Below are 288,358 nucleotides of genomic sequence, written 5' to 3'. Positions count from 1 at the left end.
ATTAGTTTCAGGTGTACTGCATAGTGGTTAGACATCCACACAACTCAATAAGTGATTCCCCCTTATAAGTCTAGTACCCTCCTGACACCATACTTAGTTATTACAATATTATTGACTATATTCCCTATGCTGTTGTCATGTGCGGTGGCCTGTGGGTCTCAGCTCCCACTCCCCACATAGGGAACTCAGCTCCCTACCCACATAGTGGGGAACTCCCACTCCCCACATAGGGAACTCAGCATAGGGGAGTGGGTCTCAGTTCCTACTACCCACATAGGAACGCAGGATATGGTGAGGCCAAAAAGGAACACCCACTGAGCCATAGGTAGGGGAGTCATACCATTATATTCTCGCTGGCAGCATCCGCTTCTCTGCAATCCGCTCTTGCTAGCTCAGCCACCATCTTCTTGCTAGCCCCTATTTCTTGCTAGCGTAGCCACAGCAGTTATATTAGTGGCCAATGGCTAACTGGTTACAGCTGACAGCCAACTAGCCACAGCTGATGGCCATGCAATCACAGTTAATGGCCATTTACTACCTGAGCCAGCACCTTTCCACGTGAGGCCAAGAGCCTGGAAACTGCACTCCTTGCTGTCCCCACAGCTGTACTTAACAGCCCCATGACTACTTTGTAACTGCCAATTTGTACTTCTTAATCCCTTCATCTTTTTCACCTAGCCCCTCCAAGCCTCCTCCAACCTGGCAACCATCAGTTTGTTCTCTGTATCTATAAGTTTGTTTCTGTTTTGTTTATTTATTTTGTTTTTTTAGATTCCACATAAAAATGAAATCATGAGATATTTGTCTTTCTCTGTCTGATTTATTTCACTTAGCATAATACCCTCACGGTCCATCCATATTGCCACAAATGGTAAGATTTCATTCTTTTATATGGTTATGTAATATTTCATTGTGTTATACACAATCCTTACGAAAATTTCTGAATGTGTATTGTTCTTTTTGTAATACCTTAAACTGAAAAGTAAACAAATGGGGGCAATTTCAAACATAAGAAAATTTCTTTCATGTAGAAGTAATATTTCAACAGTAGACAGTCTGCCAGCTGAAGACTGTAACTTTTCTAACCTCTCTTGGGGCTAACTGTACTGAATAGAGTTCAGTATTTTGAAGATTACTTTCACTTATGAATTCCTTGTATTCTACCTCATGCCAATGTTTTAAAATTGAAATGCATTTTAAGTGATGGCAGAAAGAATAAACCTATGATTTTTTAAAAGAAAAAAAATAGTATGGAAAGCATTTAACATAATTTTAAAAATTAAGGATTCTATAAATTGTATTATTAGAGTAAAAGTATACCATGGGATGGATTGGTGCTTTCTTTGAGGCAGAAAAACCTTTTTCCAGATATTAGCCACCAAATGGTACTCATGCCCATGTATAATCTCTTAGTGATTAAGAGAAAGGAAGAAAAAGACCCAAGTGGTTTGTTCTCTTTTTAGATAGCCGTAGGGACAAGCACCTGCTCTTCAGTGACAGCATCAGAGATTCACTCTGGTGACTGCCTTTTGAGTGGTGGGTGAAATGCAGCTTCACAATGACAACATTCACCCTTGATTCAGTACCTACTCCCAGCGTTAATTATTTCCTTGAGCATATACCTTTGTCCAACACTTTAGTAGGTTCTAAGGTCCTATCCACTAAGAAATTTTAACTTAATAGAGAAAATCAAATTGTTATCTGACAATTAGGGAACAATCTGACTTCATTGGCAGCTGGTCTTGACTTCTCAGTCATTGATCCAGAGACGTGGCTTTCTGGCAGAGAGGCTTATTGTACAATACCAGCAATATTCTACAACCTATAAATTCAATTCATTGGATTCTGTACAACACCTATCTCAGCCTAGACACTATAGTAACACTCTTTCAGATGCTTGAGAATGGGCAAGAATGGTAAGGAAATTGAATTGTTCCCTTTTCACCTCTGGAAAGTATGATGATGTATTGGAAAGGGAGGAACATTTAAAATCTCTTTTCTAATGGGGTAATATTTACGTAAAACCATGCTAACACTGCTTAGAAATTCAGGGATATTGGGTCTTCACCCTTATGAATTTGAGCTACTTACTTAATTGATGTAATTTGCTGTACATTAGTACTATATTCACAAGGATTTCATTCTATTAACCATTACAATTTCACAAACAACTCATTGCATTGTAAACAGATTATTATGTCTCTGTTATGCGGGGCGGCCTGCAGGGTCTCTGCTCCCGCTCCCCACATAAGAATGCAGGATATGGTGAAGCCAAAAAGGAACGCCACGGAGCCATGGATAAGGGAATCATACCACTATAGTCTTGCTGGCGGCTGGGTTGGAGACACAGGAAGCAGGAGCCGCATGATCTGCAACCTGCCATCTGCCTTTCTATCAGCCAACCAAATCCACTTGCTAACTGCAATCCACGCTTGCCAGCTCAGCCACCATCTTCTTGCTAGCCCCCATTTTCTGCTAACAAAGCCATGGCAGTTATATTAGTGGCCAATGGCTCACTGGTTACAGCTGACAGCCAACCAGCCACAGCTGATGGCCATCCAATCACAGTTGATGGCCATTTACTACCCGAGTGAGCACCTTTCCACATGAGGCTGAGAGCCTGGAAATTGCACTACTGGCTCTGTCCCCACAGTCTCTTTGTAAATCTGAGCGATTCTAGTGCTTCTGTGTATATAAGTGGTACTTTTTAATTCCAACACTAGTTTACGTATACAGCAAATAAATGCCATTGTATAATTTTAAATGACATCAATAGAAAGCATGTAAGACTATGAATTTTTTATCTCCTGATTTCCTTGAGTTCCATTCCTGTTAACTCTTCTAAGATGTAGTTGAATCTTGATGACATCAACATGATGGCAAGTAAAATTTTAAGTTTAATATGGGAGCAATTACTTCCTTAGAACTGTAGGCTCATGGACTGGAACTGCTAAGTTAGACATAATGATGAGTGTGGGGACAGAGTCAGGAGAGCAGTTTCCAGGCTGTCGGCCTCATGTGGAAAGGTGTTGGCTTGGGTAGTAGATGGCCGTCAGCTGTAACTAGTTGGCCATCAGCTGTTACCGGTTAGCCATTAGACACTAATATAACTGCCAGTGACTACGCTGGCAAGGTGGTTAGTTGGTTGATTGGCAGAGAAGCAGCTGGCAGATTGCAGATCGTGTGGCTCCTGCTTCCTGTATCTCCAACCCAGCCAACAGCGAGAATATAATGGTATGTCTCCCCTATCTATGGCTCTGTGGGTGTTCCTTTTTGGCCTCACTATATCCTGCATTCTTGTGCAGGGAGTGGGACTAGAGACCCCACATGACACCCTGCATGACAATGAGAAACCTAAACTGAAGAGTTAACAGAAAAGCCCGCTCAGCTGCTAGAGCCACCCCTGGCTTGAGTTGTCCTCGACAACAGCGTACCTTAGATTATCTGCTTGCAGCCCAAGGAGCAGTTTGTGTCATAGCTGTACCTGCTTAAGTACTTCTTTCCAGGTAGAATTAGGAACAACCAAGCTTCCAAAACTCACAAAATCTTTTTTTAATTAAAGTTTATTGGAGTGACAATTGTTAGTAAAGTTACTTAGATTTCAGGTATACACAAAATCTCGTTAGGGACATTCCATTTTTGCATTGAGTATCACAAGCTGGTTGGAGTTTAAATTTTCTGATATTTTTCAGCTGGCTCCAAACTGGGCTCAGGGTTATTTTGAGGTCTGGATTGTAAACTGTTCTACTCCTCTTTGTTCTAATTTGTTTAATGTACCTCATTGTCAAGCTGTTAATGTTCTGCATAACCAGGTGCCTAAAACCCCCTATAAAGACTCAAGTGATGGTTGCATGAAGAATAGGACTGATCCACCAAGTCACTACCTCCTTTTAATTTATAATGATTTAAACTCTTTTCCTGTTATATATAAATTGCTTGAATATCCATCTGGATCAAGAAGATATAGTCTAACTAGGCTCATCAGTCTGATTGTCTTTTGCCAATTGCTCTTGATTTACTCAATGTTTACAGAACAAATGCTTATACCTGTTTTTCAACTCCTTTTATATTGTTTATTCCAGCCATTTATGGGACATTGTTAAGAGGTCTTGCTACAGCCTCGTTAATTCAACATCTCATGGCAAAATCCGCTTCAGAAACCTTCCAGGTTTAATAGATACGGGAGAAAACCCTTAAAGAGAGATGGCTCTCATTGCTCAATTGACTATAGCCCACCAGCAGAAGTCCCACTGAGGGATAGCAAACCCCAGAGCAGGTAGCCAAACCATCAACATGGGATAAAATGCACCTAAAAAAAACCCAAAAAAACTCTGATCATCAGTGCCGTCTACTGACAGATTTCAATCAAAAGGGGGAAATGTGGACCCTGAGAAGAAAGATTCATTTGATGTGAACCCCAAGAAGGAATTTATCGGCTGAGATGGACTCCCGATGGTCAACCAAGGGCCTAAATTTTATAAATAATAAGAGCCTAATGACCATTTGCTACAGGTGCTTCTCATGTACTCTGTATACAAGGTATGACAGTTAAGTTCATGAACTTGCCACCATGCACTCACATTGGCAGCACAGTACAGGCAGCTCCGTAAGGTTCATCACCTTGGTATATCAGTGTCTCACAGCTGTGTTCGAGTTGACACGTGGCGGTGTCTTGCTGAGTGGCATTCATTATTGTTGTTGTATGTTTTTGTATGCCGTCGCCAGAATGTCAGAGCTTGAATTAGAGCAACGAACAGACATTAAATTTCTTATTAAACTTGGCAAGAGTGGAAATGAAATCAAGGACAGTTAGTCCAAGTTTATGGGGATAATGCCATGAAGAAAACGGCAGTATACAAATGGATTAAACGTTTTTCTAAGGGAATAGAACAAGTGAGTCACTGATGAAGAGAGGTCAGGGCAGCCAGTAACAAGCAAAACTGATGAAAACAATGCAAAAATTCATCGAATTGTGCATCAAAATTGTGGGCATACTGTGAGAAGCATAGCAGACAAAGTAAATATTGATAGAGAAAAGCTTCACTGAATATCTTGGCATGAGAAAGGTGTGTGCAAAAATGGTCCTGAAGGAGCTCACTGATGAACAAAAGCAAAGAAAAGTCAAAGTTTGCAAGACCTTTTGGAGAGACAAGACGATGTTTTGGGCCATGTTACCACTGGTGATGAATCATGGGTGCACCAACATGACCCTGAAACAAGTGTCAAAGTGCACAATGCAAGTCAGCCAATTCTCCACGACCAAAAAAATTCTCAGTCCAAATCAAGAGTCAAAATGATGTTGCTAAACTTTTTTGATATCAGAGGGATTATTCACTATGAATTTGTATGCACTGCACAGACAGTTAACCAAGTTTATTACTTAAAAGTACTGAAAAGACTGTGAAAAAGTTAGAGGAAAATGACCTGAACTTTTCGCCAACAATTCATGGCTCCTGCATCACAACAATTCACCAGCTCACACAGTGCTGTCTGTCAGGGAGTTTTTAGCCAGTAAACAAATAACTACATTGGAACACCCTCCCTACTCACCTGATCTGGCCCTAGTGACCTCTCTTTATCTGAAAATAAAGTGAATATTGAAAGGGAGACATTTTGATGACATTCAGGCCATCAAGTGTAATATGATGACAGCTCTGATGGCCATTCCAGAAAAAGAGTTCCAAAATTGCTTTGAAGAGTGTACACCACTGGCATCAGTGCATAGCTTCCCAAGGGGAGGACTTCAAAGGTGACTGTAGTGATATTCAGCAATGAGGTATGTAGCACTTTTTCTAGGATGAATTCATAAACTTAATTGTATGACTTCGTACTGGTAAGAACTTCAGACTGAATTCTCAGCCTCACACACTATGTCCTGCTCATTTATGCCATCTGAGTCAACTATTATAGGGGAGTTCCCAGCTTCCTCTTCTGATCAATGGGCTGAGACCTGCTCTGTTCAATCAGAACTGCCCCATAATGACCAGTCAGGACACATAATGCCAACCAATCAGGACTGTGTGATTCAGACCAATTACAACTGTACTAATTTGGATACCTTGTTTATATAAAACAGACCTAATTGGAAACCTGGGCAGGAACTTTCGCTATAAAAGGTGTCCTCCCCTTTGTCTTGGCAGAGCATAATTTAGATTACTAACTGAACATATGTCTTCTGGGGTGCAGCTCTTTTTGCTCAAATAAGTGCTTTTTTCGCCCTTTATTACAGTCTAAAAATATATATATTTTTTACAGTCTGTGAGCCATTCTAGCAAATTATCTAATCTGAGCAGGAGGTTGTGGAAACCCATGATCTATAGCCAGTCAATCAGAAGTACAGAAGACCCAGACTCGCAAGTGGTGTCTGAAATAGGGGGTCAGTCTTGTGTGACTGAGCCCCTAATCTGTGGAGTCTGTACTACTCCAGGGAGTTAGTATCAGAACAGGATTAAATTGTAGGACACTCAATTGGTGTCTGCAGAGAATTGGGGAATTGCTTGGTGTGGAAACCCCACACATGTGGTGTCAGAAGTGTGGTGAGTAGAGAAATAATTTTCCTTTAAATAGGGTAACACATAATATGTTCTCAACAAATGTTTCTTTAATAAATCCTTGATATTTTAGGCAATTACCCCTTCTGTCCTAAAACAGAACTAAAGCTGATGAATGAGTTTCCTTGCTCTGGCAGTGAACTGAAAGCTGATGTATGGCCAAATAGGTATTTCTTGAGTGAAAACTGTGTAGTTTTCTGCTAGCTTTTCTTTCTTTCTATCTTTAAAAAAATTACATCTTGAGTGAGTCAAAAGTGGATCATCTCATATGTACAGGCCAGTATACTCTTGGCTATTATTGGCCCTTTGCATTTTCATATAAATTTAGAATCAGCTTGTCAAGATCTATTAAGAAACATGTTGAGATTTTGATAAAGATTATGTATAATCTATAAATCAGTTTGGGGAGAAATAATCTTTACAATATTGAGTTTTCCAATCCGTAAACATTGTATTTCTCCAGATTCATAGATAGATTAATGAATGAAAAAAGAAGGAATTAGAATGGTGGATTGTTGGTTCAGTGCACAACCATGGGAATGACTGGCTGGCACAACTCACCTTCTAGTTGGTGCCTGTGTTCCTTGCTTCCTGCCTCCAAGCTGCCCAGTTATCATGTGACTTTGTCCCCTGCTCACAGCTGATTGGTTCAAAGGAAGACCCCAAGCTGATCCAATGCAATGACAGCCTTCTCATGGATTTTTGGACAGAGGCTGAAAGAAAGTTGAAACAGGCTTTTTTAATTTTTTTTTTGGTGGCTGAAGTTGTTAAAATATGAAACTTAGGAGCTCTCTGCAACCATGTTTCAGACTATATAGACTGGAGCATTAGAAGCAGATGCTCTTCTGGAAAAAAAGTGGGGGGTGAAACTCAGAGAGGCACAGAGACAAGACAGAAAGTCTGGTGGTATTTGAATCTCTGACTCCATATCCTTTGTGAGGCCGAACTGCGTTCTTGTTCATGGGACCCAAGAGATCCATGGGTTCCAAGAGTCCACTGTTCCTTATAATAAATACATCTTTAGGCTTAAACTAGTTTGAGTTGGTTTCTATCACTCGCAACCAAGAATCCTAACTAATGCAGTTGAGTACTTAAAACCAGTATTCTCAAATAGATTTTGCTTTATATCTTTAGGTGCTCCTACATTGGGTGTGTAAATATTCACAAGGGTTCTATCATATTGTGGGATTGATCCCTTTATCATTATGTAGTATCCTTCTTTGTCTCTTGTTATAGTCTTTTTATAAATCCATTTTGTCTGAAATAAGCATTGTTACCCCAGATCTTTTTTGTTTCCATTTGCATGAAATACCTATTTTCCATCTCTTCACTTTCCCAATGTATTTTTCAAAAGCCGAATTTAAACTTTTAACTCTCAGCCAATTGAGGATGATGATTTCAGGCTAACTCATGGGGTGCTGGGTAGCTGCCAACAATCTGACTTTGGTCATCATCAATTGTCATCATTATCAGTATAGCAATTAATGACACTATTTAAATATTTAATTGAATAGAGAGATATACAAATTAAAGCGCTGATCAGTGATAAGATACAAAATTTTCATAAACAACATAGTTGAGACAAAAGTGGGAATGATTAGCTGGGCTCAAATTGGTGAATCTTTAGCTTTAAGTTAGATGTTCTAAAATTAGTTAATTGTGTATTTCTTAGTAAAGTAAAAAAATCAAATTATGTATGACAATAGAGGATCCTGTAGGTGCTAGGAAAGTGCATTCCTTTGGACAGGGCCTCAAAAGTCATATAGCTGCTTCCATGGCCCCGAAAGCCTAATGAAGCCCAGCAAGTTTCCCGAGATTCTACAGGCAGCGTGTTCTTGGCCATTTCTGTGTTACCCTGGCAACTCCAAGAATGTCCTAGCCACTAAACTTTAACAGGTTTGTTAACACTTTTGTGTTCCAAACTTTCTAAATCAAAGTTATGTTACTTTGTAATATAAATATCTCTACAACTATCTATCTATGTCTAGATGATGTTGATAGATTCGGTGATAGATGACAGACAAATAGATAGACAGACAGACAGATATTCTATAGGACTTACAGAACCCTCTAGTCAGTGGTTTCTGGATCAGATTCTCTAGGGGACAAAGGATCCAAACCTCAATAACTGAGGGTAGGAACTCAAGAATTTCTGAACTGATGAGTTAGAATAACTTAGGAATGTGCTGTCTGTTGGACAATAGCCACATGAGGACACATTTTAATCATTAATGCTGATGCAGGCCAAATTGCTTTCCAAGAAACCCTGCCCCATCACTTTTTCCAGCCATTCTTGTTTGAGGACACAGAGGAAATTAAGCAAGCTTGAGTTTTCTTGAAAGGAAAGCTGTCTGGGCTTGGTGGCCAGTTTCAGCAGGGATGTGTGCAATGCAGGGCATGGTGACAGAAAGAGCAGCTCCAGGTAAAAGATGGGGATTCGACAACTGGTCACTTCCAGTAACCACACTCTTCCAGGTTTGGAGGCCACAAAATAGAAACGACCTCCAGAATCCAAATATGACCCCATTTCCCTGAGCTTCTGAAATATGGCCATGGCTCACTTCTTATCCAATTACGCTATCTCAAGAGATTCTGCAGTTCGAATAGTTGACCTGGTATGAGGCAGCTAAGTACCCAGTATATTAGATCAAGGGTTCTTAACTGGGAGCACATCACCTGGACAGACATTTCAAAATTCATAAACCCTGGACCCCCATTCGGAACCCACTGAATCAGAAAGTCTGGGCCTAGACCCATGTAGGTTGAGGAAGGTCATGGAGATTCTAATTCAAGTCCTGAGTTAAAGAGCCAGTGCAAAAGAACATGGTGCCACTAAGGCCAGGCTATGGCCTTGATATTTTTTCTTTTTATGTTAAAAATGTCAGTTTCGGGGGCCCGCCCGGTGGCTCAGGCGGTTAGAGCTCCATGCTCCTAACTCCGAAGGCTGCCGGTTCGATTCCCACATGGGTCAGTGGACTCTCAACCACAAGGTTGCCGGTACAACTCCTTGAGTCCCGCAAGGGATGGTGGGCAGCGCCCCCTGCAACTAAGATTGAACAGAGCACCTTGAGCTGAGCTGCCACTGAGCTCCTGGATGGCTCAGTTGGTTGGAGCGCATCCTCTCAACCACAAGGTTGCCGGTTCGACTCCCGCAAGGGATGGTGGGCTGTGCCCCCTGCAACTAGAAAAATGGCAACTGGACCTGGAGCTGAGCTGCGCCCTCCACAACTAAGACTGAAAGGACAACAACTTGACTTGGAAAAAAGGCCTGGAAGTACACACTGTTCCCCAATAAAGTCCTGTTCCCCTTCCCCAATTAAAAAAAAAAAATCTAAAAAATATACATAAAAAAAAATTTAGAAAAAGAAAATGTCAGTTTCAATGGCTTGAGCTTGGATGGTTCAATGGTTGTTAGAGCATGGTGCTCATAACACCAAGGTCACTGGTTCAATTCCCACATGGACCAGTGAGCTGTGTCCCCCACAACCAGATTGAAAACAACGACTTGACCTAGAGCTGAGCTGCGCCCCCCACAACTAGATTGAAAACAATCGCATGACATGGAGCTGATGGGTCTTGGAAAAACACCATTCCCCAATAAAAAATTGAAAAAAAAGAAAAAGTCAGTTTCACCTGGGTCATCAAAGCATATTAGAGGCTACCTTCTACAGGGTGTGCTAGACCAGGCCTCTCATTTGAATGAGGATACAAATCACATATTAATAAAATACAGATTCTGACTCAGCAGGTCTGGGGCGGGAGCTGACAATTTACAGTTCTAACAAGATCCCAGATGACACCTATGCTGCTGGTCCATGATCCATACTTTGAGTAGCAAGGGGGCTAGGTCAGTGGTTCTTAACCTGGGCAATTTTGTCACCACCACCACCACAAGGGAACATTTGGTGATGGGAAATGTCTAGAGACACAGTTGGTTGTCAACTGGAGAAGGGGAAGGTTTTCCCATGTAGCCAATAGAGGCCAGGGATGCTGCTAAACATCCTCCAATGCACAGGACGGCTCCCACAACAGAGAATTATCCAGCCCAAATGTCTGGCTCTGGAGACAGACATGTTGAGAGGCTCTGGACTAGACAAAATGCAGAGTTCATACGGTTTCTGCAAAGTAGTCACTTGAGTCTCAAGTCCTTGCCCCAACAATGGTATAAAAAGGTTGGCACTGGATTTAAGGAGATAAGTTTGGAAAGAGAATTTTATAGAAGTAGATGTGCATTTGCTGCATATCCAGTGACTGAGGACAGGATTTCCTCAGAGAACACTCCAAAGTACCCAAACAGCAAAGAGCTGGCTTTAATATCTAACAAATCTGAAACAAGCTCATAACAGTATCATTCAAACAAGAACTTGCTCATTCCCTCTTCCTCTCTTGCCTTACTCTATTCCAACCCCAAGCATTCAAACCATTCCCCAATTTCAGGCTTCCCAACCTTGTCCCAGCTCACAGTCTTCACCCTGTCTGAGAATCCTTCACCTCTTTTTCCTTCCCCTCAGCTTTTCAAGGCTTTATTGAAACACTCCCCCCATGACCATGGCCCATTTCTGGTTTTCCAGGCCCTTTTCTGATTTCCCTTGATTTGCTGGCACAACATGCTATGTATATATGCCCCTATTATCATAGCTATCTTTACATTGTATTTTTAACAGCTTTATTGAAATATATTTCACATATCATACAATTCAACCATTTCAAGTGTACAACTCAACGTTTTTTGGTATATTCATAGATATGTACATCTATCACCACTCAGTTTGAGAACATTTTCAGCACCTAAAACCCTGCACCCTTTAGTTATCATCATCCCCAATTTCCCCCTAGTCCTCTGCAACCACTAATCTACTTCTGTCTCTATAGATTTCCCAATTATAGACATTTTATATGAATGGAATAATATGATATGTGGTCTTTTTGCGACTGGCTTCTTTCACTTAGCATCACGTCTTCAAGGTTCATCTATGTTGTAGCATGTATCAGTACTTCATTCCTTTTATGGCCAAATCATATTTTGTTGTATGGATGTACCACATTTTGTTTATTCATCAGTTGACAGACATTTGGATTGGTTCCAGCTTTGGTTATTATGAAGAATGTTGCTATGAACATTTGTGTACAAGTTTTTTTGTGGATATATGTTTTCGTTTCTTTTGGGTATGTACCTAGGATTGCATATAGTGATTCTAAAACTCGACATTTAGTCATTTCAGGACCTGCCATACTATTTTCCAAGTGGCTGCACCATTTCACGTTGTCACCAGGAATATACGAGGGTTCTTATTTCTCCACATCCTCAACACTCATCTGACTTTCTGAATAGAACCATCTTAGTGGTACCTCATTGTGGTTTTGATTTGTATTTCCTTGATGACTAATGATATTGAGCCTCTTTTCATTGGTTTTTTCTTTTGTGTGTGTGCCATTTGCATATCTTCCTTGGAGAAATATCTATGCAGATCCTCTACCTTTTAAAAATTACATTCTTTGTCTTTTAGTTATTGAGTTGTAAGGGTTCTTCATATATTGTGCATAAAAGTCACTTATCAGACATAAGATTCACAAATATTTTCTCCCATTCTGTGGGTTGTCTTTTCACTTTCTTGATAACCAATAGAGGAAACTTATGTTTGGCAAAAATATCCAGGCCCTAGTATCCCTGTCATATGTAGTCACAGTCAAGGACTGCACAATAAGACCATGGTTCAGCTTGAAAGCTGAGGCAGATGGTGAGGTGCTAACAGCAGAATTTATCAGCTACCTGTATGCCTGGCAGACAAAGGAGTTCTTTCCGGAGGCAGATCCAAGTGTCACATGTCCATGGCTGCCACAGTGTCCTCTGTTTCTCATGAAATATATTTTCTTTCCTGATCTTTTTTTTGAACAGTTTTCTCCAAGTGAAAACAGAGTCCTCAGGCTGCGTCCTGTGAGCCGAGGATATCTGTAACGTTCCATGGTGTTGTTTCTGAGATGAGACAGTGCAACTAAGGATACCAAGAAGGCCAGATACTACACAGGCCGGGAGTCCCAAATGTACCAAAGACCCCTGAACATGGATGCCTCTGAAAGGCACGACTGAAAAAACTGCAGGCCTGGGACACTGTGCCTAGGACAGAACCAGTGCCAAGTTCTTTCTTAGGTGAGTGAGTCTGGTCTGGGCCTGTGCTGTTTGGGGGTAAAGGAGCTCACGTATGAACAAGACACCATGTCCTGCCTCCCTTCTCTACGGATTTTATAAGACCTGCTACCTCACTGCTTCCACTGTTTTCTCATCTTATTCTTACCAAGTATCATGTCAATACACTATCCTTTAAATTTGTGCTGGATTCTGTGATGTGCTTCCCAGATTCCCCTTCAGAAATGAAGTACTTAACTTATTACCCCAGAATTACCCCAATAGATAAGCCTCAGCTACCTTCAAGAATAACTTCAGCTGCTCTTGACTTCCAGAACAGCTGGGACTTCAGTCAAGATGGCAGAATACATAAATGCTATGCTTACCTCCTTCCATGACCACATCAAACTTACAAATAAATTATAGAACCATCACCCTGGAAAACCATCTGAAGTCTAGCTGAACAGAACTCTGGTAACTAAGGATACAAAGAAGAAGCCAGGTTTAGACTGTACAATCCATACCATGGATACTACTCAGAAATAAAAAAGAACAAACTATTGAGACATTCAAAATTAATTAATTAATTAAAATGAGAAAGGGAAAAAACAAAGAATAGCCTCAGCTGAAGACAGCCACCTCACCCAAAGTCATGCCCTCCTTCCGAGCAGCCCACACTAATGACGATTGACATAGGAGTACGTATGACAGCCAGGCTCTCTCGTGCCGTCTCTCATACCAAACCAGCTCTGAAGTTGTGTGCCCGCTTCATAATTTCCCATAGGGTCAACTGAAACTTCTGATTCATCATTGTTCCACGTCTCCCTCCGCCTAGTCCTGCTCCCTTTTCTTTCTGTCTTTTTCTTCCCACAGGTGTTGATCTCAGAAGCTCTCCTAAATAAACCTCTTGCACGCTAATCTCTAACACAAGTTCCACTTCCTAGGAAATTCAAACTATGGTAAAACAATTCTTGGGGCTATTTTCGAGAATGTCCCCAGGGTGAGCAAGGACATACACTTCTAATCCCCCAACCCCACCCAAGTTAACTTCTGACCATTAGGGACAGACAATCACAGACACACTATGCCATGGCCATGGTCAAGGCCAGTTTGCTGAGTTTCCAACTAGCATAGTAGCTTGGGTGCTCAGAATCTAAATTAAATTGATTTAAGCTCAATAAACAAATATAATCTTTCCTCTCAGACAGATGAGTGAGCTGAGATTCTTAGCCATTACACTAGGATGGTAAAGTTGGCCACTTGCTTACTTGAAAGGAAAAGAAATGGATGGGAGTGCTATACCTTGCTTTCCCTCCCAGTTTTGGTTAACAAAGAGGTAGGAATACCGCCTATCTCTGATGTAACAAAACTGTTCAGAGGTGGAACTCTCTTGCAGCGGAGATCTTTCCACAGAACTAGCTTAACCAACAGCACAATAGTCCATGGTGGAGATGAAGGTCTTCCAGCCTCCATCGTTAGAAGTTGGTCAGGAAGACAGAATGACTCTAGGTATTTAAAGGGAATATACAGGAAATGAAGTGCTCACAAAACCACTTGTCATGAGAACAAGGCTCAGGAGTGCCTTCTCCAGGTCTGAGGGGTGCTACTAACCTTCAGAGATTCAGGAATTGCTAGAACCACAGAAAACCATTACCAATGATCTCAAATGCTTGCAGCAGATGACTAACTCACAGGGAAACACACGGAGATCTCTGCAAAGCCTCACATCTGCTGAAGGCTCTACTACTGGGGAAGACATTACATAGCCTTTGTCTGTCTTGTGTCTACAGAGCACTGGAGTTGAAACTGGAACTGCTTTGGAGTTTCCAGTCTTCTGGACCCTGAGACACAGAGAAGAGCCATGGTGCTAAGTTGTCAACAGAAATTCTTCACAGTCTTTGGTCTTCTTTTACCCTGGCCCAGACGTTCTCTCTCACTGCTTTATCCTGCTTGATCCCCACTCCAACTCACTCGGATGAATCCCTGACCCTAACAGGGTTCAGACCAGGATTACTTTCCCATTTAAATTACTCCTTGCACCTCTCTTTATTCACATGGTTAGTTTCACTTCATGCCCCTTGGAGTTCTGCAAACGATAATAGAAACGGAGCCACTTTAAAATGGGGCCAGAGCTGCCAACCCGAGGAACTGCCTTGCGTATTTTATACCTCAAAACTTAGAATGTTAAAATGGGGCAAAAGAACCTTCGAACTGGGCCTAAGCAACATTGTGTCCAAAAAACAAACAAAAAACTGTGAAGATAATGAGAAAGCAATTATTAGGACTACTGGACTGTAAAACTAAGACATTGTTTAGAATTAGTGTCAGTATGTTATCTGCAGCAATAAAAATGCCTTTCTTCCACTGATGTCTACTTTCCCTTTCTCACAAATACCCCTTGCCTTTGTCTCCTAATCAAAACATTATTTGGGCTTCTGCTTGACTGGGTGTGTCCTGAATAGCTATTCTTATTGATCTCAAATCAATAAGAGGCTGTTTGCCTCTCACTTTGAAAGGCCTTTTATTCTTAGGTGATGGGTTCTAAGCATCCTTCCTTTACGGTCCACCACTCCCATCCCACTGTCCACAGAGTTGTTAACAGTCCAGGCTTCGGAGTCAGACCTGGATTCAAATTAGGTGTGTGCTGCCACCCGCCTGTGGATTTGTACTTGAGAAAATCACTTAAGCTGTCTAAGCTTCAGTTTCCTCATCCATAAAATAATACGATAATAGCAATACTTACCAGTAGGATTTAATAAATTATGCCTGTAAAGTGCTTAGCATAGTATCTGGCTCATGAAAAGCACTTCATACATGGTAATTATTCTTCATATGTAAATTCAACATGTTATTGTGCCAAGAACTGGGGAATCCAATGGTAAACAAGATTTCTGTCCTCATGGAGTTTACATTCTAGTGCAAGACACAGAAAAACACATATCTAATTATATAATTAGTTATTTAAATGCAATTCTCTTTAGTGTGACAAGGAGAAGGGCAGGGCGCTATAACAGCATCTAAAGGGCGGGACTGGTCTGGGGGACCAGCATCACAGCTGGTCAGAATTACCTAGCTTCATGTTGAAGTGTGGAAGGAGCTCAGGGCTCCAATATCAGGAGACCCTGCTCCTAACCTAGGCTTCTCCTATCAGCACAGTCCTCCAGCCTTGGAGCTTAGATCGGAATAGCCCATTCCAAGCTCTGGGGGAAGCCAAAGACTCAACACAGAAAGTCCGAGCAGAAGCCTCTTCAAGTGGACGCTGAGACAAGAGCTGAACTGGAGGCTATGTGTGGCCCTCTGCAGGTCCAGTAGCCCAGAGGGGTGAGGAGGAAGAGAGAAAGAGAGCACAGATTTTAGTGCACTTCCCAGCTTCTCTCTTCTGGAAAATTCAGCCCCTGGAAAGCAACCAGCCTTCCAGCTATAAATCAGTTTTAAGAGTTCTTTCCTCTTCCCCTCCCTTCCTCCTCCCTCCTCTCTCTTTCTCTCTCTTCCTTTTTTCTTTCCTTCTAACTTTATTTTTTCCAATGATAAAAAATAAATTCTTATCACAAACGATTTAGAATACACAGAAAAGTATTAAAATGAAAATACCTCAGAGACAATCTCTATTAACATTTTAATAGTTTCTTTTGGCCTTATTGATATAGTTTTTAAAAATCATAAATAAGAACACATTTGAGGCAGATGCTCGCAGTAAAGAGCTCTCTCTATCCCAGCTACTGTCTAATGCCTCTCACACTGACCCTGGGCCTGGTCACCTGACCTGCTTTGGCCAATGAGACATCAGCAAACGTGAGGCAAGCAGAGGCTTAAAAAGTACTTGTGCCTTGGTGCTTGTTTTTGCTGGTGTTTGGAAACTATTGTGAGAATAAGCCTGGACTAGCCTTTCCAGGCTGAGAGACCACACGGAACAGAAGTGAACTGTCTCAGATGAGGCCCCTTACACACCAACTAGCCCGGCAACCACCAGACATGTGAGTGAGGCCATCCAGAGTACCCTGGCCCAGCCACGAAACGTCCAGACACACAAAACAAGGAAAATAATAAGTGCTTATCGCTTGCCTGACTAAATTTGGAGCGCTGAGTTACACGGCAAAAGCTGACTTATATACTAATTATATAAACCTTGTGACCTACTTTTTTTTAACTTGATATTTTAACATAAGCACTTTGCATACAATTACAACTCCTAATGAACATCTGTTTTTAACAGCCACATGCTAACCTCATGAGGAATATATCCATTTTACAGAATTGTTCCCCTACTGTTTGACATTTAAGTTGTTTTTAATTTGGGCACTCATAATATTGGTGGGATGATATCTTTATGCTTAAAGATTTTCCCTATATTTTAGATTATATTCTAAGACTGCATCCTCTGGAGTAGAATTAGCATCAAAGTGAAAGGTCTTTTATTTTATTTAGCTTCTTACTATGTGTAAGGCTTGCAGCGAGATAATGAGTCTAGTCAGGCGTGTTGAGAAAAGTGAGTGCTTTATTCTGCGCTCCCGGCGAGGTTCACCGGTCCCCAGACGGGGGCCAGCGAAGTAGCGCCCAGGGTAGAGGGAGGGAGGCATATATGCGATTTGGGGGAGGGGGTTGGCTGAGTGAGGTGGCAGATGAGCAGGCCCTAGCAGCAGATCGGGCACAAGCCGCTGTGTCCAGAGTTGCTTATCGCACCAGCGGTCTGCTGCCTTTTCTGGGAAATGCCAGGGGCCCCAGTTTCTGTCAGGCGAGGAGGGGTCTAATTTGGCAGAGGGGTATGACTTGGCTCCCGGCAGCTTTGACCATGCCCGCAGGTGACCTAACATTATGAAAATTTAAACAAACAAAACATCAAAGAGAAGAGTAGAATGCATCCGATGTACCAGCACCCAGCTTGTATCATATTGTGCCATTTGATACATGGAACGAATTGAATGCCCAAATTGTGCCCTCTTTGCTCCCAGTAGGGTTATTTTATATAAGCAATGTGAGAAAATATCCATTTATTTATACGCTCATTAACACTGCATATTCTTGTTAAAATTTTGTATCAGTCCATCAATAGATTTTGTTTTGAATCTTTTTTAAAATTTATTTTTAATTACAGCTGGCATACAATATTATACGTATTAGTTTCAGGTGTACAACATAGTGATTCAACATTTATATACCTTAGAGAGTGATCACCCTGATAAGTCTAGTACCCATCTGACACCATACATAGTTATTATGTTATTGACAATATTCCGTATGCTGTACTTTACATCCCCATGACTTATTTTCTAACTGGAAATTTGCACTTCTTAATCCCCTTTGCCCTTGGCCCTTTACAACCACCCTTCACCACCCTCCCTCCTGGTAACCACTGGTTTGTTCTTGTGAGTCTGTTTGTTTCTATCAATATGTTTTTAAAACATGATGTCTGTGTGCTCATTTGCTTTTTCTCCCCATTCATTTCTGGTGAGATTGAAAGTTTCTATATTTCATTGGTGATTTGTATTTGCCTGTAGGAGAATTGTCTGGTTATATCCTTTACTCATTTACATACTGATTTTTAGCAGTTTTTCAAACCAACTTAGCTGAATTTTTTATATATTAATGTATTACCTCTGTACCTGTTGTATTTATTTATTTTTTTTCTTTTTAATTAGATTTATTGGGGTGACAATTGTTAGTAAAGTTACATAGATTTCAGGTGTACAATTCTGTATTACATCATCTATAAATCCCACTGTGTGTTCACCACCCAGGGTCAGTTCTCCTTCCATCACCATATATTTGACCCCTTTACCCTCATCACCCACCCCCCACCCCCTTGTTGTATTTATTGTACATTTCCCCCCGCTGATTGTTTGCCTTTGATTTTAAGTATGTAAGTTTTATCTTTTATAAAAGAAAGTTGGTTTTTATATTTGTGAGTTATTCCAATGTTATTAAATTTAAAACGTTCCTTTCCATTATAAAATTTGGTGTTTTTCTCTATTTTATTCTAGTATTTTAATGGGTTAAAAAATCAACTTAACTCTTTAATCTATCTATTATTAATTTGATGTAAACTGTGAGGACTGGATCCTTTTTGCCCAAAGTTATATGTATATTTTCAATATAAGAGGGAAAGTCTCTATTAATACTCCTATTCTTCATAGATTTCTCAGCAGTTATTATGTATTACATTTATTCTTGCAAAGAACTGTGTACTGGATATTTGTCGTGTTTTGGAGCTACCTTTTTTGGAGCTTTTTCTGTTTTATGAGTTCTGCCCCTTCCCCGTCCCCCAAGAAAGAAGCCAGAAAATGTGATTTCCCAGCCTCCCTTACAGCTAAGGAACAGGCACATGACTTAGGGTCCAGCAATCCAGCATACTTGTGTGAAATTTTAGTTTAGAAATAAACAATGAGAGAAAGTGTGCTCTGTGTGAAATCCATTTGCTGGTGAGGGTGACAACAGATATCCAGCTTCAGGGGCTGGCAATAGCTGTGAGGTTGAGTTCTAGGCACACATGTGGCATTGGGGCTGGTGACAGTTGGGCACAGTTGGTTTGGATCCCTGGCATCAGTGCAGATGGGCTCAGCGCCTAGAAGTAGGAAGACTGTTTTCCTCATCAGGTCAGCTCTGCAATGTGGTGTGGGCACTGTTCCTGGGCACTCACTGCAAGAGGTTCTGAGTGTCCCCCAGTGCCTCGTGATAAATGCCTGTCCTGTATAGACAAGCTACAGTGTGTTCTGATGTTTGTAACTGGGTCTTCTCCGATATAATAGGCAAAACTAAATTACGGAAGAACGGTATTGTATCTAGAATGAACTGTAGGTGTTGTCTGGAATCTGGACTGACACTTAATGCTTCATGAAGCGTGGCGCCTGCAAAGCAGCAGCACCAGCTGCACCTGGGAACCTGTTAGAAATGCTTGATCTCAGCCTCACCCCAGTCCTGCAGAATCCAAATCTGCATTTTAACAAGATCCCCAGGGAATTTGTAAACAGAGATTGAGAAGCACTGGTCTAGTGATTCCTAACCCTGGCTGTAGTTTAAAATCACTTGGGGACCATTTAAAAACTATTAATGTCCATTTACATCCTTCATAACAATTGATTCAGGAAAGAATCATCAATGGAGCCAAAACCTCACGGCAAAAGTTGCTGGGGAACAGGTTTTTCATACAGCTCAGAGAATTTCCCCACAGATCACTTATTAATTACGAAAGGGAAAAAATTACCTTTACAGCAGAGAAATTTGGCAGACACCACATAAACAAGTGACAAAACATCACAAATAATTGAGCAAAGTAATATCACACAACATCACTTATGTAGAATTTTTGCCAAAAATGATTAACCCGAATCTAATACTGAGGGGCGAAACAGACAAATCCAAATTGAGAGGAGGTCTGCCCAACAGCTGCTCTGGACTCTTCAAAAACGTCTGTTTTATGAGAGTCTAAAAAGACCAAGAACTGTTTTAGATTAAGGTAACTGAAGAGACATAATAACTAAATGCATTGTAGCATCTCTAGTTACATACTGAATGGAGATGGAAAAGGCTGTGATGGACATTTTCACGACAACTTGGGGAAATCTGATTATTGGTTAATAGAAGTGTATTAATGTGAAATGTTCTGGGTGTGACAATTATAGTGTGGTTTGTGGAGAAGTGTACACTTATTCTTAGGAGATACATGCTGAAATATATAGTGTCACGATATTTATATTTTATTTTAAATAGTTTAGAAAAATCCATATATAAAATGAAAGTGGAAAAATGCCAAATGTTAACATTTAGTAGACCTAGATCACGAGTCAGCAAACTTTTTTCTGTGAAACCCAGGAAGTAAATACATCATGCATTGCAGACTTCTGTCACAAAACTCAACTCTGCTGTGTTAGTGTGACAACAGCCATAAACAATATGTAAACAGCAGGCCTGGCTGTATTTCAATAATACTTTATTTATGGAAAATTATGTACTACTTTTATCACATTAAAATTAGAAAACAGAGATTTCAAAATTTTCCTTCCCTGAAAGGATATGCACCAAAATGCTATCCACGCTGACTCCTGAGGAGCAGGAGCTGGTAAAGAGGATTATTATGTTTTGCGGTATATACGTCTGTACTATTTAAATGTTTGGAAGAGTGCTTTGTTTGTTTGTTTATTTCCCACTAAGTTGCTTCTTAGTTAGCCTTCACTCCAGTAACAAACAACCCTAAATCTCAGTGGCTTTAATAACAAATACTTGTTTCTCATGTTATATGAGGGTTTAGGGTAGGCTGCCATTGGGCTCTGTGTATTTTCTCACTCTGTCATTTAGGCCAAAGGAGCAGACCTATCTGCACATAATGTTCCCATAGCAGAGGGCAGAATTATGAGAGAGCAAACCAAACCACGCAACTACATTTAAAGTTTCTGCTCAGAATGACGTGAGTCAGGCTTGCTCACATGCCGACAACCAAAGCAGTAACATGGCCAAGCTCACAGAAGGCTGAGCAGAGGTGGAATGCATTACAATAACCACCGCAGAGGAAAGGGAACCAGTACTTGTGAAAGGATATACTTCACTACACTTTTGTTGAATTAAGTAACTTTACTTTGAGGAAACATTTTCTTTTTTTGTACTTATATAATTTTTTTCTTATTGACTCATTTTTGTTTCTTTTCAGTTTTTGATTCCCTATTTAAATATATAGACACAAGTCTTCAGCAGTACTTTTCAAACTATGGGTGGTAACTCATTAGTGAGTCATGAAATTAATTTAGTGGAGACACAACCAGCATTTTTGTTTAAAAGAAATAGAATAGAACATAATAGAACAAAAAGAATAGAACATAATAGAAGAGAAAATTGTAAGAAAACATTGCACAGGGTAAAGATAACGATCGCTTCATGTAACTTTTGTTTCACTTACATATACATGGCCATATACTGATATAAGCTGTATTCTTTGCTGTGAGTTTTAGTAAAAAAGAAAAACGTTGAAGCCTTGCCCAAGAGGGCATGCTAGACCAAGGGACTGTTTCCAATTCATGTTTGGACTCAAGGATGCTGACGCCAAGGCCAAAGGGAGCTGGTTATAGAATCATGTCACTAAGACATGACAATGCTGAGAGCCGTGATGGACACAGAAGACGCCTCCCACCTTCCAGTGCCCCATCCTCCTTTTTGCTGCAGAAATCCTAGGACTACATTTTCCAGACGTCATTGCAGCAAGGTTCCAGGTGGGACTTAGCTTCCACTCATCAGATGCTGTGGTTTATTGAAGGTGGCACACATTCTTTGCTACTCCTCCCACTGAAAGGTGGAATCTAATTCCACTCGCCTAGAACCTGATCTGCCTTTGTAGACTTGTTTGTCCAAAAGAACACAGCAGAAAGGATGTTCTCGAACTTTGAGCATAGTTCAAAAGAGGCCTGGAAGCTTCCACTTAAGCCTCCTGGAAAGTTTGCTCTGGGGTAAGCCAATTGCCATGTGAGAAGTGTGACAACCATGCCGTGAGCAGCCCATGCATCCTGAAGGCCGTGGAGGATGAGACAACATGTGCTGCATCTGGGAGCGAAGACACTGTCTCAAAGGAGTTCTCACACGGGGTCCTGCAGCCCCAGCTGCCCCAGCATGGACTGGACATGGACAATCCCTCACCCTCACCCCATCACCCCAACCAAGCCCTCTCCTAACTCACAAAATCATGATCAAAATAAAATGGTTATTTTAAGTCACCAAGGTTTAAAGTCATTTGTTACATAAGAATAAATAAACAGAAGAGATGCCTTTTCTTGAGATTTGCATTTGGAACTGAGTTAAGCAGAAAGACAGTGTCATGCAAGGCTCCTGAGGGATGGAAGGTTGCTTCTCCCTTGGCTATCTTGAAGCAGATGTCTGATATGCAGAATATTTTCTCTTTAGGCTTCTACCCTTAGCAGGTGTGGGTGGGGCAAACTCCAGGACAGGACACTTGGGGACCAAGAGCCATTGTGCTGAAAGGATCCAATGACTAACACTAAGGACCATAGGAAAGCCAAGAAGACCTTCGGGTACAGAGCCAGAAATGAGCAAGACAGAGTGGTACACTGAGACAGCTAATATTTGTTGGGCACCTACTATGTGCCAGATATGCATTAGCACTCTGTGACCATGGTTTCATTTGATCCTCCCGGCTCTACCAGGAGGTAGCTACTACTACTATATATTCACATTTTGTAGATGAAGAAATACATAAAGGCACAAAGAAGTTAAGCAATTTCAAGGTCCCATAGCTACTAAAAGGCAGAGCCTGGATTCATCTGACCTCGAGTTTGTGCTCCTACCAGCCAGTCACTGGCATGGCTTCCAAAAACAAGGGCCAAGTCATTCAAAGGAGGTTGAAACCAAAGCAAACGTGACAAGGGCATGTGAGGTGGGCATATGTTCTTGCACACAAGTACAGACAGGATTTGGCTCCACAGAACAGTCCTACAGCAGTTGTCCTTTACTCAAGATAGCGCATGGTGTACCCCTGCCCCTACTTCTCTAAGACACTGTGTGTAGCCTCCATTTCTCTTCCCATACCGAGAGGCAAGCAAGGTCCTGCTGGGAGACTAAGGCTCTTCCCATTCATGGTAACCAGAGGCTGAGTTAGCCTTGGCAGTGCTCAGAGCCCCAAACAGCTCAGACCTCTTCTCCTGTGCTGGCCAGGACAATTGCTGGGAGGGCTGGGAATGTTAAAGTGGTCCCTATATTCTTAGCCTCCTGATGTTACTCGCATGATTACATCACATTACATGGCAAAAGGGACATTACTCAGGTGGGCCTAATCTAATTACATGAGCCTTTGAAAGCAGAGATTCTCTATCCAGGAGAAGGGGAAGTGACAGAGTCCCTCCTTGTCCAAGCTCTAGCCATGCTCCTCTGAGCCTCTTCTCAACTAGGCATTAACCTTGGCCTAGAAAAACTTCAACAAACACTAACATAGCTTCTAAAGCTCAAGACTACATCCCTAGGATGACCTTAGCCCTGCTTAAAGTACCTGCCTGAGAAAGCTCAAGGCTGCCAGAGGAATTTACTGTTTGTTCCAGCCAATCCCCGACAGTACCGTGTTTCCCCGAAAATAAGACCTAGCCAGACAATCAGCTGTAATGCGTCTTTTGGAGCAAAAATTAATATAAGCCCTGGTATTATATATATTATATTATATTATATTATATTATATTATATTATATTATATTATATTATATTATATTATATTATTATATTATATTGTATTCCCGGTCTTATAGTAAAATAAGACTGGGTCTTATATTAATTTTTGCTCCAAAAGACTCATTAGAGCTAACTGTCTGGCTAGGTTTTATTTCCGGGGAAACACGGTAGGGCCTCTGTCTCCCAGTGTCTCTGGGAGGGTAGAATCCTAACTTCAGCAGTTGCCAGCTAGCAGACACAGCTGTCCTAAGGGCCTTCACACTAACTGACCCTTTGCAATTTTTCACTTCTCTCACTACTTGAACCACGCTCAACCTCTCCCTTCCCATCACTCCACCTTACTCTCCCTATAAAATACCCAGTCATCTCTGTACAACTGAAGTTGAGTTCACTTCACTTTGGACTCTTTTCTCTATTGCAATAGTTATTACTGATTAAAATATGTCCTTTCCACTTCAACTAGTGTCCACCTTTGTTAATCTTTGACAGAAGTTGGAGAGATGCCGAGCAAGAATGATTCCACACACTGTGGCAGTATAGGGGTCATGTAGCAAGGAAGGGGGGCAGCCAGTAGAAACTGAGAGCCCACAACAAAATGGGGACCTCAGTACTAGGAACTGAATTCTGACATTGAATTTTCTTGGAAGGGGATTCTTTCTAGAGCTTCCACGTCAGAGGCCAGCCAACATCTTGACTTTGATCTTGTCATACTTTGAGCACAGAACCTAGTCAAGCCCACCCAGACTTCTGACCTATAAGACTGAGCTAGTAATTGGGTGGGTTTTTTTTGTTTATTTTTTATTAAATTTATTGAGGTGACAATTGTTAGTGAAATTACATAGATTTCAGGTGTACAATTCTGTATTACATCATCTATAAATCCCATTGTGTGTTCACCACCCAGAGTCAGTTCTCCTTCCATCACCATATATTTGATCCCCCTGACCCTCATCTCCCTCCCCCCATCACCCTTACCCTCTGTTAACCACTAAACTATTGTCTGTGTCTATGAGTTTTTGTTTCTCATTTGTTTGTCTTGTTCTTTTGTTGTTTTTGGTTTATATACCACATATCAGTGAAATCATAGGGTTCTCTGCTTTTTCTGTCTGACTTATTTCACTTAGCATTATACTCTCAAGATCCATCCATGTTGTCACAAATGCTCCTATATCATCTTTCCTTAATGCCGAATAGTATTCCATTGTGTATATATACCACAACTTCATTATCCATTCATCGATGGAAGGACATTTTGGTTGTTTCCATGTCTTGGCCACCGTAAACAAAGCTGCAATGAACATTGGAGTACACGTGTCTTTATAGAGAAATGTTTTCAGATTTTTTGGGTACGTACCCAGGAGAGCGATTGCTGGGTTGTAAGGTAATTCTATTCATAATTTCTTGAGGAACCTCCACACTGCCTTCCATAGCGGCTGCACCAGTCTGCATTCCCACCAACAGTGTATCAGGGTTCCTTTTTCTCCACAGCCTCTCAAATAGCTTGTTACTATTTGTCTTATTGATGAAAGCCATTCTGACTGGGGTGAGGTGACATCACATTGTGGTTTTCATTTGCATTTCTCTGATGATTAGCGATGTTGAGCATTTTTTCATGTCTATTTGCCATTTGTATGTCCTCTTTGGAGAAATGTCTCTTCAGGTCCTCTGTCCATTTTTCAATTGGGTTGTTTGTTTTTTTGTTGTTGAGTTTCATGAGTTCCTTGTATATTTTGGATATTAGCCCCTTATCAGAGGCACTGTTTGCGAAAATCTTCTCCCATTCAGTTGGTTGCCTCATTATTTTGTCAATAGTTTCTTTTGCAGTGCAGAAGCTTTTCAGTTTCATATAAACCCATTCGTTTATTTTAGTTTTTACTTCCATTGCCTTTGGAGTCAAATTCATAAAATGCTCTTTGAACCCAAGGTCCATAAGTTTAGTACCTATGTTTTCTTCAATGCAGTTTATTGTGTCAGGTCTTATGCTTAAGTCTTTGATCCATTTTCAATTAATTTTGGTACATGGTGACAGATAGCAGTCCAGTATCATTCTTTTGCATGTAGCTATCCAATTCTGCCAGCACCATTTATTGAAGAGGCTGTCTTTCCTCCATTTTATGCTTTTAGCTTCTTTGTCAAAAATTATCTGTCGATATTTATGTGGTTTTATTTCTGGGTTCTCAATTCTATTCCATTGGTCTATGTGTCTGTTTTTCCGCCAATACCAAGCTGTTTTGATTATTGTAGCCCTGTAGTACAAGCAAAAATCAGGGAGTGTGGTACCTCTAGTATTGTTCTTTTTTTAAAATATTACTTTGGCTATTCGGGGTCTTTTGTGGTTCCAAACAAATCTGATGATTTTTTGTTCTATTTCTTTAAAAAATGCCATTGGGATGTTGATGGGGATTGCATTAAATCTGTATATGGTTTTGGGTAATCTGGCCATTTTAACTATGTTGATTCTTCCAATCCATGAGCACGGAATGTCTTTCCATGTTTTGTGTCTTCTTCAATTTCTTTCAAAAATGTCTTATAGTTTTCAGCATATAAATCCTTCACATCCTTGGTTAAGTTTATTCCTAGGTATTTTATTTTTTTTGCTGCAATTGCAAAAGGAATTGTTTTTTCTATTTTTTTTCTCTGAGATTTCATTATGGTATATAGGAAAGCAATGAACTTTTGTACATTGATTTTGTAGCCAGCAAGTTTACTGTATTCATTGATTGATTCTAATAGCTTTTTGGTGGAGTCTTTAGGGTTTTCTATATATAGCATCATGTCATTTGCAAAGAGTGACAATTTAACTTCTTCATTCCCAATTTGGATGCCTTTTATTTCTTTCTCTTGCCTGATTGCTCTGGCAAGGACTTCCAATACTATGTTGAAAAGCAGAGATGATAGGGGACAACCTTGTCGTGTTCCTGAAGGTAGAGCAAAGGGCTTCAGCTTTTCACCATTAATTATGAGATTAGCTGAGGGCTTGTCGTATATGGTCTTTATTATGTTGAGGTATTTTCCTTCTATACCAGTTTTAGTAAGTGTTTTAATCATAAATGAATTATGATTATTGTGTATCATATCAAATGCTTTTTCTGCATCAATTGATAGAATCATATGATTTTTGTCCTTTATTTTGTTTATGTGATGTATCACATTGATGGATTTGCGAATGTTGAACCATCCTTGTGCCCCGGGGATGAACCCCACTTGGTCGTGATGAGTAATATTTTTCATGCATTGTTGTATTCGATTTGCTAGAATTTTGTTTAGGATTTTAGCATCTGTATTCATCAGAGATATTGGTCTGTAGTTTTCTTTTTTTGTGTTGTCCTTACCAGGTTTTGGTATCAGGGTAATGTTGGCCTCATAAAATGAGTTAGGGAGTACTGACTCTTCTTTAATTTTTTGGAAGAGTTTGAGCAGGATTGGTATTAGATCCTCTTTGAAGGTTTGGTAGAATTCACTAGTGAAGCCATCTGGTCCAGGACTTTTGATTTTGGGAAGGTTTTTGATGACTGATTCAATTTTGTTACTGGTGATCGGCCTGTTTAGATGTTCCAGTTCTTCATGATTCAGCCTTGGAAGGCTATATGTTTCTAAGAACATGTCCATTTCTTCTAAGTTATTGAATTTGGTGGCATATAGTCCTTAATAGTATTCTTGGATAATCCTTTGTATTTCTGTGGTGTCCGTCATAACTTCCCCTTTTTCATTTCTCATTTTGTTAATTAGTGTCTTCTCTCTTTTTATCTTAATGAGTCTAGCCAAGGGTTTGTCAATTTTGTTAATCTTTTCAAAGAACCAGCTCTTTGTCACATTAATTTTTTCTATTGTCTTTTTGTTCTCTATTTCATTTAGTTCTGCTCTGATTTTTGTTATTTCCTTTCTTCTTCTGACCTTGGGTTTCGCTTGTTCTTCTTTTTCTAGTTCTTTAAGTTGTAACATGAGGTAATTTATTTGGGATTTTTCTTGTTTGTTGAGATAGGCCTGTAATGATATAAATTTCCCTCTTAAAACTGCTTTCGCGGCATCCCAAAAATTTTGGTAGGATGTATTTTCATTGTCATTTGTTTCTATGTATCTTTTGATTTCTCCTCTAATTTCTTCTTTGACCCAGTCATTCTTTAAAAGTATGTTGTTTAATCTCCATGTATTTGTGTTTTTTCTTGCTTTCTTTTTGCTGTTGATATCCAATTTCAAAGTTTGTGATCAGAGAATATGCTTGGTATGATTTCAATCTTCTTAAATTTGCCGAGACTGATTTTATGTCCCAATATATGGTCTATCCTTGAGAATGTTCCATGTACACTAGAAAAGAATGTATAGTCTGATGTTTTAGGATGAAGTGCTCAGAATATGTCAATTATGTCCATTTCATCTAATGTGTCATTTAGGGCTGCTATTTCGTTATTTATCTTCTGTTTGGATGATTTATCCATAGCTGTCAATGATGTATTTAAGTCCCCTAGTATAATTGTGTTTTGGTCAATTTCTCCCTTGAGTTCTGTTAGTAGTTGCTTGGTATATTTCGGTGCTCCCTGATTGGGGGCATAAATATTGATGACTGTTATGTCTTCTTGTTGTATAGTCCCCTTTACCATTATGAAATGTACATCTTTGTCTTTGTTATCTTTTTCACCCTGAAGTCTGTTTCATCGGAAATCATTATGGCTATACCTGATTTTCTCTGGGTACCATTTGCTTGGAGTGTCAATTTCCACCCTTTCACTTTGAGTCTATGCTTGTCCTTGTAGCTGAGATGTGTCTCTTGTAGACAGCATATGGTTGGGTTCAGTTTTTTGATCCAATCTGCTATCTGTGTCTCTTTATTGGTGAGTTCAGTCCATTTACATTTAGTGTGATTATTGATATGTGAGGATTTCCTGTCATTCTATATTTAGTTTATGATAAGGCTGTGTCTCCATTGTTTCTTTGCCTTTTTGTTGTTGTCTATTATTTCTGTATGGTGGTATTCTATGATGTTTCTCTCTGTTTCTTCTTTTATTACAGTATATATTTCAGTTCTGGATGTTTTTTGAGTGGTTACCCTTAAGTTTATGTAAAAGAAAGTTTGATATTTAGAGTATTCCTTCAGCACGCTTACTTTCTCTATTCCCATATTCCAGTTCAGGCCTTTAGTCTCCCCCTTTTTATGTTTCGGTTGCCACAATTCCCTCAGTCTTTGCTGCCATGAGCATTGGGTTCAGCCGTGTTATATGCTGCCCCCTCAGCCCTGTGGGCCGTAAGCGGAGCCCTAGCAGTCCGAGTCCTTCCCTCTCCCGCTGCGGTAGTTCCGGGATGCAGTGAGCATAGAGCACTGAGCTAGGTCTTCGTCCTGCGCCCCCGGGGCTCTGTCTCCGCACTTCTCCCTTCTCTCCTCCCCCGCCAGCAAGATTCACCCACCTGGAGGTGAATTCAGTAGTGGGCCTCTTCGTCTTGCCTGTCTGCTGTGCAGGGAGTCCTTTGTGGGGTTATTGTTGTCCGATTTGTTGTAAATTCCAGGGGAGCGCTACAGAGGCTCACCTCACGCCGCCATTTTTTCCAAATTCAATGGGTATTGTTTTAAACTGCTAAGTTTGTGGTAACTTGTTACACAGCAATAGAAAAGGAATATACTCTTTGTTTGATCCAGCAGTTCCACTTCTAAGAAATTGTCTTGAAGATACCATCGATAATGCAAAAATACATATGTATAGTAAAAAAGCCAATTTGTATATTGGGGCCCACACATGGAGGCTACTCCAATGGCTGAATTTACATAAGAAATCTAAACCTAAGTCAGCGTGCACTTACAGGAAACACTTGTCAAGGAAACCTGACATACACCAATCACCATGCTCCAACTCAGCCTTAGTTAGTGTACCTTACCTAGAAAGCAGGCCCTGCAGGCTTCATAGGCAGATCCCCAACCTCCTAACCAATCAATCCTGCCCTGTTTCTGACGCTCTATACAACTCATTCTTGCCCCAAAGCCCTCGGGGAATGATGCTCCACTGCTGCTGAGTGTGGGGAGCCATAATTTCTTGTTTCTCTGGAAACTTGCGGCCTGGCTTAGTTCATGATTAACTTGTTTCAAGTCCTAAGGCATTGTTCTGCTTGTGCCTCCAGGGGGCTTGCAAGCTGCTGAGGAATGAAGTGGGAACGGCTGGTTTTCCCGGATACAGATAACTGATGGCTATCAGGATAATTGGTAGACTTTGTCTTGTTAATTACTTTGGGGAGTTTTGTAGTGATTTTGTAGTTTCTTTGTAGAAGCTGAAAATTTACTTTCTGTGAGGTAATACATACCTGTGATTGTTAAACTGCGCGTACCCAAAGGATATATATTGGTGAAGGTAAAATAAATCCGCGCTCCAGCATCACTGGAGACCTGCAGCATCTTAATTCCTGTGTGCCTCTTTTCTCATTCCCACTCCCCCTCCCGGGAACCGTTCGATTTGTGGTGGCTGGTCCGCCACAGCTGAGGCTCTGTGCTCCCCCAGTCCATGGATTGTTTTCCCTTGAATAAAGGACATCCAACTCGTTACTAAACTGTTTTAGTGTTGTCATTTGACAGCACGTTATTCATTGCAATCTTTTTTATTGCAATATTATCTTTAACTGACATACACTGGAAACAACCTAAACATCCAAGCAGAGGAGACTGGGTCAATAAACTATGGCATATACAATGGAGCTAACACAGTAAAAAAATGAGGACGATTTCTGTGCACTGATATGGAATGGTTTCCAAAAGGTAAGTGAAAAAGTTAAATTGCAGAAAAGCATTTTGTAAAGGAAAAACTCTATTGCTTTCCTTTACACTACCCATAATACTCCAAATACTTCTGTACTCCAAATACATGGTAATTTTTCTGACATTAAACAATTCTGTGACACCAGCTGGATGTCCTACAATTAAACTCAATTCTGACACTACCTGGAGAGAGCATCAGACGCCATAGGTTTTAAAGGCTTAGTCCACAGACTACCCCCACTTCAGATGCCAATCACAAATCCAGGTTGTTACCTGAGCTCCTGACCCACTGGCTATAGATTGAAAGTTCTCATGACCCCCTCCTCAGGTTTGGTTAATTTGCTAGAGTAGTTCGAAACATGTTTACCGGTTTATTATAAAGGATAATTGCTATAAAGGATACAGATGAAGAGCCAGATGAGAGGTATGTAGGTGAGATCCAGAAGGGTCCCAAGTACAGGAACTTCTGTCCCTTGGCATGGGATGCACCACCCTCCTGGCATGTGGATACATTCACCAACTGGCAAGCTCATCACATCTCATTGTTCAAGAGGTCCGTGGACAGAACTGAAAGTTCCAAACCTCTAATCACTTGCTTTATCTGCTGACTCATCCTGAGGCTGTCTGAGAGCCCACGCTAAGTCACCTCATTAGCATAAACTCAGGTGTGCTCAAAAAGAGGCTCCTTATTAGTAACTTAAGACATTCTCATCACTCAGGAAATTCCAAGTGTTTCAAGGGGCTTGGTGACAGGAATCGAGGATAAAGACCAAATATATTTCTTATTATACCATGCATAGTATGTTATCTTTTGCATGAGAAAGAATGAAAAGTAAGAAAATATACATATTATAATTGCTAAACATTACAAAATAAAACACAAGAAGGATAAGTCAGAAAATAAAGCAATTGGTTACGTAAAAGGGTTAGAGGAGAACAGGTAAAGGTGCTATTTCTCTGAGCACACCTTTTTTATAGTTTCGATTTTCGAAAGCATGTCAATATTCCACATATTCAAAAATAAAATTAAATCAGTAAGAATGGAAATTAAACTGAAGGCAAACTGAAACAATGAAACCAAGTGTATTTCAAATAAGTACCATAACCACACGAAAAAATATAAAAGAAAGAACTACTTCGAATAAATTTAACACAGTTTTTGACTACATATCCTCAGTTGGGGGCAGAGCTTGTGGTAAGGGACAGAATTAAAAATAAATCCTGAAATCTTTGTAGTAGGTCTGCTGTCTGTAATGGTGTGGGCAAAGCAATTCAGAAACCATTTTAGATATAATAAACTATTTTAAATGTAACATAGAATTGAGCAAATGTGTTGATATGGTTGGGAGCCAGGATTCTCAATGAGGAAGAAGGGGCATACAAATATGGAGTGGGGAAGGCAAGAAATAATGCTGTGAAGAGGTAAATTCATGATTTCTAAAATATGTATATGCCTATGTATATACATGTTTTGTCATACATATGTATTTATGAATATGTAAATATATGCACATATGTGTGTGTGTTCATGAATATTATGTATGTATATTCATGAATATACATTGGGACAGAGTCCCAGAGAGCAGTTTCCAGGCTCTGGGCCTCAAGTGGAAAGGTGCTGGCTCAGTTGTGTAGCCCGTGCATGCGCAGGACGCATCCCTATGTGAGCACTTACGTAACGAGTTGGCCATCAGCTGTAACCTGCTGGCTGTCAGCCACTATTGTTCTGTATGCTATATAACTGCCATGGCTCTGTTAGCAAGGGCGGATCTTGCAGATGTTGCAGATTCTACTTCTTGTGTCTCACCTGGTTGCCATCGAGACTGATGCAGGGACACCCCTTTTTGGGGTACTAGTGGATATTTGCTTCTTGTGTCTCGACCAGCCGCCATCAAGAATATAGTGGTATGAACCCCCATCCATGGCTCTCTTGTGGCTCCTTTTGGGCCTCACCATCTCCTGCGTTCACCTGCCAGGAGCTGAGCCCTTGAATTACAATATATTTCCTAGTTCTGTCCATTGAAAGAGCCAAGAACCAAAGACACTTCAGTAGCAATGAGAATACCCAATACTCCAAATCTGAGCTCTAATATCTTCACCACTAACAGGAATCAGGCTCCTTAGAGGAATGACTGAGTCCAGGACTGGTATAAGATATGCTTGGAGTCCCCTGTTGTATCAGAAAGTAAGGAATTGCTAAAAAAAAAAAAAAAAAAAAACATAAATGAAAAAAATGGAATATGTCACAAGGACATAGCAGACAAAGGAGTTCCCACTAGCAAATTTGGGATAATTTGAACACCAAAATAATTAAGTATTAAATTATAAACCATGGGAAAAAATAGGAATTCATGAGTCCACACCATGAGTCTATAAATACATAATGGGGAGAAGGAAGGTCTCTCGTTCCCAGGAGAATGCTGAGGTCAGAATAGAAAATATGGAAGAAGTATTAGAGTTAACAAATCACTGTTTTGCAACCATTATGGTAAAAATTGGCTTAAGCAATAATCATCAGTGGAGGCTAAATCTAAGAGGCAATTTTGATAAAGGACACAGTATTTGCATGATCTCCCCACATTGCTTATTTGTTGCAAGGAAGAAAAAAGCAGCAATAATTACACAGTGCAGTATTTAGGGGTAAAGGGCCATGATGTACTTAACTCACTTTAAGATGGTTCAGAGAAAAAAAAGTGTATTTTTATATAGTGCTGCTTTTATTTTTGCAACTTTTTGTAAGTTTGAAATTATTTCCAGATAGTTAAAAGGGGGGAAAAGCCACTATATGGTAAGTCTCTCAGAGTAAGTTCTTTAAAAATGCAGCTTTCATCCAAAGATAGGGTCAGGGCGCGACTGAGTAATTGCAATGGCTGAGGAGCTGGGCTAGGTGACCTCAGCTGTGAGAATGCTAAAGCTGAACCCCCCAGTTGCTGAGGTGGATATAGGCCTGAGAGGCCTGTTAGAGATGTCCAGTCATAGCTGAATGTCCACCAGGAAGCATGATCCAGAAGGGCACCCGCAAGTAATGCACACTGCCGGCCTTGTGCGTCCCAGCCTGGGCCAGTCCACCAGGCTTAGGCCACTTGTCAGCCCTAAAGAACAAGCCTCCAGCACTGCAGATCTCCAGACACAGGCTCGGGATTTCCTAGAGCAGCTCATGTGACCCTGACCCGCTGGAGCTTGTTCTTGGCTCCAGTCCTGACTACAATCCCCTCCCGTGACCTCGCCTGCATCTGGTGACTTCTCCCTCCTCCCAGCATCCAGACTGTGGCTTTCTTCCAGGTTTGCTGGCTCAGTGTGCCTCTCCTTGCCTGGGCTCTGGTCTTCCTATGACTCAGGGCCCTGGCTCACTGCCCCAGGACCCCACCCTGCCTGTGCTGTGGTCCCCTCAACGAAGACCTCACCAGAGGGAAGAACAGGATGTTTAAACCCAGAACTTGCCAGGTTACCAAGACATCTTCCCACCAGCCCTGTGAAAAGACAGTTTGGGGCTTCTGGCTGTGTGAACCCAGCTACTTGACCCAGCCATACCTGCAGGGCATGGCAGATACACAGTGATGCGTGAAGCTGCTAACGGGATCAGCCTGAGTAGCTGGTACTCTGTTTGGGGACTTGTCTCCTGACTGCAGAACTCACCTAGCATGTCATAGCCCACAGACCTGAAATATGCCTGCCCTACCCCCTCTCTAGGTCAGGGGGTGTTTGGGAAACACAAGGAAGGAACACGAAACAGACTTGCTCTATAGACCTGATACCTGGAGTCCCAAGTCTCCAGCTCACACTTGCTTCCCAAGCTCTGTCATGTGATCTTGGAGCAGATGGCGCTGGAGTCCACTCCCACTGCTTGCTAGATGTGTCTTCATGACATTGTTTCCCCTTTTCAGCTTCAGTTTCTTCACCTGTGACACAAGGATAAGACATGTTAAGCACCTAGTGCAGTAGCTGGAATTTGGTTGGTGCTCAAAACTAGTAGCCATTGATTTGAGAAAGAATCATCAATAAATGCTTAAACTAGTAAGTGAAACTTTAAGGAGGAAGAGGATGCTTATATAATCTTAAACCATCTCCCTCCAAATTACTAATTAATTGGAAAAGAAAAATAATCTAGGGTGGGTGATGAGGGTAAAGGGGATCAAATATATGGTGATGGAAGGAGAACTGACTCTGGGTGGTGAACACACAATGGGATTTATAGACGATGTAATACAGAATTGTACACCTGAAATCTATGTAAATTTACTAACAATTGTCACCCCAATAAAATTAATTTAAAAAAAAAAAAAAAAAAAAGAAAAATAATCTAAGGACATTCTCAAGAGAGTGAAAAGACAATGCATAAATGGGAGTAAACATCTTACAAATCACATATGTGATAAGAGATCAACATCTAGAATATAGAAAGAAATGAATTCCTACAACTCAACAACAAAAATGCAATTCAAAGGAATTGAATAGACATTTCTCAACATCGCTAATTATCAGAGAAATGCAAATAAAACCCACAATGAGATATCACCTCACCCCAGTCAGAATGGCTATCATCAACAAGACAAATAGTAACAAGCTATTTGAGAGGCTGTGGAGAAAAAGGAACCCTGATACACTGTTGGTGGGAATGCAGACTGGTGCAGCCGCTATGGAAGGCAGTGTGGAGGTTCCTCAAGAAATTATGAATAGAATTACCATATGACCCAGCAATCGCTCTCATGGGTATCTACCCAAAAAATCTGAAAACATTTCTTTATAAAGACACGTGTACTCCAATGTTCATTGCAACTTTGTTTACGGTGGCCAAGACATGGAAACAACCAAAATGTACTTTGATAGATGAATGGATAAAGAAGTTGTGGTATATATACACAATGAATACTATTCGGCATTAAGGAAAGATGATATAGGAGCATTTGTGACAACATGGATGGATCTTGAGAGTATAATGAATGCTAAGTGAAATAAGTCAGACAGAAAAAGCAGAGAACCCTATGATTTCACTGATATGTGGTATATAAACCAAAAACAACAAAAGAACAAGACAAACAAATGAGAAAGAAAAACTCATAGACACAGACAATAATTTAGTGGTTACCAGAGGGTAAGGGGGTGGGGGGTGGGTAATGAGGGTAAGGGGGATCAAATATATGGTGATGGAAGGAGAACTGACTCTGGGTGGTGAACACACAATGGAATTTATAGATGATGTAATACAGAATTGTACACCTGAAATCTATGTAAATTTACTAAAAATTGTCACCCCAATAAATTTAATAGGAAAAAAAAAATAGACATTTCTCCAAAGATATACAAATGCTCAATAAGCACATAAAAAGATGCTCATCATTAATGTTAGGGAAATGCAAATCAAAGTCACAACGAGGTAACACCTCACACCCCTTAGGATAGCTATTACTTAAACAAACAAACAAAAATGTTGGCAAAAATGTCTAGAAATTGTAACCCACCTGCATTGCTGGCGGGAATACCAAAGGTGTAGCCACTGTGGAAAAATGGAAAAGCCACTGTGGCGGTTCCTCAAAAAGTTAAAAAATAGAATTACCATATAATACAACAATTTAATTCTGAGATATATACTCAAAAGAACTGAAAGCAGGGACTCAAACAGATATTTATACACCAATGCTCATAGTGTTATTCACAGTAGCCAAAACATGGAAACAACACAAGTGTCCATTAAGAGATGAATGAATGAACAAAATGTGGTATGTACACACATCGGAATGTTATTCATCAATAAAAAAGGAATGAAATTCTGATAATGTTATAATACAGGTGATCTTGAAAACATTATATTTAGTGGAATAAGACAGACACTGAAGGACAAATACTGAATGATTCCACTTATAAGACGTACCTAGATAGACAAATTCATAGAAACAAAGGGTAGAGGTTACTGGGGGTTAGGGGGTGGGGGGAAATGAGGAGTAATTGTTTAATGGATAAGAGTTCCAGCTTGAGATAATAAAAACGTTCTAGAAATATATAGTGATGATGATTGTACAACATTGTGAATATACTTAATGCTACTAAATTGTTAAAATGATACATTTTATGAGATATATATATATATATATTTTTTCTTTTTACCACAATATTTAAAGTGTGAGCAAGGAATGCTAAGGTCTGAAACTGGATGGTTTCCTGTGAACTCTCCAAACTGACCATGGGGGCTTGCTTCTACAACAGTGCCCCACACTGAGAAGACACTGCTGGACGTAAAATGAAAATTGAGCAAGACAGAAACAAAGTAAAAAAAAAAAGTCTAAATCAGGGGTCTTAAAAGGCTAGGCAGTAAATGCTTTTGGCTTGTAGGCTATAGAGCACATGCTACAACTTCTCACTTCATTGATTTGGCCTCAGAGCAGCCATGAATAATGTGTAAGTGAACGAGCAATGCTGTGTCCCAATAAAACTTGATTTGCAAAACAGGCAGCCTTTGCCAATCCTTGGTCTAAATAAAAGAGTCAGTAAGCCACCATATTTTTGAACATTACATGAAAGCAAAAAAAAGGAGATTTGTGAAGTTAGAAAAACTATCCAGGACTACACAACTCCTAAAAGTTCCAGAAAACTGATTTCACATAAAAATAAACAGCAGAAAATTATTGACATCATATAAATCCCATATAAAGTTATTATTAGAAAAAGAGCAGAATAATAGTTCTATGAGATAATGATACCACACCAGAAATACATGCTCAAATTGCAACTACTGTTTTAAAATCAGCTAAAAATCATTCAAGACGTGGGAAAAAAAAAACACCAAACTGAAATTAGAAAAACAGAAATGAGTGAAGTAAAATGGAAAAAAGCAAAACAAAGACTAAGTTATAAGAAACACAAGAGCAAATAAATACAATAAAAATGTCTTAAGGGAGATTGTGGGTCAAGGTGGAGGAGTAGGTAAACGCTGTGCTCACCTCCTCTCAGAACCACATCAAAATTACATCTAAACTACAGAACAACCATCACTGAGAATCGCTTGGAATCTAGCTGAACCAAAGCATTATAACTAAGGACATACAGAAGAAGCCATCTCAAGACTTATAGGAGAGGCAGAGACACAGAATTGGCTGATCTCACACCTGTGTGTAACCATTAAGCATTGGAGAGATATCTTGGCTGCAAAGGTCACCCCGGGAGGAGCTAGAGGTCCCAACCCCACACCAGGTACCCCAGCCCAGGGTTTCAGTGCTGGGAAAAGAAATCCCATAACTTCTGACCAAGAAAACCAGCAGAGATTGTAGCTGAGTGACACAAGGGCAGCTGCAGTCCCAGGAGCTCCACTTAAAGGGCCCACCCATAGACCTACTCACTGATGGACTCACTCTCTCTGTGCTCTAGTACTGTGGCAGCACTTTGAAAGGTGTTGGGGACATATGGGGAGTAACTCAGTTGTCTGGCCTCAGGATAAGGATTAGAAGGGCAGCTTCTCCAAGACAGAGGAGATGGAGGAAGCCATTGTTTCTTTTTTGAGTTCTACCCCCTCCCAACATGTAGACGCAGGCAGCTGCCATATCTGAGTCTCCATCAACCTGATTAACATGGTTCATCCACACTGAACTGGTGATTCCCAGAGACCCTGCCCCACCAAATTTCTGGGCAGACCCAAGCCACTTCCAGTGTCTATTCTGTACAAATGGTCTGTCTTGGCTCATGCTGCAGACTTTTCTAAAATCTCTCAAAGTTTCACAAAAATCCAAACAAGCACCAACTGGCTTCAGCATGTCCTGTACCTCTTGCTGAGCAACCCTAAGCCCAGCACTAGCAACAGCCAACCTCAGTTTGTGGCTTGGCCTTTTGAGGCACCTCCAAGCCCAGTGCGGGTGGCAGCCATTTACAGATTGCTTTGTGGCTCATATCAGGTGGCTCCAGGCATAGCATAGGCTGTGGCTTCTGACCTTAGCCTGTGGCAGAGCCCTTGGCTGGCATGCCCGGTGGCCAGCTTTGGGCCAAGCTGGATCATTGCTTAGCACCTCCAACACACTGAAAGTACAGACTGGGCAGACACCAGAGCCCTGCTAAAGTGAATCTTGCTGCATAGGGTCAGCCCCTGCACCACAGCTCCTCCACTATAATCACAGCCAGTTCTTACAACCCATCAGCCTGAGGGTCAATCCCTCCCACTGACATGTAAACAGAAACCAATTGTCCAACAAAAACTGGCCACAGACTTTCCCCCTGGAGGAGCAAGGAACCCCAACCCCACACCAGGCTACCCAGCACGGAATACTGGTGCCAAGAAGAGCAGACCCCATAACACCTGGCTGTGAAAAACAGTGGGGGTTCCAACTGTCTGGGTGTGATGAAAAGCTGTGGGAAACCTAGATGTCCTCTTAAAGAGCCCACACAGACACACTTGCAGGCACTCACCCTCAATTCTGGTGGAAGAACAGTGATTTTGGTGTGAGGAGGGGGGTGTTAGAGACAAACAAGGAAAGACTGATTTGTGTTGCTTCAGGGAAAGGACAGGAGGGACATTTGCCATTTCCTCTGTGGGGAGTACTCCTCCCATGCAGCCAGCAGGGGGGTGCCACTCTCCTGTGTTGAGCCCTCCCCACATCCATGGCCAAATCTGAATCTGAATTGTTCTGGTGAATTCTGCCTGCTCCACTTTGGTGAATCACTGAGACCCCACCACACTCAGTTCTGTATGAAACAATGCTTTATCAGCAGCTGAATCTTATGGGAGCTGGCAGATGGCAGCCGGCCTTGGGGTGTCCCGGCTTTTTTTGCATGCTACCCTAGACAGGATACTGGTGGCAGCCATCTTTAGTTCACAGCATGGCCTCTCCCACACACCTCTAGGTCCAGCACAGGCAGCAATCAACCATGGATCACTTTGCAGTTCTTACCAGGTAGTCCTTATCCGGTCACAGGCAGTGACTGACATGGGCCTGTACCAGAGCCCCTTACAAGAGGTCCCAGAACCAATATACTTGGAGGTTGGCTTCAGAGCACAGCAGAGTACCCAATTAGCTCCACAAGCAACAGACCCAAATAGTGTTCTCAATAGGCACCAGAGCCTGCTGAGGTGAACCCTGTTTCATGTGCTATGCCCCTGCATATCAGCCCATAAGCTGTGGACATGGTCAAACCCCACAGCCAGTCAGCCTGAGGGTCAATACCACACACTGACATGTCCATAGCAATCAAGGCTCAAATATAACAGGAGGCCACATATAGCACACACAAGAGACACTCCTGGAACACCTGGCACAGTTGACCAGGGAGACTGTGCCACTGGCCCCCACAGGAAACCTACTACATAAAGCCACCCAGTCAAGACTGGGAGATGTAGCAGGTCTACCTAACACATAGAAACAAACACAGAGAGGCAGTCAAAATGAGGAAACAAAGAAATACATCCCAAATGAAAGAACAGGAAAAAACTTCAGAAAAAGAACTAAACAAAGCAACCTACCAGAGAAAGAGTTCAAAACACTGGTTATAAGGATGCTCAAGGAACTTAATGAGAAATTCAACAAAGAGATAGAAAGCATAAAAAAAGACACAGAAACCATTAAAAAAAAACCAAAGTGAAGAATAACTGAAATAAAGAATGCACTAGAAGGAATCTCCATCAGACTACATGAAGCAGAGGATTGAATCAGCGATGTGAAAGACAAGGTAGCTGAAAACATCCAATCAGAACAGCAAAATGAAAAAGGAAACTAAAAAGAAAAATTGATAGTGTAAGAGACTTCTGGGACAACATCAATCATACAACATCAACAACAATTCCATCATAAGGGTAACAGAAGGGGAAGAGAGAAAGCAAGGGATTGAGAATCTATTTGAAGAAATAACGACTGAAAACTTTCCTAAACTAGTGAAGGAAATAGACATACAAGCCCAGAAACACAGAGAGTCTCAAACAAGATGAACTCAAACAGGCCCACTCCAAGACATATTATAATTAAAATGGCAAAGGTTAGAGAAAAAGGGAGAATCTTAAAAGAAGTAAGAGAAAGGCAACTAATAACTGATAAAGGAGCTGCCATAGGACAGTAAGCTGATTTCTCAACAGAGAATTTTCAGGCCAGAAGGGATTGGCATTAAATATTCAAGTGATAAAAAGCAAGGACCTGCAACCAACGTCCAAGCAAAAGCTATCATTTAAAATTGAAGGACAGATAAAGAGCTTCCCAGACAAGAAAAAGCGAAAGGAGGGGTAACGTCATAGAAATGGCGGCAGTGAGATAGGCTTCTTGAGTACTCCTCTGGAAGTTACCACAAGTTGAACATCTATAAATCATCAAAGGTTCTCTGCTCACCACACAGAACAGCTAAGAGACATGCACAAGGATAACCTAAAGGTGGACAAATTGGGCAAGCATGGGAAGAGACAAGGGAGAAGTGCGGAGATGCGACCTGCAGCCACAGCCGCAGAGACACATTGTGGGGGCCCCACAATGCACACCAGACATCCCAACAGCGAGTCTATGGGCTCTCTCCATGTACCCCACAGTCCTGCCAAGAGATCAGCATATAGGATGACAGTGCCCAGCATTCCAGGCAGAGACCTCAGTTGAGCACTGCAGCTGGGCTCTCTTGGTCAGACAGAAAGCAAACAGCATACGTGGACCCCTTCCCCAACTCTCCCATAGCACTTCCACCCCCACACTTCCAGAATTTTAAGCTAGTCCCAGAATGGGAAGAAGTACAATCAGATTACAGAGGAACTGCAGCCTTCAATAACTGGAAAGAGCTGGTTTGCAGTTGTGACCTCGGGAAGAGGCTGAGACACTGTTGGGTTGGCCAGGGAGACAAAGGTACCTGCCTACCCAGCCCCCACCTTTTCTGGGTGACTCCTGGCAGGGCAATTAGAGCTACTGAGATACATGCAGGGGCCAGCAACGGGGGGCAGAGGCAGACCTGGGCTTTCAGAAGCTCAGAAATCTCACACCCTTCATACATCCTGACAGAAGAAGTGCCCTAAGACCCAGCAGACTTGTGCAGAGGGAAGAATCCCACCTCCAGTGTCTGGGTGTGGTGCTCTCAGCATACATTTGTGCAGGCAAGAGCAGAAACTGCACTGACTTTATAAAAATTACCAACCATACCCCATAGCTCCACCCATCTAGAACTGGAATGCCAGGGTTACTCTGGGTGCCAGGTGGCCAGATATGCATCCACAGACACAGAGAGTTTTTGTACATCAGAGGACAACCTGGAGACAGGTTGGTGGACTTAAGCCAAGACTGGCACTGTTTTTGTTTTGTTTTGTTTATTTTATTATTATCATCATATGCATATTTTCCTCCTTTATTTTTCTCTTCTTTTTTCTTTTCCTTGCTCTACTTTTCCTCCTTTTTCCCATTTTTCTGTATTGATTTTTTTTGTTGTTGGGTGTGTTGCTATTGTTTTGGTTTTTTTCTATTTCAGATATTTTTGTTTGTGTTGTGTTTGTTGTTTTGACATGTGAGTATATTTGTTTTGTTGTTGTTGTTGTGCTTGTTGGTTTGTTTTGTCCTGAAATTGCACTGCAAGAGAGCCAAACGCAAGTTGCACAAGAACCAATACACCCAGAGACCAACTCCAGACCAACCCAGAGCATTGCCATGTTTGATCTACAAGTGACCCACCGAAAGGGAATTCTCTACAGGCACAAGAATCCATGACCCCAAGCCTCATCTGAGGGGTCAACCCTTGCACAGCAGTTCATACACTGTGGGCATAACCACTTCTCACAGATAGTCAGTCAGGGAGTCAATCCCACCCATTGACAAGCCAAAAGTAATTAAACCTGAACTTCAACAGGAGAATACACAGAACACAAGGGACACCTCTGGAACACACACACAGGAAAACAGGAAGACTGCAATTCAAATATACAGGACACATACTATATAAATCCACCCAGCAAAGACTGAGAGACCTAGAGGCCCTACTTAATACATCAAAACAAGCACAGAGAGTCAGCCAGAATGAAGAAACAAAGAAACATGTCTCAAATCAAATAACAGGAGAAACCTCCAGAATTGGAACCAAATGAAATACAGGTAACCAACCCATCAGAGACAGAGTTTAGAAAACTGATAAGAAAGGAACTTAGAGACATCATCAAAATGGCACCGTGAGGAGAGCCTCTGTAAACCTCCCCATAAATTTAAAACAAATTGAACAACTATAACTCCACAAAGGACTCCCTGCACAGCAGACAGGCAAGATGAACAGACCCACTACTCAATTCATCTAAAGGTGGATGAATCACCCAAGCAGGAGAGTAGGGAAGGGAGAAGTGTGGAGATCGAGCCACGTGGGTGCAGGAAGCAGACCTAGCTCAGTGCTCCGAGCTCGCTACATCCCGGAACTACCGCAGCTGTGGGAGAGGGAAGGACTCGGACTGCTAGGGCTCCGCTTATGGCCCACAGGACTGAAGGGGCAGCATATAACATGGCGGAAACCAACGTTCACAACAGAGACCTGGGAGAACAGACTGAGGAAAGAAGGCTGAAAATGATGGTTTAACCCCTCACTGCCAAGTAGAGAACAAAAGCCTTAGGCACTGAGACTAGCCGCCCACTCCCTACCCTCCCAGAGCTCTCCCCACCTCCACTTACCCAATGTTAGAAGCGGAACAGTAATGGTATCAGATCAAAAGAACAGAATGTTCGCTGTTCTGACAACTGTGGTCCGCAGACACAGATTCGCAGCCCAACTAGTTCTGACAAAGGGGAGGAAACTGTGGAAGCAGGACCAGCTGTGGCGGTGGGCATCGCCATAGCTCTGGGCCACCTCTCACAACTCACCCCACCCCTGTCTCCACCTATCTGGGCAGATCCCTGCAAAAGTAAACAGAACTGCTGAAATACACCGGCTCTGAATATGCTGCAGGAAGAGCTTCAGAACTTCAGAAGCTCTCCGCATACCCACACGGACACTGCGCCTGTAACTAGGCGAAATGTTAACAGAGGAGAATCAGGTCTCCCAGGGAATCCCCTCATTGTGTGAGAAACTGGAATAATGCAGAGAAAAAATAGTACTACAGTGTGAGAGAGAGAAAAAAAAAGGCTGTAGTCAGAGAGAATATAAAACATTCTAACGACACGTACTGGAAAACAAAGGAAAAACCTCTTCCTATCAACCTGTTACAGAAGCCACTCCTGTAGATATCTAGGAAGAGAAATAATAAATCAGTAATTGCCATGAATAACCAAGGCAACAAGAAAGCTCAGATAGAAAGTGAGAAGTCTCCAGAAAAGGGACTTAAAGATACGGAAATATGTGACATAAATAACAGAGAATTCAAGATTGCAGTTCCTAAAAAACTCAACGAGATGCAAGAAAACACAAAAAGGCAGTTTAATGAACTCAGAAACACAATCAAAGAACAACATGAACATTTTACAAAAGAGATTGAAATTTTAAGAAAGAACCAAATAGAATTTCTGGAGATTAAGAACTCAATAGAAGAAATTAAGAATGAAATAGCCAGCTTAGGTAGGAGAGTTGACCACATGGAGGAAAGAATCAGTGACATCGAAAATAGAAACCTGGAAATGACACGGAAGGAAGAAGAAAGACACTTGAGACTTATAAAAAATGAAAGAACTCTACAAAAACTTTCTAACTCCATCAGAAAGAGCAATATAAGAATAATGACCATACTAGAAGGAGAAGAAAGAGAGAAGGGAACAGAGAGTATATTCAAAAAAATCATGGATGAGAACTTCCCAAACTTGTGGAAAGAACTGGATCCTCGAATCCAAGAAGCAAATAGAACACCTAATTACCTCAATCCCAACAGGCCTTCCCAAGGCACATTGTATTGAAGCTGTCTAAAATCAACGACAAAAAAAGAATACTCAAGCCAGACGGGGAAAAGAAGACAGTAACCTACAAAGGAAAGCCCATTAGATTATCATCAGATTTTTTCAGCAAAAACTCTACAAGCCAGGAGGGAGTGGAACCAAATACTCAAACTATTGAAAGAGAAAAATTATGAGCCAAGAATAATATATCCAGCAGACATCTTTTAGATATAAAAGAGGAATAAAGACCTTTCCAGACATAAAGAAGCTAAGGGAATTTTCTAATACACGACATACACTACAAAAAATACTAAAAGAGGCTTTTCGACCACCATCAACAGGGACAATTTGTGGAAAGCAAAACATAAAATGGGAGAGAGTAGAGGCCTGAACCGGAATATGGCAATGGAGAAAGTAAGTGTGCTGAAGAAACTGGAATGCTCTAAATATCAAACTTTCTTTTACATAAACTTAAGGGTAACCACTCAAAATAAATCCAGAACTGAAATATATACTGTAATAAAAGAAGAAACAGAGGGAAACATCATAGAATACCACCACACAGAAATAATAGACAACAACAAAAAGGCAAAGAAACAATGGAGATACAGCCTTACCAGAAAACTAAAGATAGAATGACAGGAAATTCTCACATATCAATAATCACCACATGTAAATGGACTGAACTCACCAATAAAGAGACACAGAGTAGCAGATTGGATCAAAAAACTAAACCCAACCATATGCTGTTTACAAGAGACACATCTCAGCTACAAGGACAAGCATACACTCAAAGTGAAAGGGTGGAAATTGACATTCCAAGCAAATGTTACCCAGAGAAAATCAGTTGTAGCTATACTGATATCAAATGAAACAAACTTCAGAGTGAAATAGGTAACAAGAGACAAAGATGGACGTTTCATAATGGTAAAGGGGACTATACAACAAGAAGACATAACAGTCATCAATATTTATGCCCCAAATCAGGGAGCACCAAAATATATCAAGCAACTACTAACAGCACTAAAGGGAGAAATTGACTAAAACACAATTATACTAGAGGACTTAAATATATCATTGACAGCTATGGATAGATCATTCAAACAGAAAATAAATAACGAAAATATATGGTGATGGAAGGACAATGGACTCTAGGTGGTGAACACACAATGGGATTTATAGATGATGTAATACAGAATTGTACACCTGAAATCTATGTAATTTCACTAACAATTGTCACCCCAATAAATTTTTAAAAAAAGAAAAGGAAAACTATAATATATTACTAAAAAAAAATAAAGATCTAAGTAAATGGAAAAAAAAGAAAATAAATAACAAAACAGCAGCCCTCAATGACACATTAGATGAAATGGACATAATTTACATATAGAGAGCACTTCATCCTAGGACATCAGAGTATACATTCTTTTCGAGTGTACATGGAACATTCTCAAGGATAGACTATATATTGGGACATAAAAGTAGACTCAGCACATTTAAGAAGATTGAAATCATACCACGCATATTCTCTGATCACAAAGCTTTGAAAATGGTTATCAACTGTAAAAAGAAAGAAGGAAAAAACACAAATACATGGAGATTAAACAACATACTTTTGAAAAACAACTGGGTCAAAGAAAAAAATCAGAGGAGAGATCAAACGATACATAGAAACAAATGACAATGAAAATACATCCTACCAAAATTTTGGGGATGCAGCAAAAGCAGTATTAAGAGGGAAATTTATATCATTACAGGCTTAATTCAAGAAACAAGAAAAATCCCCAATAAATAATCTCATGTTACACCTTAAAGAGCTAGAAAAAGAAGAACAAATGAAACCCAAGGTCAGCAGAAGAAAGGAAATAATAAAAATCAGATCAGAACTAAATGAAATACAGAACAGAGAGACAACAGAAAAAATTAATGTGACAAAAATCAGAAATCAAAAAAAAGGAAGTTATCACGGACACCACAGAAATACAAAGGATCATCAAAGAATACTATGAAGGACTTTATACCACCAAATTCAATAACCCAGAAGAAATGGACAAGTTCTTAGAAACATATAGCCTTCCAAGGCTGAACCATGAAGAACCGGAAAATCCAAACAGAGCAATAACAAAATTGAATCAGTCATCCAAAACTTTCCCGAAAACAAAAGTCCAGGACCACATGGCTCCACTAGTGAATACTACGAAACCTTCAAACAGGATCTAATACCAATCCTGCTCAAACTCTTCCAAAAAACTGAAGAAGAGTCAGTACTCCCTAACTCATTTTATGAGGCCAACATTTATTTATTTTATTCTTATTTTTGCCCTGATACCAAAACCTGGTAAGCACAACACAAAAAAACAAAACTACAGACCAATATCTCTGATGAATACAGATGCAAAAATCCTAAACAAAATTCTAGCAAATCGAATACAACAATGCATTAAAAAGATTATTTATCACGACCAAGTGGGGTTCATCCCTGGGGCACAAGAATGGTTTAACATACGCAAATCTATCAATGAGATACATTACATAAACAAAATAAAGAACAAAATCATGATTGTATCAACTGATGCAGAAAAAGTATTTGACAAGACACAATAGCCATTTATAATTAAACCACGTAATAAAATAGGCATAGAAGGAAAATACCTTAACATAATAAAAGACATATATGACAAGTCCTCAGCTAATCTCATAATTAAAGGTGAAAAACTGAAGTCCTTTGCTCTACATTCAGGAACACCACTGGGGGGTCCCCTGTCACCTCTGCTTTTCAACATAGTGTTGGAAGTCCTCGCCAGAGCAATCAGGATAGAGAAAGAAAAAAAGGCATACAAATTCGGAATGAAGAAGTTAAATTGTCACTCTTTGCAGATGACATGATGCTATATATAGAAAACCCTAAAACTCCACCAAAATACCATTAGAAACAATCAACAAATACACTAAAGTTGCTGGCTACAAAATCAACGTACAAAAGTCCATTGCATTCCTATATACTAACAGTGAAATCGCAGAAAAAGGAATACAAAAAACAATTCATTTTGCAAGTGCAGCAAAAAGAATAAAATACCTAGGAATAAACTTAACCAAGGATGTGAAAGACCTATCTGCTGAAAACTATAAGACATTTTTAAAAGAAATTGAAGAAGACACAAAGAAATGCAAACACATTCCGTGCTCATGGATTGGAAGAATCAACATATTTAAAATGACCATATTACCCAAAGCAATAAACAGATTAAATGCAATCCCATCAAAATCCCAGTGGCATTTTTTAAAGAAATAGAACAAAAAAATCATGAGATTTGTTTGGAACCACAAAAGACCCCGAATAGCCAAAACAATCTTAAGAAAAAAGAACAATACTCGAGGTATCACACTACCTGACTTTATCTTGTATTACAGGGCTACAATAATCAAAACAGGATGGTATTGGTAGAAAAGCAGACACATAGACCAATGGAATAGAATTGAGAATCAGAAATAAAACCACATAAATATGGACAGATAATTTTTGAGAAAGAAGCAAAAACCATACAATGGAGAAAAGATAGCCTCTTCAATAAATGGTGCTGGCAGAATTGGAAAGCCACGTGCAAAGAATGAAACTAGACTGCTGTCTGTTACCATGTACCAAAATTGATTCAAAATGGATCAAAGGCTTAAGCATAAGACCTGACACAATAAACTGCATAAAAGAAAACATAGGTACTAAACTTATGGACCTTGGGTTCAAAGAGCATTTTATGAATTTGACTCCAAAGGCAAGGGAAGTAAAAGCTCAAATAAATGAATGGAACTATGTCAAACTCAAAAGCTTCTGCACAGCAAAAGAAACCCTCGACAAAACAAAGAAGCAACTAATTGAATGGCAGTAAATTTTTGCAAACAATGCCTCTGATAAGGGGCTAACATATAAAATATACAAGGAACTCATGCAACTAACAACAAAGAAAAACAAAGAACCCAATTGAAAAATGGGCAGATGACCTGAACAGACATTTCTCCAAGGAGGACATACAAATGGCAAATAGACATATAAAAAAATGCTCAACATCACTAATCATCAGACAAATGCAAATAAAAACCACAATGAGATATCACCTCACTCCAGTCAATATGGCTATCATCAACAAGACAAATATTAACAAGTGTTGGAGAGGCTGTAGAGAAAAAAAAACCCTCATACACTGTTGGTGGGAATGAAGATTGGTGCAACCGCTATGAAAGGCAGTGTAGAGGTTCCTCAAAAAATTACGAATACAAGTACCATATGACCCAGAAATCCCTTTCCTGGGTATCTACGAAGAAAATCTGTAAACATTTATACATAAAGACACATGTGCTCCAATATTCATTGCAGCTTTGTTTACGGTGGCCAAGACATGGAAACAATCAAAATGTCTTCGATAGATAAATGCATAAAGAAGTTGTGGTATATATACACAATGGAATACTATTTGGTGGTAAGAAAAGATGTATAGGAACATTTGTGACAACATGGAAGGATCTTGAGAGTATAATGTTAAGAGAAATAAGTCAGACAGAAAAAGCAGAGAACCATGTGATTTCACTGATATGTGGTATATAAACCAAACACAACAAAAGAATAAGGCAAACAAATGAGAAACAAAAACTGGTAGACACAGACAATAGATTAGTGGTTACCAGAGGGTAAGGGGGTGGGGGGGTGGGAGATGAGAGTAAGGGGGATCAAATATATGGTGATGGAAGGAGAACTGACTCTGGGTGGTGAACACACAATGGGATTTATAGATGATGTAATATAGAATTGTACACCTGAAATCTATGTAATTTTACTAACAATTGTCATCCCAATAAACATTAAAAACCAAAAAGAAAGGAACTTAGTGAGAACATAAAGAAGGATAAGGAAATAATAAAAAAACAACCAGTTAGAAGAATACAATAAGTGAAATAAAGATCACATTCAAAGGAGTGACCTGCAGATTAGATGAAGCAGAGGATTGAATCAGCGATTTAGAAGACAAGATAGCAGAGATCTCCCAAGTGGAACAACAAGAACAAAAGAATAAAAAACATTAAAAATAATTTGAGACCTGTGGGATAACATCAAGTGCAACAATATGCACATCATAGGAATACCACAAGGAGAAGAGAGGGAGCAAGGATCGCGAACATATTTGAAAAAGTAATGACCGAAAAGTTCCCTAACCTGGTGAAGGAAATCGACAGACAAGCCCAGGAAATACAGAGTTCCAACCAAGATGAACCCAAAGAGGCCCACACCAAGAAACATTATAGTTAAAATGGCAAAGGTTGAAGACAAAGAGAGAATCCAAAAGCAAAGGTGCTCCCATAAGACTATCAGCTGACTTTTCTACAGAAACTTTGCTGGACAGAAGGGAGTGGTAGGAGGTATTCAAAGTGGTGAAAAACAAAGGCCTATAACCTAGATTGCTTTATCCAGCAAGGCTCTCATTTAAAATTGAAGGAGAGATAAAGAGCTTCCCATAAAAGAATAAGCTAAAGGAATTTATTATCACCAAGCCAGCATTGCAGGAAATGTTAAAAGAGCTTCTTTAAACAGAAGAAAGATGAAAACAATCTAACTAATGAAGACTAAAAATACCAATAACAAAATGGCAATAACTATGTACCTATCAATAATCACTCTGAATGTAAATGCATTAAATGCTCCTATCAAGAGCCATATGGTGTCTGAGTGGATAAGAAAGCAAGACCCTTGTATATGCTGTATACAAGAGACTCATCTTAGATCAAGACACACACAGGCTGAAAGTGAAGCGTGGGAGTAAGATATTTCATGTAAATGGAAATGAGAAAAAAGCTGGAGCTGCATTACTTATATCTGACAAAATAGCCTTTAAAATGAAGAACATATTAAACAACAAAGATGGGCACTATATAATAATAAAGGGATTTATCCGACAAGAAGACACAACCCTAGTGAACATCTATGCACCCAACATAGGAGCACCTAAATATATAAAACAGATATTGACTGACATAAAGACAGAAATCAACAGTAACACTATCATAGTAGGGGACTTCAACACACCTCTGACAACAAGGGACAGGTCTTCCAGACAGAAAATCAATATGGCAACAACAGCCTTAAATGACACATTGGACCACTTGGATTTAATTGATATTTTCAGAGCATTTTACCCCAAAGCTGCAGAATACACGTTCTTCTCAAGTGCACATGGAACAGTTTCCAAGTTGAACATATGTTAGGCCACAAAACAAGTCTTGATAAATTTAATAAAATTGAAATCATACCAATTGTCGTCTCTGACCACAGTGCTTTGAAATTAGAAATGAACTACAGGAAAAAAACTGGAAGACACACCAATTCATGGAGGCTGAATAACATGTTACTAAATAATGAATGGGTCAAGCTGGAGATCAAGGAAGTAATCAAAAGATATCTTGAGACAAACCAAAATGAAAACACGATGACCCAAAATCTATGGGATGCCGCAAAAGCAGTCCTAAGAGGGAAATTCATAGCATTGCAGCCTGCCGAAAGAAACAAGAAACATCACTAATCAACAGTTTATCTTCACACTTAAGGGATCTGGAAAAACAACAGCAAAATAAGCCCAAAGGTAGCACAAGGAAGGACATAATAAAGATCAGAGCAGAAATAAATGCAATAGAAACCAGAAAAACAATACAAATGATCAATGAATCCAAGAGTTGGTTCTCAGAGAAGATAAACAAAATTGACAAACCTTTAGCCAGATTCATTAAAAAAAAAGAGAGGACCCAAATGAATAAAATCAGAAAGCAAAGACAATAGGTGACGACAGACACCGCAGAAATACAAAAAATTTTAAGAAATTACTATGAGCAACAATATGCCGACAAATTTGACAATCTGCAAGAAATGGACAATTTTCTAGAGGCGTACAACCTTTCAAGGCTAACTCAAGAAGAAACAGAAAACCTGAATAGACTGATTACCACCAGGGAAATTGAATCAGTAATCAACAATCTCCCAACAAACAAAAGCCCTGGACCAGATGGCTTTACAGGTGAATTTTACAAAACGTTCAAAAAAGAATTATCACCTATTCTCCTCAAGCTCTTCCAAAAAATCCAGAAGGAGAGAAGACTCCCAAACACTTTTTACGAAGCCACTATCACCCTGATCCCAAAAGCAGACAAAGACACCACAAAAAAGGAAACTACAGGCCGATATCGCTAATGAACATAGATGCAGAAATCCTCAACAAAATATTAGTGACAGAATTCAGCAATACATTAAAAAGATCATACATCATGATCAAGTGGGATTCATCCCTGGTATGCAGGGGTGGTTCAACATCCGCAAATCAATTAATGTGATACACCACATTAACAAAATGAAAAATAAAAATCACATGATCATATCAATAGATTCAGAAAAAGCATTTGATAAAATTCAGCAGCCATTTATGATAAAAACCCTTAAGAAAGTGGGAATAGAGGGATCACATCTCAACATATATGAAGGCCATATATGATAAACCCATAGCTGACATCATACTGAATGGGGAAAAGCTAAAACTATTCCCCCTAAGGTGAGGAACGAGGCAAGTTTGCCCACTTTCTCCACTTCTATTCAACATAGTGCTGGAAGTTCTAGCCACAGCAATCAGACAAGAGAAAGAAATAAAAGGCATCCAAATTGGTAAGGAGGAAGTAAAATTGTCATTATATGCAGATGATATAATACTATACAGAGAGAACCCTAAAGACTCCACCAAGAAACTATTGGAGCTGATAGATGAATTTAGTAAAGTAGAAGGATACAAAATTAATATTCAAAAATCAGTTGCATTTGTATATACCAATAATGAAACATCAGAAGGAGAAATTAAAAAAAGCAATCCCATTTACAATTGTTCCAAAGATTATAAAACACCTGGGAATAAATTTAACCAAAGAAGTAAAAGATCCGTACTCAGAAAATTATAAGACACTGAAGAAAGAAATGAAAGAAGATGCAAATAGATGGAAACACATACCATGTTCATGGATAGAAAGAATTAATATAGTTAAAATGTCCATACTGCCTAAGGCAATATACATATTCAACGCAATTCCTATCAAACTACCAACAACGTTTTTCACAGAAACAGAACATATAATCCTAAAATTTATATGGGACCATAAAAGACCCCAGATAGCCTCAGCAATCTTGAGAAATACGAACAAAGTGGGAGGTATAACAATATCTGACATCAAATTATACTACAAGGCTACAGTAATCAAAACAGCATGGTACTGGCATAAAAACAGACACATGGATCAACGGAACAGAATAGAGAGTCCGGAAATAAATCCATGCCTATATGGCCATTTAATCTACGACAATGGAAGCAAGAATGTACGGTGGGATAAAGACAGTCTATTCAATAAATGGTGCTGGGAAACCTGGACAGACACATGCAAAAAAATGAAGCTGGACCTTACACCATATACAAAAATGAATTCAAAATGGCTTAAAGACTTAAATGTAAGATCTGAAACCATAACATATCTAGAAGAAAATATAGGAAGAAACTTCATGGACATTACCCAGAGTAAGATTTTCACTGATATATCCCCTCGCGCGAGGGAAGTAAGAGAAAAAATAAACATGTGGGATTACATCAAACTAAAAATTTTTTCACAGCAAAGGAAACCATCAATAAAACAAAAAGGGATCCTACTGAATGGGAAAAGATATTTGCCAATGATATATCTGATAAGGGATTAATATCACAAATCTATAAAAAACTTACTCAACTCAACTCCAAAAAAACAAACAACCCAATTAAAAAATGGGCAGAGGACTTGAGGAGACATTTTTCTAAAAAGGACATACAAAAGGCAAGAAGACATATGAAGAAATGCTCAACCTCACTAACGATCAGAGAAATACAAATAAAAACCACAATGAGATACCACCTCACTCCAGTCAAAATGGTTATCATCAATAAATCAACAAACAACAAATGCTGGCGCGGATGTGGAGAAAAGGGAACGCTAGTGCACTGTTGGTGGGATTGCAGATTAGTGCAGCCACTGTGGAAAACAGTATGGAGGTATCTCAGAAATCTGAAAATGGAACTACCCTACGATCCAGTAATTCCACTCCTAGGCATCTACCCGGAGAAATCCAAAACTCCAATTCAAAAATCTATATGCACTCCTATGTTTATTGCAGCACTTTACACAATAGCCAAGATATGGAAAGAACCGAAATGCCCATCGGTAGATGACTAGATTAAGAAGCTGTGGTACATTTATACAATGGAGTATTACGCAGCCATAAAGAAGAAAGAAATCTTATCATTTGCAACAACATGGATGGATCTAGAGAACATTATGTTAAGTAAAATAAGTCAGACAGAGAAAGACAAATACCATATAATCTCACTTATATGTGGAATATAAAGAAATGAATAAGTGAATGAACTAATCAGAAACAGTTTTGGAGACATAGAGTAAAAACTGAGGGTTGCTAGATGGGTGGGGGAGTGCTGGGGATAAGGGGGAAGGTGAGCGGATTAGAAAATAGTCGGTAACCACAAGATGGCCACGGGGTTTTGAAAATTAATTTGGGGAATGTAATCAATAATATTGTAAAGATTTTGTAGGGTATCCAATGGACATGTGTCCTATTTGGGAGACCACCTCAGGGATGATGTAGATGCCTGATCTGTGCACCTGAAGCTGAACAATAATGAATGCCAACTATAATTTTATATATATATGTGTGTGTACATATATATGTATATATATGTATGTATATACTTACAAGGAGCGGAGTACAGCATTAGGAAGAGAGACAGTGGAAATGTAATAGTTCTGTGCGATGTCAGAGGGATAGTGGATGGGGGACGGGGGTTCACACAGTGTGAGGGTATAAATGATAAACGTCTAAGTATTACTTTGTCTTGTGCACCTGAAACTAATAAAGAAAAAAGAAACTGTTTATAAAGAAAACTTGGAAATAAACTAAATGTCAAATAAAAATAAAAAAAGAAAAAGCTAAAGGAGTTCATCATCACTAAACCAGTATTACAAGGAATGTTAGAGGGACTTAAGAGAGAAAAAAAGAAATCAAAAATATAAATAATAAAATGGCAATAGCTACATTCCATCAACAATCATTTTGAATGTAAATGGATTAAATGCTCTGATCAAAAACATAGGGTGGCTGAAGGAATAAGAAAACAAGACCCTTACATATGCTGCCTACAAGAGAATCACTTCAGATTGAAGGACACACGTGTACTGAAAGTAAAGGCATGGAAAAATAAATTTCATGAAAATGGAAGCAACAACAATAAAAATCTGGGATAGCAATACTTATACCAGACAAAATGGACTTCAAAACAAGAGACAAAGGACCCAGTAATCCCACTTCTGGGGGACATGTACACCCATCTGTTCATTGTATCATTGGTTACAATGGCCAAGATGTGGAGGTAACCTGGGTGTCCATAGATGGAAGAATGGACAAAGAAGGTGGTACATCTATACAATGGAATATTGCTCCACCATGGAAGGAAATGGGTTCTTGCCATCTGGCGCAACATGGATGGACCTGAAGGGTATTGTGCTGAGTTAAGTATGTCACATAGACAAAAACGATTCAATGAGATTTTGCTTATATGTGCAATCTAAAGAATAAAATAAACAAACAAACAAAAACAAACTCATAGATACTGAGAACACATGATGGTTGCCAGATGGGAGAGAGGTTTGAGGTGTGAGTGAAAAAAAGGGGAAGGGATTAAGAAGCACAAATTGGTAGTTACAAAATAGTCGTGAAGATATAAATTATAGGGAATATAGTCAATAATATGGTAATAACTATGTATAGTGTCACGTGGGTACTAGACTAGTCAGGGGGATCATTTCTTAAATTATAATATATGAATGTCTCACCACTATGCTGTATACCTGAAATTAATACACAGTAATATTGAATGTCAACTGTATTTGAAAATTTTAAAAGCGGGAGAAGGTGAAGGGGAATAAGAGGTTCAAATCTCCAGGTATAAAATGAATAAGTCATGCGGATGTAATGTACAGCATAGGGAATATAGTCAATAATATTGTGATAGCGTGGTGTGGTGTCAGATGGTTGCTGAATTTATTATGTCGATCACTTCTTTAGGTATATAAATGTTGACTAACTATGGTGTACCCCTGAAACTAATATAATATTGCATGTTAGCTCTATTTTAATAAAAATCTTTTTAAAAATGTCTTAAGGGAAATAGGAGGAAGGAAAAAATATTTAATGATAAAGAAATCACAGAAGAGAACAAAATGATTCAAATGAAAATGACAAATATGGAAGATAGAGGCATTACAGAATTACAGAGGCAAAAAAGAGGCATTGCAGAATATAGAAATCTATGAAGTAGAGAACTGAAGCAAGTAAACAAAATATAAAAATTGAGAAAATGTATTCAAAAATCAAGATATATATCTTAAGGACATGTGTCCTGTTTGGGAGACCACCTCAGGGATGCTGTGGATGCCTGGTCATGGCATTGTACACCAGAGGCTGGACATTAATGAATGCCAACTATAATTTTATGTGTATAATGTGATGGCTCGGTGTGAGGTCGGGGTGGTGGTGGATGGGGGGAGGGGGGTTCACGGTGTGAGGGATGTAAAAATAAAATAAAATAAAATAAAACTATAAAAAAAAGATATATATCTTAATATAAAATATGTATCAAATCAAGAAAATATGTGAAATTTTAAAATCAAGAAAATGTTACGGAATTTAAGGGGGGAAAAATTGAAACTACATGCACACCATGTGCCTAAGAATACTTGACCCAAACAACCACCCACTACTAAGTCATTTACTAGACTATAAGGAGAAAAAAAAATCCTTTTGTTACCGGACAGTGAGTGTCCTCCTTGGTGCGGTATCCAGGTCCTTGGAGTCTGGAGCAAAGAATTGAACGAGACACAGAAGTAGAGTGGTGAAAGAGGACTTTATTAGAAGAAATAGTATACTTCAAAGAAATAGAAGTGGACCCGAGCGGTAGAGAATGGCTCAAGGGCCCAAGGAGGCATTATTAAGAGAAAAGTACGCTGCAAAGCATTTGGAGCGGGCTGCTGAGCAAAAGCAAGGCTCCAAAGACTCAAGGGGCCCAGACTGGAGAGGACTTGGAATTTTTATCCTTTTTTCTCTAGAATGGGCTGTTCCTTTCCACGTGTGGGACCCCTTGATTGACACCTATGATTGATAAGACTTCTTTTTAGATTGCGCAAGTGTGAGTGGCAGTTTGATCTAGTTGGGTATCTTGTACCCATTTGTTTACAATAAAAAGGGGAAGTTTTGAACAGAGCGGGGAGGTCTTTTGGGAGGTTGAATACTATGAGTTATGAAGGAATGCAGAGACGAGATGCCTGTCTCTATCTGCCTGCCTTGTTTTCCTCTTGAGAGACATGATCACCATAAAATCTCTATGGGAAGTTGAGGGACAGAAGGTCTATTTTTCTGTATCTGCTTCCTGCTAGGCAGGGGCTTAGAGCTGTCCCTATCTATTGGGGGTGTCATGCAGGGTGTCATGCGGGGTCTCTGGTCCCACTCCCCACGTAAGAATGCAGGATGTGGTGAGGCCAAAAAGGAACACCCACGGAGCCATAGATAGGGGAGTCATACCATTATGTTCTTGCTGGTAGCTGGGTTGGAGACACAGGAAGCAGGAACCACATGATGCGCAATCTGCCGGCTGCTTCTCTGTCAACCTACCTCACTTGCTAACTCCAATCCGCAATTCACATTCCGCGCTTGCTAGCTTAGCCACGGCAGTTATATTAGTGGCTAATGGCTAACCGGTAACAGCTGACGTGCATCTACTACCCGAGCCAGCACCTTCCCACATGAGGCCAGGAGCCTGGAAACTGCTCTCTGGGACTCTGTCCCCACAGGAGGATTCATGGATCGCTTGTCCTATCTGATCTTAGATGAGAAAAAAACGGTCCCGATAGACACCTGGAACACCGTGCTGGCTTCTTTGGTTGGGACTGGCAACCTTGCTGGGGTATCCTCTGTATCCCCAAGGCCCCTGAATGAGGAAAAATAGATTTTTAATTAATAAATCCATTAGCTCTATAGAGCCTGTGGCCATTCAACCAGTCATTCAGGTGTTAATTGTCCAGGAACTGGGCCCAGAATGGGTTTGAGAGAACATTAGGCTCCAATGATTACAATCAACAAGTATACTGGCCTGGGGGGTCCAGAATGGCTTGGGGGATGTTGGGAAGTCACAGGCTTTTAAGTAGTTATGATACAGGCCAAATGAAAGGATTTCTTGCTACAGAAACTCTAAGTTTTCATTCTTTAGTGTTTTAATTCCATTAGTTTTTTAATCATAAATAATAGATTGTTTTTAACCTAAATCACAGAAATCTCCTACCCCTGCTGTGGGGACAGAGTCCCAGAGAGCAGTTTCCAGGCTCTAGGCCTCACGTGGAAAGGTGTTGGCTCTGTTACTAGGTGGCCGTCAGCTGTAATCAGATGGCCATCCGCTGTGGCTAGGTGGCCATCAGCTGTTACCAGTTAGCAGTTAGCCACTAATATAACTGCCATGGCTACGCTAGGGGTTTGGTTGGTTGGCAGAGAAGCGGACGGCGGATTGTAGCTAGCAAGTGCAGATTGTTCCTAGCAAGCGCGGTTAGCAAGCGGATTGCATTGCAGATCGTGTTGATCCTACTTCCTGTGTCTCGCCAGGCCACCAGCGAGACAGTTGCAGGAAGACCCCCTGTTGGGGTACTGGCAGATGTTTGCCTCTGTGTCTCGACCAGCTGCCATTGAGAACATAGTGGTGTGACCCCCCTATCTATAGCTCCGTGGGTGTTCCTTCTTGCCTTCACCATATCCTGCGTTCTTGTGTGGGGAGCGGGAGCTGCGATTACACCTCCTGTATTACACCTCCTTTAGATAATTACCCAAAAACTTGTGATTCATACTTGTTGATTGTAAATATTGAAGTCTAATGTTCTCTCCTACCTGATCAGGGCCTACCTCCTGGACAATTAACACCTGAATGACTGGTTGAATGGCCACAGGCTCTATAGAGCTAATGGATTTATTAATTGAAATCTATTTTTCCTCATTCGGGGGACTTAGGGATGCAGAGGATATCCCAGCAAGGTTGCCAGTCGCAATCAAAGAAGCCAACGTGATCTTCCAGGCAGATGCTGAGACCCTCTTCCTCTCATCTGAGATCAGGTGGGGCGATACTTCCATGAATCCCCCAATAGGCAGGGACAGCTCTACACCCCTGTCCAGCAGGAAGCAGATACAGAAGAAAGACCTCCTATCCCTCAACTTCTCATAGAGATTTTATGGTGATCACGTCTCTCATGGGGAAATCAAGGCAGGCAGTTAGAGATAGGCATCGGGTCTCTGCATTCCTGCATAATCCACAGAATTAGACTGCCCAAAAGACGTCCCCTCTCCACCCAAAACTTCTCCTTTTCATTGTAATTATCTACCCTTATGAGGAACAAATGGGTACAAAATACCCAACTAGATTAAACCAGCCACTCACATCTGCGCAGTAAAAGCCACAGCGACCTTCATTTCACCTGGGCCTCATTATACCATCATTATAATATCATACATATGCCCGGAAGTTCATTAATAACATTATAACAGACTGAATTCTGGGAAGGAACATGTGCAGTCTAAAAAGATGAGATAATAGCCTCTTGTCAATCACAGGTGTCAATCAAGTAGTCCCACGCCGGGAAAAGAACAGCCCATTGTAGAGAAAAAAGATAAAAACTCGAAGTCCTCATCAGTCCAAGCCCTTTTCAGCCTCTTGAACCTTGCTTTTGCTGGGGGCCCGTTCCAATCCCTTTGGAGTGTACTTTCTCTTTTAATAATGGCTCTTGAGTCATTCTCTGTTGCTCTGCTCTGCTCCTATTTCTTTGGAGTGTACTATCTCTTCTAATAAACTATTCTTTCACTGTTTAATTTCTGTGTCTTGTTCAATTCTTTGCTCAAGACACCAAGAACCTGGACACCATGCCAAGAACAGCCCACTCTCCGATAACAGTTATCTGAGAGACATTCTGTGATTCAGGCTAGGAGCACTCTTTAGTCCAGGATTCAGAAACTAATTAGAAGAGTAATCAAGGCCAGGGTCTAAGGAGCTAAGACACTAAGGAAAAGGAGACAAAATTTCTATAGTGAGGGAGGCTTACAACTTTTGTAGTGAGGGAGCTCTCCCATATCATTTTCCTTCTATCAGTAATAGGGTCTCATATGTGTAAGACTGTTGTGGAATTACGGAATTGTCATCCCATTTGGTCTAGATGTGAGAGCTGGAGCTCTGAAGTAGTCTCACTGATGGAATTGGCCTAAAGCTCTGATGAAACATCCTGCGGAACTTGATGGCTTGTAAACAGGAAGAAATAAACTTTGTTAAAAGACTTAGGCTGCAGGGCCCTAAAACAAGGGTTAAAATGATCATTAGCAATGGCCCTGCAAAGAGAAGAAGCCTGGATGCCCAGCTCCAGATCTTGGACCAGGATCCCCAAGATTTACTTAATTGTTGGCAGATTCTGGAGGCTCTATCTTTGAATATTTGGGACTATGTCAGGCTGAAACAACAGTCTTTTTCTGAAACTAAGCATAGGCCCCTTTCCCCCCCTTTTTAGTGGTTTTTCAAAGGAATGGTTAGGAACGGATTATTGGGGGCTATTTTGATCTTTGGAGCTAAGTAGAGGAAGGTATAGGTTGCTATCCAGTTACCTGGAAGGCACAGATAAGACCTAGTCCTGCAGAAAAAAAATATGAAACAATAATGAGCAGCTCCAGTTCTGTTTGAAGAGGAGCTTAAGGTTTTCAGTTGGCTCATAGGAACAGGAGTGACACGCTTTCTTTTGGGGGAGTCCTGTGGGGACTTAAATGAAATGTTTAATTCGAGGGAAGTGGACTCAGTCACTGACTCTCTGAAGCCCAAGAACTGTTGGGGCATTTGGAAAAATTGCAAAGCATTCCTTAGGAGCTAACTGGTCTGTTGGAGAACTTTAGGAGTACTAGGTCTCCTATATTTCTTAAGTGACTGTTGAAACTTTCCCAAGCTAATACCATAGGAGATAACAGAATTGAGGTTAGAATCTAAAGTAATGGGCAGCAATTAGAGCCAAGATTCACAGGTCTTCTGACAAAACTTTTCTAGAGTCTTTTTTAAGCTTGATTTGTCTGTTTTACATTTCCTCTGAGGAATGATAAGGAACAGGCTGGGTAAAATAAGCCCAAATCTGGGGGCTGTCTTTATCTTTACAACCGAGAAGTTCTTAGATGAAAAGGGTCCAGAGTGAGCAGTTGAGACAGAATAAATGGCCTTTATATCAATTAGGACATTAACAGGCTTACCTGTCACATCATAGCAGTTTCACCCCTGTGATGCCTCTGGGAACTTCAGGTCCATTAGTCAATCACAGCCATTTGTGGGGAAGGATTTGGTCCCTGTTCTCTTCAGAATAGGGGGCAATCCTTCTTCCAGTGCCCTTTAGTTTGCACAGGGGGCATGGTTGCTTTGGAGGACTAGGATTTCAGTGCTCTGGGCTTCCACATCCAAAGCAAGATCACTGCATGTACACCTGAAGCTGAAGCTGAACAATAATGAATGTCAACTATAATTTTATATATATAGTCACAAGAAGTGGAGTACAGCATTAGGAATAGAGACAGTGGAAATGTAACGGCTCTGTGCAATGTCAGAGGGGTAGTAGATGGGGGGAGGTGGGTTATCACTTTGTGAGGGATATAAATGTCTAACTAGTACATTGTTTTGTACACCTGAAACTAATTTTTAAAAATTGAAAAAAAAATAATTTTTTAAAAAAGCAAGCTCCTTTATCTGGCGTTTCCTTCTTCTGGGGCTTTTGGGATGCCTTGAGGTGGCTTCAGAGCTAGGTTGTTCATGACTGTGGCTGAAAGTCTGACCTGTCTCTGGTCTCACTGTTCTTTTATTCCTCGTTTTCCTGTCTTGGTTGTTAAACAACCTCCTGGCCTTATTTAGGATCTGAGCCTCTTAATCAGAGATGTAACAGTGGGCCAGAACCATTAGAATTCCCTGCCAGGTAGGGGAAAACATCAGGCTAAGCTTCCTTATGTTGGCCTACAGCTGATACCCAGAAAGGCACATGGGCTCTGGCAGTTTTAAAATACAGAAGTTTACATAACTATTAGCAAAACTTAGTTCTTCAATTTAGTTTTTTTGGAATAACCAGGTCCTGATTGAGACAATATAAAACAGAAAATTATTTTGATGATATATATAATCTTTGATTTTCAGGCAGAAAATTTTTTAGTAGCAGATATTTAAATTAACCTTCAGAACCTTAATTTTTACTGACAACTAAAAGCAAGTATACAATGTTTCCATTAGCAAATCCACAATACACTTTGTAATCTTTAGAAATATAGGTTTTGTAATAAAATACAAGATATATTTATTAACAGATCTTTATCTTTTAGCTTTCCTGTGACAGTAAGCCAGAAATAGATGAACTTAGACCTATCTAATAATTAATATCTTAGTATTTCATTTGGAAATACCGAGATGTCCAATAGTTTTTATCATTTAACACAACTTAGTAAAACTGAAATCTTACTAACAAATGGTGAGAAACCACACTATATTATTACTGAAATTTTATCTAAAACCTTATTTAACATTTTATTAGCTCTTAACTCTGAAAGCAATTATTACCTAAGCTATTTTCTTGACACATTTTAACAAATTTTGTAACCCAGGTAAAACAAAAGATACCATGTTTAATGTTAATAACCTTAAAACACATGCCAATTTAACCAGAAGTTAAAACAGCTGTGGGGACAGTCCCAGAGAGCAGTTTCCAGGCTCTCAGCCTCACGTGTAAAGGTGCTGGCTCAGGTAGTAGATGGCCGTCAGCTGTAACCAGTTAGCCAATTAGCCACTGACATAACTGCCACGGCTGCATTGGTTAGTCAGTTGGTTGGCAGGCAGAGAAGAGGACAGCAGGTTGCAGGTCATGTGGATCCAGCCTCTAGTGAGACTATAGTGCCTCCAGTGAGACTATAGTGGTTTGACTCCCCTATCTATGGCTCCGTGGGTGTTCCTTTTTGGCCTCACGATATCCTGCCTTCTTATGTGGGAAGCGGGAGCTGAGGCTCCGAAGGCCACCCTGCATGACACCAGCCTTAGTATCAAATATTTCCTTGGATCACGTGATCCTGAGAAGTACTTGAGTTAGTTTTTATTATCTTAATATAAGTGTTTAATCTCTTATTTTTAAGTCACTAAAAACATTACAGGGCTGGCCCGGTGGCTCGGGCGGTTGGAGCTCCATACTCCTGACTCCGAAGGCTGCCGGTTCGATTCCCACGTGGGCCAGTGGGCTCTCGACCACAAGGTTGCCGGTTGGACTCCTCGGTCCCGCAAGGGATGGTGTGCTCGGCCCCCTGCAACTAGCATTGAACACGGCACCTTGAGCTGAGCTGCCTCCCGGATGGCTCGGTTGGTTGGAGCACGGGCTCTCAGCCACAAGGTTGCCAATTCCTCGAGACCCTCAGGGGTTGGTGGGCTGTGCCCCCTGCAATTTGAGAATGACAACTGGACCTGGAGCTGGGCTGCGCCCTCCGCAGCTGGGACTGGGGGGACAACAACTTAGGGTTGGATGGCACTCTCCGTGGCTGGTATTGGGGGGGCGGCAGCTTGACTTGGAAAGGGGGCCTGGAGGTGCACACTGTTCCCCAATAAAGTCCTGTTCCCCTTCCCCAATAAAATCTTTAAAAAAAAAAAAAAAACATTACAAACTGGTAATACCATCTAGAGGCAAAAACTTTATAACATATAAAAAACACATACAAGTACAGATAGATATTAGAAACAATGTATATATGTATATATATATATATATATATATATATATACACACACACACAGAATTATTAACAATTGCAAAGAGGTCCTAAAATTTTATAATTACCCCTACAACTTCAAAGAGGCTGTAACAAGTGGGGGGAGGGGGCTAGGAGTCTGGTTTTAAAAGTGCCTCTCTTTTTTGTTTTTTCTTCAGTTACCTTAGCCTCAAGGGCACTGCAGCAGCCCCTTTTGTTTACATTTCATGTTATCTGCAAAATCTTGAAAGTTACTGAGAGTAAAAACCTTTCAAGACTTACTTTTTACCAATTTTTTGAATATAGAGTTGGTGTACAAAACAATTTAAGTTGACCAGTTCATTAATACACAACCTAACCTACGGGCTCTCAGAAAATATAGATACAGAGCTCTCCATTAGCTTGGTGTTTAAAACACAAATAGAAAGTGGAAAGGACAGGCTAAAAGAGAACAAGACAAACAAGTTACATAAACCAGAGTACCCTCAGAACTAAATCCCCCTGAAATGAAAAGCTGGGGTTTGAATTGGCCAGTTTTCTTGGTCACCCAATTTGTACTGGGGTCAAGCTACATTGCAAAAGAAAAGGGTTTTTTCTTTCAGTTATCGGGATGAAATTTGTCCCAGTGGTTAAGGATGCAGCCTAGTGGTAGTCCGACGGGATTGAGGTTGATGGAAGAAAGAGTCTAAAGAGAGTCTAGGTAAGGACAAAACTTCCCCTACGATGCATCCCTCCGGGAGATAGTCTGGGTTTGATCCTCTGGAACATCCTTCTGAGAGGATCCTGACTTAGCTAGATTCCCAGACCAGGGGTCGAACCCGGGCATTCAAGCAGAACTGGGAATCTAGGATGTCAAATGTCTCTGGCCTTAGGTGGGTACCCGTACCACTTTGACTTAGACTTAGATGCGGCACTCTTCCAAAGACTGTGCCCTACAACAACCTTTGGTATCTCTGGGTGGAGTGCTCGGCTCTTTGCATCCCACCAGTTAAGGAAACATTCCCCAACTATGGCTCCATGAGTGGCCAAGGTCTGAGTAATAATGACTCTAGATCTTGGACACTTTTGAAAGAAGGGGAGGAAGAGGTTTGAGGAGATTCTCTGATTTGAGGAGACCACAGGCGTTAGGCAAAAGAAAAGATGTGTGGGCACCATTCGCAGAGGCCTAGTGGTGGTTACAGTGGCTGGGGGTGGGGTTCTTTCTCTCGGCTGTTGTGCCTAGCTGGGGGTAGGGGGAGCCAGGCAGCAGAAGAGTGACGGGCTAAGGTCCCCAGAGAAGTTCAATGATAGAACAGAAGAGATGAAAAATCAAGTCTCCAGAGAGACATTATGCTGTACAAACACAGACCTCACTTGGATTTGTCTTGAGTCCAACAGGTCTTAAATGACCTGTTTCAAGACCATGTTATCGTGTCACGGGAGCCTTCAAGCCTTCAAGCAGCAGACGCCCTAATGGCCATTTAACTGTCCAACCTGTGCCCGCAAAAGACAGCAAACAAAAGAGGTTACAGAAGAATGAACAAGAGGTGTTGGGGTTCCCTAGAAGGGGTTTGCCTCCTGGCTGGCTTGCCAAAATTTTTGGTATCTAGGTCAAAAAAAAGCAAGTGGCTTATAAGAGAAACAATATGAGGATATTGCTAGATTTTTTAAAACAACAATGCTTGACCAGAAAGAAAATAGGATAATATATTTAAGATATTCAAGGGGAAAAAAATGTGACCCAAGGACTACAAGATGTGATCAATCAATATAGTGAATGTTTAAATTTTAAAAAATTATTACAGTAAGACACATTGCCATTAATCTCCCTCAAAATACTCGCCGTCACTTCAAACACACTTATCCATCGTTCTTGCCACTTTCTGGAAGTCCTCTTTCATAAGTGTCTTTAGTTGTGCTATCATGGCTACCTCAATGTCCTAAATCATTTTGACTTTGGGGAAGAGCCAGAAGTCCCACGGTGCCAGATCTGGTGAATCAGGTGGATGAGGACATACCATAATGTTTTTATTTGACAGAAATTGCTGTACCAGAAACGATGTGTGACATGGAGCCTTTCTGTTGTTGTGAACAAAAAACATGGTGAATGCTGCTGCCGAGTGCCATCCAACGGAAAGGGATCTTCAATACAGGAAGCGGCACTTTGAACCTCAGTAACTGTGTGTGACAAGTTTCAACTTGTTGGGTGCAGTCAGTTGGGTGAGCTATGGTTGAGAGAAAATGTGTTTTCAACAGTGCAATAAATCATCTTCAATTGTGAGAACACTTTATGTCTAGGCCTTTTTCGACAACAGAGTACATACGTAACCTAGCTCTGTTGACAGCAAAGGGCTGGAAACAATGATCAATCAGTGGAAATGAAGATGTGGTCTTGAAAGCAGGGCTTTTTGAAGCAATGGATGATTTCAGTGTAGGAAAATTACAAGGCCTGGAGCTCTTCTCACACCAGATCGCATTGTAGCTCTCAGACTTCTAGTTATGTCACAAGGATGCAGGAGTCAACTTTGAAGAGGCTCACACTGGCCAGAGGACATTTGAACTGCACTAAGGGTGACTGTATTGAAAATCATCAATAGGGCCGGCCAAGTGGCTCAGGTGGTTAGAGTACCGTGTTCCTAACACCAAGATGACCTGTTCGATTCCCACATGGGCCAGTGAGCTGTGCCCTCTACAGCTAAAATTGTGAACAATGGCTCTCTCTGGAGCTGGGCTGCCGTGAGCAGCTAGAGGTTGGCATGAGCTTCCATGGGCTGCTGTGGGATGCTGTGTGATGCCATACATGGTCAGTGTGAGCAGCCATGGTAGCTCTGTGCTGCCATGGGCTGTGCTGTGTGCTGCCGTGGGCTACCGTATGCCGTCATGAGTGGCCGGCAGCCATTGTGAGAGGCCGACCGACAGACAGAGTACCTCGGCCAAGGGGAGCACAAGGCACCTAATACCAACATGGGCCAGGGAGCTGTGTCCTACACAACTAGACTGAGAAACAACGGCTTGAACCAGAGTGGGGGGGAGGCGGAAGAAGGGGGAGAAGTGTCTTTTTTAAGAAAAGGAAAGGCCATAAACAGAAATAAAAATATGAAAAAGGAAAAAGTAAATCTCACAGATAAAGCCAAATATTAAATAAGTACAGCAAATCAGAAATCAGACATTTAAAAAAGCTACCTATGAAGGTCAGAAGAGAAAAGTATCAAACTCAACACAAGTAGTTAGGAGATACACAACACAAGAAGATCTAAAACATGACATCAATAACATAAAGCATGGGAGGAGGTGGTAAAAATGCAGTCCTTATAGAATATATATGAACTTACATGCCTATCATCTTAAAATAGACTGGTATAGATAGATATAGAATGATATTCATAAACCTCATGGTAAGCACAAACCAAAAACCTGTGAAAGATACACAAAGAATAAAGAGAAAGGAACCCAAATAAAACACTAAAGGAAACCAGCAAAAAAGGGAAGAGATCAAGAGAAGAATGAAACAGAGAACTATAAAAACAACCCCAAAATAATTAATGAAATGACAATAAGTACATAGTTATTGATAGTTACTTTTAATGTAAATGGATTAAATGCTCCAATAAAAAAAACACAGGGTGGATAAACAGATTTAAAAACATGACCCATCTATATGCTGCTTACAAGAGACTCACTTCAAATTGAAAGACACATATATACTGAAAGTAAAGAGATAGAAAAAAATATTCCATACAAAAAGAAACAAAAAGGAAGATAGGATCGCCATATCCATATCAGACAAAAATAGACTAAAACAAAAAAATGTAAAAACAGACAAAGAAGGACTTTAACTAATTATAAAGGGGGATGTCAATGTAAGAACATCCAAACCTGTAGAGAACTTTTATAAAATTTTATTTGAGCCAGAGGATACACCTGTAAGCAGGATCTCAACAGAATGAGATAAATGCTTCAGAGAATAAATTTGTAGTTTCTTTTATGTATTTGAGACTAAAGAAGATACATGAGGATGGGAGAAAGCAAGGCGTAGAGCAGATTACAGGCTAGTTAAGCTCCTGAGGGTGGTCATGTGGGGTAGTTAGGTTATGTGCTTTCTTGAACATTTTAGAAGGAGGGGTCTGAAAGGGTGGTCAGGTATTAGAAGGCATGGTATGAAAGAGAGCATTTCAAATGAGTGTTAACCTAGATGCACAGAAACAACGGACAAGACTTGCTGAAGGGAAAGATAGGCTTTTACTAAAGAAGTTATAGGCCTGGGTCAGACTACCCACCATGAGCCACCCAGTTAGGAATTTATGATCAGATCACCCTGTGAGGTTACTTTCCACAGAACCCCTTTTTAGTCCACAAGGATATAACAATCATAAATATCTATGTACCCAACATAGGACACCTATACATAAAAAGCAATTATTAATGGACATAAAGGGAGAAATCCACAATAATACAGTAGTAGGGAATTTTAATACCCCACTTACATCAATGAATAGATCATCCAGACAGAAAATCAATAGGAAATAATGGCTTAAATGTCAGATTAGACCAGATGGATTAAAGACATTTATAGAACATTTCATCAAAAAATTGCAGAATACACATTTTTTTCAAGTGCTCGTGGAACATTCTCCAGGATTGATCACATATTAGGCCACAAAACAAGCCTCAATAAATTCAAGAAGTTTGAAACCCTATCAAGTATTTGTTCTGACCACAATGTCATGAAACTAGAAATCAACTTCAAGAAGAAAACTGGAAAAAACACAAATATGTCGAGACTACGCAACATGCTACTAAATAATCAACAGGTCAAATAGGAAATCAAGCAGAAATAAAAAACTATTATATTTTGAAACAAATGAAAATGAAAAAAACAACTTTTCAAAATTAATGGGATGCAGGAAAAGTAGTTCTAAGAAGGGGATTCAGAGTTATACAGGCCTACCTCACCAAACAAGAAAAACGCCGAATAAACAATCTAATACTATACCTAAAGAAACTAGAAAAAGAAGAACAAAGCCCCGAGTAAACAGAAGAAACAGTTAAGATCAGAGTGGAAATAAACAAAAAGGAAATTTTAAAAAGCAAGGGAAAAGATTAAAAAAAAAAAACTAAAAGGTGTTGCTTTGAAAAGAAAAAAACAAAATTGACAAACCATTAGCCAAATTCATCAAAAAAAACACAGAACCCAAATAAATAAAATTATAAATGAAAGAAGTTACAACCAACACCACAGAAATAGAATACCTAGGAATAAACTTAACCAAGGAGATGAAAGACCTGTACTCTGAAAATTGTAAGGCATTGAAGAAAAAAAATGAAGAAAACACAAATAAACGGAACAACATACATGCTCATTGCTTGGAAGGATTAATGTCACAAAATGACCATACTAAACAAAGCAATCTTCAGATTCAATGCAATCCCTATCAAAATACAATTGTCATTCTTCTCAGAACTAGAACAAATAATCCTAAAATTTATATAGAACCACAAAAGACCCAGAGTAGCCAAATAATTTTTGAGAAAAACAAAATGAGAGGTATCACACTCCCTAGTATCAAACTATACTATAAAGCTACAATAATCAAAACAGTATGGTACTAGCATAAAAAGTTATGTATCAATGGAATAGAATAGAGCCCAAAAATAAATCCTCACTTATATGGTCAATTATCTAAGACAAAGGAGGCCAGAATATAAATTGGGGCAAAGATAATCTATTCAATAAATAGTGCTGAAAAAACTGGACAGATACATGCAAAAAAAGAAAGGAAGGAAGGAAGGAAGGAAGGAAGGAAGGAAGGAAGGAAGGAAGGAAGGAAAGAATAAAGGAAGGAAGGAAGGAAGGAAGGAAGGAAGGAAGGAAGGAAGGGAGAGAGAGAGAGAGAGAGAGAGAGAGAGAGAGAGAGAAAGAAAGAAAGAAAAAGGAAAACTAGAACACTTTCTTGTAACATGTACAAAAATAAACTCAAAATGGATTAAAGACTTATTTAAGTGAAAACTTATATAAGACCTGAAACCATAAAACTCCTAAACGAAAACAGGCAGTAAAGTCTGACATCGCTGTTAGCAATATGTTTTTGGATAAGTCTTGTCTAGCAAGGGAAACAAAAGAAAAAATAAATGGAACTTTATCAAACTAAAGAGCTTTTACACAGCAAAGGAAACCATGAACAAAATAAAAAGACAACCTACTAAATGAGAGAAGATATTCACCAATAATACATCTGATAAGGGATTAATATCCAATATATATAAGGAACTCATACAACTTAACACCAAAAAAACCCAAGAAAACAAACAAAGAAAACCACTCCAGTTAAAAAATGGGCAGAGGATCTGGATAGACCTTTCTCCAAAGAGGACATACAGATGACCAACAGATATGTGTAAATATGCTCAACATCACTAATCATCAAAGAAATGCAAATTAAAACCACAATGAGATATCACCTCACAGCTGTCAGAATGGCCATCATCAATAAATCAACCAACGATAAGTGTGGAGAAAAGGGAACCCTCGTGCACTGTTGGTGGGATTGTAAATTTATTCAGCCACTATGGAAAACAGTATGGAGGTTTCTCAAAAAATTAAAAACAGAGCTGTCATACATTCCAGCAATTCCACTTCTGGGTATTTATCTGAAGAAAACAAAAACACTAATTTAAAAAGATGTATGCACCCCTAGGTTCACTGCAGCAATATTACAAACTAGGTGTCCGTAGATACATGACTGGATAAAGAAGAAGTGGTACATATGCGCATACACAACAGGATATTACATAGCAATAAGAATGAAACCTTGCAATTTGTGGCAATATGGATGGACCTAGAGGGTATTATGCCAAGTGAAATAAGTCAGAGAAAGACAAATACCATACGATTTCACTTAGACATGGAATTTAAAAGAAAAAAGAAATAAAGTACAAGTAAACACATAGATATAGAGAAGAAACTGATGGTTGCCAAAGGCAGAGTGTTATGGGAATAAAAAAAAATGGTAGAGGGACAAAAAATAATGCAGTACAATTAGAAAAACAAAGTGAATTGCAAAGACACAAACAAAACTGCAGATTCCTGAAAGGCTGAATACACAATCATGGAAAAATAAAATTTAAAAGGTAAATTCCTTTTAAAAAAATAAAATTTTCTATTAAAGTATGAGTATCACTGAATCCTAAGAATGCTAAAAGAAAAAAATGCAAGAAGGACAAGAACAAAGCTGGAGGACTGACATTATATGACTTCAAGACAATAAAAAGCTACAATAATCAAGAATGTGATATTGGTGAAAGAACAGACAAGTAGATCAATGAAACAGAATAGAGCCCAGAAATAGACCCACCCGAAGATGGTCAACTCATCTTTGACAAAGGCAAAAGCAATTAAATGGAGAAAGGATAGTTTTTCCAATAAATGGTGCTGAAGGAACTGGATATTCACATGCCAAAAAAAAAAAAAAAGCAGACACAGACCTTACAACTTTTGCAAAAATTAAATTAAGATGATCATAGATCTAAACGTAAAATGCAAAATATAAAGTTCCAAAAGATAACAGAGGAGAATATCTAGGTTCAAAGACTTGCGGCAAAGTAATGGGTCTAGTCAGGTGTGTTGAGAAAAGTGAGTGCTTTATTCTGCGGTCCCGGGCGAGGTTCACCGGTCCCCAGACGGGGACGGGGCCGGCGAAGTCGCGCCCAGGGTAGAGGGTGGGAGGCATATATATGTGATTTTGGGGGGAGGGTGTTGGCTGAGTGAAGTGGCAAATAAGCAGGCCCCCTAGCAGCAGATCGGGGGAAGCAGCTGCGTCCAGGTTTGCTTATCGCACCAGCAGTGCGCTGCCTTCTCCGGGAAACGCCAGGGGCCCCAGTCTCTGTCCAGAGAGGAGAGGTCTAATTTAGCAGAGGGGTATGACTTGGCGCCTAGCCGCCCTGGCCATGCCCGCAGCTGTCCTAACATAGGTGACCTCGGGCTTCATGATGACTTTTTAGATAAAACATCAAAAGCATGATCCATGAAAAAGTATGTAGGTTAGACTCCATTACAATTCAAAATTTCTGCTTTGTGAAAGACAGTTAAGAGAATGAAAAAACAAGCCACAGACTGGGAGATAATATTTGCAAAACACATATCTGATAAAAGACTTGTATTCAAAATATATTTTTAAACTCTTAAAATATCGATTGAAAAATAATTTTAAAGTGTACAAAAGATCTGGATACCTCATCAAAAAAGATATAGAAATGGCAAACAAGCATACAAAAAAATGCTGCACATCTCATCTTTAGGGAACTGCAAAATAAAACAACGAGGTGATACCACCACCCACCTATCAGAATGGCCAAAACCCAAAACACTTAATCCACCAATGTTGGTGAGGATATGGAACAAAGGAACTCCCACTCATTATTAGTGGGGATACAAAATGGTATAGCCACTTTGGAAGACAGTTTGGCAGTTTCTTACGAAAACAAACATACACTTTTCCATGTGACCCAACTATCACACTACTTGGTATTGACCAGAGAGTTGAAAACTTCCATCCACACAAAAACTTGCACACAAATGTTTATAGCAGCTATTTTTTGATAACTCCCAAAACTTGGAAGCAATCAAGATGTCCTTCCATAGGTGAATATATAAACAGACTGGTCCATCCAGACATTGGGATACTATTCAGCACTAAAAAGAAATGAGTTATCATGCCATATCACGAAGTAACCTTAAATGCATACTGTTAAGTGAAAAATCCAAACATATTGTATGATTCCAACAATATATTCTGAAAACGGCAAACCTATAGGTAAAGTAAAAAGATCAGTGGTTGCCAAGGATTTGGAGGGAGAGATGCAGGAGTGAATAGGTGAAGCACAGGGTATTTAGGGCCATGAAAATATTCTGATATTGCAGTGGTGGGTACATATATTTGTAAAAACACATTCTACGCATACATTTCTGCACTTTCTAATGTACAGCACAAAGAATGAATCCTAATGTAAACTACAGACTTTAAGTAGTAATGATGTATCAATATTGCATCAATTATAACAAATACACCACACTAGATGTTAATAAGAGGAAACTGTGGGGAGGGAGGGCGGTGAAGACAAAGGGCTATATAGGAAATCTACTTTCCGATCAATTTCTCTGTAAACCTAAAACTCCTTGAGGAAAATAAAGTGTATTAATTTTTTTTAATGCACAATGGGTTTCAATAGGTATTTCTCCAAAGAAGAAATGCAAATGGCCAATAAGCCCATGAAAGGTGCTCAACATCAATAGCCATCAGGGAAATGCAAATCAAAACCACAAAGATGGCATTTCACAACCATTAAGATGGCTGTAATCAATAAGAGGGACAATTACGAGAGAGATTGGATTTCATCATGCGATGATGATTTCATCATGGTGGAAACATGAAATGGTACAGGTGGTATGAAAAAACCTGGTATTTAATCAGAAAGTTAAACACTTACCATGTGACCCAACAATTCAACTCCTAAGGATAACAAAATAACAAAGGCTGGTAGACCTAGAAATCCATCTAGCTGCACTCATTAGTTCTGATGCTGGCATTAGTTCTCACAACGCTGATTTTCTCATCTGATTGTTAAACAACCACCTTGGGGGCCACAAAGTTTTTTCTGAAAGGGATTATCCATCCTTGCCTGGAAAAGCACTAGGTCCTGGGGTATGCGGTCTGAACCACCCGTAGCGGGGCTGGATGGAGACCCCATGGCCACCGTCCTGGGGCTGACGGAGCTCTTCTATATAACAATTTTGGGGAAGGAAGACTTAAGCCGTTGTGAAAGAATTGACATCAGCCGTAGTCAAGGGGAGAGGGGATGAAGTGGAAAAAGTTCAGAGATGGGTCTGTAGCCTGTAAGAAGTACTTGCTGCTTTTGGACTGGTTGTGGGCAAGTCCAAAAATCATTGGTAAACGAGATGTGGCGTCTGGCGGTCGGCTGTTTTCTCTGGATAAGGGCTGAAAGAGCATCCTGAAGTTGTGTCACGTTTTCAACACATATTCAGGAATAGGAACAGTCTTGTGTTGGTTTCAGCTCTTAACCAATTAATGTCCTCTCTTTCCCATTTTCTAGCCCACTGTAAGGTAATTAGGACATCTCATAATTTTTCTCTTTCATGCTGCAGAGCCTGTCCCAGCTCCCCTACAGTGACTGAACTGGACGTCAGTCCCCATGTTTGAGACATAATTTAACCTTCAACTGCTGGGGGAACTGACCTAAAATGGTGGCCCAAGCAAAGAGAGAAGTCCCCAGACTAAGCCCCAGCCCACTTCCACATAATCCCCTCCAAGCCACATCCCGAGCCAATCACCAGACGACACCTACCTCTTCCCCAACTCCAGGAAATCCCCAACCCATAAAAACCTGCTCAAAACCTTGCTAGGGGCTCAGTATGTTGGGAAAGATCCCACTGAGCCTGCTGGCATAATAAAGCTGACCTTCCTAACTCTCTGAGTGCTGCTTGGGTTCTTTCCGGTACTGGTATCCATAACACAGCTACACCTTCATAAACTTTAACAGAGGCCAAGAACAACATGGAAACAGACAGACTTCTTTTTCAAAGACAGTCACATGGTCAAAAACTGAAACTGTATAGAAGGATGTAAAATGAAAAGCAAGTCTCCCGGACTCCCCAGTTCCCTTCCCAGATGTGCTCCTGGTTAAGTTTCTGTCAGGCCGTATGTCACGCAGGGCAGCATGCAGAGTCTCTGGTCCCGCTCCACACATAAGAACGCAGGACAAGGTGAGGCCAAAAAGGAACACCCACGGAGCCATAGGTAGGGGAGTCACACCACTATATTCTCACTGGCGGCTGGGTTGGAGACACAGGAAGCAGGAGCCACACAGTTCGCAACCCTCACTGTACCTCTTGCAGGCTCAGCCACCATCTTCTTGCTAGCCCCCATTTTTTCTGCTAGCGTAGCCACAGCAGTTATATTAGTGGCCAATGGCTCACTGGTTACAGCTGATGGCCAACTAGCCACAGCTGATGGCCATCCAATCAGATTTGATGGCCATTTACTACCCAAGTGAGCACCTTACCACGTGAGACCGAGAGCCTGGAAACTGCATTCCTGGCTCCGTCCCCACACCATATTTACGCCAGGAACAGGAACCTTATCTTAAAAGCCATCTTTTCTTGCTTTGTACCTTGTATCTGCAGGCTTGTGTTTGCCTTAGGCCTGGAGAAGCCGCCTGGAATGTAGAAACCATCTTATCCTGTCTTGCTTTGTACTTTGTTTGTCTCCTAGGGGCTTGTGATCAGCTGGCCTGGGTGGGCCTGGGCGTCCAGATGGAGGCCTGGGGGCCAGGGTGTGGAGCCGCAGGCCTTGGTCATGCCGGGAAATCCTTGGTTGCTGGAAACAATGCAATGAAATCCCCCTGAAGCATGGAAGGGGGAACAACCTCTTACCCTTAATGTAAAACTCCATACACTTTTCTCCGGGAGGTTATGGTCTTTTCTAGCCTGACCTCCCGCAGCTCAAACATGCCAAATAAATTCTAGTAGACCAATTTTGGTCTCCTGAGCCTCATTCCTCCAGCCATGCCTAACAATTTGGTGGCCTGTACAGGGAACCGCCTTCGTCTACCCTTCAGCAGATGACTTAAGTAAGTCTTCCCTCTTTCACCCTCCGTCTCAGTGATATTTGCCATCCACTCGAGACCTAATGCTAGATCTGACCGTGTCCTGGGGCCAGGCCCCTGGCTCAGTCAGCGGCGGGTTCTCCTGCCCCAGTCTGCACCCTTCCCTTCTGCCAGACCTGAGGAAACCGACAGCGGGACACCTGCCGTTTTCCCTTGTCCTCCGGATGATTAAGAGGGTGTAGATTTTACCTCCTTTTGCCCCCTAGTCTCTTCCTTCATTACTATGGGCTCCGGCTCCTCCTCTTACCCCAGGGACTTCCCTTTGGAGATGCTTTTGCACCACATTAAGAGAGGACTTTACCTCGTTTTAGAGGCTAAACACATTACCTTTTCAGCTGTGGCCTGGCCACAATGGCTTGATAATGGCGAACCTTGGCCGCCTACTGGAACTCTTGCCCTTGATGTTCTCCAAGATTTGGACAACCTCCTCTGCTGGCAGGGTAAATGGAGCGAGGTCCCCTCCCTCCTGGCTTTCTTTGAGCTGCGACAGGACTTGTCCTATTTCCCACCAAAGGGCGAATCACGGCTCTTAGGTTTAGCTTCAGCCTCTTCTCCCTCTGCTCCAGAGCCCTCACCCCCTAATCCTGATCCAGAGCCTTTTGACCCTCCTGATTTTTCCTCTCCTCCCCAACCTCTGCTAGTTCGAATCCCTCCACCGGATCAACCTGCTGCCTTTGCGTCATGACTCGATACTTCCTCCACTACTGCCCCGCCTGCTCCCAACCTTTCTTCCCCTCATATCCAATCCGGGCAACCTTATGCACCCCAGATACCTCTCAGGGAAGTGGCAGGTGCTGAGGGCCCTTTTAGGGTCCATGTCCCTTTCTCGATGACGGACTTGAGTCAGATTGAATGAATCTAAGCTGAAATCCTTTTCTTCTGGTTCCCCTCTCCCCCACCACCCCCGTCCCGCTTTACTAAAGAGTGTGAATACCTCACCCTTAGTTATGACCTTACTTGATGGGACATCTATATTATTCTCTCCACATGTACTAACTCTGATGAAAGGGATTGTATCATTCAAAAAGCTAGGGAAATAGCAGACTCCATGCATCACCAAAATAATAACACCTGGTCCCCCTGGGGAGACAACCGTTCCTACACAGGATCCTAACTGGAATTACCTGACTCACCCCCAACCCAATCCCAACCGCCTAAAGAGGACCGAATGGTTAATTGTCTCCTTCAGGACATGAAGGCAGCCATTCAGAAAGCTGTCAATTATGAAAAAGTTAGGGAAATCTACCGGGACTACCAGGAGAACCCAGCTGCTTTTCTCTCCCGCCTTTCAGAGGCCCTATAAACGTACACTAACATTAATCCTGATTCTCTGCATGGCAGAGCTGTTTTAGCCATGCATTCATCTCCCAGCCGGTTCCTGATATTCGCAGGAAGCTTCAGAAACTACAGAAGGTCCTCACACAACCCTAAACAGATCTTTTAGAACTGGTCTTTAAGGTCTTCAACAATCAAGACGAGGAGAGTAGACAGGCCCATACTCAGGCTTTACAGATGGCAGCCGCAGCAGTTTCCTAGGCTGTTAGGCTGGGCCGGCCCCAAAGGAAAGAACCGGGACCCCAATTCTCTGCGCAGCCTAACTAACCAGGTGCCTGCTTTAAATGTGGCCTCCCAGGACACTGGAGCCGCTCTTGTCCTAACCCAAGGCCTCCTACTAAGCCTCCCCCACTATGCGGCTATGGTGACCACTGGAAGTCGCATTGCACTCAAGCCCCTCAAGCCTCAGGAACATCCACTTCACGACCCTGGCCAAACAAAAAGCCTGCCACAGCACCAGCAGATAGAACTAATCTTTCCCTCCTGGAAATCCTCAGCACTCATGAAGACTGAAGAGGCCCGGTCCCGTCACAGGCTTCCACCTCCACCATATGCATGACGAAACCTCGGGTAACTCTCCTAGTTGCCGGTAAGCCCATTTCTTTCCTTCTAGACATGGGGGACCACTTACTTGGCACTCCCCGAATTTTCGGGCAAGCTCTCTCCCTCTCTGGTCTAGATTTTGGGGGTCGATGTGATACTTTCTCACCCCATGGCTACCCCACCCCTTTTATGTTCCATAGAGGGACACGCTTTTACTTATTCCTTCCTAGTCCTGCCTCGTCCCACTCTTATGTTAGGGAGGGACACTCTCCAAGTTTCATTCCACCGTTACTCTATATACCCCTCTTCCGCTACCACTTTTCTCAGTTTGCTAGCAGAATCACCCCCAGAAACCACCCCTTCTTCCCTTTCTAACCCACCTGACATTGACCTCTCAATATGGGATACCTCCCAACTCATTATCACCACTCACCACCCACCTCTTATTATCTCACTCAGAGATCCCACGCCTTCCCCACTAAAGCTCATATCCTATTCCTCGACAAGGCCTCCTTGGACTCAAACCTCTAATATCTTAAGTTCCTCCAGGCGAAGATTCTCTGCCCCACTTCTTCCCTTTAGAACACTCCCATTCTCCCAGTCAAGAAGCCGGATGGGACATAACACTGTGTTCAGGACCTTTGAATTATAAATGAGGCAGTTATTCCCCTCTACCCTGTAGTTCCCAATCTGTATACCCTTTTATCCCTCATACCTCCTGACACTCAGTCTTTTACCGTCCTTGACCTTAAGGATGCTTTCTTTTCTATTCCTCTACAACCCGATTCCCAGGATCTGTTTGCCTTTACCTGGACTGATCCTGATCAAATTAACCTGGACAGTCCTCCCTAAGGCTTTAGGGGTATTCCCCATCTTTTTAGCCAGGCCTTAATTATTTGGCATCCCTAGATTCTCAGCACACCACATGAGTAACAAGACCTCACAGGTACGTGCTGGATAGTTTCTGGGAACTGGCCTTTTCCCCCTCCCTTGTTCTGTGCCACCCCCCACTCCCGTTCAAGCTGTGGTTTCTCAGTCTGGTGTAGGACACAGCTCCTTGGCCCGTGCCGGTATTATGAGTTTTACGCTCCCCCCAGCTGAGGCACTCAGTCGTTGGTCAGCTGCTCACAGCAGCTCACGGAAGCTCTCCCTGGCTGCCGGCTGCTCACGATGGCTGCTGGCCACTCGTGCTGGCCGCTGGCCACTGGCCGCTCCTGGCAGCACACGCCGACCTCCGGCTGCTCACGGCAGCCCAGCTCCAGGGAGAGCCATTGTTCACAATCTTAGCTGTAGAGGGTGCAGCTCACTGGCCCATGTGGGAATCGAACCAGCAACCTTGGCTTTACGAGCACGGCACTCCAACCACCTTGGCCACTGTACCGGCCTGGGAACTGGCCTTTGCAGGGGGACTTCATGGACTATACACCCACTAAGCTCACCGTGCTCTTACAAGAACATCGTTACAGACCCCTCACCCAAAACTCTAATTAGGGACCCTGATCCAGGCCCCTGCTCAGCAGGAAAGTTACAGAAGACTGACCACCGCTCCTTTTCCTAAGAATAGATACCAAACCCAGAGCAGGAATTTGTTAGGCCATATTTAGGCCAGAAACAGGAACCTTATCTTAAAAGCCTTCTTGTCTTGCTTTGTACCTTGTACCTGCAGCTTGTGTTTGCCTTAGGCCTGGAGAGCCCACCTGGAACGTAGACTTTGTCTCCTAGGGTCTTGTGATCAGCGGCCCTGGGCAGTCCTGACTGAGGGGAGGGGAAGAAAGGGGGAGCAGGGTGTGGAGCCGCAGGGCTTGGTTATGCCCCTAAATCCTTGCTTGCTAGAGACAATGCAATGAAAACCCTCTGAAGCACTGAAGGGAAAACAACCTTGTTTACCCCTCCTGTTAAACTCCATACCCCTTTTTGCTCGGGGAGGTAATGGTCTTTTCTAGCCTGACCTCCCGCAGCTCAAACACACCAAATAAATTCTAATAGACTTATTTTGGTCTCCTGCGACTCATTCCTCTGGCCGTGCCTAACAATTTGTGTAAATTGTTGACTTTTTATTTCTGTGGATGGAAAAAGGGCCGCAGGTTAAACCTGACATGCTCAGGAGACTGAAAATAACCACACAGGATGGCGTGAACATAAAAATTGCTAACTAAGGTGACTATGGTGGGAAGTCACATCTTTGGCCTGTAGCTTCCTTGACAAAGGTCAATCTCTACCTTAAGTGAGGCTGTTGTTTTTTTGCATCTAGGATAACACGCCCTTGTGAGACAGTTAGCATGACAAATGGGTTATTTTGTAAATTCCTTTAGGCTGGACAAACAGAGCAAATCTGATAGACTCCTTTAGAAGGCACCAGCTCCCTTCAACAAGCATACAAGAAAAATATATAAATAAGAGCCTTTTGCCTTAGCCAGTGGGCATCCCAGTTTCCAGTACGAGAGACCACATCTCCGGGGGCACCAGAGGGCACCTCTCCGGGGACCACATCTCAGGGGGCCCCTGCAACCCTTGGAATGTCAGTAATCTCTCCCTCGCCCCCAGTGACCAGAACAGGAAACTACAGAATCCCTCACTTATTCTTGTCCCCCGACTACCGACTCTATGGCTGTAAAAAGTGAACTATTAACTATCCTGTACCCACCTACTGATAATGTGCTTATGTGAAAGAAGTACCTATCTCTCCAATTTACTTTTATCCAATCCCAGAGATTTCTCGGTTTTGCTTTCTCCCACCCCTTTAATTTACCACCAATGGATTTCATGTAACCTTCCACCTTTGATTCTACATATAAAATAAGCTGCAAACCACCACTTTCCAGAGCATTTTCTCAATCCGTTGAGACTGCTTCCCGGCAATTGTCAATTTGGCTCAAATAAACTCAAAGGTTTCTCTTAGGCTGAATCTTTTTTCGCCGACATTTCTAAAATGTTTATTATTAATGTGACAAAAATATTACACAGAATACGTTTCTAATAAAGGTGAAGTATTCCGGAGCCTGCCTGGTTTACAGAAACTGAGTCTACCTTCATATCCCAAACACAGAAACTGAAAATCTTTCTGAAATCCAACACAGAATTCAGCTCTAAGTAGATTCACCTTTTTTTTTTTTTTTTAAATCACACATTTTAAACTGTGGACAGTAAAGGGGCCACATATTAAACCTGACAAGCTCAGAAGACTGTAAAGAACCACATAAGGTGGCGTGAACATAAAAAATTTCATAACTAAGTGGGCCATGGCAGGAAGTCACATCTTTAGCTTCCTTCATAAAGTTAATCTGTGCCTGTTAAGTGGGTCTGTCTGTTGTCTTTTTGCACCTAAGATAACATCTTTGGAATGTCAGTAATTCTTTTTCCGGAAACTGCAAAATCCCTCATTATTATGCTAGTCTCCTGATTACCATCTCTATGTGGTGTAAAAAGCAAACTGTTAACTATCCTGCACCCACCTATGTAAAAGCAGTACCTGTCTCTCCAATTTACTTTAATCCAATCCCAGTGATTTCCCCACCTTGCTTTCTCACACACACTTAATCTATCACCAACGGATTTCGTGTAACCTTCCTCCTTTGATTTTATGTATAAAATAAGCTGCAAACAGCCATTTCGTGGAGCATTTTCAATCTGTTGAGATTTTGCTTCCTGGCAATTGTCAGTTTTAAACTCTTACAAGTTTTCTCTTAGGTTGGGTGTTTTTCGTTGCCAAAACTTTAAGTCAGATTTAACTTTATTTCTATCCATGGCAAAACAAACTCTTCAAAGATTTATAAAAATATCACAAGTTGGCAGTCACCTGGAAACAATTTATTACTGATGGATTTACATCAAGCAAAAGCATCCAACACACTCAAGGTTAAGATGAAACAATACACAGGTACATGTGTGCCTTGACTAATAAATCAACGGCCCTTGGGAAAACTCCCAATAGTCAAGAGACGTGTAAAAATAAATGTCCTGTTAATCTCAATGTTGCCAGCAGCAGATCTCCCTTGATCCTTAGATGATGAGGTTAAAACTGACACAATTACAATTTAGGGGAGGGGAGGAAGAAGAGAGTATGAAAACCCAGGAATCAGAAGTGGGAAGTAATCCAATTAACAGCAGCACTAAAAATAGGTAATCATGTGACAAAAATAACAATTTGGAAAATTAATGTCTTTGGGCATTTTCTTCCCCAAATAGGGAGCAGAGTGAATGTGAGAAATCAGATTTTTTAGCAATATTCCTAGGACCAAAGGAAACCAGGTATCTGGAGCTACTAAACTCTACAATGCTTGAGTATTAACAAACTCTTCTTGGAGTTAATTATCCTAATAGTTTAAACTTAAAAAACTGAACCAACCTTGCAACAGCCAACAAATTCAAATTTTTATTAATTCAAAATTAATCAAATTTTATTAATCTAGTTCTCACATATTCTATGAAAAGAGGTACATAACTGTGCCCTTTTTAAAGATTCAAATGATTTGCCCATTATGCAAATGAAGTTCGGCAGGTCTCCACAGGCGGTGCCTGCCCTGGGTTCCTGTGGGGCAGGAAACTGAGCGCAGTTAGAAGGCATCCAGTACCGTGTGACTTTCGGGTGCCAGGCACTCAGCTGGAAGCGCCTCCTGCAGCTGGAATGAGCTGCATCCTAACATGAAACTGAGGAGTGAGCAGTAAGCAAAGCCTGTGTGGGATGGCTTCAGGCCTGATAGAGGGTGGGCCAGTCCTGTTCTTTTCTGACCTCTGCTGGTCTCCAGGAAGATTCCTGAAGGCAAGCCAAGTTGAGTGGCTCATTTTAACCAGGCGCTGCTCTGCGAGTTTTAACCATGGGATTCTCACATCTTGGCTCTCACCCCAACAGCACTCTGAGCCCCTGCTTGGGAAGGTCCTAGGGAAGCAGATGAAACTAATGAGGACACAGCTCATCCAAAGCAATGCAAGTATTTTACCAGCTGTGCACAGGAACTTCCCCACAGCTGTGCCAAAGGCCAGGAAAGAAACGTTTTTACCAGGATTCCACAGTCACTGTCCTCTGACTCTGTCCTTTCTTCTTTAGCTCTCTGTCCCAACAGCCTCAGCCTGTCTTCACCAGGTTTCTTCTCCCAGAGGGAAAATATTTCTTTTCAGCTTATTTTTGAGAAAGGCTTATTTTTGAGATTTACCCAACTAACCATGAAATGGTTTGTTGGCGTAGGGGGTAAAACTAAACAAAACAATCTTCGATGCCTACAAAATGGCTGCTGGGCCTTTCAACGTCCTGAGATGCACGGTCCAGCTGTGCTCTTCTATGCAGTGTCCTCTTCGTCCATTGTCCCATCATAGTTGGTATTTGTCTTGTGATCAGCGTCAGGGCCTGCAGGCAGAACGCTTGTGACAGTGTGAAGGAGTGCTTCAATCTGCTCCTCTGTGAGCCGTTCCTCACTCTCTTCCACCATCTGCGGAAGGAAAGAAACCCTCCATGGGTTACCAATGTGCCTCAGAGACTGGGCCACCCATGTGGGTCCCAGTCCCAGCCCAACCGCTTAGGCACAGAGCTCGGGGTCAACTGAGCCACCTCAGGTCTCTATCTCCTTTCTACCATGGATCCCCAGGAGGGAGAAGCCAGCTCAAATCCAGGGTCAGGCAGTGCGACAGCTCAAAATGGGGCAGTGAAAACAAGAGTTGCAGGTTAGCAAATTTCTGTAAAGAAAAAGAAAACCCTAATAGTTCTATACTCATGTGCATGTGAATATGTTATGTATGCAAAGAAAACTCACCTCTGGGGAGTGAAATGTGCTTTAAACACGGTGGTATTTCACAGCCAGCATACCTGAACCTCAGGAACTGCATCAACAGCTCACCTAATGACTGCCGCTGTGCGCCAGGTGACTTCTGTAGCTCCCTAACCCTCACTCATCCCGGCGCTCAGGCGCTCACAACAGCCCCTGTGGGACCTCGTAGGCCTGGAGCTGCACCCTGCACTTTATACTAGTCCTTCCCCGGCCCCAGCAGCCCAGGCAAGGGGCAATGCCAGAATTCCAGGCCAGGCCTGCCCAACTCCCATGCCTCCAATCTAGCATGTCATTGGGACTTGGTCCCCTCTGGGGAAGGCAGAGCAGGAGTGCGACGAGTGACAGCTGGGAAACAATCCCACACTGCCTCACCAGTCTGGTTTCTGTCATGGCTCTGGAAATCTGAACACAAAGGTGACCGCCACAGTCATAGGCCAGTTTTCTCCATCTCGCCTCCAATTCTCAAGGTGTTAATGAATACAAACGTAACACAGAGCCAGCCACCTTTTAAAGCAGTGTGCGGACAGTCGGCTGCTTGCACATTCACTTGGTGGCATCGGCGTCTCTCACAAACAGCTTTCTCAGCTAAAGGTGTCCAGGGTCCTCTCTGGCATTTCCCACAGCAATCCCTGACATCTGGCAACTAAGACCGAAAGGAATTTTAGAAAGAAATCCTGGCAGATTTAAGTACAGAAAGATGAAAGGCTAAGCTTATAATACTGAAATCAGCCTGTCTCATTTTACAAATAGTACAGAAGCTAAAGAAGTCAAGTGACACATCCAAGATCAAGCTGCAAACTCCTGGAGAAACACTGGTCTCTTCATTCATCTCAGTCCTAAGATGTTTCCAGAACTACCGTGTTTCCCCAAAAATAAGACTTAGCCAGACCATCAGATCTAATGCATCTTTTGGAGCAAAAATTAATATAAGACCCGGTCTTATTTTAATATAAGACCGAGTATAATATAATACCTGGTCTATGTTAATTTCTGCTCCAAAAGACACATTAGAGCTGATGGTCCAGTAGGTCTTTCAGGGAAACACGGTAGAGAACAGTACTGGGTGTTCTAGGGTGAGGAGATCCTGAGTGAGCTAATGGTGGGAGTTATATCCCACCGTGCTGTGAAATATATGACCATTTTCTAAAGATTCAAAGGCTCAGCAAAACTTCTCTACTGAACAAGAAATAATCCTCAAAACTCCATTTTAAAAACCAGACATGCAAAACTGGGGTTTGTAAAAGGCAGTAATCTCACACAGACTGCTTCCAAAGAACGAAGGAGGGACATGTCCAGTTTGGTTTAATCCTGAGAAAAGATCATCTCCACCTGAGAACAAAGTCTCCACGTGTCTGAATAACTGGCACATGCAGTCACTGATGGAACTGCTTCCCGTAGCAGAGAAGAGCGTAAAGAAGAGCTGAGCCATTGTTAGAACAGGGCCGAACTCCCACCAGGATGTACCGTACCCACAGTTCACCAGGGGCTTTACTGGAATCACAGCGACCAGCTTCCCAAGAACGCTGCACCCCAAGTCAGGACAATTTACAGGTAGGTGGAGGCTCCCCGTCCCAGGAACACTGGGCCTCACAGCAAGCAGGGAAGGGCCTCCTGCCTCTGCATCTCAGCTCCTTCTAGGACACCATGCACTCCAGCAGGAGGTTTCTGTCACTTCCTCTCACAGATGCACACTAGAGCCCACTGCTTGAAAGGAGATGTTATTTGACCTCTGAGCGGCCTTCTTTTTTAGAACACGAAACTGTCCGCCTTCCTACATCCTCATCTCTGAATGTGGCACATGCAACACTAAGGTTAGCTGTCAGCTAGGTGCGCTCTTGGTAACAGGGCTTATGTGCTTTCTATTTTGCCAAATTCTCCAAGAGCAGAAGCTTCGATTAGTACAGAAACCTCGGGGATAATCAGAGACAGGAACTTTTCTTTTCAAGCCAAGATTCCCAGTCACAGGAAGAAAACCTAAGCTGCATTACACAAAATGAAATATATGCTAAAGGAAACTTTCAGAATCCAAAAACTTACTAACCCACTTAGATCACTAGGGTAAATCATAATAACTATATTATTCTTCACCTTTTCTTCCCAATACATAAGAAACAGCGCACAAATAAAAAAGTGCAAAACACCGTCCCAACATTATCAGATATCAAAGGTTTCGAGCTATTCAGAATAGAAAGGCAAATGAAATTTTAAAATCCAAAGTATTTGCACAAGGTCAACATAAATAATGTGTTTTTAATCATATACAAAGATTATATCAATTCCCAGGGGCTGCCAAACTGAGCTGGTGTATTCCCAAAATGGTTGTTTCTCATTCTATGCTGCCAAGCCTAACCTCCTGCTTTCCTCAAAACATCTCAAAATCTAATAGCCACCAACACTTTCAGCTCTTAGACGCAGAACATTTCACTTTATCTCTGTAAATTTCAATTTCCTTTAATATACCGTGTTTCCCTTAATATAACACCCAGTATTGTATTATATTATATTATACCCGGTCTTATCTAGTAAAATAAGACCAAGTCTTATATTCATTTTTGCTCCAAAAGACACATTAGAGCTGATTGTCTGACTAGGTCTTATTTTCAGGGAAACATGGTAAAATGAAAGTAATGCCCATAGTAAGGACCAAATGAGAATACACATTATAGTGTTTTGTAAGCCATAAAACTAATTCAAGACCTGTTATAATCACTAAATTTTCATAAGCACAGATGGGTAGTGCTGTGCACAACGGTGGCCTGTGAGATGATGGGGTTCACTGTCCTGTCTAATGACCAGAGTCATTATTGACCCAAACTGTACCAAATGAAAACACAACAGGGGATGGCAGAAGTCACAGAGGCTGGGTGGCTTCCTCATTTCTTCACAGACAGCAGTCACCCATGCGTCTGAGAATCACAACAAATCACAGCTGAGGTATAACTGGAAAAGAGAGGCTTCAGTCTCAAAAACTAAATACTAACAAATGTTAGATGCTGGGATTACTTCTGGACCCAGGAAGTTAAGTTCACATGGGGAAATTCTCAGGTCCTTAGCACTTTCTGCTCTATGTGAAAACCTAACTTCTTATTTCGCTCTGGTTAGAAGAGATACTGCTATAAGCCTTGGTAAATGACTTGCTATCTTTTACAGTCAAATCCCAGGCTGGGAAAAATCTGGCTATGAATGGTCCAACTACTGGAAACAACATACACCATTTTTACCAAGGAAAGAAGACTAGAACGAACAATCTGATGGCACGCCACACGCACCTTTCTCCTCACCATGGAAAAGCACGTAGCTTGGAGGGACACAGTTAAGACTTTTGAATCAGACTCTCACTGGCCAAGACTACGGTGAGGGCATTAGAGACAACATATACAAAGCCCACATTACATCTGGCATACAGCAGGCACTCTTCATAGCAGCTAATCTCATCAGGCAATGACAGAGCTTTCTACAGGCTCTGGGATGAGATCACGCTAATCCTTCTGCATCTCTTCTCTGCATCTGTCATTAAGTCACGAATAACATATGCTGCTGATTCAAGTTGGAAGAGGAGACATGACATGTGATCTTTAACCCAGAGGGACATGGATCAGTTTCTTACTGTTTTGTTTGTTTTTTTTCTCTTTTCTAAGTGGAATCTCCACAACAGTCGAAAGCATCAGAAGAATGAGGGTACAAAAAGGAATCTCTGTAGTCTAAAGGTCAGTTCTCCCAGAAAGGTACGCTTTGTGGAAGGAATTCTTCTATTTTAACTTTGAATGCATTTTGAAGGGTATAAACACCACCACAAAGACAGTAAGTTCTGGTCAAAAATTATATACCCCATCGCTCTTTTCTTACCTGGCAGGGGAGATACCATGACCTTTCAAGGGTTTTTGTTTGTTTGTTTGTTTTTAAGCAACTCTAAAAATCAAGGTGTTTTGGGCCATTTTCTTCCATACTTTTCTGAAGGAAATTTGACAAAGAGCTGTATTTAGCTGTACTTCTAAAACTGACTTCGGAAACAGTTTTATTCTCATTTTATTAATTCTCCAGCCACAGTTTCTTACCGGTAGTTAAATGGCCTGCCTAGTACATGCAGCTTAATGATGCTCTCTGCTCTGTACAACAGAAGGAAACTGCCAAGTGTGCCAATGCAGCCACCCATTCAGTCTGTTACTGGGACTCATTTTCATATGCCATTTACACCACCCCAGTTGCCTCCCATAATTCTGAAGCTTTGTGCCATGGCTGCAATTTAGACTTCCAAAGCAATGAGGCTCCACTGAGTGGTTTTTATGCAGGGAGATAAGATAAATAAATGTGTGGTTTTAGAAAGTGAACTATGGGGGTGGTGTAGAAGATAGACTGGAGGAGCCAGACAGGGGCAGGGAAATGGTGAGAGGGTAACTCCAAGAGCTGAGTTGAGAAATGATGACAGAAAGTAACACAGTGCAGCAGGGAGAGAAGATTAAGAGGAGACAGAAGCAGAACTTGGGGACTAACTGAATACGAGATAATGGGAAGACAATGGCTTCCAGGTTTGTGGCTTGGGAGACTGGGCCAGGAGGGTAAGAGAGAAAGAGAACACGTGGGAAAGTGCACAGATGCTCCACTGACCAAGAAAAGAATTCAGGAAGAGTAGGTCAAAGGGTGGGAGTGGGGTGATTTACACCCGAGTCATGTTGAATCTAATGTTTTTATGCAACATCTGGGTTGGCAATAACCCTACAGGGAAGCACTGGCCAGAATGGGGAGGACATCAGGGGAGCTAAATCGCTACCAAGTCACAGGCCCAAATCCTACAGTAGGAATCACATTTCCTGCAGTCTTCCACCTTCCCTATGTCTCTACTAACTTGGATCAAATCGGAGAGGCTTCCTTTCACTTATAAAACGGAGTGGTCCAGCAGTCTTCTCAGGAAACGTCAGTTCCTGGCTGGCTGTGCTCAGCCTTCCTCACGCGCCCTACGTCTCACACCCAGAAAGCGCCCCCGGGTTCAGGGCTCCTTCACTCACCAGCTGGATCTCAACAGCAGTCATAGGCCTGTGATTCAGCAGCTGGAGTTTTTCAGCTCTGTCAAAGGAAAAGCACAAAGCACTTAAAAGTTGTATACCCTGAGGATCCTGAGTGTTGACCACGCTGCTCAGCGAACACTTTGGCGGGGGAGGACGACTTGGCATGTGGCCCTCAGTTCCTCCAAGTATAAGATGGCAGCATGGGAACAGGACTTACTCAAGGGTCCACATGTGTGTTAGAATTATTAGACTCCTGTAGGATACAGAGGCTTGGATTGTAAGAAATGGAGCAAACAGAAATGCAGCTTTAATAAATTTCATTTGGAAAATGTGAAGAAAGTCATGTTTTTTTTAATTCAAATTATAGCAGGTACTCGTAAAGTAGGATAATGTACAGTCTTCTGCCTTCAAAGAGTTACAATCCAGCTGGGAAAAGACAAATACAAGCAAACTGTACAAAAGACTGAAGTAACAGTTGAAGATAATAATTGCCATCTGTCACAAGGCAAATACAAGCAAATTGTACAAAAGACTTAAGTAACAGTTGAAGATAATAATTGCCATCTGTCATATACAACTCATTGCTGAAGGGGTGGTTGAAATGTTGGGACTCTCAAAGATGACAGGACTTAAAAGAGAATGGCTTCAACTGCCACCCCTGTGCAAGGAATAACTTCTAAATTTCTCTCTCAATCTGACACTGGAGCTCCAGATTTATCTTTCAATTCAATTAAATAGTTTATTGAGTTTAAAGGTATTCTGGAATAAAAAGATGAGTCAGCCACAATTCCCAGAGTTGTTTGTGTATTTGGAGAAGCAGCATAAGTTACCCAGCCTCCCTGAGCCTCAGTTTCATCATCTGTAAAACAGGCAGGATAATGTATTTACTATCTCACAAGAGTGAGGCAGGATGAAAATCTTATCATGGATAGTGGCAGCAGCTACCATGTGTCACTTACATTCCATCAGGCAAGCACATTTAACCCGCAGACTTAATTGACACTGAGATGGTAAATAACTTATCCAAGGTTACAGAGCTAGTAAATGGCAGAGCTGGGAGTCGACCCCCAAAGCACATGCTCTTAACCATCTGCTTCTAGTATTCACAGTGTACATAAGGCAGGCTGTCATACCGTAATTTCTCCATAAATGGCAGTCATTATTAAGGAAGTTATAGTCAAGTTCTACTCCTCGTAAACCCATAAACATCTAGCCTCAAAGACGAAGACCTCACAGAGGAGAAGACCTTACACTGGGCTCTGAAGGATTTTCTAGGTGGAAAGGATAAAAAAGAATGGGCAGTCAGAGCAGGAACAGCACAAGTACAGAACTTCACAGAACTTTAGGAAATAGCTCCTAGATAGGCTGTGACACAAGGTTGAAAAAGTTATCTGGGAGAAGACTCCACAGGGCCCTGACCACCAACAGGCAGGATGCTACTTTGGAGACACTGGAGGGCAACCAAGGAAAGGACTACCATGCTTGGGCCGACACTTACAGCAATTCTGGAAGACTTAAGAAAATGGAGGCAGACACTGGAATGCTCAGGGGAGAGAACAAAGCTGTGAATTTGGGCGGCAGCAGCAGGATGGCAACGAGAGTCTGGACATATGACATGCCACCGGTCACCCTCAGGGACAGTCAGTCAACCTGACAGCTGCCCAGATTTGGTGGGGCAGGAGTGAAGGAAAGGGAAGAGTCAAGGTTTACTGTCAGGGTTGTTGCTTGTTTGGGGAAAATATATTAACTGAAATTTTTGAGTTTGTGGTATTTTTGGATTATACTGAAAAGGTTTCTGTCAAGCACATTGTCTAGTTTTAGTTCTAGTTTGGTCTAAAACTAAAGAAAAAGACCAGAGCTGGATTTATTAGCAAGGAGTTATGTGAAACCTTGACAGTAGATATCAGAGCCCAGACACCAACAGCGGAGTAAGTGAAGACCCAGGACAACACCATAAAGCACCTCCCTTTAATGGGCCAAAGGGGAATGAGAAGGAGCAGAGAGGGAAAAAAAAGACCCGGGAGAGTGGTGTTAGGGAAGCCACTGGAGGAGCTCAGAACAGAACAGGGGATTAACAACAATGTCAGATGCTGCAGAGAGGACAGCAGGCTGACAGTACGGAATCACTGGATTTGCCAAAGGGCACTGGTAACCTGCAAGCACTTCAGGGGGACGACATCGAGGTGACAGCTGGACTGTGGACACTGAGGGATAGATAACTGTGGAGGAAATAACCTCTTTTTTCTGTAACGCAATGTCTTTATTCAAATTTTCACAATAGTTTTTATTCTATATTTTTAGTACAAAAAATTCACAAAAGTGCATTACAATGCCCAGAGAAACCTACAACGCTGAACTTCCCTGACAGTCAACAATACAGTGAAACATTGCATAGACAGAACACAAAATTTAGATGAACTGAAATTATAAAATCAAATTTCACAAAACAAAAATCAAAATATTAAGTGTCCCAAAATATCCTTTACCCCAATGAGATTTCACTGGCCTCAAGTTACTTTTCAGTGAGGCAGTCACAATATGACCTATTCACTCAGCTTAGGAATGCTCAGAGCCATGAGTAGTTGCATCAGGCTCTCTAAACAATAAACGGTAATTTCTGATCTAAAAACTCCCTTGAATATGGCTCTAATATCATCAGGCTTTTGAAATTCACCCTCATTGCCCCTCATATTTTAAATAAACTGCTGGGCAAACAATATTGCAAAGTACTGTCTGTGCTGATATCCTTCGTTCAAACAAAGTTCAGTTTTTCTGGCACCCAAACAAATCTGGGTTTGGGTGGTGTATGAAGAGACAACCTGTGAGGAAGTCCAAAAGGCACCCTCCACTTCTGCCTGACAAGACGCAAAAGCAGAGGTAAAGGAGTCTGTGCTTGGGGCACACGGGGTTTCAGAAGATCCTTGTGAAAGACTACGGAAAAGCTGACAAGTGGGGAGAGGGCAAGAAGAGGAGGCATTAGTGTGCCTGGGTCTCTGTCCTGGACCACTGATCCAGTGGAGACTGGCGGGAAGACTAGGGTTGAGAGGGGCATGTGGGGCAAAGGATGGAAAAGAAAAGGCAGACAACGAATGTTTCATTTATAACAAGTGACAGAAATTAATTACTTAAAGGAGATTAATAAAGACCCATCAAAATAATTTGGCAACTTTAATTCTTAGGAAGATCAAAGTTCCTTCGAAACCTAACTTGATGTCTTACCATGTTTCCCTGAAAATAAGACCTACCTGGACAATCAGCTCTAATATGTCTTTTCGAGCAAAAATTAATGTAAGACCCGGTCTTATTTTACTATAATATAAGACCGGGTATAATATAATACCGGGTGTAATATAATATAAAATAAAATATAATACAACATAATACCAGGTCTTATATTAATTTTTGCTCCAAAAGACGCATTAGAGCTGATTGTCCAGCTAGGTCTTATTTTCGGGGAAACATGGTATTAAAAGCAAAGACCAGTATGGTACAGTATTATTACTCCTGAGTAATTAAAGGACAGTAAGATCCTTAGGGCTGCCTCCTCCTCATTCATTTCATAAATCGATACTCCCCTACTTCAAAATGCTTTAGGGAGGTACTTCTACCCATTACACGAAAAGTGCCTAACGGTCTGGGCATCAGGAAGACACGCAATATGTGTGTGAATTACAACTTCAGGTTAATGTGGCTAAAGCATTTACATTGTGAGAAGCGCTGAAGTTACATGATGTCTTTCCTGGCACAGAGGTGGCCTTGGTTCCTCACCAGATGGCACGGCCACCATCTAAGCTACCCATGAAGGAGTTTCCCTCCCGCTGAGTCACGGGGACACTGGCTCCCGCATGACTACAAGCTGAGCAGCACTGGAGGACGTTCTGGGGTGGAGAGGAATGCTGCCAGTGCAGCCCCCACTTTAAACCTGGCACTCCACCATACCCTCCTTCCACCAGCACTGCTGAGCCAGGTGAACAGATGGGCCAACTGGACAATAAGCCATGGGGACTGTGGAACCTACAGGAACAACAACCACAGACTAGGCCATGGGAACATACAGTGAGGCGCCAGGAAAAGCAGCTGACACGGTAGGGCCTGGGGCAGCCCCTGGGTGCACAAAGCCAGGGGACAGATCTCTGAGGAGGCAGGTGGCAAGGTCTGAGGGCACACTGCATTCCCAGGAGGCTGTGCAGGAAAGGCTGGCTGTGTCGGACACTGACCTTTGCTGTTCCTGGTGGCTGTGGGTCAGCTTGCAGCCCAAAATAACCTCTTGACAGGATGGAAGTAAAAAAACAATTATAGCCTGAGAAGCGTAGGTTCTGGAAGGAGACTGGAGCATGTCTGCCAGCTAAGGAGACAAGCATGTGGAAAGGCTGAAATTACAGGCGAGAGAGGGAAAGACTCTTAGAAAAAGGGTCCAAAGTTGCAGTGAAGGAGCCATACTCCAATGAGACCACGGCAATGAGGAAAAAGAGAGCAGATCTGAGGAGACGTGAGAGAATTAGGTTCTTTTGGATAGTTTTCTTAGGGAAGCAGAAGAGAAGTAACCATCTGAGAGGTCTGGGTACAAAAATGGTCGACAGAACTAAAAGCTACAGAGAATCAACAGAGGGGACAAGAGGTGATACCAGCAAGCAGTTCTGAAGGCCCAAGTGAGCTGGAAAATATGAACCCTCCCAAAACCAAAATTTATTTTAACCATTATCCAACAATATGAATAAAGACTAGAGAGAGCAGGAACAGAAAAAAGATAAAGCGAGTAAACGAACATGTCAGCTACAAATCAATTAAAGCAACGGAACTCAGCTCACAGAGCAGTCATTATCCTGCCAGGCTCGGACCTGTTGCACTGTTCCTACAGCTACAGAACGGATCTTGCAAGTCTTCTAGCAACAAAACATTCACAGCTGCTCCCTAAAAGTCACCACCTCGTGGCCCAGCCAACAAGCCAGCCTCTGCTCCTACACCCAAGGGGCTGAGCACTGCACTAAGATCAACACGGACAAGTACACTGGAGGCTCGTTTTGGGAGAAGGGTTACAGACCCCCCGACTTCATGACCAAGCCTACCTTTATCATCCCTACCTTCTTCCGTCCACCTCTTAACCCACCACACTTCAGCTCCTGCCCCAGGTGATCACCAAACCTGTTTTCACCATAGTGACAACTCCAGTGGATATTCCTGTCCTGCTCTGCCCTGTCTGATACCTAACACTGCTGATCACTCCCTCCTTAACACTATCTATTCTCATGGCTTCCACACTGCCATTCTTTCCTAAATCTCTTATCCTTCTGACCGTTCCTTTTTCATCTCTTTCGAGGTTCTCTTCTTCTGCTGCCTCTGTAGCAGTCCCCTGGTGCTATATTCTGCTTGTTCTGTGCTCCTCATCCAAATCTCACAATTTTATCTGCTATTATAGGTTTTAACCAAGAAATCCACGTTTTTATGCTATGTGAGTTGAACTCCAGACCTTTGTTAACCACTGCCACCTAAACATCTCAGACACACTTCAAACTCAACTCATCCGAAAGCAATCTGACTATCCCTCCCAACAAACCAGCTCCTCTCTCTGTACTGCTCATCTTGGTGAGGAGCCAAAAGCTTGTGCCAGAAACCCGAGGGTTATCTTTGACTCTTCCCTCTCACCCACTGCCCATATTAAATCACATACATTACTGATTATATATTTTTTCAAGATATCTGCCCCTCTCCTCATCATTTCTACAGCCACTTGAATTCTTCCTGGTTAGAAGTCTATCCTCAGAGGTCTGCCACTTTTTCAATCTATCTTCACTCTTACAAATAAAGTTTATTTTAAAAGATGAAAATCTGCTCATCTCATTATCCCGCTTATAATCCTCCTGCTGTCCCCACAGGTTTTGGTGTGAGCTTGAATTTCTTTAGCTCAGCCTCCAGCAGCCACTGAAATCCAGTCTTTGTCCGTCTCTCCAGGCTCATATGCCTTCATGTTCCCTAAGCACTCACACCTAAATTACAGTAGCCCCTTATCTGCAGTTTCACTTCCAATGGTCCAGTTATCCTCAATCAACCACAGTTGATTTAACAAATGTTAAACGGAAATGTTAAATGGAAAAAAACAAAAATGTTAAATGGAAAATTCCAGAAATAATGTACAAGTTTAAACCTGCACACCATTCTGAGTATGTGATGAAATATCCCGCCATCCCACTGCATCCTGCTCAGGCCATGGAACTTCCTCTTGTGCTGTGTACCCATGCTGTCTACACCGTACAGTAAGATAATTGAGAGTGAGAGACCACATTCACAGGACTTTTATTACACTATGTTGTTACAACTGCTCTCTTATTAGTTACTGTTGTTAATCTCTTAACTTCAACTTCATCACAGATATGTAGGTACAGGAGGAAACAGGACATATAGGATTCGGTACTATCATCAGTTTCAGGCATCCACTAGGGTCTTGGAACATATCCCCCTCAGCTAAGGGAGGACTAAATGAAACTGCAAACTCTACACAGGAAAGTATCGGGCTAGTTCCTGATTCCACGCCTTAGCACATCACCATCTTTCTACTTAGAAAGCACGAATTCACCTGCGTTTGGCCAATCCCTATAGACAAAATGATATACTCAAATTCTGACCCTACAGTGTCTCTCTAGTATGTCCCCATATAGCACTTACAATGTATTCATATCTTTGTATCCCCAATAACTGAGGCAAAGCTGGCATGAGATAAATGTAATCTGAAGGATAAATTAAAGAAAGAGCTAGGATAGCACTGACTTCCAGGAGAAGTTCAAGGGAAAGACAATAGTTAACACCAGGGAGACACGGGGCAGGATTCCATGTTCTGAAAGCAGACAGGGTAACCACACTCCAAACACCAGGGAAACCTGACAACACCCATCTACTCTGAGTTTTGCTGGCCCCACAGGTAAATGCCCCAAATATGGTGCCAAATCCCAAGAGTAATCTGTGCACAGAAGAGCTGCTTTCAGGGACTGAAGTTATTCCCAGGCATATATAAACTGGGTCTGGAAAGCAAGTCCTTCCTCCATTCCTGGCAGTCAGTCATAGCCGTATACCTTAGGGAGACCTCAGGATAAAGTCTGAGGCTGCAGTTTTAAGAAGTGCCTTACGCAAAAACTTAAAATGATTAAACCACCAAATGCTTTAGGAAATTAACATGCTGCGCTCTAACCAACTGAGCTATCCAGCCACTCACTTTAACAATAGTTTTGTTTTCAACCTAATTTAAGATAATTTAAAATAATTATTAGTACCATATTTTGCCGTGTATAATATTGCCATGTATAATATGCTCTTCTTTACCCAAATTTGTGAGGGAAAAATAAGGATGCACATTACATTGGGTAGTACTAATTCCGCATCTATATAAATGCTTTTTATTCTTTTATTTATGCTTATGAATTAAAAGTGTAACTCCAGAAATCAATAACGATATCCGTATGCAAAATAATACCCTAGAATCCGATAATCAGTTTTGTTAAACCTGTAATGAACTTGTAATGATAAAGAGTTCTTGGCCTTCTATGATGCGTAAATGTAATTTTGTCATCGGTACATAAAATTTCTTGTACCTTGTATCTGTTCTTGTATTCTGTATTTGTTACATATAATTTATTGTACCATATATGTTAAAAAATAAATGCTGAGATCAAAAAAAAATGGCGGCGTGAGGTGAGCCTCTGTAACGCTCCCCTGGAATTTACAACGAATCGGACAACAATAACTCCACAAAGGACTCCCTGCACAGCAGACAGGCAAGACGAAGAGGCCGACTACTGAATTCACCTCCAGGTGGGTGAATCGCGCGAGCGGGGGAGGAGGGAGAGGAGAAGTGCTGAGACGGAGCCGGCGGGCGCAGGACACAGACCTAGCTCAGTGCTCGGAGCCCGCTGCGCCCGGATCTTCCGCTGCTGTGGGAGAGGGAAGGACTCGGACTGCTAGGGCTCCGCTTACGGCCCGCAGGGCTGAGGGGGCAGCATACAAAACCGATGAACCCAACGCTCGCTCACGGCAGACCTCGGAGCAAAGACTGAGGGAAGAGGGCTGAAATCAGTGGTTTAAGCCCTCACTGCCGATCGGAGCACGGAAGCCCTAGGCACGGAGACTAGCCGCCCCCTCCCTCCCCTCCCAGAGCTCGCCCCGCCACCACCTGCCCGGTGCTAGAAGCGATAAAGTAGCAGTGTCGGATCAAAGGACAGAATATTTGCTGCTCTGAGAACTGTGGACCGCAGACACAGATTCGCAGCTCAACTAGTTCCGGCAAAGGGGAGGGAGCTGTGGAAGCAGGACTGGCTGTGGTGGTGGTCGCTGCCATTGCTCTGGGCCACCTCTCACAACCCACCCCGCCCCTGGACCCACCTATCTGGGCGGATCCCTGCAGGAGTAAACAGAACTGCTGAAACAAACGGGCTCTGAATCTGGTGCAGAAAGAGCTTTGGAACTCCAAAAGCTCTTCGCATACCTATCAACCTGTTGCAGAAGACACTCCTGTAGATGTCTAGGAAGAGAAATAGTAAATCAGTGATTGCCATGAATAACCAAGGCAACAAGATAGCTCAGAAAGAAAGTGAAAAGTCTCCAGAAAAGGAACTTAGAGATATGGACCTTTGTGATTTAAATGACAGAGAATTCAAGATTGCAATTCTGAAAAAACTGAACGAGATGCAAGAAAACACAGAAAGGCAGTTTAATGAACTCAGAAACACAATCAAAGAACACCATGAGCATTTTACAAAAGAGATTGAAATCTTGAAAAAGAACCAAATAGAATTTCTGGAGATTAAGAACTCAATAAAAGAAATTAACAATAAAATATCCAGCTTAGGAAGTAGAGTTGACCAGATGGAGGAAAGAATCAGTGACATCGAAGATAGGAACCTGGAATTTACACAGAGGGAAGAAGAAAGAGACTTGAGACTTAAAAGAAATGAAAGAACTCTACAAGAACTTTCTGACTCCATCAGAAAGAGCAATATAAGAATAATGGGCATACCAGAAGGAGAAGAAAGAGGGAAGGGAACAGAGAATATATTCAAACAAATCGTCGATGAGAACTTCCCAAACTTGTGGACAGAACTGGATCCTCGAATCCAAGAAGCAAATAGAACACCTAATTACCTCAATCCCAACAGGCCTTCACCAAGGCACATTGTATTGAAGCTGTCTAAAATCAATGACAAAGAAAGAATCCTCAAGGCAGCCAGGGAAAAGAAGACGGTAACTTACAAAGGAAAGCCCATTAGATTATCATCAGATTTTTCAGCAGAAACTCTACAAGCTAGGAGGGAATGGAACCAAATATTCAAACTATTGAAAGAGAGAAATCATGAGCCAAGAATAATATATCCAGCAAAGATCTCTTTTAGATATGAAGGAGGAATAAAGACCTTTCCAGACATCCAGAAGCTGAGGGAATTTTCTAATCCACGACCTGCACTACAAGAAATACTAAAGGAGGCTATTAGACCACCATCAACAGGGACAACTTGTGGCAACCGAAACATAAAAAGGGGGAGCGTAAAGGCCTGACCTGGAATATGGGAATAGAGCAAGTAAGCGTACTGAAGAAACTGGAATACTCTAAATATCAAACTTTCTTTTACATAAACTCAAGGGTAACCACTCAAAAAACATCCAAATCTGAAATATATACTGTAATAAAAGAAGAAACAGAGGGAAACATCATAGAATACCACCACACAGAAATAACAGACAACAACAAAAAGGCAAAGAAACAATGGAGACACAGCCTTACCAGAAAACTAAAGACAGAATGACAGGAAATCCTTACATATCAATAATCACCCTAAATGTAAATGGACTGAACTCACCAATAAAGAGACACAGAGTAGCAGATTGGATCAAAAAACTAAACCCAACCATATGCTGCCTACAAGAGACACATCTCAGCTACAAGGACAAGCATAGACTCAAAGTGAAAGGGTGGAAATTGACACTCCAAGCAAATGGTACCCAGAGAAAATCAGGTGTAGCCATAATGATTTCCGATGAAACAGACTTCAGGGTGAAAAAGATAACAAGAGACAAAAATGGACATTTCATAATGGTAAAGGGGACTATATAACAAGAAGACATAACAGTCATCAATATTTATGCCCCCAATCAGGGAGCACCGAAATATACCAAGCAACTACTAACAGAACTCAAGGGAGAAATTGACCAAAACACAATTATACTAGGGGACTTAAATACATCATTGACAGCTATGGATAGATCATCCAAACAGAAGATAAATAACGAAATCGCAGCCCTAAATGACACATTAGATGAATTGGACATAATTGACATATATAGAGCACTTCATCCTAAAACATCAGACTATACATTCTTTTCTAGTGTACATGGAACATTCTCAAGGATAGACCATATATTGGGACATAAAATCAGCCTCAGCAAATTTAAGAAGATTGAAATCATACCAAGCATATTCTCTGATCACAAAGCTTTGAAATTGGATATCAACTGCAAAAAGAAAGCAGGAAAAAACACAAATACATGGAGATTAAACAACATACTTTTAAAGAACGACTGGGTCAAAGAAGAAATTAGAGGAGAGCTCAAAAGATACATAGAAACAAATGACAATGAAAATACATCCTACCAAAATTTTTGGGATGCCGCGAAAGCAGTTTTAAGAGGGAAATTTATATCATTACAGGCCTATCTCAAGAAACAAGAAAAATCCCAAATAAATAACCTCATGTTACACCTTAAAAAACTAGAAAAAGAAGAACAAGCGAAACCTAAGGTCAGCAGAAGAAAGGAAATAACAAAAATCAGAGCAGAACTAAATGAAATAGAGAACAAAAAGACAATAGAAAAAATTAATGTGACAAAAAGCTGGTTCTTTGAAAAGATTAACAAAATCGACAAACCCTTGGCTAGACTCACTAAGACAAAAAGAGAGAAGACACTAATTAACAAAATCAGAAATGAAAAAGGGGAAGTTATCACGGACACCACAGAAATACAAAGGATTATCCAAGAATACTATGAAGGACTATATGCCACCAAATTTAATAACTTAGAAGAAATGGACAAGTTCTTAGAAACATATAGCCTTCCAAGGCTGAATCATGAAGAACTGGAAAATCTTAACAGGCCGATCACCAGTAACGAAATTGAATCAGTCATCAAAAACCTTCCCAAAATCAAAAGTCCTGGACCAGATGGCTTCACCAGTGAATTCTACCAAACCTTCAAAGAGGATCTGATACCAATCCTGCTCAAACTCTTCCAAAAAATTGAAGGAGAGTCAGTACTCCCTAACTCATTTTATGAGGCCAACATTACCCTGATACCAAAACCTGGTAAGGACAACACAAAAAAAGAAAACTACAGACCTATATCTCTGATGAATACAGATGCTAAAATCCTAAACAAAATTCTAGCAAATCGAATACAACAATGCATTAAAAAGATTATTCATCACGACCAAGTGGGGTTCATCCCCGGGGCACAAGGATGGTTCAACATTCGCAAATCCATCAATGTGATACATCACATAAACAAAATAAAGGACAAAAATCATATGATTCTATCAATTGATGCAGAAAAAGCATTTGATAAGATACAACATCCATTTATGGTTAAAACACTTACTAAAATTGGTATAGAAGGAAAATACCTCAACATAATAAAGGCCATATACGACAAGCCCTCAGCTAATCTCATAATTAATGGTGAAAAGCTGAAGCCCTTTGCTCTACGTTCAGGAACACGACAAGGTTGTCCCCTATCACCTCTGCTTTTCAACATAGTGTTGGAATTCCTCGCCAGAGCTATCAGGCAAGAGAAAGAAATAAAAGGCATCCAAATTGGGAATGAAGAAGTTAAATTGTCACTCTTTGCAGATGACATGATGCTATATATAGAAAACCCTAAAGACTCCACCAAAAAGCTATTAGAAACAATCAATGAATACAGTAAAGTTGCTGGCTACAAAATCAACGTACAAAAGTCCATTGCTTTCTTATATACCAACAATGAAATCTCAGAAAAAGAGATAGAAAAAACAATTCCTTTTGCAATTGCAGCAAAAAGAATAAAATACCTAGGAATAAACTTAACCAAGGATGTGAAGGATTTATATGCTGAAAACTATAAGACATTTTTGAAAGAAATTGAAGAAGACACAAAGAAATGGAAAGACATTTCGTGCTCATGGACTGGAAGAATCAACATAGTTAAAATGGCCATATTACCCAAAGCCATATACAGATTTAATGCAATCCCCATTAAAATCCCAATGGCATTTTTTAAAGAAATAGAACAAAAAATCATCAGATTTGTTTGGAACCACAAAAGACCCCGAATAGCCAAAGCAATATTAAAAAAAAAGAACAATACTGGAGGTATCACACTCCCTGATTTTTCCTTGTACTACAGGGCTACAATAATCAAAACAGTTTGGTATTGGCAGAAAAACAGACACATAGACCAATGGAATAGAATTGAGAACCCAGAAATAAAACCACATAAATATGGACAGATAATTTTTGACAAAGAAGCTAAAAACATACAATGGAGAAAAGACAGCCTCTTCAATAAATGGTGCTGGCAGAATTGGATAGCTACGTGCAAAAGAATGAAACTGGACTGCTATCTGTCACCATGTACCAAAATTAATTCAAAATGGATCAGACTTAAGCATAAGACCTGACACAATAAACTGCATTGAAGAAAACATAGGTACTAAACTTATGGACCTTGGGTTCAAAGAGCATTTTATGAATTTGACTCCAAAGGCAATGGAAGTAAAAACTAAAATAAACAAATGGGATTATATGAAACTGAAAAGCTTCTGCACAGCAAAAGAAACTATTGACAAAATAATGAGGCAACCAACTGAATGGGAGAAGATTTTCGCAAACAGTTCCTCTGATAAGGGGCTAATATCCAAAATATACAAGGAACTCATGAAACTCAACAACAAAAAAACAAACAACCCAATTGAAAAATGGACAGAGGACCTGAAGAGACATTTCTCCAAAGAGGATATACAAATGGCAAATAGACATATGAAAAAATGCTCAACATCGCTAATCATCAGAGAAATGCAAATGAAAACCACAATGAGATATCACCTCACCCCAGTCAGAATGGCTTTCATCAACAAAACAAATAGTAACAAGTGTTGGAGAGGCTGTGGAGAAAAAGGAACCCTCATACACTGTTGGTGGGAATGCAGACTGGTGCAGCCGCTATGGAAGGCAGTGTGGAGGTTCCTCAAGAAATTACGAATAGAATTACCATATGACCCAGCAATCGCTCTCCTGGGTATCTACCCCAAAAATATAAAAGCATTTCTCTATAGAGACACGTGTACTCCAATGTTCATTGCAGCTTTGTTTACGGTGGCCAAGACATGGAAACAACCAAAATGTCCTTCGATAGACGAATGGATAAAGAAGTTGTGGTACATATACACAATGGAATACTATTCGGCGTTAAGGAAAGATGATATAGGAGCATTTGTGACAACATGGATGGATCTCGAGAGAATAATGCTAAGTGAAATAAGTCAGACAGAAAAAGCAGAGAACCCTATGATTTCACTGATATATGGTATATAGACCAAAAAGAACAAGACAAACAAATGAGAAACAAAAACTCATAGACACAGACAATAATTTAGTGGTTACCCAGAGGGTAAGGGGGTGGGGGGTGGGTGATGAGGGTAAAGGGGATCAAATATATGGTGATGGAAGGAGAACTGACTCTGGGTGGTGAACACGCAATGGGATTTATAGATGATGTAATAAAGAATTGTCCACCTGAAATCTATGTAAATTTACTAACAATTGTCACCCCAATAAAATTAATTAAAAAAAAATAAAATAAAATAAATGCTAAAATTCCTTTATAATACAAAAACAAGTACCGAAATGTAAACAAATAAAAAACTGAATTAAACAATTAAATCAAAAGTTTTTTTTGGTAAAGTTTGGGCCAAAAAGTGAGTGTGCATTATACACAGCAAAATACGGTATGTTCTGGGGTACACAATGTATAAATAAATAATTTTGCTTTTTCAACAACTGAAAGGGATGGGAATGAAGCTGTAACGGAGCAGAATTTTTGTATATTATTAAAGCTAAAAAAGTATAAATTCAAATTAACAGTGTTATAACTTTAGGATGTAAACCAGGAGCTAGGGGGAGGACAGAATGGGGAGTATTGCTTCATGGGTATAGCCTTTCCGTTTTGCAAGATGAAAGTTATGAACACAGTTGTGATGGTTGCATGATATTATGAATGTATTTAGTACCACTGAACGGTACACTTATAGTTAAGATGGTCAATTTTATGTTATATACGAGGTCTGACAATTAAGTTCATGAACTTGTTGCAAAGATGCTGCTAACCTTTTTTGATATCAAAGGAATTATTCATTATGAATTTGTGCCAACTGGACAGTTAACCAAGTTTTTACTATTTGGAAGCGCTGAATTAGCTGCGTGAAAAGTTAGATGACCTGAACTTTTTGCCAACAATTCATGGTTCTTGCATCACAACAATCCATCAGCTCACACGGCACTATCTGTGAGGGAGATTTTAGCCAGTAAACAAATAACTATATTGGAACATCCTCCCTACTCACTTGATCTGGCCGCCAATGACTTCTTTCTTTACCTGAAGATAAAGGAAATATTGAAAGGAAGATATTTTGATGACATTCAGGACATCACAGATAATACGATGACAGCTCTGATGGCCACTCTAGAAAGAGAGTTCCAAAACTGCTTTGAAGGGTGAACTAGATGCTGGCCTGGCATCAGTGCATAGCTTCCCAAGGGGAGTACTTCGAAGGTGACCATGGTGATATTCAGCAATGAGGGATGTAGCACTTTTTCCAGGATGAGTTCACAAACTTAATTGTCTGATCTTGTCGTGTGTGTGTGTGTGTGTGTGTGTGTGTGTGTGTGTGTGTGTGTATTCGGCCATAAAAAGAATGAAATCTTACCATTTGTGAAAACATGGATGGACCGAAAGGCATTATGTTAAGTGAAATAAGCTCGACAGAAAGACAAATACCATATAATTTCTACATAGAATCTTAAAAAACCAAAAATAAACAAACAAAAACCGCCAAGCTCACAGATACAGAGAACAGATTAGTGGTTGCCAAAGGAGGGTGGGAAAAAATGGGTGAAGGGGGGTTAAAAAAAAAAAAGCAACTGTAGTTGAATATTTTTAAAGAATTTATATAAAAAGGCAAAGGAACTAGAAAAGTCAAAACAAGCTGAAAAGGAAGATCAAAGCTTAAAAACTCGTATTATTTGATCTCAAGACTTACTATAAAGTGCAGTGATCAAGACAGTGCAGTATTGGCAAAAGAACAGGCACATTAGATCAATAGAACAGAATATAGAATGAAGAAACAGACTCAACAGATCTCTTACAAAACTACAAAAGCCACTCAATGGGAAAAGGATAGTCTTTGGTACTAAAATGGTACTAAAACAGTATGCAATCTGCATACACAGAAAATAAATCTCAACCCCGTCTCACACAATACCCTCAAAATTAACTTAAAGTGGATCACTTTTTAGGATATAAGAGAAAATCTTTGTGACTTTGGGCACAGCAGAGTTTTTACATGATGTTTTACAACATCAAAAGCAGGATGCATAAGAGAAAACACAAAGAATAAATTTGCCTTCATCAAAATTAAAACCTGCTCTGAGAAAAACAGTGTTAAGAGAATGAAAAGACAACCACAAATTGGAGAAAATATTTGCAAATTACATACTGAAAAAAGAACTTATATCCAGAATATACAAAGAACTCTCAAACCCTGTAATAAAAAAAATAAAGGGCAAAATACTTGAATAGATACTTTATCAAAGAATATAAGCGAAATAAGAATAATGCTCAGCATTATTCATCATTAAGGAAATGCAAATTAAAACTACAATGAGATACCATTTCAAGCCAATGTGAACGGCTAAAAGTAAAAATACTAAAAATACTGCAGACAATATGGATAAGTGGAACTCTTACATTCTAGGACAAATGGTGTAATCATTTTAGGAAAGAGTTTGGCAGTTTCTTATAGTTAAACTTACTCTTATAGTATGACTCAGCAATGCCTCTCCTGAGTATTTACCCAGGAGAATGAAAACATATGTTCATACAAAAACCTGTATGCAATGTTTATAATAGCTTTATTCATAATTGCCAAAAACTAGAGACATCTCAAATAACTTTCAACTGGTGAGTGAATGAACAAAGTATAGTACATTCACATAATGGAACACTACTCGGCATAAAAATAAACTGATACATTCAACAACATGGATAAATTTTAAATGCATTAGGCAAAGTAAAAGAAGCCAAACTCAAAAGGTTATATATTGAACGACTCCATTTACATGACTTTCTGGAAAGGACAAAACTATAGGAAAAGAAAACAGATCGTTTGCCAGGCACTGGGCACAGGGGAAGGGATTAATTACAAAAAAATAGGTAATTTCTGGAGGTGGCAGAACTGTAGTACACTTGAATTGCTTGTGTATACTAAAGCCATGATAAATCATTTTAAAAGAAATATTTGTATGAGTCCAGCACAGACTCAAAATTTCCAGGGTGAAAAATTCCCTTGCCTGACTGCTGGAAGGGAGTAGCTGTTCTTTTCCCTAGAAGAAAAAGCTTCTCAATGCCCAGGACACAAATAAATGGAAAGACATCCCATGTTCATGGACTGAAAGACCTCATCTTGTTAAGATGTCGATAGTACCTAGTGATGAGCTACATATTCAATGCAATCCCTATCCAAATCCCAATGGCATTTTTTGCAATAATAGAAAAATCCATCCTAAAATTCTTACGGAATCCCAAGGAACCCTAAACAGCCAAAACAATCTTGAAAAAGAAGAACAAAGTTGGCTATCTCACACTTCCTGATTTTAAAATTTACTACAAAGCTACAGTAATCAAAACAGTGTAATACTGGCATAAAGACAGACATATATATATATATATATCAATGGCATAAAGAGCCCAGAAATAAACACTCACATATACACAGTCAATAATTTTCGACAAGGGTACCAAGACCATTCAGTGTATAAGGACAATTTTTCAACAAATGGAGCTGGGAAAACTGGATATAAACATGCAAAGAATGAAGATGGAGCCTTACTTTACACCACACACAAAAACTAATTCAAAATCGATCTAACACCTAAACACAAAAGATAAAAGTATAAAACTCTCAAAAGAAAGCAGGGGAAAAGCTTCATGACATTGGATTTGACAACGATTTCTTGGATATGACACTAAAGGCATAGATAACAAATGAAAAACAAACTGGATTTCAAAATTAAAAACATTTGTGCATCAAAAGACACTAGCAATAGAGTAAAAGGCAACCCACAGAATGGGAGAAAATATTTGCAATCCCTGATAAGGGATTAAGATCCAGAATATATAGAAGACTCCTAAAACTCAACAAGAAAAAAGAAACCCAATTCAAACATGAGCAAAGGACTTTGAAAGGACATTTCTCCAAATAAGATTAGGAATGGCCTATAAGCACATGAAAAGATGCTCAACATTGTGCAAAAGAAAACCACAATCACCACTTCATACCCATTAAGATGGCTATTATCAAAAAACCAGAAGATAAGTATTAATGAGGAGAATTAATTATGGAGAAATTGGAACCGGCGCACAATGCTGGTAGCAATGTAAAATGGAACAGCCACCAGGAAAAACAGTACAGCAGTTCATCAGAAAATTTATAATAGGATTATTGTTTGACCCAATAATGACTTCTGGGTATATACTCAGAGCTGATCACTGGATCTCAGAGACAGTTGTGAATGCATGTTCAGAGCAGCATCAGTATTCACACCAGAAAAAAGGCGGGAAACAACCCAAGTGTACAGCAATCAATCAATAATACAGTAGATACATAAAATGGAATACTGTGCAATATGCAAAAGGAAGGGAAATCTGACACATACTCATGGATGAATCCCGAAGACATTATGCTAAATGAAATAAGCCAGTCACAAAAGGACAAATATTATACAATTCTATCACAGGAGGTGATCAGTCAAATTCATGAGACAGAAAGATCGGTGGTTACCAGGGGATAAAGGGTGAAGAGTATGGGGAGACACTGTTTAATCCGTTCTATGGATGGATGGCAGTGATGGCTGTAAAATGGGAATGTACCTAATGCCTCTGAATTGCACCTTAAAAATGGTTCAAACGGGGCGACCGATTGGCTCAGTCGGTTAGAGCACAGTGCTTATAACACCAAGGTCGCCAGTTCAATTTCCACGTGGGCCAGTGAGCTACGCCCTCCACAACTAGATTGGAGCTGAGCTGCACCATCCACAACTAGATTGAAAACGACTTGACTTGGATCTGATGGGTCCTGGAAAAACACACTGTTCCCCAATAAAAATTTATTTAAAGAAAAAGGTTATAACGGTAAAAAAAAAATAAATAAACATATAAAACATTATTTTGATTTTTATGAAGATAAATACTGTATGATTCCACTTATATGAGGTATCTAGAGTAGTCAAATTCATAGAAACAGAAAGCAGAATGGTGGCTGCAGAATGGTGGGGTGAGGGAGAAATGCCGAGTTGTTCAATTGGTACAGAGTTTTAGTTTTGCAAGATTAAGAAGTTCAGGATATTGGTTGCACAATAATGTGAATATGTTTAACACTAATAAACTGTATACTTAAAAATATTAAATTGATAAATTTTGTGTTGTGTATTTTACACTTAAAAATAAAACAAACTTGACACACACACACAAACACACATACGTACACATATTTGAAAGACGTCTGTCTTTAGAGTTCATTTGGAGAGATGCAAGGGGAGAAGTGCACTTAGTTTACTGATTGTGTACCAACTGTGTGCCTGAAAAATAATACCAATGGTTCCTCCAAGATAAAATTATTGATTACCCTGAATGAAATGACAAAAGCTTTTGGGATTTATTAACTCTGGTATTAATTCTAAAAGCCTAGGAATTAATAGGCTTTCTTATGTAAACTCATTTCGTCTCATGTAAACTCTTAATCTAATTCTTAATGATTTAATTCCTAGAAGCACACCTTCCTTATTCAAGAAAGTCACCAGAAAAGTAATCAGGCACTAGAACAGCAGACAGAATATTATTAAGCCATTTTTTTGCCCCAAGCAAACACAAACTCATAGACTTCATAAAAAGTTTAATTTGCAAACCCCATTTTTCAACCAATTTGGTCTAAATGCTTGGAGGGGATGATGGGACAGGTCATAGAACTGGGACTCAAAAAGAAGATTTTGAGATTTAAAAATCCCATTATGTTCTGTTCCTGGCTCTAGAAGGATCCCTATGTCTAAGTTTCAGTTGATTCATCTACAATACTATAACACTACTTTAAAAGAGAACACTGTATGTTAATTACAATTCAAAACCCAACTAAATATAAATACACAGTTGCTGAAGCTGGCTTTTGTAAGTTACTTTCATTATGTGTCACTCTTCCTACAAGATAATTTTTACTTACTTGGTCAACTTGTGGCTTTTCATTGCTGTGAGAAATTCTCTGACAATCTCAGGAGTCTGGTGCTTGCATGGTGTTTTTGATATGTATTTTAATGTCTTAAAAAAAATAGGAAAAAGTAAGCATAAGACCAAGAACCCTGAATGAGAAAAAGGGAAGGCAATGGCTATAATTTAGTATTCTAAAATGTTGTTGCAAAAACCTTCTATAAAACAAATGCCTTTAGAAGAGTCAATCTTCATATAATAGGAATTCCTTTAAAAAAAAACAGTAGCTGGAACAGGAAAAATAATTAATGAAATTTTAGAAGAAAACTTTGATCTTAAAAAAACAAAATAAGAAAAAACAATCTGACAACTGCATTATGGTTTATTTTTTTTTTTAAATATGCGGAACCCAAAGAATAAAATACATAGCCCTAAAACCATATGGATATAAATGACTGAAAAAAATAAATAAATGGATGAGAAGTAACAACTCTTTCTTACATAAGAATTCTAGGTATTAAACATAGAAAAAAATGAGGAAAATAAATCACCACTGGGCTGTCCTACCATAGTAATAATTACTGCATGAAAGACACACCAACGAATGCTAAAATTAATGGGCAAAAGCTTAAGGAGAAATGGGATATTTGCATAACCTCAAAGCATCTTGTTATTTACACTTTTTTATAAACATTTATTAAATTACTGTGATGGCTTTAACACATGTCCTCAAATTCTTTGATATCCCTCCCTTTAAGAGGTGAAGCCTAATTCTCTTCTCCTTGAATGTGGGCTGCACTTGGTGACTGCTTTCTAACTGAAAGAACATGGAACTGGAAAAACAGCAACTTTACAGTAGAGTAACCAGGCAGAAAACACCTTAACCAAGTGATCCAAATTAACAGGATCAGTAATAAGACACTGACATCATGTAGCATGCATGGTATCATGTAACATGCAATTAGAAGAGCACATGGCCTCGGTGGTATTCTTCCCCAAAAGCCGTAACTTCAATCTAGTCATGAGAAAATATCAGACATACCAAAATCGAGGCACATTCTACAAAATACCTTACCAGTACTCTTCAGAAGTGTCAAGGTCATGAAAGACAAGGAAAGACTCAGGATCTGCTACATATTGGAAGATATTAAGGAGACATGTTAACTAAATGCAAAATGGTGTCCTGGATTGGATCCTTGAAAGAAAAATGGGGATGAGTGGAAAAACTGGGAAATTCCAAATAAAATCTTTAGTTTAATAATATGTACCAATGTTAATTTCTTAGTTTTAATAGTTGTACCATGGTTATATGAGGTTTACATAGGGAAAACCAGGGGAAAGGTACTTGGGAAATCTCAGCACTATCTTTATAAATCTTCTGTAGGAGTAAAATTATTTCAAAACAAAAGGTTTTCATTTGTTTTTTCTAAGAGGCAAACTACTTAGACATATTTTGAAAGGAATTTTAAACCTGAAAAAATAAACAGTAACCTCAGCATCTAAGAAAAGACTCTCTCAAAAGTGCACACATCAGGCTGGTCTCACCCTTCTCCATAATAACAAATACTAATAAACCCAGTAATACGTATAGAGCCCTGCAGAATAAAAGTGGAAGCCAGGAACTCCATATTCAGGTAAGTAGTCATTCACATTAAGAACACTAGAAATATATTCTCAGGTATAGAAAGTCTCAAAACATTTAGTACCACAACAACTTTCTGTAAGTCACCATGAATTAAAAGCAAGAATTTAAGGAGGGGCAATGAGCTGAAACAATTAAGTGTGCAATTAAAAATTACTTGATGGTTTTAAAATTTGTTTATAAAACTAATTACCAACAAACATTACTTTCTTCTTTGAAAGAAATGAACTATATAATGTAAAAGAACATGAATGAATAAATGAATGAAAGGGTTTTAAATACATGATTAAATGAACAAAACTGGATGAGGAAGGATGGTGACAAAAGTGTTAAACCCCTTATTTCCCTTAAAATGGATTACGATAACTTAATTCAAATTTAATAATTCTTTGAAAATAAATAGAAATTAAAACCAAATTCTCTATAGAGACAAAAATCAGAATTGGAAGGAAATAGCAAGAAAACAAATTAAAATGACAGATACAAAATCAAACATCACTTATAATAAATATAATGGCTTAAATTTTTTTAAGGACAAAGCATGAAGTTGGGAGAGAACGAGGCTGGGAGACAACACAGCAAAACGTCCACTAGATATTACGATCATTAATTACTTTTGCTTTCTTCTTCATTCTTTTTGGTACATTTTGGGTTTTCTACAATAAAAAGTACAACTTTTAGTGTAATAAAGAGTTTGACTTTGCCCAAAGAGAAGGTCCAGCCTTTAATCTCAGCTTCTGGATGAAATCTCCAGACTCTTGGAATGTTATACGTAACAGGAATATCTCTATCTGGGGCCTGAGATCATTCTGGATTGTCTTAAAAATGTAACTTAAGGTAGAGGCTTTGGTTCATGCAGTATGGCTGGGCCTGGAAGCTGAGATTAACTACATGGGTCATTAGTCATTAATCGTGCCTGTGTAACAGAGCTGAGCTTCCCTGGTTGGCAATACTCTGTGCATATTGTGACACACAAACTTCAAGAGAAACGAGTGCTGAGTCCACATTAAGAGGACAAGGGAAGTCCTGCATTTGATATTTCTCCTAGAATCTAGAATCTGCCCTATTTGCTTCTTCCCGTGGCCAATTTTAACCTGTAATCTTTCCCCATGCTAAACAGTAACTATGAATATGACAGCTCTCAGTGAGTTCTGGGAGTACGTCCAGTGGATTACTGAATCTGAGGGTGGTCCTGGGATCCCCGACTTGAAATTGATGTTAAGAGTGAGGGCAGTCTTACAGACTAGTCCCTTTAATTTTGTAGTTGTCTAATCCTCCAATTGGTCAAATTCTTTCCACTTTTATAAACAGAATAAAAACTGGGTTATAGTAAAACTATTCAAATCAGGTGACAGGAAGTCATGATTGCTGTGGTGGCAGTCAGCAGCAAAACAAAGCAACCCCCTCAATGGTAGTTCAGGCAGACCCTCCAGAAGCCTAGGCTTACTTCATAGGTGATAGTATTCAAGTTCTGTTGCCCAGAACTGTGTTTATTCTTTCCACTTTCTTTACGCTGCTCTTTCAGATCAGTTAGTAACTGGAACACCTAGGAAGAGATATATAAAAGATTTTTATAAAAACACTTGAGAAATGTATCTATTCCAAGGTCAACGACTTCAAAGGATAAATAAGATAGTACCTCTTTTCTTCCCACAAACTCTCCCTCCACTCTAGCATTAGAGCAAATATGAATCCAATAAATATATGACTTTTTTTTTTGAAAATTTTTAAAATTAACGTTTATTGGGGTGACAATTGTTAGTAAAGTTACATAGATTTCAGGTGTACAATTCTGTATTACATCATCTATAAATCCCACTGTGTGCTCACCATCCAGAGTCAGTTCTCCTTCCATCACCATATATTTGATCCCCCTTACCCTCATCTCCCATCCCCTCACCCCCTTACCCTTTGGTAACCACTAATCTATTGTCTGTGTCTACCAGTTTTTGTTTCTCATTTGTTTGCCTTGTTCTTTTGTTGTTTTTGGTTTATATACCACATATCAGTGAAATCATATGGTTCTCTGCTTTTTCTGTCTGACTTTTTTGTTTAGCATTATACTCTCAAGATCCATCCATGTTGTCACAAATGTTCCTATTTCATCTTTTCTCACCGCTGAATAGTATTCCATTGTGTATATATACCACAACTTCTTTATCCATTCATCTATCGAAGGACATTTTGGTTGTTTCCATGTCTTGGCCACCGTAAATAGAGCTGCAATGAACATTGGAGCACACTTGTCTTTATGGATAAATGTTTTCAGATTTCTTGGGTGGATACCCAGGAGAGCGATTGCTGGGTCATATATTAATTCTATTCGTAATTTTTTGAGGAACCTTCACACTGCCTTCCATAACAGCTGCACCAGTCTGCATTCCCACCAACAGTGTATGAGGGTTCCTTTTTCTCCACAGCCTCTCCAACACTTGTTACTATTTGTCTTGTTGATGAAAGCCATTCTGACTGGGGTGAGGTGATATCTCATTGTGGTTTTCATTTGCATTTCTCTGATGATTAGTGATGTTGAGCATTTTTTCATATGTCTATTTCCCATTTGCATGTATGTGACATTTTTAAAATGCTTTTTTATCTAAGTCAATAATTCAAATTCATTAGTTTACTTCAAATATTTCAAATATTTCCTACTAATATACACCGCATCTCTGATCGCAAAATATTTTGTTTAAAAGTAAATTTTCCTAAAATAATAAATTTTCTTAAAATAATCTTTTTTTTAAAAAAAAAAAGGTTCCACCCCTCTAATATAAAAGTCTAGTATAATGTATTTCTGGAAAAGAGAAATTATGAGGCAAGTGCTAAAAGATAGTTTACAAAAAAAAAAAAAAAGAAAAAAAAAAAGGAAAGGAAAAAATGCTATAGAACTTTTGAAGTAAACTTTCCCCAAGAGGGAGAAACGTGTGCATTAACGCTAAGTAGGGTGTGGGGAGTAGATCTCTTTCTGTTTTAGAGATTATTCCAGAGAACTGAGGGAAGTATAGACTCACAGACCATTACTAGATACAATGCAACCCTCCCCTGCCTATCCTTGTCAGAAACAGTGAATGAGACCCCATTAATGCAATCAGTGTTTCCCCAATGGATAAAACACCCAAACACCTAGCAGTGAACAAAGGAGGTTCCTAAAAGCCCATGGCTTGACCAACAACCATTTATTTCCTGTTACAAGCAGCAAACATTTAAGGTGAACTTTAAGAAAAAGAAGAATATGGCCAACTGTGTTAATTCTACTACTTTCTAGACATATCACACAGTGGAGAACCAAATCTTCTGTAAATCTTCATGAGTTTAGTCTCTGGAATACGAAAAATCAACAATGACTGTATAAATGGTTCTTTCTACACCTGGCATTAACCTATCAAATGATTCTGCTAGTATCAAACAAGATCCAGGCAAATCAGAAGGTAGGCAAAATTAATGTTTATCTCCCCTCTCTCCAACCCCTTTCCTTCTTTGCTCCCTTTCCCCAGCAACCCTAAATTCCAAACGTTAGTTCCTACTAAATTATTCATAATGGTAGGTCAACTAAGCTCTCACTTTCAAAATGAAGGTTTTGATGCTTAGACTATTATGAGCATCACAGTAATCATGTGCAAAAGCATTTTATAGGTAAAGATAAAGAGTGGTAGTTAAGAAAAGACACACATATTTTAATAGAAACTTTTGCAGACAGGAACAGTTGCAAAATAGATGCTTTCATCCCATGAAGACATCCCAAATGAAGATCTAAAATTTTTGGATCTGAGGAAAGTTGCCTACTGTACACTCAAGTCGTCCCAGCTTCCCTGAATTACTATGTAATTTACTAAGCTTAGAATATTCCAAGGTCCACCAGATGGTGCTATCTATCCTATTTTAAAGTGGAAAATCCAAATGAATTTAGTCATTTCTAACCACAACTGATTCAATAATCTTCAGAAGCAAAGAGCAAACGGTCAGCAAGGAAAATACAAAGTCCACTTCAAAGCTATTTACCTCATAGTTACTGAGCAGCGCAGAATTGGCATCCTTCCTGAAAAAGAAAAGTAAATTATCATAGTCTGGGCTCACAACCATTTGTGTGAATTAAATATCTGTAAAATAATTCCTCTGTCAAAATTTAGTCATCCAGTTCAGGATTTAGTGACAACCATTAAAAGAAATGTCCAAAGCCCTACTGGCTTAGCTGGTAATGGACAATTCCAGAACATACTTTCCTTTTCACAGCCAGAGTATATCATACATCCATTACCACATACGTGATTAAAATACTCTACTTATCCCTCGTCTATGGAGCCAGAAGTTCAGAGAAGTCAGACATCCAGGAAAAGTTAGTTACAGGAAGAACACTAGGGGCGGTTTGTGGGATCGATAAACAGTATGGGGGCACTGGAATTAGCTGAAGAAACAGAATGCTGGCTTATCCCACAGCCATGACCTCTCCCCAGTACCGTCTGCCTTTCACCAGCCATTGACATCTTGGGCAGAAACACGAACATCACCTCTGGGAACTCCAGCAATGTTAAAACTCCTGCCAGACACCCACAAAACTACTAAGATGTTTGTCTTCTGTATCAATTCAGCAGGCACAGTTCATGTGTCAAGCAGAGGTCAAAAGCCTGGCAGCCATGTGTAATCAAGGCAAAACATCATCGTTCATTGATGAATGAAAAGAGCAATGTGACTTGAATTAAATTATAATTGATCTATTCTACTATATTGTATCAGAATTTATTGTTTTTAACAGTCTGAAGGCAATATAGTATGATAATTTTGAACAGTTTTGAAATCAGACAAATCTGGGTTCCAGCTGGGTTCCAGCTCTGCCTACTTAAGAAGAATATGAGTTTTAGTAAGTTAATTGGCAACTCTAAGCTTCTCCATCTAAAAAGAAATGGGAGACAAACTAGTACCTAGAAGTATAGCCTGGATTCTAAACCCAGCTCTACTGTACATTAGCTATGTGAATTTGGACAGGTAGTTTTACCTCTCTATGCTTAAATTTCCTCATCTATAAAGTAGCAATTATAAGTACCAATTTCATAAGCTTGTTTACAGGATTACATTGAAATATGTCAGGTACCTGAACACAGCAAGTGCCAGGTAAATGCCATCTATTGTCACTACTTCCTATGCTGCCACCACCACCACTTGTTCCTGCCTCGTGAATCCATTATAAGGATGAAAAGAGAGCACAAATTTTTAAAGTGTAGCATAGTTCTTGGTACTTATTAAGATCTCCCTAAATGAAGGATAATATGTTTAAAAGATATCACTTAATCCTCATTAAAAATCCTGTGATGTAGAAACTATTATGATCTCTTCTTTATTGATGATGAAACTGAGGCTCAGAGTTAAACACCTGCTCAAGGTCACACAGCAAGAAGCCTAACTGAAGTGGAAGGTAACTATGGAATTGTGAAAAATTAGACGGGACTGGACAAATGGAAACCGGAGGTGATGCAGAATCCTGAAGATTCAGGAAGGAGTTTGGGCTTGACATAATGTGCAACAAAGACTACTGTATGTTCTGAAACCAATAGTGAGGCTATATAATGAAAATGATGATACAAAATTTCAAAAATATGGGTAAAATAGATAGGTGATTTCCCCCGTCAATAAATAAAGCAAAACTACTAGGTGGTTCACATAAGGATAGGACGTGACCTAGGCCTTAGGTCACCAGCACAGCAACGTCAGCACTGGAATCCAATCAGCACGAGAAGCTTACTAGTCATTCAACAAATAGCTGGGGTTTCACAGAAGTGCTGCTTTGCCCAAATGACCACAAGTGCACTCAGGTCACAAAGAACATAATATTTAAAAGGAACCTACCATAGGAAGGACAATGTATAATTAATGTATGATATGGTTCATTTAAAATTGAAAATGACAAATCAAACCACGTCATCTTTGCCTGCATAATCAGGAAGTCAGCCCACAAGGCTTCCTCCCATCTTTGGCAGAAATTGAGTTACAAGTCCCTGGGTGCCCTACAATACACAGCAACTAAGACATGCCTGCCTGGAACAGACTGGGGGAAAAATACAAATGTTCTTCTCCTTCCAGGCTAATGGAGCCATCCCAAGTGCCATTGTTACGACTTCATTTCCAAATCACAGTTCCTCCTGTCATGCAGAATATTCCATGCCTTGGGAAATCTGTCCCTGGCTCTTTCCAGTTATTACCTCACTGCTCAAGTCAATAATGTTAACGCAAGAATCCAAAGAACATCACCTGCCTTTTCTAGAACCAATATCCAAAGAAGGGAAATTCTCTCTGTTTATTTTACTGAACCTCTGTTTTGGAGCCAGGAGCACAATGGACGTTTAAATAGTACCGTATCCTGCAGAATCTGGCTGGCAGAAGCTGATTAAGTCATTGATTCTTTTATTAGGAAGATAATTATTTTTTTAATCCAGCTAAATACTAATGTAGTAAATGCCAATATATGCTAGGCCTTCCTTTATTCAGTAAAATGTCAACAACTGTACAGTATCTACCTTTTATGAAGTCCTAAATGAACTGTGTGTACAGGGAAATCTTTTTAAGGCAGTTTTTATCCTAAAGAAGTTACTGTAAGCACCACTAAGTGGCAGGTTGTTGGGAACAGGATATGGTAAGATTTGACAATCGATCAAGTTTAACGGCACCCACAATGACGACGTGATGGACTGAGAGAGACACTCCTTATAGCAATCCCGTCAAAATATGTTTAATTTGAATCTAGCCATGAAGATACAATCAGACAAATTCAAATTCAGGAATATACTTCAAAACAGTTGGCCTAGATTTTTCAAATATCAATGTCATTTGTCAAAATGCCAATGTCACACAAAAAAGGCTAGGAAACTATTCTTAGAATAAAGATTAAAGAAACATGACAACTAAACACAATGTGTAGTTCTTTACTGGATCCTAAATCGGTTTAAAAAAAAAACCCAGCTAGAACAACATTATTGGGACAACTGGAGAAATGTCAATACAGGTTGTTATTTTAACAGTGGTGGTTGTATCAGTGCTAAATTCCCTGGGTAGGATCATGGTATTGTAGTTACACAGGAGAATGCCTTTATAAGATAAGGTAAAATTACATGTCTACAATTCTCACATAGTTCAGTGAAGTGTGTGCACGAGCCAGAAAGCATATGTGCACGTGTAAAGAGAGGTAAGGTAAATATATCAAAATGTTAACAAATGCTGACTCTAGGCAAAGGGTATAAAGGTCAGTGTGGTGCTCTTTTTGCAACTGTTCAATGGATTTGAAATTTTTCAAGGTAACATGTTGAGAAAAGTAAAAATGTACAACAAAAGCATGCCACTAGTTTAGAAACACAACATTAGTATAACTTGTAACTGAGGACATAAAATGATTTTCCTTCACTGTTTTTTAGGGTAACTAGAATCCGTCAGTTACCACCTCTGTCAATTCTATTTACAAGTTGTTGATCCCTACCTAGCAGGAATTGTCTGCTCTATAGCTAATATTTCAGTATCATGTAATATAGGAGTGTCCAAACTACGGCCCGCTTGGCCCGCAGCAAATTCCAAAAATATATTTAGTTTACTTAAATAAACCAGGGGAGGCAAAACGTACTTTACCTCGAGCGAGTGGCCTGGCTGTTTGTGTATTTTACCACATATGGCCCTTGGTGAAAAACGCTGAAAAAAGTTTGGACACCTCTGATGTAATACATTTACAAGCATTCAGACTTTTAGAAACTGTTCACCTACCTAAAACTCCATATTCTCTTGTAGGACTTGGATTATTACTGATTTTTTTAACAGGTGTTTAAAGCAAATACACCAAGTGAATTTTAAAGATTGTCTACATCTATACTTATAGGCAGGCAGTCACTTAATTTCCTTAAGTAATGAATTAATTGACTAAAGTTGACTTGCTGTTTGAAATTTAACCTGCAAATTTTGCTTAACTGGCTGAATCAATTTAACAGATGTAAACAACTACTTTCTAAAACCGAATTCTAAAAAACAGAACAGAATGATCTATTGGCAGACTTTCCTTAGAAACACACGCATACACAAAAAGCCCATGCAAACAGTACCTGCTAATTGCTACATAGTTAACTCTTACGAAAGCCATGACGACTGGAATTGCTCAAATTCTCCTATGTTCAACCTACGTTATCTATTCAAATCATGTTCGGAAAAACTAAACTCTGGTACAAGAAAACTGGGTGGCCGTCCAAGTCAATGAACAATTTAACCTGTACCTTCTCTTGGGAGCTAACAAATAAGTATTCTCTTTCCAGTCCTGTTACTGAATTGTTATAGGACTCATTAGTTAACTTCTTTAAACGGCAGTATTTTCAGCTATAAAATGAAGGAAATTCTGACAGTCTCTCAAAAAGATGGTACAGAAGATAAGTAGAATCCATTTTCCTATGCATATTAAGTTCAAGAATAAAAGAGTGAACATAAGCTTTCCAGGTATATAAATAATCCTACCTTATATACAGTACATAAATACTTAATTTTGCTATGAAAATTTTGTATTCTTTTACCTGAGGAAAATAAGTTTCCAAATGATAGTCAAAAAGATTTTATTTTTAAATTCTGTCATTCAACCAAATAAAGCATAAATATTCCTCACTATGAAAAATTTATAGTGTATGTCTAGTATGTATTATTTACCCAAGTTATTTATTCAGTGACTGAAGGAAAAAAGTAGTAATAACTCAGGGAAGTTATCCATTCATGCCTTCTTGCTCCAGGTCCTAGGAGTGACGGAAGTACAGTAAGTCTGCCCTCTCAGAGACTCAGGGTTCTACCGAAGATCCTACGGACCACAAGCCAGAGGTTACGCCTCAGGTTGGAAGTCAGGCCTCCAGACCTTTCCATGTAAGGGACCCTTCTACTCCCAAATCACATGCCCACCTCAGAAAAACTCATTTTCCGATAAACTACTAGCTTCAAAATTTTTGATTAGCTTCAATAAGTCAAGAACTCCTTGGGAGAAGTGGAAAGGTTGCTACAGAAGAAAAAACTCTTGATTCAAACCATTTCACTTAGGAAAATCAGAAAAACCGGTATGCCTAGCAATTAGGAAGCTAGCTAATTAACTTACGTTTATTGAGTTAATGAAGTATTATTACTTCATTCAACAAATATTTGCTGAATGCCTACTGTGTGCCAGATGCCGTGCTAAGCACTAGATGAACAGACATTGTTCTCTGCCTTCATAGTACTTACACTCTCGTGACAGAGACAAGGCACTAAACATACATGTAGTATAATTGGTAACTATTTAAGGGAAAAGTGAACCAGGGTGCTATAAAGAGACAAAAAGCAGCATTATTTTGCATTGAACAAAGAGGAAAGGCAATACCGAAAAGGGTCACTCAACCTGAGCTATCAAAAGGATAAGAAGAGAGCCGGACAAGAGAAAAAGTATACCAATGCAAAGGTCCTGGGGTAGGAAAGAGCTTGGAAGATTACAAAAACTACCCAACTGCCAATGGAAAGTGTATGTCTGGGGGGATGAGGACAGTGGCAAGAGCTTCAGTTGGTTGAGTAGGTTAGGTTGTAAAGGATCTTAAAAGTCCTAATAAGGAATGTAGTACAACAGAAAGCCAATGAAGGGTTTGGTGGGGGGGAGGGGTGACTTCATCCATTAACATTTTAAGATCACTCTGGCTGCTGTGTGGAGAATAGAACAGGGGAAGAGGAGGCAAGAAGGGAAGGGACAAGAGTGAAAGCCAAAGGCTACTTACTGCCTGCACTATACACAATAGCCAAGACATGGAAACAACCGAAATGCCCATTGATAGACGACTGGATTAAGAAACTATGGTACATTTATTTATACAATGGAGTATTACACAGCCATAAAGATGAATGAAATCTTACCATTTGCAATAATATGGATGGACCTAGAGAACATTATGCTAAGTGAAATAAGTCAGACAGAGGAAGACAAATACCACATGATCTCACTTATATGTGGAATCTAAAGAAACGAATAAATGAACAAACTAATCAGAAACACTCAGAGACATATAAGAAAACCTGAGGGTTGCTAGATGGGAGGGGGGGATGGGGATAAGGGGAAAGGTGAGAGGATTAGAAAGCACAATCGGTAACCACAAGATGGCCACGGGGATATGAAAGTCAGTTTAGGGAATATAATCAATAATGTTATAAAGATTTTATAGAGTATCCGATGGACACTTGTCTTATTAAGGAGACCACTTCACAAATGGTGTAGATGCCTGATCACTGCACTGCACACCTGAAGCTGAATAATAATGAATGTCAAGTATAATTATATATATATATATATATACACATATATATATATATATATATTTACAAGAAGCGGAGTACAGCATTAGGACTAGAGACAGTGGAAATGTAATGGCTGTGTGCGATGTTAGAGAGATGGTGGATGGGGGAGGGGGGTTATCGCTTTGTGAGGGATATAAATGATAAATGTCTATTGCATTGTTTTGTACACCTGAAACTAATTTAAAAAAAGGCTACTGCTTAATCCAGATCAGAGTTGGAGGAGAAAATTAGTATTGCACATGGTGAAAAGCAACTACATTAAAATATAGTCTGAAGGTTGGAGATGACAGGACTGGCTGATGGACTGGATTTAGGGGTGAGGAAAAAAGGCTAGATTCTTGGGGTGGCCAGTGAGCTCAGTTGGTTAGAGCATGGTGCTAATAATACCAAGGTTGCTGGTTCGATCCCCACATGGGCCACTGTGAACTGCGACCTCCTTTAAAAAAAAAAAAGCTAGATTTTTGGTGTAAGCAACTGGATGAATGATGAGGGGAAAGAGCTAGAAATACATTTTTGGGAATCATCAGCATATAGATGGGTACAATGACCATGGGAGAGAGTGTGGAGAAAAAGGATCCCAGTATGAGCCCTAAGATACCTCAACGTTTAGAAGCCAAGAAAGGGACAACGGGGGAGCCAGGAAAGGAGACTGAGAAACAGTCTTCAGGAGGAAATCCAGGAAAGCACGTCAGAAAGCCCAGAGAGTTTCTGGTGTCTGTACCAACTGTTGCTAAGAGATCAAGAGAGTTAAGGCCAGAAAATCAGCCTTTAGAAGTGACAACACGAGGGCTCAGGTGATCTTCACAGACCCACTTCTGTAGACTGGTGAGGATGAAAGCCTAACAGAATGATTGAGTGAATGAGGGGATACACAACAGTTCTAAGTTTTGTTGTGACGGGAATGATGGGAAGCAGAAATGGAGCAGTAAGTGGACATGAATGTGGAAACAAGGGAGTTTTTAACATAGATAAATTAAAGCAGGTTTGTATGCTGACAGGAAATGCTCTAGTAAACGGGGAAATTGATAATGATGGTTTGAGGTAGAGCAATATGAACATTTTTCCAGTTGCAGATTAAACCTCATTAGTGAATTGTGAAATCAATTTAGTGGGTCAAGATTCACTTTTAATAAATGAGAAGAAACTGAGGAAAGAATGAAGATGGGGAAAATATAAAACGGAGTCACTTTAACCAAGCTGCTAAATTATTAACATGATGAAGGTTGAAGCATGAGGAAACGATTCTTTGTCTTTTCTTAACTAGCCCTGGACCTGAAACTTTGGAGCTTTCTAGTCCTGCATCAATACCTAGACATATACCAGTCTGTTGAGTGTCCGTGCCCAGACATACATCGAACCTGCAGATAACCCTGACTACCCCTAAGGCTCAGAACAGACCTCCTGGCACTCGTCCTCCACGCAAACCCCGCCGTGGGCATCCATCATCCAGACCGCCTGACATCGGATAACTGTGCTGAACCAATCAGAGGGCCTAAAACGCAGGACTGCATATTCTCCAGGATATGACTTTTACTGTAAGAACTCAACTTTTCTTTCTTCTTTGGAACACTTCTCGGGAGTTTCACCTAGCTGTGCTTCCAGTTAGCAAACCCTTAAGACCCTTGAATAAATCTTTTTATTTAAATATCCTTATTCATTTATTTCTAGCCAGAGCTTCCTGACTCTTTTGCAGTCGTTTTGACAATACCAAAGTGTACTGCATACGGTAAGTGTTGTTTCATTAAGTTTTCACTTAAGGTACACATACACATTGTGGGTTTTTTAAGTTTGAACAGTAGTACATATAACCATTAAACATGAGGCAAAAGAACATAAAGAAAAATGTATTAAATAATCAGTGCCAAAGATGACGCAATATAGGTATGCGTACGAATTAATGTCAACCACGTGAAAACCCACATGCAGAGCAGCTGCAAAAGCTCCGTCTGCGTGTAGTACGCGAGCCAGCAAGGCCCAGAGCAGGTGGAGTTACACTGTCGGAACGGCCCTCGCCCCTCCCCGTCCCGCTCCCCTGCGGTTTCCGTGGTCAGTCCAGGCTCAAGCACTTTGTTCTTCCCCGAAAACTCGCCTCTTCCCTCCCAGGGTGCAGTGCTCCTCATCAAAGTCGGTGGCACTTGTCGGGAGTCACGGCCGCCCAGGAGCCCCCGCCCCGGACATTTCTCCGTCTCTCCCGCAGGTACTTCCAGGGCGGACTCCAGGCCTTCCACCTTGTGAGTCCCCGCTCGGACACCCGCCGGGCTCCCTACTGTGACTTAGAAGACGCTGGTAAATGAATGGCGGAGGAGGCAGGCACCGCGAAAGGCACTTGGCCCCAGTCCGCGGCGCCGGGCGGGAGTGCGGGCGGAGGTTCAGAGGGCAAAGCGAGCGTCTTTCCTCCCCGCCCCCGCCGCGTCACTCTTCCCACGCGCCCGGGCCACGGCTCGCCCGGTGTCCCCGCCTCTCGGCCCCCAGCAGGCAGCCGCCCCTCGCCGGGAGCCTCGGCGCACAGCCGGAAACGCGCCCCGGGCAGCTTACACTTCCATGCCGAGCGCGCCGCGTCCACCCCGGCCGCCGGCACCCACACAGCCTCAAAGCTCACCGCCGCCGGCGCCCCACGCCAGGTCGCCCACTCCGCGCGCCGCGGTGCAGGCCGGGAGCGCCGCGGTGCAGGCCGGGAGCGCCGCGCGGCACGCCGGGAGCCCGGCGGGCGGGGCGGCGCGGCCTTACGGGCGGCTGCGCTCTTTGTCAGCTGTGGGTGCTTTTCGCCCAGCGGGACGTCAGCCTGTGAAGCGTTTGCACACAGAACTTAGCCCAGGTTAAGATTTCAAGGACGTCGCCGCATTAGTAAACGTTTGCGACGTTAAAATCGTACCCCTCGGACAGTTATGGCGAGGGGCTGAGGCGGCTCTGGGCTGCTGGAAATGATCTTTTCAGGATCTGATTGCTGGGTACGCCGTGTGTTCCGTTTTACAAACTTCAGTGAGCTGTACACTTATGTCCCCTTCTCTGTATATATGTTTTAATTGAATAAGACATTTTAAAAGGAAAAGGAATCCCTTCCTTCGCCCTGTTTCCATAGACTTGGCAAAACAAAAAGTACGCGTCAAGAGCCCTACCGGCGAGCACAGGCTCGTCTCCGGCCTCGCCAGGACTTCTCCAAAGGCAGTTACCCGGCGCTTTGAGAAGGAAGACCGCGCAGCGATGCTTCGGCGCCGAGAAGGCTGACCGCCCAGCGCGGGAATGAGTCCGTCCTGCTTCCTCCGTGCGGTATAAAATGCGGCCGGGACAGGCTCTGGAGCGCATTTGGTACACTGGGGCAATGCTCACGATAGGGTTTTTTAAAGACAGGAAAGGATGTGGTGTGACCGTAACCTAAGGAAGAATAATGCAGACGTAGCAAAAAATACGGCTTTGGGAGGTAGAGCAACCTAATAGGCCACATTTCAAGTCTTTTAGAAAATAAAACGGGTTGGAGGTTGTGCTCGCTTCGGCAGCACATACACAAAACGAGTTGGAGGTTGATGTCTATTATTTTCTGGATTTTTTAAATATATCTGAAATATTGTCTAAAGACCGGATGGAAATGTGCCAAAATATTAACAGTGGCAGGTGTCCTTAGATGATGAGTCAATTGCTATTGTTTTCTTTCTTGTAGTTCTATGAGTTATCGTTTACTAAACTCATTCTCCTCAGTAAGGCCCTTGCTAAGCACTTTGCTATTCCATGATTTTAACAGTTAATTGTGCAGGCTTTGTAGTTAGACAGCCTGTGATTCCGTTTACCTCCATCATTTTCTTAGGGACTGTTTGACCTTGAGAGATGACATAACCTCTCCTAACCTCAATTCCCTAATCTGAAAATCATAGATCCGTTAGGTAATCCTTATAATGTACCTGGCATGTAGTAAGGGCTCAACAAATATTAATTACTGTGACAATACAACCATAACACTATATGAGGTCAATCCCACTGTTATTCAGATTTTACTATTGAGGAAATAGAGGCAGGCTTAGAGACATTGCAATTCACCCAAGATCACTCATCTAAGAACTTGCCCAGCAGGGATTCAAACCCAGGGAATCTGAACAAATACAGGAATTGTATTGAACTGTTAATAGTGACTGGTGATTGGATAAATAAAATGTGCTATATTAATTCAATGCAATGCTATATTTAGCAATAAAAGGAATGGAGTTACTGGTACATGCTACTACATGGATGACCCTCAAAAACATACTAAGTGGAAGAAGCCAGACACAAAAGACCAGATGTTTTATGATCCCATTTATGTGAAATGTCCAACAATAGGCAAATCTATAAAGACAGAAAATTAATCATTGGTGGCTTAGGGCTGGGAGAGGGGAGGCAATGGTAAGTGACAGTTAATAGATACAGAGTTTCTTTGGGGGAAACAGTGATGTCCTAAAATTAGGTTGTAGTAATGGTTGCATATCCCTATAAATATACTTTAAAAAAACACTGACTTGTAGATTTTCAGTGGGCGAATTGCATGGTATCTGAATTGAATATCCATAAAGCTGTTAAAAAATGTTTTACTGATGTTTGCCTATGGGTATTGGATTAGAAGAGAACTGAGGGGAATTTTTAACATTTAACTTCATACATTCAGAATTTTAAAAATATTTTTCAATGCACATGTTGTTTTTAAATTATAAAAATATTATTTTAAAAGCCACTAATTTACTTAAAAATTTTTTTTAATAAAATGCCACCCCAGGCCCCAGCAGTGTTAAAGACATACGTGTGTTCTGTACTCAGCAAACAGTGGCAGTGGTGAAACAAATGTGAGCAATGTATACTTCTTGCCTGGCTGACAGCCTAGTCGGGGAACCAGCTCTGGATATCAATAACTACAATATGTTGTGTTTAGACACAAGGAGCAGAGGAGGAAATTACTAACAAGGTGGAGAGGCATCATAAAGCCAGGGGGTTTGAGCTGGGTGAGGGGACGAGCACACAAGCACAAAGCTGCAGGAATGAGCTTCCATACAAGAGAGGCTAGTGCCTCTGAGGGCCCCACAACAACCTGGCTGAGCTCCAGGTACTCCAAGGGCGGCCACCCTAAGACCTTGGGAATCACATTCAGTCACCCGACTTATCCCGTAGGGTCAGCTTTGTAGTCAGGAGTGAGACCCTCTCCCAGGGGAAGGCTGCCCAAAAGGATCCTGCAGGATGAGCTAACCCAGCCAATAAGCTGGGACAGTCAAAGACTGAAACTCCCACCTGGACTGGCCTCAGGCAGGGCCTCCCTGCAGCTTTCCTAACTTGGGGATGCCTAATGAGTCCCTGTTCTTTGCCACCCAAAGCACACAAACCTAGTAAGTGTCTTTTTTTTCTTTTTCAACAACTGGCCTTTAGGCAGAGGTAGCAAATATATAAACAAAAGCCCAGAATTTGAGCAAAGTCTGTATGTCTTCCAAGTGGAAAGTTCTGTCGAACACTGAAGCTATTAGGTATAGAGCTCAGAAGAAAATCAGGAGATAGAGCTTTTGAAGTAGAAATTAAGCCTTAAAGTTAAGTCACCCAGGGAAAGTCTAGAAAAGTAAGACTTACTGCTTACCAGATGCCAGAGATTTGACCTACCGTATTTCCCTGAAAATAAGACCGGTCTTATATTAATTTTTGCTCCAAAAGATGCATTAGGGCTTATTTTCAGGGGATGTCTTATTTTTTCATGTACAACAATCTACATTATTAATGTACAAAAATCCACATTTATTCAAATATAGTCATGTCGCCATCTTCTTCTGGAACATCGTCATAACTCTCCAAACCCCGAATTGCGGCTTGAATTTCTTGCAACTCCATTTCCTGTGGAACCATTGGCCCCAATCTCTCATGTCCAGCAATAGAGCTCTCCTTTAAATGAGCACGTCTTGTCCATGTAGCCTGCTCGTGGTGCACTGGCAACACAGCTGTCAGTGATTTTATCCCAGGAATTCTTCACCCAAGTCACAACCTCTTACAGGCTAGGCTTCACAAAGTTTCCACGCTGATTTCTCTCCATTCTATTTTCAATGTAGTCATTGATTTCCGTGCACAAATGGTCCTTGAATGGCTTGTTTATTGCCATATCGAGAGTCTGGAGACAGGCAGTCATTCCTGCGGGAATCATTATTTGATCTATTCTTCTCTCTGCAAGGAAGTTCTTCATGTCTTTAGTGTGGTGGTGAGTGCTGGCTGAATCCCAGACTGCAGACCTCTTTGGCCACCTGGCAAAACAAGTGGCAGCATTAAATCGACCCACTTCCTTATAACTCCTTGTGTGCACCAGGTTTTTACGGTTTCAAGAACATAAACGCCTCAAACATGTTCAAACTTATCTTTCTTGTGACAATTAGAGGTGGGGCTTTCTTTCCACCCATAAGAATTACCAAAATACAGGTAACACGTGCACTTTCGTAACCCGTGGAGGGAATGTAGATTGACGAAGCACCCCTCTGATCAATTGTAATTTGAGATCCTTGGCCCATAAACACTGTAGTTTCATTCATAACAATCATGTTGGAGAGCTGGTATTTAGAAATGTTGTTGCCATCAACAAAAGACTTGAATGCAAGTGCATGTTTAATAACTTCAGTATCTTCCAGCTTGAACAGTGCTGTTGATCTTAGAGACAGTTCCTATCTCTGAAGAAAGACATCCAGCCAGTGTTTTGAGGCTCTGAATTCTTCTGGGGATATTTCTAACTGTGATGCTACTACAAGGGCAAATGCTGGAATATCAGCCCTGTGCACAACCAAAGTCTTTGCTCTCCTGTCAGCAATCCATTCACAGATGATGTCTTCCAGCTCAGGAAATAATGATTACCGACCTGATCCACACTTGCGCTTCTTAGCGTTTCCCTCTCCACCTGTTGACTGAGGTTATTGTACTCTGTTCGCCATTTTTGGACCATTCGGAGATCCAACTTCTTCTCTTTGCAAAAAGCCTTAAGATTCTTGCCTCGGGAGTCCTCCACGATTACTTTCTTGTACTCGACGGAATAGCTCTTTCGTTTTGCACTCATCTTGTCTGGGGGTCAAAATATTATTCCCTTTAAATCTACCATTAAATCAAGTGTCACTTGAAGACTTATGAGACAGGAGTAGCAACAAAAATGATGACAGTTAAGATGATGGTCCACACAAAAGCTATGAAAAATTGTAGATACCAAAATTCAGAAAATGTTTCTTTATTTCACATGAGTGCAATAAGTACATCCGTTACAACACATGATGTATTGAATTCTGTAGATTCATATTAGACCCAACCACGTCCGTTCGTTATCATGTGCGCACGTTATTTTGCGTTGTGCCTGTTCTCTGATTAGTCATTTGGCAATAAGTCTCGAGTTCATCTGTTTACATAGGCGTTTGCCTCTCATCCAAAGGCACTCGCTTGGGTATTTATAGATACTTAATTATAATTTATATTATCATTTATTTTAAGTATTAATGTCAATAGTATTATTTATTTATATTTAATTATATGTTAATATTATTTTATAATTCAATACATCCATTGTGTGTTGCAACAGACGTACTAAATGCGTCCATCTCGCTGGCGATCTTTACTGGGACTTATTTTTGGGGTACAGCTTATGTTACAAGCATCCTGAAAAATCATAGTGGGGCTTATTTTCTGGTTAGGTCTTATTTTCAGGGTAATATGTTAAGTTCTTCACATGTGTGTACTTTTCAATCTTCAGAAAGTTCCGTGAAGGTGTGAGCCAGGCACGGTCTCATTTACTTCTTTCTGGAGGTCTAGGAGTTAAGCACTATGATGTAGGAAGGATGTTAGGCTAGGAAGATGTTAGGTTAAGAAAATTCGCCTTCATTGGCTGATGTTAACTTTGTCTGTTAGCTTTTTGTTCCCTCACATGAGGTGCTGTTGTTTTTCCGTCATGTGAGGTGATGGTTAGGGTTTGTGTGTTAGCTTTTTGTTTCCTCACATGAGGTGATGGTTAGCTCAGGGTTAAGAAAATTCTCCCTTGTCTCATCCCGGGCAGGAGAGATATGGGATAATGTCGCTTTCTGTCTGTTTCGCCCACATCAGCAGATGAGGTAAAGAAGTAACTAAGTTATATCAGAGTGATGTGACAGTCACGTTGCCAGGCTTTGGAAGGCCTTGGACCAATAGTCCCAGGCGAGAACAGTAGGTATTGTTTGTCCGCATGAACTGGCTCTTCAGCCCGATAAGCAATATTTTTATCACAGTAACTGCTGAAACCTCCCAGAACTGACCATTCCCTGAGGGTGGAGGGGGGTGGGGGGAGGCAGAAACAAGAAACTTGGCTCAAAAATACATCTAAAGAGATATATAAGAAAGACCTCAGTTGGCAGTGCCTTCATCGTTCGTCATCATTCGGCATTGGCATTGGGAACTTGTATGCAGCCTACAGTATCAAGAGACGCCCTCAGTTCGAGTTGCAGACCTGGTGAAATCTGATCAGTTCCCAACCTCTCCAGTGTTGCTTCCCCACGGTTTGATGAGTTTTTGACATCTACTGTAATAGTTGCTATCCTGTAGTATTTATTACTGCTTGTGGATGCGCCCTACGTATTAACTTTCTTTGTATATTTAGCCAAGTGATTTTTGATCAATGGTATATATGGTGTATATATATATATATATATATACACACACACAGCTTATGTTACAAGCATCCTGAAAAATCATAGTGGGGCTTATTTTCTGGTTAGGTCTTATTTTCAGGGAAATATATACTAAATATATGTATATATATATATATATATATATATATATATATATATATATAAATATATACTAAATGGTATATATTTATACACACACACACACACACACACACACACACACACACATATGAGGAGCCAAGGGATATAGGTGGCCTCTTGAAACCAGAAAAGGCAAGGAAATAGATTCTCCACTGAACCTCCAGAAAGGACTACAGCCCTGCCGACACCTTGAGTTTAGCCCAGGGCGGCCCATGTGCGACTTCTAACTTCTGGAGTTGTGAGATAATAAATTTGTTCCACGAAATCTAAGATTTTGTTCCACAAAAGTTTCTTTATTTCACATGAGTGCATTAAGTACATCTGTTACAACACACGATGTATTAAATTCTGAAGTTTCGTATTCGACCCAACCACGTCCGTTCGTTATCAAGTGCGTGCGTTATTCGCACCATCTCGAGGTGTCCTGTGCACACGCAGGCATGAACAAACCCAGAGCTGTGGGCCTCCCTGTGGTGACTGCCACTGGCCTCTTTGCAGTGATGGCTGCTGTCTTGATGCAGCAGGGCAAGCTGCCACTGTTCCTGGGTCCCCGAGGCATGCCTCCTGCCTGATACCATTGCTGCAGCGCCTTGGGCTTCTTTAGTTTATTTTCATTCTCTGGCTGCTGAAGTCCATGCAGAATGACAGGCATAATCCTCCTGCCTTCCAACCAAGCAAAGCCTTCATTCTGCACTCTTGGGACAGAGCTTTTCCTAGAAGCTTCTTGGTCCTGGGTGGGCCTGCTCTCCACTCCTGGCCCCGTCAGCCAGAGCCTGGCTCCTGGGACCTCTCTGTGCTGCTTTCACTTACCTTACTTAGTTTCTTATTAAGTACTTAGAACGGTGCCTGACATGCAGTAAGCACTACACAAGAGAGCTTATAAACAAATATTCCATGTATTTTATGTTCTTTGTCTAGCCTCATTTTTAGAGCATAGGGATTAAGAACACAAATTCTCAGGTCAGACTGCTGGCCTTAATTTGGATTCAGGCTCCACTACCTACTAACTTTATAACTTTGGGTGAGTCACTTAATCTTCTAACCATTTAATCTTCTAAATTTCCTTATCTGTAAAAGAGTTATACTTGTGCCTACCTCTTAAGATGCAAATAAACAGGCAGTGGTTTTAAAACATGTCTGTGAATGCTTTGACACTCCTCCCTCATGGGGGCAGGTAACCCATCATCCTTGAATCCCTTGACTACAGGCTGCCCTTAGTGACTCACTTCTACTGAGCAGAAGGCAGCGGAAGTGACACTGCATGACTACTAAGACTGGGGCAGAAAAGACACCCAGCTCCCACCTAGAGCGCTCTCTCTCTCTCTCTCTCTCTCTCTCTCTCTCTCTCTCTCTCTCTCTCTCTCCCATGGGTCTTTGAAGCCCTGAATCACCCTGTAAGAAACTAAGCTACCTTCAAACCACCGTGCTGGAAGGACCACATAGAGAGACCACACAGTTATGCCAACTATTGCAGCCCCAGCCATTTGAGTCTCCCAGCCTCGGCCTCAGATATGTAACTGAGGAAGCCTTTGAAATGACCCCAAACTCAGCCAGTGTCTGACTACAACTGCCTGAGAAACCCTAATCCAGAACCTCCTTTCTGAACGTATCCCACCTCCATAATGACCAAAGGTAACAATAATTATGATGGTTTTATAATTTTGGATGTTTTGTTCCACAGCAATAGAAAACTTTGCACATAAAAGCACTGAATAAATAGTAGTCTTAATTATAATTATTTCCAACCAGCATCATCCTGGTCCACGAGGGCTTCCTTTATTAATAATAGCACTACCATTTATTGACTACTTAGTATAAATCAGACATAGTACATATACAATTTCTTCCCCACTCAATGCCTGGGTATCATTATCCCCTTTTTTCTGACCCTTCAAAGAGTTAAGTCACTCACCTGACATCACACCCAAAGAGTGATGTGGCTGAGATTCAGCCCTGGCTCCTATGACTCTAAGAGCCTTTCAGGAAGCATACTTCAGTATGGTAACTGTCGCTTGAGCCTCTCTAAAATGTGGCCAGCCCGTTGTGAGACCTCTACCCAGGCTGAGTCACCAAGAACTGTCTCCATGAATAACTAACAGGACTGGGACTCTTGCCATCCCTTGCAACACTCTTCCAGGATAACTTCTGCACTCTCAATCTTAATTCAGCATATGAAAAAGTATAGCAACCCACATAGCCTCAAGACTCCTTGTCCAACTTTTGTTCTCACCACAAGGACTGGAAAGTTGATTGTCACGTGAGATTCAGTAATGACGCTTTTAGCCAGTTGTTCTTAACTTGATCCCTCGGGTAATTAATTTCTGATAAATCAACCTCTTGGCATGCACCAGATATGGATGTTATTGGTGCCCTGGGCAAAACAAGGCTTTGTGGCCAGGCTGCTAGGTTCAATTCCTAGCTTCGTCACTTCCTAGCTGGGTGTTGTTGGGCAGGTCATTTGGTCTCTCCCAGACTCAGTATCCTCATCAGTACAGTGGGAGTAATTACAACATTGACCACAAGGGGCAGTTGTGAGGATTTTAGGAGGTAAACAATACCTTGTATATAAGATGTTTGGCATACGTAGTGCCTGGCACACAGTTAGAGCTCAAGAAATTGTTACTGAGGGGCCCGCCCGGTGGCTCAGGTGGTTGGAGCTCCATGCTCCTAACTCCGAAGGCTGCCGGTTAGATTCCCACATGGGCCAGTGGGTTCTGAAACACAAGGTTGCCAGTTCAACTCCTGGAGTCCCGCAAGGCATGGTGGGCTCCGCCCCCTGCAACAAAGATTGAACACGGCACCTTCAGCTGCTTCCCGGATGGCTCAGTTGGTTGGAGCATGGGCTCTCAACCACAAGGTTGCCAGTTCGATTCCTCGAGTCCCACAGGGGATGGTGGGCTGTGCCCCCTGCAACTAGCAACGGCAACTGGACCTGGAGCTGAGCTGTGCCCTCCACAACTAAGACTGAAAGGACAACAACTTGAAGCTGAATGACAACCTCCACAACTAAGATTGAAAGGACAACAATTTGACTTGGAAAAAAAGTCCTGGAAGTACACACTGCTCCCCAATAAAGTCCTCTTCCCCTTCCCCAATAAAATCTAAAAATAAAATTAAAAAAACAAGCTTGGTGACAGAACTTGTCACACACAAAAAAAGATTGTTAATAGCTAGCATTGTTATTTTGTTTATTGCCTAATCGATACAGAGAAAACATCTCAGCCTACCTCTAAATTTCTGCCTTAACTTTTTCTCTTTTCCTCAGGCAAGAGCCAGGCTTGGGATTTCCTAGGATGATGCTCAGAAGGTATAACCAGCTAAGAACTTTTTATTCTTTCCCTGTCTCCCCCTTCTCCTGAGAGCACAGTTGTTATTATCAATAACAGGAATAAGAGCACATTCATTCAGTGCTGATGATGCAGCTGCCGGACCAGTGTTGAGATTTTATATATATATATATATATATATATATATATATATATATATATATATATTCATTTATATATATAAAATTTATATATAATTTTATTTGTATATATTTTATATATATTATATAATTTATATATATTTTATATAATTGTATAATTTTATGTATATTATATAATTATATATATTATGTATATATAATTTTATATATTTTATATATATTATATATATTCAAATGCTCACAACAAATCATGCAAATTAGGTGTTTTTACTCATTTATTCATTTTTTTCATTTAACAAATATTTATTGTGTTCTTTCAGTGTTCTAGGTATACTTGGAATACATTAAAATATAAAACAGACAAATCCCTGCTCACATTGTAGAGTGATGGGACAATTGCCAATGAACAAATAGCTGATAAATATAGTATGTCAGAGATTGACAAGTGCAATGCAGGAAAAGCTGAGAAGGCAGAGAGAGGAGGAACAAATTGCTCCTCTAAGCAAGGTAGTCAAGGAAAGGCCTTATTTTGTAAGAAGGTGACATGTTAGCAAAGACATGAAGAAGGTGAGGGAATGATAAGATGTGGGGAGACGTCGGGTAACATTGTAGACAAAGGGAACAGCAAGAAGTATAAAGTCCCCAAGGCAGGAACATGCTTGGATGTTTTAAGAACACAGGGAGACAGTGTGGCTGGAGTAGAGAGTGAATAAGTATCACAAGAGTCACGAAAGAAGAGGATAGAGAGGTAAGGAAGGGAAGAGCAGAGCAGGTCACTGAATTCTAGGTCACTGAAAGGCCATCGGCTTTCACTTTGAATGAAATGAGGAGCCACAGGAGTTCTGAGCAGAGAGGTGACATGTTCTAACTTAAATTATCAAAGGATCTCTCTGGCTCCTGTGTTGAGAAGAGACCCTAGAAGGGCAAGGGTGGAAACAGGACATGAGTGGGAAGGCTGTGGTAATTAATAGTCCTGGCAAAAGACGATGGTGGCTCAGCCCAGAAAGAAACATTGGAGGCAGGAGAAACAGTCAGATTCTGGATGTATACTCTGAAGTATATCCAACAGAATTATATGAGTGATTGCATTTGGGTGTGAGGAAAAACAGGAGTCAAGGATGATTCCAAGGTTTTTATTCTGAGCAACTGGATGGATGGTGTTGCCATTACTTTCAGGGGAAGGACAAAGTGATGATCATATCCGGGGGGTAGGTTGGGGGTTCAGTATTGGATATGCTGAGTTTTAGATGTCTTTTAAACATCTAAGAAAAAGTCAAATAGGCATTTTGATATAGAAGTTTTTCCCCAATTTTACAGTGAGTGACAGAGTTGGGATTTAAATCAAGGTAAGTCCCACTCCATCACCCTTATTTTTTGTATTGAACACCTGCCACAAGGCTTTTGCTTCTAGCCAAGTTGGAGTCAGTTGGACCTGATTTACCAACACACATAAAACAACCAATAAGAAATTAAATATACAAAATAGACGAAGCAAAGATTTTCAAGGAAGGATAGTGACTCCTGAGAGACGAGAAACAAAAGATGTGAGTCCTGTAATCATCTAGCTTACTACTTTGAGACATGATGCAATGAGACAGAATCTGGCAGACTCCCTGAGCTGAGGAGAGAAAGTGGAGAGCTTAGAGAGACAGAGTCCTCTAGATTTTATAAAACAGACTAACAGAGAAAAGAGAACTATAAAGAGAGGGTTCTGAAAGTCTACAGAGGGCCCCCCCCTCGAGTATTCAGTGGATTACTGATCAATGCAAGCATGTTAGGAAACTGAGTTTGGGGAAAGAACCATCCAAGAGGATTAAAAGGAACAGTGCCTATTCCTACCAGCCAGGCTGGGAAAATTCATAATTGATGGGTAGAGTATTCAGGAAGGTCTTCCCTTGTTACTGGGGAATAATTAGCTCTAAACTGAGCATGGCTCCTGATCTGCCTATTAAATAATGACAGCACAGAAAGAGAAAGACAAGTACCATATGATCTCACTTATATGGGGAATCTAAAGAAAAGAATATGTGAATGAACTAATCAGAAACAGTTTTGGGGACACAAAGAAAAAACCGAGAGTTGTTAGATGGGTGTGTGTGTGGGGGGTTGGGGATAAGGGGAAAGGTGAAGGGATTGGGGGGCGGCTGGTGACCACAAGATGGCCTCAGGGTTTTTTGAAAATTAATTTGTGGAAGGTATTCAATAATGTTGTAAAGATTTTGTTGGGTATCCGATGGACATGCGTCCTATTTGGGAGACCACCTCAGGGATACTGTGGATACCTGATCATGGCATTGTACACCAGAAGCTAAACATTAATGAATGCCAACTATAATTTTATATATATAATGTGATGGCTCAGTGTGAGGTCGGAGGGATAGTGGATGGGGGGAGGGGGTTCACAGTGTGAGGGATATAAATGATGAACGTCTAAGTATTACCTTGTCTTGTACACCTGAAACTAATAAATAAATAAATAAATAAATAAATAAATAAATAAATAAATAAATAAAAATAATGACAGCAAAACCCAAAAGTATCAAACTTTTTTCAAGTAACTTAAATACACCCCAGAGCAAAACTCAAGAAGAATGATAGGAATAGAAAAATATCCAGCACCTAACAATATAAAGACCCAATATCTATCATCCAGTCAAAGCTTACTAGACATGTCAAGAGGCAACAAAATATGACCCTAATGAAGATATTAATAAATCAGAGGACATTAAAACAGTGTTTGCAACTGTATTCCATATGTTCCATATGAAAAGATGTTTAACATCTCTAATGATCACAGCAATGCAAATCAAAACTGCAATGAGACATCACATCACAACCATTAGAATGGCTACTATTAAAAAAAAACACCAAACAAACAGAAAATAGTAAGTTTGGTAAGGAGGTGGAGAAATTGGAATCCTTGTGCCATTTGGTAGGATTGTAAAATGGTACAATTGCTATGGAAAACAGGATGGCAGGGAAAAAAGAAAACAGGATGGCAGTTCCTCAAACAGTTAAGAATACAACCTACCATATGATCCAGCAATCCCACTTCTGAGTATATGACCAGAATTGAAAGTGGGGTCTCAAAGAGATATTTGTACACACATGTTCATAGCAGCATTATTTATAATAACCAAGAGATGGAAGTAATACAAATGTCCATTGATGAATAAATGTATAAATAAAATGTGGTATATACATACAATGAATGTATTAGAGTTCTCCAGAAAAACAACCAATAGGATATATATGCCTCAAAGCACCACAACTTGCCATCTGCAAGCTAGAGAACCAGGAAAGCCAGTGGTGTAAGTCCCAATCTAAATCCAAAAGCCTGAGAATTGGGAGTGACAAGAGAAGACAAATGTCTCAGCTCAAGCAAAGAGAGAGCACATTCACCGTTTCTCCAACATTTTGCTCTTTTTAAGCACTCAACAGATTGGATGATGCCTACTCACATTGGGCAGGGCCATCTGCGTTACTCGGGTCACCAATTCAAATGCTAATCTCTTCTGGAATCATCCTCACAGATACACCCAGAAATAATGTTTTACCAGCTATCTGGGCATCCCTTAGCTCAATCAGATTGGCACATAAAATTAACTATTATAATGAAATAATATGCAGCCTTAAAAAGGAAGGAAATCCTGTCATATCATACAACACGGATGAACTTTGAGGACATTATGCTAAGTGAAATATGCCAGTCACAAAAGGAAAGCTAATGTATGATTCCACTTATATGAAATATATAAAGTAGTCAGATTCATATATATATAGAAAGTAAAATAGTGGTTGCTAGGGGCTGGGACAGTGGGCAAAAGGGAGTTATTGTTTAATAGTTCCGCAAGATGGAGATCTAGAGACCTGTTTCAAAACAATGTAAATATTCTTATCACTGAACTGTATACTTAAAAATGGTTAAGATGGTAAATTTTATGATACATGTTTTTTACCACAATAAAAAGTTAATATACAATAGCATTTCTATACAGTAACAATGAGTTAAAATAATATGAAAATGATAATAAAATTACTACCTTACAAAAAAGTTAGAGACATGGAAGATATAAAAAAAGTGGGGGGGGTTGTCCAGCTGTAGGGAAGATGTTGAGGGAAATTTGCCTTCATTGGCTGATGTTAGTTTTTTTGTCTGTTTGTTTCCCTCATGAGGGACAGTGTTAGTCTCCCCCAAATGAGATGGTTGGTCAGATTAAGGTTAGTTTTTGTTCCTTTGTTTAGTTTTTGTTCTTCACATGAGAGACTGCATGTGAGGTGATGGTTATCTTTTGTCTCTTAGTTTTTGTTCCTTTGTATCCGCACATAAGAGACTGCATGTGGGGTTCCCTCCTGTGAGAGATTGCACGTGAGGTATTGGTTGGCTTAGAGTTAAAAGAATTTTCCCTGAGATGTTGCTTTCGATCTGTTTTACCCGCATCAGCAGATGAGGTAGAAAAGTAACTAAGTTTTATCAGAACGATGTGACAGGCACATTGCCAGGCTTTGGAAGGCCTTGGGCCGATGGTCCAAAGTAGGAACAGTAGATATTAATTGTCCGGATGAACTGGCCCTTCGGCCGGTTATTCTTATCACAGTAACTGCCCAACTGTGGTGGAACTGGCCATTCCCAGAGGGGGAGGCAGGAACAAGAAACTTGGCTCTAACGTACATCTGAGAAAATATATAAGATAGACCTCAGTTGGCAGTGTAATTTCATCATTTTGTCTTTTGTCATTGGTGATTCTTCATCATTCTAACATTTTGGAAACTTCCAGCAACATGCAACTTACAACACCAGGAGACGTCCTGACTTCCAGCCGCCGACCTGGTGAGCTCTGGCTGGTTCCCAACCTCTCCAGTGTTGTTCCCCATGGTTAGCCTTCTTGAGGACTTGTTAACATTTTAGAAACTTGTATGCAGCTTGCAGCATCAGGAGACCCCTAACTTCCAGCAACAACAACAGCAGCAACGGCAACAGTTTCTCTCAGCAGCAGACCTGGAAAGGTTTGGTGTTTTTTTGTTTTGTTTTGTTTTGTTTGTCTTTTTAAAGATTTTATTGGGGAAGGGGAACAGATCTTTATTGGGGAATAGTGTGTATTTCCAGGACTTTTTTTTTAAATTGGGGAACAGTGGTGTGTTTCTCTCATGACTCATCAGTCCATTCAAGTCAAGTTGTTGTCCTTTCACTTTTAGTTGTGGAGGGTGCAGCTCAGCTCCAAGTCCAATCACCGTTGTTAGCAGGGGACACAGCCACCATCCCTTGTGGGAGTCGAACTGGCAACCTTGTGGTTGAGAGGACGTGCTCCAACCAACTGAGCCATCTGGCCAACTGGCCGGGAACTCAGGAACAACTCATTGACTTCATTCTAGTTGCGGAGGGTGCAGCTCGCTGGCCCATGTGGGAATCGAACCAGCAGCCCTGTTGCCCAGAGCTCACGCTCTAAACAACTGAGACACCTGTCCAGCCCCTGGCAAGGTTTTGATTTATGACTTTTCCAGGGTTGTTCTCCCCTGGGTTTAGAGAGCTTTTGACATCTACTGTAATAGTTGCTATCCTATAGAGCGTATTACTGCTTTTGGATACTGTTCACTGATGTTATTTGTGTATTTAGCCAAGTGATTTTTGATCAATAGTAAACATATGTTATGATCTCTTAAACTTATGAGTGTGTACTCCTTTGACATGACATTGTTGTCAATGTATATAGTTTAGTTTTAACCACCTTTACTTTCTGTCATTAGCACATTTTTAAGTGCCTTTGTCTTTTGCTATTGCATATTGCTAAATAAATTGACTAGATATTGCTAAATAAATTAACTAATCCCACTCTAATGTGTCCCTACTCCTTCTTTTCCCCACTCGTTATTACACCAGCCAAACTGCTAGAGCAGAAAACTACAAGATTTGAGATATTGGATTGAATTGACAGTAAATAAGACATTGTAGAAGACAAGTTTGCTGAATTAAAGGTATAAAAATAGGAACCACCCAAAATAAAACAGAAAGACAAAGGATCAACAAAAATGAAAAGAGCATCAGTGAGCTGTGGAATGCTTCAAGTTTATGTACAAATAACTGGAATCTCCAAAAAAGAGAGGAAAGAAGGGGGTAGAAAAATATTTTAATATTAAAAATTATAAACCCATAAATCCTAGATGCTCAACAACCTCCAACACAAGAAAAATAAAAAAAATTGCACCAAGGCACATCATAATCAAATTGTTCAAAATCAGTGATAAAGAGAAAAATCTTAAAAGCAACTAGAGAGAGAAAAAAAGATATTACATATAGAGGAACAAAGATAAGGGTGACAGCAGATTTCTCGTCAGAAACAATGCAAGTGAGAAGATGGTGGAGCAACATTTTTAAAATACTGGGGGGAAAAATGTTAACTTCAATTTTACAGTTGGAAAAATTATTTCTCTAGACACAGATGAAATAAAGACATTTCCAGATATACAAAAGCTGAAAGGATTCATCATCACCTGCACTAAAAAAAAGTATTAAGAAAATGCTTTAGACAGAAGGCAAATGATAGCAGGTGGAATTTGGGATCCACGCAGAGAAATAAAGAACACAGGAAATGGTAAATATAAAAGTTTTTTTTTTCCACTACTTAAATCTCTATAAACATAATCGACTCTTTAAACAAAAATAACAATAAACTAGGAATAGAAGGGAACTTCCCCAACCTGATAAAGGACATCTATGAAAACCCCACAGCAGTGGATTGAATTATGTCCCCCAGAAAAACATTCTCCAGTTGTAACCCCAGAACCTATGAATGTGACCCTATTTGGAAATAGGGTGCTTGCACTGTGCTCAAATTAAAATTAGGTCATACTGGATTAGGGTGGGCCCTAACTCCAATGACTGGTGTCTTCATAACAGAAATCAGGGGGAGATTTGGGTACAGACACAGGAAAGATTGCAGGCCAGATTGCAGGATACAAGATCAATATATAGTAATCAATTGTATAGAAATACACTAGCAGTCAACAGTTGGGAAATAAAATCAAGAAAACAATTCCAGGGCCAGCCTGGTGGCTCAGGCAGTTGGAGCTCCGTTCTCCTAACTATGAAGGCTGACCAGTTAAATTCCCACATGGGCCAGTGGGCTCTGAACCACAAGGTTGCCAGTTCAACCCCTCGAGTCCCGCAGGGGATGGTGGGCTCCTCCCCCTGCAACTAAGATTGAACATGGCACCTTGAGCTCAGCTGCAGCTCAGTTGTTTAGAGCACTGTGCTGATAATGCCAACGTTGCCGGCTGGATCCCCACATGGGCCATTGTGAGCTGCCTCCTCCTTTTTTTAAAAAAAAGCTCAGGTTAGTTATTAGGGAATGCAAATTAAAACAATAACGAGATACCAGTATGCACTTGTAAGAGTGAATAAGTTAGTACACCTGAAACTAATATATTAATACCAACCATAATTGAAAAATAAAAAAACTATTTTTAAAAAAGAGTGAATAAGTTAAAAAGACTGACCATTCTAAGTGTTGACAAGGATGTACAGAACTGAAACTATTGTATACGCACTTCTGATGGGAAAAGTAAAATTGTACCACTGTGGAATACTTATTTGGTAATGTCCTAAAAAGTAAAACATACATTTACCATATGATCCAGCCATTCTACTCCTAGTATTTACACAAGGGAAATGAAAGCATTTGTCCATAGAAAGACTTGTACATGCATATTTTATTTTTAATTGCCAAAAATTGGAAGCAACTCACGTTTCCACTTTTTTTTTTTTTTTGGACAAAAGAAAGTTGTATATCCATACAATGGAATACCACTTATGGATAAAAAGGAATGAACTATTGATGCATGTAACAACATGGATAAATCTCAAAGTAAGTATGCTGAGGAAGGCCAGACATTCATATACTCATATATGTATAAACTATATCTATATAGATAGATATAAATATAATGCAAATCTATAGTTATAAGAAGCATATTAGTATTTTCTTGGGGGTGGATGGGGAGAGGCAGGAGGAAGGAATTATAAAGAAGCACAAGGATACATTTGAGTGTGATAGATACATTCACTATCTTGATTATGGTGTAGTTTTATGGGTGTATGCGTGTGTTGAAACATCAAATTGTATACTTTAAATATTTGTATATTATTGTGTATCAATTATATCTCAATAAAGCTGATATATATATACATATATATATATATGTATATATATATATATCATACTCATGTATATACACACACACATACACATACAGGTTCATTTGGGTCCATTAGGGTTTTAACAGTGGGACTGTTTTTAACACTTTTTTAACACTTGGAAATATTCAAACATACCCATTTCAACAACTATTGATGTTTTACAAATCTTCTATCTTACCCACTTCTTTCCTTTTTGTTGTTGTCTTTGTGGCATTTTAAAATAAACCCCAGATATCATATCATTTCACTCAAAAAATTGCTCACTATGAATCTCTAAAAGATAAGAACTTTTAAAAAACGTAACCTTATGACATTATCTATTGTAGTTATTTTCTAGAGTGAATGTAAATGGCTTTTGCAATATATTTTTATTGACATTTTTCTTGAGATAATTTTAGGTTCACATGCAGTTGTAATAAATAAGAGAGACATCCCTTTAGCATCTGCCCAGTTTCCTCCAAAGATCACATTTTGCAAAATCATAGTATAATATCACAACTAGGAAATTGACATTGATAAAATCAACTGATCTTATTAACATATCCCCATTTTACTTGTACTCTTTTTATGTGTGTGTCTATATATGTATTAAGTTCTACACAATTTAATCACCTGTGTAGGTTCATGTATCAAGATACATCATGGTCAAGATACTGAACAGTTCCAACACCACAATGACCCCTCACGTTGTCCTTTTATAACTGTCTCTCCCCACCACCCCTAATCCCTGCCAACCACTACTCTGTACTCCATTTCTAAAATTTTGTCATTTCAAAAATGTTGCATTAGTAGAATCAATGTTACTTGCTTCTTTTGGGATTGTCTTTTTTCTTTCCCACTAAGCACAAAATTTCATGGTGATTCAGCCAAGTTGTTGCATTTCTTTTTATCACTGCTATGTCCATGGTATATATTTATGCTGTAATATTTTTTATGGATCATTTTTAAATCCAAAGCTTATTATCATTATCAGCTGCTTGCAAAAGGCACCAAGAATTTATTTTGCAATTGTTGCATGACATGTTGTATAAATATCAATTAATTCAAGTTGGATCATGATTTTGTTTAGATCTTTTATATTTTTCTTTTTTCTTTTTAAGTACTGGTTCTGTCATTATAGAAATAGGGATGTTAAAATCTTCAATTATAATTTTGGGTTATTTATTTATCCCTTTAGTTCTGTTAATCTTTGCCTCATATATATTTTGAAACTGTGTAATTAGGAGCACACCCATTTAGGATTATTAGCACTTAATGATTAATTGGCCCTTTTATTATTATATAATGATCCTCTTTATTTCTGTTAATATTTCTTGCCTTAAAGTTTACATTGTTATGAATTTATCCACTCCAGATTTCTTATGATTAGTGTTTACATGGTATATTTTCTATCACTTTACATTTAACTTGTCTTATGTGTTAAATGGATTTTTTACAAACAGCATATAGTTGGACTTTACTTTTTTAATGCATTCTGACAACCTCTGTCTTTTATTGGAGTGTTTAATCCATTTACATTTAGTGGAATTATTGATATACAGTTGACCCTTGAACAACATGGGTTTGAACTGGGTGGGTTCACTTATATGAAGATTATTTCAATAAATACATACAGTTCTGTAAATATATTTTCTCTTCCTTATGATTTTCTTTTTTTCTAACATTTTCATTTTCTAACGTTTTCTCTAACATTTTCATTTTTCTAACATTTTATTTTCTCTAGTTTATTTTATTGTAAGAATACAGTATATAATATAACATACAAAATGTGTGTTAATTGACTTTATGTTATTAGTAAGGCTTCCAGTCAACAGTAGGCTATTAGGAGTTAAGATTTGGGGGAGTCAAAAGTTATATGTGGATTTTCAACTGTGTTGGGATCAGCACCCCTAACCCAGCATTGTTCAAGGGTCAACTGTAGTTGTTTTTCTATCATTTTGCTATGTTTTTCTATCTATACTTGTGTCCTTGATTCTTGACTTCTTTTGGATTGAGAATATTTTAAAATTCCATTTTATGTCCTCTAGTGGGTTTTTCGATGTACTTTTTTTTCTTTTTTTTTTTTTGGTCATTGCTCTAAGAATTACAATATGAATCCTTAACCTATCCCAGTTTGCCCTGAATTAATATTATACTTCTTCATGTACAATGTAAGAACCCTACAACAGTATAATTCCATTAGTATCCTTCTCCACTTGTTATAAACCTAATAATTCATTGTACTGGTTTTAAATAGCCATTTGTTTTTTAAAGAAATTAAGAAGAAAGAAAAAAGTCTTCTATACAGAGTTGTCTTTTCTGATTCTCTTTATTCCTTCCTGTAGACCCAAGCTTCCACTTGATGTCATTTCCCTTCAGCTTGAAGAGTTTCCTTAGCATTTATTGTAGTTTGGGTCTCCTGGCAATGAATTTGGCCATCTGTCATTTAATAAGTCTTGAGAATTTGACTCAATCCCATCTACCATTTCTGCTGCATTATAGGATTCAGACAATTCTAGCAATTCCCTGGGAATAGACTCACCCCAGTCCCCAAACCCCAGCAGCCCCATCCTGACAATCTGAAGAGGAACTGGGTCTGATGGTGATCAAAGAGGTCCTTGAAAATGAGATACCTGCAACTGCTTCCCACAGTGGCCGAGAGCCCAGTCTTCCTTCCGGTCGTGCTCCCTCAACAAACCCAGCATCCACCTAAACCTCCACTTGGAGCAGGAGCACTAAATTGGTATATGGGCTGAGTGTTGCCTCTTGAAAGCCTGAGATAGCCTTTTTTTCTGACCTCTCCATGGACTACAGATAACAAAGGGTGCCCTTCTAGTGGTTAGAGATGACCTGCCCATCTTCCCTGCACTGGTAACAGACTGACCACTGGCAGGCACACTTTTCCCAGTGTCTCATAGCCTCCCAGAGGTTTTGGCTCAGGAGTTTCCGCCTTTTCAGAGGGAATTTGGCTAATCAGCGCCCATGAGTCTTTAAAGCTAAGCACATTTCTTCAAGATTAAGGGTCAAGGTATCTCAGGAATCTGAAAAATGGAACTACCCTATGATCCAGTAATTCCACTCCTAGGCATCTACCCGGAGAAATCCAAAACTCCAATTCAAAAATCAGTATGCACTGCTATGTTTATTGCAGCACTTTACACAATAGCCAAGACATGGAAACAACCAAAATGCCCATCGGTAGATGACTGGATTAAGAAGCTGTGGTACATTTATACAATGGAGTATTACGCAGCCATAAAGAAGAAAGAAATCTTATCATTTGCAACAACATGGATGGATCTAGAGAACATTATGTTAAGTGAAATAAGTCAGAAAGAGAAAGACAAGTACCATATGATCTCACTTATATGCGGAATCTAAAGAAAAGAATATGTGAATGAACTAATCAGAGACAGTTTTGAGGACACAAAGAAAAAACCGAGAGTTGTTAGATGGGCGGGGGGGGGGGGTTGGGGATAAGGGGAAAGGTGAAGGGATTAGGAAGCAGCTGGTAACCACAAGATGGCCTCAGGGTTTTTTGAAAATTAATTTGGGAAACTTATTTAATAATGTCGTAAAGATTTTGTTGGGTATCCGATAGACATGCGTCCTATTTGGGAGACCACCTCAGAGATACTGTGGATGCCTGATCATGGCATTGTACACCAGAAGCTAAACATTAATGAATGCCAACTATAATTTTATATATATAATGTGATGGCTCGGTGCGAGGTCGGAGGGATAGTGGATGGGGGAGGGGGGTTCACAGTGTGAGGGATATAAATGATGAACGTCTACATATTACCTTGTCTTGTACACCTGAAACTGAAAAAAATAAAATAAAATAAATAAAAAATGATTAAGGGTCATGCCCACTTTAATGTATACTGTCAGGGCCTTAGCTGCAGACTCCTTTGATTTGTCTGGTGTTTTTGTTTACAAACCTTTATACTGCCTCTTTGTCTTCCTCCTTCTCCTGAGTTCCCTTTCTCAACCATGCAGTGGCCGCCACGCAGGCCAAGCTTGCTGTTTGCAGCAAGCAAAACTGGGGTGATGGACTCACTTCTGTCATGTGGTGCAGTGTGGACAGCCAGACTGTCCCCTTCTAACTGGGTGCCCATAGGCACATCCTCTAACTCCTAACCCCTTTCAGCTTCAGTTTCTTCATCTATATACAAGACTGTTGTGAAGATGAAACAAGATTAATCATGTGAAGTCTTTAGCGCAGAGCCTGGAACCTGCATTAGGTATTGTGGCTACAGCCCTGCTCTCAAACATCTTCCCCAACTCCCTTTAGAATCTCAATTCATTTGCCAAAGGATTTGGCTCCTGTATATTAATATTCAGGAGTGTGATCTCATTTTGCAGAGTACTACTGGCTTTCACACGGCCTCCCAGGACGGGATGTCTGGCCTCATACATAACAGGTAGAGCCTAAGGACTTGCCATATGCTCTCAGTTTTCAGGACCACATACATGGCTCATAGCTGATCTCACTGGTTTTCCTGTCCACCTAATGGCCTGCTGGGGGTCACAGAGGTAAAATGTGTGAGGTCTTGCTTCAAAGGAACTCACATTTGGGTAGGGGAGAAGACCCAGAAACACAACTGCTGTGCTCCCAATTGAGGAAAAGGCTGCTAGATGCGCCTATGCTCACGATCCCTTGGGAGCACCTAGATCCAGGATCCAGCTGGATCGGCTGAGTGGCTTCCCAACATTGATGATGCTCGGCTAGAATGCTGATGGACGAACAGGAGGTAGCAAGACAGACAGCAATGAAGGGCATTCTAGGCATAGGGAAGGACGTTTAAAAAGGCTTGGAATTCTCCAAGTAGGCCTTTGCCCAGGCTGCTCCCTCTGCAGAGAATGCTCTAATCTCCACTGAGCTAACTCCCTATCTTTCAAGACCCGACCTTGGTTGGATCTGCACCAGAAGCCCTTCCATGGCAGGAATTCGAGGTTGTCCCCCCAGTGTGTAGAACACAGTCTGCTATTTTTGTTTAATTAATCATGTCAAGGAAATCTTCCCTGAGTATTTTAGATAGTTTGTTGAATGAACGAAGGAATGAATGACCGGGCACGCCATTTCACATTATACGGCGTCTTGTGCGCCCGCCAGCCCGGCCCGCGTCTTCGCCTCTACCCTTAGCCAGCGTGTCCAGCGCCCGCCCGGAGCACCTGCTGCGCAGCGCCGTTCCCAGGCGGCGCCCTCAGCGCCCCCTACCCACCCCGGGCCGCGCGGCGCGAGGCCGCGTTGAAGCCGGCCCCGCCCACAGCCGAGGCCTCCTGGGATTGGTGCGGCCGTCGCCAGGAGGCGGGGCAGGTCCCGCTGCCGCTGACGCACCCTCCGCCAGAAAAGCCCCGCGGGCGGGCTGGCGTGACAGACGGAGCGGCCAGGGAGGTGAGTGCGCGGCGGCCGGACGCTGGGGCCGGGCGGGAGCGCAGGGCGGGAGCGCAGGGCGCGGAGGACCGAGGCGCTGCCCACGTCCGCCTCCCGCGGGCGGTGTTCCGCCACGTGCCGCGCTGGCGCCGGAGGCTGGCCCCGCCCTGGGGACCCCGCCCGGCGGCCGAGGGGGTCGTCAGCCTGGTCTTGTCTTCCAGACCCGAGGACCGAGGCTCCCGGACGACTAGGAACCACCCAGCATGGCATCGGAGGTAAGTGGGACGTCAGGGACGCGGGTGCTCCGGGCTTCCAAACAAGGGGGCACTGCCGCCCTGGGGGCCAGCTGGGCCGTGACTGCACGGGGTCTCCCGGTGCCAGACCTGCCTGCCGCCGCCCCGGGGTGATTGTCCTTCCTGGCCCCAGGCGGTGGGCACTCCCGGGAGACACCTTCGCCCGTCCCCCCCCTTCCCCAGGCAGTCAGTGTGGCCAAGCCATCAAAGCGTTCTGCTGGGGAAGGTGGCCCTGACCTGACCTCCTCCGGTAGCAGTTGTCCGTGTGTAGTAGAGGCCATATGACTGTGCTGTGTGGAAAGATCCAGGAGGTAGAAGGCTGTGCCCTGTGGCCCCAGTGCCCACAAGCTTCCTGTCTCACTGGCCTCTCTTCTTTAGAGACAGAGGACTCCTGGGTTCTCTTCCTGACCACTGAGTGGCAGGAGTCTGACGCACAGGTTGCTTTTCTTGGGCCTTGGTCGATTTATCTGGCCAGTGGGGATAATAATAGCTGTCTGCCTCCCTCTGTAAAGTACTGGGTCATGAGATCATTGCTTTGAAGCCTTTGAGTAAAAAGGGGGCTGTTTGCTTGATGTCAACCGGCCTGGAAAGCAGTAGGTCTGGGTTCCAGTCCCTTCTGGCTTTCATTAGCTGGCAAATCACTTCCTCTCTCTGGGCCCTAGTTTGTTCATCTGAATAAATGGGATAAGAATGCCTGCCCTGCTAGCGTGGGTCATGGTGGAGGGCCAGGGGCAGGGCCTAGACTTTGGAGCCGAACAGACTTGGTTTCTGAAGCAGTCACTTGACCACCCTGGACCTCTTTCCTCCTTTGTAAAATAGGGGTGACAGTGCCCCTCTCATAGGAGGCTGTAACAACACATAGAATGCCTCCCACAGGGCTAAGCAGTAGTAGATGCTCAGTAAGTAAGTGGTAGCTAATGGTACCAACAGCAACAAAGGGTATTCTCTGTGCATTCTCAAGGGCTATTGCTCGTTTATCCCAGCCCCACCCGGTGCCCCTGCCCCTTGCCCCAAAGGGATCGTTCTGGCCCAGGTGTGCCCTGGCTTGGAGCAGTGCCCTCTCCCACCACATTGGTCCTCCCCATCACCTCGGTGCCCAAGTGGAGGCATCTCACTCTGACATATTCCTGGGGTCTTTTTAAGCCTGCTAGTAGGGTGGGAGCTTGGCCCCAATGCAGAATGGGGCGCCAGGTGACCTCTGCTTCCCCCAGGCTGCCCTGTGGGTTGGCACTAATTGGTTTGGCTGCAGTCCCGCTCGTTACATAGTTATTACTAACAACCCAGGCAGGGAGTTTTGCTGGGGGAGGAACGCCAGGCTTCTGGCTGAGGAGCAGACTGGCTCCCTATCCTTACTGGACGGCCCTGACCTTGTGGCCCCAGTAGTCAGGACCAGGGCCGCAAGTGGTGCTTTGCTGAAGATCTGGGCTTGCTAGGGCAGCAGAGGGCTAAGGGCAGTCCTGACTCAAAGGCTGAGGGGGTGGAGGCTGCTGATGCAGGGCAGAGTCCTCTGGTGGCCAATGCTGGGCACCGAGGGGTCAGCTCACAGCCTGTGGCTGGAGCGTGCTGGAGGCTCCGTGGTGCACTCCGTGGCCCCAGCAGCTCTTGGCCTCTCCCTTAGTAATACCTAGAATTTACTGAGTGACAGGCACTGTGCTATGTATGTACTTAGCAAATTTTATCAAATGGACAGAGATGCAACCCTGAGGCTTGGAGAGGTTGTATAACACGCCGATGGGCCGGAGGCTAACAGAGGTTGAGGTGTTGCAGGGGGACAGAGGAAGACAGTCCCCAGTGGCCATTTCAATGCCCCTCCGCAAAGAGACACAGTGAAGCACCACACACACTCCATACCGCGCTCTCCGCTCCCAGTCCCCAGCACTCTGGGTGCTTGAACTGCTTCTCACGAGTTCTGCACCTCCCCCATCTGTCCCATGGCCTATGCCCTCTTTCAAAACAGCAGTGACTCTATCTCATCCCTCTGCCCTTGGCTCCTGGGGGGCAGAGGGTCAGCTAGTGACCTCCTAGAAGGCTAGTGATCACTGCTGTGTCAGGGGAGCTCCCCAAAGGAGTGGTGGGGGTTAAGCATGCAGGCTCTGCCCCAAGCTATGGGAGGGCAGTGCAGGTAACTTGAGCCTGATGGGGCCCCTCAGGTGCCTCCTTGCCCGTCCCTACAGCAAAAGTTCAGAACAGAAGAGCCAGCACAGAGGTCCTGGCAGTATGTGGGGTTCAGAGCATGGGCTCTGACTTCAGACGGCTGGGCTGCAGTCCTGGCTCTCACCCCTGGAGAGGGCAAGCTACAGAGCTGCTCTGGGCTCGGCTTCCCTCTCTGTAGCAGCAGAGTACTGGTATCTGCTTCAGAGGGCTGCTGTTAGTACATGCGACCAACGAGAAAGGGCCCAGCAAGCAGGGAAACTTGAGTGCGTGATAGCCAGTATTACCGTCACTGGTACACCAGAGCTGGATTCAGACTCTGGGTTCTGGAGTGACTTCCCACCTCTCAATGGCAGGAAAGGCTACAGGTGTTCTTCTGTGGTCTCAGGGTGCCTTGTACCCTGCTACCATCTCCCTGGGGCAGTCTCTTGTGGTGGGAAAGAGCCCTAATTTCAGTGCACGGCCACATTCACACACTCACTCCCTGAGTGACTTTGGGCAAGTTCCTGACTCTGAGCCTCAGTTTCCTTCTGTCTGCTGGTTCCCACTGCCATCACACTTGATCATTCTCCTGAGGGCCCCTTGTGAGAGGTACTGTCCCTGCGGGGTGGAAGGAGATTAATTGCTCCTGCTCTCCTGGCCAGAGCGGGAAGCTGTGGGGCGGCCGGTTTGTGGGTGCCGTGGACCCCATCATGGAGAAGTTCAACTCATCCATCGCCTACGACCAGCACCTGTGGGAAGTGGACGTTCAGGGCAGCAAGGCCTATAGTCGGGGCCTGGAAAAGGCAGGGCTCCTCACCAAGGCTGAGACGGACCAGATACTTCGAGGCCTGGACAAGGTACTTCCCGTGCCTTGGGACCACCCAGCGGTCCCTCCCTGTGGCCCCCAGCTCCCACCAGATCCCCAGGTGCATGTTGCAGTGTCATCGCAAGCCCTTCATTTGCCCTGTGGTGTCTGTGTGCCTGGAGAGCTGCCCTTTACCCACGTGCTGTGCTCACCGTCTCTCTGCATCCTTTATCACCCCATGGCCCCACGGCTCATGGGCACAAGTGCGCCAGACCTGAAATGCTTCCTTGGATGTGGGCTGCATGGGATCCTCCTGTGGCTCTCCCAGGACCACGGCGAGGGTGGGGACAGGGCTGGGCCCTATCGGTTGTCAGTGCCTGCCCGCCTGACCTCGGGTTACTGCCATCGGCTACAGGTGGCTGAGGAGTGGGCCCAGGGCACCTTCAAGCTAAATCCCAATGATGAGGACATCCACACGGCCAATGAGCGACGTCTGAAGGTACGACCCCCTTCCACTCCCCTGGCGTGCCCACACCGCCTTGCCCTGGGCCACTTTGAGCATAAGCACCATCATTGTGTTCCTTTCGTCACTGGCAGAGTACAGGTGGGAACTCAGAACAGGAGGCCTCGGCAGAGATGGCAGGGCTTGGGCAGGACCACGGGCCCTGGGGCAGGGAAGGGGGCTACACACAGTGGGGGAGGAAGTGCACCCACCTGAGCGGAGCCCTCTGGGCTGCAAGCAACAGACCCCAACCCATGCCTCCCTCCACCCCTAGGAACTCATTGGGGAAACTGCCGGGAAACTGCACACAGGACGAAGTCGGAATGACCAGGTGCCGCCATCCCCCCTCCCTACCCCGCATCCAGTGTTTCCCAACCTTGGGGGTCTCGGACAGCAGAATTGGAGCTGTGCAGCGGTCCTGGCTCCCCAGGGAAGCCACACATCTGTCCTCCTCTCACAGGTGGTCACAGACCTCAGGCTGTGGATGCGGCAGAACTGCTCCACACTCTCTGCTCTCCTCTGGGAGCTCATCAGAGCGATGGTGGACCGGGCAGAGGCGTGAGTACCTTGCCGACACCCAGGTGGCAGAGCGGGCCAGGAGAGCAGGCAGGGTTTCCTCTCCCCTGACACAGGCAGCTTGAGTGCCAGACCTCAGCAGCAGGGATGAACAGGGTAGAGGAGCCAGGCCTGGGGTACAGGGTTGCAGAGCATCCGGGAGTGGGGCATTTCTTGCAGTGTCCCCTTCCCCTGTGCCAGCTTAGCCAGGCAGGGCAAGCTCCCCACTACGAGGATCCACAAGCAAGAAGCTGAGGCACTTGGCAGGTGTTCTGAAGCCTGAAGATGGGGTTGCTGGTGCCTGGGGCAGCCGCATGTGCCCCACGTCCCCACCCCATCCAGCATGGCAAGGAAAGGACAGCCGAAGGCCGCCTCCCACCAGCTTCCTCCGAAGCTTTGGCTTCTGTGCCCTGACTGCTGAGGTGTCCCTATTTGTTGTCAGAGACAGGGTTGACCCCACCTCCTCCCTTACTCCCCATGACCTGTGTTTCACAGACCTCACCCTCTGGGGGAAACGGGCACAAGCACCATTTTGGGGAGGGGCGGGCAGAATAAGGAGTGCCTGCTAATGGGACAGGGTTTCTTTTGGGGGTAGTGAAATGTTTGAAAATTGATGTGATGGTTGTACACTGAAGTATACTCTTTAAATGGGTGAAGTATATCTCAGTGAAGCTGTTGACTTAAAAAAAAGACCAGAACCACTACCACAGCCCCTCTGCCTCCACCCTACCTACTTTGAAGTGCCCCCAGCTTTGGGGAGCTTCCTGCCTGCTCACAAACAGCCCCACCGGGTGCCTCCTCTCCCCCTACCACCACCCCCCCCCCCACCCCGCCACGCTGGCCCCTGCTGAGAGCTGCTGCAGATTCAGATACGGAAGCTGAGGGTGTAATCCATGCTTGGTACTGGCCAGGCCTCACCCCGCGGAGGCCCCACAGCTCTGGCCCAGGCCTTGGATCACACTGCCCCACTTCTGGTCTCTTCCCGTACAATGAGTCTGTCCCCAGGAGACCACCATGCAGGCCGATCCTTCTTAGGCCTGCCCTGCCCTTCCCTGGAGGGGCCCAAGCCTGCATGGTCCAGATGTCACAGGCAGACCTCACTCGAGCCTCCTGAACCCCTCAGGTCCCCTACCCCTACTCTTCCTCCACAGGGAACGTGACATCCTCTTCCCAGGGTACACACACCTGCAAAGAGCTCAACCCATCCGCTGGAGCCACTGGATCCTGAGGTGAGCCGGGCCCTGATGGAGGGACTGGACGGAGGGCCCCTGGGGTGCCCTGACCTTCCTGTCCCCGGCTCCCTACAGCCATGCCGTGGCACTGACCAGAGACTCTGAGAGGCTGCTGGAGGTGCAGAAGCGGATCAACGTTCTGCCCCTAGGGAGGTGAGTGAGGTCTCAGTGCTCCAAGGGTGGGGGCCAGGGTTGCTGCCACAGAGTTAGCATGGCCCTTGGGGACTGGCAGAAGAGAAACCAGGAAGGACAGAGGGGAGCAGAAAACCAGGTGACCTGCCTCCTCATCGAGGAGTTTTCTACATGGGCAGACAGGACCCTGTACGGACTCCCAGTTCTCTTTACCACGTGGACGACTGAGCTAACAAGTGTGTTAGAGCAGAGTCAGAGCTCTCCAGACAGCCAGCCCTTTGCCCATAGTCTGCCGTGTCCCCTGGACAGGGACAAATTTTCGGGGCTCAGCTCTGGGTGTGAATGTGTGTGTGCCAGGGCCTGCTTGCCCGAAGCCCTGGCCACTCAGACCCCTGCCCCTGCAGCGGGGCCATTGCAGGCAACCCTCTGGGTGTGGATCGGGAGCTTCTCCGAGCAGGTGAGCCCACGACCCCCTGGGTGACCCCGCCAGGTCTGGTAGAGAGGGCAGGGGTCTAGGGGAAACCTCCGTCTATTACCTGTGGACACTGAAGTTTGAGATGTCAGGGAGGCCTGTGGCGGGGTGATGGCCCTGGGTGACTCAGGGCTCCTGCCTCCCTCCTGGGACATGCCCCTCTCCACGCTGCTTCCCTGCAGAGGGGCCAGGGGAGGTGGCTGGGCCGCTGGGTCAGGTGGAGGAGGCTGCTCCTTGCTCTCCAGCCCAGCCCTGTTGCTTCCCCACCCTCCCCTCGTCCAGCACTGAACTTTGGGGCCATCACTGTCAACAGCATGGATGCTACCAGTGAGCGAGACTTTGTGGGTGAGTCCTGGGGCCAGCCCGCGCCTCCCCTGCACTGCACCCCACCTCTGTCCCTCAGCCCCAGCTCCTCTCCAGCCTCTTCCCACCCCCATGTGGTCTACCTGGAGCTTCTCCAGACTGGGTGAAGAGCGAGAGAAGCCAGGTGACCAGAGAGCCTGCTCTCCCTTCCCCTCTCCCCAGCTGAGTTCCTGTTCTGGGCTTCGCTGTGCATGACCCATCTCAGCAGGATGGCAGAGGACCTCATCCTCTACGGCACCAAGGAGTTCAGCTTTGTGCAGCTCTCAGATGCCTACAGGTAAGGCTGCACTGCCGTGCTCCCACCAGCATGGCTTCCTTCCTCTCACCTCAGCCAGCAGGCCAGCCAAGGGGTAGGGGAGCCCCTTGAGCCCTAGCATCTCTGTCCCCAGCACTGGAAGCAGCCTGATGCCCCAGAAGAAGAACCCAGACAGCCTGGAGCTGATCCGGAGCAAGGCCGGGCGAGTGTTTGGACGGGTGAGAAGGGCGGGAGGGGGTGAGGCCTGTGGCTGACTGCATGGGCTCCAAGGCCCAGTCTGCTTACCCTCACTCTTCCCTTAGTGTGCTGGGCTCCTGATGACCCTCAAGGGGCTTCCAAGCACCTACAACAAGGACTTACAGGTACAAGGCTGGGGGGTGGTGGGGGCGGGGTGGGGTAGGGTGGGGCCCACATGCATGTGCACCACGAAGCAGTTCTCAGGGCCCTGGCACTCACAGGCGGGGGCCCCACAGAAATGCCACTTTCTGTCCTGTGCACCCTGAGCGCACTCCTCTCACTCGGTGCAGGCTGTGCAAGGGCTGAGTGTTCCCAGGGGAAGGAAAAGGGGCCCCTGGGGGGGGGCGGGACTGTAGGGCCCTCACCCCTGCCACGTGCCTCCCAGGAGGACAAGGAAGCCGTGTTTGAAGTGTCAGACACCATGAGTGCCGTCCTCCAGGTGGCCACTGGCGTCATCTCTACGCTGCAGGCAAGACACGCCCCTTCTCCCCTCAGTCCCTGAACTCGGGTGGACATGCCAGGAGGGTGACCTTGACAGGAGGCGAGGGTGGGTGGTCCCAAAGACCTGGGACAGGGAGAGGGGGGTGCTTGTTCCTGCCCTTGAGGAACAGTAAAGGGACAAAACTTTAGCTGCTACAGTACAATGCATGTGGGTTAGACTCAAGGAGTCTCATCAATTGGCCCAACTAAATTTCGTTTTTAATCTCTTGTGGGAAGTTTCAGTATACAACAGTTGAGAGCATGTAAGATGAACCCCTATGTGCCAACACCCAGCTACCCACAACCTCACCCTTCCCCCTTATTTTGAAGCAAATCCCCATTTTCATATCATTTCATTCCCAAATAGTTAAGGATGTGTCTCAAAAGCAGTTGTTCTCAGTGTGGTTCTTGGACCACAGCATCACCTGAGAACTTGATGGAAGTGCAGTCCAGGCCTCACTCCAGACCCGCTGCATTGGAGACTGGGGGTGGCCCCGGGGGGCTGTACTTGTAATGAATCCTCCAGGTCATTCTGATGTGTGCTAAAGATAAGGACTCTGAAAACATAATGGCAGCCCAGTCGCACACCTCAGAATTACCAAGTATTATGGAAAGATGGTTCAAGCAGAAAGAGCAGAACAGGGTGGTAAGAGTTTATCTGCCCAAGGCAAGGGACATCCTGGCTTAGGGGTGGGCTTGGGGCTGGCAGCTTAGGCCCCGAGTCCCCAGGACTCACCAGTCCCCGGCGCCTGCCTCCAGGTTAACCGTGAGAACATGGCGCAGGCTCTCAGTCCTGACATGCTGGCCACTGACCTCGCCTACTACCTGGTCCGCAAAGGGGTATGTGTGGGGTGGCTGGGGTGCAGGGGTGAGGGGACGATGGGTGGGTTAGGCAAGATGCGCGGGGTGCCCACCACCGAGCAAGGCGCCGAGGCAGCCAGTCAGCACTGCGCTCCACCCGGCACCCGCAGATGCCATTTCGCCAGGCTCACGAGGCCTCTGGGAAAGCTGTGTTCATGGCCGAGACCAAAGGGGTCACCCTCAACCAGCTGTCGCTGCAGGAGCTACAGACCATCAGGTGCAGCTCCTCCCCTCCCTCTGCTGCCTCCCAGGGCTGGAGCTTGGGCCCCTGAGGCCTAGGTGACCAGGCTGTCCTGGCTCATCTCCTTCTTCCCCTCAGCCGCCTGTTCACGGGTGACGTGAGCCAAGTGTGGGACTATGGGCACAGTGTGGAGCAGTATGCTGCCTTGGGTGGCACCGCGCGCTCCAGTGTCGACTGGCAGATCGGCCAGGTGCGAGCACTGCTGCGGGCACAGCAGGCCTAGACCCTTCCCCATCCCGCTCCCAAATAAAGTGGGCCCAAGGGGAGGCTGCTGCGTGTTTCCTGCCTGGCCTGTCTCCCTCAGCGGTGAGCTTGGGGCTGCAGAGAGGAAGTGGAGGTCGTCAAGGAAGTGGAGAGACAGCAAGAAAAGCCAGTCCCCCGTGGGGAAGAGAGGAGCGGGAATTGCATCTTACCAGAGCTTGTGCCCTGCTTAGGTCTCACCCCCTTTCACTGCTGGGCATCACAGTGACCTCCTGCCTTGGGTGTCTTGGTAGGACTGGCCTCCCCAGAGCCCTGGTGGGACCTGATGGGCTTGGTTAACCTAGTCAGTCCCTGCCCATCAATCTTCCTTCCAGTGTCCCCTGGGCTCCCCTGCTCCCATTCTACTCTTGTTTAGCCTCCCTTTCCCTGGACCATCAGGAACAACAGCAGGGTATCATTGCCCTCCTGAGGGGATGAAGTACTTGGTATGATGCCTGGACCTAGGTAAGCTTCATACACAGGCTAAGAAGATGCCTCCTATACCCTCCAGAGTGATGTGCACATGAATTCCAGCACTAACAAACGTGGAGGGTCCCAGAGAGGTGGTGCTGCAGTCCAGGGGGGGAGTCCTCACACTGAGCCTGTAAGGGGCGTGAGGCCAGGCTCGTTACAGGACGCGTCCAGTAACAGAGTCCCCAGAGCCAGTGGAGCTGCAGACCTGTTCTACGTGAACCTCACCGAATCCTTACAAGCAATGCCTGCAATTTACACTTAATTAACAACAAAGATAAGCTAAACTCAAGGAAGAATGAATAACCCCTCCAAGTGAATTCTGGGAATGATGAAAAGACTACAGAACCAAAACCCAGCAGTGGGGGCACGACACTGAATTCCAAAAGGGGTTACAGATACAACCTTCTAGAGTAGTGGTCCTCTACGTATGGTTCCTAACAGTTATCACCATCACCTGGAAACTTGTTAAAAATGCAAACGTTCAGTCCCTGAACGTTTAAGACTCTGGGTGGGGCCCGGCCATCTGGTTCAAGTCCCTCCACGTTGTGCTGACGTGCACTCAGGCCTGAGAAGCACTGGTTTCTAGAACCTTGTTACATAAAGTTCCTGCAGACCAGCTACATCCGCCCTCGGTCCCACCTGACATTCAGAATCTGCGTTTAACAAACTGCCCAGGTGCTTCTGGTGCATGTTAGAGTCAGAACTGCTGATCCAGGGAATCCTTAAAATCTCTCAGAAATGAAGGAGGGACTTAGTTCATCAGACAACTGATAGGATTAAAATAATAATTGTAATACACAGGACACGGATAAAGCCTACTTGACCACCTCCATCAATGGGCACACCACAATCTAATTATGAACTGTTTCCAGACAGAAGTTCATCCTTAACTAGAATCAGCTCCTAGTGCCTCCCACCAATGAGCCTGGCCACCTGTGATCTGACCTGAACAGAGGGAATGAGCCTCTCAGGCAGAGCAAGAGTCTATCTTTTCTCCAGATTGCCCGTATGTGACAGCCACTCCCCATGTCTGTCTCTTTCTGTTCTGCTACAACTGGCTTCATCTCTTCCTCACATCCTTTTTTTTTTTTTTAAACATCAAAACCCAGTGTGACCTTGTATTGGTTTCTTGTTGCTCCTGCAACAACTTAGCACTCACTCGGTGGCGTGAAACAACATAAACATAATTCTTGAGGTCAGCAGTCTGAAATGGGTTTTACTGAGACAAGACAGAGAGGCAGCAGGACCCTTGCTTCCTCCAGTGGCTCTAGAGGAGAATCTGTTTCCTTGCCTTTCCCTGTCTCTAGAGACCGTCTGCATTCAAGCCCACCAATAACACATCTTCAAATCTTTTTCTGACTCTGACCCTTTGCTTCAGTTGTCAAATCTGACTTTCTACCTCCCTTGTGATTACTTTAGATCCACCTGGATAGGATCCTTAACTGAATCACATCTGCAGAGTTCTGTTTATCATGTTAGATAATATTCACGAGTTTCAGGGATTATGATACAGACTTCTTTGGGGGATCATTATTCAGTCCACTACATTGTACTGTCTGGCTGTCAAAGATGAATGTCCATCCCTGTCGTGCAGGGAGTCACGTGGCGTCTCTGGTCCCACTCCCCACATAAGAATGCAGGACATGGTGAGGCCAAAAAGGAACACCCACGGAGCCATAGATAAGGGAGTCATACCACTATATTCTCGCTGGCGACTGGGTTGGAGACACAGGAAGCAGGAGCCACACTGTCCGCAACCCGCCGTCCTAACTGCAATCCGCACTTGCCAGCCACCATCTTCTTGCTAGTCCCCATTTGCTGCTAGTGTAGCCACGGCACTTATATTCGTGGCCAATGGCTCACTGCTTACAGCTAATTGCCAACTAGCCACAGCTGATGGCCATCCAATCACAGTTGATGGCCATTTACAAGCTGAGCCAGCACCTTTCCACATGAGGGCGTGAGCCTGGAAACTGCTCTCTGGTGCTCTGTCCCCACACTCCACCCCTACAGGGTCTCGCCTCACAATCTATGTGACAAGTGTCTTCCCCAATGGGCCCTGTGCGAGGAGCCTGGAGGTGAATGCAATATCCAGGACACAACCAGGCTCTCTGGTCACAGCCAGGGTTTCTCAGGGCACCACCAGTGCTTCTGGGCACAGCCAGACTTCCTGGGCTTCTTAGGGTACCACCAGTCTCCCCAGACACAGCCAGGGCCTTTCAGGGCACTGCCAATTCTCTGGACACAGCCAGACTTCCTGGGCACAGCAGGGCCTCTCAGGGCACCCCCACTCTCTGGGCACAGCCAGTCTTTCTCACATATTCTCCACGGCGGCTGGTTGAGACACAAAAACAAACATCCGCCAGTTCCACTGCATGGTGGTACATTCCCAAGCAAACAGTCAAGTGGTCCCTTAAATTAGGGATGGAGCCCATTCCCCATAGTCCACAGTCATTCGCCAGGGCTGGGCGTTAGCCTCACAATGTGTGCCCTCTTCGCAGGGCAAGGGCTCCAAGTCCTCCCCAACCTGGGGGTGAGGGCCTCAGCAAGCACTTCCCAGCCCACAGGGCCGCAACAACCTTCACTTTCTCCGGCCTATGCTGGTTGGGGAACCATCCACGTCTTCCCACCACTCCACGGGGGTCCACCTCTCCGGCAGCTGCTCCTGGTCTTCCTGAGACAGTGTTCAAACTGCTCTACCACCCTTCGGAGAGCTTTGGCTGACACTGTACCCTGCTCACTGCGCCATTTGTCATGCAGGGTGGCATGCGGGGTCTCTGGTCCCGCTCCCCACATAAGAACGCAGGACATGGTGAGGCCAAAAAGGAACACCCACGGAGCCATAGATATGGGAGTCATGCCACTATATTCTCGCTGGTGGCAGTGATATTCATGGCTAATGGCTCACTGCTTACAGCTGACGGCCAGCTAGCCAAAGCTGATGGCCATCCAATCACAGTTGATGGCCATTTACTAGCTGATCCAGCACCTTTCTATGTGAGGCCGAGAGCCTGGAAACTGCTCTCTGGGGCTCTGTCCCCACAATCCCATATGCAAAATACATACACTCCATCTCAAGTTTCCCCAAAGACTCAACCCATTACAGCATCAAATTTATGTTCTGGGCCGGCCTGGTGGCTCAGGCGGTTAGAGCTCCGTGCTCCTAACTTCGAAGGCTGCCGGTTCAATTCCCACATGGGCCAGTGGGCTCTCAACCACAAGGTTGCCAGCTCGATTCCTGGAGTCCCGCAAGGGATGGTGGGCTCCGCCCCCTGCAACTAAGATTGAACACGGCACCTTGAGCTGAGCTGCTGCTGAGCTCCCGGATGGCTCAGTTGGTTGGAGCGCATCGTCTCAACCACAAGGTTGCCGGTTCGACTCCCACAAGGGATGGTGGGCTGTGCCCCCTGCAACTAGCAACGGCCACTGGACCTGGAGCTGAGCTGCGCCCTCCACAACTAAGACTGAAAGGACAACAACTTGAAGCTGAACGGCACCCTCCACAACTAAGATTGATAAGATTGAAAGGACAACAACTTGACTTGGAAAAAAAGTCCTGGAAGTACACACTGTTCCCCAATGAAGTTCTGTTCCTCTTCAAAAAAAAAAAATTATGTTCTGAATTTCCTCAGAATCTCATCAGTTCAAATGTCCCACATTTTATCATCTAAATTAGGTATGAGTGAGAGTGTGGATATGATTCGTCCTGACGTAAAATTCCTCTCTATGAAACTGACACTCATGATTGTTGTGAGTTCACACATACAGACTCAAGAAACAAATTACTCCCAAAATACAATGCTGGTTTAGACATAAGAGTATAGTTAACAGATGTTTCAATTTAAGGAAGAAAATGGAAGGACAAATGGTGTGGGGACAAAGCCCCAGAAAGCAGTTTCCAGGCTCTCGGCCTCATGTGGAGAGGTGCTGGCTCAGATAGTGGATGGCCGTCAGCTGGGCTGGTTGGCCATCAGCTGTAGCCATTAAGCCATTGGTCACTGATATAACTGCCGCGGCTACGGAGGGGAGCTGAGGAGAGTGAAGGAGGAGACTGAAGGAGAGTAAGGAGAGTCGAGGAGAGTTGGTCGGTTGGCAGCAAAGCGGACAGCAGGTCGCACGTCGTGTAAACCCAGCCTCCAGTGAGACCATAGTGGTATGACTTCCCTACCTATGGCTCCGTGGGTGTTCCTTTTTGGCCTGGCCACATCCTGCGTTCTTATGTGGGGAGCGGGAGCAGAGACCCCGCAGGCCGCCCCGCCGGACACCCGCACGACAAATGGAGTCACTGGTTCCGAACAATTTTGAAATCCAACTTGGAAAACTCCATCAGGTATCAGGACCTGAGAATAATCCTCTGTGGCTCTCAGCTCTGCCCTCTGTGCCTGCACCACCATCCTCAGAGTCGTCTTTTTCTTAAAGGGTAGTACATGTTTGCAGTTGAATGACCTCTGCCTATTTCCTGCTTGTAGAATTTTGAGAGAACTTTGAAAGCCTTCTTTATTTTCCTCCTCTCTCTGTTCCTTTTAGCCCTTGCTGGTAACATTTTTGCTGATATAAAGGACTTTGTGGGTCTCCTGTGTGTGTCACACATGTTTACTTCACTAGACAATAGATTTCTCCACAGATCGTTCCTGGACAATCCCCTCTCTATTCCTGGTTTCTGCTGAGATATCTCAGGGGATCCATGAGTCATGTGCCAAATCTTTTCAAAGAGCACACTTAACTACAGAATACTCTGACATTTTGATCCTTTCCAGGCACTAGCAAAAGATTGTCCAACCATACCCGTGGCTTTCTAAAGTATGCTTTCCTGACAGCGAATATCCTAATTTTAGGGTCTTTTGTAACTGGATAGGCTGAAAATTTCCCAAATCATCAAGTCCTGGTCTCTTTTTGCTTAACAGTCCTTACCTTAATTTATCTCTTTCTCTTTGCATCTTACATCCTTAGCTGCAAGGGATGCTGATAAAGCAAGTGCCTGGCAAAAGGGAATGAGGTTGTCTTACCAGCTCTTGTATTAAATTTTTTAAAGGAGTATTTTATTTTTGTTGAATTAAATTTATTGGGGTGACAATGGTTAGTAAAATTACATAGGTTTCAAGTGTACAATTCTATAATACATTATCTATCTATCACATTGTGTGCTCACCACCCAGAGTCAGTTCTCCTTCCATCACCATATATTTGACCCCCTTTATCCCTCTTCTACCACCTGCCCTTACCCTCTGGTAACCACTAAACTGTTGTCTGTGTCTATGGGTTTTTGTTTCTTTGTCTTGTTTTTTTTTTGTTGCATTCAATTATATATCCCACATGTGAGTGAAGTCATATAGTTCTCGACTTTTTATGTCTGATTTATTTCACTTAGCATAATAATCTCAAGATCCATCCGTGTCACAAATGGCAGTGTTTCACCTTTTCTTATGGCAAAGTAGTATTCCATTGTGTATATATACCACATCTTCTTTATCCAGTCATCTATCGAAGACACTTTGGTAGTTTCCATGTCTTGACCACCATAAATAATGCTGCCATGAATATTGGAGTACATATATCTTTGAATAAATGTCTTCAGTTACTGGGTCATATGGTAATTCTATTCTTAATTTTTTAAGAAACTTTCATACTGTTTTCCAAAGCAGCTGTACAAATTTACATTCCTACCAGCAGTTATGGGGGTTACTTTTTCTCCACAGCCTCTCCAACACTTATTATTATTTGTGTTGTTGATGACAGCCATTCTAACTGGTGTGAGGAGATACCTCTGTGGTTTTGATTTGCATTTCCCTAGCAGATAGTGAAGTTGAACCTTTTTTCATATATTTGTTGGCCATTTGTATGTCTTCTTGTGACAAGTGTCTGTTCAGGTTCTCTGCCCATTTTTTAATTGGATTGTTTGTTTGTTTTGGTGTTGTTGAGTTGCATGAGTTCTTTCCATATTTTTGGATATTAGCCCCTTATTGGAGGCATTGTTTGCAAATATCTTCTCCCACTCAGTTGGTTGCCTCTTTGTTTTGTTGATGGTTTCTTTTGCTGTACAAAAGCTTTTTAGTTTGATATAGTCCCATTTATTTATTTTAGCTTTTACTTCCGTTGCCTTTGAGGTCAAATTAATAAAATTCTCTTTGAACCCAGGTTCCATAACTTTAGTACTTACCATGTTTCCCTGAAAATAACACCTAGCCAATCAACTCTAATGTGTCTTTTGGAGCAAAAATTAATATAGACATGGTCTTATTTTTCTATTATATAAGACCCAGTCTTATGTAATACAGTAGTACCTCAGTTTTCTAACGTAATCCGTTCCAGAAAACCATTTAAGCTCTGAAACATTCGACAACCGAGGCATAAAAGTAATGCAATAATGGATTAATCCATTCCAGACCTTTAAAATCAATTTAGCATGAATTGATTTAATGGTAGATTTAAAGGGAATAATATTTTGGCCCCCAGACAAGATGAGTGCAAAAAGAAAGAGCTATTCCATCAAGTACAAGGAAACAGCAATTTAGCATGAATTTTACTATCTAATGATACCATAGATCCATAAAATGATACACAATGAAAGCAATAAACACAATATACTGTACTGTAAAAGTAATAATAAATAAACACAATGTAAAAACAGTACTGTAGATGATAAAAATGAAAATGTAATTTTTTCTTACCTGCAATGATGATAGTCATGGTTTGGATGGGGGACTCCTCTTCCAGAATCACAATAGGTGAGTGTTGTTCAGGTGTTCTGTAGCCCTCTTCCATAATCACTGTAGGTGACTCCTCTCCTGCCATTCCTTTCCTTGATTTTTTTTACATCACTGACACCTGGTTTAGACTCACTGGATCTTTTCCTCACTAAAAATTTTTCAATTGACATTTGCTTTTTCCGATGTTTTAAAATTTGTCTAACGTGAGACATTATCATTGACAGTGCTAATGGCATGACTTACAGCAGCTTTATCAGGGTGATATTTTTCAACAAAAAATTTGCACTTCAACCCCTTTTGCACACATTTCTTTGATCAGTGAAGTAGAAACACTTTCTCTTCCCTCCTCCTCTGAAGACAATTCCTCAGTTGCCGCCTGTTGCTGCTCCGTCAGAATGTGTTGAAGTTCTTCTGTGGTGAGTTCAGACTTGTGGTCCTCACTAACTCCTCCATCATCACTGCTCACTTCCCAGCCCATGGATGTTCCCAGAGACACAACATCCTCAACAATAGGAGCGTCCTCTTCAACATCCTCAAATACACGGTCAGGGACAGCGTCTGGCCACAGTTTCTTCCATGCTGACTTCATTGTTCTGTGAGACACATCCCTTCATGCTTTGTCTATAAGATGTAAGTAATGTAGGATATTGAAATGATTCTTCTAGAACTCTCTGAGGGTTAGCTCTGTGTCCGAGGTCACCTCAAAGCACCTTTGGAACAGTGCTTTGGTGTAAAGTTTCTTAAAATTAGGTATGACCTGCTGGTCCATGGGCTGGATGAGAGGAGTTGCATTGGGGGCAAAAACTTTACGTTGATAAAACTGAACTCTTCTATCAACTCATCCTCCAAGCCTGGGGGGTGAGCTGGAGCTTTAGCCATAACAAGCAGGCACTTCATTGGAAGATTTTTATCTTGGAGTTATTTTTTTACACTTGGCCCGAACACTTCATGAACCCACTCAATGAAAAATTGCGTGGTTACTCAAGCTTTGCTGTTTGCCCTCCACATCACATGCAATTTGCTTTTTATGACATTGTTTTTCTTAAATGCCCTGGGGTTCTCGGAATGGTAGACTAGCGAAGGTTTCAACTTAAAATCCCCACTTGCATTCCCACAAAATAAAAGGGTTAGCCTGTCTTTCCTGGGCTTGTGTCCTGGCAATGATTTCTTCTCCTTTGTTAGGTAGGTCCTCTTTGGCATTTTCTTCCAAAAGAGGCCTGTCTCATCACAGTTGAAAACTTGTTGGGGAAGGAAACCCTCTGCCTCTACATAATCTTTAAATTCCAAAACAAATTGGTCAGCATCTTCTTTGTTGGCTCTGGCAGCTTCACCATGTCTCACCACATTGTGTATACCATTTCTCCTCTTAAACTTTTCAAACCATCCTCTATTTGCCTTGAAAATATCACTCTCAGCACTTGTTCTAGAGGTGTTTTTGATGAGGTCAGCATGCAAATGTAAAGATTTTTCACAAATTATGCTCTCAGAAATGTTGTCACCAGCCAACTGTTTTTCATTTATCCATATGAAAAGCAATTTTTCCACTTCTTCAATTGTCTGTGTTCTTTGTCTTATAAGTGTTTTAACACCTCTTGCAACATTGAATACTTTAATGGCTTCTTTATTTTTTAAGATGGTACAAATTGTAGATTTGGCAATACCAAACTGCGTTGCCAGATCACATACACGGACACCACTTTCACATTTGGAAATAATTTCCTTCTTCACCTCTATTGTTGTTCTGTTAATGATTCTCTTGGCTTTGCAGCTTTTATCCATTTCTCACAGCAAGGGGTGATTGGCAGAGGGCTCCTGAGATGACATGAACACAGATTGATTGCACACAGTCACAAAAACAAATTGGTTGCAAGAGTGCTCCTGAGATGAGATGAGCACAGATTGATTGCACGTGGTCACCAAATAAGCCCAAATATCACCTCCGTATTGCGCGGGTGCTCAGGACTCAACAGCTGACAGCTAGGCCTCAGGATCTCGCACTCAGGAGGGTAACATGTTCATCCATCAAGGTGTGTTCAAAAACCAAAATATTTATTTCTGGGTTTACAGCATTAGTAAACAAAAATGTTCGTCAATGGAGATGTTCAAAAACCAAGGTACTACTGTATAATATAATATAACATAACATAACATAACATAATATATTATAATATAATACCATGTCTTATATTAATTTTTGTTCCAAAAAATTCATTAGAGCTGATTTTCCGGCCAGGTCTTATTTTCTGGGAAACAGGGCACTATTGGATTTATTCTCTCTGTAAGGAAGTCCTTAATGTCTTTAGTGTGGTGGTGAGTGTTGCCTGAATCCCAGACAAGCAGACCTCTTTGACCACCTGGTAAAACAAGTGGCAGTATTAAATCCACCCACTTCCTTATAACTCCTTTTGTGCACCAGGCTTTTTCGGTTTCAAGAACATAAATGCCTGAAACACGTTCATCCTTATCTTTCTTGCCCTTAGTGATGATGAAAGGTGGGGCTTTCTTTCCATCCAGACAAATTGCCAACATATAGGTAACACATGCACTTTCGTAACCAATGGAGGGAATGTAGGTTAATGAGGCACCCCTCTGATCAATTGTCGTTTGACATCCTTAGCCCGTAAACACTGCAGTTTCATCCATAACAATCATATTGAAGAGTTGGTATCTAGAAAAGTCAATGCCATCAACAAACGACTTCATGCAAGTGCATGTTTAATAACTTCAGTATCTTCTAGCTTGAACAGTGTTGGCGATCTTCTTAGAGACAATTCCTATCGCTGAAGGAAGCCAACCAGCTAGTGTTGTGATGCTTTGAATTCTTCTAGGGATATTTCTAACTGTGATGCCATTGCAAGAGCAAATGCTTGAATATCAGCCCTGTGCACAACCAAAGTCTTTGCTCTCCTGTCAGCAATCCATTCACAGATGATGTCTTCCAGCTCAGGAAATAGTGATTACAGACCTGATCCACATTTGTGCTTCTTTCCCTCATCCACCTGTTGACTGAGGTTATTGTACTCTGCTCGCCATTTTTGGACCATTCGGAGATCCAACTTCTTCTCTGCAGAAAGCTTTAAGATTCTTGCCTCCGGAGTCCTCCATGATTCCTTTCTTGTACTCGATGGAATAGCTCTTTCATTTTGCACTCATCTTATCTGGGGGTCAAAATATTATTCCCTTTAAATCTACCATTAAATCAAGTGTTAATTGAAGACTTACGAGATAGGAGTGGCAACAAAAATGATGATAGTTAAGAATGATGGTCCACACAGAAGCAACGAAAAATTGCAGGCATCAAAATTCAGAAAACGTTTCTCTATTTCGCATGAGTGCCTTAAGTAAGTCCATTACAGCACTCGACATATTGAATTCTGATTGGTCATTTGGCAATAAGTCTCGTGTTCATCTGTTTACATAGGCGTTTACCTCTCGTCCAAAGGCGCCCACTTGGGTATTTACAAATACTTCATTATAATTTATATGTTCATTTATTTTAAATATTAATGTCAATAATATTATTTATTTATATTTAATTATACATTAATATTATTACTTTATAATTCAGTATGTCCATCGTGTGTTGCAACGGACATACTAAATACATCCATCTGGCTGATGATCTTAACTAGGGTTTATTTTTGGGATAGGGCTTATATTATGAGCATCCTGAAAAACCATTCTAAGGCTTATTTTCCAGTCAGATCTTATTTTCGGTGAAATATGGTATGAGCACTGCTCTCTAACCACAGAGCTAACCGGCTGCCCCCATTCCTTTATTTTTTAGTAATAGCTTTATTGAGATATACTTCACATTCCATAAAACACAACCTTTTAAAATATTCAATTTAATGGTTTTCAGTATGTTCAAAGAGTTGTGGAATTGTGACCACAATAAATTTTAGAACATTTCATAACCCCCAAAAAGAAACCCACAAGAAATTTTTGTGCCTCAAAAGAAGTAAAATAAGGGTTTTGTATGCAGAATATACAATGAACACTTACAACTCAACATTAAAAGACAAATAAAAATGGGCAAAGCATCTGACTAGACATTTCTCCAAATATATAAATGGCCAATAAGCTCATGAAAAGATGTTCAGCATCATTAATCATTAGGAAAATACAAATCAAAACCAAAATTAGATATCTCTTCATACCCACTAGGATGTTAAGTTGGAATTAGTTTTTTTATATGGTGTAAAAAAGGGTCCAGCTTCATTCTTTTCCATGTGGAGATATATTTGTCTTAGCACCATTTGTTGAAAAGACTATTCATACTCAGTTGAATTGTCTTTGTACCCTTGCCAAAAATCAACTGACCAATATAAGTGGGCGCACTGTATGGTACATTAATTATACCTCAATAAAGGTGATACCCCTTAAAAATATCAATTGACTATTATTTTTATTTATTTATTTATTTTTTCTTTTCTTTTTTTTAATTAAAGTTTATTGGGGTGACAATTGTTAGTAAAGTTACATAGATTTCAGGTGTACAATTCTGTATTATATCATCTATAAATCCCATTGTGTGTTCACCACCCAGAGTCAGTTCTCCTTCAATCATCATCTATTTGATCTCCCTTACCCTCATCTACCATCCTCCTCCCCCTTACCCTCTGGTAACCACTAAAATATTGTCTGTGTCTATGAGTTTTTGTTTCTCATTTGTTTGTCTTGTTCTTTTGTTGTTTTTGGTTTATATACCACATATCAGTGAAATCATAGGGTTCTCTGCTTTTTCTGTCTGACTTATTTTGCTTAGCATTATACTCTCAAGATCCGTCCATGTTGTCACAAATGATCCTATATCATCTTTCCTTACCGCCAAATAGTATTCCATTGTGTATATATACCACAACTTCTTTATCCATTCATTGTCATTTGTTTCTATGTATCTTTTGATCTCTCCTCTAATTTATTCTTTGACCCGGTTGTTCTTTAAAAGTATGTTGTTTAATCTCCATGTATTTGGTTTTTTTCCTGCTTTCTTTTTGCAGTTGATATCCAGTTTCAAAGCCTTGTGATCAGAGAATATGCTTGGTATGATTTCAATCTTCTTAAATTTGCTGAGGCTGATTTTATGTCCCAATATGATCTATCCTTGGGAATGTTCCATGTACACTAGAAAAAAATGTATAATCTGATGTTTTAGGATGACGTGCTCTCTATATATGTCAATTATGTCCATTTCATCTAATGTGTCATTTAGGGCTCCTATTTTGTTATTTATTTTCTGTTTGGATGATCTATTCAAAGCTGTCAATGATGTATTTAAGTCCCCTAGGACAATTGTGTTTTGGTCAATTTCTCCCTTTAGTTCTGTTAGTAGTTGCTTGGCATATTTCGGTGCTTCCTGATTGGGGGCATAAATATTCTTGTTGTATAGTCCCCTTTACCATTATGAAATGTCCATCTTTGTCTCTTGTTACCTATTTCACCCTGAAGTTTGTTTCATCTGATATCAGTATAGCTACACCTGATTTTCTCTGGGTACCATTTGCTTGGATTGTCAATTTCCACCCTTTCACTTTGAGTCTATGCTTGTCCTTGTAGCTGAGATGTGTCTCTTGGAGACAACATATGGTTTGGTTTAGTTTTTTGATCCAATCTGCTAGTTGGTGCTTTTTTATTGGTGAGTTCAGTCCATTTACATACGGTGATTATTGATATGTGAGGATTTCCTGTCATTCTATCTTTAGTTTTCTGGTAAGGCTGTGTCTCCATTGTTTCTTTGCCTTTTTATTGTTGTCTATTATTTCTGTATGGTGGTATTCTATGATGTTTCCCTCTGTTTCTTCTTTTATTACAGTATATATTTCAGTTCTGGATGATTTTTGAGTGGTTACCCTTAAGTTTATGTAAAAGAAAGTTTGATATTTAGAGTATTCCTGTTTCTTCAGTACGCTTACTTTCTCTATTCCCATATTCCAGTTCAGGCCTTTACACTCCCCCTTTTGATGTCTCGGTTGCCACAAGTTGTCCCTGTTGATGGTGGTCTAATAGCCTCCTTTAGTATTTCTTGTAGTGCAGGTCGTGGATTAGAAAATTTCCTCAGCTTCTGGATGTCTGGAAAGGTCTTTATTCCTCCTTCATATCTAAAGGAGATCTTTGCTGGATATATTATTTTTGGCTCATAATTTCTCTCTTTCAATAGTTTGAATATTTGATTCCATTCCCTCCTAGCTTGTAGAGTTTCTGCTGAAAAATCTGATGATAATCTAATGGGCTTTCCTTTGTAAGTTACCGTCTTCTTTTCCCTGGCTGCCTTGAGGATTCTTTCTTTGTCATTGATTTTAGACAGCTTCAATACAATGTGCCTTGGTGAAGGCCTGTTGGGATTGAGGTAATTAGGTGTTCTGTTTGCTTCTTGGATTCGAGGATCCAGTTCCTTCCACAAGTTTGGGAAGTTCTCATCGACGATTTGTTTGAATATATTCTCTGTTCCCTTCTCTCTTTCTTCTCCTTCTGGTATGCCCATTATTCTTATATTGGTCTTTCTGATAGAGTCAGAAAGTTCTTGTAGAGTTCTTTCATTTCTTTTAAGTCTCAAGTCTTTTTCTTCTTCCATCTGTGTAAATTCCATGTTCCTATCTTCGATGTCACTGATTCTTACCTCCATCTGGTCAACTCTACTACCTAAGCTGGATATTTTATTGTTAATTTCTTCTATTGAGTTCTTAATCTCCAGAAATTCTATTTGGTTCTTTTTCAAAATTTCAATCTTTTTTGTAAAATGCTCATGGTGTTCTTTGATTGTATTTCTGAGTTCATTAAACTGCCTTTCTGTGTTTTCTTGCATCTCGTTCAGTTTTTTCAGAATTGCAATCTTGAATTCTCTGTCATTTAAATCACATATTTCCATATCTCTAAGTTCCTTTTCTGGAGACTTTTCACTTTCTTTCTGAGCTGTCTTGTTGCCTTGGTTATTCATGGCAATCACTGATTTACTATTTCTCTTCCTAGACATCTACAGGAGTGGCTTCTGCAACAGGTTGATAGGTATACGAAGAGCTTTTGAAGTTCCAAAGCTCTTTCTGCACCAGATTCAGAGCCCGTTTGTTTCAGCTGATCTGTTTACTCCTGCAGGGATCCGCCCAGATAGGTGGGGCCAGGGGCGGGGTGAGTTGTGAGAGGTGGCCCAGAGCAATGGTGGAGACCACCACCACAGCCAGTCCTGCTTCCACAGCTCCCTCCCCTTTGCGGGAACTAGTTGAGCTGCGAATCTGTGTTTGCGGTCCACAGTTCTCGGAGCAGCAAATATTCTGTCCTTTGATCTGACACTGCTACTTTATCGCTTCTAGCACCGTGCAGGTGGGGGCAGGGCGAGCTCTGGGAGGGTAGGGAGGGGGCGGCTGGTCTCCGTGCCTAAGGCTTCCATTCTCCGCTCGGCAGTGAGGGCTTAAACCATCGGTTTCAGCCCTCTTCCCTCAGTCTTTGCTCCGAGGTCTGCCGTGAGCGAGCGTTGGGTTCAGCGGTTTTGTATGCTGCCCCCTCAGCCCTGTGGGCCGTAAGCGAAGCCCTAGCAGTCCGAGTCCTTCCCTCTCCCGCAGCTGCGGAAGATCCGGGAGCAGCGGGCTCCGAGCACTGAGCTAGGTCTGTGTCCTGCGCCCGCGCGGCTCCGTCTCCGCACTTCTCCTCTCCCTCCTCCCCCTGCTCGCGCGATTCACCCACCTGGAGGTGAATTCAGTAGTGGGCCTCTTCTTCTTGCCTGTCTGCTGTGCAGGGCGTCCTTTGTGGAGTTATTGTTGTCCGATTCGTTGTAAATTCCAGGGGAGTGCTACAGAGGCTCACCTCACGCCGCCGTTTTTCCCCCTTCTCCAACACACTCTTATAATAAAAACTCTCAGAAAATTAGGAATAAAGAGAAATCTCCTCAACATGATAAAGGGCATTTATGAAAAACCCACAGTTTACATCAAATGAAAAGACAAAAAGCTTTCCCTGTAAGATGAGGAACAAGACAAGGATGCATTCTTTTATTGCTGCTATTCAGCACTGTACTGAAAGTTCTAGCCAGAAAAATTAGACAAGAAAAGAAATAAAAACTATCCAAATTGGAAAGAGGTAAAACTATCTATATTCATGGATGACATGATTCTATATTTAGAAAATCCCAAAGATCCCACAAGAAAGTTGCTAGAGTAATACTTCACTACAGCATCCCTATAATCTAATATAGTCACATTCTGAAGTTCTGGGTGGACATGATTTTTGGGGGGACATTATTCAACCCACTGCAATGGGCTTTCTGATCCTTTTACCAACATTTATTCTTCCACCTCTAATATGAAGATTATTTTTCCAGATAGATGAAATGGAAATAAAACAAGCTGCAATTTGTACATTATTGTGTTCTTGTTCCAAACACAACTTTAAAACCTCTTGTCATCATTGTAGTTCCTTTTTGTTTTTTTCTTTCTTACCCTCTTACTACAAGCTGGGTCTCCATTTGGCACTGGACCGTTGTTTCTGCCTCCCCTCCACTCCAGCTGACCCAGGACAATTCTTCCCCACCGCCCCCACTTCCCTGAGCTCACTTGAAATTGTCCAAGTAGAATTTGGATTTTGAGGTTTCCAGAGCCATCTTCCTCCTTAGAGCATCTATTTAACTCCACGAGTTGGCAGTGCCACAGCTGCACATTTCCGGGTCATGTCCTACAGTTACATGATTCCCACCCACTATTTGAAACAAAGCATTGTCATTTTTGCTGGGGAAAGGGAATATTGTGGAAGTAGGGGCCTGGTTGACCTTCTGTAAAAGTGAAGTCAGAAGGAATGGATCAGGGCTGGCCTGGTGGCTCACCTGGTGGCTCACCTGGTGGCTCAGGTGGTTAGAGCTCCGTGCTCCTCATGCCAAGGTTGCCGGTTCGATTTCCCCGGAGGTTGGCATGAGCTACCGTGAGCGGCCCAGTGGCGAATGACTGCCTCAGTCTAGGAGGGGTGGAGTGCAAGGCTCATAATACCAGCATGATCCAGGGAGCTGTGTCCTATACAACTAGACTGAGAAACAACAGCTTGAACAGGAGTGTAGGGGTGGGGGAGGCGGAAGAAGGGGGGGCAAAGTGGATCAGTTTGACAAGCTCCCTTCTTAGGGTCAAGACCCAAGACAAAGCTTCCATGTGCCACCTTGGCAGGTGCTTGTCCTGTGACTCACCTTGAAGAACATCATTAACCCTGCAGTACCTGTGACTCCTCTATGTAGACTGAGGAGTCAGCTTGGCCAGTTGGCAACTGCCTCATCTTTAGACCTTGCTGCTCTAAGAAATGCTCCCTCCTCCAGCAGGTGGGACATTTGTCTCTTTTCTCCAGTCTTGGCCCTTTGAATGACTTCTGGGATTTCCTTGGGCATCCTTCTTACTGGAAGAGCAGCTCTGCAGTCTGGAAATGGGGTGGATGAGGCAGCTCTTACCCATCCACCTCCCAGTCTTTTGCACCTCAAAGGTGAGCTCAGACCCCAGAGCAGGCAGGGCCTGGAAATCAGGGGCCTAGATGGTGCAAACTTTAATAAGAATTTAAAACGTTCTAACTCCTAACTCCCTTGGCGGTTATTTTTCTTCCTTTTCATTTTGTTTCTTCTGGAGTGAACTCTTAAAGAAAAAGAGCCTCTGGACTTCTCTTCAGGGAAGGGAAGAGAAAATTTAACTCTAAATTTGCTGTAATGTTCTGCCAATCTTGAAAAACATGTTTAAAATCACATAGTTAAAAACATTTATTTCGATTATTTCTGGCACAAAGTAGAATTATAATGTAAGCACACTTAATTTTAAAACATTTAAGAGGCAAAAGGCCACATGTTATATAATTTCATTTATGTGAAACATCCATAAAAGCCAAATCCATAGACACAAAAAATAAATTAGTGGTTGCTTAGGGCTGGGTAGGAGGGATAGATGGATAGGTAGCTAAAGGGTACAGAGTTTCTTGAAGAGTGGATGAAAATGTTCTCAAATTCTCTGTAATGATATATTGAAAACCACTCAATTGTATACCTTAAATGGATGAATTATATGGTATATGAATTATATCTCAAAGCTGTTAAAAAGTAAACATTAGGGTGCTCTCTTTGCTACATCTACTTCAAGAATGAAGACCATTATCAGCAACCAGACTGTCAACATTCCAGAAAATGTCAACATCATTCTGAAGGGATGCCCCAGAGAAATTTTGCAAAGGACTTCCTCAGTGTAGAACTCAGCCTGTTTGGAAAGAAAAGGAAGAGGCTCTGGGCTGACAAACAGTGGAGAACAGAAAGGAACTGGCTACAGTTCGCACGTCTGTAGTCATGTACAGAACATGGTCAAGGGGCTTCCACTGGGCTCCCGTTACAAGCTGTGGTCTGTGAGTGCTCACTTCCCCATCAACTTCTTCATTCAGCAGAGTGGGGTGCTTGTCAAAATCTGACATTTTTTGTGAAAAATCTAGTGTTAATATGAGGCTAGGCATTGCTTCTTCAATACCTCAAGCCTAGAAAGCCTAGTATTTGTATCAAATTCAGATGCTTTGATTCAGCAAGGAACAACAGTTAAACACATATAAATTGCAAGCTATTAGTTTATTAATAAAGAGGTTGCCAACATTTAAAAAAAAATGTGGGTGTTACCAATGTCCCTGGAGAAGGAACCAACCAGCCAGCCAGTGCATAAGATTTGAGAGTTGTCTAGCTATGGAAACAGGAAGATGCCAGATGAGTTCCCAGACCTATTGTGATATTGTAAAAATGCAATAAAATGTATCTATTGGAAACATAACATAAGAGGAGGTCTTAAACTTGTGTCTGGGGACTTGCTTAACATGCCCAAGGCTCCGCCGCTCCCATCCTGGCAGGGACAGGTTGTGTGGTGCACCCCACGACCAGGGGGCTGCACTGTATTATTTCTTGTCCTGGAAGGTGCTTTGGATGCAGGGTAACTTGGAGGAAGTAGTGATGGGACATCAATATTGGTATATGCAGTTTTGGATGTGTCACCTCAAGCAAGTCATTTCACCTCTCTGGGCCTCAGTTTCCTTATTTGTAACAGCGGAAGAATAACTCCATTTTACAGTCTTTTGGAGCTGTAAGAATCCCTTAGTAGAGTGCCTGCTCACATTGGCCACTGTTATTATTGTCATCCAGCAGTAGGAAACCAGTGAGCACCCCCACAGGTCCTAGATCACCTTTACATATGTGATACCCTGTATGCTCTTATTTGGGGGTCAGGACCCGCATCATTGTGGTTGTGGAACAAGGAAGAGGATCCACTGCCAGAGAGGCACAGTTTGGCTAAGGCCTACAGGCAGGACTCCAATTCAGGCCCCCAACTACAAATGCAGTAACGGCTGCTGTCCCAGGATAATGGAGAAGGAAGAGCTTCCTTCTGACTAAGGAAGCATAAGAGGTAGCATCTAAGCCAAGCTTAGAAAGATGACCCAGAAAACAGGAGAAAGAGCACTGTAGCCTCCGGACATGCCTGGGCCGATGTAGCAGGTGTACAAGTTAAGAGTATGTTGAGGGTGTTAGGCCATATTTAGGCCAGGAATAGGAACCTTCTTATCTTAAAAGCCATCTTGTCTTGCTTTGTACCTTGAATCTGCCGGCTTGTGTTTGCCTTAGGCCTGGAGAAGCCGCCTGGAATGTAGAAACCATCTTATCCTGTCTTGCTTTGTACTTTGTTTGTGTCCTAGGGGTTTGTGATCAGCAGGCCTGGGCAAGCCTGGGTGTCCAGATGGAGGCCTGGGGACCAGGGTGTGGAGCCGCAGGGCTTGGTCATGCCCGGAAACCCTTGGTTGCTAGAGACAATGTAACGAAAACCCCCTGAAGCATTGAAGGGGAAACAACCTTGTTTATCCCTCCTATAAAACTCTATACCCCTTTAAAAAAAAACACAACAAAAAAAAACTCTATACCCCTTTTTGCTCGGGGAGGTAATGGTCTTTTCTAGCCTGACCTCCTGCAGCTCAAACACACCAAATAAATTCTAATAGACTAATTTTGGTCTACTGCGCCTCATTCTTCCAGCCTCATTCCTCCAGCAGTGCCTGACAGAGGGGTGGAGGGATATACAGAAAAGCAGCTTAAGACAGATTTATGTTGACATAAGAACATCCAAACTTGTAGAGAATTTGAGCCAAAACTGATGAAAATTGATGGGAAGCAAGACCTCAAATGCTCCAGAGAATGGCAGTTTGCAGTTTCTTTGATGCATTTGGAATTAAGGAGTGGATGTCAGGAAGATTACTTGAAGGGGAGAAAGTAAGGTGGGGATTGGATTACAGGATAGGAAATAAGATTTTGTGCTCACTTGAAGGTGGTCATGCTTACTTCAAAGGTGTGTTAACCATATGCACAGAAATAATGGACCGGGTTGCTTGCGGCAAAGATAAACCTTTTACTGAAGAAGTTACATGCCTGGGGTGTGACTACCCACCATGAGCTGCCCAGTTAGGAGTTCATGATCAGATTCTCTGTGAAGTCACTTTCTACAGAACCCCGTTTTTATCCATGCTTACTTACAGCCAAATAGTAACATAGTGACTCTGTACTTCAGATATATGATAATGATGAATAAAACACAAAAATAGAAAAGACCCAGGAAGATCCAGTCAAGATAAAAGTAAGGGAAAGTTCTTTGTGAGCCGGGATCAAGCAGAAGTGGAGAATGGGGAGCCTGGCAGGCCCGTAGTGGGCCAAGGGGGGCACCAGTGGCTCAGCCTTCCCTTAGATGGGGTGGCTAGAAGTAAAAGTAGCACGTGTACAACCCCCTTGCAGAGCGCTTGGCAATGCCTGGCAAGGGAAAGGAGGACAGAACCTCTGTCCCAGCAGCTCCGTCCCTACGACACAGTTGGGGAAATTCTCACATATGAGCATAATGTCAGGAGCCCTTTGAGGAATGTATGTTGCAACATTGATTGTAAACAATCCATATGCTCAACAGGAAAAGGATGACGTCAGTACCAGTACATCCACTTCATGGAATACTCTCCAGCGATGAATTGGGCGACCTAGGGCTACATGGATCTACCAGATGGATCTGGCTAAAGCATGCCGGGAACAGGCCTGGCTTCCTGCGGGTGGGAGGGGACAATCCCCTCAGGGAGGAAGACTCAAGTCAGTGGGTGATGGTTATTCAGTCTACCACAGGCATTCAAAGGAGGGAAGGAACCAGGTCATTTCAGATCTGATAAACCAGGGAGATGTAGGGTGACTGGAGAGAGTGCTGATTGCTTCAGGTGTATCAGAGAAGACTTCACGTGCCCCAGTCCTCTTGTTTAAAGTCTCTTCTGTTTTTTTCCTCTCAGTCTGGTAGGTTTTGAGCTCCTCCGGCTAGGGTTTCCGGGCGGGAATTCCCGCCCGTTCTCAGGAAGTTTTTTCGCTTTCCCATTCTTGAATCCCGAGATGTAAACTGTTTTCTGTTCTCCACGATGAATCGTTTCCATAAAGTGAAGGCATATACTACCAACCACCTAGGTTCAAGGAGTCGATTTTCCGATTTCCCGACCAACTTTTCTCGGGATTTGGGAACTGAAAAGCGAAAAAAATTCCCAAGAACGGGCAGGAATTCCCACCTGGAAACCCTACCAATAAGCAGGAAAAATGTCTAAGAGATACATTGTGAGTAGTACGTTTATTTCCCATTGTGGGTATTACTGGGCTCAAGGAGCCGATTTTCCCGATTTCCCGACCAACTTTTCTCGGGATTTGGGAATGGGAAAGCGAAAAAATTCACTAGAATGGGCGGGAATTCCCACCTGGAAACCCTACCTCCTGCCTGTTCTTTTCTCTAGCTGCTGATGGAAAGCTGATACTAAGCCTTGCAGAAGAAAAGGAATTTAAAGAAAAATATATCTTAACTTTCCTGCAGCTGCAGGCGGTAGACACCATTCCATGTCATAAAATTGGCTCAAAGAATCTTGATTGAGAATATTTATAACAGTTCTGTCCAAGATTGAAATGTGTTCTATTACTAAAAACTGTTTTTGGGAACAAGATACTGATCCACGCAGCAACACGGAGAATCTCGAAAACATTCTGCTGAGTGAAAGAAACTAGACACAAAAAAAGCATTCTATTTATGTGAAACTCTAGGAAGGCTGAATGTAATCTATAGTGACACAAAGTAGATCAGTGGTTGCCTGGGGTCATGGGTGAGGGTAGGATTGACAGGTAAGGGTCAGGAGGGACCTGCCTAAAGTAATGATGAAGTTCTAAAGTATTTTGACAGTGGTGGTCGGTAGTCAGGTGTATACATTTTCCAAACTTTATCAAACTGTACACTTGGAATGAGTGTGCATTTTCTTATATGGAAACTGTACCTCAAGAAACTTTGTTTTAAATAATTAAAAAAAAAAAACTATCCTTGGAAGTATTTTTACAAGATGGAGAGGGCTTTTTAAGACACTCAGACTTTAGAGATTATTTTTAGATTTTGTAAAAATTCCCATTAACCTCTAAAATATCTGTTATTCTAATTTGTTGCTGTACTTGATAATTGTTGCCCTGATATTGATATTAAAATAGTAACTAAAATATCAAGTGAATCTCTGTATTCCTAAGATATAAATATTTGTATATAATATAACATAGTAATCTCAACTCAGGATGAACATCGGCAGTTCCCTTTTTTCTAATGTGTATGAATATTTAATAAAACCCATGACTTTGTCAATTCCTGTTCAAACATGAGTTTGAAAGTCTGAGAGGCAGTATGGCAGAGTAACTAAGAGCATAAATCTGGAACCAGATTGGTTAGGTTCAAATTCTACCTCCATTCCTTACTAACTCGGTGGTATCAGAGAAGTTCCTTAACTTTGCTGTACCTCCGTCTCTACATTGTAACATGGGAATAATAATAGTAAGTACTTTATAGAGTTCTTGTGAGGGTGAGAGAGTTAATACATGTAAAGCACCCAGATGAGGACATGGCACATAGCGTACTAGTCAGAGAGGGTAGTTATGCTGTATATAATACCAAACAACTCCAAAATCTCAGTGGTTTCAAACAATAAAGGTTTCTTTCTCACTTACTACACATGTATCACAGATTGGAAGGGGGGTATTGATCCCCCTAAGTCACTCAGGGACTCAGGCTGATGGAAGCTCAATGTGAAACATGGTTCTGTGATCACCAAGCAGGAAAAGGGGATGTGGCAGATCAGTCACTAGCTCTTAACATTTCTGCTATCTACATTTTATTTGGCAAAACTAGTTACATGGTGAGACCTAACTTCAAAGGGGCAAGGACCATATGTCTAGAAAGGGGGAGAACTAGAAACATTTGGTGAACAACACTACTGTTTACTATGGTTACCTATTATAATTCAATTTAAAAGGGCGTAGAGGAGCACTCAATGAAGGGATGACATTTGAGCTGAGGCCTCAATGACAAAGAAGGGCCAACTATGGAAGCAACGTGTGCCAAGTCTCAAAGGTAGGAATGGGCTTGAAGCATTTGAGGAACAGAAAAATGGCTCCAATGTTTGAAGAATGGTGAATAAGAGTGAGGCTGGGTAACACAAGGCCTTGAAGGCCATGGTAAGGAGTTTGAATTTTATTCCCAACTGTGCTGGGAAGCCACTGGAGGGTTTTAACCAGATAACATGCTATAATTTTTATGAAGACCATTCACTGTTTGTTGTGGGATGGACAAGCGTGAAATAAGGGAACCAGTAAAGAGGCATTAGTCCAGTGAGAGATGCCAGTGGCCTGGATCAGTTTAGTAGCAATAGAAGGGAATAGACATACTCAAGATTGATTTTGGAAGTAGAGCTGATAGATTAGATGTAGAGTGTGAGGGAAAGGAAGGAATCAATAACGACCTCTAAGGGTTCACGGTGTGAGGGATATAAATGATGAACATCTAAGTATTACCTTGTCTTGTGCACCTGAAACTAATAAAAAAAAAAGAATAATGACCCCTAAGTTTCTGGCCTGAGAAGCTGAGTGGTTATTAAGATGGAGATTTCTTCCAGAGTAGAAACTGGGTGGTAGTGGTGTTTTCTGAATCAAGAGTTTTGGCTTGTCCATGTTAATTTAGAGATGCTTTTGGATATTTAAGAGTTGAAATACGAATTTGGAGATCTGTGGAGTGGACAAAGCTGGAGATATAAACTTGGGGGTTGTATTAGCTATCTATTAGTTATAAGAAATAACCTCCAAACCTAGTAGCCTGAAACAACAAACATTTATTATCTCACAGTTTCTGTTGGTGAAGAATTTGAGAGTAGCTTAGCTGGATAATCCTGGTTCTGGGTCTCTCATAAAGTTGCAGTCAAGGTGTCAGCTGGGGCTGCAGTCACCTGAAAGCTTGACTGGGGCTGGAGAATCTACTTCCAAGATGGCTCACCTACATGGATGACTATTGGCAAGAGGCCCCGATTTCTCATCCTCTGCCACTCCATAGGCTGCTTGAATATTATCAGGACAGCAGCTAGATTCCCCCAGAGCAAGTGATCCAAGTGATAGCAAAAGGCAGAAACCACACTAGAACCTTGTCTTGTAAGCAACATACCATCACTTCTGCCATGTTCTCTTGATCATACATGCCAACTCTCATATGATGTGGGTAGAGATTACACAAGGACATGAATCTAAGGAGATTCTGTCAGCATATACATAATTTAAAAAGCTATTGGAACAGGTGGGATAATTTTGTTGGGGGAGAATATTTATAGACAATTCTGGGACACTCCAATACTTAAAGGTCAAAGGAGAAGGAGTCAGCAGAGGAGGCTGAAAGAAGTGGGCAGTGAGGTAGTAGGAAAACCAAGAGCATGTAGGTTCATGAAAACATAGGGCAGTATTGACTTAACCAAGTGAAAGGTTACTGAGAATAAGAAGAAGACTGCAAAGTTGTTTGGATCTACAATACAGAAATAACTGGCAATCGTGCCAAGAGCAATTTCCATGGAATATTAAACCTAATTGGAGTAGGTTGAAAGCAAATATAATGGAAGAATCTGGTGACATTGAACACAGAAAATTCTTTTGATATATTTTGCTGTCAAGGGGAACTTGGGATCAAGAACATCTTTCATGATGGGAGATGCTAGAACATGTTTGAATGCTAAATAGCAATGATCCAACAGCAGGGCAAAAACTGGAATGCCGAGAAAGAGGGGTCTCTGTGAGAAGAAGTTCTAAAAAGGCCTGAGGAGATGGGGTTCTGAATCACACACAGGGGCTGGACTCGGAGGGGAGGAGGGACAATTCATCCCGGGAAACAGGAAGGCAGGCAGAGAATGTGGGGGCAGCTACCAGTGGTGGGTCGGTGTGGTGGTGGAAGAAAGCTGAGGGTGTTCTCATCTCAGAGGATTTGTTTTCTTTTTTCTTTTTACTTTTTGTCTTAAAGCAGTAGAAATGTATTCTCCCACAGTTGTGGAAGGCAGACGTCTGAAATTAGTGTGTTGGCAGGGCTGGATCCTTCTGAGGCTCTGAAGGAGTATCTGTTCCCTCCTAGCTCCTGATAGGTGTCAGGAATCCTTGGCATTCCTTAGCTTGTGGACATTGCAATCTCTGCTTCTCTTTTCTTAATGAAACACAAGTTGAGGGTTCACAGTAAACATATGTACCATTATTTTAAGTTTCAGTTGTGATATAATTAAGAGAGTTTTGACATTTTGAAGCTTCTGCCAATCTCTTTCCCCCCAGTTTGCCATTTTAGTTTCCGCTAGGATACTTTCTTCCCATCTATTATGGACTGAATGTATCGGTCCCCCTCAAATTCATATGTTGAAGGCCCAATCACCGTTGAGCCTATACCTGGAGTAAGGAAGTAATTAAGGTTAGATGAGGCCATAAGTGTGGGGCCCTGATGTGATAGGATTAGTGTTCTTAAAGAGTCTGTCTCTGTGTGCACACACTGAGCAAAGGCCAGGTAAGGACACAGTAGGAAGTCATCTGTCTGCAATCCAAGAGAAGAGTTCTCACCAGAAACCAAATCAGACTAAGCCTTGATCTTGGACCTCTAGTCTCCAGAACTGAAAAAATAAATTTCTGTTGTTTAAGCCACCCAGTCTGTGGTATTTTGTCATGGCAGATGACATCGTATTTGGAATTTGATATGATTAGTAATACTGAAAAAAAATACAAAATCAATGTGAAATTAAGGCATATACAAGAGCAATTCAAATACACTTAACAATAGTTGCTACATTGGTACTGAGCTACATACTTATGCAATCAAATTACTCTTCTTCAACATCCATTGATTTGTTGATAAATGCATGTGGGTGTTTTGTTACTGAAAGCTTTGTTTCTACAGCCACAACTCGTTGTGCCATCTCTGTGGCTCTAAGGCCTACCACCTTCAGAAGTCTACCTGTGGCAAATGGGGCTGACATGGTAAGTGAAAGAAAGTACAACTGGAGTGCCAAGGCTAAAAGATGAAATAGCACCAGGACTGATTGAATGAGGCACCTAAAAATTGTATACCGCAGATTCAGGCATGGATTCCATTAAGGAACACTTAAACCCCAGAAGGCAGCTGTTGCAACATCCAGTTCATCTTAAGGATTTCAACGATGAGCTGCAACATAAATGTTCTGGTTTAAAAAAAAAAGTGCCACGCCTTCTGGCTTTCACATCGTGCCCTATATTGTTAGTTGGCTGAACGGAGCCTGTCATGCCTTTTTCTTCAAGTTTCTCTAGGCACTTAGCAAAAGTAGCTAACTCGACAATTCTTGTAATTACCTTTACTCACATTTCATTCAAGTTATGTTGCACGATCTGGTGTTTTCCCTTGCACCCGTACCTTATCTCAATTCATAACAGGTAATTATGCTATAGCATCCCAAGAACTATCACCCTATACTTACTAGAGCAACAGCCAGTCCTTGCTGCTGAGTGACTGGAAAAGTAGTCTAGTTCCGAACCCCATCCTGAGAGATGGCTTTCTAGAGCCACTAATGGTTGGATTTTCTCAAAAGCAGAGCTTAAGATGAAGACCTATTCATCTTAGCCATTTATTTTGGAAGTGATCCCAGGAGTATGGTAATAGGAAGAGTATGACAGAGAAGGAAAAACTAATTATCAAAGTGCATTATCAAGGTCACACCTTGACTGCACATGTCTCCCACAGTTGCCTTCCTAGAGGAGGAAAGGCTGAAGCACTCCTCTAATGGTTCCTGTGTCCCTTTGGATGAGGTGTCTCCAAGTCATTAATACCCATTTCACCTCCACTTCTCAACTCCATTGAAGAAGCAGAATTTAGCAATTTAGAGCCTGCTTGGGGTGGGTTGCTGTTATCGGGTGAGCCTGAGCTTTCAGGGAATCAGTCATTGGTAATGGAGCTTTCAGGGAATTCAGCGCTGGCTGAAATCAGAGGCTGCTGAGGAGAGGGATGTAGGGCACCAGAGGTTCTGCTATCTCCTGTGAACCATTGCCAGTACCCCTCTTAGGGCCTTAGAAGGAGCTCTGGCAAGTGAGGGGCCCTGAAACTTAAACTTTTATCTTCAGGGTTAATCCATCTCTGCTGGGAACTCACAGTGAGCAGGAATGTTTTAATGAAATCAACTCTCCACACGAGGGTTTGTCCTCCTTTCCTGGTCTCCTACTGCTCTGGGGTCTCAGGATCTCTCTTAGACACATCCTGCCTGGTCCTCTGTCTAGCCTTCTAGAATCCCCCGGGTGGGGTAAAGGGCAGTTAGGAAGTATCAGTCTTGTCACGAGCTTTATTGGGATGTTGCTCAGTTGCTAAGGGTCTTCGTGTTTAAGAAGGATGAGTTCATGTGTCAATTGCCTCATTGAGATAAACTAGAACGAAGATGAAAAAGGTTGGATTTAGCAATTGGCAGACAGGAGGACATTCCCTGAGGCGCTTATTCCAGGTTATGGAGGAATTAGTACTTCAAGGCCACTTCAGATTTTCAAACTGTTCTTTGGAGGTCGAGGGGACACGTGATCTGATAGCTAGTTGAGGTAAGTCCCCTCACAGGTAGGACTTCGGAGGAAAGTCTCAAAATAAAGGCAGGAACTGTAGACCAGTGCCCATGAGAGTTGGAACTCAGTAAGTAACTTACCCACATTTGTTAGTTTGGTTTCCCCTTTCTCCTTCTGGCAGGTGAGTCCTCAGGATAGAGTTTGTTTGAGAGCAACCAAGAGGGAGCTGGTCTTATTCCCAGGTCAGGCTTGGGGTCTGTGGAGGAGGGTTCCCCTAAGGATGGCAGCTAGTGAGAAAGAGAAAAGGGGAGGCAGGGGTGGAGATGCCCCAGAAGAAAAGCAATGCAGTAATGGGTGACCCGAGGGAGACACAGGGTGTTGGTGGAAGAATGGCTTACAGCCTGAAAAACGAGGAGAGGATATCTCTATTCAGAAAAAACGGGGAGCTTCAGTCTGGTAAAGGAACAAGTTTAGAGTAAATGGGGATTGTGAAAATAGGAGGAGATTGTAGGCTGGGAAAAATTTCAGTAGTGGGGTTTCAGAAAATGAAAGAATCTACAGTATGGTCCGGTAAATGAACAACTATGGGAAAAGGGAAAGGACTAAAGTCAAGGAGGTCACAGAACTAAGGCTCAGTATGGGAAGGCCAATCACAGGGACATGCAGTGGATGGAGAAGAATAAAATCGTTTCCTCAGGCCTCAACCTACTTGATTTTAGTAATTTATTTAGTACTTTAGTAATTTATTTCTTCACTCCATTCCTCAGCGAAAATCAATGTGTACTAATTAAATAAAGACTTGGGGATAAAGGAAAAATCAATTTATTGATTTATAGGAGCAGACAGACCTTCATTGATTTATTTTTGCCTGTTTGTTGTTTTTTAAAAACACTTGTTGGTTTGATTCTGATTATAAATATTAATGCATGTTCACGTGAAGATTTTTATAAATGAGAAAAGTATGAATGTAATGAAGAAAGTAATGAAATAATGAAACCGGAGGCCAAACAAGTCCGGGGCTCGTGCTGCCTGCGCTGCTCAGCCAATAGACAGACACAGGAGTGGGGTCATAGAGTAAGCGTTTATTATCAGTGCACCAGTGGTCTGAGAAGGCAGTGGGTTAACACCTCCAAAAACCGCATTAACATTCTCAGACTAGCCTGGGGCATTTAAGGGAAAATCTGGGCATTCCTCCAGAGGCTACGTGATGGTTCCAGGGGTCTGCATGGAGCCTTCCCTTTAGCAATGTGGCTCTCTAAAGTGATCACCAACCCAGGAGCAGTGATGGCAATAACCTGGAAAGAATGCTAGGCCATAAAGATCCTGTTCCCCTTCCCAGATTTAAAAAAAGAAAAAAGAAAAAAAGATTGTAATTGGCAAGCACAGGGGGCATTGTGACTAGTAAGCAAGCATAAGTTTCAGGGTAATTATCTAACGCAGGGAACTGGGACAGGGGACATTCCAAGCTCAAACTGCAGGGAAGGGGTTGGTCAATCGTCAAGCTCTAGGGCAGGGAGAGGCGGAGCCGTGGGGGTTCGAATGAGCACCAGTAATATTTCACACCTATCTCTATTTAAGTGGGTTAACTTGAACAGTATTGTATCGTATATACATTTACATCCTACTGTCTCTTATTTTTATATTATAAGCACTTGGGGAAAAGCCTTTAGATCTTGTCCGTTCCTAGAATGTTTTATTTTTTTCTGTCCTGGGCACTCACTCCATTTCCAGTATCAAGAAACTTGCTTAGGTGAGCATGAAATCAGAGCAAGAAATGAAAAATAATAATTAAAAAAACTAGGCAGTTGTACGAACAATTGTATCCAGGCCATAAGCCCCTCATCTCCTCTTTCCATCTTTATGTGCCTGCAATGCCAAGAGGGAGCCCCTGGGTTCGGGGTCCAGGTGACTACAGTTGGAAGCCCGAGGTCAAGGCCATGGTCTAGTCGTTGGGGAAAGCGTCCCTGCAGAAGAGACGCCACTGGGCATGATGAAGACTGCCTGGCCTCACCGGCAGGCATAAGCAAGTGACGATGTCTCGCACTGGCCTCCTGGAGGAAACAGGGGCCGGGGCGGGGGAGGGGAGGCGGGGAACTCGGCCATTTCCCCGGCTCTCGCTCTGGCCTGCGGGCCTGGCCAAGCCAGTCATGGAGGGCCCGGCGGGGAGCAGGCAGTGACCCCCCGAGTGCAGGCGGGGCGTCGCCCTTGGGAGCCGGAGGCTCGAGGGCCCCTTTCCCTCAAAGGCCCCCTCGGAGTCCCCGACGGCCGCCTTCCGTCTCTGCCAGCCTAGCCGGGGTCCTCCAGGCGGGGCATCCGTCTTAAACCCGAATGGCGAGTGTCGGGGGCGGGGCTTCAGGCGGGGCACGTGACCGCGGGCACCGCCCCGCGCCCGCCTCCTGGGCCACTCCAGGCCCGCGAACCACAGCTCGGCGCCGGCGGGGACCATGGCCCCGGGGCAGGCGTGGGCCTGGGCCGTGCTCAGCGCGCTTCTTTGGGGCTGCGGGCTGGCGCTGCAGGGCGGGATGCTGTACCCTCGGGAGAGCGCGTCGCGGGAGCGCAAGGAGCTCGACGGCCTCTGGAGCTTCCGCGCCGACTTCTCCGACAACCGGCGCCAGGGCTTTGAGCAGCAGTGGTACCGGACGCCGCTGCGGGAGGTGAGGGCTCCCTGCTTCGGGCACGCCGGGCCTGGGCGGGGGAGCTCCTGGAAGCCAGGCGGGGGCGTGGGAACCTCCCCCTGTGACAGCGGAGCTGCGGGCCCGGCGGAGGGAAAGGTGAACGCGTTTGGAGGCCTGGGGGGTGGGGCACTGGGGTCTGCCGACCCGGAAGGAGGATGTGGGCGGAGGGGGGCCAGGACCGAAAGTCTGGGGCGCGGGGAAAGGACCTCTGCTCCAGCCCAGTCGGGGAGGTCCAGCCAGAGTCGGGTCCGCGGCACGGAGCCCGGCGGGCAGCGGGAGGAGGGCAAGCTTTGGACATCTTGGGACCAGCTCTGCCCTGGCAGGCAGGACCTTGGATTCCAGGTTCAGCTGGAGGACGGGGCTTGGCACGCAGCCAGCCAGAGACCCTGCTCCAGGTCTCCGCTCTGACTTGGGTCGGGTTGGGGAGAAGTGGGGGCGAGGGCAGGCCTGTGTGCCCATTGCGGTGCCCGCCTCTCCTAGATCCTCTTTTCGGTCTTTGTCTCCCAGCATTCAGCAGGGGAAGAAAACAGGGTGGGGTGGGGGGTTGGGCTGGATGGTAGGCATGTGCCCCACTCATAGGGTAGTTTCCTCAGCGAAGCAGCCCCTGCACGGCCAGCCTTCCTTCCTGGGCAGTCAGTTGATTATCATCTTCCTCTTAGTCAAGGTCTGGTCTCTGCAGATGCTTCTTCCTTCATTCAGGCTGTGTTGTGGCCCTGGGCTCACTCCTTTCAGTGGAGACCCTGGATCCTGGTGCTGGCTGCCTTGAGAAAGAACCTTAGGTCTCACCAGCCCTAGGACACAAACCATCCTGTCAGTTGATCTCTCATCAGCAAGTTATCCATCCATCCAGCCATTATTTAGTGGTTTCCTATTGTGTGGCAGGGCTTGTGTCAGGTGTTGGGGGTGCAGCTGTGAAGGACAGAGGAAATCCTCTCCTTAGAGGTCACACATCTCCACTACAAGATGTCTTTAGGAAGGCCAGGCTGCTTCCAGGCTCACTGAGCTATCTGCCCCACTCCTGCCTAGCCTTCTTCTTGAGGGACTCTGGGGGATTCCCTGGGGGCTCAGGTTCACCCAGTTCTGTCAGATTGTCCTGAGGCAGTATCCCATGGGCCCCGGCCCCAAAAGGCCTTCCCTGACTCCTAAATAGTCCCCTGCCACTCTCCACACTCTTAATAGAGATGGCCACCTGACGGCAGAGGCCTGGTCACCATTTTATTCCTGTTATCTAGAACAGCACTGTAGGTGTTCACTGTCCATGGTCCAATGAATGAATGAGTGACTGATGTCTACTTCATGGAGTTGTGAGAATTAAAGGAGCTCCATAAAGTGCATTGTCACTTGCTGACAAGGAATAACAGTGGTGGGGTGGGTGGTCTGGAATTCCAGGGTCTGTTAGAAGCCTTCTTCCTGCAGGTAGGATTGCTGGGGGACTTTAGATTCTTAGGTGGTCTGGACCTGATCCCCGCCCTTCTTTCCCCAGTCAGGCCCCACCCTGGACATGCCGGTTCCCTCCAGCTTCAATGATGTGGGCCAGGACGGGCAGCTGCGTAGCTTTGTTGGCTGGGTGTGGTATGAACGGGAGGTGACCCTGCCCCAGCGATGGACCCAGGACCTGGACACGAGAGTGGTCCTGAGGATTGGCAGTGCCCACTACTACGCCATTGTGGTCAGTGCAGCAGACAGGGCGAGTGGGCGCGTGCAGCTGCTGGGCATTCTGGGTCTGCCTTGGGGCACTGGCTCCTAGCTACCACCTGGCAGCCTGCCCCCTGGAGTGGATGGGGGAGGAAACACTCATGCCCCACACTGGGGTCTGTGCCCTGGGGGGAGGTGCTGCCTCATCCTCACTGGAGCTCCATTCCTCTCATCAGGCAGCTCAGGGCACCTCTGCGGGCGTGCCTGAGACGGCACTGCTCCTTCTCATGCTTTGGCCTGCTGCTCTCACCCCGTATCTCCCTGTGTCTGCAGTGGGTGAATGGGGTCCATGTAGCAGAGCACGAGGGGGGCCATCTTCCCTTCGAGGTCGACATCAGCACGCTGGTCCAGAGTGGGCCCCTGTCTTCCTGCCGCATTACTATCGCCGTCAACAACACACTCACCCCCTCCACCCTGCCACCAGGGACCATCCTCTACAAGATGGACACCTCCAAGTGAGCAGCACCACGCCCCACCCCATCCTAGTCCCAGCCTGCCAGTGGTGTTCCCACAGGGTGGGGGAGCGTTAGCAGGGGTGAGGCTGAAGAACTCCAGGCAAGGCCCACTTGGCCATTGTCCTCCCACCCTAGGTACCCCAAGGGTTACTTTGTCCAGAACACAAACTTTGACTTCTTCAACTACGCGGGACTGCACCGGCCCGTCCTCCTCTACACCACGCCCACCATCTATATTGATGACATCACCATCACTACTCACGTGGACCAAAACACTGGTGAGGGCTCGCAGCAGCATCGGCCTTCAGCCAGGCCCAAAGTGCCTCTGCTCCCTATTTGAAAAGATGCCCCAGGAGAATGGTTCTCCCAGACTTGTTTACCCTCATAAGTTCCCATCTACCTGAGAAGCTAAAATCCAGCCTGTCTGAGCTGGCAAGGGTTTCAGGAACCCCCATCTGGTCCGATCTCATTCTGTGAGGAGATCAGGCCCAATGAGAAGTAAGGCTTGCTTAGAATCACATCGCTCAGGATGCATGGGGCCCCCTTGTCCTTTCTCCATTGTGCTGCCCTCGCTCAATCTCTCCTCACTGCAGATCAAGCTCAAGAAGTAAATGGTTGTTGGCTGGGGTCTCAGGGACTAAGTGGACTCCTCAGAGTGGTGGCTGCAGGTCACGTCCCTCCTCTCTTGTCTTGTCTCCCTTGTCTCCCATAGGGCTGGTGAATTATCAGATTTTCGTCCAGGGCAGTGAACACTTCGAGCTGCAAGTGTCTCTTTTGGACGAGGAAGGCAAAGTCGTGGCCCAGGGGCTGGGGAGCCGGGGCCAGCTGCAGGTGCCCAGTGCCCACCTCTGGTGGCCGTATCTGATGCATGAGCACCCTGCCTACCTGTACTCATTGGAGGTAATGCTGCTTAGGACTGGGGCTACGGAAGGCCTTTTGCCCCCATCCAGTAGCCCTGCCTGGCTTCAGCTGGGGTGCAGGACAGATGGGCAGGCAGGCATGTTCCCAGCCTGAATTTTTCAATCCTTGGGGGGGTGACCCAGATTTGAAGAGCAGGCCCCAAGGGCAGCGTGGGCAAAGTTTCCCCATTTCAGATGGCAGGAGCCTGCAATTTCTGCATCTCTCTGCTTGCCGTCCGAGAGGTGGGCCGCTGTGGTTTACCAGGGGCCTTCCTGCTGACGGCGGGCTGTGTGGGGCTCAGGCCATCCAGAGTGCCTCATGCCGGCGCTTGGCTTTCACAGGTGAGGCTGACGGCACAGACAGCAGCTCGGTCCATGTCTGACTTCTACACCCTCCCTGTGGGGATTCGCACTGTGGCTGTCACAGAGAGCCAGTTCCTCATTAATGGGAAGCCTTTCTATTTCCATGGGGTCAACAAGCATGAGGATGCTGATGTGAGTTGGGGCTCCTGGGTCCCTGTGGGGGCTGTTTCTCATCTTTACCTTTCCCATTCCCCCTGAAGCGGGTGAGGGCAGCTCAGAGCACTTAAGCAAATTGCTCAAAACCACCCCCTGATGGGACCTGTGCTTGGGCTGGGTAGAGGGCTAATGGGTAACTCTTGAGGGTCCAGCTCTAGAAGGAAATGCATCTTGGACAAGGATGGGGCAGGCAGTCACTCTACTCTGCTGTCCTCTAGATCCGAGGGAAGGGCTTTGACTGGCCACTGACGGTAAAGGACTTCAACTTGCTTCGCTGGCTCGGTGCCAACTCCATCCGCACCAGCCACTACCCCTACGCAGAGGAGGTCATGCAGCTCTGTGACCGTTATGGGATCGTGGTCATTGATGAGAGCCCTGGCGTGGGCATCGTGCTGGCGTGAGTGCCCACCGCCCATGCTGCTCAGCCTGCTCGGCTTGGCGGGCCGTGGTGACACCCTCCCCCTTCCTCCCCGCCCACAGGCAGAGCTACAGCAATGCATCTCTGCAGCACCACCTGGAGGTGATGGGGGAGCTGGTGCGCAGGGACAAGAACCACCCGGCCGTGGTGATGTGGTCTGTGGCCAACGAGCCCGCTTCCTCCCTGAAACCTGCTGCTTACTACTTCAAGTGAGTGCCCCATCTGCCCCGGGCTGAGTCAGGGAAGAGGCCTCACCTTTGGCCCAGCTCAACCTTGGCTGGCGGCCGCTCCGAGGTGGGCATGTGCTGCGTGAGTGGGCCCCGCCCAGCCCAGACGTGAGAGCGCATCCCACACCTGGTCAGCTCAGGGGACCAAATCTCTGCCCACCCATGTTGTGATGTTAGCCCAGAGGGACCCAGTGTCTCCTTCTCACGCCTGAAATTAAATCCAGCGCTAACCTAATCTACTTACATAACTTCAAATGAAAAAACAAACTGTTATGTAAAGGAGAGTCATTTATAAAATGATACGTGAATGTATAGGCCCAGTGAAGGGGCAGAGGCTTGCACCTAGGTGTAGAGCACAGCTATAATCTTCCCTCACTTGTAATGCAGTCTCCATTCCTGGGAAATTGAATGTGTGTTAGCACTTCAGAAAAACACTTTGGGATGCTTCAGGTTCATCTGTAAAGTGGAGTCAGGCTTTATAAAACCAGCTTACCGGTGCACATGATTATAAACAAGTTTGGCAATGACATGCAAGTCTGGTTACATTGTTGGGCAGGACCAGGCCATCATTCACTGAAGGCCAGTAGCTCCCCGCTCCCTGCCCTCCCCACTCCCTTGCCATTGCAGTGGAAGGGAAAGAAACACCACTTGGGTACAGTGTTCCCGAAGTGGGAGTGTCTGCCCTGGGGGTGTTCCTCAGCCCCTTCCGTTTTTTATAGTTGTGTAGTTATAATTTGGCCTGTAGAGGGGACTTATTTCACTTGGTATAGAGGCAGGAGGGGCCGTGAAAACTCTCTGTGGCAGACTCTGCGTCCTTGACTCTCGGAATGCTTTGAAATAAGCCCCGTTTGTGGAAGGCTCTGGGGAGTGACCCCCTGGGCAAAGGACAGCTTGGACCACACAGCCCCTGAGTGTGTGGGGCATGGGGGTGTGTTGAGCCAGGCTGGTGGGCAGAATTTTTGTGGTGAGGGTGAGAGGGGTGTATGTAGTCTGCTAGGAACCGGTGCCTGAGGTTCCTGTCAGGATGGGGTGGGATGTGGAGAGCACTGCCTGGGCTGCAGGAGCTCGGCTAGGCTTTGAAGCACCCCAGCTGACAAACAGGCCGTTTCAGAGTGTTGGTTTGGGATTTGAGAATAAGGGGTACTGTTCTGGCTTGTGGAAACTACAGCCTTTAAATGAGAAGAGCAATTATGGGTCAAGGGTGTAAAGGAAAGAAAATTATCTGTGGAAAAAGAGAAGAGAAAAACAGGCTTAAACAGTGGTTGAGGGCGACCCGTGTAGGGAGACCTCTGACAGCTTCCTTTGTCCGGAAGCCTCTTGCCATCATCCCTCCTTGGTTAGTGCAATTCAGCATAAGTGCCCCTTCTTCAGAGGCTGTCACTGAGTCTCCACTCTCAGTTGTGTGCCCTGTACTGTGTCAGGAACCCCCTTTCCTACCGCCACTGGTACTTGTAGTTTGTAAGCCCTGCCCCCACTGCTGCAGGCGGCTATGGAGGTAGCTGCTGAAGTATCTGGTGAGTTCCTGGCACATGGCACACCGCAGGCAGCCCGCTTCCTAGCATACACTCCCTCATTGTTAAGTTAATATCCATCCTAATCCACACACATCCATTCCTATTTTCAAGAGTGTTTTCAGATTCAGAACCTGGTTGTTGGCAGCGCCCAGTCCACGGACCTCAGCTCTGTGTCTGCTTGTCCCTGCGAGGTGGCCTCTTCTGGGGGGGGGGGCGGCATTTGGTGAGAGAGAAAGAATGTCAGGGAACATGATGTAAGACTGGAGGAACATACTTGTTTATCTAAAATGCACTTAAAGGCAGCGAGGAAAGCAGGTTTTCTTGTTTTGGGAAGATGGACGGGAGAGGATGAGGTGGGAGTGGAGAGCCCTTCCCGGCCTGATGCAGCCGTGTCTCCTGCTCTGTGGACAGGACGCTGATTGCCCATACCAAAGCCTTGGACCCCTCCCGGCCGGTGACCTTTGTGACCAACGCCAACTATGACGCAGACCTGGGGGTGAGCCTGGGGTCCGCGTACCGCCCCCCCCGCCCCCGTCCTCTGGTCCTGTCTGACGCTGGCTCTAGTGCAGGCCGTGTACGTTGTTAGCCTTCTGACGGGGGGCGGGGGGAGCCTCGGGTCATTAGGGGTACACTGTAGGGGCCCTGCGTCGATGCGGGAATACGGTGTCTGGGGGGAGCGCTCGGGGGACAGCCGGCACAGGGCGCGGCTCCTGGGGTGGGCGGGCACGGCGTTTTCACCGATGGTTCAAGTGCCTGGTTTATCCGCTAGGCGCCGTGGCTTCCTCAATTCAAGGAGGCTGGGTGCAGGGTGATACAATCCATTCTCAGTTCAGACTCAGCGTTTCAGGTATCTGAATTTAATTTTATGCACCTCAGTTTATTACGCTCATAAAATGGCAAAGGTTTAAGGGAGCTCAGAGTCATCGTTGTCCAGTGTTTCTCAAACCTGCTGACTGTCAGAACCACTAAGGAAAGCTTTTTGCAAATATGGATCTCTGGATTCTAAGATTCTGATTTACTCAGTGCACGGTGGGAATCTGAGTTTTTTGTGTTTTTTTTTTTTAAATTAGTTTCAGGTGTACAAAACACTGCACTAGACATCTCTACCCCGCACAAAATGATAACTCTCCTCCCCCAGTGTACCCCTCTGACACCGTATACAGCTGTTACAGTTCCACTGTCTCTGTTCCTTATGCTGTACTCCACATACTGTGACCATACATATCCATCTCACAAAACTGGAAATGGAATCTGAGTTTTAAATAGCTCTTCAGTGATTCCGGCCATCAGCCAGCATTAGAAACCATTGGCTGGATCGAGGCTGAGATCAAACGGACAGGCTCACACAGCCAGCTGACCACATGGCCTCTCACTGTCCCGGGCACAGCAGTCCCTCAGAAACCATGTGTTCAGGTGCACTGGAAGGTGTAAAACATGGGAGCAGAAAAATGCTCCTTCCATAGAGAGCCGAAGGCCAGTACTTAGGAGGAAAGTCCTACAGAAAGAAAAGTCATCTAAAGAAAGAATGGATGAGAAAACATTTGTAGATACAAACTGTGAACACTTATTTTAAAACATGGAAGGAAACGGTTTGTAGCCCTGGTGCTCCCTTGCTGTCTTTCAAGAACACCCCCTTCAAAGAAACATGAAGACTGTGGTAAAACACCAGTGGGGCGTGAGGCAGCCCTGGGTGTGGTAGGAGCCCGAGGGTATCTCCTCTGCTCTCAGTCTTCCATGTGCCTAGCACCCTGTGCCTACCTCCTCAAAGGTTACCCAACTCATCTGGTGGGACCTGTCACCCATGTACCTGTGTCCACGCAAAGCACCTCTCCCACTTCCTTTTCCTGTCTGCATTTTCCCACCACCACAGTTTGGAAAGAGGAAGCCATGACTTGAAAAAGATGGACCACGTTAGTCCCAGTGCATGTGTTCAGGTGACGTTAGAGACTGGACATTGTCCTGCCTCACCTGCTGCTCAGTCCTGAGTGCCATATCCTTGACACTCATGGCCATCCCATCGTATCTCCTTGGCTGCCCTGCTGGTGGGGAATTTTCTAGGCACTTTTCAGCTTAGCTCAGGAATGGTATGGTGAATGAAGACTCTTCGTGAAAAGAGCTACGTCTATCCCTCAGTTGAGAATGTTTCTCCAGGGCCAGCAGCACCACGGGGAGGAGAGCAGGCTGCAGTCGGGATGGGCCCAGGCCTTCCACTTAAGCCAGCTCGCTGGAGGCCTGCTCTGCCCTCAGCAGAGCCCTGCTGCAGCCTGTTCAGGAGTGTCAGTCCAGATTTATAGACGGGCTCCATTCAGGTCACTTCTTGACTGTATTTCCTATACATGTAAGCGTCTAAACATTTTCTGTCTCCCCTTCTTACCTTTGCCAGAAGAGCCCTGAGTATGAGAGTCCTGACACTGTTATTCAATTTTATGGTTCATGAATATGCTTTACCACCCTTGTCCTAGGCACCATACGTAGACGTCATCTGTGTGAACAGTTACTACTCCTGGTACCATGACTATGGGCACCTGGAGGTCATTCAGCTGCAGCTAGCCACCCAGTTTGAGAACTGGTATAGGACATATCAGAAGCCAATTATTCAGAGCGAGTATGGAGCAGAAGTCATCTCAGGGTTTCACCAGGTAAGAAGTGCAGAATGTTCTGTTTATCTTTCCACTCTCTTGGGCAGTGATGTCCCTCATTGCCCCAAGGTAGGCATGTGCCTCCTTCCCCGGCCCTCACCTGCCCTGATGCTCTCTGCAGGTCTTTAGGCTTAGCCCTCATTCTCATGGCTGCCCTGGACTCTGGCTTTGGCCGGGCTTGGTTCTGAGGCAGCCTCCTTACTGGCTTTGTTTCCTGTTTCCTTGTTCCCCCTAGCTGCCCAAAAGTAGTCTTGAACAAATGCAAACCTTGGGAGTCATGTCGCTGGCTTCCCCGGCCCATAGAAGGAAGCCCCATCCCTGGTCAGGGCAATCAGCGCCCTTTACTCCCTGCCCTCTCCCAGGTCTTCATCCTCCTCTGCCCTCGCTCTTGGTCACCGGACTGTGCTCTGTGCTCTTTGGCACCTACTCTGGCTTTGGCTGTTCCTTCTGCCTGGAGTGCCCTTGTTAGCACCACAATCGCCAAGTAATGGATTCTAATTCCATGTTCAAGTCTCAGCTTAGATATTCCCTCTTTGGTGAGGTTTACCCCACTGGCCCTAGCAGTTTCCTAGGGGAAATTGTTCCCACTGCTGGTCTCTGTCTCGTCATTTGTCACCATGCGCTGTCATTATTTCTTTGGCTCTCCTTGACCACTGTGGGTTCCAGAGGTCACACAGAGGGTGCCAAACAATATTTGTTAAGAGAATGAGTGAAATCTTGGAGCAAGTTTTTGTCACTAGTTTTTTTCTCATTTGTTTTGTCCACTTCCTCACCAGATATGCTGCTTTGTTTTATGAGGATTTGTTTCATGTGCATTCTTGAACCACAGCCAGCCCCTCATCTGCACCCCAGCCACCTCACACTTGCCTGTCACATCTACTGGGGTTCCTTGTTGACACACATTTCTTAATCCACTTATCCTTGCTATGTTGAACAGCTGTATTACTCTGTTCATCCCTTAAATGCATCTTGCTTACACTGCTGCAAACTGGTGAAGGGGGTATAGCTTATGGAGACGATGTACATACACATTTGTTTTCCCTCTTTGACAAGGTAGCCAACTGCATGTTTAAGACACTGAAAGAGTCTAGCTTAGCGTTGTCTGACAGAACCTTGAGCAGTGATGGAAATGTCCTGTATTTTCACTGTCCAAAGGGGCAGCCACAAGGCACGTATATGGCTGCTGAGGACTGGAAGTGGCTAGTTTGACTGAGTTGATTTCTTTTAGTTTTAAGTTTAAATAGCCATTTGTAAATAGCATTAGCTGATGCAGGGTCATTTCCATTAACAAAGTAAACAAATCTGAATTGTGCCCTGCTCTCAAATTCAGCTTTGGAACTGGAGCAAAACATGGCTCAGTTTACAAGTTAACGTTTTCAGTGGATCTTATACAACATTTTCATCCTCATTGGAAAAGAAAGCCAAAGCCAACAGAGTGTTCTCTCACAAATGACTGGAATGCTGCGTCCTCCAGCACCTAAGACTTGAGCTTCCCAAGTTCCCATGAGATGAAAACTCAGACTCGAGAACAAGAACCCATACCTAAGACCATCCGAAAGATCGTTATGTCTCAGTACAGGACACTTCGGAGCTCTTCACCAGACACTGGATGAGTCCACACTTGTGGCCTCTATGTTTGCTGTGGATAGATAGCCTTCTCACCCGGCAGGTCTTGGTTTACCCACTTTCTGAGGGAAGCTCCCTGTGGCCCCGTGTCAAACATCCTGGTAAACACCTCCCCCCCCACCTCAGGCTCCAGCTTGCACTCTCCTTCTCTACCCTCATTACACTTACAACTTGTGTCTTTCCTGCTGGACTGTGAAGCCTGGAGGGCTGTGGCACTTATCTTTCTTGTTTATCACTTTATCTCCAATGCCTGCCATATAAGTACATACCGAATAATTATTTGTTGAAAGGATGGATGTGCTTAACAGCAGCTACTTACTCAGACCACATACAAATGAATCTGAAGTGATTTAGACTGAGTCAAACTAGTTCTCAGATTACACACTGGCGGCTACTTGAAATTTCAGCTTTATTTATTTATTTTTTTCTGTTTTTTTAAAAAATTTTTATTCTAGTCTTTATATTTCACATATAAGTGAAATCATACAGTATTTGTCTTTTCTCTGTCTGACTTATTTCACTTAGCATATACTCCGTTGTATATATGTACCACCTCTTCTTTATCCAATTGTCTATTGATGGGCATTCCAGTTGTTTCCATGTTTTGGCTATTGTGAATAGCGCTGCACTAAACATAGGGGTGCACATATCTTTACAAATTAGTATTTTGGATTTCTTTACATAAATACCCAGAAGTATAATTGCTGTGTCATAAGATACATTTTTTAATTTTTTGAGGAGCCTCCATACTGTTTTCTATAGTGGCTGTACCAGTTTGCGTTCCCACCAACAGTGCACGAGGGTTCCTTTTTCTCTACATCCTCTCCAAGATTGGTTTGTTGATTTTTTGATGATGGCCATTTTGACAGGTGTGAGGTGATATCTCATTGTGGTTTTAATTTCTCTGATGATTAATGATGTTGAGCATCTTTTCATATGTCTATTGGCCATTTGTATGTCCTCTGGAGAAATGTCTATTCAGATCCTCTGCCCATTTTTTATTTTGATTTTTTTTTGGTGTTAAGTTGTATGAGTTCATAATACATTTTTGATATTAACCCTTTATCAGATGTATCATTGGCAAATGTCTTCTCCCATTCAGTAGGCTGTCTTTACATTTTATTGTTTTCTTTTGCTGTGAAAAAATGTTTTAGTTTGATGTAGTCACATTTGTTTATTTTTGTTCGTTTGTTTGTTTCCCTTGCCCGAGGAGATAGATCAGAAAAAATGTCATTAAGAGAAATATCAGAGAGTTTACTTTACTGCTTATGTTTTCTTCTAGGAGATTTATGGTCTTGGGTCTTACATTTAAGTCTTTAATCCATTTTGAGTTTGTTCTTGTATACGGCGTAAGAAGGTGGTCCAGTCTCATTTCTTGGCATGTACCTGTCCAATTTTCCCAACATCATTTATTGAATACATTGTTTTTTCCCCCTGTATATTCTTCCCTTTTTTGTATAGATTAAACGACCATATAAGTGTGGGTTTATTTCTGGACTCTCTATTCTGTTCCATTGATCTATGTATCTGTTTTTATGCCAGTACCATGCTGTTTTGATTACTATAGCTATGTAGTATAGTTTGGTATCAGGTAGCGTGATACCTTCAATTTGTTCTTCAAGAATATCATGACTATTCTGGGTCTTTTGTGGTTCCATAAAAATTTTAAGATTATTTGTTCTATTTCTGTGAAAAATGCCAGTCATATTTTGATAGGGATTGTATATAATCTATAGATTGCTTTGGGAAGTATGAACATTTTAATGATGTTAATTCTTCCTATCCATGAGGAGCACAGTGTATGCTTCCATTTGTTTGTATCTTATTCAGTTTTTTTCTTCAGTGTTTTATAATTTTCTGAATACAGGGCTTTTTACAGGTCCTTGGTTAAATTTATTCCTAGGTGTTTAATTTTTTTTGATACAATTGTAAATGGGACGGTTTTCTTAATTTCTCTTTCTGACATTTCATTATTGGTGTATAAAAAGATAACCTATTTCTGAATATTAATTTTGTATCCTACTACTTTACTGAATTCATTTATGAGTTCTAATAGGTGAAATCTTTAGGATTCTCTCTATATGGTATCATTTCATCTGCACATAATGACAGTTTTACTTCTTTCTTTCCAATTAGGGTGCTTTCTATTTCTTTTTCTTATCTGATTGCTGTGGCTAGGACTTCTAAAACTAAGTTGAATAAAAGTGGTGAAGGTGGACATCCTTGCCTTGTTCCTGATCTTAATGCTTTATAGCTTTTTCCCATTGAGTATGATATTAGCTATGAGCTTATCATATATGGCCTGTATTATATTGAGATATGATCCCTCTATTGCCACTTTGCTGAGAGTTTTTATCATAAATGGGTGCTGGATTTTTGTCAAATGCATCTATTGATGTGATCATATGATTTTTATCTTTCATTTTGTTTACGTGGCATATCACGTTAATTGATTTGCTGATATTGAACCAAGCTTGAATCCCAGGAATAAATCCCTCTTCATCATGGTGTATGATTTTTTTCAATGTGTTGCTGAATTTGTTTTGCTAATATTTTGTTGAAAATTTTGCATCTATATTCACCAGGGAATTTGGCCTATAATTTACTTTCTTTGTAATATCTTTGTCTGGTTTTTGTATCAGGGTAATGGTGGGCTCATAGAATGAGCTTGGGAACCTTCCCTCCTCTTGAATTTTTTTGGAATATTTTGAGAAGAAAAGGTGTTAATTCTTCTTTAAATATTTGGTCAAATTCACCTGTGAAGCCGTCTGGTCCAGGACTTTTTTATCTGTTGGGAGTTTTTTTTATTACTGATTTAATTTTGTTAGTAGTAATTGGTCAGTTCAGATTTTCTGTTTCTGATTGTTCAGGTTTGGAAGACTGTATGTTTATAGGAATTTATCCATTTCTTCCAGATTGTCCAATTTGTTGGTGTATAATTGCTCATAGTATTTTCCTATGATCCTTTGTATTTCTGTGGTGTCCACTGTCACTTCTCTTCCATTTCTGATACTATTTATTTGGGTCCTCTCTCTTTGTTTTCTTGAGTCTGGTTAAAGGTCTGTCAATTTTGTTTATCCTTTCGAAGAACCAGCTCTTGATTTCACTGATCTCTTCTATTATTTTTCAGACTTTAATTATTTCTGCTCTAAACTTTATTATTTCCTTCCTTCTACTCACTTTGGGCCTTGTTTGCTGTTGTTTTTCTAGTTCCTTTAAATATAAAGTTAGATTGTTTATTTAAAATTTTTCTTGTTTCTTCAGGTAGACCTGTATTACTATGAATTTCCCTCTTTGGACTGCTTTTGCTGTGTCCCATAGATTTTTGGGTCATTTTGTTTTCATTTTCATTTGTCTTAAGGTATCTTTTGATTTCTCCCCTGATTTCATTGTTGACCCATTCATTATTTAGCCTGTTATTTAGTCTCCATGTGTTTGTGTGTTTTTCGTTTTTTTTCTTGTGATTGATTTCTAGTTTCATACCACTGTGGTTGGAGAAGACACTTGATATAATTTCAGTCTTCTAAATTTATTGAGACTTGTTTTGTGGCCTATCTTGGAAAATGACCGATGCACACTTGAAAAGAATGTATATTCTGCTCCTTTGAGGTGGAATGCTCTAAAAATATCAATTAATTCCATCTAATGCAGCGTCATTTATGTCTGCTGTTTCCTTGTTGATTTTCTGTCTGGAAGATAGGTCCATAGGTGTCCCCTACTATGATTGTTACTGTTGATCTCTCCCTTTCTGTCAGTCAGTATTTTCTTTATATATTTACGTCGGTTGCATAAATGGTTACTACAATTAAATCGTCTTGTTGGATTGATCCCTTTATCATTATGTAATATCTTTCATTGTCTGTTATTATAGTCTTTGTTTTAGATGAAAAGACATTATTGTTTTACTATATAACATATTAGAGAATATACGTGACTACATTTTCTCAAATGGTAAGTGAGACACAGGATAACAGTTCTCTTTGATTACAGAAATCCTCAATATCATCTTCCTTTTGGAGAATTCATTTTCTTACGACATCTATGATACTGTCCATCAGGATTCCAGTGATACTTAGTGATAAAGAACAATTTTGCTAAGTTGTTCTATCATGGGTCCCTGCTCAAGGTGTTCATCTTTTTCTTCCAGTCTGGTTTTTAGCACTTTGTCTTGTGTTTCTTCATGATTATGCACAGGATATGGCCAACGGATAGTTTTTGTGTGTTCATATGGAATGTCCACCAGATGGTAGCATACTATTGTCCTGCCATCATATGTCAAAGCAAGCTTTACTTTGCAATTATACTCATCTGGAAGAGAAGAATACATGGATTTCTGACAAACACAATGAAAAGCTCCATTTTTAATTGGAAATAAATGTTTCAGGATGGATCTGTTTGATAGCGCCCATTTTACTGCTGCAACCACCATGGTGAATCAAGATGCTTATCAGGTGGTTTGAAAAAAGGTGATTTGAAGGGAAACTGCTTTTAAAATTTTCCCCAACATTTGCTTCTAGGCATACCTATTTTAATCCCTTGACAGCTGCTCACTGTGAGCCTACCATCTTGCCTCTGTCCGGGTCCTACAAGCTTATAGTCTTTGTTTTAAAGTATATTTTGTCTGATGTAAGTATTGCTACTCCAGTTCTTTGTTTTGTTTTGTTTTGATTTGCATGAAATATCTTTTTCCGTCTCTACATTCAGTATATGGGTGACTTTCAATCTGAATTGGGTCTCTTGTAGACAGCATATGTAAGGTCTTGTTTTCTTATCCATTGTTCTACCCTATATCTTTCTTTTTAAAATAAATTTTATTGGGGAATATTGGGGGACAGTGTGCTTCTACAGGGCCCATCAGCTCCAAGTAGTTGTCCTTCAATCTAGTTGTGGAGGGCGAAGCTCAGCTTCAAGTTCAGTTGCTGTTTTCAATCTTTAGTTGCAGGGGGCGCAGTCCACCATTCCATGTGGGAATTGAATCGGCAATCTTGTTGAGAGCTTGCGCTCTAACCAACTGAGCCATCTGACTGCCCCTACCCTATACCTTTTGATTGGAGCATTTAATACATTTACATTTAAAGTGATTATTGACAGATACATCAATAAAGACTTCTTAAAGAAGTCCCTCTAACATTCTTTGTAATACTGGTTGTTTGGTGGTGATGATCTCCTTTAGCTTTTTCTTGCTGGGTAGAGCAGTCTTGGTTATAGGTCCTTCGTTTTCATCGCATTGAACATTTCCTGTCAATCCCTTTTTGCCTGCAAAGTTTCTGTTGAGAAATCAACTGACAATCTTATGGGGACCTCCTCATAACTAGATGCCTTTGTCTTGCTGTTTTTAGGACTGTCTCTGTGTCTTTAACTTTTGTCATTTTAATTATAATGTGTCTTGGTGTGGACCTGTTTGGGTTCATCTTGTTTGGGACTCTCTGCACCTCCAGGACTTGTATGTCTATTTCCTTTGCCAAGTTAGGAAAGTTTTCAGTCATTTCTTCAGATAGGTATTCAATCCCTTGCTCTCCCCTTTCTCCTGGTACACCTATGATGTGAATGTTGTTACAGTTGATATTGCTCCAGAGATGGATTAAACTATCTTCATTTTTTTTTTATTGTTTTCTCTTTTTGTTGTTACAGTTGGGTGTTTTCTGCTACCTTGTCTTCCAAGTCATTGATTCGATTGTCTGCTTCATCTAATCTGTTAATTCCTTCTTATGTATTCTTCATTTCAACTAGTGTGTTCTTTATTTCGACTCTTTTTTATGTTTTGTGTGTCATTTTTTATGCTTCCTATCTCTTTGTTGAAGTTCTCACTAAGTTCCTTGAGCATCCATGTAACCAGTGTTTTGAATTCTCTTGTAGGTTGGTTGCCTCCATTTCACTTACTTCTTTTCCTGGAGTTTTCTCCTTTTATTTGGGACTTCCCCTTCCCAGCCCCCCTCTTTTCCTGGAGTTTTCTCCTTTTATTTGGGACTTCCCCTTCCCAGCCCCCCTCATTTTAGCTGCCTCTCTGTGTTGGTTTCTATGCATTAAGTAGATCTCCTATGTCTCTCAGTTTTCACTGGGTAACCTTATACAGTATGTGTCCTGTATGGCCCAGTGAAGCAGTCTTGTTGATCTCCTGTGCGTGTGTTCCAGGAGTGTCCCTTATATGGGCTGTGTGTACCTTCCTGTTGTAGTTGAGCCTTGACTGCTGTTGGCACATAGAGGGTGGGATTAACTCTCAGGGTGACTGGCTGTGAGGAGTGGCTATGCCCACAGTGTATGAGCTGCTATGAGGGGGACTTGCCCCAGCGGGCTCCTGTGCCTGTTGTGGCCACCCTTTGGGTCTGCTGCTTGTGGGGCTAATTGGGTAGTGCTCATCTGTGATCTGAAGCTGGCCTCCAGGTGTGTTGGTTCTGGGGCCTCTTGAGAGGGACTCCCGTATAGGCGAAGGTCAGCTGCTACCTGTGACCAGCATGGGGCTACCTGGTAGAAGCTACAAAACTATCTGTGGTTGTTTGCTGTTTGTGCTAAACCTGGAGGTGCATGGGGGAGGCCATTCTGAGAATTGAGTCCGGCTGCCACCAGTACCAGGCCTGGGTCAACTTAGCAAAAGGCCCAGGGCACCCTGAGGCCTGATGCTACCTGCTGGCTTTTCATAAGACTCAGCTGCTGAAAGAGCTTCAGTCGGTATGCGAGTTGGGTGAGGCAGAGTCCCAGGTAATCACTGGGGTAAGGTGAGTGTTCAGAGGGTTAATACAGATTCATCTTTGGCAGCCAGTGTTGAGCCCAGAGCCCCTTGCAAAGGTCTCAGAGCACACCTTGGCCAGCTATCGCCTGACTCGGGTATGCAGACCCCTGAGAGTTGTTCAAGAAAGATTGTAGCATGAGTTGGTACTGGTTTGCCAGCGTGCTGAAAGTGCCTCTGGTATTGCTGTGAGTTATCTGGGGCAGGTTCCCAGGGAGTCACTGTGGTGGGGTGAGCGGAGTTCACCAGGCCAATACAGTTTCAGGTTTGGTTGTGTGGGAAAGGTCTCTCGCCTGTAGGCTACACGTGAGGCAGGGTGAACACAGGGATAATGGAAGCTGTCCCACTAGCCCTCGCTTTGAAGCCACACAACTCAGCCTTTCCCTGTATGTCTCTAATGCTTCTTTAGTTGCATTCCCTCTGCCACTGCCCATGGTGAATGCCTGCAAGCGAGTCTGTGTGCAGGCCCTATAATAGGACATCTGGGTTTCCAGCAGCCTTCTGTCTCATCTGGATGGGTGAAATCCTCACTGCTTTTCACTGTCAGATGTTGTGGGGATTTCTTCCCAGCACTGGAGGCCTGGGCTGGGGAGCCTGGTGTGGGGCTGAAACCCCTCACTCTTCAGGGGGAACCTGTGGCTGAGATATCCCTCCTGATGCTCAACTACTACACTTGGGTGTGGGACCAGCCACTTTCACGTCTGTGCCCCTCCTACCAGTCTTGACATGGCCACTTTTTTATATCCTTAGTTGTAACACTTCTGTTCAGCTAGTGTTCAGATGATTCTCCATGTTGATTGTTCTATAATTTAGTTGTAATTTTAATGTGGTCATGGAGGCAGCTGGCATAGTATTGATCTACTCTGCCATCATGCCCGGCCACCTTAAAACTTGAGGTTTAAATTTATTATTCAAAGACATTTTTACTTCCAGTGTAGTTTAGCTTTAAGACTCCACTGGTGAATAGAAATGGAAAAATAAGAGAAAGCAAGTATCACATTATGTTGATAAATTAAGTAGTTACTAATTAAGGGTTTTTTAGAAATATTTTTCCTCTGGACTGCGTCATACCCTGGTGGTATCTTCTGCAATCACTGCAGCCCCTAGAGACAGATGTTTAGGTCATTATCACATTTTTTTTGACATTTACAGTTCTGCCATTCCTGACTCTTAACTTCTCTCTTTGCCTTCCATTCCAGGACCCACCACTGATGTTCAGTGAGGAGTACCAGCAAGGCCTGCTAGAGCAGTATCATTTGGTTCTGGATCAAAAACGCAAAGAGTATGTGGTTGGAGAACTCATCTGGAATTTTGCTGATTTTATGACTGACCAGTGTAAGTGGCAGTTTGGTTTAGGGGAATGTACCATTTCTAATTTTTTCAGGGTGGCCTTTCAGTTTAGTACATTTGGTTGTAAGAACAGTGGAAACAGGATGGAAAAGTTGATCTAATCAACGCAGGTGACAGAGAATTTCCTGGGAAAAGTAAGTTACATTTAGCAAACAGCAATCACTTGCCTGCTTCCTACTGTGTTTTCCCGAAAATAAGACCAAACCGGAAAATAAACCCTAGGATGATTTTTCAGGATGACATCTCCTGAACATAAGCCCTAATGCTTCTTTTGGAGCAAACCTTAATATAAGACCCAGTGTTATTTTCGGGGAAACATGGTAAATCATTTCATGGTAAAAAGAAAATGGGTACTGTCTTGAGGCAAAGTGGCTGACTTGCCTTGTCTTTTTAACAACAGCATGAGGAAGAAACGGACCTTGTATGGGATTTACTTGTGGGATACACTCATTATTCCAGGGTAGTATATAAAGGCTGAGAAATGTGATTAGTTCAAATCTGTTTATATATACACTTTTACAAAGCAGGTTCACTGAATACAGGAAAGTGAAAGCATTTTGAATGTGGGCGAGTTTAAAAGTGGTCAAAGAAAATAATGTATGTACTCTTTCTCAAGTGGGGATAGATGAGGGCTACTTCATTTAAGTTCCAAATGAATGCTTCTCATTTTTTTATATACGTCTAGAATACCAGTTTCTTGATATACCATGAACTTGGGATAGCAATTGGGGGGTGGGGAAGGATTTGGTAGTCGTGGGAATTATAATACATTACTTATGGAGAAAGACCGGTCTTTCTGACAGTTAAAGTTTAACTAAAAATTAGAATGGAAGAAAGAATGAGATGGGCCTCTGTTCTGCTTGGCAAATGTGGTTAATGGCTTCTGGAAATATCCCAGATGGCAGTCCAGTTTCATCAATGGGCCACCAGCTTTGTGTGGTGAGAAATTAGCTTTGTGACCTTGGACAAGTGACCTGACCTCATCCTACCACCTTGCAGGTTCATATAGGGATTCCATCTGACAATGTGCTTGTTAGTGCCTGGCATTTGCTTATTGTGGAGAGATTATTAGTGTCTTGAACTTCTTGGTGAAGAGACCTACTTCCCATTTCACAGAAGCTGTGGTTTCACTGGAGAGTGGATTGTGTGCTGAGAGTACACTTCTGACAGGCTCTCCTAGCTTTTCTCCTTTCACAGCTTCAACAGAAGTGGGAGCTGTACTGGAAGTGTGCCCAGGACTCTGAAATCTAGTAGATCCTGCCCGGCACCTTGACTTCTCAGGACTGTAGCTCCCACTAGGAGACTTGTCTTCCCAAGGGTAACTTTTGTCTCAGTCCCCTAACAGTTACCAGGCAGCTGGGTACTGTAATGCTCTAAACCTTATTTTGCAAGGAAAAGGTTAACAATTTTGGATCTTTCCCCCTAACAGATGAAAAATCCACACACCAGGGAGCTGAGGTGTTTGGGGGAGTGGTGGTAGTTAAAACTTTAACCCATTAAGTGGCCACTTCAGAGCAAGCAACCCTGAACTATATGAGGCTATTTCTATTTCATGCTCAGCGTGGACCCATCAGAAGTCATCTGAAACATCTTCTGCTTTGTTTTTAGCACCAATGAGAGTAATAGGGAATAAAAAGGGGATCTTCAGTCGTCAGAGACAACCAAAAAGTGCAGCATTCCTTTTGCGACAGAGATACTGGAAACTTGGCAATGAAACCAGGTACCATCGGTCAGCTGTGAAGTCACAGTGCGTGGGAAAGAGCCCGTTTACTTTTTAAAGAACTACCTCTTCAGACAGCAGCTGTGTCAGCCCCTTATCCCCAAGTAAGAGGCAACTTCCTGGACTGTGTGTGGCAGACCAGAAAGTTTCTGGTCTGGATTTTGTAGTAATTTGCTAGAAGGGAATGTGGAAATGAAAATCAAGGCTTTTGTAATATGGGAATAGAGTTGGCTCAGAAGTGACCATCCATAAATTAAATGATCTGTACTACAGAAAAGCATCTGAAATTATGTGTCAAGCTGCTTTCATAGTCTTAACTGTATGATTCTTGAGAAAGCCCTGCTTCAGCACTCCAACCACATACTGGTGAAAGACTGTGCTTCCAAAGGGACAGCCACTCAGCCTAGGACACCTGTGCTCGTGCCCCAAACCAGGCCCGCCCTGACTGAAGAAGGGAAACGCCACAGATGATCTGAAGTCCCAGCACAGTTAGACGTGCTGCCATGCTGTAAGGAACAAGGTCTGTGCACTGGTTTCCACACCGTTAAGCAGACAGGTACGCCTAAGAGGTGAGAGCTGAGGAATGTCTGAGTTGGGAGGGAGCTCAGAGGTTACCAGTTCTGTCCAGGACATCATTCCAGCCTCAGCCAGCCTCAGTCTGGTCTTGACAGAAGTGGGCAGATGGCTGTGAAGGCCCTGTGGCCACGTCATGACCACCTCCACTGAGCGTGAAGAGACCTCTGTAATTAAACAGGCTGGGCCTGCGGACAAGTAGTTGACCTTTGAACAACATGGACTTAAAAACTGTGGGTCCACTTTACACGTGGAATTTTTTATTGACCATTCAGTCCAAAACCGTGCTGTCACCTCCGCAGTGGGGGTCGCGTACAGGGAGGGCCAACTGTAGTTATATGCGATTTTCAACTGCACAGGAGGCTGGCACCCCAACCGCCCCCATGTTATTCAAGAGTCACCTGTACTCCAGGCCTTTGTGCCCCTGGGTGACACCACCTACCCTGCTCCCAGAGAATGGTCTTATGCAGTCGTTTCTCCTCTTCACAGGCTCCATTAAGGCAAGTAAGGTCCATTAATCCTAAGGTTTGGTAGTCAGCAAGCCTGGCTTAAGGCTGAAAGCTTTGGAAAAGTACTCATCGGTATCCAGTCACATGGAATACCACGAACCAAGACAGTTAACACAGAACTTGATCCACTTTGTGGTCAATTCCACACGTCTCTAACATGTCCCTTTCCAAGCTCCATGAGAGAAACAGTCAAGGTAATATGACCTCATTTTAGTGGTCATCTTTAGACCACTTTTACGAAATCAGAGTGTAGTCAGTTCAAATAATAAGTTAGGAATTCTAGTGATTACATATTTCTTTTTTTTTTTACCACTGACCTTATTAAGTTCCTTGAAGGAATCAGTTTTGTGTTCCGGTTTAACGTCAAGGAATAGTATATAAAACTGTTTACTTGACAAACATCAAAAAACATTAAACATAATAGACTCTTGAATGTTTTATAAATTAGGGGTAAGGCCTATTTCTTTTTTTGTTTTCTTAGAGTAGAGGAGTTTATATGTTTATTGGATTTGTTTCCTCTCAGCCACAGAGAAAAAGACCCAAACAGAAGTCCCTACATTTTCTTGTATAACTTAAAATATACTATATCATTGCTACATATTTATACTTGAATAAATCTTGATCTACAAAGCACATTTCTTATCACTGTTACCAGAATGTTGCAAAAAAGCCTATTCTGCCTTGAGTTTATTACTATGCTTCTTAAGAGGCTCATGCGAATCTCACCTTCCATTTGTTAAATTTGATCCTGGAAATAGATATAACCAAAATCTCTGGAACTATGAAATATTTTTATTCCAAAATCAAATATTTTGGTTCCTTTTCCACACAATGATGCCCACTCTAGAAAAGCCTTTTATCGCATTCTATATTTTAACTTCCAGAGTTTTGTACTAAATAGTAGAACCACAGTACTTGGGAATCTCAGCCAAGGAGTATATAATTGTATCACTACAATGTATTACTTACACATTTAAAAAAAGTGTTGACTTAAAATAGTTCAGTCAATTCTGACAGTCAATAAACTAGTTAATAACTTATTTTTTAAATAGAACAATCCATTCAACTTACCATGTAAGTACAACCTCAGTGCTACTACAGATTAGTTTTTTAAAAAGACCCACAAACCTCCAAACTGTGATAGAAGGTATCTTGGATTCACCTCTGAGAACTGCTGGAGAGATGGCTAGCTCTTTCTTTCCCCCAAGTATAACACCCTGGTAAGAGAACTATGGCTCTGGGAATTTCAGAGGTGACCTCCCCCAGGACTGCTCAGACGAGCAGGAGGCTAAGTCACACGAAACCGCTTGTAGCAAACCCCCAATGGCTTGCAGTGGAAGAAGTACCTACCTATTTAGCGTAGGGTTCCAGTACCCAGCACAGTACCTTGTGTTAATAATAAATGAACATGTGGCTGTTCTACCCTTTTGTACTGAAGGAGTAAATAGCAAACCTGGTGCTTGTTGCTCACCTGTTAGGGACTTTTCTGTCTTAACAGAAATGAAAGCAAAATAATAATGAATTAGATCTTCATGTCTTTTGTTTTCTGAAAGCCAAGACAGACCATATCCCTTTTATATTTGCCCTTCAGCACTGCCCTTCACTGCAAATTCTCCTGTCGTGTTATCATTTCTACTTCATATTTATCATTGTTTATTATTTAAACTGTCCACTTTCTAATGATACATGGAGGAACATTATTTTCATTAGTGGGATGCCTTTAAATTACAGACAGGATATGCTGTTGTTTTAGTTTTCCTGCAGATAGATAATTACATGTAGATAAATTCTTGATACACTTCAGTTCTTGGATCAAAGTGTTTTTATATCTTCCCTAAGCTAGGTGTCCCATTCACTTCTGATGTCTTATCACCATCAGATCTAATCTGAGTTTTAAGACTCATTTTACTTAAAGGCTTTTAGTCATCCTTTATCTTCTATTTTCTGAAATGCATATCTAATTTGGGTAAAAGAAAACAAGGGTAAATTTTGAAAAGATAGTTTCGGTTTTCAGACTTGACAATCCCCGTGCTGCCTTTAATGTAAAAGGGAAAGTCTCCTTGCAAAGAACATTCCAATGATCAACACAAATAAGCTGGGGATCCGTAAGGTCCGCTCAGGTCCTAAGGTTCTAGCCCAGAACAAACTTCCACAAATTATGGCTAAAAGGTATGGCAAATGGATTCATCTTTCTTGCAGATGTTATTTTTTTTGAATAATTGTAAGAGTGGAGTGCTCAAGGTGAGCTGAAGTAAAGCAGTGAAAAAAACAGCTGATTAATACATTCTGTGTGCTTACAAAACCGAAAGCACTAACACCTTTTCGTTAATTCTTGACAACCGCATACATCATAAACCTATAGGAATTCCAAGAATTAGAATCTCTAAGAGAATCTCTTGTGTTTTCTATCAGTTACATACAATTTAAGAGAAAAAGAATCAACGTAGTACACCTTTAGAAATAAGGTTACAGTATGAGGTTACTTCAAGCATACTTTGAGTGAATTCATTTCAGCTCTTTTGAAATGTCATACTACAGTATAAGAACGATGGCAGCACAATTTACACTGGCAACTTCTACATTTATTTTATACCAAAAAAGTTATGTGCAACAAATAAACATTCTTACATATTTACATTTGTTTTTACCAGTTAGCAAAACTGTCCTAAATCTCTGGTAAAGAATATTCCTATCTATATTGAAAGGGGAGATCTGCCCAGTGAACTCCATTTTAAGTGAATGTTTACTCTGGAGTGTAAAGCACTAGTAATAAATATTTTTGATGGAACATACTATACAGATCATACACCTCATACTTAGGCCATGCTTAATACAGTTTTATAACAAAGTATTTTACCTTTTCTGGGCTAATTTGTCAAAAACATGTTGAACCAAAGTAGCCTGGACTTCCACCTGGTTCATTTTGTTTTACTAAAGGGAAGTTCTCACAGATTAGGAATCCCAAGTGCTGCCTACCACGTCTGAATAGAGATGTTGTAGGACTTGCATGTGGAGGGAAAATACGTGAGGACAAAGGTTGCATGTTAGGTACTCCTTCCCAAACAGGTTAGCAAACATGATAGTTGGTTTTCTGTTGGCATCTGTTTAATTAATACTGATTTTTAAGGTCTGTCAGCAGTGGTACCAATCCAAGTTAGGAAGTAACGACTGAAGATAACTGCACTTTTGCTGATGTCTTAAAAATAAATAGAACTACAAGCAGACTAAAGCCAACAAATAGTTTTAATTTCACTGTAGTCTTGGTCCTCTACCCTACTAATAGGCCCAGAGATCTCTTGTACCAAATTGCAGATCTTTGTCTCTTCATATGAAAATAGTCAATGCTTTCACCATCTTTAAAAGTAATGGATTTAAGGAGGGTATATACATCAAGTAAAAGTAATTCCTGGCACACAGCTAGTTAAACCTGCGTTATTTCACCAGAAGTTTACCCTCACTGACAGCAACTAGCTGCAATGAAAAACCAAATGAAATTCTCCAAACCACCTAGATTCCCCAGAAGTTGTCATCTAACCAGACATTTCTTCAAATGATGTGACTGTCAAGTAAGTAAGAGGCTTCATCATTTGTTACAAATCATTTCAAAAACCAAGAAGCATGGAATTACTGCCAAAAACAGAAATCAATTTCCCCCCTAATCTGCTCTCCAATGCTGGTGGCTAGTAATTTTGCAGTGTTTGAATATTCAGTCTAAAACAGTCACAACCATCCTACAATTTATAACACGTGTCCCGTCCCCCAGTTCTGTGGGGGCACAGACGATGCAGAGAAGCAGCTGGATTCGTCCGGGGCAGAGACACCCAGTGACACCCAGCAGGGTCTGCCGCTCACTGGGGTGCTGGCACCGCAGTGCTGGCACTCACTGATAGATGAGAAAAAGGACATTCATTCTGGGTCAGAGGAATGTGGCAAAATTTTTTATACAACTGAAACAGTGGTGTTTTCTCCCAGGCTTAGGAAAGCAAAGGAAAACTTGAAAGGCCTGGCTGAACATTTGTACATTTTCTCATTGAGCTGTAGACATTTACAAGAATGCAACATCAAGACAAGCTTTAACTATACTCTGCTGACTGATCCAAAATATCATGAAAAACCATTTTAAATTGGGACACAAGGACCTTTTAGCACAACCAGTGTTATATATACCACAGAAGTCTCAACCGTTAGCTTTCCACGCTAGCGGGAAAAGAGAAGCAGTAAACGGTTTGGTAGAACTGAAGCACTTTTAACACACGACTTCATTGTACAGTTCAACTTCAATATTAGGACTTGTTCATAAACACGAGACATCTAATCAATGCTTTCTACAGTTCTTTATAGAAAGAAGAACAATACATACATAATAAAGTAGGCATTGAAATATTCACATTTATGGGAAAACATCAGTCTGGATGAAATCTGAATTAAGCTATCTTTTACCAAACTGATCTGAACTCCTTAATAGGTCATTACAATTCAGATTTTATACCTGCTCTAGGCCAGGAGAATACGTTGCATCAATTATGACAGTAGTTGGAAATAGCGGCTGACTACACATATACGTTTATAGAGCAGAGCCTGACCCCTCCCTTCAAAAGGAAGGTGAACAAAGCATTCAATTTACGGGTCTATTTTTAACATAATGGTTAATCTAATTGGAAGCAAAACATTGCTACTACTTCTCAATCTAAGGAATAAAACGATCATACAGAACCTTTCTATAGAATGCAAGCTGTGTAGGGAGGGAGGGAGGGAGCAAGGGAGGGAGGGAGGACGGACACTTCTGCCCAAGTTCAACACACAATATTTGGTTTGAGATTTAAGACAGAAGGCACTTTTAACATTTTGACATAAGATGTTAACCATAGAAACACTGTCAAAATTTTAGCTGGATGTATTCAAATCACTAAAAAGTCTGCATTTGTGGAGTTATCAGAAAGAGTAATGACATTGCTGCATTTCACCTTCAGATATTTCTACTGTAGTACGCCTCCCAGTTAAGTAAATTGAGCAGTGAGCGTGTCAGCCCTCAAGTTCACAAATCCAGTATTTGACTCTAAAACAATTAAACTAGACATCTAATTAGTGCAGAAAGAAAACAGGGAAAACACTACCCAAGAGCAATCATACTCAGGAGCGACTGGGTTATACTGGTTATTTCAGAGCCATAATACTGTTTGGTTGGCACCAACGTTAAGGACAAATGTCTGTGTAAAAATTCAACTGTTCTAAGAGACTACCTTAAAATGCCATATTAATATTTCCAGCTTTCCTCCAGAGAAATCTACCCATTTTCCCATCTCTAGTGTCCTGAAGGCTTGGTTTGGTCACATGACTCATTCTGTAAGGTTATAAATGATGTTTGATTTGAATATCCAGTTTCTTCCTTTCAGAGGAAGGACATGAAAGGGAATCAACCACCGTATTATTTTGGCTGTCAGTGCTGGACCCACAGCTGTCAGTACTTTTCACAAGATGCTTTCTGTGTGCACCTAATACTTTCACTATTTCTTCAGTTATTTCTGATCTGACAATTCTGCATTGCTACACTTCAATTAAACTGTGCAGTAAGTTTTGTAGAGTTGGATCCAATATTTCTACCTTTATTTACAAATGTCACATAAATGGATTCTAGTTGACGCTACATGTTTAAATCCATCGGCTAAAAACATATTACATATTGTAAACATGGCAATATTTAATACAGTATCTATTCTAAAATATTTTCATGTCATGATCACATATTGTTATACCTGAATTGAATTCATACACATTGGAAAATTACTAGCAATGGTTGTTCACTTTACCATTGAGGGGAGGGGACTAGGGCTACATTTAATTATTCCAGAAACATCTTCAAAGTAAAGTTAAAGCTTGTCTTTGATTGGTTCATCATATGCTTTTTTTTGTATCCATAAAATGAAGATTGACACAGAAAATACCCTTGTAATTTACAAGATATCAAAAAATCAGTTTAAGATTCTTAGGGAAACTGTCTGTTTTGAAGAATAAAAAAATGCTGCAAAATAAACTTAATGGAAAAGGGACTTCAGACTGTCAGGTGAGAGTTTGTCAGGCGGTCAGTCCTGCTTGGGCTGCAGCTGCCGTTTCCAGGCCTCATTCAAGTAAACTAGTCGTTTGTAGTTGATGATAAGAAGAATGAAGTTCAGCACGTAGGTGACCACGCAGATGATGCAAAACTCCTTCAGCACAAAGTACAGAATGTAGGCCAGGTACAAAGAGCCTACCACAGACACGATGGAGGACGTCATGAGGATTAAAGCTGCAACTGCACTTGCTGTCATGCCTGCAAGAGAAAGAGACACCTGGCTCAATGAGCTCTGACACTGAGAGGAAGTCGCTGAGTTAAAAGGTAACATTTTATGATTTGCTACAGGGTTGGAATACCGGTCTTACTGCGAAACACTACTGAGGACAAAAACTACGGGCCTGTTTTGTTAACATTACGCAGGTTGACTTTGCATACAGAATACCAGTGTTAGAGCTGCAATGCTTTTGCCTTGTCAATATTTAGACAAAATAGTACTTATTTCATAAACTGGCCTTAGTTGAGACATACAAAGAAAATATGCACTCTTGCAATCATATTATGCAATGAAGCTGATTTGTGAAGCTGACAGCCCGCTTTTGTTAATGAATAAAGGGACATGAGGCCCACAACCTTCTCTTCCAAACAGGACACATTCTCCCTGGCCTTTTCACTACAGCTCCCCAGCGGGGGAAAGTAAAATTTGCTTTTCCGTGTTTAGACCAAATTTATCAAAAATCCATAATGGGAGATTATTACATCAACATGCTGCTAAAGAAGGAAAAAGAACCCCAACATTTCAGAAAGCGCTCACCCTGGAGGATAAGGGAAACCACACTTGGCCAGTTGGCCATGGGTGGGTGAAACCAGATCAAGAAACAAGGCAGTTATGTGTGTGAAGTGGGGGCCCTCATGACAAAAACCTGCCTGAATTCTGGATGCTATCTGACATCTTTACACATACTGCTTTGTAATTTCCTGTAGCCAACAGTACTGAGAATGTACATTTATTTTCAAGGACAGAGGAGACAGCAGAGTATAGTAAACTACCTTCTCACCCAATAACTAACTAGCGGGTAAGAATAACAGGAACAGGAGAAAACAAGAATAGGTGGCTAGCTGGCGGCCTGGCTGCCAGGTCAGGTAAGGAGCCGAACAGCCTGCTGCCTGTAGAAGAGGAGCTGTGTACATGGCCCCACCTGCCCAGGCACCAGTCAGTACCAAAGCATGAGGCTTTGACGAGGCTCTTTAAGACTACGATGCTGTCGGGTTACTTATGCTAGGGACTGGCAAATCTAACTGGCCACCTGCTTTTGTAAATAAAGATTTATGGGAACCTGATAAGGTCCCCACTGACTCAGGTAAGGTTGTGGCTGCGTTCACACTGGAATGCCTGCGCTGAGCAGCTGCAACAGCCAGCAAAGCCTAAATTATTTTCTATCTGGCTCTTTACTAAAAAAGTCTGCTGACCTCACCTATGCTAAACATCTAAAACCTCAAAAATTATGCTGTCACCTTAATTTTAACCTAAGAAATTAGTTTCAAAATGACATGGACAAGTTATTTCTCTGTGCCAATCTTTTCCTTAACGTAAAACTAGGATTATAATCATGACCACCTCCTAAGACTATTGTGTGGATTAGAAGAGCTAATAGTTACAAATGTTCCCTAAATACTGGCTGTTAGTTAAATACTTGAACCAAACTTGTCCTAATGTAATGTAACTGGTGGCTTGGGATAAAATTCTCAATGGAATTTAAAATGTAATAAATGATTGTACAATCAAGCAGTGGAATTTTTGCAGCTGTAAAAAATGAAGACACTTAATGTACTACTATGGAAAGCACCACGATATATGTCAAGCAAAACAAACAAGAAAAAACTACAGGGAACAGTGTGTATAGTATCTACCTTTCAAGTTTAAAAAACAAGGAAAAATTAAGAGTATATACTTGTATGTTCTTGTGTATGCCTAAAGAAACTATAAGGACAACAAGAAGCTACTGCTCAGGGATCAGAGGCGGTGGGAAGTGGGCAGAGGGTGGGACAGGCTTTTCACTGTACAGCATTTTACTTTTTTTTTTTTTTACTTTTGAACCATGTGAATGTATTACCTATGGAAAAATAAAAGTAAAAATAGAGTATCTCAAACAATGTAGCAGGGAGTGAAGATGATGCGCTCTGGAAACTTAGATGATTTTAAATGTGCCTCCCACGGTGAAGACGTAAAGACACTGATATTAAAAATGAATGTGAACACAGAAATGTGAATAGAAAACAATACATGATACATGATTTAAAATATGTATATAATGGAATTAGATATGATAAACAAATTTGTTCCACATCTCTCTCTAAAAACTGACACAGTCAAAGCATTTCTTAGATTATTTTAATTTGGGCTTTTATTTTCTATAGTGAAAGTCTCAGCCCAGCCCCCAACCACCAGACCCTTTTCTGTGCATTTACATGCATGGAAACATACAGTTGTCCTATACCTTTTATACCATAATTTGCTTTCTTCACTAAACTACGTCTTGATCTTTCCAGGACATATGTGTAGACCTACTTTTATTTAATGGCTGCATTGTTTACAAAACTAATATAAAAAGGACAAAGAATCGGTTAAGTGTAACAAATATGTGATTATCATGGATCCCAATTACTAAATTGCCAATAAAAGGAAATTAAAATATCGTAAAATTAATAGCTACTGATACATAAGTATTAAATTCTTTTATAGAAAACACTTTTTAAAACAATGTGGGTAAAGCTTTCGGAAAACCTGACAATTGAAGGAAAAGTGTTTGCTAATACCTATTAAAATCCATTTAAAAATCTGTTTTAGACTCATTCATCCCATGCTTGGAAATCTATTGTGTAGAAATAATTCAAAGGGGGAAGGGTGTGTATGTGTGTGTGTGTGATTTTAAAGATGACCACCACAGTGTTACTTAGAACACACACACACAAATTGAAACCTTGATGTCAACAATTAGAAAACACTTAAGAGAGAGAATATAAAAGTTTGTATATAATTAAGTGAAAAAAGCAGAAGACAAATAGTGGGTATGTAAAAATGATGGAATTATGAATATCATTTATCAGCGTTTTCTCAATGCATATATTTTAAAATAGCTACAGAATATATAGAATAGCAGAGGCAAAGGTTTCAGGGAAAACTGTCTATAGAGTATTAATTTCCCTGAAGGGGACGGGACGCCGCTATATCTGATTTAACACCACCAGATGCCAAGCTCAGCGGGAGCATCATCAAAACCTTAATGAATCAAGTTTTATGACACAAAAATGTGTAACAAACTATCGGTTCTATCATTAACATGCTTTTATTTAATAAAGACACACTTCAGGGAAAAAACACAAAGTACTAAATGGAATGTAACAAAAACCTTACTTTTCTATTGCTGTATAAATACTTACCAAGTAATAACTGAAGTATATAAAATATAAGTCCAAAGACACTGTTTGGCTGGTTTAATACACCATCCTTTCCAAAAATGGAACCCAAAAGACCAAATCCTCGACCCCATCTGTAAAATAAGGAAAACCAGTAACCCTATATTTGAGTTTTCCAATTTTGAAAAATGTAAAATTATCTGAGAATGTCATGCCAAAACACCCATCTGAATTGTCTAAGGAGCCAATTTCTATGTAGTCTCTTTTCTAAAAGGTAAGGCAAAGTACTCTTTTTCTGAGGGAATCAGAAGGGCTAATTTGCAGAAGGGTTCTCTCATTTCAGCAAGGGTCTCTTAGCAGCAGCAGCACTGATATTTGGGGCTAATTCTTTGTAGTGAGGCGGTTCAGTGCATCACAGGCTGGTTAGTTAGCAGTATCCTTGGCCCCTACCCACTAGGTGTTAGCAGTACCCTGCCAGTTGTGACAACCAAAAATGTCTACAGCCACTGCCAAATGTCCCTTGGAGAAAACCACCCCGGTTGAAAGCCATTGATGGAAGTTGTCCTAGTTCTTCATCCAAACTATGTAGACTGGAAGACTACCAAGAATGCATGGAATGTACACCTATATTTAGAGCAATCCCTCCTGAGAGACAACTGAGAACCAGTTGAACTGCTTCTGCACAACAAACAACAGAGACCACGCAGAGACGGTTGGGGATCCCCCAGGCCTCTCTGGGAGCTGATGGAACGCTCCAGGACCGTAGGCACTGGTGAGCGCCACTGTTCAGTTTCCCAGTGGACAGTGAACAGTGGTCAGGAGCTCCATCCAGGTTCTCGGGTGGACCTGCAGGGCTGCTGCAGCGCATACCGGCCAATCTTCCGAGAGCTACCAGCTCCAGCAGAAACAGAAGGGCGTCACAGTGTGCGTGCAGGGGGACCCTCTGCCTGGAGATTGCCCCAGCAAGGAGGCAAGGCACTGAAGAAAATGGAGCTAGCAAAACACTGCGGTACCTGTCCGAAGGGATGCCCTGTCCGTAAGCTGCAGATAGTGGGGCGCTGCTGTGCATGCACGTGGGGCTGCCCCATTGGGAGAAAGTGCGGAGTCAGCAAAGCATTATGGTACTGACAGCAGGGCTGCTCTGTGCCGCGTGAATGGGGAGCTGCTGCTCCTGCACGTGGGGCTGCTCCAACCCAAGAGGGTGCAAAACTAGAAACATGCACACTCATGGTTTGCCCCATCTAGAGAAAGTGAGGACATAGGAGGGTTTTGCACTGCATTCAGAGCAGCCCTGCCCAAGTCCAGCTGGGTCCACAGGTATGCACCACATACCTACCAGACTGCAACTGGCTTGCTAACACCATCCTGCCCAGTCTACACAGAGGCTACTTTCTCAAGACTGGGGGAGATAGCTGTTTCATCAAACTCATCGGAACAGCGAAAGTCCAACAAAATGGGGGGCAGAAGAATATGCCCCAAATGAAGGGGAAAAGCGCAGGAAATAGCAACTAGTGAGACGGAGAAAAGTAACTTGACTGATAGAGAATTCAAAGAAATGGTCATAAGGATGCTCAACAAACTGGAGAGTATAATAGGGGAACTCAAGGGAGCACTTTAAAGAGTTAGAAAATGTTACAGACAACCAATCAGAGATGAAGGATACAATAGCTAAAATGAAAAATACATTAAAAGGAATCAGCAGCAAATTAGTTAATACAGAAGAAAGGATTACTGATCTGGATACAGAGTAGTGCAAATCACCCAATCACAACAGCAAAATGAAAAACGAATTCTAAAAAATGTGAGTATCCGGGACTTCTGGGATAACATCAAGTGCTCTAACATTTGCACTATAGGAATTCCATAAGATACAGACAAAGGGGCAAAAAGTTTATTTTGCTGAAAAGCAAATAATGGCTGAAAAGCTATCCTAATCTATGGAAGGAAACAGACATCCAAATTCAGGGAGCACAGAAATTTCCAAACAAGAACCCAATGAGGCCCACAACAAGACAATTAAAATGGCAAAAGTTAAGGATAAAGAGTCAATTTTAAAAGCAGCAAGAGTGAAAAAACAAGTCACACACGAGGGAAACCCCATAAGGATATCAGCTGATTTCTCAGCAGCAACTCTACAGGCCAGAAGGAAGTGGCAGGAAATAAAGTGCTGGAAGAAAGGAACTACAACCTAGAATACTATATCCGACAAAGTTATCATTCAGAATTGAAGAAGAGATAAAGAACTTCTCAGACAAACAAAAAGTAAGGGAGTTCATTAACACTAACCTGGCTTTACAAAGGTTAAAAGGTCTTCCTTATGCAGAAAAGAAAGTCATAACCAGAAATAAGAAAATACAGGAAAGAAAATAAATCTTACTGGTAAAGGCAAATATATAACACAGTGAATCAATCACTTAAAAAGCTACTATGAAGGTTAAAAGACAACACAAAAGTAGCAAAATTAAGTATAATCACAATAAATAGTCGGGATACACAAAACAAAAAGATAAAAAACATAATGTCAAAAATAGAGTGGAGGGGGAAGTAAAAATGTGGTGCTTTTAGAATACATTTGAATTTAAACAGCTATCAGCTTAAAATAGACTACTATAGATACAGATGGATAGATATATGAACCTCATGGTAACCACAAACCAAAACCTACAAAACATACACAAAGAGAAAGAGACCCAATCAAAACCAGTAAATGACAAGACATTGTGAGAAGGAACAGAGAAGAACAGCCACAAAATGATGAACACAATGGCAATAAGTACACACCTATCAAAAATCACTTTAAATGTAAATGGACTAAATTCTCCAATCAAAAGACAGAGGGTGTCAGAAAGGATTTAAAAAAAAAATAAAACCCATCCACATACTATCTACAAGAGACTCACCTATTTTTTTTCCACAATCCCTGCTTTATTTTCATTTGGTAACACACGCTTTAAAAAAACATGCACATGCTTGCAAAATACCCAAACATCAGGAAATACAAGGGCATAAAACAAAGAGTTACAGGCTTGAAAGAATATCCTGGGCTTCAGAACAAAACAAAACCTAATATTGAAAATTTCTTCAAATTTGTGTTTTGTTCAAAACACAAAGATATTTTAATAGAAGTGTTTTTGTTGTTTTTTCTAAGGAACACTTAAAGGACAAGAACTAAGCTTCTTGTGTTACCTGAGGCAGGCCTATCTTCTCTTCCTTGAAGGCCTTTTGCAACATACAAATGTCAGGACACACTGGCCTCAATGTGACACACACACACTCCTGCCGTCTGTAAACGCAGCACCCGGGGCCCACCCTGGGGCCCACTGGCAGGGGCTATAGAGCACCCAGGATATGGTCCATCTCTGCGATTAGCTCCTGTCCATTTCCCGAAAGGAGTTTCTTGTTCTCGAGGTACATGTCTTTTTTGAGCTTGCCAGCCATCAGTTGCTCAGCTTCCACTGCCAACTTCAGCACCAGTGCCTCCAGTTTCTGCATTTTGCTGACTTTGTTGCACAGGTCAGAGCCCCGTCTTCAGCCTTGACTGCAGCTTGACCGTGAAAACTCTCCCACATTTACCCTTAATTTTGGTCACTTCAGCTGCATGCCAAGGTGTGCCAGGGGGGGTTCGAGCTCTGGCTTCAAGGCCAGAAGGAGGGAAATGGCATGGGGGTGGACCAGGACCAACTCAGCCATCACCTTGGCCAGGGCCACTGTGCAACGCACGTCCTCATGTGATAAAAATATACGGTGACTGTTTAAATAAAAAAAATTTATTACAGTAAAAGAAACATTGCCATTACTCCCCTTCAAAATTCTCCCCCTCACTTTGAACACATTTATCCCCTCCTTCTTGCCATTTTCTGAAACAGTTTGGAAGTCTTTTCTCGTGTCTTTAGTTGCGCTGTCATGGTTGACTCAATGTCCTGAATCATTTTGACTTTGGGGAAGAGCCAGAAGTCGCACAGTGAATCTGGTGAATAAAGTGGATGAGGATAATAATGTTTTTATTTGACAGACATTGCCATATACCAGAAATGATGGGTGACACGGAGCACTGTCCTGATGGAGAGTGATTTACGGCACACTTTAAAACATACCATCTCTTAACCGAGTTCTCACCTGACTGACTGCACCAAACAAGTTAAAACTTGTCACACACTGTTACAAAGGTTCAACGAGCTCTTCCCGTATTGAAGATCCCTGCCCTTCCGTTGGATGGCACTCGGCAGCAGCATTCACCGTATTTTGTGATCACAACGAAAAAGCTGTGACCAAACTATAGGTCTTTCCTAGAATAGTATCTCAAGAGCAAAAATATTGATACATTTGCCCCATCAGTTTTTATTTGTAAACTGCAAATTTTACAGTTCACTCAACATTTTCAGAATCTTATTTTCATATTTTTGAAAAAGATTATGAAATTCTGACTTAATAAAATTTGATATAAATATCAAACTAACATTTAATTTCGATAAAATACTTTACGATAACTTTAATTATGAATCAGTGCTTTTTAAAAAACAAAAAAACCAACAAGTCATGGTTTTAAGTTCATAACAAAGCACTCAAAAAACCCCAAAGTTTGGTTCTGAAGACAAACTACGTGAAAAGGATAAGTAAATTGATTATTAGTCATGCTACTTTAATAGTACTCAGTGTCCAAGAAATAGAGTAAAACCTCTTTATAACCTTGGGAGATAAGAATAACCTCAATTTTATAAGCAACTGGGAGCCATGAATATTTTTACTGCAGTTACCCATTCAAGGAACACAAAATAAGGTCACCACTTTCATGCATCTTTTACACATCAAATTCTTACTGGGCATGTCCCAGGTGCGGATAAAGGGTCAGGCGCTGGGATCCAGGATCCAAAAGTTAGCAAGTGAGACAAGTGGGTGCCCTAGGAGCCCCTTTCATTCAGGGAGAATGAACAAGTAAACCAATGACTAAGTGCCCTTCAGAAAGGGAGGAGCCTATTAGCAGGTACAAGGGAAATTGAGGTTAATCTAGATCAGAGTTTTTGAAAATTTAAAAGGGCATACAATCACCTTAGAGTCTTGTTAAAATGCAGCTTTTACTATGATATAGGAGCATTTGTGACAACATGGATGGATCTTGAGAGTATAATGCTAAGTGAAATAAGTCAGACAGAAAAAGCAGAGAACCCTATGATTTCACTGATATGTGGTATATAAACCAAAAACAACAAAAGAACAAGACAAACAAATGAGAAACAAAAACTCATAGACACAGACAATAGTTTAGTGGTTAACAGAGGGTAAGGGTGATGGGGGGAGGGAGATGAGGGTCAGGGGGATCAAATATATGGTGATGGAAGGAGAACTGACTCTGGGTGGTGAACACACAATGGGATTTATAGATGATGTAATACAGAATTGTACACCTGAAATCTATGTAAATTTACTAACAATTGTCACCCCAATAAATTTAATTAAAAAAAATGCAGCTTTTACTTTAGCAGGTCAAGGGTGGGGCTAAGATCCTGCATTTCCAAACAAAACAAAATGTGCTCATGCTCTGGTTCGGGAACACACTGATAATGGGTGGAGATGGGGTGGGGGGGCTACTCTAGCGAGATGGTCAGGTAAGGCCTCTTCCAGGAATTAAATCCTGAATGTCAGGAGGAATGGCAAGCTTAAAGGCCCCAAGGCAGGAATGAGCTATGAGTGTGCAAGAAAAGGCCACTAAGGCTGCCACAGTGACGAGGGGAGAGTGACAAGAGACTGAGGCAGCAGTCCAGTCATTTACATCATGTGTGGCCTTGTTTGTGGGCCATGATGAAGCGTTTGAATTGTATTCTAATTGCAGTGGAAGTGATTTGAGGGCTTTTAGAGAGGAGAGTAATGTAAGCTTATTTATGTTCACTCTGGACTATTGTGTAAAGAACAAACTGCAGGCCGGCAAGAGTATAGGCAAGAGAAACTGTGCAACCAGACTTCTCAGCTCCACCCATCTGGAGCAGGGATTCAAATGTAAATCAGCACCACAGATTTACAATGTGCCCAATGGAACTAACTGGCACATTGCCAAAATAATCATGGGCAAACAGAATTTTTATTATTCTAACCACTAATGACTAATTATTCACATTGGATCATGTGGATATTTTCCTTGAAAACAATGCAGTAATTCACACAATAAATACATCTACCGTGTTTCTCCGAAAATAAGACCTTGCCCGACAATCAGCTCTAATGTGTCTTTTGGAGCAAAAATTAATGTAAGACCTGGTATATCATATCATATCATATCATAATATAATATATAATATATATAATATAATGTAAGATCGGGTCTTATATTAATTTTTACTCCAAAAGACTCATTACAGCTAATTGTCTGGCTAGGTCTTATTTTCGGGGAAACACGGTATCAAAGTAATACATGCAGAACGTTTAAAAAATAAAGTTAACACTGAAAGCCTTGTAAAACAAAAGACATCCCCTATGCCAGCCCTCTCCATTCTCCACACTCAGTTCTAATCCCCAGAGGCATCTACTTTGATGTCTTTTAACTGTTTTTCCCTATTTACTTCCACATTTCTAAATAATATGCTTACATTGCTGTTTATGAATTGTTATCTTTTGACTTTCTAATATGGTAGACTAGAATGTTGCTTTAAAAAAACATTTTATTGCAGAAAGCTTTAAATGTATATATACAAAGTGAACATAACAGTGTTAATAACCTCAGTACCCATCACCCAGCTTCTGTGCCTTTCTTGTTTCATCTCTACCTCTACCCACTCACCACTCGATTATTTTCATTTTTAGTGTAAATTTACATACATTTAATGCACAAATCTTAACTGTATAATTCTGACAAATGGAACACCCAAGGAATCCTAGTACAAGCAGACCTAAGAGACATGGTAGCTTCGGTTCCAGACCACCAAAATAAAGGAAGTATAGCAATAAAGTGAGTCACACAAATATTTTGGTTTCCCAGTGCATATATGTTTTCACTATACTGTAGTCTACTAAGTATGCAAAAGCATTATGTCTAAAAAAAAACAAAGTACATACCTTAATTTAAAAATACTTTGATAAAAGATGCTAACCATCATCTCAGCCTGTTGAAAACATGTGCCAATAGACTTGCTCAAAGCAGGGTTGCCACAAACCTTCAATTTGCAAAAAAAGCATTATCTGCTAAGCGCAATAAAAGGAGGTATGCCTGGATACTAGTTGTAATTCAGATACACTAAATCCAAATAATTACCAAGAGTGTGGAACGAGAGTTTAAGTACCTTTCATAAACAAACCCATTCCAACACCAGACTGAGTTTTTCCATCTCCCAAGTTCAATAAACTCTGTTGGTCGCTTCCCATCAATCCACACCCCTCCCCACCCACGAGCAAGAAGTACTGGCTGAACAGGCTTGTAGGAATCCAGCCCTGGAATCAAGGATAGTTCTCTGGATGGCAGTGCTACACTCTTTCCTGTAGGTCACATGAAGTGATGAAATGCAATCACCATTTTAGCATTTTCAACCAACAGATTACTTAATTCCTTGAAAATACAATAAAGTTTAATAAACTCTGATAAAGTTGATGTAATAAGTGTTAGCGAATCAACTCACAAGCAAAGGAGACTGGTATTATCTAATATTATTTTCCTGAGAAAGGTGAATAAGCAGATTTTCATAAATGACACTACACTTTACAATTGCTAAGGATGGAGTTAATTTAAAAACCTTTTAGTAAAATTTTTTTCAAGTTGGAACATTTGAAAATATTGTAGTTTTCTCCCACTTCTAAAAGCTATACAGAACTGTATGAAATATATTTTATGTGCTAACTTTATTCCTGGCTTTATCTTAGTTTCTAACCATTTTTTTTGTCCCATCTACATTCAAAAGTCTCCAGAGCTGCCCCAAGTAATTTATGGAACAAGGTGGGATATTAACCAAATGAGTAAAAGGAAATGATTTTTAAAAATCATAGACACCTATACAGACATTCTTTTTGCTTCAGTATAGTAACATCGATGAAGTGATTATACAAAAGAGAATTTCTTTTTCATCTTTGATTCTTAATAAAGGTTCATCTTTGACTGAAAAAGTACCTTCCTTGAATATTTTGTGTTTGGGGGCATAAACAACTAACACACCACTTCCTTAAGGCATGAGTGAGAAATTGCTGAAAGTTCATTCCTAATCTTGCCAGAAACAACACGTCATAAAACTGAAGGTTCTCCAACTCTGGCCTCATAGGTCCTTGAGGATAAATCTAAACACTATTTGCTCTTTCTCTCATAAGGGTATAAGGAAGTTTCCCAAAGGCTACATGGATGACGTGTGACGTTGACAGTACAGGATCAGATGTGAGAATACAACAGTCTTCTATTATGGCAGAAGTTAGAGATTTGCAGAAAGAGAAATAATGCCACTCTTCACTAGTGTGTGTGTGTGTTTGTGTGTGAAGTTATTTATTTAGTTAACATGGAATGGGTTTACGGGTTTTTGTTTATTTTTTATTAGGGGATATTGGGGAACAGTTTCTCCAGGGCCCATCAGCTCCAAGTCGTTGTCCTTCAATCTAGTTGTGGAGGGCGCAGCTCAGCTCCAAGTCCAGTCGCCGGTTTCAATGTTAGTTGCGGGGGGCACAGTCCAGCATCTAATGCGGGAATTGAACCGGCAACCTTGTTGTTGAGAGCTGGTGCTCTAACCAACTGAGCCATGTGGCTGCCCCTCTGGAAGCTCAGCAGCAGCTTGTTGTCTTCAATCTAGTTGTGGAGGGCGCAGCTCACTGGCCCACGTGGGAATGTTGTTCAGTGCTCGCACTCTAACCAACTGAGCCATCCAGCTGCCCCGTGTTTACTGTTATTTTTAAATGAATGAATACATTTAAATAATTTTTGTTTTTAATTTCTAATACAGTAAATATCAAAGCTATAACCCACATAAATAAAAACTTTTGGAGGTCCTCAATAATTATTAATAGTGTAAATAGGTCCTGAGATCAAAAAGTTTGAAAATCTCTGCTTTCAACCAATTCCCGCCACCACCCCCCCCCCCAAAAACCCACATCACAGTTCAGACAAATTTTTAAAATTGGGGTGGGATAAAGTAGGGAAAACTTAAAAAAATAATTAAATAATATGCATTATAACAAATTATATTTTTAAAAGATTTCATGGCTAGATTTTAAAAAAAAGGAAGGGGGATAACAAATGTTGGTGAGGATGTGGAGATATATTGGAACACTTCTACATTGTTGGTGGGTAAAATGGTGCCCCGCTGTGGAAAACAATTTGATGATTCTTCAAAAAGAGAAACGGAATTACCATATTACCCAGCATTGAATTACCCAGGTATTCAAGTACATGTATTTGTTCACAGCAGCCAAAAGGTGGCAACGACTCAATGCCCATCAACTAAAGAATGGATAAACAGAATGTGGTCCATCCATACACTGGAATATTATTTAGCCATAAAAAGGAATGAAGTATTGACACACATGGATGAAACTTGGAAACATTTCTAGGTGAAATAAGCCAGAGACACATTTGTATGATTCCATTTGTATGAAATGTCCATAGCAGGCAAATCCATAGAGACAGAAGGTAGATTGGTGGTTGCCAGGGGCTGGGGAGGGTGCAGTGATGAATGACTGTTTAACGGGTACATTGTCTCCTTTGAGGGTAATAAAAATGCCTTAGAACTACACAGAAGTGATGGTTGCACAACACTGCAAATATACTAAATGGCACTGAATGTACACCTTAAAATGGTTAATTTTGTTAACATAAATTTCACCTCAGTTTAAAAAGAAAAGAATCTGTATGGTGGGAGGACAGGTAATTTTTATTTTCATTATTAAACTTTTATGTATTTTCCTAATTTTCTACCAAGGACATGTATAACTAATTGGAAAAAGGATAAATTATTTTAAAGAAGAAAAATAAATACTACAAAATATCAGTTGTGTCTGGGTAGTGGGGAAGAGCTTAACAGGGTACTTTCCCCCGTTTTACTTTGCTGTATTTTGTAAATTTTCCTTAGAGATCAAATATTACTTTTATAATCATAGCAGCAGCAAAAAAAAAAGCTATATATATCAAGTTCATCGATAACATTTAAATTAATAATGAACCTTAATGTCTTCCCAATTCAGCTCTCTTCCTCTCAATCAAATTTAAATTTTACTGCAATCTCTTTCCTCATGTAAAGCGTACCGAGGCCCTAACATCATGACTAACACCTTCCAGAATACAGAATTAACGAGGAGAGGAAGTAACAATGTAGGTGCTTCCCGGATATTTTCCTACTCTGCGGAAGAATTTATTGAAATGCTAGCTCACATACACCATTTACAAATATTCTTTTCGCTTATAAATATATATGTAAGATCACTGAATTCTTGCTTCTCTTCCTTTTTTCCCTCTATGTTCAAGCTTGGTGAAGGAAACGTATTTTGCCTTAATTTTTCTAATTCTAGATCAGCATTTTGTAATGGCCTATTGGTATAATAAATACTCAAACATTTTAAATTGCACTGTGTTTGATGGTTATGAAACTGGGAAGCACATTTTATTGAAAAGACAAACCTACGTAAGCTGCAACACAGAGAAATAAAAACCGAGTTGGCTTTCCAAGTTGGTTGGGCATTATAAAGAGGCTTACTAAACATGGCATCTTCAAAAAAAATACTAACAATGTAATTTACACAAAGGAAGTGTCTACCCAACATGGACCAGCTTCCTGACAAAGAGACACCCCAGTGCTAGAAGCAGCAGGGGCTTTGGAGCCAGCCAACCTTGGGTCCCTTGTTAACAGGTTGTGTGACTTTGGGTAGTAAACTCACTCAACCTTGGACTATGAATTCCCTCATTTACAAAATGGAGATGATTATGGTACCCAATTCATAGTACTGTTGTGAGAAATAACTGTGTTAAGAATAATTATGTAGCAGTTTAATACCAAAATGTAAGTAGCATGTGTACATAGGACGTCTGATATCGGCATTCTCTCTCCAAGTCCCAATGGTTACAAATAGCTTGCTGTTAGCGACTGCGCAACTAAAGACACGAAAGAGGACCTCCAGAACTGCTTCAGAAAGTGGCAAGAACGATGGGATAAGTGTGTTCGAAGTGAGGGGAGTATTTTGAGGGGGATTAATGGCAATGTGTCATTTACTTTAATAAATTTTTTTATTTAAACATTCACCATATTTTTTATCGCATTTCTTACATACTTATTTGATGAGACTTTTTTGTTTTCATGATATTCAGTTTTTTTCAAGTTATACAGTTTTAAAAATCAAATAGTACTATTATTTAAGACTTAGGACAAAAAAAAACAGCAGTCCTCTGACCTCTGAGTCACTCCTTTCACAGGTAAGCCCTTTCAACTCATTTTGGTGGTTTCTTTTGGTATTTTCCTACAAATTTCTTTTTATAAAAATGCTTTGTTACTTTTAGATAATCTATTCACCATATGGAAGACCAGACTGTGATTTAGTACTGTTTCACTTTCTCCTCTCCCCATTTCCCAAATTCCCAATTATATCACACTTCTTAGTTGTATATCAGAATATTTGGTTAAATGAATATACATTGTTACTCCTGTATTGCTCAACAGAGCTAGGAATGGTTTGTTCTGTTGCAACACAAATCTCTGTATAGCAAATCAAGTCATTAGTAAATAGGAGAATGACATGAACACAAGTTGAATGGTTATACACAATTTCCCCCAGCGTGTTAAAAGTTTCACACCACTGAATAAAAGTAGCTGAATGCAAAGTGTAGCAGGCCACAGAGAAATACAGTCCACACCAGGCTTTGGCCTCACCTGTTCTTGAAATTGCTGAATGTGTGGTTCTCCCCAGTCTTTGTTCCTTTTATTGTTGTCTCCATAACTCCTCATCCATCAAGCTTCCTTCACACTTTTCCCTCTACCCCCAAGGTAAAGTCCTACACAGACCATACTATTCATTTATCTAAAATTTAACAAGTCTTTTAACTCTGCCAGTGTTTATATTAAGATAATTGTTACTTTATCTTAATCATCTGGTTACAAAGTTATATACATTTGAATGATCTGCCCTTATTCCAAGAAGCCCTGGTATTTTTAAAAGTATTTTTGTATTGAAGCCTCATTTACATATAGAAAAGTACAGTGGACCCTTAAACAACAGGGTTTGGACTACAATGTTCACTTATGTGTGGATTTTTTTTCAATAATTACAGTAAGTGTATTTTCTCTTCCTTATGATTTCCTTAATAACATTTTCTTTCTCTAGCTTACTTTATTGTAAGAATACATTTATTGTGAATAAAATACATATAACATACAAAATGTGTTAATTTGACTGCTTATGTCATTGGTAAGGCTTCTGGTCAACAGTAGGCGATTAGTAGTTAAGTTTTTGGGGGTTGGCACCCCTAATCCCTGCGTTGTTCAAGATGAGTGTATAAAATTCAATGAAGTTCCATGAGCTGAATAGGCTTGTGCACCAGTGCCTGCACTAAGAAACAGCAATATCAGGGCCTCAGAAGCTCTCCACACTCCCCTTGCAGCCCCCTTCTCCCCAGATAACCACTATCCTGACAGCTTTTTGTTTTTTCTTTTTTTTGAGTCTGAAACATAGATTGATTTTTGGAGCAGAGCCTAGATTACAAACTTCAAAAAAACTTCCCCCAGATGATACTCATAGTCTAATTTCTTTCTTTTCTCCCTCGTCAGACTAGATGTGGCCTCTTCTTTATGTCCTTAGTTATAGGGGTTCTCTTCAGGTAGTTTTCACATGGTTCTTAAGGTAGATTGTTTTATAATTTATTTGCAATTTTGCTGTGATCCTGGGAGGCAGTGGCCACAGCTTTTACCTAATCCTCCATCTTGAGTCTTCTCCCTGATAGCTTCTTTAAAAATAATTATATTACAAATTTAAATATTTAATAACATACTAAATATAAAATATTTAATAGTATATTATTATACTATTAGTACACAAATGAATTATTATAAGTTGAACACCCTTATAACCACCATCTAGGTCAAGAAATGGAACTTTGCTACTGCCTCCATGTGCCCCAACCTAATCAAACACCACTTCTCCCTAAAAGCACTAACACTCCTAACTTTTATCCTTGAGTTTCCATACGGATATATTACAGGTAAGCATTCTTAGATACTATAGTTTAATCTTGTCCCTCTCCCATTTTCTTTTATTTGATATGTTAAGCTACTTTTAAGCTATAAATTCTTAGCATTGATATTTTTAAGACTCAATTTCATAGAAAATGAGTTTTTTAAGAACATGTATTAGAAATACCTATAATAAACTATGATTATATTTCCTTTAGTATACAAATTACTTTTCCTGGAATTAATAATTCATATTATTTTTTGTTTTTCTATACCACATCATTTATTTTCCAAAATCCTTCTGAGTAATATAAATATTTCCAACAAGATCACCCATATCAAGAAATCTATAAGGTGAATTCTTCTTTGCCTGGAGACACCTTCCCTGGAACTCTCAACCTTCATGATCCACTCTCTGGACAACTTGATTCAGGTTGGGTGCTCTCTAGGCTTGCTGCACAGGTGTCATCCTAAGACTGCCAGTATCTTCCCTACACCGAATCTTCCATTTTTTTAGATTTGGTATCTTCCTTTTCCCTTTGGTTTAATCACCTGTTTTGGTGAAACAATCTTCTAATAGCTTCTCTGAGAAAATACATACTTGAGGTAAAATTTCTGAGATACTGAATGTCTAAAAATATCAATTTTACCACCTCACTGGATTGATAGTTTGGGTATATAATCATAAATTAAAAATAATTTTCCCTCAGAATTTTTAAGACATTGTTCCACTATCCTGCTTTCAGAGTTGGTCCTTGAAAAATCTGATGCCATTCTTATCTCTTCAATAAATGGTGTTGAGAAAACTGGACAGACACATGCAAACAAATGAAACTGGATCACTTTCTTACACCGTATACAAGAATAAATTCAATACGGATTAAACACTTAAATGTAAGACCCAAAACCATAAAACTCCTAGAAGAAAATATAGGCAGTAACTCTTTGATATCTCTCTCAGTAATATTTTTTTTGGACATGTCTCCTCCGGAAAGTGAAGGAAAAAAATTTAAAATGGGACTACATCAAACTAAAGTGTTTTTACACAGAGAAGGAAACCATGAACAAACTGAAAAGACAACCTAGTGGATGGGAGAAGGTATTCACCAATGATATATCTGATAAGGGATTACTATCCAAAATATATAAGGAACTCATACAACCTAACACCAAGAAACCACCCCCCAAAACCAACAACAATCATCCAGTTAAAAAATGGGCAAGAAGAACTGAAGAGACATTTCTCCAAAGAGGCTAATAGACATTTGAAAAGATGCTCAACATCACTAATCATCAGGAAAATGCAAATTAAAACCACGAGATGTCACCTCACACCTGTCAGGATTGCTATCATCAATAAAACAACAAACAACTGCTGGCGAGGATGTGGAGAAATGGGAAGCATTGTGAACTGTTGGTGGGAATGTAAATTGGTGCAACCACTATGGAAAACAGTATGGAGGTTCCTCAAAATATTAAAAATAGAACTACCACATTCCACTTCAGGCTACTTATACAAAGAAATTCAAAAAACGAATTCAAGAAAACATATGCACCCCTAAAATGTTCCCTGCAGCATTATTTACAATAGCCAAGATATGGAAGAAATCTAAGTGTCCACTGATAGATGAATATCCAGATAAAGATGATCTGGTATATTTATACAATGGAATGTTACTTGGCCATAAAAAAATGAAATCTTATCATTTGTGACATTCGGAAGGACCTCGAGGGTATTATGCTAAGTGAAATAAGTCAGATAAAGACAAATACCATATGATTTTACTTATATGTGGAACCTAAAAAACAAAATAAATGAACAAACAAAACAGAAACTCATAGATATGGAGAACAAATTGATGGCTGCCTGATTGGAGGCGGGTGGAAAAATGGGTGAAATAGGGGAAGGGATTCAAATGTACAAATTGCTAGTTATAAAACCAGTCATGAGGATGTAAAATATAGCATAAAAAATATAATCAATACTATTGTAATACGTGTAATACTGTGTATGGTGTCAGATGAGTATTAGACTTATTTGGGTGATCACTTCCTAAGTTATATAAATGTCTCATTGCTATGTTGTATATCTGGCACTAATATAATATTGCATGTCAACTGTAACTGAAATTTTTTTTTAAATGTGTTTTGGAACAAGAAAAAAAATCTGATGCCATTCTGATCTTTGAATAGGACCTGCTTTTGTTCCTTTATGAAGCTCTAAAAAATTTCTTTTTAATCTTAGCGACCTAAAATTTCAAAAAGGCTGTAGGTCTTTAGTCCTTCATTGTGAAGAACCCTTGGTAGGCCCTTTTCAATGTAGAAATTCATGTTCTTCAATAAGCTAATTTTCTTTTTTACATATTATGACTTAACCAAAAGTTGGACCTCTTAAATTGATTGAGTCTCTAATATTTTTTACCTTTTTCTTCTATTTTCCTTTGTTCTTTTCTCCATTTTCTCAGAAATTAACATGATGTACTCTTCTAAGCCTTCTATTAAATTCATTTATTAAACTTATTGCTACCACGTTTAATTTCTAAGTGTGTTCTCATTCTCTGATTGTTCCTTTTACATAAGTAGCATCTTGCTTTGTTTAAGGATAATCATTTTTTTTCTTAGATCTAAGGAGATAAAACCATGTAAGTTCAGCCTCACTTTTCTGTTTCCTCTGAGTTCCTTGGTGTATGTCTATATGTGTCTGTCTCGTACTAGAGATTTCAATCAAATATCTGATGACCCTTAACTGTCAATTCACTTGTAAGACCATGGCATTAAAAATATGAATCCCAATTCCAATGCCAGACAAAATGGAATATGCCAAATACAGCCTCTTTTCCCCACTGATTACAATTAAAAATTGGACAGAATATAAAAAGCAACTCCCTGAGGACTGTGAAGAATAAAAACAGTAGGTAGACAAGGGAGAAGTCAAAACTTGAAAACAACCAGTACAGTGGAGTTTTCTGTTTTATTTTTTATTTATGTTTTTAAATTTTAGATTGACAGATGTTTTTGTTTCTATTTTATTTTTGCTTTATTATTATTATTTTTTAATGCAGCACTGTTTTTCGTTTTTTTGTGTGTGTTTTTTTTAAAGATTTTATTGGGAGAAGGGAAACAGGACTTCATTGGGGAACAGTGTGTACTTCCAGGACTTTTTTTCCAAGTCAAGTTGTCCTTTCAATCTTAGTTGTAGAGGGTGCCGTTTAGTTTCAAGTTGTTTTCCTTTCAGTCTTAGTTGTGGAGGGCGCAGCTCAGCTCCAGGCCCAGTTGTCGTTGCTGCTAGTTGCAGGGGGCGCAGCCCACCATCCCCTATGGGAGTCGAACAGGCAACCCTGTGGTTGAGAGGACACGCTCCAACCAATTGAGCCATCTGGGAGCTCAGCGGCAGCTCAGCTCAAGGTGCCGTGTTCAATCTTAGTTGCAGGGGGCACAGCCCACCATCCCTTGCGGGAGTCGAGGAATTGAACTGGCAACCCTGTGGTTGAGAGCCCACCGGCCCATGTGGGAATCGAACCGGCAGCTTTTGGAGCTAGGAGCACGGAGCTCTAATGGCCTGAGCCACTGGGCCAGCCCTGTTTTATTTTTTTCCACCTTTGTCTACTGCCTTTGAAGAGAAGATGGCCAACAGTGGCCAAAATTACAGAATTGCCCAGGGAGAACAGACAGCAAGAAAGTCCCTCTTTCTGGCCATGTGAGCTGGAAAGTGTGGGAGTAACCAGTTTGTTTTCGTATTTGTTTTTTCCTCTCCTGGCCTTGCCTAAAGGTGATGCAAGAGTTCTGTACCTGTAGTCCAGGCAACTCAAACTCTGACAGAAAACCTATCTCTGACTGGCAGAAATGAGAAAAGGGACCTACTTCCTTGTGGTCTTAAGTATATGGGAGGAATCTTGTTATTTTTCTCTCACTGCTTTACTCTGCGGGTGAAGTCAATCACGTGGAATTATGTGATATTGAGAGGCCTAAAACTCTGTGAGAAACCTGTCTTTGTAGCAAGAGAACTAGGAAAGGGGCCACTGGGAGCCACAGATTGGGAAGAAAATGCCAGCAAGAAGGGATCCCCTTATTCTGTGTAGGACCTACACAAGCCCCAGATTCACCGGAGCTGCACACACATGGAACAGACCTAAAGAAGCCCAGCAGTCTTTGAGAACCACTCAAGTTGAAGACTACTGAGTGGGGGCATGTGAGAGAAAATTCAAACAGGATGGCAAAGGCTTTGAAAATGAAAGTGACACAGAAACCATCATCCAGAGAGGGAGAGAGAGAACTGGAAGTCTTAATATAACTGGGCTGATTGTCAAACAAAAGCAACATTCTCCAGAAGATTTTACCAGGATCCAGTGTCTAACAGCATAATATTAAAAATACATTGAAAATATGCTCCAAAATTACATGACACACAAAGAACCAAAAAAAGTGGCCAATTCTCAAGGGGAAAAAAGCAGTTAACAGATATCAATCCTAAAATGACACAGATGTAGGAATTATTAGGATTAAAACTTAAAACAATTATACCTATGTTCCACAAGGAGAAGGTAACAAGAAATGTCTGGAAAGATGGAAGACCTAAGGAGAGAAAGAATAACTATAAAAAAGAAACCAGGGGTGGCCAGTTAGCTCAGCTGGTTACAGTGTGGTGCTGATAACACTAAGGTTGCTGGTTCGATCCCCACATCGGCCACTGTGAGCTGCACCCTCCTAAAAAAAAAAAAAGAAAAAAAAAAGGAACCAAATGGAAATTATAGAACAATACATTATCTGAAATAATATAAAAAACTGAAAAAAAGTCGGGGCCACCCGGTGGCTCAGGTGGTTGGACCACCGTGCTCCTAACGCTGAGGTCGCTGGTTCGATTCCCACATGGGCCAGTGAGCTGTGCCCTCTACAGCTAAGATTCTGAACACCTCTCTCTGGAGCTGGGCTGCCATGAGCAGCCAGAGGTTGGCGTGAGCTGTCGTGGGCTGCCGTGTGCTGCCATGAGCGGCTGGTGGCCAGAGTGAGTGGCCGGCAGCCAGCGTGAGCTGCTATGGGCTACTGTGTGCTGCCGTGAGCAAGCCGACCAACAACTGGAGACCCACTGCCTCAGCTGGGGAAGCGCAAGGCTCCTAATACCAGCATGCGCCAGGGAGCTGTGTCCTACACAACCAGACTGAGAAACAACAGCTTGAACTGGAGTGGGGGAGTGGCGGAAGAAGGGAGGCAAAGTCCACTAAAGTCCATAGCAGAATGGAGATAGCAAAGGAAAGATTCAGTGAGCTGAAAGATAGACTAATAGAAATTATGCAATCTGAAGAATACACACACCCAAAAAAGATTTAGAAAAATGAAAGGAGACTTAGGAACTTACAGAACAATATTAAATGGTCTAACATTCATTCATGTCATTAGAGTCCCATAAGGGGACAGAAAAAGAAATTGAGGCACAAAAAATGTGAAGAAACAATAGCTAATAACTTGAATTTAGCCAAATACAAATATTTATAAATTTGAAAAATTCAGCAAACATGATAGAGTTGATAAACTCTAAGAATGCCATACACAGACACATCATAAACTGCTAAAAATCAATGAGAGAAAAAAAAAAATTCTTGAACGCATCCAGAGAAGAATGACACCTTATCTACATGGGAACAATAATTCATATAACTACTGATTTCTCCTCAGAAACCACACAGGCCAGAAGACACTGAAACAACATTTTTAAGTGCTGAACAAAAAGAACTGTCAACTGCAAGAATATCTTCCAGGGACCAAGGAAAATAAAGACATTTCAGAAGCAGGAAAACTTATTACCGGCAGACTTGCATGAACAGAAATGCTCATTTTTTATTATTTTTTTAAGATTTTATTGGGGAAGGGGAACAAGACTTTATTGGGGAACAGTGTGTACTTCCAGGACTTTTTTCCAAGTCAAGTTGTTGTCCTTTCAATCTTAGTTGTGGAGGGTGCCGTTCAGCTTCAAGTTGTTGTCCTTTCAGTCTTAGTTGTGGAGGGCCCAGCTCAGCTCCAGGTCCAGTTGCCGTTGCTAGTTGCAGGGGGCACAGCCCACCATCCCTTGCGGGAGTTGAACCTGCAACCTTGTGGTTGAGAGGACGTGCTCCAACCACCATCTGGGAGCTCAGTGGCAGCTCACCTCAAGGTGCTGTGTTCAATCTTAGTTGCAGGTGGTGCTGCCCACCATCCCTTGTGGGACTCGAGGAATTGAACTGGCAACCTTGTGGTTGAGAGCCCACTGGCCCATGTGGGAATCGAACAGGCAGCCTTCGGAGTTAGGAGCATGGAGCTCCAACCGCCTGAGCCACCGGGCCGGCCCGAAATGCTCATTTTTTTACACAGAAGGAAAATTATACCAGAGGGAAATACGGAACTACAGAAATGAAGAAAGAACAACAGAAATGATAAATACACGGGTAAATATCATAGACTTATTTTTCTCCTCTTGAGTTTTTTAAAATATGTAAGACTGTTGAAAGCAAATGTTCTAACACTATTCAGTGGGGTTTTCAATGTACCTGCATCTCAAGGATGATAGTCCAGGCACCTCAAATGTAAATATAACACACATGACAACTACAACATAAGGGGGAAGGATAAAGAGACCTTTATAGTTGTCAGATTTCCACATTCTCCTTGAATGTGGAAATTGTAAATAATAAACTGTATAGACTACAAAAGGTTATACATGTATGTTGTAATCTCCAGAACCACTAAAATATAATTCAAAGGGATATAAATAAAATGTCTATAGATAGATTAAAATTAAATACAAAAAAATCCAACATTCAAAAGAAGGTATGAAATGGAAAATGGATGAGGAACAAAAAAGATCATACAAACAAAAACAAAAAAGGAAAAGGTAGACCTAAATCTAAACATGTCAATAATTACATTTAAAGTAGATGGTCTGAATACATCAATTAAAAGACAGATCATTATGTTGCACACCTGAAACTAATACAATGTTACATGTCAATTATAGCAATAAAACATCATCCCCCACTCCAAAACTTAAAAGACACTGTCTAAGTGCACTTAAAAACAAAAAGGACTAGGTATATGCTACCTACAAAAAAGTCACTTTAAATATAATAACATAGGTTAAAACTAAAATCATGAAAAAAGATATAAATACAAACACCAATCAAAACAAAGCTACAAAATGGTTAACACGGTAAATTTTGTGTTATGTGTATGTTTTAAAAACTAGAGTGGCCACTTTAATGTAAGAAAAAGTAGTATTCAGAACAAGAGAACTTACCAGGGAATAAAAAGAGACATTATAAAATGATAACCGGGTCAATTAACCAAAAAAAGAAAACAATCCTAAATGTATATGCATCCAGCATATACATTGGAACTCTAAAATAAACGAAGCAAACAGTGGTAGAACTGAAAGAAGTAAATGAATCCATAATTATAGTCAGAGATGTCAACAAATCTCTCCCAGTAATTGATAGAACAAACAGGAAATCAGAAAGGGTATAGAAGACCTAAATAGAACAACCCAGCAGCCTAATCTGACATTTACAACATTCCACCCAACAATAGCAGAATATTCTTTTCAAATACACATGGAAATTCACCTAAACTATATTGTAAACAAAACATAAAAATGTTGTAAACAAACGTAAAATAATCGAAATTCTACAAAGTATATATTCTTGCACAATAATGAAAATTTAACTAGAAATCAGATGTCTGAAAAATGCTCATTTGGAAATTAAAAAACACAGTTCTAAAACAAACCCATAGATCAAAGATGAAGTCTCAAGGAAATTAGAAAATATTATGAACGGAATAAAATATATCAAAAGTGGTGGTGTGTAGCTGAAGTAGTGCTTAGAGGGAAATTTATAGGATTAAAAGAAGGGAAAAAATGAAGATTAGAGCAGAAGTCAATGAAATCAAAAATGGAAAAATAGAAAAAGTAAATGCAATCAAAAGCTGGTTCTTTGAAACAATAAAACTGATAACCCTCTAGTTACACTTGAAGGAAAAACAGAGAGACTGGGAGAAAGAGAGGCAGGGAGAGAAGAAGGAAAGAGAAACAAAGTGTCAATATCAGAAATGAAAGAGGGGATATCACTACAGCAGGTATAGACATTAAAAGGATTATAAAGGAATACTACAAAAAACTCCATGCCCATAAATTTGACAACCTGGATGAAATGGACCAATACTTCAAAATTCACAAAAACCAAAATTCACTCAGGAAGAAACAGAGAATCTGAATAGTCCTAATTATAATTTTAAATCTTCCAAGAAAACAAAAACAGGTCTAGATGGTTTCATTTGCAAATACTACCAAATATATAAGGAAGAAATAATACCAGTTCTATAAAATCTCTTCCGGAAAACAGAAGAGAATGGAACACTTATCAACTCAACTAATTTGTGAGGCCAGCATTACCCTGACATCAAAATTAGACAAAACACTACAAGAAAAACAAACAAACAACACTACAGACCATTGTCATTCATGAAAATAGTAACAAATCTACTTTATAAATCAAATCCAGCAGTATACATAATGGATAACACATAATGACCTAATGGGATTAATCCTGAAAATGCAAGACTTGATCAACATTCTAAAATCTAGACATGTGATTCATGTCTTAATGTTAAGACTAAAGAAAAAACCACATGGTGATCTCAATAGATGCAGACAATACACATGACAAAATAACAACATTCACTCATGATTTCAAAAATGCTCAGCAAACTAGGAAGAGGGGAATTTTCTTTGATCTGATAAAGAAAAAAAACCCCTACAGCTAACATTACATTCCATGGGGGAAAGACCAAATTTTTTTAATCCTAAAACCAGGAATAAAAGCAAAGATGTCTGCTTTCACTACTCCTAATCGACACTGTACTAGAGTCCTAGGCAGAACAATCAAGGAAGAAAATAAATCAAAGGCATACAGACTAGAAAGGAAGAAATAAAACTCGATTTGCAGACCACATGATTGTCTACATAGAATGTCCCAAGTGAGACACTGAATATACAGACAATAGCCAGACCATATATTAAAACAGAACACTAACCCATAACCTCTGCAGCAACCAGTCCAGGAAGCCAAACCATAATTTCCGTAGCAACTGAATCCAAATAGCCATGACTTGATCCATAACTGCCAGCTTCCCTAATTTTTGCCCCCATTTCCAATTTAGGACCAACCAGAGAAAGTCAAACATGCCCCACTAACCCATCACGTAAGATGCTCCACTCTAGTCAGGCAGACCTGCTTTCAGCGTCCTCACGCCGACAACTTCTAATGAGGACAATACTCGTGTAAAGCTTTCCCTTCTCCTCGTAATAAAGGTTCTATACTCTCCTTTAAGATCTCCTTTGGAGTCTGTGCTAAATGCAAGTAATGGGGGATGATGCCCTACTTGTTCTCATTTGGGTGGTCTTCATTTATTTCCATACAAGGAATCTACAAAATCTCCTAAAACTAATAGGTAAGTGAGTTTATAAAGTCATACCACACAAGGTCAATATACAAAACTCAACTGTGTTTCTATGTACTGGCAATGAACTATCAGAAATAAAGAACTTTAAAGTATCATTTGCAACAGCATATACACTCAAATAAAGAAAATACAAAGGTATAAATCTAACAAAATAGGTATAGTATCTGTATGCTGAAAATTATAAAACATTGATAAAATAAATCAAAGATGTAGAAAGATACTGTGTTCATACATTGGAAGACTCAATATGGACAGGATATTAGTTCTCCTCACACTGACCTATACATTCAATGCAATCTAATCAAAATACCAGTGGGATTTTTTTGTAAATAGTGACAAAAATTAATACAGAAAGATAAAGTAACTAGAAAAAACAAAACAGAACACATACTAATTTCAAGATATTCTAAAGCTATAGTAATCAGGGCAGTGTTTGTATTGGTGAAAGGACAGATGCAGAGATCAAAAGAGTAGGATATACGGTGCTGGAATGCCAAAAACAACCACGTCAACCCATACTTCAAAACAATTCATAATGGAGAAAACTAGCAAAGTGGACTTTAACAAAACTTAAAATATTTGCTTTGCGAAAGACACTGTTAAGAAAATGAAAACATAAGCTAGAGAGTGGGAGAAAATACTTGAAAATTACGTATCAGACAAAAGACTTTTATCCTGAATAGATAAAGATCTCAAAACAACTCTACCATAAGAAAACAAACTTTATTTAAAAACAACAACAAACAGCAAAATATTTAAACACATCACCAAATTATACAGCTCATGAGTACATGGAAAAACGCTCAGCATCTTCAATCATTAGAGAAATACAAATAAAACCCCGATGGTATACTACTACACACTTATGGGATGGTAAATAAACATAACAAAGCACACACACACACCTAAGTGCTGGCGAGGGTGCAAAGCAATTGAACTCCCATACATTGTTGGTGGTCATGCAAAATACTACAGCTATTTTTGGCAGTTTCTTATGAAGGTAAACATACACTTATCATATGACCCAGCAATCCCACCTGTTTACCCATGAGAAATGAAAACTTATGCTTACACAAAAATCTGTTTTCAAATGTTTATAATAACTTATAACTGCCCCAAATTGAAAACAACCCAATTATCCTTCAATGGGCAAATGGATAAACTGGTACATATCATGTAATAAAATGAAAAGGACTATTGATACATGCAACAACTTGAATGACCTGTAAATACATTATGGTAGGTTAACAAAGCCAGACTCAAAGAGTAGATACTGTAAAATGCCATTTAAATGATATTCTGGAAAAGGCAAAACTATAAAGACAGAGAATAAATGTCTGCCAGAGGTTAGGGATGGAAGGCATTGTTCTGATGGTGATGGTATTAGTGACTGTATGCATCTAAATTCAACCAACTGTAAACTAAATAGTGAATTTCACTGTATGTAAATTTTTTTAATTGAATTTAAAAAGAACGGAATTTCTATTATTGGGTGTGGTTTTGTCAACATCAGGTGGGTAATCAGAGAGCTAATCGTATCATTAAGGGTCCTTAAATGTATCTACACGTTTCTCTAGAAAAAAACGTTTCTCTAGAAAGAGAATTCCACCCATCTCCTACTGCTAGAAGCAGGGCTATGGACGAAGATGCATGGCTGGCAGTGTTTCAGAGCTGTGTCTACTTTCCCACTCTGCGTGTCCTTTTATGCAATTTCTTTTATTCCTTTATTGTCATTTCCTGAGGGTGTAGAGATAAATACATGCATAAAATACATTGTATTTATCTGGAAATCTAAAATTCAATTACTCAAATTTTATCAAATACATATATGCCAAGCAGTAGGTGTCTGAAGTAGTAAGGGTTGTGAAGTTGGACATATAAACACAAGAATTATAGTCCCTACCCTCAAGAAGCTTAGTCTTTAAAGAATAGAGAGAAAAATCATACTCAGAAACTAGTAATAAATACAAAGTAATAAATACTGTAAAGTACTTATGTACCTAAGAGAAGAGGGCTTAATTCTGCCTAAGAGGGGTAACAAGTAATCGCAGCATTGGTATACAGCATGTATCCATCAGAGGGGTCAGAACTGCAAAGAGTAAGACCAATTAGGAGACTACTGCAACAAGTTATGTGCAACATTAAAGCCTCAACCAGGACTAAGAGCACAAAAGATGGATTCAAAAGATAGTTAGAATGTAAAATGGACACATTTGACAACTGACTGAGTTGTGGAGGAAGGACTGACTCTCAGATTCCCAGGATGGCTGGGCAGACAGTGAGGCCGCCCACGCCACGAGAGAAGAGTGTGGGAGGAGGAACAACAGATGCCTGAGTTTACTTTTGACATGTTGAGATTTCACATATCTCTGAGCCACACAATTATGTTTAATAAGCAGCCAAATATAAAAATCTGAAGGTTTATAAATGGGTCTAAAAATATGAATTTAGAAGTGTAGTTCTAAAAACGACAACCATAAATAAGAATTCAGGGCGAGTATTCAGCAAAAAGATGATAGAGAAGGAATCCCTGAGGGTGCCTGAAAATGGGCTAGAGCAGTAGGAAAACCAAGAGAGTATAATAATAAGTCATGAATGAGAATTTAAGGAAGAATATTTAGAACCAAATCCTGAGGAGATTAGTAAACTACACAGTAAAAAGTACTTTCTAGGGCCGGCCCGGTGGCTCAGGCGGTTAGAGTTCCGTGCTCCTAACTCCAAAGACTGTGGGTTCTATTCCCACATGGGCCAGTGGGCTCTCAAGCACAAGGCTGCCTGTTCAACTCCTGTAAGGGATGGTGGGCAGCACCCCCTGCAACTAGCAACGGCACCTGGACCTGGAGCTGAGCTGCGCCCTCCACAACTAAGACTGAAAGGACAACAACTTGAAGCTGAACGGCACCCTCCACAACTAAGATTGATAACATGGAAAGGACAACTTGACTTGGGAAAAAACCGTCCTGGAAGTACACACTGTTCCCCAATAAAGTCCTGTTCCCCTTCCCCAATAAAATCTTTTTTTAAAAAAAGTACTTTCTAGATTTGGCAATTATGCTAATGATTAACCATGAATTTAAAAAAATGGGTAGGCATAGCTGTCAATCACCACCAACCAAATACATACAAATAAAACTAATCATTTGAACATTTGTTTGTTGCCACATTTGAAAAAATTGCTACTGATTTGCACAAAATTTCAGGACCATGTGGCATACAAAAATTTACTAGGAAGTATGCCATCGAAGTCTGACAACAGTTCCATTGAAAAATATCCTGGAGGTTTCATTTGACCAGGTTGGTAAACTACAAACCATGGGCCAAATTCAGCCTACTGTCTGTTTCTGTAAATAAAGTTTAATTGGAACATGACCACTTTCATTCATATTGTCTCTGGCTGCTTTCACACTATTAACACCAGAGTCAAGTTCGTTGGGACAGAGACCATATGGCCTGCAAAAACTAAAATATTTGCCATCTGGCCATTTAAATTAAACGCCAGCCAAACCCTGTATGTGACCAGAATAACGTCACTACTGGTAAAGGTATGCAATTATAGGATGTACAGTGGTTGAAGGCTGAGCCTCACTCTAAACCCCAAATTTTAGCGTGGTGCATTCGCCAGGGTCTAGCTTTGGATTTTAAGATCTTAAAATATTGAAAAGCCTTCAGAAGCTGCTATGTCCAGCCTCTTGAGCCATGTATGAAGATGCGAGAGTGTACTGCATCCCTACTGGGAAGAGGGCCCTGGCTAGGTCACTCTATCCAACAAATAGGCTCATGTGAACCATACAGTAAAGCTTGAAGAAGGCGCCATCTCACGTGCTCCCCTACCTGAAGGGGCAGACTTTGTAACCAGGGCAGAAAACCTGACAGCCCCTTTTACCTCAGACACTGTCAAGACGGATCTCCTCATGCCTCGCATTATCCCTTTTACTTGTCACGGCCAGAAAGTCAAACTCCCTAAGACCTCCATCATCATGTGAATCTCACACTGCTCTGCGCTTTCCATTAGAATCTAATCACTCATTCCTCTACCCTGAACACCCAAACCTCTGTTAAGTCCTCTGAAACTCCTGCTTGTCGATCAATAAGCTCCTAACTTTAAAAGAAACTTTTCTGCCATCTTCAGCTCGGTCCCTAACAGGAATTCGCCTGCAGCCCATTCAAAAGGAGAGACTGTTTTTCTCTTACTCCTCTCATTTGTCACAAGCGAGAAAAGACACTCCCTTCCTTCTCATTTCGGCTTTTAGGACTTTTCTCCTCTTTTCTGTCTTGCAAGCTCTCTGCTCCTTGCAGGTGTGTTTCAATGTACCTAAACAGGCCCCAGCCATCACTGTCTCTGTTGCCACCTACAGTCATATTCACACCCTTCCATGCCAGGAAGGCTTTAGCTCCTGGTTCAGTCTCTCTCTCCTCCCCAACTCCTACTATCTTCCCAATAGACCTCAGTATCACATACATGAACCATCCAACCACATCAACACCCCCTCAATAACTCCAACTCAGATTCAAGCCCTTCACTTTGTTGTCACCAGAAACAGAATGGGACAGAAGCAGTATTTTAAGAGAGAATGATTAAGAATTTTCCCAAACTGAAGAAAGACACCAAGTGCTGAACCCCAAACAGGATGTATAAAGAAAAACACATGCAGGCATACCATGTGAAAACTCCAGAAAAGAAAAGAAAATTAGACATCTTAAAAAGTGGCCAGAGAGGGGGAAAATCGACACATTACACTTAAGTCGGCAACAAGCCTGACAGCTAACACAACAGAAAGGGAAGCCAAGACAATGAACAGCCAGGCTACAATTCTGTATTCAAACCTAAGTAGAATTGGAAAATGAAGGCAAAATACGTTTTCAGATGAATAAAACTGAACTTGTTCACTAGCAAATACACACTAAAAAGAGTTCTTTTCAGGCAAAAGAAATATGATCCCAGACAGCAGCACTGCAAGCTGGAAAGAATAAAGACAAGGAGAAATATGAGGGAGAGCTAAACGAATACCAACTCAACAATGTCAGTGTGTTGGCGGGTAACAGATAGTAGAATTAAAATAAATGACAGGGACACAAAGGTAGGAGAGGAGTAGGTGAAGCATAAATATTCCAAGGGTCTTGCACTGACAGAGAAGTGATAAAACTATTAATTTATACTAGATTTCAATAATCCAAGAATGCACGATATAATCTGTAAGGCAGTGACAAAAAGTATTAATGAGTGTATATGAAAAAGTAAATTAATAAGATAATACGGTGGGTAAAAATGGAATAAAAAAAATGTTTGAGTAATCCAAGAAAAGACAAAGAAAAATGGAGATACCTTTTTTGTCTCATAGAACTGGTGGGAGAAATGGAAATTGTTAGATGACATTTTTAAATCCAAATATATTGGTAATTCAACTGACCACATAAAAGGTCTATAAAAATACCTACTATCAACACCTGTGAGATATAGCTAACACTGTGTTTAGAGGGAATTTCTAACCATAAATGCACGCATTAATGATCTAAGTATCAATCTCAAAAAGTTAGAAAAATAACAGCAAATTAAACCTCCTCAAGTGGGAGAAACCAACAAATGTTAGATAAGTCGTTAAGAAAATAGGAAACAAAAGTATAATGGCACAAATCAAAGATTAATGAAAGGGATCAATGCCTAGAAAAAAAGAGGAAAAATAGCATCAGGAATGAAAAAAGGCATACCACTTACAAAAGCTCCTTCATCTTTCGTATCCCAGCTTTCAACACGTGACCATGGAAGAGCCTCCCCACACCTCCTGTCAGCGTCCCAGGTTTTATACTCATATATCCAAGCACCTTTCCCGAGAGCTTTTATCTGATTCTGTACATACACATTCGTGTTCATCAATTACTGTCTCCTGTACTAGTCTGTGCCCCAGGAGGACAGGGGTCACTCACTAATGATTACTCAAGGTCTAGCATCACGTGTAGCATATAGGAGGGCAGGGACTCAATGACCATTTATTCAACAACCACTGAGTGCCCACCCATGTGCCTGGTACTGTTTTAGGTGATGGGAATACAATACACAAAACACACAAAGTTCTATGCCTTCACGGAGTTTACATTCTCATGGAAGGAGAGACAGCAAACAAGTTAAGACATATACTCTCAGATCGGGATAAACAAAGCAGGGGAAGTGAGCACAGGGCTGAAAGAACTCCAATTTAAACCCTACATTTTAAATTTAAAGCAGGTACTGAGAGAAGGTCGGACTGAGGTGAGAAAGCAGGCCATGCCTACCCGGTGGGTTTGAACAGTCAGGAAATATGGGTGGAACAGAGTGAGCAAATGAAAGCGGGGGAGAGTGACAGCAGAAAAAGTCAGAAAACATCAGGACAAGAGCAGCAACAGACCATTTGGGTGTTTTACGCCATTATTATGATTCTGAATGAGATCTGTGGTTTGGGCCACTGTTTCTATTTTAAAAGGATCATTATGGCTGTGGTGTTAGAGCGTACGAAGGAGAAGGGTGGAAATGAGTCCAGTTAAGAGGCCACTACAGTAATCTCAGGAAGAGACCTGGTGGCATGGACTGAATGACAGCACAGGGGTGGCAAGAAACGGTCACACCCAGGATACACTCTGAAGGGAGGGCCACCAGGCCTTGCTCCCAGATTGAATATGCCATGTGAGACAAAGAAGACGGTCTAAGATGATACCAAAATCTCAAACTGAGCGGCGGGAAAGAAAAGTTGCTATTTTCTGAGATAGGAAAGACAAGACTTTGAGGAAATGATCAGAGGGAAGTCAGTTTTGGACACATCAAGTTTGAACCACCTTTTACACATCCACCTGGACACGTCAGGTAGGCAACTGATGTATCAGTTTGCAGTTTAAGCTAGAGATAAAAATTTAGTGCTTAAAGTCATGAGATTAAATGACATCACCACGTAATCTTTGATAAGTGAGTCAATTTATCAACCAATGCCTAATAGAAGACTATTAGCCGTCAGAGCTGTCAAGGACGAAAAAGTGGTGTACAACTTTGGGGACATGAGATTCTGTGGGAGTGAAATCACAACTATGCTGTTTGTTTTGATTTTTAAAGAAGAATCTTCCTTTGTCTTCAGATATTCACAAATACCACCTTCAAGAAAAAATACGCACAATGTTAAAGCAAGTTTCCTTTTAACTTGTTCTGCAAATTTGGGAGATTTCCCCTTAACCGGTACCATGTTACCTGCCCTCTATATATCTTGAAACAGATGCTGTACATGTCATCAAATCCTGGCTGAAAAAAGTGCCCTTTGTGGAATGTTTAAAGACCATCCCAACCATTTATTTCTATGGGTTTTAATTTGAAATCAACCTGGACCGTCAGAAACCTACGCCTTTGGACAATACTGTCTCTCCTATGTAAAGCTGTTGCACTGAGTTTCATGTTGGCAATTATGTCTTGGTAATTGCTAAAGAAAACGGTCATACGAACTCCTTTACTTTGCTATAGGAATGTCGATGAAAATACTGTGTCCTTTATGTGAAACCCTACAAGAGAGTTTTTTTAATAATTAATGGGGAAAATTTTGCCTTCCCTGAAAATTTATAAGCCATGTTTCCTTTTTTGTTAGGCAAGACTACCATGAAGTATATGTTTGATCCCATTTATATATTCCAGAACAAACAAAGCTATTGTAGGGAAAAAAATCACACCACTAGTTAACTCTGAGAGGTTGGGGTGTGGGATGGGGTACTGACTGGCAAGAAGCATGATGAAACTTTCCAAGACTGTGGTAATGTTTTATGTCACGATTTCTCAAAAGTGGCACTACTGACAAAAGCACTGTGACTGGACACTACCCACTAGATGTCAGTACTACCCCACCCTTACCCCATCCAGTTAGGACAGCCAAAAATATCTCTAGAACTTGTCAAATGTCCCGTGGGAAGCAGAGTTTTGGCTTACACAGGTATATGTTCAGAGAACATATACTTAAAAATCTGCATACTGCATTGTATATATTTTTGGATCAAAAGAAAAACTAAACAAAAAATAAGCTAGTTAATAATATGCACGCTAAAATATTTAGGAGAAAGTTTTTAGTGACGGTTAGAGAGGGGTGGATATTTGTATAGGCATGTAATCAGGCAAATATAGTAAAATGTTAATGGTGGAATCTAAGTGATGGGTATACGAGCACTCTCTATATTCTTTAAACTTTTTTGTATGTTTGATAATTTTCATAAGAAAATGTTGGGTAATTCTCGCTGAATTACCCAAATTGGAGCCAGTTCAGAAATATGGGGACACACGTGCACTGAAAAGTATCAGCTGTAAATACTGTGAGATCTTGGAAAGAGCCACAAATTACACCAAGAGAAGAAACAATCCTCTCCAGCTCCACCATTACTACTAAGTTACATTTGTAAATCCACTCCTGATAAACATTTAAGAACAGTTCATGTCTACTTTAAATGTTCGGAAATTTCAGAACAGTAGACGCCTGAAGATTCTTCCATGAATGCATTGTCAAATGTTTGAAAATTAAAGTACAATAATGACTAAATATAAGTTATGGTATGTCTGTTTCTAATATGACATTCCCTTACCTTAATATTATCTCATTATGGAATTATCTCAATAGTGTGTAATGTGTTCTGCTGTGTCATGTAACAGGTATCAAACAAACCCTTTTAAAAGATGCAGTGAAACTGGTTATTTCCTATAGACTTAAGTATTAGTGCATATAAAACCTAGGATTTTATTGGGGGTGACATTATCCACGAGGGGGTGGAGGGTGACACCATCTACTGCCACTCAGAGCCTGGATCACAAATCAGTGATGGCTGATGAACTATTTGTTATGGATTCATGATGAGGTCAGTTCAGAAATTGAAAGTAAGCACTTAGAAGCTTTTACAGAAGTTTGACATTGCCAAGACATCAGTAATTACTGCACACAATTAGTGGATTTGTCTTGTTGTTCAGCATATAGACAGATCCAATGGTTTCCAAAGTCATGTGGTCAGTTCTGTAGGTCATGGTGTGTGCTAGTCAGGTATAGTAAAATCAGGTTACATGTAATATTTTAAGTTATTCTGTCAACTACCTAAAGGTGTATAAAAATCTGAGAAAATCCACAGCTTTATTCATTTTTACAACTATTCATTTTATTCATTTTAAACTAGTTAATTTTACAAACATTTTAATCTTAAGCCTGTATTTTTAATTTATAATTTAACATCATTAGCTAAGTAAGAGAAATAAATTTCTGTTAATTTAACTTACTTAACATGTGGACAAACAAGCATCAGTGGATTTTTTGGCATCTTTTTAGTGGAAAAGACATACTTTTTCTGAATGCACCAGTAGCAGGAAACCAAATGAGGGCGAAAAAAGTGATTCTGAACAAATAAAGACCAAAAGAGGCCTACTTTCACTCAGGAGCATAATTTCTTATACAGTGAGTTCAGTTCTGTGGCCATAATTGGTGAGGTGCCAATATCAGTGTGTTAAGTGCAAAGATATACTGGTTAATGGAGCAACAAAACCATCAAAATTTAAGGAGTACATACATACAAAATGCACACAAAATTAAGCTCAAACCAAAAGAATTCTCTGAAAGAAAGAGCACTGAATTTAAAAAACTAACAAACAGATATTCAGTATTTTATCCATTCATGTTTGTTTCACAGGCTTCCCAATCCTAGAACTTTAGATTGCTAAGACTAAAACGCTAAATACAACTGTTAAGAAACAAGTGATCAGTTACATCAGATATGTGCTTGAAAATTATTAGCTAAATCTTCACTTTCCAATGATAGCACAGCTCACGTTCAGAAACAAATGATACAGAAGACTAGTTTACAAAACATAACTACCAAGTCTTTTTCATTGCATCTTGGCAAGTGCACACATATTGCAAATGTGCTATTTGAACATGATGGCAATATGAAAAATGGTTATTCTGTTTTACAGCCAACAAATACAACTAGCTTTGAACTGGGTAAAACTATGAAGATTTACACTGTCAACAAAAGTGGTCTATAGCTTAGCAGAGGAGAATGTTCTGATGGCACAGCTAAAACGACCAGAAAACATTCTGGCGTCATTCCCCAGTTTAAGGGGTACCAGAAAGTAAATCTACACATTGCGTCTTTCAATTACAAAATCTCGGCACAAAAGAGTCAGCTGAACTAAACAGCATGTTTAGTGTCATAACCACCATGAAAATGTAAATGCTAAAGCATTAAAGATTATATTTTTTTGTAAAGAGGTATCAGAAATGACTGCTAATGAATTAAAACAATGTCAGTGTTAAAACAATGGTTACTGATGGGAAGTTGGAATCACATAACAAATTCCCCCCATCCCCACTCTGGTTCAAGGCGTTGTTTCTCAGTCTAGTTGTGTAGGACACAGCTCCCTGGCCCGTACTGGTGTTATGAGTCTTATGCTCCCCAGGGGCTGACACAAGTGGTTCCAGTCGTTGGGAGACCAGTTGTTCACAATCTTAGCTGTAGAGGGCGCAGCTCACTGGCCCATGTGAGAATCGAACCAGCAACCTCAGAGTTAGGGGCACGACGCTCCAACCACCTGAGCCACCAGGCAAGCCCCACAAAACAAACTCTTAGTGCTTCAAGATAAAAAAATGTTTGGTTCCAACTTTTAAAAGATGTAAATTGGATAACCTATTTGTCTAATATCTTCTGGACTTTAATGATCTTAAGATTTCCTTATAAGGAAGAAATGCAATATGCTTTTCAATGGCAGGTAAGATTAAAGGCAAAAACAAAAGTTAGAAGCCTAGAAGAACAGTTTCTACATATTATCATCATACGTGTTATACATGTACAGAACACTTTGAAATTTAATTTTTTTAACCAAAGGAGATCCACAGATAGGAAATGTAATAGAACTGGATCCATTTATTTCATTTAAAGATAATTTTAACTATTCACAAAAGAAACCGGTGGAACTGTTGAAAGAAAAGGGATACAGTTAAAACTATGGCATCACTTGTTTTTGGATAAAAGTCTAAGTGAATATCCTGAGCTTGAAGAAATTGTTTTTAAGATTTCTTCTTCCAATCTCACCAACATAATTCAGTAACAATGGTTTCTCTACTTAAGAGTATTGTTAAATCAGGGCATAGCAACAGTTTAGCTACATGGTATCACCTGAAAATGGTGCTATATTCAATCCAACCTAGACAGGTTAATAAGCAAGAGGCAAGCTCATTTGTAACGAGAAACAGAGTTCAAAGTACTACGTTAGGTATTTAAAACAGCCAGTAGTTATTTCATAACTCTAGTTACAGTTGCAAAATCACAAAGTTAAAAGTGTAATAGAGGAATTTGCAGTAGTAATTGGCTAGATATGTACAGTTTTTCTTCATGTTTACTGTTATTTTACTGAGTATATTATTAAAATGTAATTTTGCCAATTGAATAAATTACTTGAGCTTGTATTTAGCATGTTTTCATTTATTTTCTAATAATTCATTTGCAAACATATCAGTCTACAATTGGTGAGGAAATTAAAAAAAAACACCCATCACCACATTTGGAAAAACACTGGGCTCACCTCAAGTAGCTACTTGTTTGTATCTGGAGTTATGTCAACAGAGCAAATCCACAAATCCTGAATGAATCCCTATTAATTTTTGCAAACACTTTAGGTAAACAAATTTCTAAGTATTTGGAAATCTGAAGGGTACAGGGAAAAGTCTCAACTGATTGTTAGCACTGACATGCAGGGTAGTTGGGGCCTCCATGTAGTGGAGGAGTTAACAGGTCTGGCGCATTGCTTTGGGTTCACAGTAAATAAAAAAACCTGGAGGAGAGCACATTTTCATATTTAAAACTGATGGAGAGACACTATTTTTTTTGTGTGTGGAGGGCGCAGCTCAGCTCCAGGTCCAGTTGCGGTTGCTAGTTGCAGGGGTTGCAGCCCACCATCCCTTGCAGGAGTCCAGTTATCGAACTGGCAACCTTGTGGTTGAGAGCCCGCGCTCCAACCGAGCCATCTGGGAGCTCAGTGGCAGTTCAGCTCAAGGTGCCGTGTTCAATCTTAGTTGCAGGGGGTACAGCCCACCATCTCTTGCGGGACTCAAGGATGTTCAACCTTGTGGTTGAGAGCCCACTGGCCCATGTGGGAATCGAACCGGCAGCCTTCGGAGTTAGGAGCATGGAGCTCCAACCGCCTGAGCCACCCAGCCGGCCCCGACACTCTCTTAAAAACACAACCTATCTACCTTAGATTAACAAACTGAACAAAATTATCTTTGAAGACTCCAAAATGTTTTGATTATAATCTCAGACTCCCTGAAGTTCAAGTAAATTTAAATTTGGAAAGTAATTAAACACCTGGCTCGAGATCTATAGCTCATTAGCCTAACTAATATCAAAGAAAAATGTCAGACTTTTATTTTGTTTTTCTTAAAAAACAAAACAAAAACAGTATTCACAGCGGCATACTCGTATATCTCTACTCAAAACCTAACTCTGGGAGGTCTGCTGTGGGTCATTCTGGAAGGTGAAGGCAAACCTAAGCCACTCTCTTTCAAGACAGTAATCAGTGCTGCAAAAGAGGATGCCTGAGGCCATCAGAAACATTACCGTGAACAGTTTTTAGGCATGAGGAAAAAACAATAAACCTTCATTTTAATTTAAGGTTTGAATGATTAATTTTGCATTGAATGTGAAAAGTAATGAGGATTCTAGGAGCTATGCACAAATGAGGTTGATTGTCAAGTACTTCCTTTGTTGCTCAATCTCATTTTCCTTCAAATCATTTTTCTTAAGTCAATATAGGTATTAGTTTCATTTTCCAACCCCATACATGGACTCTTACTGCTAGGAAAAAAAACCTTAAGCCTCTCTCTGTAATTTTTTTTTCTCCTCCCAGGTTAAAGTCTATTACTCCAAACTGCAATCTCAAATCTCCATTCTGCATAAACCTCTGCTGGCCTCTCAGTAGAAAACAAAGACCACAAATTATGGACCTCTTCACCTTCTGGTACACCACCACCACCACATTTTGTTGTAATTCTTATTTTGCTTATATCATCTGTGTCTGGTATTAGACCGGGCTCCTTGAGAATAGGAACTCTTATTCATCTTTGGGTATCTAGGGCCAAATTCCAAAATGTAAGTAATTACGGAAAGGAATAACTCCAATTCTTTCAAGTTCTGAATTTGTGGTCCTCTCAAAAGTAAGTGGTTTATATAGTAGGCCCCTCTTATCTGTGGGGGATACAGTCCAAGATCCCCAGTTGATGCCTGAAACCGAAGATAGTACCAAACCCTGTATATACTGTTTCCTCTTATACCTACATACTACCTGTGATAAAGTTTAACTTATAAACTAGGCACAGTAAGAGATTAATAACAATAACATTATTGACAAAAGTTATGTGAATGTGGTCTCTCTCTCTGATAACCGAGGAACCTACTAAGCGACTAACAGTTGGTAAGTGAATACATTGGACAAAGGGATGACCTACATCCCGCAGGATGGAAGCAGGACTGCACGCGATTTCATCACACTACTCATAATGGTACATAATTTAAAATGTATGAATTGTTTGTTTCTGGAATTTCCCATCTCATTTTTCAGACCATGGCTGACCACTGATAACTAAAACGCTGGAAAGTGAAATCCTTAGATAAGGGGAAACCACTGTATCCAAACTTTGATTATTTGCTTCTTTCTTTGATCCAGTTCTTTATTTTGGGGTCTCAAAAAATAGGTCAAGAAGCAAATGTCTGGAATACTCCCACGTGGCAATATTTACTAATACAGCCATGAAGTACTTAACAACGCGGATATGTTCTGAGAAGTGTGTCATTAGTTTATTTCATTGTGCCAACATCACAGCATGTATTTCCACAAACCTAGATGGTACAGCCTACTACATACACACCGAGGCTGTATGGTGTAGCCTATTGCTCCTGGGCTACAGACCTATACAGCATGTTACTGTACTGAATGCTGCTGGCAGCTGTAATACAATGGTAAGTGCATCTAAACATAGAAAAGTGTGTTCGTGTGTGTGCATTAGAGGGGCTGAGGGATGGCTGTGGAGGGAGGCACCTTTGGAGGGAGAGTAGATATCAGAAGCAAGGAGGGAGAAAGGGAGAGAGGTAAGGAAGAGGGGAGAAAAGAAGGGCAGAAGATGAGAGACCCAGAGAGATACATCTTGAGACGAGAAATAATAAAGACAGAGATGGATGTGGGACGGGACTGGGAGGAAAGAGAAAGAAAAATGGAGGGAAGTGAGTTTGCGTACAGGCGTGCGTGTGCGTGTGCAGGGGTGTGCTTGGGCAGGCTCCCCGGCTCCCCTCCTCCTGCACCCTCTCCAACTCCACAGGCTCCAGCCCTGGGCGGGTACACAGCTGGCAGGTGAACAGCATGCAGAGCCTCCTTGTCTGCTTAAACCACTAAGAGCTAGAAGTAAATTCGACATCGTGGTTGGGTTCAGCCTTTTCTTTCAACGTTGCAACTTTTTACTTATAATCCATTATAATCTTATGGAACCACCATCATGTATGTGGTGCATTGCTGACCAGAGTTATACCGTGCATGACTAAAAACTCTTCAGCCCTAACTTTCTCCTACTAAGTCTTGTGATACCATATTTTGTGTGTTGAGGTGGTTCACGTACAGAAACAAACGACAAAACTAATAAACAAATGCACATAAATGGACAGCGCATTATATGTATACATACACATTTGTATATACACATACAAATATATACACATGTATACACAAAAAAAATCAACTAGAAGCAAGCACAGTAAAATGTTAATGGTGGTGAAACTGGAGGTAATTTTTATCCTTTTTTGCTTTGCAAAATTTTTTTTTAACCAGAATGAATTTTTCAAGACCACTTTCATTTAATGTAGTAATAGACTGATATGGCTGTTTAAATCTGCCAGCTTGCCGTTTTCTGTTTGTCCCGTCTGTGCTTTATTCCTTTTCCCTTCATTTCCTGACATCTTTAGAGTAACTGGAGTATTTTCTTAGAATTCCATTTTATCGCTACAATTAATTTATTACTTTTATTTGATTTTTATAGTGGTTGCTGTAGGCTTTTACATTAGACATCTCTAACTTATTCTGCTCTCCTACAGTATAGCCCTTCGTGTACAGTGTAAGAACTTTATAATCTTGTACTTCCCATTTCCCTCCCTCTCATCCTTTGTTTTATCGCCATACATTTTCTTTCTACACCTGGTAAACTCCACAATACATTATTGTTTTAAACCAAGTATCCTTTTAAAGCTACTATTTAATTCACAATGTTGTGCAACCATTACCATTATCTAATTCCAGAATCATCCTAAAAAAGAAACCCCATCCGTGCTTGTTAGCAATCGCTCTCAATTCAACCATCTTTTAAAAGGATTTTAAAAATGTCTTTATATTTATCCCCACATTTACCATTTCCAGTACTTTTCAATCCCTTGTAAAGATTCAAATGTCCATCTTAAATACTCGTCATTTTCTTTCTGCCTTTAACATCTTATTGGGCAGACCTGTTGGCAACAAAGGCTCTCGGCATTATTTTGTTCAAAATCTTTATTTCACTCCTATGTCTGAAAGGCCTTTTCCTAGGTAAAGAAGAGTAGGTGGATAGTGTTTCTTTAATGCACTTTAAAAATGTCTCTCGTTGTCTTTTGATTTGCTCAATTTCTGATGAAAAATCTGCTGACGTGTCCTTTTTATTCTGCCCGCTTGTTGTGGTTTCCTTTATATTTACTTTCCTTGGGATTTGTTGAGATTCTTGGATCTGTGGGTTTACAGTTTTCATCAAAGCAGAAAACTTTCCAGTCATTATTTTAACAAATACTTTTGTCTTTCCCTCCCCCTTTCCTGGGGCTTCTGTGTTAGACTGTTTTTGTCCCTGACTAATATCCTCGTTTTAGTCACTGATGATCTATTAGTTTTCCCCACATTTCCCTATCTCATTTTGGACAGTTTCTATCGTTACATCTTCAAGTTCATTTGTCTGCTATTAATCTCATCAGTGTATTTTTTTCATTCCATTTCCATCTCTCTAAGTTCTACCTAAGCCTTTTTTGTATCTTCCATTTCTGGTTAACCATTTCTTCTACCTACCTGAATATCTAACGCATAAATATAATAGCTGTTTTAACATCCTTGTCTGTTAATTCCATCATTTCTGTCATTCCTGGGTCTATTTCTGTTGATTGATTACATGTCATGTTTTCTTGGTTCTTTGCATACCTGGTAATTTTCGACTGGATGCCAGACATTGTGAATTTTGTTTTGGGTGCTGGATTTTGCTGTATTCCTTTAAACAGTGCTTGGCTTTGCTGTGGCCTACCATTAAGTTTCTTGGAATCAGCTGGGTCCTCCATGGTTTGCTTTTATACTTTGTTAGGGCAGATCTAGAGCAGCCTTTAATTTAGGGTTAATTTAGCCCTGTAGCCAAACCAATACTCTTTTGATACACTGTGTATATAGACTATTCCCAACCCTTTATGAGTTCCAGCCTACTGTTTTCCAGTGGGCTTCTTCCTCTGGCCTCAGATGGTCTCCTCTCATGCATGTACAGGTCAGTACTCAGCCATACTCAAGGAGACAGCAGACTGTTATTTCATACACTGTCTAGTTTTCTAGTTGTTTAAGGTAGCCCGGTATATTCAGTCCTTGTTATTCCACCATTGCTGAGCAGGATAAATTTTGTAAATCAACTAGTGATTTCACAATATCCTATCTAAAGCCTTTGTCTTAGTCTTTACCCAGCTCTGCTTTTTAAAAATATGTAACAATGCTAATTACTTCTTTTTACTTGGAATTTGCTCCACTCTTAGTTTGACACTATTTTAATTCTCCTACTACTCTGATTATGATTTCTTATTCTTGAATCCTCAAATATAGGCAAATTTCCAAAGTTACGTCCTTGCCACGTTTTCTTTTCTAACTGTGCAGAATCTCACCATGGATAGTTTCAACAAGCCCCACAATTTCATTTACAACCTGTTTTGCTACTGACTCTTAACACAACAGAGGTACCATAATAGACACCTGGCTTTGTACTTCTTCATTCAAGAACAAACACAAAGGAAAACAGCAGAATACAAAATGTAAAACCTCAACTACATCTTAAAATGAGTTTATATATGTACTTCTATACGTATGTAACCAGGGAAAAACCACAGAAGGTAACAATTAAAATGCTAAGAATGATTGTTTCATGAATATTTTTTTTATACTTTTTGTATTTTCTACACACACACACACACACACACACACACACACAATTTAAAATGAGAAGGTATTTTCTAAACCCCCATTTCTAGCTCACAGCTCCAACTGTTTTGTAGGGCAGCATCTCAAACCAATATTTTAAAAACCCTGTCATGTGTCTCCCACCTAGAACCTGCCTATATACTCCTTTGCTCTAGTTAACAGTACAAACTCCTTCCATAAACTTTAGAGCCATTTCAACTTGATCCTGTGTCCCCACTTCCAGTCAACAACCTAATGGAAACAATATTACTGCACAAGACTCGAACAATGATCTCAATCAGCGCCTAACAGCTAGCAGAACAACACCCTCTCCCCCTCTTCCCCCAGATACAGGAGAAATCTGTAAAAAGAAAGCAATACACTTGGCATAGAATCAGACTGTAGCGGGGGTAAAGAGGTAGATTTTAAGGAGGGGCCAAAGTCACAAAATGAGCCCAGGGGAAACCACTGAGCAGGCTGGAGATGTGATGAAGCTACATTTGGCGGGCACCAAATGTAGGGAAGACGGGAAGGAGAAACACGTGAAATAAGGCTTCAAATGGCACTTTGGCATAAAGTTATTTTGCTGCCCAAACTGGTGTTTGTTGAGCTGAATAATATACACTATCAACTGTTTACCATATAATTAACCAGTTCTGAATGCTAAAGTCATAACCTTTTTATTTTTAATGCTCTTCTAAAAATAGGCAATTAATGAACATTAATGTACAAAATTCAAAGATCACAAAATAGTATGGATAAACCTTGAGGACATTATGCTAAGTAAAATAAGTCAGTAAAAGAGACAAATACTGTGTGAATCCACTCACAAGACATATACTTAGTGTGGTCTAATTCAGAGAGACAGAAAGTAGAATGGTGGTTACCAAGGGTAGTTGTTTAATGGTGATGAAAATGTTGTGGAGACTGGTGGTACAGCAACGTGAATATGCTGACAGTACTGAACTGTACACTTAAAACGATTAAGACAGTAGATTTCATGTTATATGCATTTTGCCACAATTAAAAACTCAAAAAAAGGTCACTAAATAGTATACAGAGAAAAAGTATCGCCCATTTCGTCCCCCAGTCACCCGCCTGTCCTCAGAGAGAACCAGTATTTTTCTGTCCTCCTAGAGATACTCTATTTATACATGCTCTCATGTACATGCCTTGAAAAATACCCATACGGAAACACACTAGATAGACCATTCCTGCTCTGTGCACTTTTCATTTAACATACCTTAGAGACATTTCTAAATTAGTTCACACAGGACTGCTTTACTCCTTTTAAGAGCTTCTACCAATCCACTGTATGACTATACCATTTGTTATTTTACTAGTTCCCTACTGATGCTTAATCAGGATTTGTCCAAAACTTTGCTAATTACAAACACAGCAACAAATGTCCTCATACTACTTAACCCCCACATATACAAGCGAGCATGTGCATGTTTACAAGCATAGAGGGGAGTTGCTAAAACAAAGGGTATGTGTATTCTTTAGGACTGTGTGTATACACACAATTTTTATTTAAAAATTTTTATTGAACTATAGCATACATTCAGAAAAGTACAAAGGGCGGATGAGTGGCTCAGTTGGTTAGAGCACAAGCTCTGGGCAAAGGGGCTGCCGGTTCGATTCCCACATGGGCCAGCTGCGCCCTCCGCATCTAGAATGAAGTCAATGAGCTCAGCTCCCAGGTGGCCAGATGGCTCAGTTGGTTGGACCGCGGGCTCTCCACCACAAGGTTGTCGGTTGGACTCCTTGACTCCTGCAAGGGATGGTGGGCTCCTCCCCCTGCAACTAACAATGGCAACTGGACCTGGACCTGAGCTGAACAACTAAAATTGAAATGACAACAGACAACAACCTGACTAAGAAAAGTCCTGGAAGTACACACTGTTCCCCAATAAAGTCCTGTTTCCCTTCCCCAATAAAATCTTTAAAAAAAAAAGAAAGAAAGAAAAGTACACAAATACTACAAATACTAAGTTTATAGCTTGATAAAATTTCCCAATGTAAATGCAACCATGTAACCAGCACACACATCAAGATATAGAAAACATTACAAGCCCCCCAAAGGCCCATGTGTTCCTTTTCTGTGAGCTCCCACAAGGATAATACTACCCTAACTTCTAACTCCACAGATTGCTTTTGTCTGTTTTTGAACTTGTTTTTGTATTTGGCTCTTTCACTTAACAGTATGTGAAATCATCTATGTTGTGCAGGAATTGTGGTTAATTCAATCTTGTTCTCTACCATTCCATTGTGTAACTACATCACTCTTTACTTATCCATACTACTACTGAGGTATATACAGTCATAATTTTAGTGGAGATCCTCAAGCTGCTTCCGAGTTTAGAATCCTACCATTACTACACAGAGTAGCTGTTTCTCTGCATCTTAGCCAAGTTAATTGAACTGTTTGATCTTTGCCAACCTGGTATATTAAAAATGCTTTCAATATAATTTGTCTGCTTTTCTCTTATTATGACTGAAATTGAGGATCATTTCCTGTTGAAGAAACATTTCTCTTTACTTTCAAATGTCTTTTAATGTCCTGTGCTCACAGTTGTTGGACTTTTCTGTACTGATTTAAAAGGACTCCTGGGTTTTTTAGATGGAAATTAGCTCCCTGACCATGATGCACGGCAAATAATTTTCCTCAGCTTATTTTTGGAGTTTCACCTTTGTTTACGCTAGTTTTTGCCCTGCATAGGTTTTGTCTGTCTTTATGCAAACTCATCAACTTTTTTTCTTTTCAGTTTCTGGGGTTTTGTACAAGTTAGAGCAACTGAAATTCTCATACATTGCTGGTAAGAGTGCTAAGCTGGTACAGTTACTTGGAAAACTGTTTGGCAATATATACTAAAATTAAACATACATATATCCTATCACCCAGCAGTTCCACTGAGTTGCGATAGAAAATAAGTGCTTATGCCCACCAAACATGCACAACAATGTTCTTAGCAGTTTTATTCATTTTAGCCAAAAAATGTAAACAACCCAAATTTCTATCAACAGTAGAATAAAGCGTAGCATATTAATACAACATAATACCACACAACAAAAAGGAACAATTGCTACATGCAATCTAAATGAATCTCATAGACACATTAAGCAAAAGAAGCTAGCTAGGCACAACAGACTTACTATATGATTGGATTTATTTGAAGATCAAAAACAGGCAAAAGTAATCTATGGATGGACGTCCGAAAAGTGGTGACCACTGGAAAAGAAGGTACTGGACTAGGAGGAGCATAGGGAGAATTTCGGTGTGCTGGAGATGGTGTGTATCTTGATCTAGGTGGGGGGCACTTTATGAATAAACACATATTTGAGTTGGTCCCTTAAAATATGTGTATTTTCCTATCTGTGAATTACACAATAAAAGTTTTTTTAAGTGAAATAACAAGCTAGCTTTCTTTTTCCCCAAATAGCGACTTAGGTGACCCAATACTATTCACCGAAGAACCGTTTTCATCTTTATCACATATAACATTTCTATAAATGTGACTACTTCAATACTCTCCACTCTCATCCAGTGACAGTCCATCCGTGGTGGTGCTCTTAATTATTTTGGCTTTAACACAGACTCTAAGAGCACAAAGCCCTCCTTCGTGAAGACTGATTTTCGTCATTTTTATTAAAAATTTCCCTTTTTTCCTTCATAGAAACTTTAGAATCAAGTTTTGAAAAGCCTGCTGAGATATTAATTGGGATTGCACTGAATTTACAGATGTTATGATTTCCAAGATATCATCAGTGTAAGAAGTACAATTATTTTCTGCAGCACCAAGACATTGCTACACTATGACATAATCCTGCCTTAGATTGAAGGTTTTTATTTTATGCCTATTAAAAGAGCTCTTTTAGACTTCAATAGTTTTGTCTTTATATCACATGAGTTGTGCTTATAATGAAAGGAAAATGAGTGAAATAAATTCGTTATGTTCTTAAAACTTCTTTACCACTACCGCATGGCCACAAGTGATTGGAAGATGCCATAAATTTTAAGGCATATTTCAATTTTAGAAATGACAAAATGAAAGGGTATCTAACAATACAAAATATAGCAATTTAGAGAGGTTACAGGTATCTTTCCAATGTGAGAGTTACCCTATCCAAGAAAAAAATTATGTTTCAGCATTTATTTTTTTGTTTCTTAGTAAAGTTTTACAATATTTTTCAGAGATATCCTTCATTTTCTTGTCAAATTTATTTCTGTGTAGACTTTTTTTTTCCTTCAAAAATTCTGTTGGGAAGATGTGCAAAACCTCTATGGTATTTAGAAATCTATAAAACGTTATTAAGAAAAAAGTTGAAGAAGACCAAAACACACGAAGAGATAATGTTCATGAACTGGAAGGTATAAAGATTTAAATTATCCCTAAACTTATTCAATGCAATTCCAATCAAAATCCAAACAGGTATTCTGGAACCTCACAAGCTGATTCTAAATGTATATGCAAATGCAAGGAGTCAAAAATAACCAAGACTTACTATATATTGGGTACCAAGATGTATAAAACTAGAGTACCAATTCTCAAACTTTGTTTTGAGTAATTCTCAAACTCCTATAAATTATTGAGACACCAAAGAGCTTTAGTTTATGTGAGTTTATCTATTATAGTTACCACACTCCAAATTAAAACAGAAATTTTAAAAAAATTATTCATTTAAAAATAACAAGAAATCCATTACATGCTAACAGAAATAACATTTATTATGAAAATAACTATTTCTCAAAACAAAACACGTAGTGAGAAGAGTAGCACTGTTTTACATTTTTGTAACTTTCTTTAATATCTGACTCAACAGGAGATAGCAGGATCCTTCTAGCTGCTTCTGTAGTCAATCTGTTTCACTATCATATGTCACGCAGCCTCTGCACACTCATGAGAGAATGAGAGTGAATAAGGCAAAGAGTGCCCTATTCTTACTATGACAACAGTCTCAAGACCTCAAAGGCCTAGTGAAAGGACCTCAGGGACCTGACGCGGTCCCTCAACTACTGACACGGAGTACTTAAAGGCAGTGGTACATTGGCGCAAGGACAGACACACAGGAGAATGGCACAGAAGAACCCAGACAAATCCCTGTATCTACACACTCAGCCAATATATGACAAAAGTAACTACAAAGAGGTGGAGAATGGTCTTTTCAATAAGCGGTGGTGCCACAGTAATTATAGTCATACAGGAAAAAAATGACATTGACTCATCTCACACCATTAAAAATTCCACATAGATTTTTGATCTCAATGTGAAAGGCAAAATATAACAGAAAATCATACAAAATATCCTCATCACTAGGATATAAAATGTTCTAATTACACAGAAAGACTGACACACTTAACTTCATTAAAATTAAGAATTTCTGTTAATCAAAAGATATCTTTAATGAAATGAAAGGCAAGGCAAGCCAGAGTGGAAGAGGATATCTGAACACAGATGAGCAAGACAAGGACAGAACACCAGGTAGAAACATTGGCAAGACAATAATGAACTCTTAATGAACCTTTCAAAGAGAGGATATCCAAAGGCCAATAAACATATGAAAGGCTGCTCAACCTCATTAGTAAACAGGAAAATACAAATTAAAACCAAAGAGGAGTGTTAAATAATACAACCACTTTGGGAAATTGTTCCGCAGTTTCTAATAAAATTAAACACCTACTCTTCAACCCAAAAATCCACTCTCAATATAAACCCAAGAGAAATGAGTGTGTGTGCATAGAAAAATTTGCATGAGACTGTTCATAGCAGCTTAATTCACTATAATCAAAGCCTAGAAATAATAAGAAAATGATAACCACACAATGGAACTAAGCAATAAAAGAAAATAACTAACTAATAAAACCAACGACTTAGATGAACTGCAAACAGCAACAAAATATTATGCTGGGCAAAAGAAGCCAGACACGAAAGAGCACATACTGTTATGAGCACATATTGACACAAAGTTCAAGAACAGGCAAAACAAATTGACAGCAGCTGAGGTCAAAACAGTATGTCAGAATAGCAGCTTCTGATTGGAAAGGAGCATGAGAGAACTTGCTGGGATGGTGAAAAGGCTCCACACCTTCATCTGGGTACTGGTACATGCACAGGTAAAACAGTCTTTGAACAGTACATCGAAGAATTTTGTATTTTACTGGAGATGAAAGTATACCTCAAGTACATGTAAAAATCCATTATATATACACCAGAATGATTAATACAATTTAACAGATTGACAATTCTAAGGCTTGGCAAAGAGGCAGAAAAACAGGAATCCTTATACATTGTTGGCAGGAATCTAAATTAGTGCAACCACTTTGGAACAGTCTAGCATTACTAATTAAAACTGAAGATACACAAAAATGTTCAGGGCAGCATTATTCATAATTGCCACAGTGAAAACAATTTAAATGTCCATCCAAAAAAAGTAAATAAATCAATTGATATATTCCTATAATATTCAGCAATGTTAAACTACAGTTCCATAAAACATGGGTGAATTTCACAAAATAATGCTGAGTGAAAGCAGCCAGAGTAAAGAATACAAACTAAATGGTTCCATTTACATAAAGTTGAAAAAGCCAACAAAACTAAACTACCAAGTTTGGATGCAATCTTAAGTAGAAAAGAAAGTGATTAGCATAAAATTCAGGACAGAGTACTCCTGAGAAGGAGGGAGTTTCAGGAGGGCTTCCTGGGAGCTCTGACAATCACCTATCTGATGACTTGAATGTTGGTTACAAAGGTTTATGCCTTATAATTATTACATCAAACAAAGATGCACAGCCCAATGACTTTTCTGTATGTATGTGACAAATCAGAACAAGAGGAAAAAAATCATCTGGACCTGGTGACTAATTGGATTTGGTGGGAAAGGGGAGGGAACAGAGACAACTAAGGACAACTCGCAGGTTTCTGACTTGCACAACTGTTTGGGTGGTTATGCGTTTCACTGAGATAGAAAACAGCATTTTCAGGGAAGAATATGAATGAAATCTTCGACATGTTAAATTTATAGTACTTTTGAGAGATCCACAGAGATGTCCAGCAGGAAATTAGATATGCAGATCCAGAGCTCAAAGGCTTGAATATAAATTTTGGATTCATCTGTAAGGGAAGCCCTGGATATGGATGTGACAGGGAAAGAAGACTGACAAGAGGGTACAGAGCAGATCCCAGGTACATCAACATTTAATGGGCAGGTACAGGAGGATAGGCCAGTAAGGAAAACCAAGAAGGAACCAAGTGGTAGGAGGAAAATCCAGAACAAGTCATGAACCATTAAGCAAGGGAAGAGTAAGTCTCACAAGTAATTAGTCACTCACTGCAGGTTGATACATAGTTAAGAAAGAATATGGGTTATGTGCAACACTCAGCAAACCAGTTTTTACTCCACCTCTTTTTGGTTGATTTGAGACAAGTAACAACCCAAGAGAAAACCAGTGCTTCTGAGAATGGCTCAAAGTTTTTGTGTTATCTTTAGAAATGAGGAATCAAGGCCACTCTCACTCTTCTTTCCCCCTCTCAGATAAAAGATGACAGATTTGAAAGTACTAATTGGGTCTGTGTGCTACTGGGTAGGATCATCATTAAAAAGTCAGCACACAGCACACTCTCTCTTCTGCTTCTTCCCAGTGACTGAAGTGGTATGAGAAGCTTTCAAGAGAGGGCTTTCCCTTCTCCAAGTAAGACCCCGGCCAAACCTACTACTTGGGCAGAAAAGGTCTGAGGCAGGTGGCCAAGGCCAGGGCAAACAGGTTCTCTCTGATTCCTCGGTCCTGAGCACCAACAGGAAAGCAGGCTCTGCTCACACCGCAAGGAAAGGTCCAACTATGTTTGAGAAGTGGGGAGGTGGACGTGGTGCATCTCATGCTCTATTTCAGTTTTAAACAAATTAAGCTTAACTAGATTGGAAAAACAGCTTCTCCACGTGATCCAACAGGGCTCATTCCAGCCTTTTGTCTTAAGAGTTTGGTACCCAAGTTCCAGTTAAAAATAAAACAAAAAGTGTTTTGGTTTTTCATTTGCCAGTACAAATATTTAATATAAATCTCTCCCTCAGGGGCCCTATAGAATTGAAAATAGTGGCTGTTGACTCAAAAGAATTCTAATATTCCTGGGATCCCCGACTAGTACACAATCATAAAATTTCTCAATTTCTAGTACCACATAAATCCCATACAAAACAAAACTATAATGGGCATCTAGGTTAAAATGGTATCAGATTAGCAACTCCAGAATAAATAGAAAGACCCGATATTTTTGTTCCTTAATGGGAACAAAAGATTTAAGTGGGGATTGACTCCTTCCCAAATTCATCTATAAATCAAAATCTCAATGGGATTGTTTTAGAGCTCATCAAAATAAATTCTAAAATTCACCTGCAACAGTAAATGCATGAGAATAGCCCAGGCAATTTTAAAACAAGCATTATTTGCCCTATCAGATATCAAACTCTATATAAAGCCACAAGGGAGAGTGGGACTGTGGTAATGGAATTGTGTGGAAACACAGATAAACACATCAGTGGAACGAACTAAGAATCCAGAAAGAGGTCCTAGGTGTATAAAGAAATTTGTGTAGCATTTCAAATATGGACAAGTTAACTAATGGAGATAGGCAAAAATCTATCAACCTAGAAAAAAGTAAGTTAGAGCCCTATCTCACATCAGACAAAAAAGTAAATTCCACACAAATTAGAAGAGCTAAATATGAAAACAACATTTCAAACAAAATGTTTTAAAAAAATCTTGAAACTTAGAGATTTTGCAAAACAAGGTTAAAGAAAAAACAAAACAAAACCCAATAGCTACAAAGTCTAAGATGGGAACACATACGAAGTTTAAATTTCTATATAAATAAAGATACCACAGACGAAATTAAAAGACAAGTGAGAAACTAAGAGAAATATGTGTAACACATGTAACAAAGGATTAATTAACTACTGTGGTATCTAAAGAACTCCTGCTAACCAATAAGAAAAGAAGGCAACCCAGAAGGGAAAAAAGGTGAAGGTATAAGCAAGTAACATCCAAAAGAAATACAAATGCTCATTAAACATGTCTCTACAAAACTTTAGGTTACAGACTCATTTAACACCTGATAAGCTATATTCTAGATGATTAAGGAATTTTTTCAATCCTAAAAGAAATTATAAATGCACATTCATCTGATATCAGAATGAGAAATGCTCTTGTAAGCTTAAAACATATGGAAAAAAAACTACAAAGAAAAATTAAAATTTTCATATACGTACTTAAAAATAAAACCCGATCTACTACAAAATGAAACAACTAAAATGGCAAAAATATTAACAACTAATATAATAAGATACTCATATCCTTTAAATATATAAAGCATTTGTCTAATATGAAAACATTCTAATATCTATATAGGCAAGACTCAAGAAAAGAAATGCCAACAGTTAATAAAAATGTGAAAACCATTAAACCTTGCTTATGCTTGGGGGGAATGCAAATCAAAACAATGAGATGACATTTTCATATATCAAATTGATAAAGATCTAAAAAAATGAAAATGCCCAATACCAGCAAGGATACAGGGCACCTGACATTCTCTTACATTGCTGGTGGAATTTAAGATGTGATAAAATAGCTGTGATATGTTAAATGAGGGAAAAAAGTATAAAATACATACAGTATAAAATACACGGTGACCTCAACCATGTTTCAAAATACAGGTAAATTTTATGAGCACTTACTCTTGGTTCCAGGTGCGGTACTAAAACTGTTTACAGGTATTGGCGCAACGGTGCACTCCATATTCACAGTAATCTTGAATTAGACACTATTATCCTCATTTTATGGAGAAGGAAACAGAGACATGAGAGATCAAGCAGAAGCCAAGATTTCAACCCAAGTACTCTTGCTCTAGAATCTGATCTTAACTATTAGCACAATGCACAGGAGGAAATAAATAAAACTCTTAAAACACAATGTGGAGTTGAGTATAGGCAACTTTAATTCCTATTTTGTCATGGATCTTCTACTATTTTACTTCTCAAATACAACAATTGTTTTTACAAAGGTCAATAATCGCATAACAGCAACAACAGTGTCCTTGAAATTCCTGTAAGTTACAGACGTTAATAACAAAAGAAAATTTATAGATCATAAAACAATGGCTTAAAAGTATTTTTTTTAGCCAAAGAACTTTTTTCTGAATGAAATTTTATGTGTATCTGCAATATGAGAAACAGATTGAAGTAGTATTTTATTTTATCAGTGTATTTTAAAAGCTCGCATTTATACCATTTACAATGAAGCCCTTCTGATGAACACAAACTTGAAATCATGGATGATTGGGGCTGGCAAATTTGTTTTGATTGCACCGTATCAAGAAAAACCTGATTCACAGAGATTAGCAGTTGCAAATAAAAGTTTTTTTGTTTTATAAAAAAATGGTACATTAATGCTATCTAAAGATTGTACTGCACCTGTCCAGAAGTCTGAGAAATAGAACATTTCTAAGTTAAATCTCTACTTATATTAAGGAATAAGAATACTTGGTAATCACAAATATTTTGGTACAAAATAAAAATCTTAAAATATATATACAAATCATGACCTCAGGATATTATGCATAAGGCAGTCACATGTTATTGCAAAAAGCAATGCGAGTTCTATACTAGTGAATTTGCTTATATATTATATTGGCAAACAAGCACTGGCCTAAATTTTAAAAATACCAACATAAAGCTACAATCTCTCTAAACAATAGAATTTTTTAAAATTCAAGTATATGCACAGAAAAAGCAAGAAACTACTACAAGGATTGTTATCCTGGGTGTTGGCATTATCAATGATTTTAACATTTTTTCTTTTGCTTAATTTCCCTCAGATATTCTAAATACATCGCCTTTTTTTCTTTTTTGCTGTTTTACTTATTATTTTAAAATAATTATAAATCACAGGAATTTGCAAGAAATGCACAGGAAGGTCCCAAGCAGCCTTCACCTAACTTCCCCCAATGATAACATCTTGTGTAATTCTAGTACAATATCACAACCGGAAGCTCACCCTGTACAATCCAGTTTGTTCAGATTTCACCAGTTTTATATGCAGTATGTGTGTGTGTGCGTGGTTCTACACAGTGTGGTTCTACATGTGTGGTTCTACACAGTGTTATCACATTTTTAGCTTCGAGTAACCACAATTGAGATACAGAACTATCCCCTTCCACGAAGTTCCCTCATACTATCTCCATAACCACACAATCCTTTCCCCCATTCCTAACTCCTGGTGACCACTAATCTGTTCTCCATTTCTGTAACTTTATTTCAATGTTATACAAATGCAATCATATAGCATGTAACCTTTGAAAATTGGCTCCTTTTCACCTAGCATAACTTCTTTGAGGTAAATCGCAGTACAAATCAATAGTCCCTAATGGGTTAAAATTTAGCATGATACACATTCGAGTACATATAAATGTTTACAGTGTTTTAAAGTTTAAAATATTTAAAATGCGAATCAAATGCTTATGAAATCCCTGCTGTACTACCACCGAAGTAGGATTCTGGGGAATGAATTTTGAAATCTGATAAGCAGTGCAGTCTAGTACAAATACTGTCCAGGAGAGAAAGCCAAGGCTCCGTGCTTGTAAGCCTTAACTGTGTTTACAAGGACATGTGGCTTACAAGAATGCCTGGCTCTGCTTTTTGCTGGTCAAGATCTAGATTCCAGTTCTGTTCCAACCCAGATGGGTCTATGACATCCAAATATGACCACTGCTATTCACCCAAGTGGCGTGAATTTTCTCTGCTTTTCCTCATGCTGTTCCTTCGAGTTCTTCTGAATCATGAAGGATATGAATCCCTGTTTAATTCCTGGTTCTGCATGGTGATTTAGCCAGCACCATACCCCAGGCCCAAATCTCCAGGCTCTGTGCTGTAGGTCCATTTGACTCAACACCTCTCAGAAAGGGCTACCCCACCCTAGCAAATTGAGTCTCACTCTTTTCCCCCCTCCCTCCTTTACTCCATATGCCCAGACCTACTTTATCTTTCTTCCTTGGCTATTCTGTTAAGTCTACCTGATAACTCACCCCACTAAGTATCTGTTTATTAACTATGTGCGACAAATGCCGTATCTTCACAAGTTTAGGCTCAGCAGGTAAACACTCCAGGAACTTACTCCTTGAACATAGCGCTATGCCTTTATAGTCATGTTTTTGCTTTTCCAAAATGATTGCTCTAGACTAGACATAAAAGCTATAATACAAACAAGGCATTATGGCACACAAATGTAAAAAAATGGCCCCAATATTTGCATACTTTTAAAAATTTGGCTGATACGGGTATCACTCTATAAATATTAGATCTAAATGCCATTTCAAATCGTGGTAAAGAGCTTGGACTCTTGAGCCAGACTGCCTGGGTTAGAATCAGGCCTCTGGTACTGTATTATCTAACTCAAGTTTTATTTGCATTCTGTGTAACTCAGTTTTCTCATCTGTAAAATGGTGGCAAAAGTGCCTCACAGGACTGTTATGAGAATTAAATAGTATGTGTAAAGCATTTAGAACACTACCTAGCATAAAGAGGGCATTATGTAAGTAGTAACAGCCTTCCAAATGCATGGCAGTCCAGACTCACTTCTTTGTGGTATCTGTTTACTCCTCTTGAACTCTTTGAGTTCATATTGCTTCTGAAATTTCCATACCAAGAAACAGTAATATTAAGAATCTATATTTTATTTATTAAATTCATCTTATTCAAAACTTCTAGGAAACTGTGACAACACTCCTGGTAATATTTTTGTGGCTATGTCTCCTAGGGCAAGGGAAATAAGAAAAAATAAACAAATGGGACTACATCAAACTGAGTTTTTGCACAGAGAAGGAAATCATCAAGAAAATAAAAGACCTACTGGGTAGAAGAAGATATTCACCAATTACGCATCCATTAAGGGGTTAATATCCAAAATATATAAGGTACTGTATAACTTAACACCAAAAGAACAAACAATCCAATTAAAAAATAGGCAGTGACTGAATAGATGTTTCTCTAAAAAGGACATGTTGAAAGATGCTCAGTCTACGGCCATACCACCCTGAACGCGCCCGATCTCGTCTGAAAGATGCTCAATGTCACGAATGATCAGGGAAATGCAAATTAAAACCACAATAAGGTATCATCTCACACCTGTCAGGATGGCTATTATCAGAAAATACGTGTTGGCAAGGAGGTGGAGAAAAGGGAATTCCTGTGCACCGTTGGTGGGAATGTAAATGGGTGCAGCCACTATCGAAAACAGTACAGAGGCTCCTGAAAAGAATCAAAAATAGAATGACCTTATTGACCCAGCAATTCCACTTCTGGGTATTTAACTGAAAAAATGAAAACACTAATTTGAAAAGATATAGGCACCCCTATGTTCACTGCAGCGTCACTTACAATAGCTAAGATATGGAAGCCTCCTAGGTGTCCATTGGCAGATGAATGGATAAAGATGTACATGTATACAATGGAATACTACTCAGTCATAAAAGGGAATGAAATCTTGCCATCTGCAACAACATGGATGGACCTAGAGGGAATAATGCTAAGTGAGTAAGTCAGAGAAAAGACAAATACTGAAAACAAACACATATGAAAAAGAGAACAAGCTGATGGTTGCCAGATGGGAGTGGGATTGGCAGGATGGGTAAAATAGGGGAAGGGATTAAGAAGTACAAATTGGCAGTTATAAAAACAGTCATGAGGATATAAAGTATAGCACAGGAAATATAGTCAATAATATTGTAATAACTATGCATAGTGCCAGGTGGGTACTAGTCAGGGATCACTTTGTAGGTTATATAAATGTCTAATAATTATGTTGTACACCTGAAACTAATATATTGCACATCAACTGTAATTGAAAAAAATTTTAAATAAAAAAAGAACCCTAACTACTAGAATAAATTTTTTTACATACTAGTAGTTATGAACATTCCACTAAATATGAATGTAAGCACTTAAAAGTATGGTCGTGATGGAAAGAATGCTAGCAAAAAGAAGGTACAGATCGGAATATGTGATAATTTTATGTTTAAAAAATGGGGAGAATAATATGGTAATATTTATGCTTGTATATGCATAAAATGGCTTTAGAAAGTCTAATGGCTGCTTATGGAGGGGAGAACTGTATGTTTGAGTGAAGAGGTATGAAGGAAACTGTTCACTGCATGTGCTTTAGTATCTTTTGAATTTGAAGCTATGAATGTATTAAGTATTAACTATACAATAATTTTAATTGAAAAAAAATGGAGGAAGGGGGACTCTAAACAATACTCTGGAAGCCAGGCTTCTAGTCCCAATCTGCCACTAACTATGTTACCTTTGGCAACTGTACAAAGCGAGCAAAGCGAGAAGCAGCAAGTATTTCTAGGTTCTAATTCTCAAAACGTCTGATCTCAGGAGGCGTGGGGGTAGTAAATATACCGTACTAATTTTTTTAAAGACATGTGGAGCTACTAGTCCAACATTTTGCAAAATAAGGTACATTTTGATGGTTTATAGATACTATTTTTACAGTTTTAAAAACTATAGAATTATCAAGCCTATTAAACTTCCAAGATAACTTGTTTTACATAAAAACCTTTCTTGGAAGGGGTCTAATGTAACTTACAGGAAATACCTATAAAAATATTCTGCACACTTTTTTGTTTCTCTTGCAACACTTCTAAAATTGTTTTAAACAGACTTTAAGTCTTTATCCTATGCCATAGAGTGAGCAATGAAGGACACTAAAATAGTTTACATTTGAAATACATAAATGACTATACCTAAAACAAGAAACGTATACTACTTACAGGTGTTTATTATCAGACACTGCAAAAAAATAATATTTCCAATCAATGACAACAACTATAATTAATTACTCTATTCCAGGTATGGATTCCACATATCCTCTTGAATGCTACCATTCATCTGGTAAAGTAAGTTTTATGGTTCTCCTTTAACATAAAACAGCTGAGGCTCTGGATAATTAATGACTACATTGAGGCCAGTCTAACAAGTGGCAGAGCTAGAAGCCCACCCTGAACCTTTGGATCTGAGCTCAGTGCACCACACAGGGGTTACTTAATGTTGGCTGGCATGCTGGTGCAGGTTTGCCAGTTTTTACTGATTTACATAAAAATGAGGAAAAATAAGGAGAAGTAAACTTTTTAATAAAATTAAATGAGTCCATTTAAAGGGCCTTTACTCTGAGATTTTGTCCTTTAAAATCGAATTAAAATATCCTTTTTTAAAAAGAAATGATGGTGACAGTAGATAGCAGTGTGGGTTACTGTTGCTGTTTTTATTGGCTATACCTGGCAGAACAAAAAACTGGCAACTCTATTACAGCCTCCCAATTTGAGGGGCGGGAGGGGGGGAGATTAATTCAAATTAATTTCAATTTTGAAATTGAAATCCAAAAGAACTATTCCCTTAGACAGTGATGCCTCCCAAAATACTAGGGAACTTGACACACACACACTCAAGATTCCCTCATTAATCTACTTTATTCTATTTGGATTAGGATACTCACAGACGAAGAAATGAGAATAAAGTGAGTTTCAGCAATCCAAAGTCACGTGAATTGACACTGGATTCTGGTATAGGACTTTCCTCAGGATTCTTTACATCAGTTAACTTTTCTCATCCTTTATCTTTAACACTCCTCACTCCAACCTGACTCAAACTTCCTTTTCCTAAAATAGCAACTTTTTTTTAACACAACTGCTAAATGGCAATCAATACTTAAGACAAATAGAAAGAACTACTTAAAGTCTCCAAAAATCTGCTTTTATTTAGTTTTTCACTTTGACAAAAATAAAAACTTTTAATGTTCACTCTACCTACTTCCAAAAGAAAACTATAAATCTATAAATCAGACTCAAGCCACTTTAATTTCCAAATATCTGTATGCCCATTAAATATATGAAGTTTGTAAATAGTTACTAGACAAACTCCAATGCTAGCTTGTTCATGTAATCACCAATATGTAGGTCAAAATAAAACTAGTAAGCTTATACGTTACTGTTTATCTAGCAATTTACAGATCAACAGGAGGGGAAGAAACTGTTGAAAGGTAACTACTGTTAACAAATTCAAAATATTAGGCATAATATGTATTAAAATTGCAACCTATCAATTTCAAATAATTTCTTTCATTTTTGCTACGTTTTTAAATTAACCCTCAATAATAATAATAATAATAATAAGCAGCCACTTTTAGGATGTAACTCCTGTGTTTTTTAAAAGTAATTTGCCTAGGTAAATCTAATGCAGAAAATAAAATGTAACGATAAATTAACTACATTTTTAAAAACAGTATTATCAGTAAAACAAACCAATCACTCCAGTTTAGCCATGCATGTACTTTTAATCTGTGTGGACCCCATTATACTAATCAACAACGTTTAAAAGTCACCCCACTACCGAAAACATCATCACTACACATGACATACTCATATTTTACTCAAATTAAGCTTAAACGAGACCTAAACTCAGGCCATTTCCCTGTCCAAAGCACACTGAAACATACTAAAGGGAAATCCAAGAAATCAGATATATTAAGTGCTGATGTCGTCTTCCAGAGTAGGGTCAAATTCGTGTCTGCCTGCAAATGTCACCGTCTCAAGAAGTGTGCAAATTCTCATTAGCGCTACGGAGTACAAAGAGGACTGACAAGGAAAACACCTGTCCTAGAACGGGAAGGCAGGGGGAAAAGCCACCCGAGCCCACGCCGGCCGCACAGCCTCGCTGCAGCGATCCGAAACGCGGGGCGGACACCTCCCTGCCGCACGCTCCCTCCCGCAGGGTCTCACACCCCCACCCGCCTCCCCGAGCGACCACCGGCAGGGTGTCCCGCCCGCCCGGACCCAGCCTGCGCGAACCTCCCGCTCCTCCCCAGCCGGCCCGAGTCCTGCTGCGCCCCGGCCTCCCGGCTGCACTGCCACCTCATCCCTCCTCGCCGGTCTCGCGGCCCCGCCACCTCCGCCCCGGCCGCCGGCCGCGCTCGAGTCCCTCCGCGGCCCGGCACCCACCGATCCCAGGCCCAGCTCCCGCCGCGCGCTCCCCGCCCCCAGCCTCCGCCCTCACCCCGCTCGGCCGTAACCGGCCCGCTCCCCCAGCCGGGATACCTGGAGGCGAGGGCGGCGGAGCACTTCACCCAGGGCCCCAGGTCGCAGAGGGCCCGGTGCTCAGGGTCCCGCTCCTTCTCCCGCTCCACGTGGTAGGCGTAGATGGAGAGCAGGATCCCCGCGGCGCACACGGCATACCGGGCCACCCGCTCCCACCGCGGCACCGACACTCTCAGCAGGACGGGTGCCGCCATCTTTCGCCCTCCGCCGCCGCCTCCTTCGCCGCCGCCGCCTCCCTCCGCCTCCACCTCAGCCGCCGCCGCCCGTCGGGGCCCGACCCAGCCGCCGCCGCTACCGCTGCCGCCGCCGCCGTGTCCACCTCCGCCGCCGCCGCCGCCGCCGCGTCCCATTGGCTCGATCGCCTCCTCCGGGCCCCGCCCCCACAGGCGCGCGGCCCAACCGCCCCAAAGGCAGAAGGCCGGGAGAGGCGGGGAAGGCGCGAGCGGGTGCGGAAGAAGGGGCGCAGCGCGCAACCGCCGGGGAGGCCTGGCCGGCAGGCGGAGACGTAGGCGGTGCGGCGCGCGCAGCAGGCGGAGCCCGGGGAAGGGGAGGGGCCAGATGGAGGGGAGGGCGGGGCTCCTGGAGGGGGAGGGGCGGGGCGGGGCTCCAGGAGGGCCGAGGGGACGTGGTCCAGTGAATAAATTTCAAAAATATCAGCGTGTGTGAGTAGGTCAACCTCTGGCCCCGCCCCCTGGAGGTGGTGATCAATTGCCATCCTTTAGCACTTGATCTTTTCTGACCCAGTCCAAATTAACCCGGGCCAAATGCCCACAGCCATGAGCCACCCGTGCATTACCTCACCTTCCCCACCACCACCTCAAGGCACTTCATGTTCAACAGGTGTGAACTTAACTATTTTTTTAAAGTATTTCTGAATACTGTGCTTCTCTGTAAGCTGAATTTGAGATGGCTTAACATAATTCATGCAATATAGAAAAAAATAAAAACGAACTGAAAAATCAGGATGAAGGAAAAAACAAGTCGGAATAAAAGGAAAGACTAGGAGTAAGAACACAGATAAGCAGGCCGTAGGGGTCTTGCACAATTACTATTAATACAGTTGGGCCATAAATTTGGCTCTGAGCTCCGTGGTGGCCAAAACTAAAAGGAAAATACATGTGTGTTATTCTCACTGTCTGTAAGAAGAAAAAAATATACCATTTCTTGGAGAATTTTCCTGGTTGCAGCTCTCAAAAGAGATTGCAAAAGATTTATATGGTTATTTTGAGCAATCAGTATCATTTTATTAGTTATCTTTTTTTAAAAGACTCATTTATTCAGCATTATGAGCAGATTATTACATTTAGCAATAAATAGCATGGGTGCAAAAAAAAAATCTACATTAAAACCCTTTGTTGGAATGCTTTATACTTTCCACAGAACAGAAACTAAAATAATCTGTTATACAATTAGTCACAAGTACAGTCCTGGATTTTTTGCCCATACACATGATTATTGTCTAAAACATATCTTTGTAGCAGTTAGGCCCTGCCACCACTGTGCTTGACTGAGTCCACAAATCTTTTGTAACCTATAGCTTCCTTGTCACCTCTCTGCCCTCCCCCCCACCCCGCTAAGCTTTGATTAAAACCTTAGCAGTGATTAAAACCTTCTGCCACTGCCATAGCTACGGCTGCTGCTGGAACCCCCATAGCCACCTTGGTTTCATGGTTTGGCGAAGTATTGGCCTCCAACACCATAGGGGCCAGAGCTTCTGCCTCTAAAGTTTTCTCCTTTCATAGGTTCACAATTTGAAGATTGATTGCTGTAATTCCCAAAATCACTGCAACTTCCGCCACCTCCAAGATTGCTTCCCTCATTACCAAATCCATTAGAGCCATCACCACCATGACTGCCACCAAAGACACCTCGACCACCAAAATTTCCTCCATGACCAGAGTTGTCATTCCCACCAAAACCACCTCCTTGACCACCACCGAAGTTTCCAGAACCACTTTGACCCCTTTGGCTGGATGAAGCATTGGACATCTCTTGCTTAGACAGCACTTTCCTTGCTTCACAGTTGTGGCCATTCACAGCATGGTATTTCTGCATGACAGTCTTGTCTACAGAGTCCTGTTCATCAATGATTACAAAAGCAAAGCCTCTCTTCTTGCCATTGCCTCAGTCACTTCAGTTTTCCCACACTACTCAACATTATCTCTTCAGTGATAATCTTCAGTGTCTTCTTTGATACCACTAACAAATATCTTTTTCACTGTGAAGTGGGCACCAGGTCTTTGAGAATCTTCTACTGAGACAGCCTTTTTCCACAACTCTTCATCCACCTAGTGCCTTTGTGGCTGCACCCACCTCCTCCATGGTGGCATAGGTGACAAACCCAAAGCCTCTGGAGCGCTTGGTGTTTGGGTCTCTCATCACCACACAGTCTCTGAGCATTCCCCATTGCGCAAACTGGCTCCTCAGATTCTCACTGGTTGTCTCAAAGCTCAAACCTCTGATGAAGGGCTTCCACCGCTGTTCGGACTCTTTGGGAGACGACTTAGACATGATGACCGTGGCGGGGAGACTATAATGATGCTTACTCGGTGGTGTCCACCAACAGGAAAGCTAGTTACCTTTTGTTGGGTAACAAATTACCCAAAATTTAGCAGCTTAAAACAAAAACAGAAAAACACTTACTTTCAAAAGTTTCTTTGGGTAGAAATTTGAGTGCCATTTAGCTGGGTCCTCTGGCTCTGAGTCTCTCAAAAGGTTACAGTCAATGAGTTGGCCAGGCTGTAGGCATCTCAAGGCTGGAGAACCTTCCTTTAAGCTCATTCACATGGTCTTCCTTCTGGCCAAGTGTGGCTATGTATTAAAGCTTTTTTTCTTAGAATATTTCCTCTGGTATTTCTATATTTGTATATCTGTATTTTCTGCGTTGGCTTGATCCACCATGCCAGAGCCAGATAATCCAAAAAGATTTCTATAAGCTTGTTCGTTGCCCCAGGTTTGCTTTGCTGGGTTAGAATGCTGAACTCTACATTTTCTGCAAAAGTTTTGGAAAAAGCCACAGCAAGATACAGCAGTTTCCTTGAGGTGTGACAGTAGCTAGGTAGACATTTTTCTCTAGCAGTATCTGTGAAAGCCCAGGCCTCCCAGGACCCTTCAGGAAAACACCACTCAAAGTAAATGTCCTATGGAAAGGAGAAGGATGTCTCATTTTCTGATATTATTTCATTATTGTCAGTCCAGAGGAAATGCTCGGTTTTAAATACTGGTTAAGGAGTGGACCAATACACATCCTATGCACACAGATGACCTGCTGACTCGCCAGGTGAAGGGGCACTCCGCTGAGCATATGTCTGTCAAATGCTAGGCACTGTGTCGGCCTCTTCATATGTTATATTTAAACTTCAGGAGATCTGTACAAGATAGGTATCATCCCCAGTTTTCCTGGGAGAAAACTAAGTCTCAGACGGTTAAGTAACTCGCTCAGTTACCATAAAAGGCAGAGCTTTCATTAGTACCCAGACCTGTCTGATTCAAGTGCTCCCTCTTTTCACCACGTGTGGTTTCTCGGAGAAAACACCTCTCAATTTGACATGGATGCTCTTTATTACCAGAATGTAATGAATGGATTATTCACTAATCCTCCCTTTCCATTCCACTCTGTCAGAGTAATTGAGTTCCAAGGTCTTTCCTTGTTTCTGCCTCAAGGTGAAACAGCTATTTCCTTGTGGTCTTCAGTAGGCTGAACCCAGAATTAAATCCTGAAATCTGCTGAGATTCCACTTGCACGCTACCAACTCAGAACTACCCCAAGGCAGCCTGAGACCCTGTGATGAGTCTCCATTCAGGACCTTTCCTCCCAAGATCCATGAACCCCAGCATGGGTACCAGTCCAACCTTGGTCCTAAAGCCCTAGTGGGAACCCTGAAGCCTGTGACTTCCCCCACCAGGTCTCACTTCCCTGTCATCCTGTTCTAAGTTTTTTACCTGTATTAACTCATTTAATCCTGACAACAACTTTTGATGTAGGGACTATTATTTTCTATGTTTTACAGATAAGGAAACTGAGGCTCAGAGAGGCCAAGTAACCTACCTAAAATCTCATAGCTACTAAGTTGCAGACTAGGATTCAAGTTCCAGCAGTCTGGCTCCCAAATCCATGCTCTTAACTCCTGTGCTATGAGCTAATATGCACAAAATTTGGATTCTTACCCCTCCCCCAACCGGCCCCCAAAGCATTTATCACCATATAACATAATGCTGATAGAAAACATATTATACTTTTAAAAAAATCTCTTTTGTCTGTCTTTCCCACTAGAATATGAGCCTAGGTCGGAGATCTTTGTCTATTTTGTTAACTATTGTATCAGCATCTAGAACAGGACCTGACCACAGAGTAGGTACCCAGTAAGTACCATCTGAATGAGCACTGAAAACGTTAGTATCTTTTTGTATCTAGTATCTATAGCTATTAGAATCTATAGCTGTTAGTATCTAGCTATCAGTATCTTTGCACAAAGAGTAGGGCCACAGCAAATATTTGTTCCCCAATAAAAGAGAAATCCTTCCCACAGAGATTACTTTTTTCACCATCCCAGAACAAAAGGTGGAAACTCAGAAAGTTTTTACATTAGTGTTTGTCCTCTCTGCCTTCACTATACCTCTCTCAAGTCCTCTGCTTTCCTGAGGATGTCAGTGTCCATGTGGATGGCCATGCAATTCCCCTGACTCATGGTCCCATATCTTCCTCAACTCTGATGACCTTTGCTTCCATTCCACGTAAGCTGCCCCCAGGAGTGGCCCTTGTGATATTTTTGAAGGGCCAGGTTTTTGAAATCTTAAACTCTGATATTCTGCTCTTTGTACTTACAGTCTATGGAAGATTGCATTTTCCAAGATGGCTGCAACATGATCTCCCAGCCCACCTGCTCTTCTTCACTGTGAAGTTGGCCCTGCTCCCATTTAGAGATTGGGTCTACGTTCTTTCCCCTTGAATCCATGAGGGTCTGTGACTGTGGCAGAAGTGATGTTCTGTACCTTTTGAGTCCGGATCAAAAAAATTGATATCACTTCTCTGTGATCTTGGGATGCTCACTCTTTGAACCCGGCCACTGTAAGGAAGCCCATATCACATGGAGAGGCTGCACTTAGATCTTCCTGCCAACAGCCTCAGGTCTCAGCTGACAGCCAATATCAATCACCAGACATGAGACTGAAGAAGGCTTTGCAGATAGCCCCAGCCTTGGCAACAGCATGAGAGACTTAAGTGAAAACCACCTAGTTGAATTGAATCAACTCCCAGACTCATGGGGGGAAAAAAGATTGTTGTTTTCAGCCTGTAAAGTTTTGGGGTTATATATTATGCAGCAAGAGTAACTGAAATACCCAACTAGAGTTCCTTCCAATACCCAGTTAGAGTTTCTTCTAACTCTCCAGCTCTCTTACTCACCAAATCTAGCCTCTCCCTGGAAATCTGCTGTGCCCCAATCCATGTTTTCTCCATAGCCCCAGTAGGAGGCTGGTTGGGGCGCCCTTTCCAGTCCCCCTCCATGGCTATGTCCAGCCCATTTTCATCTTGAGTGGCTAATGGAAATGTCTCTGTGTCTTCCGCATTCTATCTCCTGGAATACTCAGTGTACATAACCACAGCAAGCCTTGACTTCATGGGGTTCCCTCCCTAAGGATTTCTAAGACTCTCTGAGGAGGCTCCCATAAGAGGTGCCACCCATAAAGAGGGGAGTTAATTTGTCCACAGTTTATACTCCAGCCAGAAGTGAAGCCACATACCAGCTATGCCTGGCTTTCCCACTTTCTCTTCTTGCATACATTTTCTTTACTGTATGAGGACAAGAACATTTTTGAGCTAATTAGTGTGCATTCTTTCTGTTTACAGTAAAACATATAATAAATAAACCCCTGCTAAGATGCTGAATGCCTAGTGGGACTATGTGTTAAAAACAGTTGTCTTCAAATATAATTCTTATAAATGTTCATCATTTTGTTAATCTTAAAACTTCCTAATTAGAGACTTCCCAAGACACTCTGTAAAGTCCTCAACAATTCACCGGGAGCCTAAGAATAAATAATTAAATAATAATTAACAAAAGCTTTACCGTCCTTCATAATTCAACAGTGATCTTTTCTTGCTAGCATACAAAATATTTTTTAGAAGAGTCCCCTGTGTATTTAGAGCAAGGACTCTTCTGACAATATTTTGGCCATGTGTTGCACACAGCACAAGGTGAACCGGCTCTTTTTTTTTTCAGTTTCACATATACAAAACAATGTAATAGTTAGACATTTATACCCCTCACAAAGTGATAACCCCCCGCTCCCTATCTACTACGCCTCTGACATCATATATAGCTGTTACAGTTCCACTGACTCTATTCTTTATCCAGCTCTTTTATTTACAAAGTCCACCAATTAAGTTTGTGAACTCATTCTAAAAAAAGTGCTACATGCCTCATTGCTGAATATCACTATGGTCACCTTTGAAGTACACCCATTGGGAAGTTGTGCACCAATGCCAGCACCTAATCCAACCTTCAAAGTAATATTGGAACTCTTATTAATGAGTGACCATGAGAACTGTCATCATATTACCTTTGGTGTCCTGAATGTTATCAAAATGTCTTCATTTCAATATTTGCTTTATCTTTGGCTAAAGAAAGAAGTCATTGGGGGCCAGATCAGATGAGTAGGGAGGGTGTTTCAATACAATTATTTGTTTACTGGCTAAAACCTCCCTCACAGACAGTGCCGTGTGAGCTGGTGCATTGTCGTGATGCAAGAGCCATGAATTGTTGGTGAAAGGTTCAGGTTGTCTACCTTTTTCACACAGCCTTTTAGCACTTCCAAATACTAAATATTGGTTAACTATTTATCCAATTGGTACAAATTCATAATGAGTAATCTCTCTGATATCAAAAAAGTTTAGCAACATCATTGCAACAAGTTCGTGAACTTCATTGTCAGACTTCATATGAAATCCAGTTCACAAATCATACTGCATGAAAGCATATTTTGAGTACCAGAGGAATTGGTCTGGAGTAAGGGCAGAGAGGCAGATTGTGTCTGTTGGGTTAGAACATGGGTTCTTCTACCTTGTTCCTGACTGCATTTGACTGGTAAGATACTTAACCTCCCTCTGCATCAGTATCTTCATCTATAAAATGTAGGTGGCAATAGTACCTGCCTCAGAGGGTTTGAGGACAATTAAATACATGGTGCCTGGCACATAGTAAGTGCTCAATTAATGTTAAAAATTGTTATCTTAATCTTTGTTCCTATGGTTTAAAAAAAATGCAATATTCAGTGAAATTCTTCCAGAAGCAACGGCTGAAAATAAACTATTTGAAAACTAAAATTGTCATAGTGGGTAAATGTTATCCAAAATTTAATTTGGATCTATATTCCAATAACTCCATGAAACACATCAATTCGTGTAGTTATTTAGAAGAACATGTAACAACTAATTTGAAATTCAGATCCCTGAACTTTGCCACCTACCTGATTCCCATCAGAGGAGAGGCCTAGGAATATGTATTTTTGTCAAGCCCTCTAGAGGATCTTTATGATTAGGAAAATTCAGGTAGTAACAATGATTGAAGGGGTGGTAAGTGCATGATTTTTCTGGGGAGGGTAATTAGTAAGACTTACCTTAAATATTCTCCAGGTTAAATGATGTTGGCCATAGAGCAGCTATTTTGAAATTCTAATGTGCATAAAAATCTCCTGGTCCTACCTACCAGAGATCTGGGGGGCACTCAGGAATCTGCATTTTATTTTAACCAGCCCCTCCCTTCTAGGGTGAGTCTTTCAGAAGCACTTTTGACTCTTGTTATTCACATGTAGAGAAAAGCCAGACATATTTTAAAAGAAAAAGTCTGGTCATCAAAATGGCAGCATGAGGTGAGCCTCTGTAAAGCTCCCCTGGAATTTACAACAAATTGAAAAATTATAACTCCACAAAGGACTCCCTGCAAAGCAGACAGACAAGATGAGGGTCTCACTACTGAATTCGCCTAAAGGTGGGCAAATTGAACAAGCAGGGGGATGAGGGTAGGGAGAAGTGCAGTGACAGAGTCCCGCAGGTGCATGACGCAGACCTAGCTCAGTGCTCCGAGCTTGCTGCATCCTGGAACTACCGCAGCTGGGGGAGAGGGAAGAAATCGGACTGCTAGGGCTCCGCTTATGGCACACAGGGCAGAGGGGCAGCATATAACATGGCTGAAAACAGTGTTCACAGCAGAGACCTCGGAGAAAAGACTGAGGGAAGAAGGCTGAAAACGGTGGTTTAAGCCCTCACTGCCGAGCAGAGAACGGAAGCCTTAGGCACTGAGACTAGCTGCCCTCTCCCTACCCTCCCACAGCTCGTCCGGCACCCACCAGCCTGGTGCTAGAAGCAGAACAGTAGCAGTATCAGATCAAAAGAACAGATTATTTGCAGTTCTGAGAACTGTGGTCCGCAGACACAGATTCGTAGCCCAACTAGTTCCAGCAAAGGGGAGGGACCTGTGGAAACAGGACTGGCTGTGGTGGTGGTTGACGCCATTGCTCTGGGCCAATTCTCACAATTCACCCCGCCCCTGTCCCCACCGATCTGGATGGATCCCTGCAGGAGTAAACAGAACTGCTGAAACACAAGGGCTCTGAATCTGGAGCAGGAAGAGCTTTGGAACTTCAAAGGTCTCCACATCCCCATTGGGATGCAGTGTCCTACAACACAAGTGAACTATTAACAAAGGAGAAGCCTGCCTTCCAGGGAATGCCCCATTGTGTGAGAAGCTGCAATAGTGCAGAGAAAACATAACACTACAGAGCAAGAGAGAAAAACAGCCTGCAGTCGGGGAGAAAATAAAACATTCTATAACACGTACTGGAAAACAAAAGAAAGACCTCTTCCTATCAACCTGTTGCAGAACCCACTTCTGGAGATGTCTAGGAAGAGAAATAATAAATCATGAATTAACACGAATAACCAAGGCAACAAGACAGCTCAGTAAGAAAGTTGAAAGTCTCCAGAAAATAAACCTAAAGATATGGGAATCTGTGACTACACTGAAAGAGAATTTAAGACTGCAGTTCTGAAAAAACTCAACAAGATGCAAGAAAAAACAGAAAGGCAGTTTAATGAACTCAAAAACACAATCAAAGAACACCATGAACACTTTACCAAAGAGTTAGAAATTTTAAAAAAGAACCAAATAGAATTTCTGGAGATTAAGAACTCAATAGAAGAAATGAAGAATGAAATAGCCAACTTAGGTAATAGAGTTGACCAGATGGAGGAAAGAATCAGTGACATCGAAGATAAAAACCTGGAAATGACATGGATGGAAGAAAAAATAGACTTGAGACTTAAAAGTAATGAGAAAACTCTACAAGAACTTCCTGACTCCATCAGAAAGAGCAATATAAGAATAATGGGCATAGAGCTATCAGGCAAGAGAAAGAAATAAAAGGCATCCAAATTGGGAATGAAGAAGCTAAATTGTCACTCTTTGCAGATGACATGATGCTATATATAGAAAACCCTAAAGACTCCACCAAAAAGCTATTAGAAACAATCAATGAATACAGTAAAGTTGCTGGCTACAAAATCAACGTACAAAAGTCCATTGCTTTCCTATATACCAACAATGAAATCTCAGAAAAAGAGATAGACAAAACAATTCCTTTTGCAATTGCAGCAAAAAGAATAAAATACCTAAGAATAAACTTAACCAAGGATGTGAAGAATTTATATGCTGAAAACTATAAGACATTTTTGAAAGAAGTTGAAAAAGACACAAAGAAATGGAAAGACATTCCGTGCTCATGGATTGGAAGAATCAACATAGTTAAAATGGCCATATTACCCAAAGCCATATACAGATTTAATGCAATCCCAATTAAAATCCCAATGGTATTTTTTAAAGAAATAGAACAAAAAATCATCAGATTTGTTTGGAACCACAAAAGACCCCGAATAGCCAAAGCAATATTAAAAAAAAGAACAATACTGGAGGTATCACACTCCCTGATTTTTGCTTGTACTACAGGGCTACAATAATCAAAACAGCTTGGTATTGGCGGAAAAACAGACACATAGACCAATGGAATAGAATTGAGAACCCAGAAATAAAACCACATAAATATGGACAGATAATTTTTGACAAAGAAGCTAAAAACATACAAAGGAGGAAAGACAGCCTCTTCAATAAATGGTGCTGGGAGAATTGGATAGCCACGTGCAAAAGAATGAAACTGGACTGCTATCTGTCACCATGTACCAAAATTAATTCAAAATGGATCAAAGACTTAAGCATAAGACCTGACACAATAAACTGCATTGAAGAAAACATAGGTACTAAACTTATGGACCTTGGGTTCAAAGAGCATTTTATGAATTTGACTCCAAAGGCAATGGAAGTAAAAACTAAAATAAACGAATGGGATTATATGAAACTGAAAAGCTTCTGCACAGCAAAAGAAACTATTGACAAAATAATGAGGCAACCAACTGAATGGGAGAAGATTTTTGCAAACAGTGCCTCTGATAAGGGACTAATATCCAAAATATACAAGGAACTCATGAAACTCAACAACAAAAAATCAAACAACCCAATTGAAAAATGGACAGAGGACTTGAAGAGACATTTCTCCAAAGAGGACTTACAAATGGCAAATATATATGAAAAAATGCTCAACATCGCTAATCATCAGAGAAATGCAAATGAAAACCACAATGAGATATCACCTCACCCCAGTCAGAATAGCTTTCATCAATAAGACAAATAGTAACAAGTGGTGGAGAGGCCGTGGAGAAAAAGGAACCCTCATACACTGTTGGTGGGAATGCAGACTGGTGCAGCCTTTATGGAAGACAGTGTGGAGGTTCCTCAAGAAATTACGAATAGAATTACCATATGACCCAGCAATCGCTCTACTGGATATCTACCCAAAAAATCTGAAAGCATTCCTCTATAGAGACACGTGTACTCCAATGTTCATTGCAGCTTTGTTTACGGTGGCCAAGACATCGAAACAACCAAAATGTCCTTCAATAGATGAATGGATAAAGAAGTTGTGGTATATATACACAATGGAATTCTATTCGGCGTTAAGGAAAGATGATATAGGAGCATTTGTGACAACATGGATGGATCTTGAGTGTATAATGCTAAGTGAAATAAGTCAGACAGACAAAGCAGAGAACCCTATGATTTCACTGATATGTGGTATATAAACCAAAAAGAACAAGACAAATAAATGAGAAAGAAAAACTCATAGACACAGACGATAATTTAGTGGTTACCAGATGGTAAGGGGGTAAGGGGTGGGTGATGAGGGTAAAGGGGATCAAATATATGGTGATGGAAGAAGAACTGACTCTGGGTGGTTAACACACAATGGGATTTATAGACGATGTAATACAGAATTTTACACCTGAATCTATGTAAATTTACTAACAATTGTCACCCCAATAAATTTAATTAAAAAAAAAGAATAATGGGCATATCAGAAGGAGAAGAAAGAGACTAGGAAAAAGAGAGTATATTCAACCAAATAGTTGACTAGAACTTCCCAAACTTGTGGAAAGAACTGGATCCTCTAATCCAAGAAGCAAATAGAACACCTAATTACCTCAACCCCACAGATCGTCTCCAAGGCACATTGTATTGAAGCTGTCTAAAATCACGGACGAAGAAAGAATCCTCAAGGCAGCCAGAGAAAAGAAGACAGTAACCTACAAAGGAAAGCACATAGATTATCATCAGATTTCTCAGCAGAAACTCTACAAGCCAGGAGGGAGTGGAACCCAATATTCAAACTATTAAAGAGAGAAATTATGAGCCAAGAATAATATACCCAACAAAGATATCCTCTAGATATGAAGGACGAATAAAGACCTTTCCAGACATACAGAAGCTGAGGGAATTTTCTAATACACAACCTGCACTACAAGAAATACTAAAAAAGGCTATTCGACCACCATCAACAGGGACGATTTGTGGCAACGTAAAAAGGGGGAGAGTAAAGGCCTGAACCGGAATATGGGAATGGAGAAAGTAGGCATGCTGAAGAAAATGGAATACTCCAAATATCAAACTTTCTTTTACATAAACTTAAGGGTAACCATTCAAAAACAAATCCAGAACTGAAATGTAGACTGTAATAAAAGAAGAAACGGAGGGAAACACCATAGAATACCACCACACAGAAATAATAGACAACAACAAAAAGGCAAAGAAACAATGGAGACACCGCCTTACCAGAAAACTAAAGATAGAATGATAGGAAATCCTCACATATCAATAATCACCCTAAATGCAAATAGACTGAAATCACCAATAAAAAGGCACAGAGTATCAGATTGGATCAAAAAACTAAACACAACCATGTACTGTCTCCAAGAGACGCATCTCAGCTACAAGGACAAGCATAGACTCAAAATGAAAGAGTGGAAATGACACTACAAGCAAATAGCATCCAGAGAAAATCAGGTGTGACCGTAGTGATATCAGATGAAACAGACTTCAGGGTGAAAACGTTAACAAGAGACAAAGATGGACATTTCATAATGGTAAAGGGGACTATACAACAAGAAGACATAACAGTCATCAATATTTATGCCCAAAATATACCAAGCAACTACTAACAGAACTAAAGGGAGAAATTGACCAACACACAATTATACTAGGGGACCTAAATATGTCATTGACAGCTATGGATAGATCATCCAAACAGAAAATAAATAATGAAATAGCAGCCCTAAATGACACATTAGATGAAATGGACATAATTGACATTTATAGAGCACTTCATCCTAAAACATCAGACTATACATTTTTGTTTCTAGTGTACATGGAACATTCTCAAGGATAGACCATATATTGTGACATAGAACTAACCTCAGCATATTTAAGAAGATTGAAATCATACCAAGCAAATTCTCTGATCACAAGGCTTTCAAATTGGATATCAACTCGAAAGAGAAAGCAGGAAAAAACACAAATGCATGGAGATAAAACAACATACTTTTAAAGAACAACTGGGTCAAAGAGAAATTAGAGGAGACATCAAAAGATACATAGAAACAAATGACAATGAAAATACATCCTACCAAAATTTTTTGGATGCAGCGAAAGCAGTTTTAAAAGGGAAAATTATATAATTACAGGCCTATCTCAAGAAACAAGAAAAATCCCAAATAAATAACCTCATGTTACACCTTAAAGAACTAGAAAAAGAAGAACAAATGAAACCCATGGTCAGCAGAAAAAAGGAAATAATAAAAATCAGATCAGAACTAAATGAAATAGGCAACAAAAAGAAAATAGAAAAATTAACGTGACAAAGAGCTGGTTCTTTGAAAAGATTAACAAAATTGAAAAACCCTTGCCTAGACTCACTAAGATAAAAAGAGAGAAGACATTAAATAACAAAATCAGAAATGAAAAAGGGGAAGTTATCACGGACACCACAGAAATACAAAGGATCATCCAAGAATACTATGAAGGACTATATGCCACCAAAATTCAATAACCTAGAAGAAATGGACAAGTTCTTAGAAACACATAGCCTTCTAAGGCTGAACCATGAAGAACTGGAAAATCTAACAGACCGATCACCAGTAACAAAATTGAATCAGTCATCCAAAACCTTCCCAAAATCAAAAGTCCGGGACCAGATGGCTTCACTAGTGAATTCTACCAAACCTTCAAAGAGGATCTAATACCAGTCCTGCTCCAACACTTCCAAAAAATTGAAGAAGAGATGGTACTCCCTAACTCATTTTATGAGGCCAACATTACCCTGATACCAAAATCTGGTAAGGGTAACATAAAAAAGGAAAACTACAGACCAATATCGCTGATGAATACAGATGCAAAAATCCTAAACAAAATTCTAGCAAATTGAATGCAGCAATACATTAAAAAGATTCATCATGACCAAGTGGGGTTCATCCCAGGGGTACAAGGATGGTTCAACATTCGCAAATCCATCAATGTGATACATCACATAAACAAAATAAAGGACAAAAATCATATGATTCTATCAATGGATGCAGGAAAAGCATTTGACAAGATACAACATTGATTTATGATTAAAACACTTAATAAAATAAATATAAAAGGAAAATACCTTAACATAATAAAAGCCATATATATGAAAAATCCTCAGCTGATCTCATAATTAATGGTGAAAAACTGAAGCCCTTTGCTCTACATTCAGGAGCATGACAGGGCTGTCCCCTATCACCTCTGCTCTTCAACATAGTGTTGGAAGTCCTTGCCAGAGCAATCAGGCTAGAGAAAGAAATAAAAGGCATCCGAATTGGGAATGAAGAAGTTAAATTATCACTCTTTGCAGATGACATGATGCTATATGTAGAAAACCCTAAAGACTCCACCAAAAAACTCTTAGAAACAATCAACGAATACAGTAAAGTTGCTGGCTACCAAATCAACGTACAAAAGTCCATTGCATTTCTATATGCTAACAATGAAATCTCAGAAAATGAAATAAAAATACATTCCTTTTGCAATTGCAGCAAAAAGAACAAAATACCTAGGAATAAACTTAACCAAGGATGTGAAGCACCTATATGCTGAAAACTACAAGACATTTTAAAAATAAATTGAACTTTCCCCGCTACCCAGAGAGGGATCCACACGGCGTTGTACTCGGTTCCCAAGTAACCTAAAGGGACTCTTTCACAATGTCCGGAGCCCTTGATGTCCTGTAAATGAAGGAGGAGGATGTCCTCAAATTCCTTGCAGCAGGAACCCACTTAGGTGGCACCAACCTTGACTTCCAGATGGAACAGTACATCTACAAACGGAAAAGTGATGGCATCTACATCATAAATCTGAAGAGAACCTGGGAGAAGCTTCTGCTGGCAGCTCGTGCCATTGTTGCCATTGAAAACCCGGCTGATGTCAGTGTCATATCGTCCAGAAATACTGGCCAGCGAGCTGTGCTGAAGTTTGCTGCTGCCACCGGAACCACTCCTATCGTCGGCCGTTTCACTTCTGGGACCTTCACTAACCAGATCCAGGCAGCCTTCCGGGAGCCGAGACTCCTGGTTGTGACCGATCCCCGGGCTGACCACCAGCCTCTCACAGAGGCGTCTTACGTTAACCTGCCGACCATTGCTCTGTATAACACAGACTCTCCTCTGCGCTATGTGGACATTGCCATCCCTTGCAACAACAAGGGAGCTCATTCCGTGGGTCTGATGTGGTGGATGCTGGCCCGGGAAGTCCTGCGCATGTGTGGCACCATCTCCCGTGAGCATGCGTGGGACGTCATGCCTGATCTCTACTTCTACAGAGACCCTGAAGAGATTGAAAAGGAAGAGCAGGCCGCTGCTGAGAAGGCTGTGACCAAGGAGGAGTTTCAGGGCGAATGGACGGCTCCAGCTCCCAGTTCACTGCTGCTCAGCCTGAGGTCGCAGACTGGTCTGAAGGCGTGCAGGTGCCCGCTGTGCCCATTCAGCAGTTTCCTACTGAAGACTGCAGTGCCCAGCCTGCCACTGAAGACTGGTCTGCAGCCCCCACTGCTCAGGCCACTGAATGGGTGGGAACGACCACTGAGTGGTCCTAAGCTTGTTCTTCCACAAACTCTTACGCAAAATGGAAATAAGGTTGATGGAAAATAAACAGTTTCTAAAAACAAAATAAATTAAAAAAGAAAATAAATAAATTGAAGAAGACACAAAGAAATGGAAATACACTCTGTGCTCGTGGAATGGAAGAATCAATATAGTTAAAATGGCCATATTACCCAAAGCAATATACAGATTTAATGCAATCCCCATCAAAATCCCAATGGTATTTTTTAAAGAATAGAACAAAAAATCATCAGATTTGTTTGGAACCACAAAAGACCCCGAATAGCCAAAGCAAACTTAAGAAAAAAGAACAATGCTGGAGGTATCACACTGCCTGACTTTAGCTTGTACTACAGGGCTACAATAATCAAAACAGCATGGTATTGTCAGAGAAAGAGATACATAGACCAATGGGATAGAATTGAGAACCCAGAAATAAAACCACATAAATATAGACAGATAATTTTCGACAAAGAAGCTAAAAGCATACAATGGAGGAAAGACAGCCTCTTCAATAAATGGTGCTGGGAGAATTGGATAGTCAAGTGCAAAAGAATGAAACTGGACTGCTATCTGTCATCATGTACCAAAATTAATTCAAAATGGATCAAAGACTTAAGCATAAGACCTGACACAATAAACTGCATTGAAGAAAACATAGGTACTAAACTTATGGACCTTGGGTTCAAAGAGCATTTTATGAATTTGAGTCCAAAGGCAATGGAAGTAAAAACTAAAATAAATCAATGGGACTATATCAAACTTAAAAGCTTCTGCACAGCAAAAAAAACCATTGACAAATAAAGAGGCAACTGACTGAATGGGAGAAGATTTTTGCAAACAGTGCCTCCGATAAGGGGCTAATATCCAAAATATACAAGCAACTCTTGCAACTCAACAACAAAAAGACAAACAACTCAATTGAAAAATGGGCAGAGGACCTGAAGAGACATTTCTCCAAAGAGGATATACAAATGGCAAATAGACATATGAAAAAATGCTCAGCATCACTAATCATCAGAGAAATGCAAATGAAAACCACAATGAGATATCACCTCACCCCAGTCAGAATGGCTATCATCAACCAGACAAAAAGTAACAAGTGTGGGAGAGGCTGTGGAGTAAAAGGAACCCTCATACACTGTTGGTGGGAATGCAAACTGGTGCAGCTGCTATGGAAGGCAGTGTGGAGGTTCCTCAAGAAATTACGAATAGAATTACCATATGACCCACCAATCCCTCTCCTTGGTATCTACCCAAAAAATCTGAACACATTTATCCATAAAGACATGTGTGCTCCAATGTTCATTGCAGCTTTGTTTACGGTGGCCAAGACATGGAAACAACCAAAATGTCCTTCGATAGATGAATGGATAAAGAAGTTGTGGTATATATACACAATGGAATACTATTCGGCGGTAAGAAAAGATGAAATAGGACTATTTGTAACAACATGGATGAACTTGAAATTATAATGCTAAGCGAAATCAGTCAGACAGAAAAAGCAGAGAACCACATGATGTCACTGATATGTGGTATATAAACCAAAAACAACAACAACAAAAGACAAACAAATGAGAAACAAAAACTCATAGACGCAGACAATAATTTAGTGGTTGCCAGAGAATAAGGGGGGAAGGGGGTGTTAAATGAGGATAAAGGGGATCAAATAGATGGTGATGGAAGGAGAACTGACTCTGGGTGGTGAACACACAATGAGATTTATAGATGATGTAATATAGAATTGTACACCTGAAATCTAGATAACTTTACTAACAATTGTCACCCCAATAAACTTTAATTAAAAAAAAGATATTTATTGTGTGCCTACTATGTGCCAAGTACTGTGCTAGGTTCTGAAAACAACAAGGTGTCCTGCAATATGGAACTTATGTTCTAATTTAAGGAGAAGAACATACAATTTTTAAAAAATTTTTATTGGAGAACGGTGGGGAGCAGTGTGATTTTCCAGGACCCATCAGCTCCATGTCAAGTTGTTGCTTTCTACTTAGTTGTGGGGGTGGGGGCACAGCTCAGCTCCAAGCTCAAGCCGTTGTTTCTCACTGGTCCATGCGGGAATCTAACTGGCAACCTTGGTGTTATAAGCACTGCACTCAACCACTGAGCCAACCAGTTGCCCTGAACATACGATTTTTAAAAATAAACAATGAGCTAATTTTTGAGTGTGATATCTT

At 41.3% G+C, this 288,358-nt stretch overlaps 6 protein-coding genes and 3 pseudogenes across 22 annotated transcripts in view; 3 read left to right on the top strand and 6 right to left on the bottom strand.

Moving 5' to 3' along the window:
- The window catches only part of TPST1 (tyrosylprotein sulfotransferase 1), a 186,580-nt gene extending 152,122 nt beyond the window's left edge, over positions 1 to 34,458 (bottom strand). The window contains exons 1-2 of the mRNA XM_081053038.1: positions 34,315 to 34,458; positions 7,113 to 7,264 (exon numbers count right to left, since the gene is read on the bottom strand). The gene's annotated coding sequence lies outside the window, so the exon portion shown is untranslated. The remainder of the gene's footprint in view (positions 1 to 7,112; positions 7,265 to 34,314) is intronic.
- A 46,119-nt stretch (positions 34,459 to 80,577) lies between these two features.
- CRCP (CGRP receptor component) lies at positions 80,578 to 121,722 on the bottom strand. 8 transcript variants are annotated; one of them, XM_081053044.1, is made up of 7 exons: positions 121,585 to 121,722; positions 112,738 to 112,774; positions 110,186 to 110,284; positions 107,113 to 107,207; positions 87,555 to 87,612; positions 83,056 to 83,194; positions 80,578 to 82,215 (listed from the first exon to the last, which is right to left on the bottom strand). In XM_081053044.1, exons 1-7 carry the CDS (start codon positions 121,590 to 121,592, stop codon positions 82,199 to 82,201), a joined length of 453 nt encoding a protein of 150 aa, XP_080909170.1. In that variant the 5' UTR covers positions 121,593 to 121,722; the 3' UTR covers positions 80,578 to 82,198. The 8 variants fall into 8 exon arrangements, with proteins under 8 accessions (XP_080909170.1, XP_080909171.1, XP_080909172.1 ...); XM_081053045.1 differs by lacking the exon at positions 83,056 to 83,194; XM_081053046.1 differs by lacking the exon at positions 83,056 to 83,194 and having other exon boundaries at positions 121,139 to 121,701.
- Positions 91,186 to 92,802, bottom strand: LOC308500150 (DAZ-associated protein 2-like; annotated as a pseudogene). Its single transcript has 2 exons — positions 92,697 to 92,802; positions 91,186 to 91,789 (listed from the first exon to the last, which is right to left on the bottom strand). The product of its transcript is annotated as a DAZ-associated protein 2-like (transcript).
- Positions 121,723 to 144,702: 22,980 nt separating the features above from the next.
- ASL (argininosuccinate lyase) lies at positions 144,703 to 155,416 on the top strand. 2 transcript variants are annotated; one of them, XM_081052980.1, is made up of 17 exons: positions 144,703 to 144,809; positions 145,010 to 145,063; positions 147,877 to 148,071; positions 148,435 to 148,518; positions 148,796 to 148,852; positions 148,982 to 149,079; positions 150,228 to 150,305; positions 150,384 to 150,461; positions 150,845 to 150,897; positions 151,195 to 151,257; positions 151,438 to 151,552; positions 151,665 to 151,749; positions 151,834 to 151,893; positions 152,154 to 152,237; positions 153,008 to 153,088; positions 153,220 to 153,326; positions 153,429 to 155,416. In XM_081052980.1, exons 2-17 carry the CDS (start codon positions 145,052 to 145,054, stop codon positions 153,571 to 153,573), a joined length of 1,395 nt encoding a protein of 464 aa, XP_080909106.1. In that variant the 5' UTR covers positions 144,703 to 144,809; positions 145,010 to 145,051; the 3' UTR covers positions 153,574 to 155,416. The 2 variants fall into 2 exon arrangements, with proteins under 2 accessions (XP_080909106.1, XP_080909107.1); XM_081052981.1 differs by lacking the exon at positions 144,703 to 144,809 and having other exon boundaries at positions 144,919 to 145,063.
- Positions 155,417 to 183,033: 27,617 nt separating this feature from the next.
- Positions 183,034 to 206,427, top strand: GUSB (glucuronidase beta). Of its 5 annotated transcripts, none has more exons than XM_081052998.1 (12): positions 183,034 to 183,283; positions 184,788 to 184,973; positions 185,273 to 185,454; positions 185,590 to 185,732; positions 186,167 to 186,354; positions 186,696 to 186,848; positions 187,091 to 187,269; positions 187,353 to 187,499; positions 189,443 to 189,527; positions 191,494 to 191,670; positions 201,220 to 201,355; positions 202,979 to 206,427. In XM_081052998.1, the coding sequence occupies exons 1-12, from the start codon at positions 183,074 to 183,076 to the stop codon at positions 203,146 to 203,148; spliced, it is 1,956 nt and encodes a 651-aa protein (XP_080909124.1). In that variant the 5' UTR covers positions 183,034 to 183,073; the 3' UTR covers positions 203,149 to 206,427. The 5 variants fall into 5 exon arrangements, 4 of the variants coding, with proteins under 4 accessions (XP_080909124.1, XP_080909123.1, XP_080909126.1 ...); XM_081052997.1 differs by having other exon boundaries at positions 189,443 to 189,605; XM_081053000.1 differs by having other exon boundaries at positions 183,058 to 183,283; positions 184,792 to 184,973.
- LOC308500003 (large ribosomal subunit protein mL42-like) lies at positions 197,299 to 197,725 on the bottom strand (annotated as a pseudogene). Its single transcript has one exon. The product of its transcript is annotated as a large ribosomal subunit protein mL42-like (transcript).
- Positions 206,428 to 207,397: 970 nt separating the features above from the next.
- Positions 207,398 to 271,013, bottom strand: VKORC1L1 (vitamin K epoxide reductase complex subunit 1 like 1). Of its 2 annotated transcripts, XM_081053030.1 has the most exons (3): positions 270,605 to 271,009; positions 213,663 to 213,772; positions 207,398 to 210,479 (listed from the first exon to the last, which is right to left on the bottom strand). In XM_081053030.1, exons 1-3 carry the CDS (start codon positions 270,952 to 270,954, stop codon positions 210,253 to 210,255), a joined length of 687 nt encoding a protein of 228 aa, XP_080909156.1. In that variant the 5' UTR covers positions 270,955 to 271,009; the 3' UTR covers positions 207,398 to 210,252. The 2 variants fall into 2 exon arrangements, with proteins under 2 accessions (XP_080909156.1, XP_080909157.1); XM_081053031.1 differs by lacking the exon at positions 213,663 to 213,772 and having other exon boundaries at positions 270,605 to 271,013.
- A 1,256-nt stretch (positions 271,014 to 272,269) lies between these two features.
- Positions 272,270 to 273,115, bottom strand: LOC308500244 (heterogeneous nuclear ribonucleoprotein A1-like 3; the record flags this gene model as incomplete). Its single annotated transcript, XM_081054548.1, has 2 exons — positions 272,270 to 272,680; positions 272,918 to 273,115. 2 exons carry the CDS (start codon positions 273,113 to 273,115, stop codon positions 272,270 to 272,272), a joined length of 609 nt encoding a protein of 202 aa, XP_080910674.1.
- Positions 273,116 to 285,269: 12,154 nt separating this feature from the next.
- On the top strand, positions 285,270 to 286,156 carry LOC308499506 (small ribosomal subunit protein uS2-like; annotated as a pseudogene). The gene has a single exon. The product of its transcript is annotated as a small ribosomal subunit protein uS2-like (transcript).
- Positions 286,157 to 288,358: the final 2,202 nt, after the last annotated feature.

The sequence above is a fragment of the Rhinolophus hipposideros genome (genome assembly GCF_964194185.1).
Source record: "Rhinolophus hipposideros genome assembly, chromosome: 7".
NCBI lineage: Eukaryota > Metazoa > Chordata > Mammalia > Chiroptera > Rhinolophidae > Rhinolophus > Rhinolophus hipposideros.
This window is presented reverse-complemented; position numbering and strand designations above follow the sequence as displayed.

Coding starts and splice junctions, on each gene's coding strand:
- CRCP (XM_081053043.1), bottom strand. Junction 110,285..112,737: donor CGCTGCTCAGTAACTATGAG/GTAAATAGCTTT, acceptor ATCTCTTCCTAG/GTGTTCCAGTTACTAACTGA. Junction 82,216..107,112: donor AAAAGCCACAAGTTGACCAA/GTAAGTAAAAAT, acceptor TTCCTTCCGCAG/ATGGTGGAAGAGAGTGAGGA.
- ASL (XM_081052980.1), top strand. Junction 150,306..150,383: donor TGGAGCCACTGGATCCTGAG/GTGAGCCGGGCC, acceptor GGCTCCCTACAG/CCATGCCGTGGCACTGACCA. Junction 150,898..151,194: donor TCGGGAGCTTCTCCGAGCAG/GTGAGCCCACGA, acceptor CCCCTCGTCCAG/CACTGAACTTTGGGGCCATC.
- GUSB (XM_081052997.1), top strand. CDS start 183,074: ATGGCCCCGGGGCAGGCGTGGGCCTGGGCCGTGCTCAGCGCGCTTCTT. Junction 187,500..189,442: donor CCTGCTGCTTACTACTTCAA/GTGAGTGCCCCA, acceptor CTCTGTGGACAG/GACGCTGATTGCCCATACCA. Junction 191,671..201,219: donor TCATCTCAGGGTTTCACCAG/GTAAGAAGTGCA, acceptor CTTCCATTCCAG/GACCCACCACTGATGTTCAG.
- VKORC1L1 (XM_081053030.1), bottom strand. CDS start 270,954: ATGGGACGCGGCGGCGGCGGCGGCGGCGGAGGTGGACACGGCGGCGGC. Junction 213,773..270,604: donor TCCGCCGCCCTCGCCTCCAG/GTATCCCGGCTG, acceptor CTTATTTTACAG/ATGGGGTCGAGGATTTGGTC. Junction 210,480..213,662: donor TATACTTCAGTTATTACTTG/GTAAGTATTTAT, acceptor TTTCTCTTGCAG/GCATGACAGCAAGTGCAGTT.